This window comes from Drosophila nasuta, chromosome 3 (genome assembly GCF_023558535.2).
Source record: "Drosophila nasuta strain 15112-1781.00 chromosome 3, ASM2355853v1, whole genome shotgun sequence".
In the NCBI taxonomy this organism is placed as follows: domain Eukaryota; kingdom Metazoa; phylum Arthropoda; class Insecta; order Diptera; family Drosophilidae; genus Drosophila; species Drosophila nasuta.
This window is the reverse complement of record NC_083457.1, coordinates 54,809,614-55,047,554: the sequence shown is the minus strand read 5'-3', so window position 1 is coordinate 55,047,554 and position 237,941 is coordinate 54,809,614. Positions and strand designations below refer to the sequence as shown.

The following is a 237,941-nucleotide window of genomic DNA, read 5'->3' as shown; positions in this document are numbered from 1 at the left end:
GTTTGTGTTTTCCCCTCTCACACACATTTGCACTCTCTCTGTTTCACGAACTTCATAAATCTCTCTCTCTCTCTCTGTCTCTTTCTCTCTCACATTTAGCAATCATCGCGCTACGCAGTAATTGCTAGTTTTTGGGTGTGAGCTTTCATGAATGAACACCCTCCTGTTGCATTTGTTTTTATTGCACAAAAAGTAGGTGAAAATCAGCCTGACTCATCCTCCCATCATCTCAACATCCCTCCCGCCTTCGTGTTCCAACAATCCTACTTGGCGTCGTGCCATGCCACATTCTAGACACCCCCACCAAATCGCCTGGCCATGAAGTTCAAGATGAAGGTTATGCAGCAACAACAAAAAACTCAACGTAGAGTCGAACACCAAAAAGAGCTTTCGCTCTCACGAGTGCTTTCTAAGTTAACATACACACTCTCTCGCCGTCTCTCTTCGCTTCTAGTTTTCTCTCGTTGTCGCTGAAACATCGCCGCGTGGTAACATGTTGCTGTCGAGTAACGCGACATTCCGCTGTGCCGATTTGTTTTGTTCCCGGTCTCAAAAATGTTGCTCCACTTTTAGCGATGAAGTATTTGGACGCTATGCTCGCTTCTCTGGCTTGATTTCTACCATGCCTGCTGCCCTCCACTTCGACAGTCTTTCCCATATCACAGAGCAATTTCTCGGGGTACGCTGTCTCGGCATTCTTTTAGCCATTTATTCATTTCTCCGCCCGCCCTGTGACCCAATTTCGGGCCTTCACGTACACGGCGCTCAGCAAAATCTGCTGTAGCAGTAGCTGTAGCTGTAGCTGTAGCTGTTGAGCAGCATGCCTGGCATTAAAGGCATTTGGTGTGCCCACAGATTTTGTAGTCAAGCCTTGTGCTTGATTGGCTTTGTACTCGTACTTTTTGTAGGCTATCACATTTTGAGGTGGAACGTGGACAACAGGAAGAACATCATGCAATGAGGAGGAGAAGGTGGCTAAAGTTCACATACATATTTGCATAGTGCATGAGGGCGTGCTACATGGCGTATGCTTGATGGTAGAGCTAGCTGCCAATTACTTGTCAACATGTCGCGCTCCAGTAGCCAGCCAACTAACTGTGATTGATTGTGCGAACGTAGCGTGTGAGTGCGTGAGTGTGTGAGAGTGTGAGAGTGTGTTTATTTTTGCTGCTCTGCACCTGGCTGACTTTTTAGGACTACAATTGCAACAGTATGCCAGGCAACAGCAGAAAGAGAAATTGAGCTCCGCTTAAACCAAACGACAACAACTCCAAAATCCCCCTCGCCAACGTGCCTTTCATCTTGCTCTCTCTCTTTCTCTTTCTCTCGCTCTCGCTCTCGCTGTCTCGCTCCCCTTAGTGTGCAACCATGCACAACAGCTAACTAGCATTCCCCGTTCTCCCTCTGTGAGTCCCTCTGAACTGTGCAAATGATAAAAGTTTTGGAGCTTGTCGCTATCTTTTCTTAATTTGAGTTCGCCCAGTTGGCAAGATAGCCTGTCAATGATGTGAACTTTAGAACTTTGATTGGCTCACACACAGTACAACAGAGATATGAAGAGAGGGAGTTAGAGCACCAAATAGTTGTATACTATATTTCTATATTAAGTTCACTTTTTTGGGGCAATCACTTTGAGCCATCTACAGTGAATTTATTGGAGAGACTGAAGTTTGGATATCAAATAACATTTCATTTAGTGCGGAGCACATAATTCCGCAACTAAATGCAACTTAATGCCGCAGCTGCAACACAAGCTGGCAGCAGAAACACCTTTAACAAAAACAACTGTGCAACTGTGTGCTTAAGTGCGTTTTATGCCTCAGTTACATTCAGTTGCAAAAACAATGCAAATAGCGAGATGGTTGCCGACTGCAAGCAGGCTGATGCTGCTTAAGCTGATATAATCCTTCGGCCCTAAGGGGAGAATGCAAATGAAATGGCCCCAGCAGCTACAGTCGCAGCTGAAATGTCAGCTATTTATAAGCCAAAGCCCCATCCAAAGCATAGTACGAACAGAAACAAAACCGATGTCGACTACGTCAGCGGCAAGGACGAGGACGAGGACGAGGATGAGAACGAGGACGTTGAAAGCCACCCGGAGTCATGTCGAGCGATACAAATCACTGTTACTAATTATGCTTTCATTTGTATCCTCTTGGTTAACGAAATCTAATCAGCACTGGGATGAGGAACGGTGCGGGACGAAAGGAAGAATGCTTTAGTTTAAAAACAAAATGGCGATGTGGCCAGAACACGCAATGGAGGAAAACTCTCGAAATTAAAAGAACCAGAAAAATAAAATCCAGCCTGTGACGTTTCCAGCTATTACAATTATCACAGTAAGTGTAAGGCAGGCGCACATAAACCAGGTCAAAACTTTAATCGCTTTTTTCTGTCTTAGTGATGTGAATTTGCAAACTAAGAAAAAAATCCAAATTAAAATGCAACTAGCTAAGTTCAATATATAAGCTAAAATATATAATTAGATAAATTAGTATTGAATAAACATAAAATCGAATCTAAATGCCATTAATCATTTAGATTAAAAAAACAAATGTCAACTAGAAAAGTGGAAAATTCTTCATAACTAAAGTAAAACACAAATTTATGCATTTAACAACCATCAAACAGCGTTCGCATTTTAGGGTAACGAAAAATAACATAACTTTTAATTGAGCTAAGCAAGTTGTCAGACAATTTTGATGTATAAAATCTTATAGTAATATATTAACAATATAAATATTTAATTGGAAACAGTTTTGCTTTCACGCGTTCATCTCTAATTCAACGATATAAAAAGTGTAGCATACTTTACTGCGCGGGCATTTAATGTGTTCGCCACACGTTGCGACAGTTTTAGCAGCTTGCGATAAAGCGACGCGATAGACGCACAATCAAGCTAGTCCTGCCACGCCTCCATTTTAGGGGCTGTACAAATAACTTTAATACTTTGGCCTGACAGTTCTCGTCCTCGTCGTTGTCGTTGTCGTTGTCGCAGTTGTTGTTGTTTATTTGTCTCGTGTTACTTTCGATTTGCCGTCTTTTGAAGGGTGTGACCGCATTTGCACCTGAGGTTGGTCACGAAAACGTCGCGACGGTCGCTTGAACCCTGAACACCCTGCCCATCACCTGCCACCTTTTTGCTGTGCTGGTCTGTGGCGCAGTTTAATTAAAGCTTTCCACAAATTTCGTTGCTGCTATTATTGCTTTATTTTCAAAACCAATTCCCTAACCTTGTGCTCGCGAAGCGAAGCAGTTTGTAGAGACATATTGAGAGTAGAATAGAGAATGTAAAGGGTAGTTAATGTAACTGAATCTGTATTACCTGTTATCTATTTTTTAAATTCAGGTAAGTAAATAGCGAATAGACGATTAAGAAGGCTTTGAATAAAAACGGAATATCAAACAAAAAATAAAGCAATTTTAATAAGATAAGAGGTAACAAAGTGTAAAGAAACCAACCATCTGCATTTTATACATACTATATATATATATACATATACAATAGATCATCCTCAGCGTTGCAATAAATTGTGCACACGTGGCGTATGCGTGTTATTTTTGTATTGTGCAACGCAGGCAACATCTGCCTGAATTTGATACGAGTACATATTCGTTTTTTCATTAATTTTGAGCAAAAACGAAAAAACTTAAACTTCATTTGTTATCATGTTGCTTGTTCTTGCATTGTCTGCCAAGTTTGGTCACGTAAATCAATTAGAAAAAGGTGTGAGCTCAACTTATTTGATGACACAGAAAAGTATCCAACATATGGCGAGTAGAGTTTCAAACAATGAAATGAATCAAAAAGAAAGGACCATGAATAACAATGATAAGAACAAGTAAGAAAGCTACAGTCGAGTGTACTCGACTGTGAGATACCCGCTACCCAATTTGATTAAAGCCAATATATTTTGCGGTATTATTCTCAAAATATACCAAATATACTGCAAATACACTAAAAATATACCAAATGGTATATGTGGTATATCGATATAGTACCGCATTCAAAATATACCATGGACGGCTCAATATACCAGATTGTCAGCCAAAGCAACTCAGACCCCTAGTAAGAAAGGGTTTTTGCCCATACAAAAGTATTTCTTTAATAACTTCGACAATTTTTATCTGATCGCAATGAAATTTTCAGGAATCATAACTACTATAGTTATTATTATATATACCAAAATTCACAACCTTAGCTTTAAAATTACGCTTATTATTCGATTTTTTTGATTTGCGGGGGCGGAAGTGGGCGTGTCAAAAATTTGAAACAAACTTGATCTGCGTGCAAACATAACAAATGCTGTCGAAAAAAAATTATAGCTCTATCTCTTATAGTCTCTGAGATCTAGGTGTTCATACGGACGGACGGACAGACACACAGACGGACAGACGGACAGACACACAGACGGACAGACGGACATGGCTAGATCGTCTCGGCTGTTGACGCTGATCAAGAATATATATACTTTATAGGGTCGGAGATGCCTCCTTCTACCTGTTACATACATTTCCTGTCGGCACAAAGTTATAATACCCTTCTACCCTATGGGTAGCGGGTATAAAAAGTGCTTTAGCACTTTTTGTATATTATTATTTCGGTTAAAGCAGACTTTAAGTTTCTCGAATGCATTTTGTGTTAGGGGTACGCCTTAAAGTTCAAAGGAACACAAGGTCGCCGGCCTTGTATTTGGCCTTTTATCTATAGTTACCTAAGTTACACTACTTCTTTCTTCTTCGTCTTCTGCTTCCCCACTGTGTTGGACGTTTTCCAATTTTCAACGGCGCGGCGTCTAGGCGGGATTGCGTGATGTGGCGTCTCTGTTACCCACACCCCAAAACCAAATAAATGATCGATGCGTCGGCGATGGCAGCCAGAAATTATGACTACTGATATTAGAACACGCCACCGCGATTCCCCAGAGCAGAGCACAGTTGGACATTGCGGTCGGTGCTTGGTGTTGTCAACCAGTTTCTGCCATTCTCCTTTCGCTCGTTTGCATGGGAATTGGTAATTTTCATAAAATTTATTGACTAATTGCATTTGAAGGAACTAATGAAAGCGCTCAAATGCCAAATAAAATGGCAAATTTATCAAATTCTCTCTATCTCTCACTTTCTCATTTGGTGGCGGACAACGTGGCGCATGAGTAATAACAAAATCAATGTCGCGACGTGCCAAAAATGATTATTGAAATGCTAATTTCGAAATTGGTCAACGACATTGATGGAAGAGTTTCTTTGCACAAAAGTAGAAATGTGTGAACATCTAATTTGGAATTTAATGGAAACTTATTTTAAAACTGCTGGCAGGTGACAAATGGTAGGAGGCAAGAAAGAGGAAAGAGGAAAGCGGAAAGTGCCACCTGGCAGTTGTCCATTTCATGATCAGGTGCAAACTTTTCAATTAGAAACATTCCGAAACTTGCGTTGTCGAATTATTTAGTTGTCTTTTATTTTTATGAAGAAAGAAAAAACAATTATCTTAATTTGCACACGCTTAGCTAATATCCCTTTGAGTAAACCATTTCTGTATTTAAGTGTAAGCACTTTTAGCTTACTGTTGCTGCTTATTACGAGCATTATATTGGCCAAAAGTTATGGCCATCTAATTAGCTGCCGCAAAAGCAGGCAAAAAAGTGGCAAGAAGAAATGCTTTAACGCTTGAGCCTTGGAAAACTGTTGCTCTCGTTGCTCAAAGGATATCCTGCCTATTCTGTTTGCCATGCAGCACACACACACACACACACACACACACACACATTGATTCACGGGAGAGACGCGATGTGTATCTGTGTGTGTTGTTTGCTTGCGTTGTGTATCTTGCATAATCGCAAGCGCAAGCAACAAAAGCAAACACGGAAACAACTTGTTGCAACTACAGCAACAATAATAACTGACTGGCTTGTGTGTGTGTGTGTGTTTGTGTGTGTGTGTGCACAACAAGCTAGCATCCAGGTGAAGTGATGAGGGCAACGCTCAGCACACGTTATAAATTATTTATGATGTTTGCACATCAGGTGTAAAAACGGCATTCTTATGGAAGGTGTTCGTCTGTGTCCATGAAAGCTGTACAACATTATTTATTTAAAACTCTAGAAATATCATTTGGACACCCAAAACATATTTAATCAGTCCTTCAGCCCTCTGCAACAAGTACTTATATTAGCTCTTAGCCCTGACCCACTCAAAGGCAATTCAACAATATGTCCGAATGCTTTCAAGGGGCTATTTTAAATTTTATAAATGAAGCAAAATGTATTTGTATATGAAGTGTAATGTTTACTATATAGTAACAGTGAGAATTATATGCACCAAATGTTAATGACTTTACTTTGAGAATTGTAGAGGCAAACTATGGCGAAATAGAAAAGGACACAACAACAAAATAAGTCTTAAAGGGAGCTACTTATCCATTCGCGACAATAACCATCATATTATGTAGACCCACAGGAGGCCACTTACCCAAGGAAAATAAAGACTATAAGCACTTTAGCATATTGCAAAATAATACAAAACGCAATTGTAACATCCACAACCTACACGTATGGCACAAAGAATATAAAACAAAAGAAAACAATACAAATAAAACAAAAACAATGCCAAACAAACAAATAAGCAAATGGAAACGGTTGCCATCCGCATCCTTAGAATCCGAAGGGGCACTGCAGCGGGAAGAGGTGGTCGGAGGGAGAGGGGGAAACGGAAGGCGTGGCCCTTATGGGCGTTGCTGTGATAATTGAAATGTCGTTTCACGCTGCTGCAGTGAGTGTCGATGGCGTTTCCGCTAAGCACTGGCAATCAGATATAGGCACGGCGTCATCAGGCGCCAACAACCACCCACTGACGTCTGATCCGGCCCTAAAGCAAATCAAACCCAAGGACAGCAGTCGCCACATTTTCAAACAATGTAGCAAGGGACAGCGACAACAACAATAATGGCAACGCAATGCACAGCCAAATGCGAAACCCTTTCATTTCGCAAATATCAAACAGCTGCCAATATTGTACCCCGCTACGCTACTTTTTCTATGGCGTCCAGTTGGCAGCGGTTTAATGTCATTGTATTCATTGCGATGGCCACAATTGTCGCTCATTTTTAAGCCATTACTTTAATGTCTTAAAAAAAATGATCTTAAAAAAAATAAATAAAGCGCAATAAATTTATCAAATAGAAATAATCGGTTGCATATGAATTTGAAAACTATCGACAACGATTGCGAAGCCAGTGTTAGCTAATAGTCATTGTGAATCATTCACAGATGTGTCAGCACTGACACAAAACTATATTACACTTGTCTCGCTCACACACGTGTTGTTCACGACGAGGCACAAATTAAATTCGAATAATATTGACATTGTTTTTGAAATGCAGCGGTTTAAGGAAATATTTGGCAAAAATAAATGCAAAATTATTGGCATGATTCATGTGAACGCGTTGCCAGGTGAGCCAAAGTGCCGCAAACAGCGACACCCGTGATTTTTTTAATGTAAAACAAATGTCATCAAACAAGGCACACCGCGCTATGCCTACAGAGACTGGGAGAAAACCATCGAGAAGGCCCGACACGAAGCGGAGCTGTATAAGCAACACCAAGTGGTAAGAGGTGAAGGAAACTACAATATTATTTAAATATAAAATAAAATAGACACTTACCATTAATGTTCACAGGATGGAGTACTCATTGAAAACATGAATGACGTGCCATATGTACGGGATCAGAAAATTGGCGCCGAAACTGTGGCCTGCATGACGCGACTCTCGCAAGCGGTGCGCAGCATTATTCCACTCAAAATACCCTGTGGTGTCCAGGTGCTTGCCTGCGGTAATAAGCATGCGTTGGCCGTGGCCAAGGCCAGTGAATTGCAATTTATTCGCGCCGAAGGTTATGTTTTTGGGCACATTGGTGACGAGGGCTACACGGACTCGTGTGCTGGCGAACTATTGCGGTATCGCAAGAAAATTGATGCCGAGGATGTCTTGGTTTTCACCGATCTCAAAAAGAAACACAGTTCGCATGCCATCACAGCTGATGTTAGCTTACTGGAAACGGCGCATGCAGCCGAATTCTTTCTTACTGATGGCATTATAATCACGGGGACCGCAACAGGTCAGGCTGCAAGTGCCGAGGATTTGGATGAGTTGGCGGGCAAACTGAAGGTACCTTTAATAATTGGCTCTGGTGTCACAAAAGACAACATTGAGGAATACTTTAACAAGGCGGATGCGGTTATTATTGGCTCACACTTTAAGCACAATGGCAACTGGTTAGAGGACATTGATGAGCAGGCTGTAGAGGACTTTATGCGCAGTATCTGCAGACTACGCGACGCGACCGAGTAACTCGATGAAATCAATTTAAACATTAATTTCTAAAGTTCAACAAGTTCGAATTAAAAAAAGCCGGTATTTGGTGGGAAAATACAGAGTGACCGGAGCTCCGATTTAAAAATTGCCGTAACTAAGCCAACATCACCGTTGCTTTGCTCAATTTAGTAGTTATCGATAATCGGATAAATTGACAGTAGAGCGGGAAAATAAATTATATGTTTGAAATGAATCGTTTTTTACAAAGTTTTTGCTCCACATAAATGTAATGTTATTGCTATGCTGCATATAGAGGCTTTGCCAGGTGAGTGACTCAATTAGAATTGACCAAAATTATTGTTAATAAGTAGCGACTTAAGGCACGCCACGCTACGCCGGTAATTGGAAGCAGATTATTCAAAAAGCTGTCTACGAGGCTCAATTGTACCTAAAACACAGAGTTGTAAGTATGCAAAATTAACAGTAATAAAAGAAGATATTCCCGACATTAATAACTGTAGGACGCCATGATTATTGAGAATATGCATGACAAGCCGTACGTTCTGAATCGACACCTGGACATTGAGGTTGTGGCCTGCATGACCCGCCTTGGGCAAGCTGTGCGCGAAGTACTGCCCAAGGAGATGCCCTTGGGCATCCAGGTGCTGGCTTGCGGCAACGAGCAAGCTCTGGCCGTTGCCAAGGCAAGTCAGCTGCAATTTGTGCGCGCCGAAGGCTATGTCTTCGGCCAGGTGGCCGATGTGGGCTACATGGACGCATGTGCCGGAAAATTATTGCGTTATCGCAAGCAGATCGATGCCGAGGATGTGCTCATATTCACCGATCTGAAGTACCATTCTCATGCCGTCACTGCCGACGTGAGTCTAAAGGATACGGCGCTGGCAGCCGATTTCTTTGACACCGATGGTATTGTGCTTACTAATAGCACTACTGGTCATCCCGTGGATCATAAGGACGTGCAGGACGTAGTTTCCGGTGAATTAAAAGTTCCGTTGCTTTTAGGCTCCGGCATAACACTGGACAACATCACACACTATTATCATGATGTCCAAGCGGTCATTGTTGGGTCACATTTCAAATTCGATGGCGATTGGCGGAACGAAATATCCAATTACCAGGTTGAAACTTTTATGCACAAGATCTGGAGTCTACGGGAGCGCGACAAGTATTTAATTTTTGAAAAATGATTTTATTGTGTGAATAAATGAGTGTATAAATAAATTGACATGATGCTGATACATTAACTCTGTATTAACTCTAAAAAAAGATTGGCAAAAAAGTCGTAAATACGCTCACGCAGCGATGTGGCCTTTACGACAGCGTCGCCCTCACTGGCGCAGCTACTGGTGCTTGGAAATACAAATGCCTTTTGTTCATACGCCTCTAGCGTATCATCGAACTTTACCCTTTTCTTTTGAGGTGGTAAATCCTCGCGGTCAGGTGCTGGTGTTGTCCAGCCGCCGCCAGTGCTTTTCTGGCTACCGCCACTAGACCGCAAAGGGAAGAGCACATCCCGAAAATTACCATCGCCCAATTCGGCATCAAAGATATCTTCTCGCTTAATAGCTGTGGGTATAGTGTTGTCAACATTGTGCGCCCGAATATACGATTTGCTATCAGAATAACGACTGGCAAAACCATAGCTTGGGATCCGGATCATTGGGTGTGCTCATTGTAGGCTTACTGCGCTTCAAAATGCTGCGCACATTGGTCACCTTATCCCCAGTGGAAATCATTTTGTATAATTTGGAGATCCGGTTCTCCTTGCTGGACGACATCTGTTGCTGCTGCTGCTCTGTCAAGTTTATTGGGCGGCGCATCTGCACGTTTGGTGGTGGCGGCGCAGGACGCTTAATGGTCACCTGAGGTTTTGTGCGAAGTGTCGCACTGGGCAACTTGCGCTTGCGTTGAAAGCAAGCACTTTCCACGCTGGCCGAGACATCAGCCTCCTCTTCGGAGTCCGTGGAGCGATTCTTGTTGCGAAACACAGTCTCATAGTCCTTTAAGACAAAAAGAATTAGTAATGAAGACAATTTCACAACAATATGGTACTCACGCATTTGCGCTTGTTTGGACTCAGTACATAATCGGCTCCAAACTTCTTCATGTCCTTCTTGCGTATGGGAGTCCGTTTGCTGGAGTCCTTACGCAAGGTCTTGCGACACTGGACATGCAGATCGATGGCATCGCGAATGAATCCCACCCAGGTGCGCGACAGCTGAAGATCATCGGTGCCAAATATGATACCATCACTCTGGCAAGTTAACTTGAAATTGCCTGGTAGCATCTCGTAGACTTTGCATTTCTTTAACGGAAAAATGCAGCAGCACTCTAATGAGTTCTCCACTTGTGTGTTGGGTGAACGCTCCTTGAGCACCTTGCAATACATAAAGATGTCCGACATCAGAACGCAATAGCGTTTGATTTGCTGCCCCTTATGGGTGATCTTGAAGAGCATGCCCTCCTTGATAACACGTCTTGACGGCTTCACAATGTTAGGTGTGCGATTCAGCAAAGAGTTCTGCAAATGAATCAAGTACTGGGTAATCTCCTGCTCCTCTACGCAAGAATTGATATGCGCAGCCGTGGCCTCAATCTCCTTGACGGATTCTGCAATGAAAAACACATGTAAATTGAAAGGAATGGAATTGAATGCATTAATTGCCACTCACCTTTGAGCAGCTTGTAGTCCGCATCAGCTGGACTCGTGTAGAGCAACACCTGCTCTAACAATAGCTTGTAGCGTGGCACGCGCTGTATTGGCACAATCATCAGCGAGTTTAGCTTACGTTGCACCTCCGGTCGACTCTCAGTTTCCTCCAGAAATTTGCGAAAAACGGGATTCTTGCTAATCAGATCCTGGAGTATGAACAATGCGCCACGGTAATCGAAAGCATACACCGAGTACAGTTTGAAAAAGGGTGCCATCTTTAAAAACGCCTGAGCCACATTCTCCATATTGGCTTCCAACTCGCGCAGGAACTCGCCATTTAAGTTGTGTATCATCTCGATCTGACCAAAGAGCGCCGTATGATTGGAGGCGTCAATGATGGCCTGCTCCTTCAGTGGTCGCACAAAGAACTGCATCAGCAGCTCCAGGTGCTCCAGATACGACTTCTCTGAGGAGATGATCTCCTGTACGGCCTGGAGACGAAAGCCCAACCGCTTACCAGATTCCGGATTAGGCGAGCCAATAGGGCTGCTCGAGTTACTGTCCAGCATGGAGCAGACTGTCGCAAAAAGAAGGTAATTTTAATTGAAATACAAAGATTATCTCTCTAATACCATCCACTCACCCTTCTTACGCGATTTAGCCGTCAACAAATTCCGCTCCTGCAAAACCTGCCGAAGTTCACGGCTAAAGCTCAGCGGTGTATGTGGGGACAGGCCCACACATCGAGTTTGGTTCTTTTGTCGCGGCGTAAACATTTTATTTTAGATTTTACCACTGTAAAAAATGCAAGCAAGGCGACGCCAAAAATTTCAACACCTGCTGGCGGCTGTGTTTGAAAAGTGTCATTCACAACGAATATCGACACTTGATCAGTGTGACAGCCGTTAAAATGTACCATACAGTTTAAATAAATATACTATATATCCTTCCTTTCATATTCATAGATAAACCATTGAATACGAAATGTATAAAACGAGACTTAGAACATCGCGCCTCAAACTGTGCGTTATTTCAATATAAATGGATTTTTGTTAGAGGTAACATTTATCCTATGTAATTATAATATTCTCTATATTATAAATGCTTTGGTTTTAAAATAAACGATCATGATGTGAAACGTAAAATTTTCATGTCAGCATTAAATACTTGTTGCCGCCCTGTTTGTTTTCGGTATATTTTGAAAATTAGCTTGCGGTCACACTAACAAGTGACTGCATCAACAGTAAATAAATTTTTTATACGTGGTTTCTTTTGTCAGTCTGTTTTTGATTATTATTTGAATGTGCGCACAAAATGCACGGCAAACTAAGTGAAATGGAAACGCGCATTGTAGAGCGCTTAAATCAAGAAATTGGTAAAGATGTCACCAAATTACATCGTGCTGCATTGCTGCTTGACGATTACAAGGAAAGATTGCAGGTCCTAAATCAAACCGTGAGTAAATCTTGAAAACAATAAGAAAGAAATCATTGATTGAGCACTGCAACAGTTGACAGCTGAACTATGAAGATCCACAGAACGTGTCCAGTTATAAGTCGGCATTCCACTGTCAGCAGCAGGTCTGCGATAGCATCGATTTTGAGCTGGAGAAACTAGCCCAGTTTGGTGCACAACTAAAACTGAAACTAAAGGAATGTCAACCGGCTTTGGAGGGCGTGTCAGAGGATCTACAACAGGTGCGGAAGCTGCAGAGTGTCACACAATACCTGCGCCTTGTGCAGGATGTGCAGGAAATCAGTGCTGCCCTGGGAAGTGCCATCAATGGCAAGGACGAGGCAAAGCTTGTCAACATATATTTGACACTTTACGAGGGCAACGACAGCGAACACAGCGTAGTGGGTCGCTTGCAAGCCATAAAGGCGCACACACTCAGATCCTATGCGGTCTCTACTGCCATCTATTGGCACAAGCTGTTAATGCAGCGTCTATCCAGCGAATTTGACGCTGTGCTCAAGAGCTTGCGCTGGGCGCACATGGAACAGCAGCCTCTGAACTATTCCCCCAGCCGGGACACTGCCAAGGCGCAACTGCTAGCCGAATACATGTTCCTTATCAAGTCGCCGGCAGAAGAGCATGCCCCTCTGCAAAGTATCACTCCCAGTGTCGTGTGTCCACCCATTAGTCAGGTGGTTCAACTCTTGTTGGCTCCGTATCGTCAGCGTTTTATGTTCCACTTCACGGGCACGCGGCAAACGAATCGTTTGGACAAGCCCGAGTGGTTCTACACCCAGATTCTAAACTGGGGCAAGGAGTCGCATTTTTTTGTCGGTAACACATTTCAGCCATCCGCCATGAAGGCTGGAAAACTGGACTACAATCTGCGCGTGAGTCTAATGTCGTGTGATGTTCCCAATTCCACCTATTCACTTTGTATCTATTGCAGTTGGAGTTTGTGCGTGGTCTTGTGCAGTTAACTATTGAGAAACTTGCCGTGGACATTGAACAAATTGCGCAGGACGAGCAATTGTTTGCACATCTAGTGGATGAGACGCTGTCCTTTGAGGCAGAGTTATGTGAGACCTTCGGCTACCCCGCTAGCTTTCCAAGTGCTATTTCCGTGCTCACTCAGCCAAGGTATCTGCTGCGCTGGATTGCCCTTGAAGAGCAGTGTAAGCTCCTTTAAAAGTTTTCAATAGACACGGTTATTAATTTATTTTTATGCTCAGTTTGTGCGGAGAAAATGGACGACATTCTACAGGCAGAGACGCCTTTTCAGCTAATCGACCCCAATACCTACGAGGATGACTTAAAGATTCCCCGATGCGCCGATCAATTCATGCGCTTTCTAGAAGCGATCAAGGATCGCTACTATGGACTTGTGCAGCCGGGACATCAACTGCAATTTTTGAATCTGCAGCTTGAGCTAATCGACAGCTTCAGGCGGCGTCTAGTGCAGCTGCATAGCAGTGGTGCCATTGCCAGTTTGCCCGTGCTCAATGCTATTAATTATCTGATCATGGTGCTGCGTGAATGGGGCGAGAATGTCCATTATCTGCATCTGCATTCAGCACTCGCCGGACCAAATGCTAACGAGATCAATTCGGTGTTTGAGCACGCTGTCGCTGAGCTGGGGCATTGGGCACATCAGCTAATGGAGAACCTCGCCAACAAAGCGGTCAATGAAATGAAGGCAAAGTCAATGAATTATCGACACGATGTGTGGCCCAGCATGCCCGAGCAGAACAGCAAGGAGCCCTTTATACTCTCGCCAAGCGGTGGTGAAATGTTCCAAGTGCTGGTGACTTTGCTTCATAATTTGGAGCGTGAATTGTCGGCGAATCTGTTTAATCAAACACTGCGTTTAATAGCTCAACAAATCGATGAATTTATGTTGGAAAGCATGGTGATGCATACGCGTTTCTCGACTGCGGGAGCATCGCAATTTAATTACGACATGACACTACTCTTTGCTCTCTTCGGACAGCACACTCGACGCCCCGAGCTGCTCTTTAAACGGTGAGTCATCGTTATTCGACCAGCAACATGCGTCATAATATATTGCATGCAAATAACTTAAATTGATACTTATTTTTTCTGTTGTACAGAATTCACGACGCTAGCAAATTGCTGACAGCGGCACGGGGCACAGCTTTATTATTGCTGGAAACGTTGAGGAGCGGGCAGACTGTGGAAGAGAAGACAAAGCCACTGCATGAGCTACGCGTGCTCAGCTTAGACAGCAAACAATGCATTGAGGTGCTCGAACGACGCACAGACATTAAAATGTTTTAAAAATAAATGCATACGTGGCAAAATTAGTGAATGTAATTGTAATTATTACCAAGTCTTATCTTCGGCACGCCGAATTTGTCTATAAAATCTGCATTAGAAATCACTTAACTGCCACGATATCAACAACTCATGGAATTTGCAAACTACTTGAGGCAAATTAGACTGCAACTATATTTATATAACCCTTGCAGATTGTTCCTTTAGCACTATTACTTTTCGACGTAATTATAATAACATGCAAAAATTGGACAAGTGAATGTTTTTATCATCAATGAATAAAATATGTAATTACACATATTGTTCTTACAATACAATGAATAATCAACTATACTGGTTAGATGAGGGATTAGGAAAATAATTATAATTAGATTTTGTGGTCCAAGATCAATGAATTTGTTAGCGGTTATTTAGTTTTTTCCTAAAGAGTTGTCGTTATTCTTTATTTTTATATTTAAAATTTGTAAAACATTTACACAAAAAAAACATGAATTAATTGTTCATATTCATAATAAATTGCTCTAAAAATACATATATGCATTAAATTATAATATATTTTGTATGTGTGTGAGTGTGTGTGTATATGTATATGTATATGTGTAGTTCGACAATAAACAATTCCTTTTAGTAAATACCAATTTGCGACTCAATATGCGCACATCACATTATCAATTATCAAAAAGATCAACCAACAATAATAACTAAGATCATCATCTTTATCGGAGTTCGTAGAAAAGCCTCCCGCATGACTTATGGTTTTGGATTATTTAGATTTAACATTTGTTCTGACGATGCGGGTTCATAGATGGTGATGATGACAAGTTATGGCTCCGTCGTGTAGTTGCCTTCCTTACATACATCATGTTTCCTGTATCCTATTCAAAGTGCTGATAGGTCGCAGCATTGACGTATGTGGCACGCTGGGCTGGCGTCATATTGAGATTGCCGCGATGCTTCTTGTCGTAGCCCCAAATTACACAAGTCGCAATCAGGGCAACTGTCAGCCAACCGATGAAGAACAGCTGCAACCAAGTGTGATCCGTCTTGCTGTGATCGGCAATAATGCCCGCCAATATGGTGATGACAGCCAACCCGAGATTCTGCACCGACTGACAGAAGCCATAGGCTGTGCCTAGCTGATATTCCGGAATGATGAGCGCCACCAGAGGCCATAAACTAGCAGCCAACATGGAGTAGGACAGACCCATAATGACCATGCCCACATAAGGAGTGATCGGTGTAAACGTGAGAAGCAGATGTGCGCCAATTGTGGTGATTGTCGCACTGAACACCCACGTGACATTGCGTCCCAATTTGTCGATGATGAAGCCAAAGATAGGTGACGATACGGCCGCAATTAGATACACCAAGGAGTCAACTGTGTTTGCCTCGGATTCAGTGTAACCGAAACGATCCATAAAGAACTTCTGGCCCAGCGCAATAAATGGAAAAATTGCCACATAGTAAGCCACACAAATGATCGAGACCATCCAGAAGGGAGCCTTGAATGTGAAAACATCGGTGAGCTTTGGTATCTCTCCCGACGGATTGTTGTTGCGCTGCAGAATCCGTTCCGCCCGCTTGTCCATGATCCCTAGAATGAGGGCGCAAAGCAGCGACATGACGCAGGTGAGCGTGGCCAATAACAGGACGACGCCCAGGGCACGATGTCCCTCATAGAATTTGCTCACATAGTCGTAGATGGGCTGCATCACCCAGAAGTTGACAGTGCTTCCAAAACGCGCCACCGACAACTGCAAACCAAAGACCATATTCAGCTCCTTTCCCTTGAACCACAAGACGGCATAACTGTTTTGGGCTACCGCCAACGATTCGGCGCCAATGCCGAATATGAAACGACCCAGTATCATCAACCAGAAAGCGTCCAATATGCCGCCGCTGGCAAAAATTAACTGGCCCACTAGCAAGATCAACATATAGATAATCGTGCCCAGCCGTATACCAAACAGTCGATCGATGAGAAAGCCACCCACAAAGCAGAGCACCACATTCGGCCATGAGTAGATAGAGTAGATGAGCGTAAACTGCGTTGCACTCAAATCCAAATCCCGTTTGAAAACCGTCTGTAGTGCACCCGGATTGTCGTAACAGAAATACGAACCAAATCCAAGCAGGCACATGAAAATCAAAGCCAGAAAGCGATGGCAGGTGCTCGACGGCATGCAACAACCGCCGGATGGCAGCGCCAGTTCATTGTCCTGTCTTCCACGGATAGTTGATGAATCTTCTGCTGTGGCTGCCTCCTCCTCGTTGTCCACAATACGCTCTTCATCTTCGCGAGCCATGGTGACTAAACGGCTCCTCGCACAATACGATACTGGAGCGGATTAAACGATGCCTCGTATAAATGACCCGCAGAAAGGGCGTTTTATAAATTGATATCCAATCTGTGTTGTTTTTTCTATATCTGGAAATAAATAATATGCAATATGTCGTTATATCTGGTTACACACATTCACATGCACAAACACCCACAAGCAGAATTCGATAAATCTATCGAAATAGTGTGCCTGTGTGTGTGTTTTCAACTCTTTTGCTTTGTCTGCTTGTGTTGTTATCTCATTCGTTATTGTTTACTGTACTCTGCTCTCTTTGTCTGTGTCTATCGTTACAATGCTCTGTGTTTTTGTCTGCGTAGTAGTTTTTTTGTGCGTTAGTTTTTGTTGTCATTTGCTTATCAAAAGCCTTTCACAGTCCAGTTGCATTTGAACTTACAATTGCTCTACACGCACTCCCAAGTGGAAAACGACAACCGTTGTTAATCACCTGCACTTTGTTAGCGTACAAATAAAACTAAAATTCAATTTTGATTTCTCTGCCTCGCGTTGCGCTAATTAACGTTAATTGCGTATGTAATAGCGTGACCGCAGTCACATATTCTGAATATGCCATGTTTTGCTTACAAGAATATCCAAAAAAATACCTTATCCGCCACTAATAGCTTGACCACACTTTGTTTTTCGTAGTTTGCGCTGCAGGGCTACCAAATACGCATATTAATTAATATTTAAAGTTAATGGGAATTAAACGATATAAGTACAATTCTTTAATAAAATTTCCAGAATATTTTTCAAATTATTACAACATGAAGTTGTAGTTGTGATTGTTGTCAGTTTACAATTTAAAAATGTGCTTGTGACTTGGATGTGCAGCCCTGGCAAACGGTACATTGACCACATTTGTCTTTTGTGCTTGGTTTGTTTCAATACCTGGCGCAAATAAAATTTATTTACTTATGTAATCGCAGCGCTTAAGCAAAGTTTTGAAGATTGGTAATGGCCTCCATTGATACCAGCAAGCGCAAACCAAGACGAACGCAAGGCACGCCGTCATTTAAGTACCGTAATCGTTTCGCCTATGCTTTCCTTGCGATTGGTCCGATGCTTTTTGGGCTTTGGTGGTAAGCAAACACCGGAAGAACATTCTGCCATTTATTTATAATCATTTTGCATTTGTTAGCCTAACACCTATGCAACGCATTACCAACGAGAAGCTTAGAGAGTTAACACAACAAACCGAGCAGGAGAAGGATCGTCGAGCACTGTTTGAATTTGGGGCCCCACGCAGAGCGGAGTTCATTAGGGAAGCACTGAAGGAGGCGGACGATCTGTCCAAGGAGCGATAACAATATGGAGCGGAAGACGCGCAGGGCGAACTTAAAGAAACTACAGGAACCAGCCACCACCAGCATCACCAAGCTGCGGTAGGTCAAGTTGATTCAGTTAGCTTTTCGCTTCTAGCAGTTGAGCAAATAAAATGGTATTCTAGTACTAAATGAGCTGTTTTCTTTTAATCCTAAAGCACAACGCGTAACAACAAGCATACCACAGCGACAACAACACTTTCCGAATACTTTGATTCCCAACCGACACCGTCCAACGAAGCGGAGCAATTAAACCAAAACACCAAAAAAGAAGATCTTTTTACCGAACCACAGCGCAAGAAGTCTCGTGAGTGTCATGACACTAAACCGCTTCCCAAGAAGGCGCCCAAACTCAAGTCCAGTGCGGCTCCAGCACGTCAAGCTCGGGGGCGAGGTACGGGACGTGGACGTGGTAAACAGCCAAGTATAAGCGATTTCCTGCGCAACGAGCAACTTTTTGCAGAGGTAGCAGCCCAACACTGCAGAGCAGACAACTTCAGTCCAGATGACATTGAAATGGCATTGGCACTGTCAAAATCCGAGGCAGAAAAACATGGTATTCTGCGTTTAGAGGACTCAGCAGACGCCGAGGAGGAAGTTGTTAATCTGCTAGATGACAATTTGAATCAGTCCACGGAGAATATACGCCGGAAACTTCAAAAGTACGGCTTTCGCACCGCCCCTAAGGAAGGTGAGTATTGAAATGTCATTATGGTATCCATATAAAATTTGTTTGTTTTTAGATTACAATCAGCTATCCATTAATGTCTTTCCGGGAAAGCGTAGCAAACGATGTCGATGGGCGAATAAGTTCACTGCGCTTACTCTCCGTAACCCGGAGGAACAGCTTAAGAAAGTGGACATCAAGGTGGCTAATCTAATGTCGCTGCAGGTGCGCACAAAGTTGCCAACTGCTGAAGAGATGAGCTTAGAGCCCATCGAATTAATTAGCATACAACTTCAGCAATTGAAAGCCCCTTCTCGCATTATCCATGAACCAAATGATGGTGCCATTGCCAATCTTTCTGCCTACTATGTGGAAGAACTAATTGAAGTCAGCAGAACGCCAGCACATCATTTGCTCAAGAACTGGGCAGCAATACAAGGACGAGATTTATCGCCAAAGCGACTCAGCGCGGAAAGTAAGCAAAAGCAAAACCAATTGGAGCAGGTGTATGTCGAGCTGGAGGCGTATTATTGTGAGCGTGCGGCGACTGTGGAGCAAAAAGAGTTGGATGAGCTAGAAAAACTAGTAGCAAATAATATGGTGCAGGAGGAAGAATTTTCAAGACCCAGCAGCTCAGCTGAAAGTATTAGAGCAGGGGCGGAAATCTTAAGTGAAGAATGTACAGAGAAAAATGAGAAGCTACCAATAGAGGAAAGTCATGAGGAACCACTTTTAGTCGACATTTCAACAACGGACAAAAAGTCTAACCTGCAATCCTGTAGCTTTGCTGTAAAGGAAAAAACGAATCAGCTTAATCTATTAAATAAGATCCAGCATATGGAAAAAGAGAATCTTTTACCCCATACCTCTTTCGACTCCGACGATAAAGCAAACCTGTTACTCAGTAAATTTGAGCAATCCAGCAGCGCCAAGGAAAATCGGCATCGAGGATCCATTACTTTAACTTTGCCCACACAGATCACACGATGCGCGTCGCCTGATCTATTTGCCGACTCGGATGATGAACTGAACCTAGAAATGCCAACCACACTTGGGGAGATGCAGAACTTTTCTCTAAGAGCCTACAAGGAAACAACGAGCACGGAAATCAATTGCTACGAGATTTACTTCAGCGATGAGGGTATACATTGCAACCCTTTAAAATTTCAATTCCCATCATTATAGAATTTTACTTTTGTTTCAGTGAAGACTTCGGCGACAGTGTTTAAAAATGAGACAGAGACAACTCATTCGTCTAGAGAAGAAAGCATTGTGGACTTGACAGAGGAGCAGGAATCAGCTGAGCTGCCCGTTATTATCAATTCGGGTAATTGTCTTGCAACTCTCTCTCAGGAAATTGCCTTGAGTCCAACAGATGATTTTAACTATGACCATGGCGAGCCTTGTTGCCCGCTAGAAGATCAGAATGATTGTGTTATCTCAGAAGAACTGTTTGCTAAATACGCACACAAGATAAGTCAGGCCGAAGATGAAGCTGACTTGTCCTTTAGAGTAAACAGAACCAGCTCAGACGCAAAATCATTCGAATTATCATTATCAAAAACTCCAAATAGCATCATGGACAATTCATTGCCACATAAGTGCAACGAGCAGCGCCTTCAACAGGAGTACAGCTTCAAAAGTCCCTTGAGCCGTAAGAGCATTTCCTTTAGCGGCAAATCATTACCAAGATCTCAAAACAGTCTCGATGCCAATTCATTGTCAAACGGCTGCAGCCATCAGCAACGTCAACTGGAGCACAGCTTCAAGAGATCTTTGAGCCGCAAGAGTATCTCTTTTAGCGATACGACTGCCTTCACCTGCAGCCAGTCGGATGCGAGCATAGACCTCACGCAGGATAGTGATAGCAATGAGGATTTTGACGAAGGCGTTTTACTCTCCGACGACGAGATCAACTACTCCATTTGGAAGGCGGACAAAACACAGCGTGACATGGAGCAGGCTCCCAAAGAAAAAAGAAAAAGCTTGCCATACTTTCAGACTCTAGAAGATTTGGATGCCTTCTTGGATGCGCGCCCTGCATCGCCCGCTGCTTCTATCAAATCTTGCAATTCCCGTTCACCCAACAAGAGCGCTTTGAGCAAAGAGCGTGCCGAGTTTGGCATTCTCGATGCAGCACTCTCTCAACCCTTTACGCTCTCTCAGCTACCAAGCAGTGAGAAGCCAGAAACATCTGAAGTGTCCATTGATTGGACAGATGCATCCTTTCTGGACACACCCGCGGAGCAGGCCCTAAAACGCTACTCCACCAACAGCAGAAGTCATAAATTTAAGCAACTGCTAAACACCATTCCAAATGCAGTTGCAAATGAAGTCGGTGATGACCTTGATGAATTCGATAGGATGGTACTCCAAAGCTCCAAAGTTGCAACAAATCTTGATGATGGATCAATGATGATGGATCATGATGTAATGATGATGCCAAGCGGTTTCGACCGTTTGCTACACGATGAAATCAACACGGACACGATGCCAAAGGCCCTGCCAAGTGGACTAGATAGTTTGCTAAAAAGTGAAATTAACATGGATACCTTGCCAGAGGCTATTCCTCCAGCTATTATTCCAAGGACTGCCCTTTCAGAAGCGGATCAAGTAGAGGTCCATGGTCAACTGTTCACTGTTCGTGTTTGTCAGTCGCCCAAGCCGGATTATGTTCTCATGTCAGAGGCAGACCTATTACAGCAACTGTACAATTATGGTATTAAGCCGCTGAAGCGCAAACAGGCGGTTAAACTGTTAGAATTCGTTTACAATCAAATGCATCCAATTATGCTGCCTCTAGAGGAGCAACAGATGCATCCCAAGTCACTGCCTCAGCCCTTGCCCCGCTCCAAATCCACTCCAGTAGGCAACAAGAGTAGTAAGCCTCTGTTCCACTACACTAGCAACAATTGCCTATCTCCAACCAAAATAAATGAGAAGCCAAGCTACAAGTTCAAAGATGCGACGAGCCAAGAGCTGATTCGATTTTCCCAGAACATGTCGCCGGGTCTCTGCGATGACTTCGAGTTCTATGTGATGCAGACGAACGTAACCAAGAAGACGCCGCAGCCGTTACTGCCACTCCACATAGCCTGGCATAATTTGCTCTGCGCCAATCCCAGTCTCCATGAGAGCGTGCTCATGTATGAACCCATTGATTTGCAAGAAATCTATCAATATCTCAAGCAACTGGGTCATCGGTATGATCCCAAGGACCTCAAGTGTTTCTTTGATAGACGTTGTATTATATTCCGTTACGATCTGGCTCCATCTAACAAACAGGTGCAGCGACACCTTCGAAAGAAACCCAAGAAAGCAAGTGTCAAGGCTTAGAATCGGATTGTGTTATAAAGTATTTTTGTACATTGAATTATAACTTTCGTTATTTGGCCTATTGCCCTGCTGTTATTATAAAACGTAGGATTAGTTTAAACTTTAAGAATACACAATTTATTTGTTAATGCATTAAACATGTATTTGGCTTAAGACCGCGTCTATAGATATTTCAAGTAAACGATCAAGATTGGGAGACGGTATCGGTTCTTCCAACATAAAAATCTTACATCTCATATATTTGTCAATGTATTCGAAGCGCCGTTTGCTTGCATGTTTTCTCTTCAAAAACTGTTCACACTTTTCAGCGAGGACTTCGGATATTTCGTCGGCTTCCTCGATTTCTGTGGGATCCGTCAGAAACTGAGAACACTTGAGAAATGTTTGCAGGCAGTTCATTTTGGAATATACCAAGTTTACTAACTTAAATTTCGAATTGGATTTGCAATATGTCAAACTAGATAAAGTCTTTTGTGTGGTGTTTAGGTGAATTATGATATTTATATTTGCTCAAAAAAACAAAATTTACGATAAAATGTTATTTTTCAAAAAGTGACAAAAAACGTTCAACAATAGTATCGCTTGTAATATCGATAGACTGTGATGCAGTATTGTCATAGATATGGTCTTCACAAAGGAATTTAGAATTTTTATAGTTCGCATCTTAAAATCCTAGCTATTGGCAATAATTTGCAAACAGGTACATAAATAGAGAATATTTTGTGATACGTTGAAACATAAACAGTTTTCCGAAAATGTTGTTCATTGTAAACAATTGTTCAGTTAAAATATCAGTAATTTCTAGTATTTTTATAGATATCTTCATTGTGTAAGTGGTATATTTGTGAATGCAACCTTCGGTCACGCTGATCCCCAGCTGAATTCGTGAGCAATTTTTTGTTATAATACGAGGAAAATTGAAGCTCAGCCTGCCTAAATCTTTTGTGCGATCACAACAATAATAACAACAAGTGTCAGCCCAGTGATTAAACGATAATTCTAAACATTTTAACAAGTCGAAAAAGAAGCTTGGTGCGTTCCCGTGTGTGACCCGACTGACAGCGAGTGCATAATTTACAGTTGTGGCCTTCCTCTGGGCAACAACAAAGGCATCGGTAGACGACCCACACGCTTACGCACTCATACACTAACACTCACACACACGCACACAAAGATAAATACATATGCGTGTAGATTGCGATACCTGACTAAGAGTGCGTTCGTTTGTCAGTAATAAACAAGCAGAAAACAACACATAACACAAAAAAAAGGTTCGTTTCACACTCCCGCGCGCGAAATACCAAAACCATAACAAATGGGCCTGTTACTGTCGCGATTGTGGCGGATGTTTGGCAATGAGGAGCACAAACTGGTCATGGTTGGCCTCGACAATGCGGGCAAGACAACAATTCTGTACCAGTTTCTGATGAACGAAGTAGTCCACACAAGTCCAACGATCGGGTCCAACGTTGAGGAAGTCGTGTGGCGCAACATCCATTTCCTCGTCTGGGATTTGGGCGGCCAACAGAGTTTGCGTGCCGCCTGGAGCACCTACTATACAAATACGGAGCTGGTTATTATGGTCATCGACTCTACGGATCGCGAGCGTTTGGCTGTCACGCGAGACGAGCTGTATCGCATGTTGCAGCACGAGGATTTGAGCAAAGCCAGTCTCCTGGTCTATGCTAACAAGCAGGATCTGAAGGGATCGATGTCAGCGGCGGAAATCTCGAGACAATTGGATCTGACGTCGATTAAGAAGCATCAGTGGCACATTCAAGCGTGTTGTGCGCTAACAGGCGAGGGATTGTATCAGGGATTGGAGTGGATTGTGCAGCGCATCAAGAACAAATGACAGCCACATCGATCAACGAAGTCGCTAGTTTATAGTTATTGAATTAATTTAGACAAATAAATCAATTTTTATATAAACATGAGAAAATTGTAAAGACATGAGACACAGACAGAGAAATGATTAAGCGAAAAAGGGATCGTTGTTGTTTGGGAAACACAAACAAAGCCAAGCCAATTTTTTTAACAGTGCTTTAGTTTAAAACTCCTGCCTTTTGTTTATATACTATGTACAATCTATAACCCCTATCCCTCCTCGACCATCCCGAATCCCTTGTCTCAACAAAATTTAAATATATGTGTACTAAGATAATTGCTAATATTAAGATATAAGAACAGCCAATTAATAACTTCCAATAAATGTATAAAATAAACATGTTTATTTAAAAAAAAACAAAATTTTTAAGTTACATCATACACAGAATTTTGGACGTATTTCTTACTGTTATGAACTGAACTATCATTGCATTGTAATTGACGTCGCTAATTCATTGCCTTGTTTGATTGTTTGTTGATGCTATTAGATGTGAATAATGTGTGAGATTATTTTGTACTCTTACCACCCGAAATAAATATTAATATGTTTGTAAAATATGATAATGATGACGATGGTGTTTGTTCGATACTCGTCCTAGCAAGTAAACATCGAAATTAACAGAAGATTTTAGGACTTAGAATTATAAATACACTACGATTATATAGCCACATGAACAGTTTGATCACAAAATCATAAAGTCAAATAAAAAACATAATATTCAACATGAGATGAGAAAAGATTGCAGCTGTCTTTTATGTTAGGTTGCACGAACTGCTGCAGCTCTTGAGGGGCTTCCCTTGGCCTAGCTGTACAGTGTTCTCATCCATAGCTTGCACACTGCTCGAATCGTGTTGTCGCTATAAAGAGCAAGTAAATCCTGATTTGGTAAATTGAATAAAATAGGACATGACTTAACGCTACCTTCAGTTCGGTGGCCAGGCAGCGAAAGGCATCGTCGACATTGGTATTCTCCTTGGCAGAGGTTTCCATAACAAACAAGATTTCAGGTATATATTGACACATTTGACGCGCCTCCTCGAAGTCCACCTCGCGCTCCTCTTCCAGATCGCATTTGTTGCCAATTAGAATGATAAGCACATTGGAAGCCGTATATCTGCGCACCTCCTCGATCCACTTTTGCAGATTGGCGAATGTTGATCGCTTTGTGATGTCATAGACTGCAGCAAACACAAATTGCAAACATTTGTAAACATCAATTAGCAGCACTTCCTCTGCTGATAAGGCAACTTCACGGCGAATGCCATGTCGTTAAAATCACCGCATCGATAATAACATTAAAGTGTGCGCTTTCTTATCGATAACAGCGACCATGACAATGACCCAAGGGGGACCCCGAACTGCTCGCTGAGCAGAGGATGGGCGTTAGCCACTGCTGCGTTTACTCACCTATTATGACGCCATTATTGGCTCGATAATAGCTCTGCGTGATGGTACGGAAGCGTTCCTGCCCAGCAGTATCCCAGATTTGTAGCTATAGTAAAGAATTAATGAATTATCAGTTGTTGTTGTATGACATTGATGAGCATCATTTACCTTGACTTGTTTGCCCTCGACTTCAATGGTTTTCATTGAGAAATCCACACCAATCGTGTTTCCATGCCGCTCTACATAGTTGCCGGTTTTGAAACGTTGCAATATCGATGTTTTGCCCGTGCAACAGTCTCCAATCAACACAATTTTGAATAAAAAGTCGAAATTCTCCTCATTTGGCAGAGCCATTAATGTTTGTGGATTCCTGGCCGTCATCACTGTCCAACTTCACTCTGTGTGGCGTTGCGTCTTCCTTTAGCGATTGCTGCTACAGACTATTGTGCAACAATAATTGTAATTGCATGGAAAATGTTAAATTTTGGGTTTAATTGCTTGCTTGATAGCAATGGAAATGCGTTGCACAAAGAGTGTGTTGTTTGTGCCCTACACACTCACATGCAAACCATATGGGTATATTGTTTTTAAAATAGCGCAAATGATTACACTGTATGCCAATTGATATTACAACTTAAGTTATGCACTTTATATTCTTTTTTATTATTGTCTTTATATTATTTTGTGTATTTTATGAGAATACATTAATTTTTCTTTACACTAAATAGATTAATGTCGTTGTTTAAGTCATCATAGGGTATTGTTAAGTGCAGAACTAAGATCTTAGCAGCACTCACTGTTTGCAGGTGTGTGCTATTTCATGGCGTTGTACAGTACTGCATTTTATCTCGCTTACCAACACATTTTCTCCATTGGCGCGGAAACACTCGGCATTCAAAAATAGTGTACTGCTCGAGAGGGCTAAATTAAGCAAATGTTAATTAAACTAAAAATAATTTCAAAATATTACAATTGTGATTTCCACTAAAATATTGAAATGATTATATTCCGATGAATTTTTGTTGATGATGAATTGTAGTATCTGAATCAAGCTTATGATATGAAAATATTGCTTTTATTATAACAAGATATCTGAAGTTAAAAGGGCATAATTTGTGTAGAAAAATAAACCAATATTTGTGTTTAAATTAAAAGTCTCATTAAATGAGGTTCCCAGCTGTGTCTCAAGTGACGTGGAGCTGGGTTTCTAATTATGTGTAAGTGAATACATATTCGTATATGTATGTATGTTCATACATACATACATATCTAGAGAGTACAGCAAAGATTAGTTTATATCAATTGAAACTGAAATTCTGCCTGTGGTTTTAAAGCTTTGCAAATTACATGGCGCCCACACATGGGCTCTAAATGGAGGAAAGCTTGCTCGGCTTTGCTTTCATGAAGCCTCAAAAGTTTTTCTCTCTGTCTTTGTGCGACAATAAATAGCTGCGCTGCCAAGACCCCCATTTCATTTGAAGTTTGATCTAGTTTGCGTTCACACATATTTTCGTGATAAAAAAATATAAATGTCAAAGTTGGTGCTATACGGCATGGACATTAGTCCTCCGGTTCACGCTTGTCTTTTGACACTGCGCGCTCTGGAATTGGAATTTGAATACATTGAAGTTAATCTTGCCGCTGGAGAGCAGAATAACGAGGAGTTTCTAAAGAAGAATCCCCAACACACTGTGCCCCTTCTTGATGATGACGGGACCTTAATTTGGGACTCCCATGCCATTTGCAGCTATCTTGTGGACAAGTTCGGCCAATCTGACGAACTCTATCCCAAGGATTTGGTTAAACGAGCGCATGTGCAACAGCGTTTGTACTTTGACGCCAGCGTGCTCTTCATGCCCTTGAAAAACATTTGTGGTCCATTCTTTTATAAGAACGTGACCACAGTGCCACAAGAGAAGATTGACAACATCAAAGATGGTTACAATCATTTGGAGACTTTTCTGGGAGAAAATCTGTATGTAACTGGTGATGCCCTGACTATCGCCGATTTCTGCTGTGCGGCTACAGTCTCATCTCTGCCGGCCTTCCTAGAAATTAATCCCGAGACGTATCCGAAAATTACCGCCTGGCTGGCTCGCCTTAGTGAACTGCCTTACTATCAGGAGTCCAATGCCAATGGTGTCGACAAGTACATTAGCATCTTCAAGGACGCATTGACTATTGTGTGATAGTAAATTAACTGACATGCCTACTTTAATTGACATATGTATAATTATTTAACTACAAGTACATTGTTTTAATGGCAGTTATAATTATTTTTAAATATATGTTTATCGATAACATATCGCTGTCTTGGTTATCTCTTAGATGCTTATGCTGCAGCCCTGGTTGCTTGCCGCTAAAATTTGAAAATTTGCTTGGCATTTAAAGAGATGTAAATTAATTAAGAGAGATTTCAATAGAGATGGGAATAGAAAAAGTTTTGGCTTAAATAAGAAATACAATTTTATAGTTATCTTCTTTATGTTTGATTTCTATTTTTGGAGTGCATGTTATTTTCCACTTTTTGTTATCTCAGAGCTACAAACAATTGTATGTTTACGAATGATTATGTATTTGTTTGTGTGCGTTAAGTGATAAGACTGGCATACACTGTAATATGTATGTAGATGTTTGAATGTGTGTGAGCGCATAAACAAACAAGCAAACTATTATTTATTTTAATTGGCATCACTTTGTGAAAGCTTTCGTTTATTCTATCTGATTCAAATGCAAAAAAAAGCTTATCTATCGTTATTTAAGTTTCATTCTGCTGCCACATATAAAAGCTGACAACGCCTGGTTTTATTTTCAGTCTGTTCTCGTTCGAGCTGTTCACTGATCATAGCTATCTCACATGTCGAAGCTTGTGCTTTACGGTTTGGACGTTAGTCCTCCAGTGCGTGCCTGTCTGCTGACCTTGAGAGCCCTTGAGTTGCCATACGAATACATAGAAGTCGATCTTCTTTCGCGCGAACACCTCACGGAAGACTTCCTCAAGAAGAATCCACAGCACACTGTGCCATTACTAGACGACAATGGTACCTATATATGGGATTCGCATGCGATTTGTTGCTATCTGGTGGACAAGTACGGCAAAAATGATGAGCTCTATCCTAAGGATGTAGTCAAGCGGGCTCTCGTCAATCAACGGCTGTACTTTGATGCCAGTGCCTTGTTTATGCCATTGAGGAACATCAGCGTACCATATTTTTACCATAATGTGACTGAGGTGCCACAGGAAAAGCTGAATAATGTGAAGGATGGGTACAGGCATCTGGAGAACTTTCTGGGCGACAATAAATATTTGAATGGCGATACCATAACCATTGCTGACTTTTGCTGTGGGGCAACTGCATCGTCTTTGCCGGCAGTGCTAAAAATGGATGCCGAAGAGTTTCCTAAAATCGCAGCTTGGCTTCGACGTCTCGAGAAGCTGCCTTACTATGAAGAAGTCAATAATACTGGTGCTCAGAAGTACATTGAAATGCTGAAGAACAAGTTTACATATGTCTAACTAATTATTCAATACACGATTCAATAACATTTCAAAATAAAAGTAAGCTTTTATCGATATGCTATCGCTTTTTGATTGCTTATCAAAGGCATCTTTCCCAACACTGTTCGCGCGCCATTTGAATTTGAATGCGACCTGTGAACGTTTTAAGCTTTTGATATTACGCAAGATGACCGTAAAATGATTGTGATTTATTTAAATGAAGCAATACCAAAAGGAAAGCGATTGACTGTGCGAAATTGTGTCAATTAACGTGGAGTGCAGTTCATTAAACGGGCAGCACGTACACAGGGCCTCTGCTGATAGCGATTTATTGTATTTACATGAGCCTCAAATCAATTTTCACCACGTACTGCGTGATGGCGCCATTCAGTCAACCAAATTGACTTAATTGTGCTGTAAATATTTATAACTGTCTATCGCATTGCAGCATTTTTCTTCACACATTTTCCCCAATACAATTTTTACGACTTTTCCTTATGCAGAACCTTGACCTGAATTTGATTGCCAAGCAAGTTCTAGACTTGGACTTGGAGTTGGACTGGGACTCGAACTCGGACTCACTTTCAAAATACAAAAGAGGCTCACGCACAGTTGGAGATGAAGCAAACATGTTCTAATATGCAATGCCCAGCTAACTGGTCAAGAGATTGTACCAAGTGGATTGGAAAACCGCAAACAAGCACGCATGGAAAGTTAAACTAGCCTATACAAGAATTTCTGAAGCACTCAGATGAATAAGTAGTGAAATTAATTTGTCGTCTAACTTGTAAGTTGGCGCCCCAAATTGTGAGGACTACTCGGTATGACTCAGTGCGGTCCTAGCACGCCCAGCATAGCTCTCGATCCGCTTGAGCTTCAGTACCAACTTCAAGTTGAAGACCAACTCGCAGTCCAACTATCGCTATCTATTTATGGTGAAGAGGAAATCAAAAAACACACATACCAACACACATGTACACACAACTGGGCAGTAAGTAGTCTTTCATACTGGTTTGTTGTTGGCTTGGCTATGAGTAGCTTCTGCCAATGTCTCGCCTGCCAATTGTCGACTGCTGGCAGCTCCGCCTCCTCCTCTTCTTTCTCCTTTTGCTTCTCTGCCTTGCCTTGCCTTGCCGTTGTCTGTGCGAGCTTGCACAGTTTGCTTTTATCGTGCGCCACAGCCGTTGGCCACTTTAGTTGGATTTGAAACGTTTGCGCACGCGGTTGTTGCTGCTTCCCGCCAAACTTGAAAACGCGAACAAAACGTGCAACTAGCGACGTGCGACGTGCGACGTGAAACGGTCTTTTAACGGTTTCTATTCGGTTTCTACCTGAAGGATAAATCGTGAAAAACGTGTCAAGAATTTCATTTCATGAGCCTAAAAAACAAACCTAGGCTAGAAAAGTGAGTTGAAGTTGCAGTTCACAAATATGCAAAGCCCCAGCCCGTTGACTTGAAAGTGGAAGTGGAGTGTATAGTCGGGATGTGGGTCAAGGAGCATAGTTCAATTCGCGTCGTAGTCGCAGTTGCTGCTGCTACTGCTGCTACTGCTGCTGCTGCTTATGTAAGCAGACGCAAGAATATGTGTAATAGCAATCAAATTCGCTGTTTTTCAATTGTTATGCTAACGACATTCAACGACTTTCTATAGCGCTTGTTTTCATCAACGAATTTGATTGATTTTTGTTTTTGTTTAATTTTTGGTTCGGGCTCAATATCACATGCACATCACGGATGGCCACCACTTGCACTTTCCTTTGCCTTTCCCAATTTATATTACTATCATCATCGTCGTCATCAACATTGCCGTTGGCCGTTTCAAATTAGCTATGCAACGCCATGTCGATATTGCGGGTGGTGCAATGCGCGCACATAAAACAAAAGACTGAGGGCACGAACTTGTTGCGACCGCGCGCACAAGTATGCACAGGATTTGCCTGTACGTGTGTGTGTGTGTGTGAGAGTGGGCATGTTGTCGATGATGCCAATATTTAACGCGTGAAATTATTGCTTAAATTACAATTTTAAATTTGTAAAACCAGTTAACCCGAATTTCATTTTCATTTTCGCAGTGCATTAAAGAATTTTGTTAATCGACTCGTCGGCTGTCAAACAGGAAATAAAATACAACTTGCGGATATACTATGTACGAGTATACTATATATGTATGCATGCATGTCATGTGCTCCAATTGAAGAGCTGGTACTAATTCGCCATAAACTTACATAGCTTTTCACTTGTGGCATACCACACCGACATTTGTTGCGTGTTCACTTGTTGCTGATGTTCAAGGCGTTTGCTCTTGATTTTCTACAGAAATTAAAGCTATCCTTCAGCCGCATATGGTCAGCTGGACAGCGAGATTGGTCATTCGTCTGCCAGCTTGTTGTCTGACGCGTTGTAATTGCAACAACAATCGGCGACAGCAACATTAACAATCTCAAACAAACATTTGTTGCTTTGACAGTGATATTAAAAGTGCGCCCTGACAGCAATTACAAATTCTCTCTCGTTATGTGTGTGCTCGCTGTGGATTCTGCGACCCAATTTCTCTTTCATGGCTGTCAAACTTCGTGGCTAATCATTGGTCATGGCCATAGTCATGACCACTCCCCTCTGTCTAGTCTCATCATCTGCCATCAGGCTGGACATTATTTGCATATAATTCGCGTGGCTGCGCAGAGAAAATCGTTGAATCGCTGATTCGCTCTGCTTTGCTGGAACAACCCTTGCCATGCAAAGCGCAAAGCATTTAATCAATATTGATTTGAGCCTGCGGTTTGAACCAGTTAATAACAAACAGGCAGTTCCAGTTGCTCAAGCCTGGTCAAGCTGGCGGCACTGGGAAAGTGCATTAGAATGCATGGGTTGGGGTGGACTGCTTTAGCTAGGTGGCAGCAATGCTGTGCAACCGGCTGACTGCCAAGTTGCATCATCCTCTTACTAAGTAACTGTGCCAGTGCTCTAGGTGGAGTTTGCCTGCTTTGTGTACACAGTGCGAAAAAATCAATCGATTTCCCATTCCCAATCCATGTGCTTCATTTGCAACGAATACGAGTAGAAAATGCTGATACCAAGATTAAAAATCTTGCTTTAAAAACTGTTTTATCAACATATAGAAATATAGTGCTTATATTATTACTACTACTACAATTAAAATCTGCATTAATTGTGGAATAGTTGATTAAAATGGAATTTTAATTTGGGCATCAATTCTTTATCGTGTTCATATGCTAATTTTTCTCTCTGTGTATGGGTGGTAAAAGTGCGTCGAGAAATTTGCTGATGACCAGTCGAACACAAAAAGTGTTCCATTTTGGGCGAAATGCGTCGTTAGGCAGGTTTGTGCAAGGAATTATATATCGATTAGCTAGGAGATGCTTTCACTGCTTTCCACGCACTGCAACAATTCGAATTTGACTTACAATTCGACATTGAATTTGAGCATGAATCTGCTAAGCTGCAAATTGTAGAGCATGTAAACTAAATGTGCTGCTAACGGTGCTTTAACAACAAAAATTGGCCCGCCAAGTCGAAGCCAAGAGGCAGTCGAGGCTTTCTTCCCCAAAACTCGATTGAATGATTCTATTATACATGTGTCGCAAACCTGTTGCGAGATCGCGTTTTTAATGTGCATTCTCTTTTAAGATCTGCTGTTGCTGTTATACAACAGTTAAATAATGGCAAATGGCAATTGTCTTGCAGTTATTTGGCTAATCTCAAGTTTGTTGCCTAAGTCTTTCGTTTCTTTATTGCAGCATGCGTATCTCCCAGCTGCTGCCTCAACTGTGGTTGCTCATCTGTTGCCTGATATGTCTAATACGCACAGCTGCTGCGCTCAATGAGGCCTTGGCCACACAGCTGGCGGACGCCGAGGCGCAAGTTGCAGCAGAATCGGATTGGGAGGCTAATGCGCCGCATATACGTAAAAAGCGTCTTGTTTGGATTACGGACGATGGGCGCTTGGCACTGCCACCGGGCACCTCGCTCACATTTACGCCGACAATTGCCATGCCACTGGTACGACATCCGCCTGAAGGCTTCTTCTCCAATCTGACGATAAGTTTCCCCGTGACAAGTGAGTGCACACAATTCATCACTCTCTCTTTCAATCGAATTTACGTATGATTGTTCAATTAATGCACTTTCCAGTTGACTTCGATAAGCTCGGACTGACGGACAATCAGAACCCATTAGGTGATTTGCCTTTCTTCGCCAGATCCTTTGGCCATGGCGCAGGGCAAATGGTTGGCGAGTATGTCTCACGCTATTTGCATATTCAGCGGCGCAAGCGTGATCTCAGTGAGCAACGTAGTAGCTCCGATGAGAAACCCTTTAAGGTGCGTGAGGAGCTGCTCAATTATCCAGAGCTTCCAGCTGGTCTGAAGCACATATTCCATGGTGGCGAGCGGGTGCTGCTTTATGGCGTCGTTGAGGATTTCCTCGCCACCTTTGGTATGGATGGCAAGGCGTGTCTGCTGCGCACTATCTGTGAGATGCATTCGCGCAGCTTGGACAAGTTTGGCGTCTTTGGCGAGATGACAAAGCTCTTTCTCACGTGAGTAGCAAAAGCTAACTAATATTCTAAATTATCATCTTTATTGTTGTTATCTTTGGTGTTTTAAGGGTTACAAAGTCGCCTTTTGCCGAGCTCATACCGGAGTATGTGCGTGCACAGCATGTGGGTGAAGGCAAGCAGGCGCCTGGTGAATGTTTCCCCTACTACAAGGCCTGTCCCAAGAGCATCTTCAAGGCGCTGGCCAACAAGTACAGTGCTCAAGCAAAGCCAATGAAGGCAGCGAAGACGACGACGACGACTACGACGAGTACGACGACAGCAAGGCCTGCGGGTGAGTACCAGGAGCAGCAGGCCGTACTGCTGCCGAACAATAAGGAGCAGGATCAGCAGGAACAGGAGCTCAATCGCAACGTGGTGTACATGTGATTGATTGGCAGGACCTCGTCTAGTTTAAGCGTCAACAAGCAACGTTCTGTTGCTGAAATGAGTGCACATTGAAAGTCATTAACTATTTAACAAATTATTATAATTGTAACTATTTGTATTGTATTGTAACTATTTATTGAATAGCTTGTAGGCCATGTTGTTAACTCTTAGCGCATTATTTGTTATATACCCTGTAAATAAACAAGTCCCACGCATCACATTCGATTGTGTTGAAACTGCAAAAACATATGAAAATTGAGAGATGTAGACATTACAAAAAATTCCAGCTGGCACATCTGTTTAGCCAGCAGTAAACAAAAAACAACTCTTCAAGATACGCTATTGTTGTTTATCGCGTATACGCAATGTGAGCCGTCCACACTGTATGGAATTTGATATTTGATACGAAGCGACTTCAAATGAGGCCAAACATTTGCTTTAGCCGATCCCAGGGTATATAGTTCATGTAATAGAACATGGATACGTTACGTGCAATCGTGTCCAGCTTTAGCGCCTCCTGCATCGAATGCTGCTGGCAGTTGCCAAACACCATAAGCTTATGCGTTGCATCCGTGTAAATTATGTTAGTGTGTATGTTGAGAAGCTAAAATAAAAAAAAAACAAGATGTAAAACCTGTAGTACTGTACAAAAAAAAAAACCAATCAACTGACTATCGAATCCTAATTAAATTCACAGAAAGCTACCAGCATAAGCCTTTATGCATGATCTTTGTGTCAATATATGTAATTACCACCTGATAATAAGTTAAAATACCCTTCAATCCTGCCTATTTAAATATTCATCACCTATTCCTTGAGTATTTACCTCCATAAAGAGCGTGGGCAGTGATAGATTGCAGTCGCAGCTCATGCTGTAGCGTAAGCGAAAGAAGTGTAGTCCCTTGATGACGAATATATCAGAGATGTCGGGTATATTGTTGCCTAGACCGATCTTGACCAACAGCCGCAAAACGTTGCGATACTTGACCATGCGATCGTCCTGCACGAACTGCATGCGCGGCACGTACGGACAGAAGCTACGATTGTCATATTGTGGATACACCTGTAGCAGGGCGAGCCAGTAGTAGACGTTGTTGCAGTGCGCCCAGGCGGGGCCGGAGGGCACAAACGAGGGCAGAGGAAACTCAGAGAACTTGAACTGCAGTGCCGGCAAAAAGACAAAGGATATGATGCTGGGCATCCCGCCGTCGCGTTGCTCACATGCCAATATCTCGTGCACAAAGCCCTGATCTCCAATCTCATGAGTGCGATAGCTCAGCTTGTAGTGCACTTTACTGTCGCAGTAGACGCTCTTCAGCTGGTTGATGGCATCACGCAGATTCCCGCGTAGAAGGACCTGAACTAGCTCCGGATTCACATAACCCTTCGTAATCATCGGATGCGTGCTGGTCGCATATAGATTAATGTAGCCCGGCTGGGAAGCATTGAAGATAGGAGTCACATGGAATGGCATTTGGAAGCGTAAATACTGCTCGAAATCGAGCGGCACGTCGATCTTGGAGCCTCTGTAAAACGTGGCCGTGGTTAGCAGGTGCTCCAGCACAGACTTGTAGATCCAATCCTTTTTGCTCATCACATCGCTAATCCGCTTGCAAATGAATTCCGCGTCCACTAACCAATCGGCGTCGGAGTCCTCGATCTCCATTAAATCCGATACCCATTTAATGCCGTCTTGAAAGTAAGAGTAGCCGTCGGGCAACAGCAAGGGGGAACTCGCCGGTTCTGCGTCACATTTCGTTATCTTCTGATCGCCCATGTTTTCAATGCTGTCGCAACTGGAAGCTTTCTGAGCTTGAGTCAAGGAACAACAAAACCGAAAGCCCCTGTTTTTTTTAATTTGCTTGAAATATGATAGGCACTTTATTGTTCATGCGCAGAATAAAATTTCGCATATGTGCAGCCAGTCAAGTCAGCAGCAAAATGGACCTATTTCCAAATTAATTATTAACACTTTCTGCGAGTTGACGTTTTGAATGAACGATGTGGCGGTTGTCAACTAGTTATGCAGCTTTGCAACACTGTAAACGGCGCATGAGAGTAGTTTCATCGCATAGCATCGATGTTGTTATATCGATGATATCGATAACATTTCGCACAGCTGATTGCGTGTTTTATCACGCGTACGCGACCGACGAAGGTGCTTTCTTTGCGTTATTTACAAAGTTTGCAGAAACATAAGCACCAGCAGGACAGCGGCGTCTCCACAAATGTGTGAAAAAAGCAACTGAAAAGTGTAATACGCTTGTGGCAGGTGAGTCTCTTTTTGAAAGTAGGCATACTCATCAAGCCTAGGAAAATACCAACAACAGTTGGACAACAACAAAAACAGCAACAAAGGCAACACCAACCCGGTCAACGCCAAATTAGAACAACAGCAACAATAACAGTGAAACAACAACAAATTTCACTGAGTCAGAATCGGACCATTGTTTGATAATGATGAATTGTGTATTATCGCAAGCTCACCGCTTCAGATGATTGGCAGCCGGCGTGGTCGTCGTAGTTGTTGTTGTCGTTGTTGTTTTTGTTTATATTACGTGGACGTGGCGCAATATAATTTAATCTTTGTGGAGCCCTAGTGATTAAATATTTGTTACCCACGCCCGCAGGTAATTCAACACAGAGTATTGCCATGGACGACCTGGACAACATAACGACAACTGGTCCGCCGTTGCCCAGTGCGGATGCCACAGTGACTGGCGGCGGCTCCCAGAGTGATACCTCGGAAGAGGAGGAGTATTTGGATAACAGCATCGAGTTGAGGGGCTATTTGAGCAAATGGACCAACTACATATATGGATGGCAGCCACGTTACATTGTCCTTAAGGATGGTACGCTCTCCTATTACAAATCTGAGTCGGAGTCGGACTTTGGCTGTCGTGGCGCCATCAGTCTATCCAAGGCGACCATTAAGGTGCGTAGCAAGTGCTCTTAATTGAACTAATCAAAAAGTAATGGGCGTCAGCTGTGTGAGGTCAACGTAGCAGCGTCGTCAGCGCAATCAATGCAGCGCAATCAATTAACGTTCGAATGTCGCCACCACTAACAATCAGCATGCCCCATACAAGTGACAAAAATAAACCAAATTGATGTCCGCCCTGTTGATGGGCGTCCCTCAATTGGTTATTCTTAATCTATTTTTATTGTATTGTAAACAATGATTCATGTTTGCTTTGTTTGCAGGCCCACGAGTCCGATGAGTTGCGCTTTGACGTGGTCGTCAACAATCTGAATAATTGGTGTCTGCGCGCCGAGACGAGCGAGGATCGCATGCATTGGGTGGAGGTGCTACAGCTGTACAAGGAGGGCACGGGCAGCACAGACACTACCTCATTGCGTCGCCATGGAAGCACAATGTCACTGCAATCGAACACAATTTCTCTGGCCAGTGGCGGCAGCTTGAAGAGAACACTACGCAACTTGCGCGAGAAGGTCGGCGAACTGGAGACCTTCAAGGATATACTCTTTAGCCAAATTGAGACACTGCAACGCTACTTTGATGCCTGCTCTGAGGTGAACAAAACCAATTCACAGCCGTTGGATTTAGGCGATGGCCTTAAGCCCATTGATTTCAAGGTGAGACTGTTTTCATGAACAGTTTTTCCGTCTGACTAACTATTGATGTCTTTGCAGGGTGAGTCCATCACGTTTCGAGCCACGACAACTGGTGTGCTGAGCACCCTGCAGCATTGCCTGGAAATCATAGCTGAGAACGATGAATCATGGAAACGCAAATTAGAGCGTGAAATTGATAAGCGTCGTCGCGCCGAGGAACAGAATAAGTAGGTTGACCTTGTAAATACGCCTAAAATACTTTTGATTGTGTCAGTTTCAAATTGTTTGACATTTGTTTTGCAGAAAGTTCATGGATGAAATTGAAAAACTTAAACGTTTATCATATCCCGGCCCAGACTTTGAGGTAAGCAAACAGTTGAGCAAATTCACACGCGTCTTTCGGCCAGAAACGCGCTCATGGCCAATTTCATTGTGCGTCTAAGTGAAAAAGTTTTATATGCAAATTGTAAACATCAACAATAGAGAAACGCTGTCATAATTCGTTGACGTTAGGCACTTGCAACACGCCCAGACGGCATGGCTCCCACCTCCGTCTCTCTCGCTGCCAACCAGTTTACAATTTACCAAAAATAAGCACGATGTGTCTGTTGACGGTTGATTGTATTACAATTTCAGAGTACGGGCCAAGTATGCCACATGCCGTGCAATTACTTAAACAATTTGTTGATCTGTTTATAGAAGTGCTCCCTCATTCGATATCTAATTATAGTGGTAGTCGTGTTATTGAGTCGTGTGTTCTGCATTGATTCCATGTCATGTTTCGGATTCTTATCAAGCTTTAATTGCTACCACATCCACTTGTCCAATTGTCCAACTGTTTACATCCGCAGGTCTTTAATTGGCCTGACGTTGACAGTATGGAGAGTTAGCTTCTCTATATGCATGGGTATGTGGAATATTTATTACTTCAATTCAATTGCAATGCCGAATGAATTCTTTTTATTTTGTCATTTCTATTTCCATTTTCCATACAAGTATTCCTTCACTGACTCCACTTGCTGGGCTTCATTTGAATTTACTAGAACGCGAGTTCGTTCACTTTGCTGACAGCTCAAGCGCAAACAAATTGGACTCAGGGCACATTAACATTAAACTATTGGACACTTTGAGGTTGCAGAAGTTTTTCAAAGAGCCAATAATAGTAGGTCATGTGTAGTTTACTTTGTTACTTGATTTGGCAAGCGTCCATATTTATTTGGTAATAATATTATACCCTCACTGAAAGACACTTTAGGTTACTTTAATGATTTGTTTAGCGTTTCAAATATTTTATATGGGAAATTTTAAGCCAAATTTATAACAAATTCGTATTATGTGAAATATTTCAACTTTGCTCCAGTCAAGAAGCTAATTCATATTCATATTTATGCATTTATTCTGATATTCTTTTGTTAAAGGTCCATTACCATAAAATTAAAAAAGTCTGTTCGCGATATTATCGGTGTTATAGCAACGTTTGTTCCTTGTTATTGAAGTTAAATATCATGACATTTTATAAAGTTGCTGAAATGTGATTAAAAAGTATCATATTTAACCTGTAATAAACACAGACAGTTTAGGGGCTTTTTCTTTATTACGTTAAGGGAACCCGGTTCCATCGACTTGATGTCTGTTTTATAAAGTTTGTATACAATGTAAAATATCTTGAATTAAGTTATCCAGAAAACTAAAATAATATCAAGTATACGTTTGTTACAAACATGCATTCTTTTGTTATCGCGATTTTGTTGCACGCCTATGCAAAAAGAGTGTACCATATTGGTGTTGCGCTCTTAACCATTGCAGCTCTTGTTTTGAGGCTGGCTTTAAAGTGAAGCTTGGGCTGGTCATCGCGAGACAGAGCGAAAGAGAGCAACAATATGGCTGTAGTATTTATTTAGCTCGTTGCGTATGACTCGATTGTTAGTTGACTACATTGGTCAGTCAAGTCTATTCAGTCGGCGGGCAGCGATCGTGTTGCGAACATAAACAAATTGTGGAAAAAAAAAAAAAAACAACAACAAAAACGAAAAACAATAGTGAATTTTTTGTTATTTTGTTACTGTTGTTAGCTTTAATAAACTGTTGAATTGTGGTTGCTTGCGGTCTCTTGGCCAAATTAGCAAAGTTTGCATTTGGTTAACTAGTGCGCGCTTTATTAATACAAATAAATATGCCCTCGGTGCGGTTTCAATGGCGTTGCGGCTACAAGCTGCAGCACGGCAAAAAAAATGTGGTATGTGTCCCATATTAACACAAGGCTCCCTCAAAAAAAATATGTTCCGCTCCGTGAGAAATAATCCGGCCCAGTTTAATTCTCACCAACACATTGATTTATTATTATACGAGTGCTTGTAATCCTTTCGTTTCAAAGCTTTTAAGCTTTTGTTGTTGCGTGCTTTCGCTCTTTCTCTCACTTGATGTATTCGTGCCTCTTTCGCCTCGGTCTCTCTCTCTCTCTGCTAGTGAGTCAGTTAACGAGATGCTGGTGCTTTGTTGCTTTTTTGGGGCCATCCAGCAACAGTTTGTTTTGCGTGCTCGCGCCTGACGGAAGGACTCCGCTGTGATTCCGCATTCGCATTCACAGAGCCAGCTGCCCTCTCGACCTCAGATATTTTGCACGCGCTCTCTCTCGCTGGCTTGCTCACTCTCTCTTTTACTCGCGCTCAGTGCTGTTCAAGGAGCGTGGTAAGCAGCGCGTGTAACGATTTATGGTCGCGACAATGACTTCATCGCTTCAATAGTTGGCCCACTTCCTGTATCCTGTTGTCTGTAGCTTATATCCTGTTGGATATGCTTGAGTAAACCTTTTAAAGCTTTTCCGCATTAATTAATAAATTTCATTTAAACAAATACCGAGTCTCTAGACACACGCGCCAACGATAGAATTTATGAGCGTCAGACAAAAACAAGACCCGACTCGTATTTAATATTCATGACACAATAGAGCGCGCGCCTTTAAGATATGAGTTGTGTCTATTATGCTCAATCAATTAGGTATGCTGGTGTTGTCCAACGAGCTATCCCAATGTTGGCTGGGATTTTTCTTGGGATACGCTATTAATTTAAACGCGTCACGTTTCGCATTTCTTAGGCTTTCGGCCAGTTCAACGCGCGCGATTTCGTCATTAAAATTAATTAGGCCGAACCTTCCATTCAAGTATTGCTTTTGATAAACTTGACTCACTTATACCGCACACAGTCTGACTTGCTAATCAATCCACACTGCACATTCTCTTTCGATTTGACAGGAGGGTCCACATTCCACACTGCCCGAGGATGAGTTCTTTGATGCTGTTGAAACGGGCCTGGAGAAAATCGAGGAGGACATGCAGCTGCGTTTTAAACTGAGACTGCAATCGCAAATCTCACAGACTCTGGTCAATGTTCCACACGAGGCCGTTGCCGAGGGCGAGGAGGCACGGGAGGAATTTGGCACTGGTGCCGAGGCGCAATCTCACGCCCTTTGGCCGGAGGTAAGCCGGAAATTGTACACTTAGAGAATCCCATCAGTGGCAGCGTCTAATTCAATTTTGAATTTTATAGATTGATCGCGTGTGCAAGGAGCAGCTGCATAAAGCTCGTGAAGGTGTTGGTCAGGATGGCAATGGCTGGCAAATCTTTGCAGATGAGGGCGAAATCAAAATGTACAAACGCGAAGAGGAGGTCAACGGCATGGTCATGGATCCTCTCAAGGCCTATCATTCAGTCAAGGGTGTGACGGCGCGCGAAATGTGTCATTATTTCTTTATGCCCGAGTTCCGCAACGACTGGGAGAGTGAGTTTTTTAACCAGACACGCAGCTCAAGAGCAGTCACCAATAATGATATTTAAACATTTCAGCTACTCTTGAGGATTGCACAATATTGGAGAAAATCTCAGCGGACACGTTGCTCTTTCTGCAAACCCACAAACGCATTTGGCCCGCCAGCCAGCGTGATGCACAATTCTGGTCGCACATGCGAAAGATTAACGACGGCCTCGAACCTGACACACGCGATATGTGGGTTGTCTGCAATAACTCCACGGAGTATGCCAAACAGGAGGTGAGCTTAGAAAGTAGCAATTGTATTTAATATATTATTAATGTTGTGTCTCTTACAACGACAGTCGAAGAATGGCAAATGCGTGCGCATCTTTCTGACGGTCATATTAGCCTGCCAAACACATTTGCCGGATGGCTACGTCAAGGGTCAACCGCTAAGTCGAGACGATCTAACCTGCAAAGTGACCTACTGTTCTGTGGGTAGGTAGTGTTTGACTTATTTGCGTTCTCTTTGTATACTAATGCTTAACTTTTCGATTTCCACAGTTAATCCCGGTGGCTGGGCACCAGCGAGCGCCTTACGCGCTGTCTATAAGCGTGAATATCCCAAGTTTCTGAAACGCTTTACCGGCTATGTGATAGACCAGTGCAAGGATAAACCGATTATGTTCTGAAATTTTGCCATAAGCAACAAAGCAATCAATCAACAGATCAACCAATCAAAACAACTATGTGTTTATCGTCGTCGTCTAATTATTTTCTAAGCCGCAGCAACAACACGTTAAGAGTTGTGAGTTGTGTTTTGAACACCCCTCGTAATAATCCTACTACCATTACTCTCTACTGTGTAAATGTGCTTTAAGTGAAATGTTAGAATGTTCATTTTGTAATCCAAGTAAACCTGTTTAGCCTTAAGTTATTGCTAAGTGATAAAATGGAAACAGACAAAAGCCCAAACACACATCAACACAAGCACGAAACACAATCATTGTATAGCGCTCTCCTTGTGTTATAGCTCTATTGAAATGCTTTAAATGCAAAAATTGCAACAAAGAAATGTTTGTTTTTTAGGAATGAGAAAAATAATATAAGTTTTGTTCATTTCGATACGCCTGAATCTACATTAAAAAGTCTGTGTTCTTCATTTTTTTTTATCGAAACAATCAACAAACATTTTCAAAGTGTCGAATGTAAATAAAAGCGATTTATTGTTAACTAAACTGAAGAAATGGTGCACAGTTAAATATAAAATAAAAGACCAAAAGTTTTTGCTTAAGTTTTCGCATTTTTATCCATATTTCATGCCATGTATTTCGACCACAAATTGTACACAAACAAATGTACATAAACTGTGTATTCTTTTGTATTTGTTTTTTTCTTTCTATATTGTTTATAAGTATATCTTCTGATGAGTTTTACAACTTTATGTCATTTCTATCATTTCGTTTTGACTTCGATTTCGTTATCGTTTTCTTTAAATTCTTACAACCAAGTTAATTTCAGAATTTGTAAATGCCTAAAACTGTGCAGTCTGAAATGTTGCATAGCCGAAAGAAACAATGTCTGAATAGATTGTTTTATAGTTAGTTAGTTTTGCCTACAATGTTGCCATTAAATCGTATTTTCATTATCAATATTATAATATATAATGTATTTCTTTTCTTTAATGATATTGTCATGTAGAATTGGTTTGGTTTCATCTTTGAGCTGTTGCAAAATATAATCATTTATCTGTGTCTGTCTGTCGGTCTAACTGCGATGTGGTTCATAATTTGGCAAACAATCGGATTAGCTGGAGCTGCTTTGAATTTCTATAAAAGTTTGCTAAATTCTGGTTCTATGAAAATGCATGCTGGTTTACGACTTTGGCTTGTTCTAAATATTCCACTAAATCCTTTATGATTTATATAATTAAATGTCATTCATATTTCATATATCGATTCTCAGCTATATACAACAGTTTCATGCATATTTGGTATTGGTTTTACAAATTAATTAAATTCATTTAAATAACTAGCTAACATTTTATTTCATTTTTCTCTTAACTTATGCAAAAATTGAGGAAAACACATACAAATTCAACTGAATTTACTACAAATACTTGGGTGTTTTGTGTTCGTGTGCATGTGAATGCGTGTCTCTGTTTATTCACTATATGTTTGTATATATTTACTATAGTTATCATTCATGCATTATCTCGCTTTTTTTGTTATTGTGATTATGACTAGTGTTTATGCTCTGCAATTAAGAATGTCATCGAGATACCTTATCCTTTTAGTTCTTCGTAGTTCTCTTAGCTATGCAAAACATTTTAAATGCGGCCTGCCGCAGATCCACTTTTGTTTGTCCGTCCTACAACTTGTTTCTTTACATTAAATGCTTAACATTAGTCTATGCATAATGCATTAATATTAATAAATATAAGTATATGTAACTTAATGCTTGTTGTTGTTCTCATTGTTTAAACTTATTAAATATGCTGCTTTTCAAGTCCAACTAAGCATAATCAGTATGTAAATAAGTCTTATTGGTTATATTTATTTTTCTTGTTGCTTACTTTCTTTTGGGTAAAATCAAAGTGCGTTCGAAAAAGTTCATTTTACTCGTATTTGTTGTTGTAAATAGTTTAATTTTATGGCCTTATTTCTTCAATATTTATTCAATTAGTATTAGCTCGTTATTAACAATTCATTTTGTTAAGAAATGCAGCTCTAGTTTGAAGTACATTGTGTGGCTCAGTGTGTGTATGTGTTTGTGTACCTTATCTGTGTTTTAAATTGCTCACCAATATCATGTGATTTTCATTTCAATTCTTTTAATGTTTTGGGTGGATTTTACAACAAATTTTACAATTTTGTTCAAATATTTATCGATTTGTAGTCAACAGTTTTCATTTGTTTAATTTCGTGTATTCATATTGATTTAAAAATTATGTGATAAGTTGTTTTTAATTATATGTATACATATCTGTATTTTAGACATTAATTTGGAATGCTTCCCGCTGTAGTTTCTGATTGGCACGCATACGTGGCGACGTTTGTGTCTTCGTCTTGTCGTTGGCATCCGAAAAACGTGCTGGTGGATTTATATGGTCCTGATAGTTTGGTGGATAGTTGGATATGCTAAACGTACAGGGTTCTAATTATGTTTATAGCGACTAACAGTTTACACAACGTCAGCATATGCTGCCACCTTAACTGCCCCATTCAGTCCTTACCTAAAAGTAGTCTCTTCATTGTGGCTCGAATAGCCACTGGAACTTCGAACATGGCGTTTGCCACTTGTGCCTGGCTTGCCTGACTTTCGGGTGGCAAACGGCGGCTTCGATTTGCGGGTCATGCTAGTGGGTGTCGTCTCCGATGAGGATGAGGTCTCATCTTGTGTATCTGCAAGAAAATAACGCAATTATTGAAACAATATGTAATATTGCGTATACGCAGTGTACACTTACCACGTTGGGCGCGATATTTGGCCGAGTTTAGAGCGCGTGCAGACACATCATTGTCGGACTCGGAGCCGAGTGTGTCATATTCTGTAATTGGTATGTGAAGCGTTAGGATTTTCCTAACTTCGGAATCTGTTGAACCTGGATTGTCCGATTCTAAAAAGTTTAATACGATTCGATGTTTTTTTTTTGGTTGTTCGTTTTTGGATGAAGTTTTGAATGTGAATGTTAGTTGTTTATATTGCTTGATTGAAGTAATGCGAAACTTTATACATATCAAAATCATAAAATAAGTATGAGCGGGATTATAGCGACAACATGATGTGAGCAAACAATGAGTAAATTTTGCTTAAAGCTACAGCAGTTCATCGGGGGATCTCAAATGAAAATTATAACAATATTAAGCATAAATTTATTTCTATCTCTTTCTCTCTCTCTCTGCGTACCTTGGCTCTCTGAGTGTGGATCACGTAGACGGCCGACTTTTCGCCGCACCTTCGTATACTCCGGTTCCTTGGACTGTTTTTGACAGATGTACATAGATTAGTAGTTGCTCTATTGAATTATTACGTATACGCACTGCACTCACATGATAGCTCTCGGGCTTGACATCGTGATAGACAAAGGAGCCACGAACCGAGTGATAGGGACCGCTATACACGTTGCCGCTGTAGGAGCTCTCGCTGTACGTCTGCTTGTTTAGCTGAAATGTGGCGTAGGGACAAATGTCCTCGATGTACTCGTTGCCCTCGGCCTTGCCAAAGCTACCCGAATCATTAGAGTTAGAGCCGCGCGGCGCCGAATTCGATGGATTGCAGCGCACAGCCAGATATTGTTGATCCCGATTCTGTTTGTTTTGCAGATTAGCCAGAGAGGGAGACTCCGACATTGAGGAGCTGGCAAGACGCGCCTGGTTGTTTAATTCTTAAATAAAAATGTATATAGTTTTGATTAATGTAACTGTGTAATCGCTTGGTATCTTGGAATCTGTTTATCTATATTAGTTTTTGCTCTAATGAATTTTGCAGAGTATATGAAAGTCTTATTTAACTTTAACACTTCTGTAGAAGGTCCTTCGATTTGTTATGTACTTACTACGTTTACGAAGAAAAAGAGCAGCGGCAATCAAAGCGAGCAGCATCAGCAGCGAAATGCATATAGGCAGCAACAGTTTAAAGTTGGCATAGAAGGGCAGCTCGCTCAGGTGGGAGTCCGGTGTGGAGCGATCATTATTATAGAGAACTAATTGCGAAAGAAGGTGAGGAAATGTTATAACTTGTATTGAGAGAGTCAATACTTTAAGCAACTTACCACCCTGTGGCGATAGTGTGGTAAAATTGTATACAGATGTCGTGGAGCCGGCATTATTGTGAGCCGTCACCTTGAGCTGATACTTGGTGCCTGGCACCAGATCGCTGACCGTGTAGATGCGCTCTGTGGGCGCAATATGGTTGGAGACGACGTTCCAGGCGGAACGACCATACACTCGAGACTCGATCATAAAGTAGAGTATGCCGCAGCCACCATCACCCCACGAGTCCAGCCAGCAGGTAACGCTCGTCGAGTTGTTAGTGATCATCTGCGAATGCTTTGGCTGCACTGGAGGATTCCCTTTGGTATATGAGTTGACAATGTCGCAGGGCAGACCAGTGCCAATCTTATTATACGCTGTAATGTACAGTTGATATCGTGTGCCGCACCACAGATTGCTAAGCAAGTGTGAATTGGTCTTGGCATCCACTTGCAGCTCTTCCCAGTCGCCATTGTCGCGCTTGTAGTTGATAACATAGCCGAGAATGGGACTGCCGCCATGACTATTGTCTAGCCACTCTAAATGCAGGCTATCCGTGTACGTATTCACCACCGTCAAATTGGGCGCTTCTGGCGGCACCTTTACCACAATGTTGTAGACAATCTCGTCCTTGCCCCAGGTGTTCTCCACGCTGCAGGTGTAATTACCAGCATCGCTGGCCTGACATTCGCGCATATAGAGTGTGCCGTTCTTGGCAATCGTTTTGCGAGCACTTGTTTCCATGTTGTGCCCATCCTGTCGCCAAATGGTCACAGGAGCTGGAGCGCCTACCTTACGACAAGGCAGCTCCAAATGCTCTTTCCAGGGCGTGATAATCCGCTGACTGAATGAGACAATTCGAGCGGGAACTTTGTTATTAGGCGGCACAGTTACCACTTGCGTCTTTTCACCCTCGCCCATCTTGGTGGAGGCGGTGAGCCAGAACTGATAAGTGGCCGATTCCTGGGTGCGCACCGTCTCATGCATTTCCACGTAGGGGCCCAGAAGACGCTTGTGCGTGCCTTCCTCGCGTCCGCCTTCTAGCATCGACATGTAGAAGGTGTAGCCGGTCTAGATAGGTGAGGGAGAGGTGTAAACAAAGCGCAGGTTAATTGCCGCTGCCAATTGGGATTGGGCGCGTCCAGTCTATCTGGGCTGAACTGGACTGGACTACTTACGATGTCTCCATTGGGCAGGTCTGGTGGCAGCCACGATATTATGATTTTCGTGCTCGATGCGGGTATTGCCTTGATTGCTTGCGGCGCCGAGGGCACTGGAGAAGCAAACAGAATTGAGAGGAGTGAGAGGAGTAGCAACAACCAGCATATACATAAATAAAAGCAATTGCTATGAAAAACGAAGCGCCAGAAATAAAAAAGCGCTGCATGAAATTGCAAACGCGGCGACGACGGCAAACTCCGAGCTTGCAACGTGATGCAATAGTAGCAGGAAAGCGGGGGGTAATCGGGGGGGTGTTGCCCGATACCCGATGCCCGATGCCACGTTGCCGTGGCCGTGCCTCGTTTGCGTTCATTGAACCGCTGCCACTTACCATCCTCATGGGTGCGGCAATAAAATGGTTTGGTTTTCATCCCGTCGCCCACTTTGGTGTAAGCCAAAACCCAGACCGTATAGTTTGTATATTTGCGCAGATTCTCAATGGTGACGTATTGATTTGTTGACTTGACAACCTCCGGATCGGTTTCTGTGTCACCCAACAACAGCAACAGCAACAGCAACAGCGGCAGCAACAAATGAGAGAGAATGAACAACAATTACTATTGATTGGCAAGCAGCATGAAGACGATGCTAAATGAAGTAGACGGAGCTAATTAAAAGGAACTAAGGCAAAGAGTTCGTTTATTAGGGCTTAATATGAGGTAGAAATATAATTGAAGCTCGTTAAAGTCAAAAAATGGTAAACTTTCCAATAGACAATATACAAAAAAAAAAAAAACAAATTAAAACTTCAAAAATGTCTTTTTCATAAATAAATTATTTGTTGTTTATTTTAAAGAAACATCGAAATTTCATATATTTTTTTATTTAAACGAAATTAAACTCTACTATTTTCATAAACATTAATTTAATTTATAATTCAAAAATTCATAGAATTCAATACTTTTTATGAGTGAAACTCGTTTTGTTGACGAATATACTGCTGAAAATATTATTATTCAATATCACTAAAAATATATGACAAATTCCGAAACAGGAATATCGATAATATGGCTTTCAATCATTGTATATTCTTTTTAGGTTTGATGAAAACAAAATTCAACAACATAAAAATTTCTTAAAGCATTATTTGCCTCGTTTACAGCTGTTTCAGCTGTCGAGGGAAACGGAGCGAAATTCAGATGTGCAAAGTATTTGTCTTGTACAGGTTAATGGGTTAATGGCATTGCATAATTGCGCTGCAATTCCCTCCAAATACCAATAGCAATCCCCATCGCCATTGCCAACGCCATCTCGATGGCAATCCGAATCCCAATCCCAATGCCGCTAAAGTAATTTGCGAGCCAAACAGTTCGGTGTCCAGAGACACGCAGCAACAACTGCAGACAGGCAGACATACTGAGTGGAAACTGGGAGGAGTATGGGGTGTCAGAGGGGGCGAGGAGCGAGAGGATGGTGCTGAAGGACTTACCGTAAAGCTCATCGACCGATATGTAAAACACTTTGTAGCCCTTGATTTTGCCATTTTGTCCGTCAATATCCGGCGGTGACCAGGTGATATAAATCGATGTGGAGCCAAGCACATCGCATTGCGGCGATTCTGGCGGCGACGAGGGCACTGCGAACAGACACCAAAAAAGAGAAAGAGACAGAGAGAGAGAGAGAGAGAGAGGGGGATTCGGAGAAAAGGGAGGTAAGTTTATTAAACGTTTTGTCAGAGTCCGGCAGCAGACGGCGCCAGTATTGCCAGCTGCCCCGTGTGTCCAGTGCACAGCTCTTTTCCTTCCTTGCACGGGCAATTAACAAATCCAATCAATGTGCGCCACGAGCCGAAGTTTGAGCTCGGCAGCTGGAGCTGGGGCAGGGGCAGGGGCAGGGGCTGGAGCTGTAACTGTGCTGTTGTTGCATTGTGCGTGGGCTTTTGGCCACGCCCTCTTACCATCCTCCATTGTTTGCACTGCAATTTCCTTGCTCGGCGGCCCGCTGCCCTGGCTGGTGTAGGCCTGCACAATCACATGGTATTGGGTGAACTTGTTGAGATTGCTGAGCACCGTCTCGCCACCGAAATGTGAGCGCACCTCGACCGTTTTGAAGCTAAAGCCCTGTGTGGGATTCACTTCCTTGTCCTCGGGCGTTAACGACATCTGATAGCCCACATAGTAGCCAAGCAGAATGCCGTTCCAGTGGTCACGTTCCGGTGCGTCCCATGTCACCGATATCTCTGTTGAGCTCTTGGCCTCCGCACGCACTGTCAGCGGCGGACCCGATGGCACCTCCTCCAGCGTTGTTACTTGCACCACCTCCGAGAACTCGGAGGCCCCCAGCTTATTCTCCGCCGACATGCGAATGTGATAGGCTTTCGCCGGCCGAAGTTGCTGTATATTGACCACTGTCTGGGCTCCGCTGATGTCAATATGCTCGGCATTCTGCCAAATGTCTGCAGACAATACAAAGGGAAAAATCATTGTTTAAATCAAGTTTAAAATATAATTTTCAAATATGGATTTCGAGAGAACATATGGATATATGTAATTAACATACGTATACTTAACTTATCTATTCTTTCAAATTGATCTGAACTTACAATAAAAATTATGCAAATAATAATAATACAAATAGTTTCATCTAAATGAATATAGTAAATAAATAACTTGTATTAATATTTACTTAATTAAAATTATCATATGTAATTAACATACGTATACTTAAATTATCTATTATAAGCTGATCTGAACTGATAATAATACTAATAAAAATAAGTTTACCTAAATAAATATAGCAAATAAATAGCTTGTATCAATAATGTAACATACGTATACTTAATATTGTTGTATTCAGATCAAAATGATCTGAACTGACAACAAAAATAATGGAAATAATAATAATAAAAATAAGTCAACCTAAATTAATTAATTAGTAAATAAAGTACTCGTATCAGTATTTACGTAATTAAAATTATAGAACAATGATTTTCTACGCTGAGTGTTCCTTATTTTTAGTTTAGTTCTTTTTAAGTTATATCTTATCACCTGAGATTTGCTTGTAGTAGATGTGATACTGCTCGATTGGACTATTGCCAGCAAAGGGTTGACTCCATGTAAGTTGCAGGCTCCGCGATTGCTGCGAATTGATTCGTAGATTCTTTGGCTGCTCCGGCACCTCCTGAACGATGAGCTGGATGGACATCTCATCCTGTCGAAAATTGCAAGTGTTTGTTGTTTGTTAGTTGAACAGCCTCGAGTAAGAGCTCATTAAACGACGCCTCATTGGCACGCATAGAGCTGAGTGTTGCCAGTTGCTGTTGGCCCATTCAAATGGCCATAAATTAGGGTTAACAACTGTTGCCATCTGCGGCAGAGTGTGTGTGTGTAAGGCTTTGTGTGCTGTAGGGCGGGTGATCGATCACTCTTATGATTACTCTATAGCTCTGCCTCAATTAACAGCATCGGAAAGCTCTTCATAAGCTTTAATCTTGATTAATTGCTTTGACTGCAAATAATTAGCACTTGCAGTAACTTTTCGTTTAAGGTGAAGCAGTTACGTTAACTGCAAGAATTTTTCATTTTTGTCAATGTTTAAGCAATACTATTAAAGTGTTTGCAATTGATTGTTGAGATTATGCGCTTTGCAGTGAAATTTGGAATATTGAAATTATATTTGTTAGTATTTGTATACACAAATAAATACAAATGTTTTGTATGGTTGAATAATTGAGATTGAAATCTTTGACACATACAAATAGTTTATTTTTAATTTAATAATTTCTAAATATGTATTTTTATTTGGTATGTGGAAGCAACAGATTCTTGTTCGAATGTGATAGGTATAAAGCTTATATTATTTTTTCATCGTAAAGTATTACATTCATACAGAAAACGTTATTCAGATGTTACTAGTTAGATTGAAGAAAAAATAATTTAAACTTTATTCGGCAAATGTTTGTTTTCATATTTATGACAGCTTTGGTGTGTGTGCGTGTGGTGTGTGTGTGTGTGTGTGTGTGTGTGTGTGTGTGTGTGTGTGTGTGTGTGTGTGTGTGTGGTGTGTTTGGCAGAAAAGTGTCAGCTTGCTCTTACCTGTCCAAATGCATTGCTGGCCTGACAGATATAAATACCAGTATCCTGGCGATATGTATGCGAAATGCCCAATTCGGAGACCATGCCGTCGTCGAGCACTTGATCTCTTATTGTGTAGCTGTGAGTGTGGGTTGTGCATGTATGTGTGAGTGTGTGATTTATATGCAAGTAAATGCATTTAAAAGATACAAGATACACACACGTTGTCGACATGCAAACGGCGATGGTGAGATACGGATGCGAATGCAAATACGTTTGCGTTTGCGTTTACGTATGCGTTTACGTTTTCGTTACAGGATACAGATACGGATACGTGTTTGCGCAACGTGAGCGACGCAATGCAATTTTATAACAATGTTTTTCACGTTGCAACAGCATCGGTGGCAGTCGCATTTGTAGTTGTTGTTGTTGTTGTTTGTTGACAAAGACGAAGATGAACGAGGCCAACACACACGTAGGCATACAAGTGAATCAAGCATGTGTGTGTGTGTGTGTGTGTGGATGTTTGGCAAAAATAAATAGAACGAGTGTTGCGTTCAGTTCGTTTTTTGGGCAGCGGTCGCAGTTGTAGCCATGGGTAAAAACGGGGAAAAGAATAAGAAGAGAAAACCGGAAATACACATACATTAAAAAACCGCTTTTTAAGTTGGCTAAATACTTATGTACCAAAGCTAAAAAACTATTTAGTATTTGGCACAGAAAACAAGCTCAACTCAAGTTGCTTTTAGTTGGGCTTAAAAGAAAAGTTAAGAATTGCAATCGGAAAATTCCAAGTGGGGGAGTGGAAAAGTTGAAGAAAACCTTGACAACTTTTGCGTGGTGCATACAATATTTGGCATTGGCATAACTGCACAACTTATTGCCTGCCACTAACAAATTGAATTCAGTCAAGGGGCTAGGCATCAACTAGGATTTGCCATGCCCCTTACTTTCCCATCCCCTCTTTTGTAGTTGGCTATTTGCACAGCTCTCTTAATTAAAAGCAATTTGCAGTATGCAATCGACTTGGAATTGATTTCAACAGTTATACACCCCAAGGCATTTAAATAGAAATACATTTCATTTATAAATGTAAATAAAACTTGGCCATCCAATTTATGCATAAATCAAAAGTCCTGAAAATACAAATGTCATATTTTTTCCAAACAAATAAATCAATTCTCACATTTCCTTTTGTATTAATAATAAGGATATAATCTGAGAATCATTTTTTGTCTGTATTTAATGCAGATAATAAAAACAAAAAATAAAATGTGAATTTTTTCAGGCTATTTAATTTTTGTCTATGGTAAGTTATTTTTAAATTGTTCACATTTATATGCATGTCTTAACGTGAATGCCCCGGAGTGTACTGACAACCAGACAGTTCTAAAAAAGGGTTGACTGAGTGTGGATAAAAGGGGAGACGAACTTACCGTGAATCGAGCGACTCATCAAGATACTGTTGCGTTGCCTGAATCTTCCATTTGAAGTCAATTGGATTGTCGCCCTGCACGTTGCACTGCACATGGACCTGCTTGCCTTTTGCCACAGAGATTTGTTTCGTTTTCGTTGGAAAATGTGCGGGCACTGAAAGACGAAGGGAAAATGGCTTGTGGCATTAATAACTGTATTCAAAGAGTGTTGACAATCCGTATACGCACCATTGACTTTCAGGAAAATCACTTTACTGACACCGGAGCCAATGTTGTTTTTGGCCTCGCACAGAAAATGACCCTGCGAGTCCTTGCTGATCTTCTTAAAGTAGATGGTTCCATTGGGAAACAGTTGAACCGTGGGCTCATACAGAAAGTCCTTATACTCGCCCGGCGTTGGTCCAATGGCCTTCTTCCAGGTAATCGTCGGCTTGGGATAGCCAGCCGATTGGCAGTGAACCAGCACATCAGTGCCAGACTGAGCGCTAGAATCCTTTGGTTCCAGTATCCATTTGGGTGGCACATTCACCGTCAGCGGCACTGTGAATCTCTCAGTGCCGGCCACATTGCTGGCAATGCATGTGTAGTTACCGGAATGATCCGATGCAATGTGTTCGATGACAAGACTGGCGGAATACTCATCAAGTCGACGCACGACCTCATTGCTGCCAGCGAAATGATAGAGATGGACATGTTAATGGTTGCAGATTGTGTCGAGAGTATAATCGAAATCAGTTGCTCACCCTGTGCCTATGAGCGGTTTGCCATTGCGCTCCCAGCGAAAGCTGACCGGTAAATCGCCCTCGAGAATCTGGCAGGAGATGGCCGCCCGCATGCCCTCGCGCAACATATTCGTCATGGCCTGGATGGGCATGATTTTTGGCGGTACTGCAAATGGCAAGCACAACTGAATTGATAAGTGCCATTTTGACTATACTAAATTCACTATACTTGTATGTATGCATTTTATGCTCATGCAATGTGTCACCAAAAAGCCAAAAATGAAACTCATTACAATTGCCAAGTTGGCTTAAGCCACAATGATTATCATCAGGCCAACCGTGGGCGTGGCAGGCTGGTAGGCAGGCAGCCACATCAATGTGGCTTAGCAACAGCTGCCTCGCTGATAACAGCTGCACAGCAAATTATTATAAAGAGCGAGATGCAGATAGCAAAATCAGATCTAGCGCCAGAGGCAGAGGCAGATGCAGAGGCAGAGGCAGAGGAGTCGAAAGCAGAGCAAGAGACACAGACAGCGCGCACAAAAGTCAATGACTTCATTGTGGCACGCCTCCTCTCCCCAACCCTATCTCCTCCATCGTTTCCTTCTCGGCCTGGCAGGGAAATATTCGCTGCTGTTGCTGCATAGTTTTGTTGCCATTCTAATTGGAATAGTTTTCAGTGCTGTGTGCAGCAACTTTCTAATTTAAATATTGGAAATACAAAAAAAAGAGATTCGCATATTACGCATACGCGATGTGTATACAGAGCGTATACGTAACTTACCCAACACTTGTATTTCTACGTTGCGACGCGACGTCTGCTTCTGTTTATTCTGGGCCATGCACGTGTACGTGCCCGCATCCTCCAGCCGCTGCAGTTGCTCGATAATTAAGGTACCATTGTTGTAGGCCCGCTGTCGTCGATTTATGGGCAACGTTTGCCCATCTGAATCCATAAAATAGCCCAAGGCAACAGCGATTGAGAGAGGTGCAGCGCAATAGGGAGAGACAAATAACCGAAAAGTTGCCGCAATTAATTTGCCAGAAATCGCATAAAACAAACTTATGCAATTTATGACTCGCTCTTTTACTCGCTCTATACTTCATTGACCCTCCTATGTGTGTTGCCGCTTTATTTTCTTTGCCCCTATGATTTATCGTCGCGCGCAGAAATCGCGCAAAAAAAGAAATTTTTATTCATATTAAAAAAAAAAAAAAGTGAGCAATAAAGTAAATTGACAAAAAGACTGCAGAAGCAATTTAAATTCAAGAACAAAAAATTAATTTAATTAAATTTAAATACACTTCTTTAAATGGAGTTCGGGTAAATTTAAAAATATCATCACAATTAAGTTATGAGTCACTTATTGAATTTTTCAAGATATTATAAAATAGAAAGATGTCACAAAACTATTGTCCAGAGATTTACTATTATTTTCATACCAGAATTTTGATAATATACATTCTATATCATAGTTATATTAAAGACCACAATGACAAATTGATTGCCACCCATAACGGATATAAAAATAAATTAAAATTAAAAAGGGGTACGAATAAATGTGGTGCGTTCATTTCACAGTTTTAATAATAATATTCATTGATACGCGCAATAACAAACACGAGATTTTTAATAACATATACTGGCCAAGAGGCAAAGTAAACAAGAAAAATGAGGAAGAAAGCTAGAGTTGAGAGTGCTCGGCTGTGCCATACCCGCTATACATTTGGAATACACTTATAGAATTGTCGATAATTGCAATTACATTACAAATCCAAATATAGTTTTGTTTTAATATTCAATTGTACATTCTTTAAAAGAATAGATGATTCGGCATTACTATGTAGTAAGTTTAGCCGCATTTAAACAGTTAAATATGCACAAAAGATATACATTTTCTTTTAGCACAAAGCTATAATACCCTTCTAGCTTATAGGTAGCGGGTATACACATCAAAAGAGAAATCAGAAAAGAAAAATAAATGGTCATACGAGATATAAGTAAATATTGAAGTAATGCGAGCATAAATATACATGGACCGATGAATGAGTACTCCAGTCTACATATGGCACGTATGTATGTGTATGTGCTGCTTACCCCGCTCCCAGTGTATTTTATCGATGGGATAACCAGCCACAGGACATTTAACAATCAAATCAGAGCCAGAGATGCCCGTTATTTTTGGCATTTCCCGTATGTAAGGCAATCCATAGATGTTCACTTTAGCGCTATGCGAGGTCCTGCGGCAATATAAAAAACATATACAACTCATAACTAACGTTTAGTGGGGCATGCGACGTCGAGTTACAGCACAACGCTACAAAAAAATGCACGACTTTGTCTGCGTGTGTGTTTGTGTGTGTGATGAGTGTGGACCATTTGTATACAGTTGCCGCTGCTAAAAGTCTGACTCAGCAAATTGTTTGGATTTTATGTCGCTTTAGCTAGCAAACAATGCGGCTTCATTGTCCAAATACCCTGCAGCAGATTTGGAAAGGGTGTCTACACTACTAACTATGAAAACAAATTGGCTAAGGTAATATATATTAAAGCCTTTCACATAAAAGATTGTTAACATTGAAACTTTCTGATGGGAAAGCAAATGCTACTTCACATCCTTATAATATTTTAAACACTATCAATCTGAATAATGTATGCTTTACAATCCGAATTTCCCAGCTGCTTAAGGAAAACAAAGTTGCGCTTAAATATTTAATGTTACTTTACTTTCCCTTTCCCGCTACAGAGTATAAGTTAGTTCTGTCAGTTGTAAAGTTACATTTCGGTTTTAGTTTTTATCCTGTCAAGCTACAATTAAATTTATGATTTAGCATGGAAATGCTTTTTATGCCCCTATCAGTGTGCAGAATGTATGTGTGACAGTGTGTGTGCTTGTGCATGTATTTTATACTCGTATATGGAACTGTGGCCACTCACTTGCCAATTGCATTCTGGGCTGTGCAGGTGTATTCGCCACCATCCTCCTCCTTGACATTTGAAATATTTACATGGCTGATGACATCGTCGTGTATGGTAACATATTGACCCACTAAAAAGCGGGAGCTGTCTGGTATCTATAAGGATAAAAGCCGAGAAACAGAGGAATAGTGTGAGAGAGAGAACTAGTGAGTGATGGAGTGAGAGTGCATAAAATATAGTTAAGAAAATGTGTCAATTAGTCGAGAATTTTGCATTTGTGGAGCGAGAGAAAAGCATGAAAAATTCATGTAAATCGAATTGATTGAAATTGCATAAAATTTACACTAGGCTTAGGGTATAATACAGCGAGAAAGCAAGAAGGGCAAAAAAAGAACGACAACCGAAGGCCGAAGACGTTGCAGAAGTGAGAGTCAAAAGAAAATGGAAATTTATGCAAATAAACGAAACAAATCCTTGAAAATGGACAACGAGAGTATAGGGATAGAGTGGAAAAAGCAAAGCAAATGCCAGCGGCATGTTGAGCATGCCAGATAGAAGACGGAACAGGAAATTTTAAGGGGGGCGGTAGGGTGTTTGAGGTGGCAACGCGCTTTCGTAAACATTTATGCATGTGCTTTGGCACATCCTGCAGCTCTCGAACATCATCAGCAATGCTGCGACTCAATGCGATACGAAATGTTCTATATGCGAGTAAGTGTGAGGAGAGCACATTGCGGCGTTAACATCGACGTTGGCGGAAACGGAAACGCTGCCTGCATTTCCGCTTTTTGTCTGATGCTGCTGTTGCTGGTGGTGATGCTGCTTAAGTAAGTGCTCAGCACGTGTGTGAGGTTTACCTCTCTCTTGTTTCTTCATCTCTGCCTTTGCCTATCAAGATATGTGTTTGTGTTTGTGCATGTGTGTGAGCAAAGCCAAACTTACCGGAAATCCGTCCAAAGACCATGTAAATTGCGGCAGTGGATTTCCGGTGGCAACGCATTTCAATGATACCGTTGGACCTGGCTGCAGTGTTTGCTCCGAAAACCAATAAAGCAGTTCCGGCGACGCATCTAAAATGATAGATAAGAGTGCTTTAAGCTATGACTTTCACTTAAGCTGCGCATAATTTCGATTCCTTTCCCCTTTTCCTTTACTCCCTTGCACCAGGGGGTCACCACCTCAAATCATCACCTTCATTCCGGCATTTCATTAATGAGCTCATTCTGAGGAGTGCTTGTGGCCCATGTGTGTGTGTGCGAGCTATTACCTATTACAAGAGAGCACTGAGATCTAATAACGCCACTGCTATGAGATAGGCGACTTGATTATATATTGCTAAAATATAATCACTATCAAATTTGTTTTAGTAGTTGAAATTTGTACCTTTCTATTTTATATTTATTAAGCTCGTGTTTTCAACTGGCAGCTTTCATTGTTAACAGTTTGAGTGAACGGTGAATTGCGTTGGCCCTTTTTTTCAAACCTTTTAGCAAGGATAAAGAGATTCCTTACACTTTGCTGGTGATACACAAAGCCGCCTCTAAAGCCCGCTGAATGGGCTATAAACTCGGCTCAGCCGAAAATAAACTAAAGTGTGTTTTGCAGAGCTTGAGCTTACAGCTTAAGTTTGTCATGTTTTAAATTTGCCAATAAATAGGCCAACTACTTGCTGCATCAAATCAAAATTCTTACAAAATAGCTATACAGCCAAGCGCGCAATTTAATCATATTTTATGTATAAATTGCATATTTCGCATTTCTTTTACGAGATGTAAGTTTCTGCAGCATTTGCTCACAATCGAAATGAGATTTCGAATAGCGCCAACGAAGACGTATACAAGTATGCTATTGCAGCATATTTTTCTTGGCTTTCGCTTTGGCGCTTTGCTTGAGCGCTGTTGCCTTGAGCTTTCACTTCAGCTAAGCGGAAAATGCATTTGACAAGGGAGCAAATGTTATCCAGCTGATGAAAATTGTATCAATTTCCGCAACGACAAAACCAATGCAAGTAAAGCGAGCAAGTCGAATTTTTTTTTTTTTTTGGGTGTAGAAAATATCTTTGCCATCGACGTTGCCAGTTATAAGCTGCCATATTTATTCGCTGTTGCTGTTGCCATAACACGCGCACTGACACACACCAATACAGCGACAACGTTGACACAATTGCTGCCATATCCGGCCGCTTAATGGCGCTACGCTGCTGGGGCTGGCTCGACATTTTTGGTTGCACGTCAGAAGCTTTTAACACCAAAGGGAGAACGTCTATGAATGTGTGTGTGTTTCTGTGTCTGTGTTAAGCATGCCAATAATATATCGAAATCAATTTCCGTTTGTGCCTAAAAGCAAATCAAAAACGCTGCCAAAGCGCGACTACGTTCCTATCGTTTGTCTAGCTGCCGCCCTGTCTGTGTGATACTGTGTGTAGGTGTATGTGTGTGTGTGTTTGTGTTTGTAACCCCAAGGCTGTTAAATATTACAATGTGCTGGCTGTGCTTGTGTGTGTGCGTGCTTAGTGGCTGTGGCTAGATTTTTAGTGCTGGTAATAAAATTAAGTTGTCAGCTCTGCGTTTTATGGCCTGCTTCGCTTTTGTTGTCTTTGTTGTGTTTGTTGTGGCTGTTGTTGCTGTTGAAAAATGCCAGCAATTTGCTAAATTAGAAATTAATGAAATGCAATTATGACAAACATTTATTTGTGTGTGGTTTTGTGGTCATCACTCGAAGCAAATTTCATTCTTTGATTTGCTTCCGCAAATTGAACGGGCGAACGCACGACACACGACATTTGAAACGGGGGGAGAACTGCGCCATAAGTGTCCATTAATATGGCCATCAGCACATTAATTTATGACGACAACCCCCGTTCAATGGAGCAGAGCATTTGCCAATTTAGTGGCTATTTATGATGTGCCAATAATACTGCTAACAGACGTACGCCCCCCTTCGGACTTACCGCCTAATTGCAGCTCAGCTGTTGATTGGATTTGCTCCCATTCATTGGACACAAAGCACTGATACATGCCCGGATCATCTTTTTGCACTTTCTTAATGATTAAACGCGCTGGATCAGTCAGTATCTACAGTAGAAGAGAGAATATTTAAAGGGCATTCTTTAAGCGGAACTGAGAACTTTTCGCTGTACCTCGACTCGATTGTCGCGTAGTATGGGCTTGCCATCGTGCAGCCAGTTGACATCGTGCACCGGATGGCCAGAGACAATGCATTGGAATTGCGCATCCTTGTCCACATCAACGGTCTGCACCTGCGGCTGCAGATGTGCTGTCAACGGAGCTGTGGGTTGATTTATAAGTAAGCATCGATGAGGTGCACTCTAACCAAGCGTCTGCGTCTGCGTCTGCGTCTACTGTCTGCTGTCTGCTATCTGTGCACTTACCTGTCACCGTGAGCGACACTTGAATTGTCTCCTCGCCTGCTGTGTTGTTTACCCAGCACAGATATTTGCCACTGTCCTCGAGACGCGCCTGCAATGGCATAAATCAATGGCAATCACAATATTTGGCTTTCATTTCCATGGTGACAACTGACAACTGACAACTGACTGAAGAGTGCATCAGTCAAAGAATAGGGCAGAGGGGCGAACCTACCTTGGTGATTTTGAGCAGACCTGCAGATACAATGGTAATGCGTTCACTCAACTGCAACGGCAGCAGCTGCTCATTCTCCTCCTTGAACCAGCTGAAAAGTAAGAGTAGGAAAGAGAGAGAGTGTGTGTGTGAGAGCGAGAGAGGACTATGAACGGATATTATTGAAAAGTGTATTTTAATCGAATTATAATGACAATTGCATTATTGTTATCAATATAAATCACGACTCGATTCGATTGCCTCTTGTAAAACCCACTGTGGTGCTTCTTTGCAACTGATTGTCTGTGCTTTCAGTAGGCTGTCAACTGATTGCGGCATTCCATGAAAAACAACCGACCAGTAAGATGCGTTTCTTATTTAGCTTTGATTCTAAAATTATGAACACCATATTAAAATCGGATAATAATTTTGATCATATTGTAAAACTCTCTAAACAATTATTATTTTTAAGGTATTTTGTTGCATGACAAATGAAACTTTAAAGGATTTTCTTTTTATTCGTCGTTTGCATCGAAATTTCAAGGTGGCGCATATACTTAATGTTCGCGGTACCAAGAACGGGCGACAGATGGAGCCACTCAAGTGACTTACTATATTTCAGCTTGTTACTGATTTATGTTCGCCTGGTATTTCACCTGCTGAGTTGGCAATTTCTGACCAACGTTACAACATCAAGTGACCAACAACCACAACAATATTATTATTAGTGGTTGTTTTAACTACTTACATATATTGTAGTTGTTGTTGAAATTTCCGAAAAAATATTTTCAAATTTTAACGGATTGGACTTTTGTGCATCGGTTTCTTTTAAGAAAGCAGGCGACTGATGGCTGATTTATATTTGCCTGGTATTTCACATACTGATTTGTCAATTTTCGATCATCGTTACAACAATATAAGCTGAACTGTTGGACGACGATGGGAATGATATTTGTCAAGATAATGGTCCTCACAAATTCGCTTCGTTTGGCACTGGACCCGAAAGGATCAGGCAGGATATACCAAAGTTATACGCAATTTTCCTTATACAAAAAGATCCGTTTATCTTGGGTTTATCTTGTTATTCGTTTTTTTTGATTTGCGGGGGCGGAAGTGGGCGTGGCAAAAATTTGAAACAAACTTGATCTGCGTGCAAGCATAACAAATGCTGTCGAAAAAAAATTATAGCTGTATCTCTTATAGTCTCTGAGATCTAGGTGTTCATACGGACAGACGGACGGACGGACAGACGGACATGGCTATATCGTCTCGGCTGTTGACGCTGATCAAGAATATATATACTTTATAGGATCGGAGATGCCTCCTTCTACCTGTTACATACATTTCCTGCCGGCACAAAGTTATAATACCCTTCTACCCTATGGGTAGCGGGTATAAAAAAAACAAAACATTTTTGAATTAAAACGGATTTGTTTTTTGTCGGTTATTTTCAAAATTCAAATTTAAAATTGGCGCCTAGCAAAAAAATAAATTTTTTGTAGCATACTTTGAGGGTGTACGAGGGGCTCTTTTTCAAAGACAAGCTATATCTCGGCCATATCCTGTCACATTTTCAAAGGACTTGTATTGCAAGGATCGCAAGGACCAACTCTATCGATTGGCATCAAAAAAATTTGGGGTCATCTAAGGATCCAACACTTGTAATTTTTCAGTCCGAGAGCCAAAGAAAACCTGCGAAAATCATAAAGTCCAGGATAACTGGAGAACCAGAAGGACGATTAGAATGTCCTTTGGCATGATGGTAGATCTTATCGAAGGACTCTGTTTGACATATGAACCACAAGGATCAGACAGGATATGACCGAGATATGCTTAATTTTCTGTATACAAAAATGTCATTTTATCTCGGGTCCTGTAAGGATATTCGTCCTTTTGAGTGCACCAATCAGTTTGCCTTCCAAAGGATAATACTTGTGCCAAAGGACATCACGATCGTCCTTCAAATGTCCGAGATACAGTGGATTCCTGGCATTTTTAACCAATTTTCCATACTTGACCTTTGAAAAATTTCAGGTGAAAATTACATGTTTTGTAGCATACTTTGAGGGTGCACGAGGGGGTTGATTTTCGAAAACAAGCAATATCTTCGCCATATCCTGCCGCATTTGCAAAGGAGTTGTAGTTTAAGGATCGCAAGGACGAGCTCTATCGATTGGTATCAAAAAAATTGTGGTTATCTAGGGATCCAACACTTGTAATTTTTCAGTCCGCGGGCCAAAGAAAACATGCGAAAATCGTAAAGTGCAGGATAACTGGAGAACCACAAGGACGATTACAATGTCCTTTGGCATGAAGGACTCCGTTTGACATTGGACCCGCAAGGATCAGACAGGATATGACTGAGATATACGAAATTTTCTATATACAAAAAGATCGTTTTATCTCAGGTCCTGCAAGGATATTCGTCCTTTTGAGTGCACCAATCAGTTTTTATTCCAAAGGATAATACTTGTGCCAAAGCACATCACGATCGTCCTTCAAATGTCCGAAATACACTGGATTCTTGGAATTTTTGGTCATTTTTCTATACTTGACCCTTTGAAGAATTTCAGTTGAGTTTTATTGGCATATCCTGAAATTCCGTGAGTGTCAACCGATAGAACTAGTTATACTGTTAACAACAAGGTAAGTCCTGGCAGGTTCCTGAGTGTTTTCACCGAAATATGGCAAAAAAAAAATTAAATTTTCTTGAATTATAATGGATTTGTTTTTTGTCGGTTATTTTCAAAATAAAATTTTTAATTGGCGCCTCACAAAAAAAAAACCTTTTTTTTGGCATACTTTGAGGGTGCACGAGGAAGTTGTTTTTCGAAAACAAGCTATATATCGGTCATATCCTGCGCAAGTAGACACATGAACACATACATACAAGCGATCTGCGACTGATCTGAGTGTGTGAGTGCGCTGCGTTCAAGCGTGTTCGAGTATCTTCAAGTGGTTCATCTGCAGACTTCTCAGTTTTTTTTTGGCGCTCGTGGTGGCCAGCAATAACAAGCACATTATCAATAATAATTATCAAAAGATGCGCATTGAAAATATCTATCTAGCTTAAATTTGCAATTGTAATTAATTAAGTTGCTATTGTTTTTGTAATGGCCGTCAAAAATATACAAAACTTTCTCCTGTCTTGTGCATTATTCATATTCATATTAAATATATTTCAAGCATGCGCAGATTAAACAATGAATACTATAACTTAATTTAGTTTGCAAACATTTATGAGTAATCATAGCTAAGACCTAGATTAATTCAAATATGAAACCACAACTTTAAGCTCTGTTGTCTTTGATGTCTTAAGTCATCAATTATGTGCGAGTTTCTTAGTTGTTTTTAACATTTAAGCTCGCTTTCGATTCTACTTATGCGATACATTGTTTATTTCCATTTCGATAATTTTCCAACTGACCAAACTGTAATTTAGTTGCATGGAGGAAATTGGCAATCATCTTTTTATAATTTTCGCTTATAGTATACGCACACATACATATGTATATATTTTTTTTAATATTAATTGGGAAAATCAACAGAGCTACGAATTTTCCAAGCGCATGCCATAATCTGTTTGATGTGCCTCCCTATGAGCGCCCACTTCGCCTCCCCTGTCAGGCCTTTCCGACTCATTTTGGCCACCCACCTGACATTGCTGCCACGAAGCAATGCATATTCTGTTGCATTTTTAATCAAGTTATTGATTTTAATTTGGCTTTAATTGCACTTGAGTGCGTCTCTCGTCTTGTGACGACGATGGCATGTTGCTTGTTGCATGCTGTGTGCTGTAAGCTGCGTGCTGCGTGATACATTCCTCGTACTGTAGCATTTGCAGCGTCTGGCATTTTCTTAATTAAAATCATGGAAAATAATGCGAGCTCGTCAAGGATATGCAGGACACTCAGCCATCTGTTGAAATGTAATCGAAATATGCTCAGGCGATTAATGATGTGGGCGTGGCCGAAGACGTAGCACAATGGCAATGCGCATACAAAAGGAGCAGTTACGTTGTCCCCAAAAAGTATGCTACAAAAACTATTTCAAAAATATGTTCTCTCAAATATGGGTAGATAGGTATGTGTGTGTGCATTTCTATGCCGAAACAAGAAGCACGACGAACCGCGACGCCGTCATGCAACATGCCAACTATTTAAACATTTATGAGCAACAACAGCTACGGGACTTCAGGATGCGGACGTTGCTCAAAACAATGCAGCAGAGCACATACATCCTGGGCAGGGAATGTAAAAGATAGAGAGAGAAGGGAAAAGTCGCTGTTGTTGTCGCCTCGCTGGCGCTCGATTGTGTTGGCATCATCTTGGTTCTGCTCGTTGCACAGCGGGTGGCAGCACAGCATAGAACAGCGCATATATCCCAGCATATCCTGGCGCATATTTTTTATGCATACACCACCAAGGACAGCGGCTACAATGACCCATTACGTTCGTCCGTTGCATCCTTTGGCTCTATAAAAAGCAATGCATGTCTTAGCACATGATGATGAGCCAAGTTGCAACGTGTGGCAAGTGGCAAGTGGCAAGTGTGCTTCGTATTATGTGCTGTGGCCAGTGATTACCTATCTACCTTCTTCCATTCATCGTCATGGACATTCAAAAAGCAATTTGCCATTTTGGGTCATAAACGTAGCACGTTGTACATTTGATTGATTTGCGCTGAGCACAGCACAGAAAGCAGGTTGACTCGAGGGAAATCTTCCTTAGGTGCGTCTAGAGAGAGACTTCTGGAGTGTCCTTGTCAAGGAACAAGATAAATGTCGTCGCTTTCCACGATTGACACATATTAAATGGCAACAACACACTCGCATCACACATTTGACACAGAAATACATTGAAACTTAAGCAAATATCTGAAATATGAAGTCAAAAGACGAAGAGGAACGACATGACCTGCAGGTACGGAAGGATATTACTAATATTATATAAACCTCGAAATGACAAGTTGCAACTTTTCCTTGATCTGGTCAATAAGAAATTGCCTTTCAGCCAAGTTTGGGTTAACTTTTGAGTTGTTTGATGAGTAGCAAAATTATATTTTATATCGTATTGGAGTATATCCTAAAATTTCAATTGAAGTGAATTTGTATTTACTAAATTCTTAATTTCACAAACTGATTTTAGTTTAATTGTATGCCTTTTGAAGTTCTTTTCCTCTGAAAACTTATACTACAGATTTTGTAGAATATTACAATCTTGCTTTCGATGGTGTACTAAACAAATACAATTAATATAGCTAAACAACATAGAAAATATCTTAGACATAACGATCCCTCTGTTCATTTGTGCCAAGAAAGTGCCACAAAGTGCGGCATGTTATTTGAGTTGCAAGTAGACAGTAGCTGAAATACTAACGACTGACATATATTAGTAGTTGTTACTATGCATGAGAGAGCCTATCGTTGGCTGTTAAACTATCCATAAGACTGACAGGGTCGACATGGCCACGCAGGACTCGACGCAGCTGGCAGGACAGTTTACCTCGCAATGTTCTCGTTCGCTCACATTCACATTTGACAATTTGCCTGACATTTTTATTTTGTTTGTTTCTGTTTTTCTTTTCTTTTTTTGTTTTTGGCATTTTTTTCATTTTTTCGTTGGCTTTTTAGCGGTGTTTTTTTTTTCTTTTTGTCAAAAGTGCTAAATATTTCACAGTGTCATAAAATGCGCGCGGCAAACTGTGCGCCTACTTCCCTTGTTCCCTTGTTTGCCCAGCAAGTGCTGCGACCTTTACAAAAAACCTGCGGCTGCTGTTGATGATGCTCCTGTTTGTGTTGGGCTGCTGTTGTTGTTGTTGTTAGTGTGCTACTCACCGATATGTTGGTACCGGATGTCCTTGAGCAATGCACGGCAACGTTGTTTGGCCATTAAGGACGACATGCCGCATCGAATGCTTCTCAACGTTAATACGCGGCTGAACCATGCCCTTGGGCTCGGTTACAATAATGCGGCCGGGATACGTTGAAATTTGTATTTCACCTGCGAAAAAAAATAAATGAATAACAAAAAAAACGAATGAAGGAGATGAGCAAATAGCCGTATAAGAAGAGGCAAAGATAAACATGTGTATGTGTGTGTGTGTGTGTGGGGCAACAGCTACTACAACAATTTACAGCTACAAATATGCGGCATATGAGGAATGTGTGGCAAGTAGTAACTGACAGTTACCAAGATTACAGTATCTCAACGCTATGCGACTTTTTGGTTAGACTTAAGTGCGGGATCCCTTGGCTAAATTTATTGCAAATATATGTAGATGTGTTGTGCACACCTATTCGCTTGTGGTATGTGTGCATACATTTGCGTTTTTAATTAATTAAAAGTAAATGAAAGCTATCAAGTTGATTGCATGCGCTACTTGCCCCATTCGAGGTCATCACAACAGAGCCCAGCTGATGTTTTCACTAGGCAACGGGTATTTTATTTTGCCCTGGGCATTTTAATCTATATAATATGTATATGAGTATGAAATCGAAAGCATCGTCGGGAATTAAAATTTAAAATTTCGGAATTCTTTTCCGACACAAATTAATTTTAAATGCCTTTTTATAATTTTTCAACCAAGGACATGTCCTTAACCTTATAATACAATAGCGTCAAAATCTACATCAATCGCAATGTTATCGTGTTATAGGTCCTAAGTAGTCGAATTTTAAGTGGCACAATTGCAGAGCTTATTTAAATTAATTCCAAGTTCATTTTAATTTAGTTAATATACCTCTTTGAATCATAACTTAATCATAAGACTTTATTTAAACAGTTTTAATCAACAGAAAATGTGATATTTGCTATTATAAAATGCATAAGCCTTTTTATATTCAGTTAATTATGAAAACAAAGTTGCGACTGAAAATTTACAGTGTATTCATCTTATATTAATGTGCACGCAAAGTCAGTTAGTTAGCTTTCTTAATTAATTTTTTTGATTTATACTAAGTACATGTTACGTAAAAGTATAAGAAAAAACACCTACTCCTATATACATATTTACATAGTATATATAGTATATGTGGTATGTGATAGAAGTATTATATTTTTCTGCTAGCAGTCTAATTTACAGTCTGCAAATGAAATTTAATTAATGGCATACTAAACATATAGTTTGCAGGACAATATATTTCGTTTATTAGTGCATTTACTATTCGGTTAATCAGCGTGCATTTATTTTATTTATTATGATTAATATTAGCTCTCGTGTTGTCTGCATGTGTTGTGCGTTTGTGGTTATATATTTGGCTTTAATGGCAACGGCTTTAAATCATGTCGTCGCATTCATTTCTATTATTTCTGTTAACATAACATGACATCTAATCCAGGAGTGTGTTAAGTGGGCCACTCGGCCAACAAAATCTGTTTCAAATGGTCTACGCCCACTGTCGACATCTCTATCTCTGTCTACCTCACGCCAGCGTCCTCCTCTTACTCTTTCTCCACCTCTGTTTCTCGCCCTTTATATTTGTCTGGCGGTGCCCTGCTCTAGCAATTTAATTTATAATTTTGCCAGAACATCATCATCATTATCATCATCATCAGCAGCAGCAGTAGAAGCAGTAGAAGAAGCACTCTTCATCTCTTTCTCTCTATTTGCCATTTTACCGATCTCTCTTCCTCGCATTCTGTGGCTGGAACCGCCTCTGTCCTTGCCCTAACATTGCTCTATTGTGCATTAGCAGTCGTATTATTGTTAGCCGCCATTGTTGTTCCCGTTATTGTGCAAAATAAATGGATTTTTGGTTTAAATTGTAATTATGCGCTGCCTGCCAGCCAGACACGTCCCTTGCTTCGCCCCTCTCTCTCTCTCTCTCTTTCTCTCTCAAACACACTAACAACATTGTTGCCTACTTTTGTGTGCTGCAGGTAAAGGCATGGCTTAAATTAAGCGTATGTGTCTCTTTCTCTCTATGTGTCTATGTGTTAGTGTAAATGCGGTTATGTGTATCTGTGTGTGCGTGTGCGCGTGTCAGTGTGTGTGCGCTTACTAAATGAATTAGTTATTACCAACTCTCTACCTGGCGACCAAAGCAGCTTCATGTTACACTTTTAATGAGTGCACTCTAAGCCATTTTTAATGCTAGTTTGCGTTGCATCTCTGTGTTTGTGTTTTGACCACTTGAATTGGCATTGTTTGGCTAGTTATGTGCGAAAGTGCAGCTGTAATTAATATGGTGGCGGCGCACAGATACTAGTAATAGCCTATTTGGTTTATGCTCTTGCGGCTTTTGGTCAGAATTTGATGGCGCTGCCTTTGACCGGGTCAGAAAGCAATTTGATTAATCAAAATCTATTACAATTTCTAGACCCCACAAATTGTAAAGCAATTCAATTTAAGTTCGAAGCACAAATGGTATGGAAGCAAATTAAACTTTCAAGAAGCGAATACTGCTCAAAGAGACCAAGAATATGTGTGTGCAAAAGAGCGGGAAAGATAGAGCGAGAGAGAGAGAGAGAGAAAAAGGGAGAGAAGGAAAGAGATGGGGCTGCATAAAGTTTTATCGTATTGATTGATGATGTGAAATTTGCGCACAAAAGCTAATAGAAATTCAACTTAAGCGCATTTTCACACACAATAAACTTCAAATAAGCAGCACAAAATATCTACAAAAGATCTCACGTATTGACTTGACTTTATCCCCCTCCTCAATGTTTGTATGTATGTGGCCATCTTGTGTGGCAAGCTGGAATTTCCCATGGCGCAATGCCCTTTTGGTTTTGCTTTTCCTTTTGGCTTTGGCTTTGGTTTTGATGCTGCTATTGCCTTTTGCCTTTTGCTCGGCGATTGAATGTCACGCATCATAAATTATGCACAACGCACAACATTGACTTGGGGCAAAAACCTAGCATAAACTACATGATTTTACTTATGACTCTAACAGACAAAACAACTACAACAAAAACTACAACGTTAAGCATATAATTTGATGTTCATTTGCGTTTGTTGCTGCTTGCAGCCAATTAAACCTGACAAAATCAACTATTATGCTAATATTCCTTGGCATTGCCAACAGCAAATTGTGAATAATGGGACCACAAAGAAGCAATGCCAGGATGCTTAAGGATCATAATCATTATTGTTTCAAAATTATAAATTCATTTCATAAAACATAAACAACTTATTGGAATATGATAATAATAATAATTTGCTTAATTTAATGAAAATGTTAATTTCCTAAGGATTTATTTTAAGGAATAATATTAGAAGAATGTATATCATTTCTGTTCTAAAAACTGGCTTAGAGCAATTAAATAAATTAGTAAGACTTTCATTAAATGCCAATGCTTTGACCTTAATCCCCGATTATTTATGCTGAGCTATCAGTTATGCAACAGTTTTGCTGAATGCGCAGAAAATTTAAACAGAAAAGTGGAAAGTTTTTAATGAAATTAAACCCTATTTTCCATTCAGTTGTGTTATTAGTGCACTTATAACCCAAGGACAACTTTCACATTGCAATCCCCCGAGCTGTGAATTAATTATTCAACTTAATTATATGCCAACAGTTGCTGCCACAACAGACGCAGCCTCGCTCCATCTCGTAATCAGAAAGAGAGAGAAGGAGAAGTGGTGGGAAGGTGGGTAGGTGGGATGTATGCATTGAGGCATTGCTGACTGGACGATTAAGCTGAAAATGTGATTATCACGTACCTGTCAGTCTATTTACAGTGCGGCATGTGTAGCTTTTGTACGCATCATTGGGCCCCGCATTATTTATGTACAATTCGCCATTCGATAGGACCGTGTACTTGCCGCCGATGTCCGTGTTTGGATACAGATGCATGCCAGTGTCCTGCACCCAGGCGGTGACCATTACAAATTCCGACATGTAGCTCGGCACCTGCCAATCGACAGAGACAGAGACAGATATAGATATAGAGCGAGAGTGAGAGCGAGAGCAACCAAGATAAGCAAATTTGATCAGCATTTTGCTGGCAGCAACAGCAAGAGTAACAGCAACGTCAGCAGTCGAGTTGAGTTCAAATTGAATTTAAGTTTTAAGTGAATTTTGTGGCAAGTGCAAGTGCAAGTCTATGTCCATGTGGATCAGCAGCCCATTGCCTTTTTGGCTTTCGCTTTCGCTTTCTCTCGTTGCCTTGAGGCGCGATTCCTTTTTGAGGGGAGAGGGTTCTAAGCTGTAAGCTTACCTGACATTTCAGCACCGCCGTGTTGCCGGTCATCACGTATTCGTCGTGCACCTGCACCGTGTACTTTTGGTTGACAACTGAAATGAATGTTTATGCAAATTTGTAATATACATTGCGCATACGCAGCGTGCACAGCACACAGCTGTCAGAACAATAACAACATCAAGAGACGAAATCATAAACAAATAACAAAGTTCAAGGCCATAAAAGTGTGGCAAAAAATTATACTGGCTTGTGTTTGTGTTTTTATTAGCCTCCCAAACATGAGGAAGTCCTTTTTGTTTAATTTTTACTTTTAACTGAGTTTTTATTGCGCAAGATAATCATAAAAAGAGGCTTAAAACCCTTTTTGGCCTACCCTAAAGCCGTGCCCTCTAGCCTGACAGCCAAAATATGTTGCACATTAAACAGGCCGACACCGACGCCATTCATTTTCTCCTACCCGTCGCTTGATCCCTATTTCCCTTGTCAAGCGTTGCCCACACAAAACATGTCCGGCAAATTGTGACACTTAACAAAAGTGTGACCGTTTGTCAGCCAGACGACAGCAGCGCCGATGTCGACGTCGACGTAGACGCTAACGACAACAACAACGACAAACCCGTTAAAAATTGAATGTGGCAATTTGAGTTAGAGATTTTTTTATTCCCGTGTCAACTCAGCACCGAGCACAAAATTAAGAAAGACAAGGATTATAAAACAGAAAACCATCTCTTTGCACAGTGGTAAGCACAGAAAATGTTAATATGAAATGAAATACTTATTGAGAACTGATAATAAATAGTCTGTTTTCAAATTCTTTATTCTTCAACTCATATTCATATTTGAAAGTTTATTTTAATTTAAACAAAAGCACGGCCCTAAATAATTTCATTGGCTAACAATAATTTCTATTTTAATATTATGTATTAAATATTGAAAAATACAATTTTATATTAATTTTTAAATTTTTTGGAATAGTTTGTGATTTTATTGACACTGTGCAACTTAGTTAAAGCTCTCCACCAGTTCAAACAACCCTCAACTTGATTCCTTTTTTTGCCGCTCCATGTCTCGTTTCTCTTTCTCTTTCTCGTTCAACTCTTCTCTTTCTACTCCTGGTTGCTGTGCCGTTGGCATTTGTAAATTAATTAAGATGGACAAAGGCAATTTTCCACACGCGTCACTTGAAAAGTGTTTGGGAAATACGTTTTGCTTTTCCTGTGCTATTCGCTGGGTTAATCTTCTTATGCAAAGAGTTACTATTGCCATATCAAGCTATATACTATATAGTACTGTACTCTTTGAATGCGGCTCACGAATCGGGTTTGAATTTGGCAGAAACTTTAATATGCCAAAATTGGATAAAGTTTAATTTGAAAAGTTGTTGTTATTGTTTGGGGGGCTTATTTTATTTTCATCTTTTGCTGAAATACCGAGCAACAATAACAAATGAAAAACTGAAAAACTTTGTGACAACATTTTATTATAATTCCTCTGGTCGAGTGGCGGGTGGGAAATGGGAAATAGGATGCGGGAAGTGGCGAAAGCGGAAGGCGGGAAGCGGCTGCTGTTTTCAGTTGAGTTTAGTGCAATTTTGTTTTTGTATCTTCATTATTTGTATTTGCTGCCAGGACATAGCATCAACTCCAACTCCAACTCCTACTCCCTTCTATTTTGGTGCATAGTTTTGTAAAAATGTTCTTCTCTTTTTTTCAGCACTTTCATGTTGCATTCAGAGAGAGAGATGGAATGGGGAGGAATGGCGAGTGGCAGTCAACATCGTGTTGCATAGAAGAACAGGACAGGACAGCACAGGACAGTGCAGGACAGGACCAGGACAGCTGCCCAGGAAAGTAAGTATGAAAGCTAAGTTTATAGTCGACTCACAAAGTAACTGAGCTGTTAGCGAGAGGGAAGCGAAGGGAAGGAAAGCGAAGCGGATTGGATTTTATGCGGAAATTCATTTCCGTTTTGTTGAGAATGGCTCGAGTATGTGTGCGTGTGTGTGTTTGTGTTGTGGCAAACTTTTTGTTGCACAAATTTATGTTTATGATGTGCGCCGGCGGAAAGATGCTTTTGGTTGCAGCAGTCTTTGCCTGATTTCCAGTTATTGTGCCACAGAGCTGCAGAGAGACTATTAAATTATGACTAAAGCAGCGTGCATTGCAATTTGCATACCAGAAGGGAGACTGGGAGAAATGGAGAGACGAAAGAGGGGATACAGCACAACTGACAATGTGCACCCAACTAATTATGAACAAATTACACAGGTTTCATACACAATGCCGACGATGAGAACGACGACAGCGGCAGGTGAAGCCAGCACAAACTTTGTGGCTCAATCAAAAAGTTTTGCCAAAGACTGCTCTGGATTGTATAGTATGCTACAACAGTTCTGCACTGTGCGATGGTATGTGTGTGTGGGTGTGTGTTGCATAAGTCACAACTTTGTGGCAACATCATTCATCAGCCTTGGCCTGTGGCCTGTGGCCTCTGACAAGAGCAAAAGCAAAAGACTCTTTACTCTTCATTCTTCTGCTGTTCTTGCTGTTGCTGTCTCCCAGCTGTGCAAATTTGTCAAGAGTTTTTGCCACTACTTTTTGCTAATTACCGCGCACTTAGCCCACCCAAGACAGGCCAAGTCAAGTGGAGTACTATACTCTTGGCATCCTGAGAAACTAAGCGATGGCAATTAAATAACGCAACTGCTAAGTCAAGCAAGTCGCCAAGGCGCCATATCCTACATCCAAAGTCAACTATACACATTAGCTGAGAAATTATCGCAGTGGGGTGGGGTGATGAGAGGACCAGGCACAATTCCCTTGGCAACTTTTGCAAATTAGGCAAAACGTTTTGCGCCAAATCTACGCGCTGTCAAATTGTTCAAGCGTAAAGCGAGCAGAGAAGAAAAGAGTACAAAAAAAAGAGAAAAACAAACAGAGGAAAACAAACAGAGACCGCAAATAGAATAAGCCAGCGACATGGACAAATACTCGTACGTATACGTAACTTTGAGTTAAGCTGCTGAGAAATGACCGCTAGACGTTAAAACTTTGCATGTAACCGAGCTATATATCTATGTGTGGGTGTACTACGTTTGTGTGTGGAGGGTGGAGGGAAAGAGTCGGGCTATCTTATCATCTTTGCGGTAGCGACTATTCTGTTTGTTTTTGCTTTCAACTGATTCATTCTGTTCCTTGTTAATTAAACGCACGCAGCTAACGCAAAAGTCAAGCGGTCGCTTTCTTGTCTGACCCCTTCCTATGTTTGTACATTTCTTTGTCTATGACCAGAACATTCATATGTATTTTTATGGCCAGCGCTAATTGTTGTTTTTCGTTAAAGAGATTTACGTTAAGGGCTGCTCAATGAGCCGCAAAATCTATGCGACATGCGATGCCAATCAAAGTGATTGGATCCGAGCAGCACTTTGCCTTGACTCGACTTCGCTCATTGGACTGTCCAAAGCCTGTTCATTAATGCACTTTAATAAAGTTCTTGCCTTCCCTTCGTCACCGCCTAGCTCGAGGGCCTAATGAATTCGAAACTTTGCCTCGTTGAAACTGGCCAAAAAACAAGGCAAAGTGGAAGTTTCACTGTGCTCGCAAAGTACGTTAGTTGCAAAAGTTACCAGCTGAAAAGTCGATGAGAATTTTAAGCAATTTCTGAGCAGCAGCTGAAATACTTGTGCTACATTTTCAGCTGTAATAAACATTTTATATCAACAGAAAATCATTTTACTCTTTTTTGGAAATTGCAAATTGGCGTTGAAGTTGTGTGAGACTTTAAGCCGAGATAAATCACTTTTCAAATATTATATTATTTTCACTTTTGCATATAAACTTTAACATTGTTGCTGTTAAGGATGCAAACAACAAGGACGGAAAGACAAAAAACTAAAATTGGTTACAGCAATAAATAAATATTTTAATGCTCAAGAGCAAAACAAATTAACATGAATTTAAATAAATTGTATATAGCTGCGAAGCACTCAATCGAATAGCCATTAGACTCGACTGCAAGGTTAGGGCAACTAGGCGAAAGTCAGAGTCAATTCTCGCGCTTGGGCGCCAAATTAGAGCCGATTTTTTGGTGGAGCCGTTCTCGGTCGTCGCCGCCAACAACATTTGGCAGTAGTAATTAAAACTTGCGTTGCCTGCTTTTAGGCGCTGCTCCAAAAACTTTCCAATTAAGCCAAAGTTTTCAGAGGGGAGTTCTTGCCATAGCCTTAGTCGCAGTCGCTGTCGCAGTCGCAGCTGGTTAGACTACGAGTTAGCGCAAATCAACTTTGCATGCGACTATAAAATTGTAGTAAATTAATTAAAAATTTGTGATAGACTTACCGCCGCGGACATGAACCTCCCGACTGAGCACAGTGCCCACCATGTTGCGCAGCTTGCATCTGACCCGAAAAACAAAAAACAAAAAGGGAGAGAATGAAAATTTAAGCAGATATTAAGTATACGTAATGCGCACTCACCTGTAGACGGTGGCATGCACCTCGTGGCGATACTTCTCGGCAGTAAAGGGATAAAACATCATGCTGCCGTTTGACAGCTGAAACACCATATCCTGCTGTGGCGGTATTGGCGTCCACTCCACCTACAAACCGAACAAAGAGTATTAGTTTCTCTCTCTCTCTCTCTGTCTCTTTATTTTTATTTTTTGTGGGGGGCCAGTCAATTAACTTGGAAATGAGTGCGGACAGCGGCAGCATGCATAATTAAACAGCGCAAAACGAGCGAAGCGAACAAAAGTAAAGCGATGCCACGGGCCACGCCCATATTTACCTCGGGCGGTGGGCTGCCATGACCAGAGCATTCTATGAGTCCGCCCGAATTGTTGGAAAACTCGACGCGATGCGGCGGCTCGTGTAGGAATATCGGTCCCTGCAGATCCAAACCATTAACTATATAGCTGGTCTCAGCTGCAAAGGAAAGAGTATAAGAATGAGAAATTGTAATAGATGGAAAGAGAGAGAGAAAGTGTGTTGAGTGTAGAGAAAGAGAGAGCGAGAGCGAGTTAGAGGTGGTGCATGTTATTTGGATTTTAATTGAGCAGCTCAGTTCGAGGAAATCCTTCGGCCATCACGCCGTTTTGCACGAGCGGCCAAACGTAATTTCAATTTCTGTTCAGCCACAAAAAAGCGAACAACTTTCGTGCAGCAGCTCCCTCAATCCGCTCCTCATTCCCCCCTTCATCAATCTCAAAATTAAGTGGCAGCAACGTGAATGTTCTTGCTCCTCTTGTTGTTGTCGCTGCTTGCCAGCGGCTTGGCCTAAATTTTAATGAGCATTGTGGACCACAACAAAGGCACGCACAAAGCGAAAAGACAATTGCTTTTTACCTGTGGCCATCGTTGTGGCTTTTCTCCCTCCCACACATCCTTCTGCCACTTTCTCGATGTGGCCTAATTGCTGTGACGGAGCCGTCGAGCAAGTATTGCATAATTTTTGGAATGTTTTAAAGCGCTTTTGATGCGGCTTTTACGCCTTATATATTATTCACTCGGTAGTCAAGGTAGCCAATAGACAGGGACCACATACATACTCCTGTAGGTGTGACTTTCTTATGTGTGTGTGAGTGTGTGTGTGTGAGTGTTTGTCAAGTAATATTTGCATTGCGGTTGCATGACAACTTAAGCAACTTGCCAGTGACAGTGCAGTGACCTGTTTTTGTGCCACAAAAATTCTTGTTGCAAGCACGTCCAAAACACTGATGCACTTTTGGCCCCAGCGAACATGAATAACTAAATAAATTGCACGGAAAGCAAGCGAGGAATACATTTTCACCAGCAATACAGCAATGTGCACCTTCTCCAAGATGTGCTCACTTAATTTTGACTTGCCGAATTTATGGCGAATTGGTAAGTGAGGAGAGAACGCGTCCCTTGTGGAGCCATTTTGACAACTGCCGCAAAGTATGCAGCACTAAATTTGTATGCAATTTTCAGGCCGCAGCAATAAAATGAGAAATTGTTTTGTCCAAAAGGCATTGGCCAGAAGATAACTTTAGCATGATGTCCTCCCCCAGATCTCATGCCGTAAAGTGTTGCAAACTTTGTGTGCCACTTTCGTTGCGGTTCTCTTTGGACTTGTGACTGTGTATGTGTGTGTGCGTGTGCGTGATTATGTGAGTAAGAGTTTGTAATTGTGTGTCGGGCAAACATGCTGTCAACTGCATGCCCAAAGGAAATGCGCCGAAAAGGGAAAAATGTTTTTGGCTCTGCCAAAAAGTAAGCAGTAAAAACTGAATGTTCGTGTGTGTCTGTGTCTGTGTGTGAGTGTTTCCACAAGTTGATGCCACATCGGGGCAGCACATTAAATTTGCAGTTTTTAGTTTTAAGTCACTTAAGATAAAGTTTTCCCTTTTCACCCCCTTGAAAAGTTTCAACAAAATGCTGCAACCAGAGATTTGCGAGACGACGCAGTCTAATGAAAATTAAATTTGCCAAAGTTTGAAGCGAGCAAAGAGATAAAGGATATGATGGGATTGCTGTAACCACCTGGGCGATGGCCGTGCAAACAACGAGCTTAGGCTCAAAAGCTGTGAGCTAATTGCAGACGCAGACGCAGAGCAGAGGTAAAAGCAAGCACTAAGCGCCAATCTGGTAAAATGCGCCAGCCGAGTCGAGTCAGACATTTATCAGGGCAAACAAAGGCGCGACCGCTGAACAATAGCGAAGCCAACGCCGTCTCTATCGCCATTGCCGACAACTCAGAAGCTATCAAAATATGCCATGACAACGTGCTCCATATTTGTAAGGCAACCAGAGGATGAGGGCGGGGTGATGGGGGAGATGGGAACACTCTATATGGATGATGATGAAGGTAATATACAAGGTGGCAGTTAGGAGACAGCAGCAGCTGTGTGGCGTATGCCACTGACAATGTCATGTCTAAGCGAAACACAATGACCGCCTGATAAACTCGATAAGGTTGCCGCTTCCCTTCGCGTCTCTCTCCACCACCATCTGCCTGACCTTTGTTGCTGCCACTTCTCACATAATTGAATACACGCCGCTCCATTTGTCAGCGTTGTCAATCAAAATGGCAGGCAGCAGCAGCAGCAGCAGCCACTGAAGAACACCAATAGCAACGTCTGCCACGCCCACATTCGCTGCCCAAAATCAATTACGCCCACTGAAGCAGGCAAAGAGAAAAAGGAAAAGAAGAAGAAAAAGAAAAAGAAGAGAGTTAGAGCGAGGAGAACCAGAGCAGCGAGCTTTTAAGCAAAGCCAACGGCAGTTTGCATCATTATCACGGATCATTAAAATTGCGCTGGCCGGAAATGAGTGGCAAGAAGAAGAACAGCAGCGGTAGAAGAAGAACAAGTTAGAGCAGTAAGGAAGCAGTTAGCGAGGCAACGACAACCATCAATCGCCTCGTAGACAAAATGCAAATGAGCAATTCCTATTTCCATTCCTATTCTCATTCATTCGTTCGCAGAGTCCTGTTTTCAACAATGCATCTGTTTTAAATAGCAGGCGGGACTGCAAAAGCAAAATCGTCACGTAATTAACGCGCAAAATCTATGAAAGAAACGCACCCAACTACCAAGCAGACAAAATGTCCTTAATTTCCCGACTCATTCATTACATAAGCATTATGCAGAATTATACTACAAATTATTCACAAGAAGAGCCAGAAGTTATGACAATTTTAATCACAGCTAAGCCCCATTGGATGTCAGTTCTAGCTCTTGGTTTAGATCTATGTATGTAAGATGTATTTCTCAAGTGCCAGATATAAGATATTTAAGAAATGTTTTCAAATGAAGTTTAATTCACCCCAGCTGTCGATGCTTACACACCTCAGCCCTTATATCAAGCTATACAGGGTATCTGGCAAAACAAAACATAAAGAATGCTGTAAATAATAGCGGAGAGTCAACTTCAAAGCGTGCACTAAATCAAAAACGCTTAAGAGCCAACCTTATGGGGGCTATAAAAAAGCAGCAGCTAGCAAGTTTGCCAAAAGCTGACAAAGTTTTCCGTGCGGCATTTAAATGAAAACGCAATTTCCTCAAAAAAAAGACAAAAAACAAAAACCAAAACGAAGCGAAGCGAAGTGAAAAGAAACAACAAGTTGAACTAAGTAGAAGAGCGCAAGGAACACGTTAAAGCTCATTTGCATACGGAACGTGAGTGAAAGATGTTCAGAGGCTCAAAGCTTTCGCCTGTCATCAGACGGGGCTAGAAGACGGAGATGGATGGAGTGGGAAGAAGGGAAAAGGGACTGGCAGATTGACAACATATAAACAGCAGAGGCCAAGGGACATGAGATGAGATGCGTTGCGTTGCGTTGCGATGAAAAGCGTCGCAATTCGATGGAAGCAATGAAAGTGCCCCAAAAAGTAGGCAATGCTTTGGCTGTTAAAGCGATACGACGTCGAAACTTTGGCTGCCTCTTGACCCCCGCCCCGCCTAGCCCCTGTGCCGCTCTAATCGCCATTCCTCCTCGGTCGGTTCAAGTGCACGCATTTTTCTGCTTAAAAGCCTCGACTAATGCGAGGCGTCTGCTCCCAAGCCAAAGCCTGCCACCTGACTGTTGTGTCCCTCTTTCTCCTCTCCTTCTCTTTCCCGCACTCTATATCGTAGCATCTGTTTGTGCGCAACAAAGCATAACGGTATTTCTCCATCTGTGTGTGAGCATGTGTGCGCACTGCGCACATGTGTTGGCATGGGCAAAGTGTATTTGCTTGGGTTATATCACGCTCCACGTTGCTTGGCCCCGTTGACTTCATTCGGCTGTTGCCGCTTCGACAAGCAAAAATACTAAACGACTGGAAATTGTTGTCCAACTGCTCGGCTTGCAGATATCCTAGATGGTTCGTAACTAAATACATTTAAGTCTCTCTTTCAGACAATTATACTTGTAGTTTATATAAGTGGAAGAACACATCTTAAATAATAAATGGTTAGTAGAAGATTAGATCAAGTTCTGCCTTTCCGTTTTTCAGTTTTTGTATAAGGGAAGTAACTTTATGAAGTACAGATAATAATTATTGAGATACGCATAAAAACTATTCTTTAAACAATTCCCAACGAAGACTTCTCTTATAATTCAGATATTGTTTATTGATTTTAGATCAAGAAAATTATGTTTTTGACTATACTTCAATTGCACTAACACATTTTAGTTATGCATTAAAAATTTTGCATCGACTGCTGAAAGGTGTTCCGATTATAATTGCTGTTGCTGCTCTTGTTTATTTGTGGTTCTATTTGCCTTGCACAAAAAAAATGTGCAAATAAATTGCAACTTCGAAAGAGAAGGAAGCAAGCAAGGTAGAAAAAGAGAGAGAAGGCAAAAAGTGAAAAGCATTTCAATTAATGTTGCAGACGTTGTTGCAATTGCAGTTGCTGTTGCCGTAGCTCTTGCTGTTGCAGCTGCTGTTGTTGCTTCGTTAATGAGCGACAACTTTAAAAGTCACAAATGGGAAGGCAACTGAGAAGACAAAGGAGCTGCGTCACGTTGAGTTTGTGTCGAGTTGCGTTTGCTTTTTGTGTGCCATAAAACTGAATTATTGAAAAGCACACGTTTCACTTTTGTTTGTGTTTGTGTTGTTGCTGCACGGTGCACGATGCACGATGCACGTTGTTTCAACTCAAAGAAACGAAGTCAGCAACAACTGCAACTGCAACAACAAGGACAATGGCTAAAGCCTGCTTGCTACGCCAAGGGAAAGCAGCCCCAATCCCGATGCTCGTAGCGACGGCGTCACTTACAAGGTAACTCATAAAACTTTCTGCCGCTGGCGAGCACCAACACTTCAGGGCAACACCAAAGCAGCAGCATCAACTGCAGTAGGCAGCAATTGGTAGCCACGGCAAGAGGAACAGCAACTGCATTCAGGATCAAATGTTAATTGCTGTTTTTGAGCAGACGCAAGACATAATTAGAGATCCTCATTGTCTAATGCATCATGGCATTTAGCAACCGAATATGCCCAGAGCAACAGCAGCAACTGTGCAACACCAGCGCAACAGCTGCACTAACTGTGCAGCAATGTGGCAACATCGCATCAAGTTCAACAACACGCCCTCGAAATGTGAATGACCTCGAATGTCACGTTGCACAGGGCGTTGAGGCGTTGCGGGTGGGCGGGCCGCTTTGGATCGAGAGGGTGTGTCACAGCAGGCTAGCCAAGATTATGCAGACGACTGACGAAAGGATAGAACAAGCGGACAGACGACGCAGAGACGGCCAGGCGGACTCTGACTATGACTGTGACTGTAAAACAAAAAGTAGCAGCAAGTAAACAAGCAGTTGCAGCTACAAGTAAGCAGAAAGCAGAAAGCAGCAAGCACCAAGAAGCGCTGCTGTCTTTTGTATGCTGTCCAAGGCACCGGCAGCATGCGGCGCATAATCAGCCTCATCATCAACAGCAACAGCAAAAGCAGCAGCAACAGCAACAGCAGCAGCAAAAAGCAGCTAGCAACAAACAGCCAAATGAAAGGCCTTCACTGTCACAGTCAGCCAACAGCTGCAAGCCCGTAGCCTTTGGCTTTGGTTTTGCCAATATGAAAGAAACAAAGCGCCACACAAGGAGGCAAGCAGGCAGTTGTCAACTTCGTTGTCGTTTGCTACTTTCTGTCGTTGATCTTTTGCTGATAAGTTTGGCTTTTTGAGTTGCGCACACAACCCAAATAAGAAAGCAACAGTCCCATTTTGACTTAATAATTCCTTCAGCATTATTAAACATTTTAACAACTAGGTTTGTTTTCATTTGAGAGTGTTATTAACAAAAAATAAAATCAAGCAACCTCCGCGAACATAAGCAAAAACTTGAATTCTTAAATATTTTATGGAGCAGGAGATGTTCTTAGTGCCACCCACATTCCACAAATTGAATAGACTCTTTTTTATTTCTTTCAAAAGCAAAGGGTCTCAAATGCAACACAGACGGCGTCGATGCCATGACCCGTTCCGCTTTCTCAATTTGACTCGGCTTGTTGGCTGCAGAGTGGACAAAAGTGCTCATATCCAATATTGCAACAAGGAAGTGCCACTGTGTATGTTTGTGTCAGGCGACAGTGCACAAAAGACATGTCAAAAGGAAACGAAACAGGATAAAAACTAAGCGGAACGTAGCTTAATTATTCTTTGGCGAAGCTTAAACACACACAAAAATGTTGCTGGAAATGGCAAATGACGTTGCAGGTTGCAGATTGCAGATTGCAGATTGAATGGCGCACACAAATTATGTAATTTCTGAAATGGAAACCACATCGTTTTGATTTTAAATTAACTTACACATTGACAAGGAATCGATAGTGATAAGTAACGTTATAATATGTAATGCAAGTCTGACAATTATGTTGAATATATTTTGAAAACAGCAATAAAACAAAATTACCCTTTTACATCAAGTATAAAGAGCGACGTTGTTGACACTAATATTCTATAACAATGATATACATTTTCCCTAATACTAATATTTTATATTGATCATCACATCAAGTATTCGCCATGTTCAACAATTACTTATGAAGTGAGTTTTCGAATATAGTCTCAGATGGATCGAATTTAATTGTGTGGTCGATACTGAAATCAAAAATCCAGCGCACTTTTTAGGGCAGCAACTTTACGCCACGTTAGTCACGTTTGCTTGTGCTACAAATTTGTTTATGAACTTTGTAAAAGCAAATCATTGCACGAAATTAATTTAATAAAGTTGTCGGAACAGCTTTCGATGGCTTATGAATAAAATAAAGCATTGCATTAAAATGCTTACTCATATTTAAAAAAAAATAAATCGATTATAAAGAAACGAGATTGTTGTTATTTAATAAGTAGATAAAATATTGATGGTTTTTTAACATAAAATGTTTCATATTTGATTGTCATGGCTGAAATAGGAAAAGAGACAGTGATAAGGGTAGAGAGGGACTCACCTCGTATGATGTACAGGATCAAGGCAACCTTAAAAAGGCTGTGTAAATCCATTTTTTATGAGTACTAATGCTTTCCATTACATTTTTTATGTACGTATTTTAAACGCCGAATTTCGCCGAGTTTTTTTTTTTTGTTTTGTGGTTCTCTGGTGTCTGGTGTTGTTTGTTGTTGTTATTGTTGTCGTTGAATTTGTTTATTTATTTGTTTGTTTTGTGCGTCGTTGCGACTCGCTCTTCTTTTTTGGCACTCAAACACACACAAGCACACAGACACAGATTGCGCGGCTATGATTGTAACTGTTAATGGTATCGCTGTTGTTGTTGTTGTAGTTGTTGTAATTGCTGCTTATTTGTTGTTTTGTTTTCATTTTATCATTTTGGGTATTTCGCGCTTGGCGAAATCATAAATGCAGCTCTTGCCCAATAATAAATGCGTCGATTTGAAGTTTGACCCCAAGCTGCAAATGCAAAAATATTTCACATTTTTAATGTTTTAAATGTTTTAAAGCCGAGTTAAGGTCTGTGGCAACGCTTTTGATTTCACTTGACGACAGTCAGTCAACTGCGATTCTCATGTCAGCGGGGATATTAATCATGTCAAGCCACCGCCACACACACACACACAATCACACACATACGCACACACACACAGTCAGTTATATAGTCGCTGAGTTGAAGGGAAGATAAACGAGGCAAAAGCAAAGGCAAAGTCCCCTACAGCGTCGCATGCAATATACTCGCATGTTCATCTATGAGTGTGTGTATTTTCCATTTTCCTTTTTCCTTTTCCTGGTTGGCTTTTGCGCCCCTTTGAGCGTATTTTTATGCGCGCCGGCAAAAATTATGCATCAGCGCGAAATTGGAGCGCCATAAGTTGAGCTCAAGTGAAGTGATATCAGGCTCAGCTCCCACCTTGTCCCTCCTCTGCCCGTCTTCGTCTTCCTCTTCGTCTTCGGCAGCAGCCTAAGCAGATCTGAATATGATGAAAATATTACGAAACACGTGAGACTGCCAAGCTCTACTCTATCTCGCTATCTTGCTGGGCCTGAAAATCGCTTGACATGACATTAACTTGCCCTGTGACCAAGCCCAAGGCAAAGATTGTGATGGAGGGATGGAGGAAGCAATGGGGCAGGAGTAACGTCCCCAAGGTAACGTCTTGCATGCTGTAAAAACTAAAGCAAAAATGCGGCACGAAACTATGCAAAAGGGGCAGTCGCTTGATAAGAAGCAACAGCCAAAAAAGGAAACCGAAACAGCAAAGAAAAAGAAGAGAGCGAGGGTTTGAGAATAAAAAATAAAGAGAGCTGCAGTAAAACTGTCAATAACGATAAAGTGAAGTCAGTGAGTGGAAATCGAGGAAAGAGCAGGAGCAGGAGCAGGAGAAAGAAAAGGATACCAGAGGAGTGGTGAGGGGCAGTCAGTGCGGGAAACTGTTAACTGACAATGCAGAGCCCAAAAAACCTTTACGAAAAACAACAAAAGCAACAACAAATTGCCGTTTAAGCAACATGAAAATTATGCCCACTGCGAATATCAGCAACAAACTGCTGTATGTGTATGTATGTGTGTGTGTGTGTGTGTGTGTGTGGAAATCTTGATGCTTTTCTTTTCTCTTTACTCTTTTGCCTTTTTTTATTCTACTTTGGTATGTAAAAAATCATGACTTGGCAATTATGCGGCAAATGTGCGCACTGGGTACGACAGCGAACAAAAGTCAACCCAGAGAGTGCGAGAGAGAGAGAGAGAGAGAGGGAGAGCATAAATATAACGCATACGCCGCATTGCACTGCCAACGTTTGCTAAATTGCTGGCAATTAGTTTAAAGTGCGACAACAACAACAGCAAATGAGCAGCAAAAGCAAAAGCAAAAGCGAAACGTAAAACCTCAGTTATAGGATAGAAAATTGCATGCCTAAGCAGCTTTGCCAATGCAATTTAAGCCAAGCAAGACGTAAAATTTATGAAAAACTGCCAACAAATAACTGCCAACGGGGGGCGTTCCCAGATGCGCAAAAAACTAAAGCGCCAATTGCAACTCGACTCCAAAATTTGCATATGAATAGCCTGAAATTTTGCAGAAGTGTATGAATATGAATTGAGCAGTATTCCCGGCAATTTCAATTTCGACTACCAACCGAAAGAACTTTTCCCAAAAAAAAAAAACAACTCTTAATAAAATTATGTCATAGTGTATTATTTGCATATGAATAGAGTGAGAATTATAGCACGCATTATGTGAATTACATAAGTTGAAGCAATGAATACTTAATTTGAATCACTAATCATTCGCAAAGTGTCGAATGTAAAGCTTACTGTAATATACGTACATATCTTTGAAATCATTTTTAGTGCTTCGCCAACTCAAATTGAGTATACGACAGAATACAAAACCGACAGCGACTCCATTTCGCCATCATATCGCCAATTTCTTAGCAAAGCAAATGCCTGAAATGTGAATACCAACTCTGCATAAGTAACTTGAGAATAGGCTGTCTAGTGTAGGCTGAGAAGTGTGGCGATTGATTTGAAGAAGAAGTTCTTTGACAGCGCACTAGCCTGTAAAGTGGTTAGTTCTTTGGCTTACACATCCACTTGCACTTATGCTGCTCATTCAGCTCGTATTTCGCCTTTGTAAGCGGCGTTTCTTGTGCCGATTTCACTTAGTTCTTTTGCTCGCTGCTCACTGCTCGCTGCTCGTTTGTCAAGGCCTTTAGAAACGGCTTAAACACTTGAAGTCGGGTTCAATATATTTATATTACACTTTGCGTTGTCTCCGCCGAGAGACTGAAATGACAAACAGGGCGTGCGGAAAAGGCGTGGCCTGTCAACGCCAATTTGTGCCCAATGCCAAAAAGAGAATTTCAAATAGCAAAGGCAGCTTGCTGCTTACACTTGACTAGACACACACACACACACACACACACACACACACACACAAGAAAAGGCAGAGGAAGATTGCAATTTATAGACTTCAACACTCGCTGAGAAGTGCTCAAGACTTGGTCTTAGGCTACTGCCAAATACGTGATTTATTTTAATAGATAATCATTACGCCATCGATTTGGCTCATGTCTGTGGAAGTGAAATTCCATTTGAGCTGTAGCTTCCGAAACGGTTTCAGCTTGTTGCATGCGGCATGCGGCATGTGGCATGTGGCAGCGTGTGCTGCGCGTACGTGCGTCAATAAATCAAAAGCAAATGGTTTTTAGTTTATTGTTTTGCGTGGGTAAATAGAGAAAAGTGGCCAGCGGCACATTGCGCATACGCCGCGTACAACGCCTGCACCTCACAAAAATAAAGTCGGGCAGACAGGCAGGCAGGCAGTCAGGCAGCCACATGCTACATGCCGCATGCCGATGCACAAGGCATGCTGTATGCTGTATACTGCACGGTTCATTCACATGGCAACCGTTGCGCGTACTCGTATTTAAATTGTGCCATTATGCACTCCAGGCCTGCCACCACATTGGACCGAGGACCACGACGAGAACGGGAAGGGGAGCGGGAACGAGAACGAGGGGGAATCCTCTCACACTAATGACTTTTTATGGCATCTCTGGGCGGCTGCTGTGAAAGGGTTGCCCGCAAAAAATCAATACAATACCTACATGGCCACTGAGCCTGCATAGCCTGTGAAACCGGGCTAAAACAAAGGCCACAGCGGGCGAATAGCAGAGCGCAGAGCGCAGAGCACAGAGAGCAATATGCGGACAATAGCAGGAGGGGGTTGACAACAAGAGGGACGCTGTCTCTTGCATTGTAACACTGGCCGACCGAGACCGGCTGGTCGAATGGCCGGTTGGCAGGTTGGCTGGCTGGATGGTTGGCTGACTGGCTGGCCACAAACAAATGCAGCGACGAGACAAAACACTAAAAGAGAAAATCAATAGACCAAAACAAAAACAACAGCAATAGCAACAAATGAGTGCAAAAGCGAGAAATATACTGAAACTGTGAACTGAGAGCTAAAAAGAGGCAAAACAAATACAACATCAACAACAATACTAATGGAATTATATGCATAACAAATATGCAAAAGAAGAAAAAGAAAGCATACCCTGTAATCAGGTGCAATAGAGGCCCCAAAAAAGAATTCTTTTAGAATATGCTGTGTAGTTGCCTACAACACACTTTAAAATAAAATAATAATAAAAATAGCTGAGAATGTATATCAAAATAAGTGCCACAACGTCCTTAAATTTAATTTTACACCAATCCAACTTATCTTTTACTGGGTCTAAAATCACCGAATATTGTATTTAATTAAATGCGAAATTTAAGATTTGTACAGAAAAAGCTAATGACTAGCTTTAAGACGATAGTAGCCAACGAGAACTACGAAAGAAAATCAAAATGCAAAATGAAAGTATAAGATTCTCTGGCGACTATTTCAGTTAGCAGATAGTTAAACTCTAGAGCAAATTGCAGCCAATTGCATTCTGCTAATCTTGATAAACTTAATGTTACCCCTTAGTGGAATTTTAATGCTTACAGGGTATAAAAATATGCACAAACAAGCAAGAGACGAGACTCACGGCTCTTGTTGCCGTTGTTGCTGTTGTTGCTGTTGCTGCTTGAAGTGCACATAAAAATCATTTAAAAACAGCAGCGACGCAGGCGCCGCAGTCAGATAGCAACAACAGCAGCAGCAGCAGGAGGAGCAGGAGCAGGAGCAGGAGCAGGAGCAGCGTCAGGACTAGGCTAGGACAACAGGCAACTGCAGTGGCAGCTGGCACAGCCCTAAGGTGAGGTCGTCTGCGCTGCTGTTGCCGTTGCTGTGGTGGGGCGTTTGCAGTGATTCGGTGGGGAAAAAAATGAGTTCAGCGTCGCCGCCGCCCAACACACAAAATGGGTCTAAAGTCATAAACTTTTTGCACATAGCAGCTGATGCCAACGTTGAGTAGTTGTTCTTGTTGTTGTTGTTATTGTTGTTGTTGTTTTGTTGTTGGTGCTCAGTGATTTTTCCTTGCCTTTGGCTTTTACTACGCCACACTCTGCTGGGCTTTTGTTTTCTTGCTTTTTATGACTAACGAGCAAAATATTGGGTTAAGTCAAAGGGGGTAAGTGCTACCAAAAGGGTGACTGAACAGAAGGGGAAGGAGAGGGACGAGAGGAGGCTATTGCCAAATATGTGAACCAGGGGAGCAAAGAGTACAAGTGGCGAAACAATAGTTGGTTGAGCAATCAACTGACATAATAAGCAAGTGCTTATGTGAAACTACATGCTGCAAATCAAACAATGAAAAGCTCAATGCTGAACATAGAGGAAAACTGAGCCTGAGAGGTGGCAATCGAATCAATCGACTCAGGTGAAGATACGAAAAACAACGCAATTCTCTCTGATTTTTGGCTCCTAGAAATGTGCCCAGAAAAATTCAGTGGAAAATATTCAGTAGCAGAAAGTATAAAGGGAAAATTGAAAATCAAAAGAATTTTAAACTCGAGAGGAAAATAAATGTAAGGCCAAAAATATAAAATAATAGAGAAATGCAATAAATATTTGCATTCCGCTTCCTAATGAAATAAATAAATAAAGATTTATATACCACATATATTCCTATATCTTGTATATCTCTGTGTTTGTAAACTAAATAATCGCCATTTAAACTTTCGAATTAAAATTTTACTTTCGCAGATAATATTCAATAAAAACACACATCAAAACTAAGAAGTTGGCCAAGGCAGACAGCAATTTTATTAGCTGTTTTGATGGTGTTTGTAAAACAAGCCAGCGGCAATTTCATTTCGCACCTTTAAAAGGTGCTTGCCAACTTTATCAATTGCGCAATTTTATCACCTTTCGCCTTTAACGCTTGCTGTCTTGGGCCTTTCGCCTTAGAACTTTCTTGACACTCAACCAGCAGGAACAAGCAGGTCCTTCAATCTCAACGAGGGCAGACCGACGGCAGGCACATCAATCATGTCCTTAGACAGACATAAACATAAATGCGAAAGACTGCAGTAAATTTTAAATGTGAACCTTGCGAGGCTCGAAGTGTCACACGCCAATCACAAAATGTTTGCCAACTGTGCTCAGCTCGTTACGACCACTAAATATAAACGCTCCATATACTATATATCAAGCAAAATATATATGCTGTATAGTATAGAATAGACCCCATTCATACATCAAGTTGAAATTGATGTGCGCCCGTTTAGCATTTGTTTTGTTAAACACTTTTTGCGTTGGCCTTTGACAGCTAGGTCCATGCAGAGGCAGAGTTGCAAGAGGAAAACTTTTGCAGCATGCAAGCGTGCCACGGATTGCCAATGGCGCGGCGCATATATTTAGCCGGCGGGGCGAAAGTGATTTCTTAATTTGTTACAACTAACTTGGCAGTCAGCGAACGTCTACACCACCCTTCCCCCAGTACTTGAGGTTCTCGTTGTCGTTGTCGTTGTGTACGTTAAAGTTGCACGAACTTTCTTCCGAGGGGAAGTTTCCTTTTCAAGCGCAGCCTGACGTACGTGACTTTTGTGGCAAATGATGGATTAGGGTCGCTTACACAAGAGAACACGGAGGAAAAATAGTGGAAGTGGGAGTGGGAGTGTGCAGTAAAAAAAAGTGAAACTTACTGACGACTTTTGCTGCACAGCTATAGCTAATTAATGACAACGAGCAATGCAATCTACACGCTCGAAAATTGCGCATACGCAAGGCACATTGCGTATACGCAATGTCAAGCGCTGCAGCTGTTGCCGAATGACCAAAAACAAGAAGAACAACAACAAACAATAAGAAGAGGAATTGTGCTCTCTAGCATGTACTACATATATATGTACATACATGTACATATACATATATCGTACATAAGCCGCTGCGTACTACAGCACGAGAGCAAAAATTTAAATAAACCAATCCATTTATCGTTCGTTCGTTCGTTGGTTGCCGGCTGCTGTTGCTGTTGATACTATTACTACGACAACTACTACGCATATGAGCGGGCATTTTGGTGCAAGTGTGTGTATGTGTATGTGTATGTGTATGGTCACTTCCGCATGAAATACGAGCGATTTTTACTACACATCAGCATCAGCAACAGCAGCCGTTGCCGTTGCCGCTACCGTCGCCCATGCGACACACACGCGTCCCCCTTGTCCCCCTTGACCAAGCGTCCTCTGAGTTCTCGTGTCCAGTGTGTGTATGCGGCAATCGATAAATTTTGTGTGTGCAGCATCGTGTGCAGCAACAATAACTGCTGTGCTGTATATACTCACTGCGTGTGCGTGTGTGTGTGTACTATATGCCGGCTCACAGATTTATAGTTTGTCATGGCGGCAACGTCCAAAATAGTTGCATATATATAGCATAGACGAGTCGACACGCAACTCGAAGCAGTCTCTGCTGCACCAAATCAATAGGCAATTCTCTTTTGCAAACTCTCCCTCCCTCTCCCTCTCTCTCTCTTTCTCTATGTCTTGTCCCACTCTCATTCTCTTACCGGCCGGTATAAGCATTATTTATGGCCAAACACAGGCTGTGGCTCTACTCTTACGATAAGCTGCATCCTCAAAAATACCCCTCGAAAATACAAAACAATCAATAGTCAGACCCCTTTAAAAGTCCTTCTAATTGCAGTCAATAAGTCACTTGCCAACTTCGTGACGTCTAATTGTTCGGAAAAGTCGGCAAATGGCAGCAAAATTTCGAATGCTATGCAGCATTTGTGAAATAAAACGAAAATCGAGCAAAACGCATGGCAAAAATGTCAAACAATTAAGCGGCAATTACAAAAAAGGTTGCCAGCCAAAGGTAGCAAAATGCCAGGATGTCAGGATGTCAGGATGCTGGGTTGCCAGGATGACGTCTGGTGAGGTTACGTGAAAGCGTCGCGTTAAACGTGTCTTCCAATTTGCTCTGAACTCTAGAACTCCAGAAAAGGGATGGAACGGGCGGCAAGCGGCAGAAGCTCGACACAAGGCACTTAATGGGCAACACACGCGCAACTCTGGGGCGGGTTGAACAAAAACCATGCTAGATTACATATGCTAGAAGTAACTCACACCTACACACACATACAGATACACACTCACACGGTCCCGCTTAGCAGCACATGCTTTATTGATGAGCAGCAGTTGAGAGGGGCTACAAGGACTTTAAACAAAGCCCAGCAAAAATATATATTTAAAGCACTTGCAGGATCATAAAGAATAGCACAATGCGATAAAACACAAAAAAGTAGACTGAACTAATAGTGACATCAAAAAGATTTATGAGCTCGAACTTAATTGTTGTGTAATATAATAACTCAATTAAAATAATTAAATATAATTCGCAATAACTAAATTTAAAATAATCCATGATTACTCAAAACAACACGAAATATTTAAACTGAAACTATTCTGAAACTGTTTCCCCGATTTAATGCACTACTAAACTTATGCAGGAGCATAAAGAGAATATTAATAACTAACATATGTATTGAATTGATTGTTCATTGAAACATAAATTAAACGATACGGGCTACCGTTAACTTGTAAACTTACATCAATTCTACGAAATATAAAACTTAAAAGAAATAATTTGAGCAAAAAAGATTTTTTCGTTTACATCTCATTAAAAGCAATACATTCAACTAGTAGAAAGCCAAGTTTGTAGAAAATAAATTAATTTGTGATATAAAAAAAACCCTTCATCACTTCTAAGATTCTCGAAGAACTTTAAAATTACGATATTGCCAAACTCATACACACACGCACACTCACAAGAGGAACATGTCCATAAGTATATTAAGTATTTTAGAGTTTCGTTTTAGTATTTTTAATACTTGCCATCAACCTAAACACATTTACATGCAATTTGCCGAAAGACACTTTACACTTTCAAAAAAAGAATGAAGGACCGAAATTTGTCGCTGTTGTTGTTGTTGTTCTTCTTGTGCTGCAACAGCGGCTTAGCTTGATTTTTATACGTTGTTGCAATTCAATTTATTTTCAATTTGCGCGCATGCAATGCGGGCAGAAGAAGACGAAAGGTAAGAGGTAAATGGAGTCTAGTCTAGCACCTTTCATTAGACACAACTTTATCAGCGAAATTTGCGCGTCAAGCATTGCATACTTGGCGTTGGCGTTGGCGTTCAGATGTTGTTATTGTTACTCTTATTGTTGTTGTTGTCTTGTTGCCGGGCGCACGTTGTGTTTTACACTGAAGTTGCTCGTAGTATCTACACTAACACACTCTTCCAAACACGTACACACAACCACCGACGCTCACTCACAAACACATGCATCAAAGTGCAGGCGAGCAATGTACATGGATATAACTCTGTTATTTACTCAGCGCGCACGTTGCCGCCGTTCTTGTTGTTATTGCTATTATGTATAACACAGTAGTTGTTTTTTTGTTGTTGTAGTTGCAGTTAGCTTGCTATTGCACTTTGCCACCTTGCATGCTCTTTCGTACACAACAGCAATGCAACGGCGCCGACGCGTTCTCTTCTAGTAAATAACAAGACTCTCTTTTGCACTCACACACTCACTGACTCACTCACAATCATACATACCAGCACAACACATTCATACACACTAAACCGTACCGTTTGAAGACTGTTTTTTGTTGGGTGGGAGCGAGAGAAAAAAGACTCGGCTTGAGAACTCCCGCTGAGTGTGAAGAGTGCAAGACCAAGCACAACCGCACGCGAGGAACGTCAAACAGCAACTAAATTCACATTGCGCTGGCCAAAGCCAGAGATGCTTGCTACAGAGCCAGCTCCAAAGGCTGCGACGCGTCGTGGATGCTGTGCTCAAGTGCGCAGAAGCCACGTTGTGGGTCATAGTAAAAATCATCTCGTAGTATTTGGATGCCATTTGCAGCTCATTCATTTCCTTCGTTCGATAGTTTGACATGCAACACTACTGGCTGACATTTCTCGATCGCTTAGTTATCGGCTTTTTCGATTGATCTGGCAACGTCGAAACGGTTACCAGTCACAAGCTTTGCGTTGTCATTTGTTTTCCTGTGTATTCAATGTTATTTTTGTTTTTGTAGAATGCCAATTTTTGACTTTGTTAAAACCATCGAATTAATGGCCTGTAGTTTCCACGGCATTCCAGATCCACGTTATCGCTTTGTAACCGATGCAAAAGTAATAGTCAAGGAGGTTATTAGAAAATTGTACTGCAATCATTCCCCATTTGCGAACCATATGAAACCGATGGAAAATACAGGTGCGAAACTATTAATGTGCAATTGCAACTGCAATACTGTCAAAAGCCTATAATCTGTGATTCGTAGTTTCCTCTGTCAGGCAAATTGACATAGATATGCCGCTGGCGTTTGAAACATTTCTGCCCATTTGCCTGCCCTTCGCGTTAAGCTCCAGTTTCAATAAGGACGAACGCAGTGTGCAGCTGAAGAAAGCTGGCTTTGAGCATCCCTTCTTCTTTGGGAATGTGGTCAATGCCAAGACCATGAATTTTCTGCTGCAATCTGATCTGGAGCTGGCTGTGAAAGAGATCTCCACGGTAGAAGGCAAATGGGGCTCCGCTTATGACCTGAAGTACTCGGCGCTTAGCTGCAATAACATACCCTTTGCCCATCAGATTGTTGCCGAGGAGAGGGGCAACAATGGCATGATGATACACTTTGACTTTATACTGGCCTTGGAATTCGATGGTGCCGTCATGCCACTACCCGCCTACTACAAGGTGCCCCTAACCTACAAGTGGATGGCCTTTGGTTTGGTATCAGTTGGGGACCACTATGATGGTTCCAATTGGGCTGTGCTCCTGCCCCGTTGGCAGTCAGACACGGTCTCAATACGGCTGCGTTGCCACGGTATGCTGCAGTTGCTCTATCGCATGCTATACACGCAGCGTTGCTATTGCTTTGCTGTGCCGCTGCTCGTCAAGTTCAGCTTCTTTATGACGACCTCTGATTGGGGTGATGGCTACAAAACAATGAGCGTGGCTGAGTTGTTGATCACTGTGAGTTCACGTAGCGCCTTAATTGTGGTTCTACCCCTCTTTTTACCCCTCTGTTTACAGACGCTGGGCAACTTTTGTGAACTCATAGTAGCCTACAAGGTTGGAGATGCCGTGTCGAACATGAGAAGCAGCAAGTCACTGCGCGAGCAGCAGGTATGCTGCAAGGGCATCTTTGACATGCTGACCAAGAGCTTCCAGCTGAATGCGATAAGAGTTGGATTCATAGAGAAACTCTTTCAATTCGATTTGTCGGCATTAACTGAAACAAATGCTGCTGGCAACATGCAGCTTTGCCAAGCGGGGGTCAATGAGCAAGAGCTGGATCTGGAGCTGGAGCTGGAAGAGGATAAGCAGCGAGAAGAGCAAACATCAGTCTGCCGTGAGCGACGAATTACCATTTAGGAAAAAAAGACAAGACGCAAATTCCAAAGTTAAATTGTGCATTAAGTGGACTAGTTTTTACTTTTGCCCGTTAGGTGTTGTTGTTGTTATTGTTGTTGTTGCAAGGCGCAGCACGAAGTTTGAGTTAACTGTAAATTGGCAGGGATAACAAAGACGCTGCAAATCTCAGTAATAGCGCATATTTCTGTGCCCAAAAATAAGTGGAACTGAACACACACACATTCATACAGACTGAACCCCACCGCACATACACATTGACAGATACAAAAGTTAATAAAAGCCAACTACAAACTAAAGCTCTGTTGGGTTACGTGCCCTTGTTTTGCCAGGCTCAGCCTTTAGCTTTAGCTTACTATCTGTGTACGAGTGTGTATATGTCTGTGTGTGTGAAAAAGTTAAATTGCAAATAGCTTGGGTTGTCCCCCAAACCACACTGTGCTCCCCTCCTCTTTACCTACAAGGGCCAGAGGCAACATGAAATTTTAGAAAAATTTGCTGTTATTGTTGGCAAAACAAAAAGCGACTAAAGGAGCGCAAAAACACAGTATGAGCAAGTGGGCGTGGTTGTGGACGTGGGCGCATTAAATACAGAGAGTCGCACTAAAAAAAGGGTTTAGGGTTGCCACCTGCAGCTGCCTTCCGCCCGCTCAAGTTATGGTTTGAAAGTTTTTCGCTCTGTGCTTTTGATGTTTCATTGTTGTCAACTTTTAACTACTTTTTTTCTTCACTTTATGTTTTTTTTAAATTTTGTTATTTTTAAATGCAAATGTGCGAGTCTTCTGTCCCGTTTGGAGGCGAAGTTGAGGACAAATGCAATTTATTTTTATGTTAAAATCATTATGCTCAAATTGGCTCGCATATTATATTTCATTTTGTGTCTTTCGCACAATTGTGATAAATTCAATTAATTCTTGTTTCACTGCCGGCCTCATCAGACCTTGTCAAAATGCCTCTAATTGCATTTGCGTACTGTTATAAAATATTGAAACATGATAACCAAACGGACGTGTTAATTTGTAGACCGTGTTGCCAATTTGATTGCCAATCTAGGATATTTTTGCATGTTCTCTCCTCTCTCAGACTGTGACTCGTTATTTAAATTTCATTTGCATCCGTTGTACATAAAACCTCAAGTTAAAGCCTTAACACATTTGATATGCATACATTCATAGTATTGAATGCAAAAAAAATAAATTCAATTTCAGTTTAAGTAGATTTCCAACTCGGGCCAATAGAAGCAGCATTTTGTATTCATTTATTGAAAATGATTTCATCATCATTATACTCCAACTGCAAATATATGTAATAAACGAGCAAAAGTCAGAAAGCATCGCATTGACCATAGACTAAAAACTTCAATGAAAGGTAAAATGCAGTGCAACGTTAATAATAAGGAATTTCCTTTTTACCTAAAGTATTTCAATTCTTCTAGCAAGTTTATTTTATATTTAAATTCTATAAATATATATATTAATTATTTACTTAAAAAATGTATTTTTATAATTTTAAATATACAATGTACATAGAAGAAAATTAATGTTGCTGTCATTTTACTTTATTTCTTAGCGGCTAAAAATATCAAGAAACCAAGTAGCCCACCGACTTTAAGAAATAAAAAGGTGAAGGCAAAAATGTATTCAACTTTTGAACCTGGCCACTGGCCACGGGTTATGCGATTCCCCAGCGACCTCAAGGATGCTGAAAATTGACTCATCCGCCGTGTTTGCCTGCCAGCTAAGGAATATACATAGATATTTTGTTGGACATGATGGGGAAGAGGGGTGAGACGTGCTCCCAAATGATAGTCGGATGATGTCCAGAGCGGCGAGCAACGAGCAGCGACGACTCCATGACGAAGATGTCGGAAAGCAGCATCTTTAATCAAAAAATAATTATGAGCGTCGTGGGAGTTGGCGGTGGCAATGAAATTACATTTGAATTATGATGAAAAGTGGGTGGCGATGGGTGGAAAATCGCTGAAAATGGTGAAATGATGAAATGGAGACTCCCGGACAAGTTGTGCAGCAAATGAGCTAAGCGAAAGCAAAGTGAAATTTGAGTGAGACGAAAGACAGTTGAAAAGGCAGCGAAAGATAGAGCAAATAAAACGCAACAACAGCAACAACAACAACAACAATTGCGGCAATTTACGCAACAAACAGAGCGCTGAAAATTTCAGGAACGAAGGAGGCGAAGGCGAGACGACATCGGAGGAGGGACCACAAGGACGAAAAAGTTTATGCGAAAAAACAGACAATTAATTTGTTTTGCGAGGACAGATACAGAGGAATAAGGGTGGCAGGGGACAAAGGACACAGAGCGCAGGACATGGGAACAGGCAAACAATTTCGTGCTTGTTGGCAAAGAAAATTTACGTGCCAAAGACAAGTCGCTGGGCAAACAAACAGCAAAGAGGAAGAGAACAGAGAAACGAGGAGCAGCAGCAACTCTCACCAGAAGCCAGGGAAATGGTCAAACATTTTACGCTTTTTGTTTAATTAAAATAGCAACAGGACGAGCATTGGACCAAGGGGCGTATGTGTATGTGTATGTGTGCGAAGGGAGGACTAGCTCACCACATACATACATACATACAAACAAAAAGTAAGAGAGAACGCACGCAGTAACTGGACAAAGGAGCAAAGTCCTTTTGCCAGCGCAGCGCTTTTTCAATTAAGCTTGCATTGCATTTAATAAAAACTAAAAACATTTGTTTTGCAGCGCCTTATCTTTCAGCAGCAGCAGCTGGAGAAAGAATACCGGAAGCAGCAGCGGCGGAAACGGAAGTTGCCGGCACAGCAACAGATGAGTTTTATTTGTGCTTACAAATTGCTGCTCTATTAAACAACAAGTGGTGTCAAAGGAGCAGCTCTTGATGCCTTCCTACCAGCCTGCCAGTCTGCCAGTCTGACTTCCACCTGTCAACTGCATTGCAATCTTCAGGCGACTCAATGGAATGTCGACCGATATTAAAAGCTGGCGGCAAGCAAACGTGCCACAGCAGGATATCCATCAGAGTCTGTGTGTGTGTGTGAATGTGTGTGAAGCTAGTAGTGTATCACGTTCGTGTCATTTGGTGAATGCCACTTCATAATTCAATAAAACAATAAAAAGCGAAATCCTAACAAATTACAACAATCTCATCAAATACATGTGCGGACGAGTCCTTGCCGTCTGCCTTTGCAACTCCGATTCGCCCAGTTGAACATGGGCGTGTCCAACATATTTTCATAAATTGCTCACAATTTGCTATGCATGGCATAAACACAAAAGCCCACGACGAGGTAACACGCCCACAAAGGGACAGGCAGACAAATATAAGGAAGGACAGACAGGACATAAGCGCAAAATGCGCGCGCGACATGACAGCAAAAATAGCCAAAATTATGGCGCAAAGGATAATCGCCATAAAGTGAGCAGAGCAGAGCCGAGCAAGCGAAGGACGTGCAACGTACTGACTTACATTCGAGCCTTGTATAAGGACAGCTTATACGACGTGCTCGCTTTATCCCCGAAAGGAAGCTCAACCACGGCCATGTCCATGTGTGAGCGTTCCTGACAAAGAGGGAGAAAGCAACTTTTCGTCATTCTACAAAGCTTTATTTGGGTTACGGTTACGGTTACATGTTTCGAGTTTCACGTTTTTTGTGTACAAAATATTCGAGTTCTACCCCAAGTTAAATTGGATGAAGAACGATTGTCTTACGCCCGTCACTATTATAACCAGGCACTGGGAATATTAAGGCTTCAATGGGTTCCTACCCTACTACTATGTTCTTTCCCTTGCAACACTGATTTACAATTTATAGATGGCATTTACATTGGGTCCGGCCTGCACCATGGCATCCCTATGGATCTGATATTGCAGCTCCACTTCATTCAGCTGCAGCAGTTGCTTCATTTTCTGGCCAATTGCCTGAATCGCCTGTTCATTGCGAGCGTCCTTGGTCCATAGAGCTGCAACAAAGGTAGGTAAATGAACGAAGCATGCAACTATTGAGAAGGAAACTCACAAATTTTGCTGCCCTTATTGCGCACATTGATGACAGCGCCACAGATCTGTTCCGAGTACTCGAAACACTCGCCAATGGTGCACAAGAGCTGAAAGCATTACAATGAATTTAAGAAAAAACATTTCGTTTGGAATGATGAAAATTTACCAAGTCGTGCCACAACTTGTCGACTAGCTCTTTTGAGTCCCTCTCCAGAAACATTACCCAGCGTCCACCTTCCTTGTTGCTGTCGTCCTCCCACATGGGACTACCAGACGTGTAATCAGCATTTACATGAAACAAAAGTGTGGATTAAACTTACCGAATTCCGTGCTTGAAGACCATATAATCATTGAATATCTTTAGATCAGATGGCGGCTTTATGAAGTAATAGACACTAAGGAAAAGTAGCAGATTGTTAGACGACATTGCAAAGATACTTCCCTTTTGCTTACCTGAAGAAGTCTTCGACAGTGTTAAAACTAGTAACATCGCTAAGCATTTCGGACCAGGCCTTGGCACGATCGTTCTGCCAGTGCCACAAGGTCCAGGTGTGCTCCAGTGGATGCTTGAAGCACAAATCATAGTCAATAGAGCTAAGCAGACGATTCAGAGACGGCTGAAAGTCTGCACTGGCAGAAGTAGCGGCGGCAGCAGCAGCAGCAGCCAAAGCGGCAGCACTGGCAGCAGCGGTGGCAGTGGCAGAAATTTGTTCATTGTGCCCCAAGTCGCTATTGCCATTGACGCCGCCGGCGTAGATGTCTTGACCCTGCTGTTCGGCAATTTCGGTGCCACCGTAATTATCGTAGCCCATTGTTCGACGAGTTACTTTCGAATACTTTTGCAATATGACGCCTATGTCTGTTTTATTGTATCTTTTTCTCACACGTTAAAAACTTTTTAGGAAAAAAAACCGTATGAGTATATAAATAATATGAGACTTTTCTAGTGTTCCTCGTACGAGTTTAACAGAATACTAAAGAGAAAACTGTGAATTCTGCGAATCATTGAATGTCATCTAATAAATTGACAATACACTGCCTACTCGGAAAATTTCAAAAACAGTGCTTAAAGTGTGCAGTGCTGCCAGATCGCTGAATTTGTAACTTGTCATTACTCAGCACTACCAGAGGTTATTGGCGTAAAGCGTATACATGTAAACGATCAATGCGAATGGCAAAACGATTTGCATTCGCATTTGCTTAGTTGCTGCAAAGTCAACAATTTAAAGCCATTTCAACATAGGCAACGATGCACTTGCTCCTGCTCTGAGTGTGGTCACAAGGGTCTATCAATTGAGATGTCACGCTAATAAAATAAAATGCCAGTGAGCATACGATAAATGCACGAAAATAATAAAATGTGACTCAAATGAGCGAACGCGACGAGCAAAGCCAATGCCAAAGCTAAAGCACTTGGCTGTCTGCCTGACTGCCTCAAGGAGCTGCTTCACTTGCCAGCACTTGCCCCGTGCCACCCACCACCATCTCCTGCTGTGACTGTGTGAGTGTGTGTGTGCAACAGTTTGCTTGCAGTCAATAATCGAAATCGACTTGGGCTTGTGCAATAAAAAATTTGTCTTCGCCGCTTAAGTTTTGCGCCTTGTTGCACACACCGACAAACTGCAAAGGAGTGTGTGCGGAAGAAGAGAGAGAGAGAGGGACAACGTGCACCCTTTCACGCTGCTGATAATAAACTATGTGAGTTCTTGCCACGCCAACTGCCTGGGTAAGTAGCTTTGGGCCCTTGTAATGTGCACCATTTGTTGCTGGCGCTGTGTGCGGCATGTGCGGTGTAAAAAGTGCCACCAAAGCCACTATGTGGCTTTTCTACAAGTTGCCTCGACTCTCCCTTCGCCCCGCTCTTTCCACTCGTGAGTTATGTGCTGGCCAAGTTAGCACAGAAGTGTGGACTGCCGGTCGCTTCTGCTGCTGCTTGACTTAGTTTGGGCCGCAGCAAATAACTTTTCCTGCTTCAATTTACTTAAAAATTCTATTTATTTTAGGTCTTAAGCAGCAGCAACGGCAGCATCACCATCAGCAGTTTCCACCTCCAGGCGCCAAGCCACCACAACCCCAGATGGGCATCAAACATGAGAGTTTAAGACAGCTTTGGGTGAGTTTATTTGCAGTTGATTAACGCAATTGAACACGTCCAAATTGATGGCGTCGAGTCACGAGTCATTTGGCCAGCTTAAAATACATTGTAAAGAATTTTGAATTTATCTGTAGAAAGTTATTTGATAAAGTACTGGTTGGCATATTACCTGCTCGTGTGGAGCTTTTGTTGATTTGTTCAAATCCAAGCAAAGCAATGAAGATTCGACTTTTGTTTGCAGCTGTCTTCCACACTGCCACTGTGCGTATACGTAATATTTTACAGCGCTTTGCACTTTGCAGCAACGGCAATACCTACAGCTGCATAACATGGGTCAGTAAATCTTTTAAAATATTGTAATGTTACTCGCAAGCAGAGGGGGCAAAAACAGCGCTCGACTCTGGCAAAAAATAAGCAAGCTGAGAAGGGGCAATGGGGAGGGGGCATGAGCTTAAGCGCTTTGAGTGCTGTGCAGTAAAAACGCCCACGAAATACCAACAAAGCATCGCAGGACAAACGGCAACAGGACGAGCAGCAAATGTCTTCAGCAGCTCTCAACGTCAGACAAGACAAGAAATGAAAATGATTTGAGGCATTAGATCCTAGGGTCTTGCTATGCTGGCTGCTCTTATTATTGCCGCTGCTGCTGTTGCTGCTTCCCTTGATGATAGTGTTGCTTTTTTGGTCAACAAATCGCCTGGCTCTCAGTATCTGCCTGTGAAAGATTTAGGTGCCGTTGAAAGCGCCAAGCAGGCAATGATGTACGGATATGATTCAGCTCGTTTATATTGCACCTGAATGTGAATGTTAGATCACCGCCACTTAAAACAATAAGAATCAGAGATGTTGGGAGAACTTAAAAATAAACGAGTGGCCAAGAAACACATGAGCTTGTAGTTTGCTCTCCAAACCAACAGCGACAATGACTCTGATGAGGACCATGACGATGACTTATCCTGCAGAGTCGGCACTGGCCGCAGCTTGTGCCCTCAGGCCAACTGACAAAGACAAAAGCAACAGCTTCCTGGCAGTTGCCAGCTGCCACATGCCACCTGCCAACAGCCAAGAGCCAGCATCGAGAGCAGCCACTAGTCGACTGTCAGCAAGTTGCCTCGGCAAAAATATTGTGCTAAATGCTTTTGTGCTTGCCACGGTGAGACAAAAAAGAAAGGCAAAGCAAAAAACTGAGACTGAGACGCAGATGAAGATGAAGACTAAGATGGCGTTCTGAAGTCCTTCAGTGTGGCCCAAACCAAGAGGCCAGGTGAAAGTCATTTCACGCTGTTGTAGCGCAAAAGATTAAAATAATAGCAGCGCGTAAATTAAACAGCCAGCCAGGAATAAGACACAGACACAGAGAGAGAGAGACAGAGCCAGTGGAGTGGCAACCACAGCTGAACGACGCACCAATCACACTGACTCGCACACAAAGACATCTCTCATTCTTTTGTCTTCCATCTCTCGATGTGTCTGTGTGTGTGCGGTCTGGCACTAAGACCATAAGACGCTTAGCTGCTACCAGGCATGGGCAATACTTGCGCCATTCGCACCATCTGACGTGCCACCATCACCATCAACGCCATCACCACGCCACGAGCAGCACCAGCAGCAGTAGCAGCAACAACGACAACTGCAACATTGCGTTGTCAGCACTTCATTTTGAGCCAACATGCCGCGTGCTTTACTTAATGCGTCTGACAAGGGCTGAATGAGGGGGGGATCTGAGCGCCTTGCAGTTGCGTTTCTTTATGGGTATTATGATTGTCAGGCGACAAAAACTAGCAGACACTGAAAAGATTGCGATAGATCTCCTGTTAAAGCATGAACAACGAAGTCATCAAAATAAGGGCAATTATTGTGTTTGAAATATAGTTCAAATAACACAATGCAAGTGTGTAAATTTTTACAAATATTACTGATCGATGGGTATCGTAAGTAGAGCGTTATGGAATACACTGGCTTTGATGAGATTATCAGTAATATTTGTCCTACATTTGCGCTGATGACGTCTAAGATTAAATAATTCCTGGTTGACAATGATTTTGCAGTTCAGGGTACTTCTTCGGCCAACCGATAGAAATAAATATTTGAAAACGTAGTAAGGAAAGCAAAAGCTACTTATTGCGACTGACAATTTTATCACCTGAACACATCTTCGGAGTGTAGCACACAGACTACTATAGAGGAGTAGGTATTATGCTCGGTCTGCGCGTATGTTGCAGTGGGGATGGCTACGCGCTGATTCGTTAAGCTGCCACACAACCAGCTACCTCTGCTGCCTCTTGCCTCTTGCCTCTTGCCACTGCCACCCACCTCTTATGGCTTGCCTTTTTCGACTTGTTCATCTGCTGCTTCGTTTCGTGTGCGCTTAATGCTTTATGTTTTTGCCAGCTTTTAGCTGCTTTGTTGCCGTTGCCGTCGCTGTTGCTGTTGCTGTTGCAAGGTACTTTGCTTTTGTTCGATGAAACGTAAAAATAGCAACAAGCAACGAAAACTCATTTTTAGACAATGCCACATAATTCCAACGGATGCGGATAACGCACACAACGACTACCTGCTTTTTGTTGTTGTAATGAGGTATTCTGTTTGTTGCTGTTTGCCACAATATGATGTTGTTGTTGTTGTTGCTGCCACAGCGTGTTGTTGCCCTGCCGCTCATGTTTACCATTTGAATGCGTCTTTTTTGCTTGCTTGCCTGCTCTTCAAAGCAACCGCAAGATGTTGCTTACGCGCTGTCAGTTTTTATAATGAATCTTGGAGCGGGCTCACCAACCCCTCTCCCTCTCCCCATCCTCATATGGTGCACGCAAAGCTCAACCCTTAACCGCCTCCTCTGGCAACATCTGCTGGGCAGCCAGCTTGGGCTCCGTTTGTCGGCACAAATTTGCGTATTTCAAGCAGCGCCACAGGAGACGCCACACGCTCGAGTATAACTTTTGAACCCTTGCCACAAACACACACACACTCATATGTGAGCCTGTGCTGCTGCGTTTGTGTATGTGTGTGGCAGTTGTTGTTGCTGGTCATTTACGCCCATTTAGCCACATTTAACAAAGTCAACAATAAAGTCAAAAAGTTCTGTCAGCCTGTTCGAGTTGAGGTTGTTCTCGAAGTTCAAGCTTAGACCGAACGATAATTGCCAAAACTTTTTCGCTTCCTCCACTCAATCCAGCAGCTTGTGCTGTTGCTGTTGCCTTTGCTCTTCTGCCATTTCCTATGGTTACCTGACTTCGATGATGAGGCAACTTGAGCCGCTTAGCAATATCTCGTACATCATTAAATCATTATTCGAATTTGGCTGTCGGAGCTGTTGACGCATTTGGGTTTCAGACCTCATTAGCGCCAACAACAGCAACAGCAACACAACACTAATAACTAGAACAACGGCAACTTCGACAACGACAACACAACAGCAGGTGTCAATTTTAATTTAGTGCCTGTGCAAGGATATTGTCTCCGATGTCTGTTTGCCTATTTGTGGCTTTTGTCATCGAACTGAATGCACTCAGAGAAATGTCCCTGTATTCTCCACTTTAATTAAGCACAAATTAGGCCAACAACTGTTCGATATATTCACAGATGCGCAATGCTAAACAAAATACATAAATTTGCCAATTTGGCACAATATGAATAGCAAAATACTATTAAAATTAGGTTATTTCATTCTTAAATTCTGTGTTTGTACAATATTCCAATGTATAAATTTTGTCAACTCTATTTGCGTTAACCAGCTCGTATACTTAATATATCTGTTTTATTTAATAGCATAGATATATATTGGAAATATATATTTTCTGTGGTAAAATTTTAGAATGATAGTATGATTTCAAGATAGAAAGAATGCTCCTTGAATAAAAAGTCAGTAATATTTCATTTTAATTCTGAAATATACTTCAAATATGTCCAATATATCGTAAATAATTTCTAATGTGGTTTCAGAACTAAGCTCAATGTTATATAAATTAGAATCATTACTTTAAGTGCTTCAGATGTCGCTTTCTTGAAAGTGTATCTCAGACTTGGCGGATTTGTGGTCTCTGCGGTAATCATAGCCAGCAGGAATGTACATTAATATTATAGATACCGCAGATGTCTGCGATACACACGCAGACTGACAGTCGACTCGACACTTAATTGATATGCAGAGCGGCAATTGGCTCGACTTGAAACCATTGTGGAATCTAGTTGAAATGCTTTCAAAGACGCTAATGAAGCCACTGAAATATTTGCGTGAATAAACGCTGCGCATGCCAAACAAGACCAAAATACAGTCAAACGTCGCTAAAAGCAATCCATGTACTTATAGCACATATATATAATTATAATACTTATACCTACGCTATATAATTTATTCTGGAATAATTTTAAGACGTGTTACGTTTCTTTTTTTCTTGTTTTACTTTCGAGTTATTCAGAGCGTATTGCCACTGTACTTAAATGCAATTAAAAGTCAGTTGAAAATGTTCATTGAAACTTAAACTTTTTACATTTATTTCGGTAACAAAATCACAAGCAGGCTAGTAGGGGGGAAATAAATGCACAACCATGCTGCTAAAACATGGCGCAATATTCCCATGGATCGCTCAGATCCACATTTACTTCTTCAGCAGCAGAGGAGCGGCGGCGGCGAAGGGACGAGCCACATAGGGAGCGGCGAAGGGTGCGCTGTAGGCCAAAGGAGCAGCAGCAGCATAGCGAGTGTAGGCAGCAGCCAAGGGAGCGGAGTAAGCAGCGGCCAGAGGAGCGGAGTAGGCAGCGGCAACTGGAGCGGTGTAGGCGGCAGCAAGGGGAGCGGCAATGGGTGCGGTGTAGGCAGCGGGGAAGGCGGCGCTGTGGGCGACCTGGTGAGCCGAGTAGCTGGAGGCATAAGGTGCCACATAGGCAGCGCTACCGACGACAGCAGCAGCAGGTGCGGTGTAGGCCAAAGGAGCAGCGGCCAGGATGCCAGGCTTGGCAGCAGCCACAGCCACAACAGCGAAGAAGCAGACGGCGAACTAAGGAAGAGATGGCATATTGCTTGAGGATTCAGTCGAGGATTCAGTGTGCCGTGGTCTACTTACGAATTTGAACATTTTGAGTTGTTTTTTTTTGGGGTGTTTGCAGTTGTCAGCTAGTGAATGACCAGTTGATTTGTGATGCTAAATCGTGGACAGGCCAGCGCTTTTATAGCTATGGCCAGCACTTGCACTTTTTTTGTTGTTTCTTGGCTTTTGGCCCTCTCGATTTTCGGCGTGTTTCGGTGTTTGCAACCACATTAGCATGCGCATCACGTGTTCCCCAGTTGCCAAGTCAACGACTGCGGACTGGTGACAGAGACGGAGACAAAGACAATGCTGTCCATGTTGCGCATGCGCAATTCTTGGCCAGAAATTACCTGTAGCTTCAGTGGGCTTAATGTGTTAGCCCCAAGTGCGTGCTTGGCGTCCGTTACTTTTGCCTCGATTTCTGTGCGCTACCATCGACATTTGTCCATGACCTTGGGCCTGCAGTTTAAATGGTTTTCTGCACTCAAGTGCTCAAGTGCTCAAGTGGGGTATTACCAACCCGAAACGGTTGCTCATTAAACCTCAGATCAACACGATAAAGCGTCGAACGTTCGAATTTTACATTTTTATTGATTTAATCTATTCACTTGCTCAGCGTATTTCATAAGAATGCCACAACTTATAAGTCAATCAATTGAAGACATGTGAATTACACATTATATGTTAATTTTATGGGTTCATTTTCTTTTACGATTCGATTTACAACGGAAGTTGTAGTTATAAATATGAGGTCAGTGCTTTGTTTAAGGGAATTAAAGCCCTCTGCAGATTAAACCTATTTTAAATTTATTTTACAAAACTGCTCCAATGAAGCGAATACAGTCATACCCAAGCAAATATATACATTTTAAGTTTATTTACTAATGTGCAATAAATACAAATTGTTTCTATGTCTGTTATGTTATGAACACAATCAAAAGGCATTTGATTCAGGGCTCTTATTTAAATTCAGTAGTCCTGAACTTATAATTCCTGATACTCTTCCAAAACAATATTTTTCAAGAAATCTTATGATCACAACACCCAAGTTTGCTAACCATTTTGAACCCTCGATTATTATTTTTTTCAAGCATTTTTACTTTATTTATAAATCTGTAGATGCTGAACACAATATTTTTGTAATTATTACAAACTTCGATTTGTAACAGCTTTCTTATAGTTCAGAACACCCTCACCATTGGCAAGCTAGCAAGCTTATGCTTCATTACACTTATCAATTAGGTTAAATAAAAAATAACTAATTAATTCTCGCTTTGCATAATTTGAGCGGACTTTCTTATGTAATGTAATGTGTTATGTTCGCTTCCTCTCAGTTTGATTAACTTTTCGCTCCATATGCTCGCAATGCGTGCATAATAATCTGCCCACACTTGCCTTCTCTCGTTTCCCCCGCTGACTACTGCGAATGCCGTTTGCACCCCCAACTCTCTGTCAGCTTAAAATCTTATTTATAAACAGTTGGCCCCAACCACAATTCAATGGAAAATTAATTAACAAATGTCATAAATAGGGTGAATAAAGTGTTTTGCACTTGGAAAATGGCGATCTAAAGAGCAGGGAAGGGTAGAGGTGGAGTTGCAAGGGAGTGAAGAGTGAAAAATGCTGCAGCTTAAATCGCACTAATTAGAAGTATCGAGTGTGCGCTTGTTCAGAGAGAGTGAGCGAGGGAGAGAGAAACAGGAAGAGTGAGAGGCAGACGGTATATCAAGGTGTTTACAATACCAAACAGCAGCCCAAATCAACACACACACTCACACCTAAATAAACACACATCCATACACACCAACACATGCACACACACACAGTCATACAACAGCAGTGGCATTTAGACACACTCCAAAAAGTGTTGAAGCGTGAATTTTGCTTAAAAATGCCAATTACGCGATTTTGCAAGGCAACGGACAAGGCAAAGCGAAGGGGGAGAAAAGCCAGAAGAGGGAGCAACAATGGGAAGTGAGGCTGTGTGTAAGGGATGGTGTAAGTGAGTGTCTATAACATGCCAGCCAACAAAGTTGTGCTGTTGCTGCTGTTGATGATGATGTTGTCGCTGAAGGATTTGCCGGGCTTCTTTCCCAGTTCTCTGAGCCTTCCCCTACCCCTTTCATCCATCCCTCGCTTTTACGCTTAGCTTTGAGGTTTTGCCTTGTGACTGTGCATACGCAAAATGTGGGCGCTAGCTGAGTCTGGGCTTTGGTGGGCGTGGCAGTCGTCTACTAAATGCACAATCATGGTGCAACAGCAGCTGCCACAACAGCTGCGGCTGCAACATCTATTTGTTGTTTGCCACTTGACTTGGAGCTGGCCAAAACTCTGGGTGTGTGTGTGTGGGTGTGTGTGCGTGGGTGTGGGTGCGTGACAGCTTGTTTCATTGTCAAGTTTGCAGCATGTTGCAGGCAAATGAATGAATGATTCAACATATTGGTTAATCCCTCTAAAAGCTTTGATGCAACATCCTTGAATACAACACAAAAAAGGCGCACCCGCAATTCTCAAGTGACCCTCGCGCTGCAGCTGCCAACTTATCAAAGGAGTCCTCTCCTCTTGCCCCCTGGCAACCATTGCTGTTGCTGGTGGGGCATGGCTAAGTGGCAGCGAGTAATTAAAAAGAAATGTTCGCAAAAAAGGCGCAAAGAAATATGTGCGCTCCGTTTGCCTCACACAAAGTTCTTTTGCCAGCAACTTCACCTCTCACTCTCTCTCTCTCTTTCTTACTTCATACCTTTCTTCCTCTTCCCCTTGCCCTGGACGTTGTTGCCATCTTCGGGGCAATCCCCTTGCCAATCGCTGTCGTATCCAAGTTAGGAACTGTGCAAACTGCGAACTGGGAAAAAGCTGCGTAAAATATGCGCCACTTTAGCCTTACGAACTGAGTTTATTGCCATAATAAAGGCGTCTGGCAATGGGCGTGGCAACAACAACAACACCAGCAACAACAGCAGCAGCACAAACAACAAGTACAGCAGCTGTGCGCGCGCGTTAATGCGTCGTTCAAGTGCCGTAAAACGTGAGCGACACTCGCACACACACATACACACACCCTCACACCGCCTCTCGCACCCACACAGACCTCGGAGCTGGCCTTCTACAATCCTGACTCCCAGCCAAGTCCCAGGATCCTGGGCGCAAGTCTATTATAAATTTTGTTTTGAATTTGTCTAGAAATGCGTGCGACATTTGACGGCGGCTGCTGCCTTTAAGTGGTTTCAACAAATTATTCATGACAAAGTGCCACCAAATCCACACACACACACACATACGCAGGAGGAGGTCGAAGGGCAGGAGACTAACCCTAGGGGGTTGTAAGATTGCCAATCACTACGTGCAGCAACCGAAATCAGGGCTGCAACTTTCAAGTACTCCGATTAATTTCAAATGGAATTTCTCTTTTGCAACTTTGCAATTTATTTAAAATGGTTTTCGATTGTTTGAAAAATTATTCTATTTCTAGTCTCTTTTAGACACAACAGTTCGTATACTTTATTTATTAATTACCGTAATACTACCTTTTCTACAGTTTACAATAATTTTCAATATTTATGTTTTTGCAAATTACTCTTCTTTTGCATAATAATCAGTAAAATCATTAAACTAGCAGCCAAATTAGTTATCTTTCACATTTGTTTAGCCCATAAATTTTAAACTCGATTTCAGCTTCAAAAGCTTATCATATCCATATGTGTTTACACACAATTTATAAAGATAATTTTAATTTTGAGAAAATATTAATTGGGGTGATGCCTAAATTGCTTGTCTTGCTTAAATTTCACTGCATTTCAATTAATATCTGAGGCAACTCTGCATCCCTGAAGCAATTGATGTGCAGCAACCGAAATCAGGGCTGCAACTTTCAGTACTCCGATTAATTTCAAATGGAATTTCTCTTTCGCAACTTTGCAATTCATTTAAAACGGTTTTCGATTGTTTGAAAAATTATTCTATTTCTTTTAGTCTCTTTTAGACACAACAGTTCGTATACTTTATTTATTAATTACTGTATTAGTACCTTGGACAGCATTTCAATTAATATCTGAGGCAACTCTGCATCCCTGAAGCAATTGCTGTGCCTCATTTTGAGGGGGTGCAGCTTTCATTTAGCGAGAGGTGAGTTTGTATGTGCATGTGTGGCTAGGGATGAGTGTGTGCGTGTATTGGCGTGAGTACATCTTGTATGATGTACTCAAACTTTTGTATTTTATAATTGGTTTATGGCTTTTGTGAAGCGACTCGGGAAGCCGCATTTCAATTGGTTTTTGCGCAAAACCTAATCAAATCACCAAAAGGCCGCAGCACGTGCCAAATGTGCGACTACAACGAACAAATACATGGCCCATTAAACGACGACTGTCAAGATGCCAATGCGTCAACAGTCCACAGACAACAGGCAATAACCAACAGTAAATTGAGTCAACGGCTAACGACGATGTTCGCTGCATTTGTAAGCGCGGCCTTCAGTCGAGGCCCTGGAAGTGCGACATGACACTTTTGCATTCGCTGGCTTGGATTTCGATTTTGACTATATAAGCTCGACCGTTGGCCAAATTCAACATCAAACAACGCTCCAAGCTTCAACTGTTTACACAGCAACCAAAACCCCAACAACACCAATCAACATGAAATTCGTAAGTACCTCAAGCTCCTGCTCCTCCTGTTGCCTATTTTCCAACTCATATTGATGTCTTTATTCGCTCACTCTCTCAATCCACAGTTCGCCGTCTGCTTCTTCGCTGTTGTGGCTGTGGCTGCTGCCAAGCCTGGCATCCTGGCCGCTGCTCCTTTGGCCTACACCGCACCAGCTGCTGCTGTCGTCGGTAGCGCTGCCTATGTGGCACCTTATGCCTCCAGCTACTCGGCTCACCAGGTCGCCCACAGCGCCGCCTTCCCCGCTGCCTACACCGCACCCATTGCCGCTCCCATTGCTGCCGCCTACACTGCTCCAGTCGCCGCTGCCTACTCCGCACCCGTTGCCGCCGCTTACACCGCTCCAGTTGCCGCTGCTTACACCTCTCCCCTGGCCTACAGCGCACCTATTGCCCGCTATGCTGCTGCTGCTCCTCTGGCCTACAGCGCGCCCCTGGCTGCACCCATAGCTGCTCCCGTGCTGCTGAAGAAGTAAAGCGCAAATATGTGACCATTTGTTGAGATCCTGTGTAAATAAAGATTTCTAGATATGCTCGAAAAAAAACTGTACTAAATTAGTTGGGCAAAATGAACTCACGACGGTTGCAGCCTTAAAGTTAATGCTCGATGCTCGATGCTGGGCTGGTTGGTTGGCTGGATGGCTAAGTTGAACCGAGTCGAGCTCACGCTTCAATGTACTTAGCATGGCAACAATTTGTAGCAGCGGGCAGTTTCAAGAGTTTGGCCTTATCGAAATGCAAGCATCTGTGGGCAGTCGCCATGGCAGCCGCAGCAACAGCAGCAGGCTGCTACCTGGTAGAAGTTTCTCTCATGCTTCGATTCAAATTCAACTTTCTATTTAAAAAGAGAATTCTTTTATATGAAATATGCTTCCTTTCAGCGCTTCCTGCCCCAGCGGCAGTGAAGTTTTCTGCTTGACTTTGTCTACTTCCCTGCCTGGCTCGCCTGGCTGCGCGTTGAAAGCAAGTCAAGTCGAGAGCGCCCAGAGACGGCACACGACAGCCATTGGATTGCAGATTGGAGGAGCTGCTTATCATAACTTTGGCATCGTTGCATCGTCCTTCCGCTTCACTTCTGGTATCCCAAATCCCGTATCCCGTGTCCCGTCCACGTCCACACCCAGGTAGTAAACACCAAGTAGTTGTAAAGTTTTGCAACCTAAGCGGAAAAGTCTTGTAAAAAAAAACCTTAAGTACGCGGTGGCACAAGTCTTCCGACGGGGATTCCGTGAAGTGACTGCGCCATTTTCACAACTTTTCGCAACAGATAGCGTCCAAATTTAATGACCTTTTATTCAATAAAACTGCGTGAAGCTCAAAAGTTTCCAGCAACCTGCATTGTAATGCGTTTGTGCACTTTGCAAGCTCAATACCCAGCAGAAAGTTAACATAACTAGAGGGGTTTTATGGGTGTCACAACAGAGAACAGGAAAGACATTATAGAAAAATTATCCATTGTACAAAAACTACAACTTAGATTTCGTTTCATCACATAGCATTGCTTTGCATTACAGAATATTCTATTTAGAATATTCAAAAATGTATTTCTTCTTGATAAATTGTTGCGTAGCTCATTTGATTAATATTAGGTTACGTTTTTTTTATACATTCAAATGGAGCAGAAATATTTAAATAAGATTCAATGCGGTAATTTAATTTTGTTCTTCGCCTAAGCTGATGCCAATTTTAATATGATTATTTAAAAGAATACATGTTTTGACATCCATAAAAAAGTATTTATTTTATTATTTTCAACTTACACATCAATTTGTTTTGCGATATGCAATTCCAATAAATGATTTCGTGTGTCATAAGGTTTTTTATTCCATACGAATGCGCAGTATGTGCTTGGCTAACGTAATGAAGTGATTTAAATTGTAAAAAACAAAGTCGTAAACATATTTAATTGAAATAGAAATAAAGTCAAACGTAAATCCAAAACTACTCATACGCAAATATATTATAGTAATTTAGCATAATGAGAAATGGGAGCAAATGTTTGTCTGGTAAATACAATAAGAGTGAATCAATAAAATTGGTTTTCACTTTATATAATTTTTAGGATTTTTCAAATCAAACTGGCACACACACGCACACACATACACTCACACAGAGTGAAGGTGACTCAGAAGCTGAAGCAGCTTCACACACATGACTAAAAAGATTCGGTTTGGAAATAAACACAATCATGTGCAAACGTGTTTTCAAATGGATTACATGAATAAAAGATTTGTACACGTTGGGTAAATCAGTAGCGGGTTACCAAGAAACACACAGACAGACAGACAGACAGTCAGACAGAGCCTGAAAGACATCTTGTAAGCTGTCTCCTTCCGCTCTCGCTTTCTATCTCTTCCCTGAATTCTCCCTAAATTTCGCTTTATCTGTCTCTCTATGGCGCTGTGTCTTTGTGGTGGCAGCAGCAAGATGTATAGGTGAAAATATGCGCACATGTAAGCAAATTTCAAAGGACCGAATGAAAATCCCACTACCAAGGCTTACAGCTGTGGCGAAGTCATAGTCAGAGATACAAACATACATAAATACATGCATATTTAGATACAAGCTCAGACTCAGCAGCCTTTGCCTATTTTATTCTTTATTGATTTGTTTATAATTTTATAAGCGTGTGTGTGCGTGTGTTATTTGATTTCATAAATATTTTTATTTACCATCAAGACCACAAATCGAATCGACGTAAGAACAGCGTAAAATATCACATATACACACGAAGAGCATTTAGATTTAATCAATTTTATCGAGTCGAGCACAAGGACATGCCCTACAATATATACATATGTATGGTATGTAGTAACGGCAACAGGCAACAAACTCCTCGCTACTAATCTTGTCCGGGATCTGGTCAGCGTCTTAGATACGTGTAATAGGGATACGTGGCGTATGAGCCATAATACAACGGCGTATACGTATACGCCGCATAGGCCGGATAATATGCAGCTCCCAGTGTTGCAACTGGCGCTGTTGCAGATGTTAGCCAAGCGCCACCGGGTGTTGCATAGCCCACAGGCGTTGTGGCCAACAGATGAGGTTTCGCCATGCTTCCAGCACAAAGCAGACTCAGCCAGACTGTGAGTGTGAGCTGGCAAAGATTACGATACGATTGAAGACACATACACTTACTGTATCACGCACACTGACAAGACACACACTCAGATTATTTGACTCACCAGTAGCACTTTGAGCATCATTTTTGATTATCTTTGGTCCTTCTGTGATGTCGTGTGGTGTGGCTTTCTCTTCTCTTCTGTTCTGTTCTGTTCTGTTCTGTGTGATATCCAAAATTTGATTGACAAACTAGCTGGCCACGTCAATCAAATTTATAGCCTCCGCCTGGGCACACAGCTGACGTCAGATGGGAGAGCGTGAGAGAGTCATTAATATGTCTCTGTGGCTGTTGCTGTTGCGGAGCGCAATAAAGCGAATAAATTATATTGTAATGCTATTTCAAATTGTTGAATTGTTGAATTGGAGAAGCAGCACAGCAAAAGCAACACTCACAAAAGAATTATGGCCATATGTTAATATCGCGATACTCTATCACACATTGGCAATACTTGCCAGCGACTTTAATTGCAAAGCTAATTATTTTCCCGATTGCTAGAAAAATACAATCAAGAAATGTATAATTACATATTTTTAATTATAATTCTTTGTAACAATTTTCTTTTGGAGTAACTGGTTTTACATCAACACGAAATTATAAGTTGAATTTACTTCGTACGTGCTTATAATTGAAATTTACTTTAATTAACTTTGCTATTTTCAGCTCACCTTGCCCAACCATCTAGCAAATTCAGTGTATCTTATACACTTTCAGCTAGAATTCGCAGTAGATATAAATGTATCTTTTTTTATCGCCTACCTTCTTTGGACTGTCATTCATTACAGACAGTTGATGCTCCGCTCTCTCTTTCTCTGTCTCCCGCTCGCTCTCTCTCCGTCTCCCTCTCCCTATACTCCATCGTTGTGGCAGTGTTATGGCAATTCCTGCTCGTCGGTTGCCTTTATGCATAAGATATTTGCGTTTATTTAGACGTTGTAAAAAATTATAATTATGTGTGCGTGCTTCTCATGCACAAAATAGTACTGAAAAGCAGACTGAAAACGAAAAGAAGACCATATTTTGCGATCATTTCTATTAGATAAGCCCTGAGGGTGACGCCTGTAGTCGAAGCCGTTGCCTTAACTCCGTACCACAAAATTCGCAACTTAACAAACAATAGCTTTAACTGCAGACAGAGACGGTCACAGAAAGGGTAATAGAAAGAGAGAGAGAGAGACATATACGAAGGGCGGGATAGAAAGAGGATACAACACTGTTGAGCAACATGTTTCACAAGCCATAAATAATTAATTTATGCAACCGCAGACGAAGCTGAGAACCTTGTGTGCAAACGCCTAAATATAGACCATAAATTTGCATAGTCAAAAGCTGATGAAGCCATTTGCAATACATATGCACACATACACATGTACAGCCCCACACACACAACGGCATTTGTACAGTAAACGCACGATAAGTCAAACTAATTAACTCCATGAATGCAAACTTAACTCAAGTTTCAAAATACTTAGTATAACGTTGTAAATTGCTGCACGGCGTTGCCACACTTGCATATTCCACATACTCCCGATGAGATGTTGCCAACTACAATTTAGAGAGTTGTCAAATCATATTGGGTAAACAATTTGAACTGCACTACACAACAATTGCAGTGTATATCTACGTATATTGGCTGACGGTGTAGCAGTTATTTGAATTTTGTGGCAAGTTCGTTGACCATTTGCAATTACCGCTTGACCACGCCTTGTCCACTGCAGCCCACAACTACGATTGCAATAATAAAGCAACAAGAAAAACAAGTCGCAAGTGCTCTTGGCGACAATTTTGCAGCAGTTCGTTTCGGTTCTTTTCATGTTTCGTTTTTTTTGTTGACTCTTTTTTTTGCTGCTAATTCCAGCTGCTTACAAAATGGCGGCGCAACACGCAGCTGGCAGCCATTTTTTTTATTACTCTCCTTTTCATTGTTGCTGCTGCGCTTTGTTGTTGTTCCGTGAGCTGCATCGGACAAGCATTGCATAATTAAAAATTAGTAGCTGCTGTTTAAGAGCTGATTGTTTATTTATTTTTTCTTCTTGTTCGCCCAGCACAACTGGCTTTTTCCGCTTTTCCCATTGTTGTTTCAACCTGGTTGAAATTTAATTAAGCGCACTGTTTAAATTAATTAATGAACAGCTGGCGCGTTAATGTTATTACATCTGCTGCAATGTGGGCAAAGGAAATACAATGTTGAAAATTATCCTCGACTTCATTTTATTCTACAAAGAAGATTAGAACATTTGCGTAACAAAGCATTCGTCATATCACGATACTTTCTCTCAAGGATTGCCAACATCTGTTGCAGCTTTACCTTGGGTGCTTGATAGAATTTTACATCGGTATTAAGCTTACCAAGGCGCACATTACAGGAAAATCGAAGCAGGAGAAGAATGAGCCTACGCTTCGCATCCAAAATGTCATGCATTATCATCATGTTAATCAATTGTAAGGGCACAAAGTTTATAAGCAGAATGCGTCGATACGAATACCAGCTACTTGTGCCGTAAAGCAATAGAATTAGATAAAACTGTCCTCTGAAGTATCTGCGACTAAGCCGCAAACGGCGTATTGCAAGAAAAGCGTCAATGCACAATCCTCGGAGTCTTTTAGACCGTTTTCGTACCTCGCCATTTTCAATAGATGGTTTCTTTTGCAAATTATTCGGGACATTTGAAATACCAGGAAGCTCATAATTTTCATAAATATTTGGGTTACGTATTCTTTGCGAATTTGCGCAAGGATTGGAAAATACGCATCTATTCGTTAATATGCTACTTATATTAACCTCATCTTGTTTATTCTGTCTTGGATGGTTTTCATCGTTTTTCATACTCTTATAACACTCATGTGAGTCGTAGGTATCCGTAGTTGTTTCAGCCATTGAAACGAATCTAAATATATTCGATTCCTCCTTAGAGGATTTTTTTGGCAATCTAGTGTAAGTCGCTGTCGTCGCAAGCGCTAAATGAGATGATGAAGAGCTATTCATTGAAACAGTGCTAGCCAGACTGAACTTATCTGTCGATAAAGACTCGACAGTCTCCTCTTGCCGCATATTGACTAGCTTTTGTTTGGGAAAGCCGTTGTATCCATTTAACACATCATTTAAGTCCTTTGCACAATTGCGCAAATCAGTAAATGGGTATTGAAGGTGTCCAAAATCATTCAAATGTCCATACATCAAAAGTGTTAGGCAATTCCTGGATAGTTTCTGATCTCTGGGAGCCATCTTAAAGATCTGTATCCAACAGCTTGCGATTGTTTGGTCTGACTCGGAGGCGGTTTTATTAAAAATACAGTGAAAATCGATGAGTTGTTGATTGAAATGACGATCTAGAAATTCCTCGCTTGGTTCCTCCATTTTATTTTAGGTATTGCAAATGTTGCGAAACACAATTATGACAGTTTTAAATAAAATATATTGCATATGTTATAAGAAAGTTGAATGAGTTAAAATACTAAGCCTACCAGGTTGAAGAAAACCTTAGGCACTAATTGGTTTGCCTCCCACTGTACACCAAGGACAATGGAAGGTAGTGAAGAGGATTTTGATGCCTGCGGGGCTGTCTCTAAGCATTTTACGACCGCGCAGAACTTTCGCAACCACAGCTCACGGCAAAGGCGGCATCAACAGCCAACGCTGCGAGGGTCTCAAGTGGAGCACCGAGTATACGACGTGCACCTTGAAGTGTCAGTCCCAACGCCACGTCATTTACCATAAGAACGAGTGAGAAAGTATTAGTTGAGTCGAAACGACTATGAGATACTTGATACCTAAAAAAACAGACAAGAAAAATTCAGATTTAAATATTACGAATTAAGTTTTGTCAATAATTTTTAAGCTTCCAATTGTTGATCTTGATTAACAATATATGTATATGTATATGTAAATGCAATACTTAATAATAAAATAAGTCATAATGCCCCGTTTCCCTATGAATATGCCGGGTATAACAATCGAGCAGGGAAGCAGAGAGCATGCCACACTACCGGCAACAGCAACGAAGCATGCGGTTTGCCTTGCCACGCAAATTTTCATTAGCGTTGCGCGCGTATAAATTAGGAAAATGAAGCAGCCGCAGCAATAGAAGCAACAGCATCAGCAGCAGCAGCTGTCACTTGAGTGCATCAGGATGGGGTTCTCAGTCTCCAATAGAGCTAAGCTTTGCCCCCTCTCTGACCCCTTGCTTCTTGCTTATGGCGACCACAACCACAACAACAGCAGCCACAGCCACAGCAGCAGTAGCAACGAAGTGTAGGTGCTGCGGTCTGCGGCTGCTGCTGGCAGCTCCAAAGTTGTTTGTGGCCTGCATAAATTTATATTGTTAAAACATGAGCTAGAAAAAAGCACGCGCGACCTGTCCAAAAAATACAGAGAGATAACAACAACCACAACCAAGGTAAAAGCCCTGGCTTGACATGTACTTAGACAACAGAATAAACAACTAAAAACAAAATGAACTGCAAGTGTCAGTTACTTGGCATTTTTAGTTATAATTGCATACAAAAGTCGCTGGTATTGTATGTAGTCAAGTATTTTTCAGTTGCACCGATTAGCGTTGCCACTAGCAGCACTGACGCCAAGTGGCAACACCACATGCAACCCTGAGACATAGTAAAAGCTGTTGCGCACGCGTTCGTAACTTTGTAAACAATCGAGGGAAAGAAAAATGAATTTGAGTTTTCAACAGACATATAGTAAAAGCAAAAATAATGGCACCATTTCGTTAACAACACGCCAACAAGTTTCGCCAGAGCGACTAAAGGAACTACAGTCCGGCGCTGGTGAGGTAATATCAATCAATAGTTGATGGCACAGAATAAAAGTTCGGCGTTAACCAAACAATTTGCAGCTGTTTCTTTCGAGCATCTCAAAGTCGCAGACCGTAGAGCAGGTCATGCAAGTGGCCCTTCAGCTGGGTGATGTGTACAAGATTCGCTTCAAGATTGATTACTCGGGTAGCAGTCGTGGCTATGCTTACCTTCAGTACCTCGCTGATGTGCACATCGAACGCACAATTAAGTAGTGAGTAAACAAGTTGGTAACTTTTAAAATTTACATTATTAATATGTACACTTCTAGTTTGCAAAAAAAATTTAACCATGCCCAGTTTAAGATTGCCGTGTGCGAGTCGAGAAACATTAGAAAACTTTTGCTCAAAAAAGTCTATCATATGACTCCCCTTGAGGTATATGAGAAACTCCGACAACTCAACCACTACGTCAAGTTAGTCATTATTGAGTATGAGCCACGACGTTACGCATACATCATAATATATCGCAATAGCGATGAAGCCGGCGAGGCTTACGCGGCTTTTCGATCGACGATATCGAACTTTGGACCAGATGCAGTTGTTCAGTGGTTCGATAAGACCTACAAGAATAGAGCCAATTTAGATTTTGGATGCTGTCAGCGTGTGCAACGCGGTGAATTCGATGCTCAAGAGAAGCTGTATGCATTGGTTCAGGCCAAGTGCTGCTGCTTTAGCATCTGAGTGCAATGGAATGGAATTGGTATACATAAAGAATATACCATAAATTTAATAATCAACTTTAAGAATTATAGCTTTTTCACTTTTGTGATAATAAATACGAGCATGAAGCACGACGAGTATGTCTTGCCACAATACACATTGTTTTCCTAAGCTTCCTGTCGACAGACGCAGCTGCTTGACTTCATTAAGCAGGACGGTGACAACAACAGAACAGAACAACAAAGTAACCAAGAAGCTAAAGCCAACAGCCCTCATGCTGACTTTCATATGCAATGCAAATTAATGCAGCAACAGCAGCATTGTTGTTAACTTGGAGTGCTGCGAGTGATGTGAGTACCTGCGGCATAATGCAATTAAACGAATGCATTTAGCCGCAGCTGGAGGGAAGGCAACTGCTACCTACTCCAGTCTGGGCGACATAAAGGTGCAATGATCGAGCATCCCAAAGTTGCAACTCCAACTCGTAACGCGGTAGTTGTAGCTCATCCATCAGGGTGACAAGTGCAGCGCATTCTAATGCGATTGCCACGACTGACGGATGTCATGCCAAAGCGGAAGCGGATGCTGTCGCCCTTGTCGACATCCGTGTGTCCTCCGACATCCCTGCGCTGGCAGCGCAATTAAATTAGAGCTCGCAAATCGAAATGCAGCCGCTAAAAAACCAGCTCAAAGCTAAAGCTGAACGTTGAAACAAGTTAATAAATATTCATTAAATGTGGGCAAGGGCAGATACGACACAAGTGGTTGGCCCATTCTTTCCATGGATTTGCATTAATTTGTTAATTCAAGCGCAAGTGCCACGCCTACTACTACGACAGTCGAGCAAAACACAGCTCTTAAATGCCATTAAAATTTCAAAGTCTGCCATCCTCCTTCTCGTCAGTTTAGCTGGGGTATGTGGCATGTGGGATGTGGCATGTGGCGTGACTCCACGGGGTCTGTGTTCGTGTCTGTCTGTCAATCTGCTTGTAGCTGTGATATGCGTCTGCTGGCGCAATTACTGGGCTTAAATTTGGCTTTTTATTTGCTCCAGCCAAATGTTAATCCGGCCAAGCAAAGCGAGGACTCCCGCTCCCGTTCTGGATTCCGGATTTCCCAGTTGGTGACCTATTTTCGAGGAGAGGCCGGAGCCCAAAGCAAACTTAAGCTAAGCACTTACCCTTACCGGGTTATTGAGGCAAGTGCCAATATTTGTTTAACAAACGCGCACAACCCTTTACAGCTCCCCTCACTCTCCTGTGTTATCTACAGGTAAGCAACAGCTCAGCCAAATGACACAGTTTGTTTTTGTGTCTTTAAGGCGTCATGGCACGCCGACTGTCGCTGGGATTTGGGTCAAAGATTATGCCTGGCATTTGGCATTTGCCAAACTAAAAGCAAAAGCGAAAGTTATGCACATATTGCGTACAGTCTTTAAGCCAACATTCAACTAGCCTTTGCCCTTTTGACTTTGCTTTTGCCATCTATTCCTTTCCTTTCCTTCCGTTCTGCTTTTTTTGTGCTTTAACCGCAGTAGCGGGCATAACACAAAGAGCATCCCAGATGCCGTCGTGATTGTGGCTGTCCAACTGCACTTAACACCACTTTTTGATGATATTTTTTTTAAGTAACTTCTCTTTTTGGCTGCTTTGGACAGTTGCAAACGCCATTAACAACATGCGTCATGCATATGCATATATGCATCGTGCAACATGTCCCACACTCTCTTGCCGACTGTGGCATTCTCCTGAAAAGGAATGTCGCTACAGCAACAGCAGCTGTGGTTACAACGTCTAATCAGAGCCATTTCAAATTCCATTTTCCAAATAGTTTGAGTGAACTACATACTTCTATGAGCCGAATAAAATAATTGAAATCGAAGCAAAGGGAATTTAGAATGAGAAACTTATTACTACACATTTTCTACATACACACTATATGTAGAGATTCCATAAGCAAGTCTGAGATTAAGGTTTATACTGTGTATTGGAACTAGACTTGGACTCAAAATTCACTTTTAGTAATTAAGGGCGACACCATAAGTTAAGATTTATAAAATTAATGCAAGCATCATAGTAACCAAATTAATTATCGCTTGAAAGCAATGCATGAAGTTCAAGGTACAAATATAAATATTTGGAAACTTAAGAACAGAATTTTAAAATAAGAAATTAAGTAAGCCAAACATGCTTTAGAAATTTGTTATCTCGACTTCGTTTGAAATGAAAATTAGTTGCACAAGTTGAAGCCTGGATATCTTCTTGGTCAGCTTCCTCCCGCTTGTCATCTTTTATTAATCAATTCAATTTTGGCACCAAAAATTATGTATACGCTGTGCTCTGTTGCCTGCCACGCCTATTGGGGGGACACATAAACTGATAACGACTGAAGGCAGCACGAAAAGTTGTGGCAACATTTTTATTGACTTTACAGGCGAGGTTGGGGTAAAGTGGGTACGAAGTTTAATCGCCATGGCTAATGCGTGCGGGAGTTGTTTTTCTAAATTAATGAAAAAAGTTGTGGGCACAGTTCTGGTTTGAAGCCAAGCTTGACATAAAGCACAACGATGACAACGACAAAAACAACGAGAACTTGAACACAACATTTATGTATATTTGATGGTATGCTTAGTGTTTGCACTTGGTCTACTTGGCGGCAACACTGTGAAATCCTTGAGGTATTATTAAAAAATTCTTTGCTGTCCCCTAAAAGCGAGCAGCTGTGTGAAGTTGTTGTTTTCCTTGTACTCGTTATTGTTGTTGTTGTTGTTGTTGTTTCTGTTCCCCAAATGAGTTTATGAGCGTGTCATGTTGTTGTCGTCCGGTGTGTGTCCTTGTTTGCCTTTGCGCTCTGTTTATATTGCATATTAAATAAATTTTGACAGAACAACAATTCAGTACATCCTACTCTCCTCAATTTACCCATCTCTTTCGCTTTCGCTCTATCGTTGTCTGCGTCTGTGTTGCCGCTTATTCTGTTTGTAACTTTGCTTGTTGACAATAAAATAACATTTTGCACTCACTTATCCAGCTGGTTTCTGCTATTGCTGCCTGCTTCTCAAGAGTTTTAATGAAAAAAGTTTGCCAGCTACGAGTGTGACTGAGAGTACGACTACGGAAATTGGCCAGTAATAGAGTTGTGAATGCCAACTGTTATACCCTGCCTCTATGTATTCCTATCATCTCTTTCCAACTCGACTAGATGTTTTCCATGACTGTTTGGTTCATTAAAACGCATGCCAATAAACACAATAAAGACACTTAATCATTGCTTGAATTTCTTGAGCAAACTTCTCACTGGCCAATGGCAAAACTGGCATAAGCCGTCAACCAGCCAGTTCAACTAACTATGTGCGTGCACTCTACGTGGCCATCATCACAATATATTGAGCATACGCAACGTGAGCCAGACACAGGCACGTCACAAACTGAAGCTGTTCCTATAGCTGAAGCAGCTGCTCCTGCTGTTGCTGTTGATTGTGTTGCAGCTGGCAAGCTGCTTTCGATGATTGTCTGTTGCTCTGGCGCTCTCTTTTAGCTACGGCCATCGAAAATCAATCAATAAAACTCCAGGCGAAGTCAATCGTAAGGAATTTCATATACCCTACACTCAATACATTACCTCAAGGGGTATCATAAATTCGAAATGAATGCAGATAGTCATAAATTTATAGTCTGATCAGCCTCAATTTATTCAAATCTAAATATAAACATGTTAAATGTAAGCTAGCTGAAACAAAATTATTAACAATCTGGAAACGGAAATAATAGGCAATTGTTGTGAGAATTGCAAGGTATAAAGTAGTCACCCCTCCGTACTTATTTATACCTATGTTCACAGACATATGTACAATGTACGGTTATATAACATTGCTATGTTGGGTTTTCTAATGCTATGCGCAATATTGAGGCAGCTGCTCATACTTTGGCCAACATTCCAGTTGAAAGTCAAACAGGCAGCTGGGAAAGACAGTCAGACGGGAGGGCAGGGTGACGGACGGGTGGATTCATTCGAACTGACTGACAAATCGATTATTTGCAAGCGCAAAATAAAGCATTAAACGAAATCAAATCAAATAAAATGAAATATGCTTATACGGAGAGTCAGTCGAAGCACTTGTGGCGCAAATTCCAGAAACAACTTCTCCAATTTTATTTCAATTTCACCGTTGCCAAGCGTCCCGCCAGCTTTGTCTACTCATTCTGCATTTTATTTACTGTGCAATAAAACAACAACAATAAAAAAAAGGTTTTCTGCTCTTTTGTCCGAGTCGAGTTGAGTAGTCGAGTCGCACTTTCATCTACAATTTTGTGCCACAATTTTATTATCAACGGATGCCCCTTAAGTGCACATTAAATTCAATTAACCCACAATGTACACACATACATACCTACATACATATTCATATGAATAGAGAGTTGCAAATTCCATTTTCTCAATAAACTATATTTTTTCACAACAATTTCTAGAAAACATATATTGACGAAGCCTCATGAATGCGCTTCGTTTCGATTTGAAAATTTTGTAGACAAATTTTAGCTAAAACCTTTACACAACTAATATGTAAATATACAAATTTTATTTTAGTATTGAATTTTAAATTTTAAATTAAAAATTGTAAAATTTAATTTCAAATCCAAAGCGATTTGCTTTTCTTTCAATGTTTGAAAAACTTCTTAGTATATTGAGATCTTTTGAACTTTCTAATCATAACAAATACTTCATCATCTTCGAAAATATTATTTGAGTTGAGTTATTTTAAGCGTGCAGCCTTTGCAATTTGCAGTGGAGTCGAAGCGCAACAAAATGCTGCATAGGTCACTGGGGCTGGTCAAGATGCTGTAAACGCTTTCCGTGCGCTGTCGTTTCCTGAGGCACGTCGACACCACGCTCCTTCCTACAATGTTTCTGACTGGCGGCAGCTGCTCTTACTTCTGCTCCTGCTGCTGATGCTGCTGCTGTTGCTGCGGTGGCCATTATTTCCTGTTTTTAATTGCACTACTCTCCGCTGCGGTTTTCTGCTACATTTGTTGCAACATGCACCACGCCAGGACCCGACGATAATGTACTTTGACCAACCGAGACAGACCTCTTCTCTTGCGTTCCCCGTACCTTACATCACCTCTGCTCTGCTAGCTTCCGACATTTGGTTTTCTTTTTGGATTGCTTTATTTGAGACTTTTTTGCAATTTTTTGACATGCTTGTTGGTCATTCTAGGGCGGTGCAAGAGGGGCGGGCTGCAAACTAGGATGTGGCCAAAGGCGACTCGGGACAGCTATTAAATGATTTATTCTTTAATAAGCGTGCGGAAGACATCTAAAGAAATTAGATGGGCCAGGCCGAACCCACTAGCTACAATACGCATCGTCCTACCCAACATCCCCAAGTCATCCCCATTTTCCTTTCAGCTGTAAATGGAGCCATTTCTCCTTGATGCGCACAAAAGGAATTTGTGCAATTTATGAGTAGAAAAAAGACGAGCAAAAAAATTCCAAAGCAACGGGGCAAAGAAATTAAACAACATGGCCAAGGATATTGCCTTGCCATGGGCTTGCTCCAGCTTAGCTTAGTTTATCGGCAGCCAGGATGTACGCCTGCCATTCTGTCAGTGTGTGTGTGCGTGTTTGAGTGCTGAAAGTATTTGCGGTATTTTCAGCCATTATGTTGGCCAGAAAGGTGCGAAAACTCTGTGGAGCAGTAAATATCATTGACCCCGAAAAATCAAGCAGCTGCTTCGTCCCCGCATTCATCCATTATCCTTTTTGAATATGCTACACATTCGCATACTAAACGAACTCGATCCGATCCATCTTGTTAATTTCGATGCTCCAATAAGTATGTTATTTAATTTTATATTATGTTACTGGCGCCATCTGTCAACATAAGTTAGAAAAGTGCTTTGACACTTTTAAAATCCAAATTAAATTCTTTAAAAATCATTTTATCATAAAATACCACAATTTTCTACGAATTATAAAGTAGCTTTGATATCACTTTTCATAAAAGTGAGTGTGCCTGAATAACGTTATTTGGAAACATTGTACAAATTCTCTAGCTTAAATGAAATTGTAGAAAATGAGTGATGTGAAAGAGGACACACTGGACCGCCATTTTGCAGAGCAGCTGAAACTGGTAAGCGATGTGTTCATCGAGAGTATATGTACATCCCACCACGACATCATTCATCACTGGCTGACGGTGTTTTATGAAGCCACCGGGTCGGAGAAGTATGCCCGCAACTGTCTGATGGTACTGATGCACGGCCAATTAAAGGAGATGGGTAGACTAGGCAAACCTTTCACGGATTTGAGTAACACCACTCGTCGACTGGATGATGTGCTCAATACATATGGCAATGACAACACCAGCATTGAGAAAGAGCAACCGGAGGAATCGAAAAAAACAGTCGAGCTTGAAGCGGCGCCCGCATCAGACATCGAATCAGTTTGCTCTAGTCGTTGCGGGAGCTCAAGTCATTACTCAGAAAAGTTGAAAACCACAGAGAAATCGGATTATGAACTGCAAATTCAGAAGAATCGGCAATTACTCGAAGAAGTCAATGAGTTACATGCGCGAACCATCGAGAATGAGCAGCACTATAAAGCAACGGACTCCAAGTGGCAGAAAAAGATAAACGAGGGACAGAACGTGATGCCACTCCAGTCTAAGCGTAGCATGGCACTGCTACTGAAGATCGAGATCAGCACAAGGAGTGCAATACGTCGTCTCAAGGATTGGACACCAAGTGGTGGTGTCATCAACTTTCTTTCCATCGCCTTGCAAGACATACTCGACGATGAACCCGAGACGCGCAGTGTCTTATTGGAGCTTGATCGCAAGTTGGAAAGTGTGCTCGACAATCTGTTAGAACAGGCGGGCGAACGCCGCGAGAAGAACGTTCGTATTCTCTACGACAAGCTATTCCAGCAACAGCAGGAAATGCTACAGGCCAAGGATGTGCTCCTACAAAAGGAACAGGCCGCTCTGGCCGAAGCCCGGATTCAGCTGCAAGCCAAGACACGGCTTTGGGATATCGTTACGCCATACTATCGAGAGGAAGCAAAGCTGTCGTCAAACATGGAGGCGACGCCACCGCATCAATCTAGAAAATCAGGTGGCGCCAGTGCTAGAAGACCAAGACTAACGCTGTCTCCAGCTTCGTCGTCATCGACATCCCCAGTGCCATTATCTGCCAAAAGAAAAGAGATCAACGATAAAAATAATAAATGCAATTGTGAGGTATGTCTAGGATTCAAGCCGAAGTTCTCAGAGGTGCAGTTTCACAGCAAATGTTAATCGTGTTTCTATTTATATATTTTATATTTTGTTTTACTACATTTTGTTTTCAAGTTTTTAAACAAAACAAAACAGAAAAATAAATAATTTCTTTAGATTTTTTTTCCACACTCACACGCACTCACTTGTGTGTAAGAACCTGTCAATTGCCAGGAACTGGACTCGAGAAAGTTTTAATGTAGTTTTAATTTGCTCGTAATCACTAGAAAGTTGGCCAACATACAACACAACGACGACAACAGCAGCAGTAGCAGCAATAACTTGGCTTGCAAAGTTGGCATGGACTCTGCGTAATTCTACGCACTTGCTTTGGTCGTCTTTTGTGCACACAAGAAGCGCAGCCTTCGCACACACCAACTAGAACAACAAGAACAAGAACAGCAGCAGCTTTGCTCGTAATTAGTTTTTAAGCGCTCTATGTGTGCGTATGCTCCGTGTGTATTAGATATGACAGCATGCAATTAAGTGCTTCTTAACGACAATGCTGCCTGGCTGCCGATAATGGCGCAACGATAATATAAGTGCAATTGATTTTCTTGCCAAGTTGCGCAAGTTGTTTGGCCAAGCAAAGTGCTACTGGGATTATAGTTAACCGCAGTTGAGAATGGCAAATTGAAATCCACTTGAGAGTGAACTAAGTACTAAACAATTCATTGCCTAAAAGTATGCTGCAGCAAAATTCTGTGAATTGCGGTTGGCGATTTACATGCTGCGCTTGAAAGCATACTACACTTAATTATATGCATTGTCATCCCAAAACCGTACTATAAAATATTAAAGTTCGAATTTAATTTAAACAAGCCCGTAACTTTAATGTTAATGCTAACAGATTTAAAACATTGCAAGTGCGCAGAAAAGTTTGAACAGTCGACATGAGTTGTCGATTTTCTGGTAACATGTTTCAAACAGTATAAATTTGATAAAGCAGAGTATTTTATATTATGTAGTAGTAGATGGGGGCTGCCTGCACTTCGCGGCAACCAAACGATTCATTAATTTTTCAACCAAAAACCAAAAAGCCCAAAAAGTTGCGCCAACAAAAAAGTTGCAAAGAAAATGCAGTTGCAGCATCGTCTCTTCAACCGACCGTCACATGACTATAGCTCAAAATATGTAGCACCAACTGTCGAAGTACTGCAGAGAGCCATAAAGAAAAACCAGGCAGCATAGAATGAGAAGAGTGCGGAAAAGTAAGTGTGCGAAAAAGTTTTCTTTTGGCTTTAATGATGCGCACAGACAGCAGACCAAACTTTGGGTCGAGAGAAGCGCAGGACGATGAAAGGGATGGAAAGGAAAAGCGCTGCAACAATAAAATTTGAGATGACTTGTTTGAAAATGCGAGGAAAGAAAGCGCGGTAGCATTAGCGACATAAAATTAATGACAAATTTGTGAGCTTATGCGAAAGCATTGTTTCCCAAAACAATTTCGGACTATTAAACATAAAATGCTCACTGCGGGCAAAATATGACAAAAGTGAAAAGTCGCCAAAGTTGCCAGCGACGTGGAAAATTTATGTGCACAGCCAAAGCAGCCAAACCTAAGCAATTACGACCAAAACTAAGTTGCCTTTTAGAATATGACAATAATAGACGAGTTACTACGTAGTGGAATGGCCTAAGCCCACTCTCCCATCAACAATTCCAGATGTGGCCAGCAAGGACCGCAACTTTCATTTTGTCGTTCAAATGCCTGACAAAAGTTGCATTTTTCCTGCTCTAGTAAAGGCGATGGAGAAGTGCACTACACAACCATTATAACATGGCAATGGGGGCGAAACAAGAACTGAAGCTGGAGCAGCGAGCTGCAGCAACCAACCAGTGAAGTTGAAAATGCGACGCTTGTTGTGTTTATCACATTTTGTACATCTCACAGGCGACGACGCTTAATGGCTTCCTGCTGCCATTACTGCCACAGTCACTGCGGCTGACAACTTGGCTTGCGCTTGTACTTGGGCTTGGGCCTGGACAGTTTTCTTAGTACTCCATTGTGGCATGCGGCTTCATGAAGCACGACACTTTAGAGACTGATACACCGCACACTACCGAGCTAGTTATTGCGACTCAAAGTGGTTGTTTCGACTACACAAGCTACGGTGTGGAGTCAGCCTGAAAGTAGTAGTTGTTCAATGGTCGTTAAAGAATATATTCGCTATATTTACGTGCACAATTACATTGTGGAGTCTTTCTTGCTAAAGTGTCGCTTGGCAAAGGTCTCGCCCACTATGAGCGGAAACACCAAACTGGCCTCGGCATACACCTTAACTGGAGTGGCATCCTTGCGTATCTTTCCCCAAGATATGGCCTCATCCGGCCGGGCTCCGCTGTCACTGCCATCGAATTCCGAGGCTGTGTTTATGAACACCGAGTAATCGGCGCCATTTCGCATCAGATTTGCATTGCAAATGTGATGTTTAATTATGCCGCCGCCTACAATAATCATGCCGCTATTGACAGCCTTAACGGCCATTGTGTTGAGTCGCCGCAGATCAGATAAGATGTCGACAACGAGACCAGGTTGCCGAAACGAGTGAAAATACATCATGTCTCCGAGACTGCCATCAGTTAGCGCTGGACAGTAAACGGGTATCTGATTCTTTGCTGCCCAATAGTAAATAGAACTTGGATCTCCGATACGCTCGCCCAGCCGCTGAATGATGCGAGATGGCGACCACACGGTGCCCTTACTACGTTGTTCCTCCAGCATTTCATCTAATAGTGGCATTAACCAATCCTCAAATTTACAGTAGTTATCATTGGGTACCAGCAGATTACCAATGCGATTAATACCACGTTCCCGTAAATCGCGACCGCTTAGCTCAAAGGAGCCCATGTAGGTAGGCGCCAAGCATTTTATGAAATCCTCCTCGACGCCACCGGCCGTTGTTACTATGCAGTCGATCATGCGATGCTCAGCCAGAAACCGTAGTGTCTCACGCATGCCCGACGACACTAGATTTGAGGTGTAGCCCAAAAAGATTGTGCATTTGCTGCGCCGTCTGATAAAATCGTCTGTCTCGTGGACATCTTCTTGTTCAGCGTCTAGCGGCTGAGCCCTGCAATCCAACTGTCAGTTTTTAGTACACGCAATTGGTCCAATTAACAACAGCAAAACTCACCATTTTCTTAATTTCCCTAATAGCCAAACCAAGATTGGTTGCTTGGAAGCCGGTGTTAACATAGGACTCGAACAACTTGCTATAATCGATACCCTGGTTGAAATCATAGCCGTGTACCTGAGGAGTATCCTCCGGAATTTGTTCACTTCGTTTCAATACCGCATCCTTGGCAATTTCTGGTTCTGCAGACATCTTAACTAACGTACACAAAAACACACCAGCTTCTGGTTTAAACGCGCTTCGTAAAATGTGCAGAACACCTGTTTTTGTTATCGATTGCAGTACGCAAGAGGTGCTTCTAAGAGTATCGATAGTTCGATTGTTTTTTACGTTTAATTTGACTGCCATTTCGACAGACCCGTTGAAGAAGAAGAAACAGAAAAGAAGAAGAAAGGCACTTGAAACAACTAAACTAAAATTTCGAGGTATGTCAAAATTATTAAAGAAAAAATATAAAAATCCAACGAATAGGCAAGTACGATCATTAATAATAATTGTTATTAAATATTTTTCACTAACCCACACAAGCTAAATCTAAGAAATAGCCTGCAAAACAAATTGGAAAATACTTGCATTGAAAAAGAAAAATATACAACGCCAGCAAGCGCCAAGTAAAGAAGGCACACAAATATAGCGCAAATAAAAAAAATAAAAAGATGATTAAACTTTTCTCGCTGAAACAACAAAAGAAGGATGGTGACCAATCGGCACGCGGAGGTCAGCAAAAGAAGGCATCAGCAGCCCAGCTGCGCATACAAAAAGGTATTTCTCTCCTGCAGTTGTTTCGTTTCGCGCGCATTACATTTAATATTATTTATTATATGCTGTTATTAATAAATTTCAATCGATTTGACTTTGCAGATATTAATGAACTGACTCTGCCAAAGACTTGCGCAGTTGAGTTCCCCGATTCCGATGATTTGCTCAATTTCAAATTGATCATGTCACCGGATGAGGGCTTCTACAGAGATGGACGCTTCGTGTTCAACTTTCGGGTTGGCTCCAATTATCCGCACGAGCCGCCCAAGGTGAAGTGTGGCACGCAAGTGTATCATCCCAACATCGATCTCGATGGCAATGTCTGTTTAAACATCTTGCGCGAGGACTGGAACCCAGTGTTGACCATTAACTCCGTTGTCTATGGCTTGCAATTTCTCTTTCTGGTAACAACTCAAAATCCATTCAATTACCTTAATCGTAATGAGTGTGTCTCTGTAGGAGCCTAATCCAGAGGATCCGCTGAACAAGGAAGCCGCTGATGTACTGCAAAGCAATCGTCGCCAATTTGAATACAATGTGAAGAAGGCAATGCGTGGCGGTTGCGTTGGCGAAACCTTTTTTGAATGTTGTCTCAAGTGATATAGGAAATCAAAAGTCTTTAATTTAAGAAACGGCGTCTGGCTGTTCGCTGCAACCTTGACCGTTGCTGTCAGCGATCATTGGACGCGTTTTTATTAATAATTATACACAACAAACAACACGTACACTAAACATGCGAATTTGGGGCTGCAGCAACAGAAACAGTGAGAGCAAACGGCGGCAGCAACAATAACAACAACTACAACAAGTGCAGCATCAACTTGTAAAAGCCGCAACAACAGCAAACGAAATACAAAAGCAACAGCAATAGAAAACAACAAATTACCGTAATAAACAACAAACTGCGTACCGAATAAACGTGTCGAGTCAGCAAATTCTTTTTAGCATTAAGCCATATTGGATGAAGTCAACAAGAAGCCAAGATTTGAGATCGGGTTTGAGTATTACGAACATAGAAACAAGAATGTACAATTTATTCTTGTTTTATAATATACATATATATAAGTTCATTTAGTACTGTAGTATCAATGCAACCCGCTCTGTCCAATTTCCGTCGTCCCTCTCCTCACAGGTGAATGCTATGCCGCGCCAGCTGCATGTTACGCCACAAGCACAAATCCGCAACTGCTGCTTGACGTCCGCCCTGCAATCGCAAATCGTAGAGGCGGCTGATGAGACCAACGCGAATGTCATCGGTAGCCAGTACCTTAAGTAGTTGTTGCATTAGCAGCGGGGGCAGCAGACGCAATACGGGCGCCACACGCTCTCCACCGCCGCACTCGACCAGCAACGATATAAACTGATAGACAAAGACGGCCTTGGGTGAGAGTTCGTCGCCGCTGACGAACTGCATAAAGATGCGGAAAATGTGCTTAACACTTGACTGCAACGGCTCCTTTAGGCTGAGTGGCGTAGCTCGCAACTCGGCGGCACTCGGTGCACTGCTGAGCAAAGCGGCCACATTTGTGCCGGCAGCGGCAATGCTGTTGGCATCGGCAAAATCATTGGAATTGTCGCTGCCGTCGCCAATCACTTTGCGTACTTTCGCCGCATTAGCCGTGGTGGCCAACTCCTCCTCGTCATGGGAACGCGAACGCTTCTTAAAGGCAGCTGCTGCTGCGGCACTTGCCGAGCTACGAGTCTCGAGGCAGGAGATGATGCAGTAGACACAGAGTCTAGCGAGCACCAGCGATTGTGGTTCATTAATGTCCTCACTGCAAGGCGAATGAAATGTATATTTAATACGGCATAAATTACAATAGCATTATGCGGATGCACTTACTCCTGCCGTCGTAGTATCATGGGAGCCACCACATACTGCAGCAAGGCCTCTGTGGTACGCTCAATGTCCAGATGCATCACAGCAAACACAATGTCCATGCACTTGGCCATATCGCGCATGTACTTGCATCCAATCAACTGCTCTACGAGCTGCGTGACCAGCCAAGATGCCCCGCCAGCCAGCAACAAAGACTCCAATGACTGTGCAGCCTTTACTGGCAAATGTCCTGCCTCGGCAACTGTGCGCCAACACTCTCGAAACTGCTCGATGAGCGGTGTGTGAGAGATCAGACGGGATTTGGTATTGGGAGCCGGATGCACATCGTGCTGCATTTTGCGTATGATCTGATACGAGAGCGCTAAACGTTCCTTGGCATTCTCCTGACTGGAAAGCTCCTCATTGGTCAACGGGGCCAGAAACTGTTGTATCATATTGAGTGGCTTAAGCAGCTCTGTTTCACGCACCGAATACATATAGGCGCAGAGGAACGATGTGGCACAAACGGAGTAGCTAAATAGACGTCGCTTAATGTTATCCAGTATGCTCTTGACATCGGCAGAAGAGAGCGTCTCTTGCTCCCAGGCAATCAGCACATGATGCAGCACCCCTGGCAGATTTAAACAGATATCCTGCCAGGTTAGGGGCTTCAATTGGGCAGCCTCTGGTTTGCTCAAACTCAAGAGCAGCTCGTCGACAATGCTTTCGTCGCATAGTGCAAGTATCTGACGGGGATTCTTCAGCTTGTTGCGCTCCATCATGCACTCGCGCACCCACTTTTCGAAGAATGAATCGCCACGCTCTGGCAGCACAACCTAAAATAGCATAACGATAATGAAAAGGTATTGAAATCCAATAGAGCCAATTGACTTACATCTGAGCCATAGGTTTGCACAATGCTAGTGAGCATCAAGAAGGAGACATCAAAGAGGGTCGAGCGTATAACGGACAGCTTGCCCAGTTCACCAGGTATAGGCTTAGAGTTTTCATTGCACTGTATTAAACGCGAGACGAATGTCTTGAGGCGACCCTCGACGGTGGCCACTGAGAGAATTAGCTCAAAGCTGTTGCCCACTGGAACCTGGCACAGCACGTTGACCATATCCTGCACCTTGTTGGTGCACAGCGTCTTCAACACTCCAGAGAGCGGCACCTCGGCTCGCTTGATGAAATTTATATTTGATGGCGTCTGTTGGCCATTATCGCACTTCTTGAGCAGCAACGAGGCAGCCTCACTAAAAGCAAAATTGACAATTGAAGGTTTTCTCACTAAGAGCTACTTTTTTTGCAATATAAATGGAGACTCACCGCTGGCTGGCGAATTTCTTCACGTGCACATCATTGACCAGTTGCTGTTTGGTCCAATCGTTCAGCAAAAATTCAATGATATTGCACGAGCACTTGTGGTCCATGAAGTCCAGCAGTAGATTATCCTCAATGAGCAGCTCTAGCGCCTCAACCAACTCGGGTATGTAATCAGTTGGTGGTTGCGGTTGCTCGCCTGGCACGCGCTGCAGGGCATGGAGCTGTTTGATGATGTGTGGCATTTTGAAGAACATAAAGGCTCCCCACATGGTGTCTGGACTTGTATCAGCTACATTGCTTAGCGTGAGAAAGCCAGCTCGTATAATCTCATAGAACAACCTAGTGTTTGAATAGCCTTTTAGGCGTTGCAGCATCTGCAGTTCGGCGACATAGTAAGAGGTGTCCTTGCAGGGATTCAACAGCACCTCCACAGCCAACAGTGGCTGAACACAGCATGAAATCTTCTCAGCTGATGGCAGCGGATTTAGCGACTGCAATTCCAAGTTTTTGACATCAATGTAGGCCAATTGCTTCAGCTGCTGCTCGGCTGCTAGTGAGCTGAGCGTTAAGTTGGAACTGGTCAACGAGGCCTTTATGCTGGCATACAACTCGCGAAACCTTTCCAGCGCATCCACCTCCTCGTGACAGCCTACATAAAGCATGGACATCAAAAACTGTTGCTGTGTCAAATGATCGAGCAGCTTGCAGCTCTGTTCCAGCATAAACGATTGCTCCGCGCTCATGTCGCCACGCATTTCGTACTGCTGAACGCTGCGCGCAAAGATCTGCATTAACCAGTGAACCAGCTGCACCATGGCACTAGGCAGTAGCGTCTCCTCCGATTTAATTCTACATAGAGAGCAAGTGATAAGCGCAAGCTGGCAAGGATTTGTAGCTACAACTTACCGGCAAGTGATGCCATCTATGATGCTCAGCAGAAACTCCAACAGAGCAGTGACACAGTAGACGCGAGCTAGCTTATCATACTTAGCTATGCAACGCAGCACAGCAGCATGCGAAACCAGATGAGCACACAGCGAGTGCTTCAGATAGTTCAACACTAGCTGCAATTAATAGTAAGTAGGTTGATTAGAATCAGTTATGTCAATTGAAAGCCACAGTTCGCGACTTACCGGATTTGCTGTGGAGCCAATGACCGCCTGCTGAAGCAGACAATCAGCCAGATTATAGACATCGCCACTGACGCCACGAGGCAACACCTGTTAAAATAATAAAATATATCATGAAAGAGCTATAGTTGAGTGAAAGTTTCAAAATACTTGAATAGTTATTTCTATACTACTACCCAGGTCAGCTGATGATTTTAAAATTTATAGAATTTAAGAAGATATTTTGATTTGCAACCCTTTTGGACGATGCGTACAAAGACGATTTCAGTTTGGCATCAAACTTAACATAGTTGCTATTTGTTAAATTGTCATCGAATAGAATTGTTTTAGTTATAGGGTATTCGGGATAAATAAAACGCATTACAGACTAAATACCCAAACATTCATACACAAAACGAGCAATAACAGAGCTGACAACAACATACAACTAAGCGTTCATCTAGTTTTTCTTTCGTTTCACGATGTTCCGTTTAAATTTGCAACGTATCCAAGGTTATTTTATCAGCAGCTGTAAGCTGTCGCTTCGACGGCGTTCTCTGCAGTTCATGGATAGACAGTCACAACAGCACTGGAAGAGAGAATCTTTTGATGCAAGTGCTGCTGGGGGTGGTGGCAACTGCGCGCTATGGAAGCGACTTGTTAGCCAGTATCAGTTTCGCACTAAAAAGGAGCCCTACTATCCAAATCGTCAAACGGAGCTCCGACGTCAGGGCGTCAAACCGATGACAATTATGAAGCCACAGCATCAGCATCGTGGCTTGCCCAAGGATTACTACTATAAGGTGCTGGGCGTGAATCGGCATGCAACCATTCAGCAAATACGCAGTGCCTTTTATGCTCTCGCCAAACGATATCATCCGGACTCGACGCACTCAGAGGAGAAGCTGAAGCACTTCCAGGAACTATCCAATGCGTACAACATTCTAACAGATGAGACCAAGCGACTGGAGTACGACCAGCTAGGCGGCATCAAGGACGAACAGGCATTTCTCGAGCAGGCAGGTAACCCAATGAATCTGGAGCGAAGTGGCAGAAAAATGGACGTAAATACACACAGCTCTGATGGTATGTCACATGTACTTCACCGCACTTGGTTTATCTTCTTACAAATTGTTCACAGACATTAAGAAATTGACGGGCAACGAGTTTGACCTGCCTCTAAATTTCGTGGAAGCCACGGTGGGTTGCAAGAAGCGCTTAGATTTGCGCTACCTGCGCAAATGCGACAGCTGCAAAGGTAAATCTCAACTAATGGTCAATCGCGATGTGGGCAAAGAGCCATGTCGTCGCTGCAACGGTACGGGAAAAGTAACCACGAAGACACCAACGTTTACATCAGTCAATACGTGTAGCCAGTGCAAGGGCAAGCGCTATATCAATCGCAACGACTGTGAGACGTGCGATAATCGTGGCTTCATTGTGGCCAACGTTGAGGTGCTGGTCACTGTGCCATCGGGCTCAAAGTGCGGCGATGTCATCACGATAGAGAACCCAAACACGAAGCAGCGAGTTAACTATCATCTCAAAGTACCTTCTAGCGACTACTTTCGCCGCATTGGTAACGACATCTACACTGATAAGTACTTGAACATATCGGATGCCATCTTGGGCGGCACTTTTCAGGTTCGCGGGCTCTATGAGGATGTGGAGCTGCGTGTTGAGGCCGGAACACAATCCCACACACAGGTAGTACTGCGCAACAAGGGAGTGCGTACTCGGGATGAGGTTGGTAACCACATCATCACGCTGAAAGTACGCATTCCGCTCAATTTGTCGGTGAAACAACGGCAGCTTGTACTCGCTTTGGCCCAGGCTGAGGAGCCGGTTTTCGAGTGTCAAAACAAAGCAGTAAGATGTAATTAAGCAGAAATGCCTTCACCAAGTGTGTTTTAAAATTCTCAATGTGAATTCTCTTTAGTTGCTTTTAAAATATATTTGGAGCGCGTCGTAATATGACTTTTTTTTATTTATCTTTTACCTTTTTGATGTTGATGCCCCACTGCGAGTCTGACCATCTCTCTCGCCACGCCACGTTAATTAGCTGCAGAATTTTGTTGTTCTCCTTCATATTAGTTTACAGCACACACTTCTTTGCAGTTAATAATTTATTGCATTATATTTAGGAAGCAGAGGTCCTACAACTGATTCAATTCACAAAAAAAAAAACAGAAAAAATATACGTTGCAACTGTTTACTTTCAGAGTTGTTGCTTTTTTGCAAGCGTTGTAATGTTGTCAAGCTAGCGATGGCCGATAATTCGATAATAACAATACTCTTATCCGAAAGTACTCGATACTTAAGCATATCAAGTACAGTTGCGGGACTTTGTTGCCCGCGCATTTGAAAATTTCCCAAGCGGTGTAATCATAAATGAAATATATGTAGTTTATTGAATACAATAAAGTAGCGTATGATTTGTTGTAAACTGCTTTAAATATTATGTTCTAAAATGTTTGACTTTGTACAAAATATATATATTGACTATATATGCCGAAAAATTGTTCCTCCATTGCACACTCCAAATTTTTTTTCACTCAATCAATCTTATGTTTGTGAATTTTTGATATATTTGCGTAGGTTATTATTTAAAAAAAAGGTACTGAACAATTTGCTATATAATTCATAACGAAACAAAGAAAATAAGTAATGTTTGGTTTCGGTGGATTGTCAAGGGATGTGTCAAATAAAAAACAAGAAATGCATAAATTTACAAAGGCAATTTATTTAATAAAAACTTGAATTAAATGTGAATGAAAGTATACATATTAAAATTAAAAATTATAACAGCTAAACTTAAGATTGTATGACAAAAGCATTTATCTATCGATGGCAACAGCCACAAACAGAACTTAATAACTAAAAATTGCTTTGAGGAAGGGATTACCGCCAAGTCACTCAATTGTGTGATTTTGCATGTTTCTTTTTTTTTTGCATTTTGTGTGATTTTTGTTTAAACTTTATGCTTATAAACCGAGGAAGAATCGTCATTGATAAAGTTAAAAGCTAAGTCTAAGACCTATGTATATGAATTATTTACTTATTTTTGTTTTGACGCCATAGAGCTAACAGCTGCCAGCTGCATGACCCAAATTCAATCACTTTAGCATCGTCGTCCATAGTACTTTGAGGAGTGAGTTGTATTATTTGTATATGTTTCTTTTCCGTGTGGTTGATGTTCAAGTTGCATGCGTGAGATAGTAGTAATTGCACCTAGTTGTTGGAGGAGGAGGAACCAGCTGGCTCATCACCCTTAACTGCCGAAGCGTAGCTGGCACCAGCAGCATTTGACGAGCTACCAGGCTTCTCAGCGCCCTTACCACCATCACCAGAGCCTCCAGCAGCAGCAGCAGCAGCAGCAGCAGCACTTGGCACACCCGCAGCACCACCAATGCTCACATTGCTGTTAAGACCTGCAGTATGATGAGGTGAATTAACTAAATATATTGTTTTGAAATTGTGAGATGTGTGGTGTGTCTGTGTGTATTGAATTGCAATATGCACCTTTCACATCCATGGCATAGTTGTCGTCTAAGCGCAGATCATGTCGCTTAATCAGCTGACACTCGGCACCCTCAATCGAGGGTATGGAATACACATACAAATAGCCATCTTGCGAAGCAATCAATAGCCTAAAAAGGGATGAGAAAATTGTACACATGTGTTGCAATTATAGCTCAAGAGTAGACTCACCTGAGCTGCTTCTGAATTGTGGCAATGGCGCACATGCGTCGCACACCCGCCTCGGGCAGCGTGACCGAGGCAAAAGCACGACCCTGGCTGAGAACATCGGTCACCTGCGTAGGCAAGTAGCTGGTCACAGTTTTGCTCAAGTATCTAAAAAACGAGTAACTTGCATGAGAGAATAGATATGGATGAGTTGTGGGTGGTGGCGGTTGCGGTGGTGTTTTTGATATTGGTTTTTGGGTGAAAATGAAAGAAAAGAAAAATAGATAAATGTCAAGTGCCACAACAACAACAAGTAAACAAAAGAGATCAATGAGTCAAACATAAAGATAGTTGAAGTTCAATTTGTATGTGGGCGTGTGTGAGAGATGCACCACAACCTTAAAGACAGCAACATAGACACAACATAGAACAGCCGCAAAAAACACCTGGTTGCTTACCCCATCCAATCGTCGCTTGACTGCTTCCCATGGTCATTGTTCTCCGCAGCACTGCGATCCAAGCGAAAGATGTGCACCGTCTCTGTGTTCGAGCTGGACACCAAGTAGTCGGCACAAGTGCTAAACGACAGCGACACAATCGACACACAGCGCTTAAGGCCGCGTCGCAACTCGAACAGCCGACTACCATCCTGCGAGCTGAATACCCTGATAACAGTGCCACGCTCGCTGGCCGTGGCGATCTCCGTGCCCGACGGACTAAAGGCAATGGCCGCCAGCGGTGTGTCATGGGCGTTTATCATGGTCTTGGCATGCAAATTGATGGCATCAAAGATCTGCACCTCGCCGGTGATGACGCTTCCCGGATATGCCAAATAGCAGTGCTCCGACGAGGATGAGAGTGCACACAATCCCTGTTGATTGCTAGGCGTGTCTCGAATGGTGTGCACCACCTTCATGTCCTGTATATTGTGGATGTACAGGGATTCCTCCAGGCAGACAATCAAACGTTCACGGTTCAATTTCACCGCCAAAATTGTGTTTGAGTACGAATAGTTGCAAATTTCGCTTTGCTTCTTGAAGTGACACACTTTCAGTTTGCGTGGCGCGCGCTGCGACACAATGGCAACCAAGGAGCTCTCGAATAGACGCTCGATCAGGAAGAGATCATCGCTTTTGGTGTGATAGATCTTGTCCAGCGTGGAATCCACCGAGCCGAGACTGTACAGGCTATAATTGCCATTGGTGGCAACGGCCAAAGAGCTAAACATCAACAATAACAGCTGTTCAATATCAACAATTAACACATGAGATGTTCTACTTACGTTATGTTCTGATTAAAGTTGACAAACACCTCGCCTGTATCCACTTCGGATCGCCCTAGCAGGCTCATCATTGCTGTCTCTGTACTAGTGCTGGGCGCCTGAAACAATAACAAAAACAGCAACAACAACATGAAGTGAATTGTTGTTGTGTGTGGTTAGTGGTGGGAGGAGCTAAGCACAAAAGTAACGCAAACAAAGACGTTATTGGTATACACTTCAGCGACGTGAAATAACTTTAAAAACATGCTTCACAGGGCTGAGCAAGCATTCTTTTGAGTTGCGTATTAGATGAAAACGAACGAAAGGTAAAATGCCAACGAAAAATGCAAACAAAGCAAAGATACATATGGCAAGGTGGATTTCGCTGATAAACGCAACAACAACAAACAAAACCCATATGCATGCGTACACAGTACTTACTTCTTATCAACAAACACGTTTTGTGCACTCCTTAAACTTTGGGCAACGTCGACGCCAACACAATTAAACCGTTCTATTCTTTAAACGGTCTATTTAAAGTAATTTTCTAAAATTATTTCTATCGCGCAATTGTTTTTGCTATGTTTTGCACTAGGTATGTGTCTTTATTCGTGAGCATCGAGAGTATGCCTAGTGGTGATATCGATAGCACGACACTGAGTGAGAAAACCAGGGCAAACCAGGGCTGCATAGCATAGAACAATCAGCTGTTATGGTTAGTGTGTACTTATCTGAATAGTCTGAAAAACTACTAATTAATACACAGGGAGACTCAGTGTTTACCGAGTTTTGCCGCTCTTCTAATTTTTTTTTGGAATGACTATGGATGTGTAACCAAGCAGATTATGATAATTTTTTTGGTATATCCTATCGTCATTAAAACTTTTTTATAGAAGATATCATGGAACCAAAAATTATGAAAGAATCATTTTTTTTTAATTGGAAAAGATTAGACTCTATGGAAGTTCGTTTGATAGGTTAATAGTTGCAGAGGTTTAAATCCAAATGAAATCAACGGCTCCGCACTACTCCAGCCTATAAAGCTTATTTAGCATTAATTTGATTAGGTTTTATGGTTTTAGGGTTTTAACTATAAATGAAAATTGAAAACAAGTTTCTAAATTTCTTGACAAATATCTTCACAGGTTTTCATTATGTTTTGTAAATTATGCCTAAATTAACTATTTAGGAAATGAAAGCAATCCCACATTAATGGATCATAGAAGTTCAATAAATTGGAAGTCAATCGATCTTAAATTGATTATTTAATATATTGATAAAAGCATTCATAAACATAATATCAGCCTACAAACAAATATATATTTATTGTAAATAAATAAAAGTTTAAAAGCAATGTGATAAATTCAACAAGTCAAAGCGGGAAATTCTATTTTGTTGTAACACTAGCGGAAACGCAATGAAAACGATCAAAAATTCAAACATAAATAGAGCCGAGCTACAAAAAATCCGGAAAATGACTCCAACACTCATCGTGCGTCCTAAAACACCAACAACAACAACAAGACAATGTCGACGACCACAAAACGCTATTTTTATCGTAGTTGCAGATGAATGAATGCATCGGCAATGAAGATCGTTGGTTAAAGACGAATACGATGGCAAAGACGAAGGCGTAGACGACTGTGACGTCGACGCAGGCAAGTGGAAAGCTGGAGCCGAAACACTTGACAAGCAGACGGTCCAACTTCCCACGTTGGTTACGTTTCGTTGAGCGAAATGATGGAAATGCAAATGACATTTAGACGCACGCAACTCACGCACGAAAGCGTAAGAAGCCGACTAGAAAATACCCTTACCACTGCCACTGCAGTTGGCATATTAATTTTTACACAAGTATTGAAATAACACATAAGGCATCAAATGTAGAATTAAAAATAATTATGGTGTCCAATATTGTAATTATAATTGAAAATATTTGATTAAAATAAAATAAAAGAAAATATTCAGCATAATCGCATTCGTATTCGATATTCCCTATTCCATAGCTGAGTATGCAATGTAAACACACACACAGACACACAAACACAAAATGAAAACACATTCGAAAATAACAACAACTGCAAATGCCGATGCACAACCACTTGTGCACATCCACTTATTGGCGGCGTCGGCATTGCCTAATGAATGTGTAGCAGTGATAAGACGCATCGTTGCTGTTGTTGTTATGTGTCTGTGTGGCTGTGGAAGCAGCAGCAGAGCACATTTTCAATGAATGAGAGTAAATTTAACATGTTTTTGTCGGCGTATAAATTTAAAACGCCCACGTAAATGAGCTACAATCCAGCCAGTGCGGCATATGGCCATTATGAAAACAATAGCGTAAAGTAAACAGCAGATAAGTGCACAGAGGCACCATGTGAATTTGTGTATAAAAATTATTTGATGAGATCCCACTGAAGTTCACTCTGTTTACAGTGCTGACCACCTGTAGCGCACTTGATGTAGCCAAAACACCCGAAACTTTCCCGGAACACACTTTGCTTCCGCTTGGCGCTGGCGCAACATGTGTGGACCAGTCTCGTTTTGTCGACTGTGTAAGTATTTGTAGACACATGTATATGTTTGCATGTGTTTGGGTTTGCCGGCGCATCCCCCTGTGTGATTGTACATACATATGTATGTATACGTGCATTTGTTGCTGGGCCATTTCGATTTCATTCATAAATTTTAAATATTTGTATGTGTGCGTACACCCTGTTATTTACATGCCTGCGAGTGTGGTTAGTTAAAGCAGTTTATGAGACTGACTAAATTTTATCTTATGAGCAAATTATATTTTGTAGAATCCATTCAATCCTTCAATTAAATTTATTAAATGTATGTATACTTTTTTAATTACTTTTCGAACACATTGGCGCCGTCACACAGCTGTTACTATGAAAGCGGCTTAAGTGTTGGAAAGCATTTTCGAGCACGAGTAGAATTATGCTCATCGTTTTATTATTTAAATAAATAAAAGCCGTTAATGTTCATTACTTTAGTCGAAAAATAAGGATTTCATTTTTACGAATTGTCGTCATACTTTTAACATAACATAGTTCAATTAATGAGTGGTATGTTTTCCGTCATTTTATAGTATATTTTGAAATACCACTTGTGGTCACCCTGTTGTCTACTACTCGAGTATCATTGTCGTTTCATTTTTCGTTGCAAGCGGACGTGTTGCGCGCGGTCGAATTTTCTGTTGCGTTTTCCTCGCTCTTCTCAACAAGTCGTAGTCGGGATATTACTATTTTGCTCATTGTAGCATTTCAAACGCATACGTATTTTTCGGTTTTATCAAATGTTGAATAGAATCGCAAAAGTGGTGTACGCATATGCAATAATTGTATGCGAATTTGGTGCTTAAAACAACAGAAAAGTGATGTTAAACGCATTTATCAATAAAAAACAACGAAAAAAATCTTATGCTAATCGCTCACAACTTAGTTTAGCAGTTTAGTGTAGCGGCGTAGCGGCAGAACAACGAAATCGGTTTATTTTCCATTTACAATTCTTATCTAAATGCAACACTGCGAGCCAGCAGCACAAACAACAAGATGCTGTTAAAAAAGAAGCGCTATATGTGCGAAGAGCAGGACGACGCTATTGACATCGTTGCTGTTGCGGACCCAGCAAGCAACAGCAACAACAGAAACACCAACGCGAACAACAACAGCAGCAGTAGTTATGGATCCAACATGGCTGAAACACGCGAAGTCCGAATTGAAGAGCAATTAAAAGTGAAGATTGGTATGTAAACCTGTGCAAATCAATGAAAACTGCAAACTAAACGTAAAACGAACATCGTCTGCGCCCCAACTTGCATTAATTTGCACGCGAACAATAATTTTTCATGTGAAAACTGTATTGGAATGCAAGGCGCGTCGCCAGTGGGCGCCCAAGCAAAGGCGAAAATATATAAAATGAAATCAAAATGAAAGAAATGCCGAAAGCTATGCCATACTTAAAGTGTAAAAGCAGTGACTAAGTGTTTTATGAAATGCGCGAAAAGTATTTAACATTAATAAGAAAAAGTGCAACAGCAAATTCTAATTTTTTTTTGTTGGTTGAAAATGCATTTTGTGTGTGAGTGTGAGGCTGCAACGTGCGGTGCTATTTTCGCGCATTGAACATTCGTATCGCGCCATCTCACTCTACCAACGCTCGCGTGTGTGTGCATGTGCTTGTGTATGTGAATGTTTTTCGATGCAGTGCAAGCAAAGCAAAGCAGCAGCAACAAACCAATTGTTGTTGGTGGCTGCTGCCTGGCAAAGCCAACACGAAGCTAGTTCCGCTGGCTGTGCGTTTTGCGTGGACCAGTCTACGAGACATCGACATCGTCGCCGATGCCGTTGCCGTTGCCTGGCTGAATGTTACGGCATCGTGCCCCTGCCCCCACTGCCGTGCATTTGCCCCGTTTTGTGAATGAATTTTCGTTAAAGTGTGTGTGTGTGTGTGTATGTGTGTGAGCGTCGACAACGACGACGCTTTAGCTCCAGCGCATGTGCCAACACATACCTACAGATTTAAACGCACGCACACTGAGAAGCTCACACACCCATACATGCATATACATATGTATAGAGGCAATGTGTGGGTTTTTTCATGAATGGAATTCGAATTCGGTGTACTTTTCTCTGGCCTGTGGCGCTGCCGCCTACCACACTCACACACACATAGGCACATGTCATCTTGGCAGCAGCAACACCTATACAAGCGCAACATTTGTTGTTTTATGAATGATTATCAAGACCAGCAGATAAATTGCGATGTGCGCTGCTGATAACCTCGTTTTTCATGCCATTTGGTCAATTTCGATAACATCGATTAATGTGCTTGCGCCAATATCGAAATAGTGCTTTCTTCATGGGCATGAATGAATGGGGAGTACACGTTCTCATCTCATTAACATGATGATGAATGTTGCTATCTCTGCCGCTCTTGCTGTAACACTAGCTATCTATGTATCGGTCTATCGATGTCAGTTGGTCTGCTGACTAGGCGACAGTTTCAGAGCTTTTGTTGCGGTTATTTGGTGTACTTGACTGGTTTTACATTTCCTGTATCGCCTTTTTTGTCGTTGTCGTTGTCGATGTCGTCGTGTGAAACAGAATTATGAAAGCAAAAAAACGACGAAAACAGCAACAACAAGAAGAAAAAAAAACCACAGCCAAAACGTGTGCGACACAAACAAAAAAGGGTTGCTTTTATAAGTGTTTGTGTGTGTGTATGTATGTGAGTGAGGTGGCCTCATTTGCCTGCCACCATCGCTGTCGTCGTCCGCTCGCGTTTCACACCTGCATGGGCTCCAGCAACTCTCTGCAAAGAAACATATCTTGATAGCATTTATTTTTACCTCTTTTCCATAATACTTATATACTTATGCCCAGCACAATAATAAAAGGGGCCCTTGTTGTTGTTGTTGTTGTCGTTGTTGCTGTGCTGTTGAGTTGATCTGCTTTTACATTTTCCACCTAAACAATTTCAATCTTCCGTCTCCGACCATAAGCTGCTTTTGCTACACTTCTCTTCACTGCCCTGTTTTGCCCTTGGGGTCATAAATTATATGCAAAGCTGCCACTGTTGCAACAACAACATTGTAGCAGCTTTTGACTTCCGTTTCCCATCACATGAATTTCCTTTCTTTCGTGTGTGCGGTTTCGGCTCCGTTTCTGTTCTCTACAACGTTTGCTCCCCTGGTCTTCTGCTTGTGCTTCTAGACGTTGTTGTTACTGTTGTTGCACGCTTCAATTGTTTTCGCATGCGCATGTGTCTTTAACTGCCTGCAGAACTTCTTGTCTGTCCAGCTGTCCTGTTGCTCTGCTTACCGCTTCCTTTCTGCAGGCAGCAAACTCAACTCAGCTATCTTTATTCTCGCTTATAGCATGCAGATGTGCTCCTGTTGATTCATATTGTTGTTGTTGTTTTGCCTGTTTTAAGTTGATATTCGATTTAACTTTAGGTTAAGTCATTTTGTATACAAAAATTGATTTGCTTGGCCAACATATTGTATAAATTCTAAACAATATGAATATTTGTGATTAATTAATTTTTTACACAGTAAATTAATTCACAACTGTATCCTAGACATAATATTTGCCCAATGTTGACTACTAACTAGCTGCTTAAAGGAAAAATTGATGCGATACATATTTATTTAAGCACAAACACAAATTCCATAGGAATTCCTAGAAAAAGTGGAAAAACCACCAGCAATGAAATCCCATCGAGAGTTATTGCAGTTATTTTTAGTAATAATGAATTAGTAAACGAAAGCTGCGCATTTCCTTAGCATGGTATTTAATGAGCATGAAGTATGTGCGGATCTGGCAAATACATCATCATCATCACATCATTACAGCGTGTCAGCAAAGAGCCAAGGCATTAGCATAGTCACCTCACTCCGTCTCTTCTTTTCTTGTTGTTGTCGTGTCCAACCATCCATCTATCCGTTCATTCTTCACCAAGCTGTCTGGGTACAACACATACACATACATATACATATTTCTCTCAAGTTTCATATGTCCACTTCATTATGCTTTGCATGCTTAATAATAATACTTCCACTTCGTGCTCAGTTTCAATTACACAAAGTTTCGCTTTTGTTGCTGTCGTTGCTGCTCTTGTTGTTGTTGTTGTTGCTGTTGGAGCTTTCCATTTTGTTAGCTGTTGCGATTTCTACATCAGGCAGCAGACAGGCAACACTGACCGAAATTGGCGTAATACTTTTCCACTTAATTAAAATGTTTAGCGCATAACCTAAATTTCATTTTCTATCACAAAGCTTGCCACATGCAAAGAGAGTTGCAAAACTGTTGCAGCTATTGGGCATCAGAGGGCGCCACTGCATTCTACTATGTCTATGCCATGAGTCATAAAATTGAGTCATACATAAGATGAAATGTACAGCTTATGCTGAAATATTGATGACAATTTACATGACGCGACGCCACTTGATCAACTGTAGATGGGGCACATCGGGAAGGGATAATGGAGGGAGGAGGGAGGGGCAAATGACACTGTGGGTTAACATGGCCCACACACGCACTGGGGATTCTGTTGAACTTGAAAACCCTAACAAGTAGCTCTGACAGTCCAGTTGTTAGTTGTTGTTCAACTAAGTTGTGTGTACTTTTAACATAAATAAGCACGCAGTTCTCTCTGTTTCTATGTGCGTATGTGTGTGTGTGTGTGTGTGTGTACAACAAGAAATAGTTTTGCCTAAAAAAGGCAATTAATTAAAAGCCGGTTGTTGTAGTTGGTCTGACCAGCAAATCCCAAACTGGTTGCCAAGCATTTTCCCTCTTCTTTTGCTTCTTCTACTTCGTCTGTTGCCTTCGACTGTGTTCTAGTCTCTTTTTCCACTGATCTCTGCTGATCTTTCTTTGCTGTTGACAATTAGCCTGCACTGTGTTCTTTGTCGTCGACGTTTGTCGGTTTCTTTACACTTTAAATCATTTTTCTAATACATACTTTTCTTTATAAGCTTCTTGTTATTTTGCTCAACAACAATTAAAATGGCATCTCTTCATTTGAAAAAAGATGTATAAAGCATAAACAACGATTGAAAGTAAATGTTGTATTTATAAAAGGTCGACGCACACACACCCTTTATTTAATAGTAATAATTTTCCCACATATCACGTTGACTTATTGATTCTTCTTTAACTAGAATGTAATGAAAAATGTTCTGCTGATAATTTAGTTTTTTGCTCGAAACACATATTTTCATCTTTTAGTATGAGCCTTTATACTATTCCAAAGAAAATGTAATCAACTGTAGCTGGGAAATTCCTTGTGACAAATCAATTGAATCACTTTAAGATAGGCTTCTATAATGTAAGCTTCAATTCCTTCTTTATTCTGTTTCCTTGAGCTTCTTACATATAATCATTGAAATCATTTTAACACAATACTTCTAATCCTGGACTACAACTAAAATTTGTCGAGACATGCGAAATGACAACACACCTCTTGTAAATAATTCTCAAGTATTTTGCGTAGAAAGTATGAGCAGCTGTTCAATGCATTGGCAGAGAACCTGTTGATTGCAATGAGAATTGCGAATCGCGAATTGAGAGTTAAGAGTTGAGAATTGCTTCTGTTGTAGTCGTACTTGTTGCACTTGTAATTCCAAAGAACAACAATTTTATGTAATTAGCGCGTTACTAAAATGCTTTTTATTCAGGTCGCCTTCGACTGGCCTCACTAAAGTCGAAGCTAAAGCCGAAGCTAAAGCTGAAGCCTTGCCATGGACTTTTGTGGAAATGTTGTTTCGCTTTGCAGTTTGCTGTGGCGATGTGGCGTTGACTAACATCAAAAGTTGACAACGTCATCGACAGTCACTGAACGGACTTGTTGATGACACTGCTGCTTCTGCTGCTGTGGTGATGACGATCATCGTGAGGTTGCAACTGCCAACTGGCAGATCGGATCGGATGATTAACATTTGTCTTGAGTTTTCCCGAGTTTCCCCTTGCAACTGCGGTGTGTCTCTTCACAGCCATGGGGGGCACTGTTTTTTTCTTTTTATTTTATGACTTAACGCTTGACCTCTTCTCGCGTCACTTTGATGTGTGTTGACTTTGCTTGGGGTCAGCCATGAGTTTGGGCTTGGGCTCAAGCTGATGTTGTTTCTTCTTCCTCTCTTGATGTGATGGGCACCCCTCCAAGGCTTTTGTTGCTGTGCACTTCACGCTGTGCTGGCGCTTCTCTTGGTCCCCATTTTTATGATTTTATGAGGCGAGTGACGGCGACGGCGACATTAAAATACAGAAGTTAACTCGTGTAATTTGTAATTAAAACTCCAAGTTTTTCCCTTTATTACTTACGTTTTGGGTACATAAATAATTTCAATGCAATTATTTGTGCTCGCTTCGCTTCGCTTGTTCCAAGTGTCGTTTTTCTCTTGTCTTACTGCGGCAATAAGAAGACCCGAAATGAGTTGCGCCTCAAAGCAAGGTGTCTTGTGATTAGTTGATACACAATTATGTATATAGTTTAAATTAGTTGGGGCGCAGCAATAACAGACAGTACTGAGTAAGCATTGTTCAACTTTCTACAGTCGTAAATAAATATGAAATTGTTTGGGTTGCTGTTGACTTTAGCAAGAACTCAACTCAACTCAACTTGCCGCATTGCTTTGCCTCGTCCCACCCACGCTCTATGACAATTGTTTCTCTTGTTAGCTAGGTGAGTGTGTGGGCGTGTTGTATACGAGTATTTTTACAAAAACGTTTATTTATGATTATTTTTCATTATACAAACTTGGCTCAGTTGTAGAGAGGTTTGCCACAGTTAATAGTCAGCTACTTTTGGTCACATCCATGTCAACGACGCCGCGTTTTTAGATGCAAGTCGTGTGTCGCCGTCGTTGTTGAGTTGGTGACAAAGTCACTGACTTAACTGATTGCCAGCCATGGGCAATTGAAGGTTAATGGCGCCAAAAATGAACATGGCATGCCACCACACGAGACCTGTCATAATAATACATTTATAATTAGTCGAAGCTGCTGCACTGTTTGCTGTAGATAAAAAGCAGAAGCTCTTGATTTCCCATCCTACTCCTCCTTCTCCTGCTGAATGAATAATAAACGTATAGAAAAACAACCGCAACCACAAAAGATGGAGTGCTCCAACTGGAGACTGTCGACTGGAGACTGTCGACCGGCAATGACAAGGCACAAAAGCGGTTACTCATTGCCATCCGTATTGATTGTATTGAGGCGCTGACAATAGCCAGACATGAAATTGATAACCAAAACAAGAAAGAAATTCTTTCTTTCTCACACTCAAGAAGAGAAGAGAGGAAAGTACGCTGAAATGATAGCATATCATCATCACTTAAAGCAAAATAAACTGGAAGAAATGGCAATAATAAGCCCTGGCTATGCCCTCTCTAAACGATCATCAACACGAAGCGATCGATCGATGACGCTGATGAAAAGCTATAAACATGCAACATGCTGAAGCCAAACAACAGACAAACAGGCCGAGGCCGAAGAATATAAAGATGACGATGAAGATGATCATGTGGATGAGAAACGTAATCAGACCGGAAATCGATCGGCACGTTCAGCAGTCGAGAAATGAGTAGAAGATGCCAAAGAGATAGCTGAGAGCTGAGAGAACATATCGTGTTTTTCTCTAAATGAGGCAAAAATATCATCAAAGTGAAAAGCGGGTGGGGGGAAAAAACTGGATTGCCGGTTGGTTGGTTGGTTGGTTGGTTGGTAGCTAACCAGTTACTTCCTTTGAGCCCAATTAGATTGGTCTTATTGAGCCCTTTCAGCACATGTGTTTGCCCTGTTACAGGTGGCCAAAAAGGAAGTTACAAACGGGAAAAGGAAGTTGTTTGAAGCAACACAGCTCAGGTGAGGATGCATCAACATTGCACAAATTGCTGACAAAAACAAGTAGCAAAAGTTTCAGCCGAGTGGAATTGACTGTGAAATACCCTTTACCTCATTTTTGGCAATACAGCGACTGAAACTGAAATGCAAATATCTGATTCAGATGCATTCATAGAGACTCTTCACCTAAAGTTAGTAGTCTCTAGTCCTTAACTTTATACATACCTTCTTCTTTGTGACTATCTTGTAATAACCTTCCAGGCAAAGGGAAAGGGTATTATAAAGACGAGACACACCATAGAACTGGGGGCGAGCACCTTTGCCGCAAATCTGCATAAAGTGCAAGTAATCTCTGAAGTTGTTTTTGTTTTTTTGTACGACAGGAAGCTGACGTTTAGACAAACGTCCAGAGACCCAGACATCATCATCATCATCATCATCATCGTCATGGAACCAACAGCGACGTCTGTCTGTAAATCTCTCATCCGCTGACGGAGGCAAGGCGAAAACAAATATGTATCCCACTCTGTATGCAAGAGAAGAGAAGAGAATTTATCTCTATTTCCGTTTTCTTTTGCATAAAAGTTTTGCTCGCTTTTAGAATTTATTACCGAAGCCGAAGCAAGCGATTGCTGCTCCAGAACCACATCACGTCTTGGGGTTTTTCTTTCGCTTCCTTTATTTCATTTTGTTTTTTGCTTTTCCTTTTCGTTGTCGTTGTTTTTTCACTTTTATGCGCTTGAAGTAATCGCCTCATTAATTCGCGCGCGTTTCATGCTGCACTGCATCAATTTGCATATTGTGCAAAAGGCAAATAAGGGAAAATGGGAAATCCAAGCCGACGAGACAGAGATAGAGATAGAGACAGAGACACAGGCGGCGACAGCAGACACGCAAATAAAATCTACTTACAAAGTCTTTAAATTTAATTTTGCTTTTGGAAATTGAAAGCATTTAATGAGTCTGTTGAAACACGGCGCCCGCAAAGGCCCCAGTCATCTGTATCAGTGTCTATGTTTAGGTATATGGGTACACTGAGAAAAAAAAGAATATTTACGTATTTCATATTTACGGTTTTCAACCATTCTATCAATCTTAAAATAAAATATGATTTTTTTGGTATTGGTATTAATCAAACTAAAATGAATATGAATATGAATTTCATATCGATTGAATTTTGTCTCGGTGTAAAACATTCTCTCCTCTTTATAAACAGAGTCTCGATGCTCCTCTTGATGCACGAATCGTGTCGTAATTTTCTGTGTGCCCATGAATGACATTGACGGGCACACACTCCATGGGCAAATGTCAAAGTTGTTTTTGGCTTGGCTTTCTTCTATTTTTTTGTTTTGTTTTGGGTAGGGCGGCGTCGGCGGCAACCCTTAGAAGTTGCCACATGGTGTGGCAGCATACACGTGTATTGGCAGCAGCTATTCTTAGTCCACCCAAATCGTGGGGGGCTTAAACAGACATCGCCCTAATCATATAAACTGTTTGAAATTGAACTACCTACTTACTAGAGATATTAGCTGAAGCTGCTCGAGATAATTGGGTAATTGAATTGAGTACATTTGTTTTTCCCCGCCATCCCATTCCCCATCCATCATCATCGTTTTCGATCTCGTAATCATCCTGCGCATTTTCTACAGAAATTTGATTAAACACATGCTCCGGATATGGCAGTAGCATCGTGTCTGCAGAATGCAATGACTTAACTTCCGCTTGCCGTTTATACGAAGAAATCGGAGAGACCTCCCTTGATATATGTATTTCCCCAATCTATCTCTGTCCCTGTTGCTGTGCGGTGCTATGTCATGCCCATTGAAAGCGTTCTGCTCTGAGCGTGCTTGGCATATGTAAAGTGAAACAAAATTGATTGTACTATAAGAAAGCAAAAAAAACTGAATATTGGCAATGTCCGGCGATTTCGTGATTATCTTCAAAATTTCCATTCACTAGAAATTTGTTATCTTTTTATGACGATGCCGATTCCGATTTCCTACTATAAGCAATTTCCTCAAACAATCGTTGTTATTAGGTGCTAAAACCCGAAAATGATTTTAATATCGTGGCTAATTTTAGCAGATGCTAAGCAGCAGCTAATTTAAATGGAATATTTCGCAATTTGTGTATTGTTAATATTGTGTTGTCATAGGCTATGATAACGAAGCAATGGATAGCAAAAATAAATAAAAACACGCATAAATTAATTAAGTATAAATAAAGCGTCACACGAACAAACCGGGGGAAAAAATATATACACACAAGAATCGTAAAAATTTGGCAGTTTATTTGACTAGCTATGAGACTGGAATTCCCTCGCTACAACAACAATAACAACAAGAAATAAATACAGCAAAAACGGCGAAAAAATGTGAAAACGACGCAAGAGCAGCAGCGCAACGCCAATTCATGAATCATGAATGAATGAATGAATGAAATTGACTGTCGCGGTCAAGAGTGCTAGCCAGAGAGAGATGGCTGCGAACGTGCGACCGAGATAGCAGCTTATTGAAATAGTAGGGTAACCAAAGAGTAAAAGCACTTTTGATTTTTTCATTTTGTCATTTGATTTTCGTATTTCATTTGTTGCCGTTTGTTGTTGCTGTTTTCGTTTCGTATTTGTTGTGTATGTTTTTGCATATAAAAAGCGACTCTGTTCTTCTCTGTTGTTCGCTCCTATTTCATTCATGAAAAGAAACACGGAATGTCACGACACGAAAACAACTACAACATTTACCAGAGGGAGAGACGGAGACGGCGACATCGACATCTACGTCTACGTCTTTATGTTATCAATCGTAGTTGTTGTTTCTTCTTCAGCCTACGACGGCAAAGTGAGAGCAAGCAGATAGCGAGAGCAGTGTGTGAGCGTAAAAGCAAAGCACCGTTGTTTTGTAACTAATACACTGATGCAAAAACCGCAAGCAAATATGTATAACCCAATTGATTGTTATGTCAACTTAATATCACACACACACGTATAATAGTAGTAGTTGTAGTTGTGGTAGCCTAGACAGCTGTGTCAATAGGAAGGCTAAAGAGCCACCTTCTCCACTGTGCTTTTTCCTCTGTAAAAAAGAGGCTCCACAATTTTTGCGCATCGCCTTTGCATGCCTACATGATGTTTAGCACGCTCACAAGCACATGCTCGCTCTCTCACACACAAACACACACACACCACTGACGAATACGCATTATATGTATTTCCGCTCGAGTGCTGAGGCAACTGATGTTAATATTTTTTTCATTGAGCAACTTCACCCCTGCCTTACACCCTACAGCCCTGGTGGTCATTGGCTGATTAACTTGGCTTATCAAGGCAGCAGAAGTAACAACAACAACAACAAAAGAAGCACTACATTGTTATTATTAACTTTTTAATTCATTCGCAACAGCGGACAAGCCGTCTAGTCAAGCGCCAGTCATTGTTGTAGTTGTTGTTGCTCCTGCTGGTGCTTTCGATTGCGATTGTTATGCTTTTTGTGACCTGGTGGCAACGCATCGATAATGCAATTTATCGGCACACACATGCACAGGAAGTCACGTTGCTGTTGGCCCTTTGGCGGTTTTCAAAGGGCGCCGACAGCAGCGCAATTTACATTTTATTTCATTTAAGAATAAGACTTTTGCACAATTTGTATGCATGATAGGACGAGTGTATATTGCAGGTGTTAAGGTTAATCAATATGTTTTCGATATAAGTTTACACATTCTTTGACAGATTTAGATTAGTTGGCAATGACTCTTTTATTAAGTACATACATATGTATATGCATTGGTTGTTAGCGATGACATTCGTATTGGTTGGCAACAATTGAATTCATATTTACAGTTGGTTGGCAATAATTTGAATTCATATTTCTCTTATTAAGTATATGCATTAGTTGGTAGCGATGACATTCGTAACAATTTTAATTCATATTTACATGTGTTCTCTCTTATTAAGTATACGCATTAGTTGGCTACAACGACAGTCGTATTATGTATACGCATTGGTTAGTAGCGATGGCATCCGTATTAAGCATACGGCAACAATTAGTATTCATATTTACAAATGTTCTCCGTTTTCCCTTCGATATCTCCGCAGGCGAAGCAAAAAACCTTAGCAGTCGGAATGCGGCAAACACAAGCTGCAGCACACAGGGCACCAGAGATGTCTACTGCACAATCGCATTGGACCAGGAGGAGATATGCCGCACCCCCATCAGCGAACGCACTCTCTCGCCATTCTTTGGCGAGGAGTATCAGTTTAAAATACCGCGTCGTTTTCGTTACCTGACCGTGTATGTGTGGGATCGTGATATGAAGCAGGACAAACCCATTGGCAAGATTGCGATCAAACGCGAGGAATTGCACAAATACAATCACAAGGATCACTGGTTCTCGCTGCGACCCGTCGACTCCGATTCCGAAGTACAAGGCATGGCGCACATTGAGGTCACCTTCGAGGAAGTGACTTCGCAACAGCTCACGGAGAGCATAGAGCTAGTGCAGCACACGATGCCACATCATCAGCGGGCGCACAACAATGACTACAAGGAGAACAACGAACTGAGCAACATTCAACGAGCTGCCGCCGCAGCAGCTGCAGCTGCCGCCGCAAGTGGCAACAATACGACGGCGGCCATGACACTCAAAACACGAGCGGCGGGTCTCTTTGGGCACGTACAACATCCGCAACACCAGCATCTTCAAATCCAGCAACAGCAACAGCAACTGGCCACATCCTCCAGCGATCAGTTGGCCAATTGGAAGAACTCGCATGCTCGCAATGTGCGTGTGGCTATTCGAGTGCCCGCCTGTGTTGATCTCGCCAAGAAGCAAGGGACGTGCGATCCCTTTGTCATCTGCACCGCCTATTACAGCAACAAGCAGACGAGAACGCTGCGCACCAAGCTGCGCAAGAAGACTGTCGACCCCGAGTTCGATGAAGTCATGTACTTTGATCTCTCCATCGATGCGGACGCCAGCAACACGGGCACCACCAACAGCAACAAATCTGCCACTTCTGTCGAGTCGTCGGCGAATAAGGCGTACTCGATTTACCCATTGGGCGGTGCTGATCTCAGCGAGATTGCGGTGACGTTGTGGCACGACGCACACGGCGCCATGGCGGACAAAGTGTTTCTGGGCGAGGTGCGTCTGCCCATGCTCAACAAACAGCAGCAGCAGGCGGTGCAGCCAGCTGCTTGGTATTACCTGCAACCACGCACCGCATCGCCCAGTTGCCGTTCCCTCAATGCAACGCCCCGCTCTTGTGCCACGCCTCCCGGGACACGCCTCAGCGTCGACTCGACCATTGGCTCGTTGCGTCTGAATCTGAACTACACCGCCGATCACGTATTCCCGCTGGCCACCTACGATGACCTGCTGAATCTGCTCCTGGAATCTGTGGATCAGCGACCTATTACGCTCTCCTCTGTCTACATCTTGGGTGAACTGGTGTCCGGCAAAACAGAAGTAGCCCAGCCGCTGGTTCGACTCTTCACGCACACAGAACGCATTGCGCCCATCATTAAAGCTCTGGCCGATCACGAAATTTCGAATCTGACTGATCCCACAACCATTTTTCGTGGCAATACACTTGTTTCCAAGATGATGGATGAGGCGATGCGACTGTCGGGTCTGCACTATCTGCATCAGACATTACGCCCTGTGCTTTCGCAAATCGTTGCCGAGAAGAAGCCCTGCGAAATTGATCCCAGCAAGGTTAAGGATCGCTCCGCTGTCGATACGAATTTGCACAATCTCAAAGATTATGTGGAGCGTGTGTTCGAGGCAATCACCAAGAGTGCGGAGCGTTGTCCCAAGGTTCTTTGTCAGATCTTCCACGATCTGCGCGAGTGTGCGGGCAAACATTTCCCACGGAATCGCGAGGTGCGCTATTCCGTTGTGTCCGGCTTCATATTTCTCCGTTTCTTTGCTCCTGCCATACTGGGTCCCAAGCTCTTTGACCTGACCACAGAGCGATTGGTAAGCTAGAATATATTCTTTACTCTACAGTACTTCTTACTAATTTATTATCTTTATCTTGCTAGGATGCGCAAACGAATCGTACGCTGACTCTCATCTCAAAGACGATACAATCACTGGGCAATTTGGTCAGTTCGAGATCGTCGCAACAGCCCTGCAAGGAGGAATACACGGGCGAGCTGTACAAAAAGTTTTGCACTGAGAAGCACATGGATGCTGTAAAGCACTTTCTGGAGGTCATTTCGACGCCAAATGCCAGTGAGACTACGACTCCCAGCAGTCAGCTGCAATCATTGCCACAGTTGCCACTAGAACCAGTATTACTAAAGGAGGGGTAAGTTTATGGTTATTCTTTTTTGTTTATTGGTAGAACTGGAACATAATTGATAGAATCCCCGGTAATTGTCTGTTGGGCGGACAGTTCATTCTACTTAAATTCATGCTGAAAAGAAAACTATATGTTTCCAAAATATTCGAGTAATTCGATTCCCTATCGACAATTACCGCACCCCTATTTTTTATGGGCTATGGTTTCAAGAAAAAGAAAAACAACAAAAACTATCTAATCGCCGCTCTGTCAACTATTCCAATTCTATCAGCATTATCCCAAGTTTTGTATACGTACACTACAATTTGGTTCTTGAATTACGCTTTATTTTTATTCTAATACCAACAACTTTCTTTGTCTTTCTCTTCTTTTACGCGCGTGCTGCTTTAAATACGAACAAATCCAATAAAAATCTAAAAATTACAAACAAATCGAAATCGAAACCGAAACCGATAACAAAATCAAACCAAACCCATCTCATCAACAACATCACGCCCAAAAAACACATGCACAACAAATATACACATGCACATGCACCCACGCACACATCTAAACCACATTTGCACTCCCAATTAAATACTAACGTCTAGCGAGGGGTAAGAGAAAATTACTGTGCTATTAATTTTGAAACTATTATTAGTCTGTATTTTTTTTTGTTTGGTTCGTTTTTTTTTTATTAGTGTTGAAACTTTATGAAATTACAAAAACCATAATTTTAATAAGCATAACATTTGCTCATTTGTTTTTGTTCTCTTTCTTTCTTTTGCTATGTGTGTGTGTGTCGCTCTCTCTCTGTTTCCCTCTCTCCCTCGCGCGAACTCACGCTGCAGCATGATGAACAAATATCCGACAAGCCGCAAACGCTTTGGACGCCAGTTTAAGCATCGTTACTTTCGCCTGACAACGCACTCGCTAAGCTATGCCAAGTCGAAGGGCAAACAACCCATCTGTGATATACCGCTCGAGGAGATTGGAAGCGTCGAGCAACTGAAAGATAAAAACTTCAAAATGCAAAACTGCTTCAAGGTAAGTTCTTCTTGCATACAATTGAACAGATCGATCGTACGCCTAGTTGTATTGGTGAAGGTGGGAAAAATAAGTGGGAGCACTCTCAGCTAAAAAATACGTATGCAATACTCGATATTCTTATTAATTTCTATAGTTCTGTACTTGACTTCAAGCCAATAAACCCAGATGTGTAGTGAAATTAGGCGTACGGCGACAACAACAACAACAATGCAAAGTCAAAACACCGGAAATGCACAAGTTTACAAATGCATTTATATAAATAAATTGGGCGCAGGCAGCCCACACAACATAAATTTTACTCACAGTCACAGCCAGCGTTCAATTCCACATGCAAAAGAGTTAGGAGAGCGTGAGTAAATGCAGCTGTGACTGTGTGTGTGAGTGTGGAGCATGCTGCTGCACTTTTGGGCATTGTAATCGAATATCGATAACTGTCCTCAAAATAGAATTAACAACGCGGATGCATCTGAATGCCAACTAGAAAAAGTGAAAATAAAATTTGTTTCATATACAAAGAGGGCTGGAGAAGCTACAGCAACTTTCACTTATCATTTTCTATCAGTAGACATCTAGACTCGTTGGCAAATGGCAAACTTGCCGCAATTAAAAATAATTTGCATTATTATGAAAATGAGTTGGCAATGCGGGCTTAACAGTTTCCAACTGCTGCCTGCCAGCCATTGTTATTTATTATTCTTCATTTTCCTATAGCGACGACAACTACAAAAATAAAAGGGAAATTTCAAAACTACTAAAAAAGTCAAGTCGCGCGCGTTAAAGAAAAGAATTCGGTTACGTTGGATGTAGGCAGAGGTAGAGACCCTCGGCGTGGGATTTATTTTTGCGCGTGTGAATCGTCATTTGTGGCGATTTCACTGTTATTTGTTTGCTGAGCAAATTGTGCGAGAAAAAACAGAAATTATACTGTACGTAGAGTACGTTGAATTTTATAGGCTGAAAGTGAAAAGAATGTGCAAAATAATTACCATAATTCCCATTTACGCGTTTCTCCTTTAAGCACTATACTTTCGTATAAACACTTTTATATTGATATAATAGAAGAGACATACGATTAATAATATCAATAATAGTAATAATAACATTCTAAGTAGACAGAACATACTCGCTCAAAAAGCGAATACTAACATTATAAAATGTAAATCTCAGTCGGGCAAACTCAGTTAGCTTTCTTGAATTCATAGACTGAAAGTAAACCAATTAACATAATTCTCATTTACACGTTTCTCACTCTTCATTTTTTCTTTCTAATTCATTTGCAGATTGTGTACAAAGATCGGCCGCTTATTGTACAAACGACGAACTGCGTAGAGGAGCGCGAATGGTTCGACCTACTGCACAAGATCTGCCTAATGAATTCCATCCGCATGCAATACTTTCATCCATCGGCCTTCATCAGCGGCTATTACAGTTGTTGCGGCCGCTCCGATGAGAATGCGCCCGGTTGCAAGAACGTCTCCGCCAAGGAGATGGATTACTTTCAAATGGATTTGGTCACAGCACTTGATCCACCGTTAGATCTGCAGCGCATACACACGCTCATCATGTCCAATATGAATCTACTGGATGCGTTGCTCGATCCGCTTGCCTACCATCAACATCTGCCCGTGCCCCAACAACAACAACAGCAGCAACAGCACAATCCTCTGGTGCCGCTGGCGAGTGCGTTGCAACAGCAATCGCCGCAGGCATTCGTCGAGTTCAAGAAGACTATCGAGAAGCTGCGAGAGAAGGCGTATGCCATTGACAAGGATCATCGCGACTACAAGCAGGGCATCACTCGTCAGCTGAAGTATGGCAGTCGGCAGGCACCGATCGGCGATGACAACTACTGGCACATGATGCGTGCTGCCGGCCAATTGAACTTGCAGCATCATCACCAGCAGCAACAACAGCTGCAGCCAGTGCTGCCCCAAATGCAGCATGTGCGTGCGCTGCCGGCAACGACCAACAGCAGCATCAATAGCAACATGAATGTGAACGCTTACTTTATGCAGAATCTCCAGCATCAACAGCAGCGTCTGCAACTGCAACAACAGCAACATCACCATCTCCAGCAGCAGCAACAACTTCAACAGCAACAGTATCAACAGCAATTGCGTCAGCGTCACAATAATAACAATAATAATAACAACTGCGGCAATGCATCATCATCCAGCCCCTCATCGACCGCATCCAGTGTGGTGGCTGCCCCACCCAATGTTGCCACAAATGCCACCGCTGTGGCCACATCTGCTGCTGTACTTTCAAAGCCGGCGCCACCGATTTATTAGCGGTCAAGACTATGCGTATTTGCCATACCCAGAGCGATCGTATTGACGCGGTAAATGCGCATTATCGGAGATAAACGAAAAATTCAAATTTTTACTGCCCCCTTCGCCCACCCCCACTCACATTCACATAGACATACCCTCTCTCCTGCCCACATTCACCACTAAAATTACTTCAAAACACTTCCAAGCAGCAGCAGCAACACCAGAGAATGTGCTAATGTTAAACTTAATTTTTTTAATGTACAACAGCAAGCAGAAGTTGCAAATGTGTAAATCTAAGATTTTTTGAATTAACGATTTTTATACACATTTATATACGGAGTAACAACAACAAACAAGAAAAATGCAAGATTTAAATGTTTAAGCCTATTTATTATTTTTTTATATTTAAACACACAAATTTTCTACTTTTATTTTGTAAAGCCGAAAAAACTGATAACTTTGTAAGCCGCTAACAAACTTTGAAAACAAACAAACACAACTCCGAAATTGCTAAGATTTTTTAAATGCCTAGCCTAAGGTCAATCCATAAACCTATTAATATAAATAGAAATATATGTGTACACATAAGATTAGTAGTGAAATGAAACGTTGTATATAGAATGAAACGTTGTATATATATATACTATATATATATATTTATATATATATGTATATACATATATATAAAGAAATACACATAGAGAACTACATATACCAGTTATGCTAGGCGTAGACAAATTGCAACTATCTAAATGTGTAGCTAGACGTATAAGTTAAAATATAAGTACACATTAAACACATGAGAAGCAAATATTTCTAACAAATTGTGAACGCTACTATTATACAAAATCCATATGCATATATACATATGTACTTTAACATATACAAACACACATACACACACACACGCATATATAGTTATATATATTTAACTGTCATACAGCTAATGTTATACACGCATACTTACATATATGTATTTAAAGCTCTGGCAAACAAAACACATACAAAATGAAGCATTGTTAAGAACAAATTTACTTCCATTTTACATACATAACATACATATTTATTGAATGCATTTAATTTCTCATGTTAAATTTTATAAAGAAAAACAAAAAACAATCAACAAACTAGAAAAGTGAAATTGTTAACGCAAAATTATGTTTGTTAGCTTATTAACTTACTTCCACCGATTTGTTTCCAAAGCTTCCAATATTAAATAATTATGTTTAATAATACATTACACAATTATTTTTGTCAATTGCCATATTTAGTTTTGTTTCTTTTATTTTCATTAATTTCATTTCATAAATGTCTTCCTCTTTTCACACAACTTGCGTTTTGTTTAAGCATTCCAATTTGCTTGTGCATTTCTTTGTTCTAATTAAAGCGTAATGTACATACATATATATACATACATAGTACTACTACAGAAAAATAAAACAACAACAAAAAACCAGAGAACATTTTATTGTTTCTAAGAAATTCATTTGCAGTTCGGTTCATTTATAATTTTGTTGTAAGTGCTAAATTTAAGTATCATTTTATTACGTATACGTATCTTAAGTTGTTGGTACAAAGAATCAAAAAGCATATTTTTAGTAAAAAACAAAATAAAGCGTATCGCCAATGATTTACACTTTTGTTTCAATTATCGTTCACATATTATTTATTTTATATTATTATTTTTTTTGATTCAATTTAGTACCTCATATTCTTGTGCTTTAGGCAATTTTTGGCATCCTGTTGTGATATCTTATGCGTACACAATGCATAAATTAAACGTCTCTTTAAGTGTGTGGTAGTTGATTGATTGATTGAAGTGTATATTTGCAATACATTTATTGTACGTTAAAGCTGTTAAGTATTAATATAAATATATATTCATATTGTGACAATTAACAAAGAAGCAATTTTTTCCAATTACAAAACAAAAACTGCGATTACGCTGCGTACCCGCCCAAAAAAAATATATATATTTATATGATTTTTTTGTTTTGTTTTGGAAATTAATGAATCATTCTCACGATCACCATCCCAAGGATACAAAAATAATAAAAGGCAACAAATGAAACCTTAGCTCTTAAGCCTGAATGACAAATACTGACAAGTGTTGTGGTTGGTTTCAATGCCATGGAACAGACAAAATGGAAAACTTCCGTATTTTTTGTAAACAAACCTTTTTAAATCTACTTTTACGTATAAATAAAAGTATATATTATATATTACAAAAATGTTTTTTTTTTCGTATATAGAGAAATGCGCCATTGCCCTTCTTATTCGAATTGCGCGCGCATTTGGAAGTTGTTTTTTTATATTTACCTAACGCCGTCACTAGGAAATAAATGCGGGCTGCGTGAGCTTTGTTCTTGCTGTGTGCGCGCATCAGTGTGACTGGCAACACACCGTTATCGCTAGTAAAGTTAACAAAAGAATGCTATTTAAATGCTAAATAATTCTATAAAAGGTGAGAAATTGTTGCTGCAGCGTGTATTAAGTGGTGGCATATGTGCAATAGTCGAGTAGCGTCAGCATAGCGTATTTATACATTGTGACGCCCACACTGCTGTTAACTTGGTGTGCGGTACAAATCAGAGTGGGAAAAGGCGGGTAGGCGGAATAAGAACCAGAAGAAGAAGCAATCAAGTGGCAACAACTGCGACAGCGACAACAGCGAGAACAACAACATCAACATAGCTGCCACTGCGGCAGCGCCACGGGCAGAATGCAAAAAGTTAATTAGCGTGAACAAAATCACCACACGGTGGGTGGCGAAGGCAAAGCCGCAAAATTGTGTATGTTGTGTGTTGGTTGGTCAATGATTGTTGAGTGGGCAAGTGAACTGGAAAGGTGGAAGGAAGCAGGCAGAAGGACATGGAGTTTGCTGATCTGATAAAAACACCCAAATTGGATGGGGTGTTTCTGCACACAACAACAGCGAATGCAACAGTTGAGGGCACCCTCTGCATAACCGGTCACCATTTGCTGCTCAGTGCAAGACAGGAGAACAGCCAGGAGCTATGGGTGAGGAATGTTTGTTGGTTCAGTGATTCGGCAAGTTGCCAATTAACCCAATTACACAGCTGCTGCACAAGAACATCGATAGCGTGGAGAAGAAACCGAGCATGGGCCAGAACATTGTCATGGGCGGCATCATAACGCTCAAATGCAAGGATCTGAGAATTATAGCGCTCGAGATTAAATATGCCAAAGACTTCTTCAACGTGTCCGCCTCTTTAGAGGCATTAAGCGCAATACAGAATCCCGAGCTCGACTATCCGTTCTTCTATAGGCCCATGTATTCTATACTAGAGGATGGCTATACTATGTTTCGGTCAGTATCAAGCAAACACATTTCGATGCAGCTTCTTAAACGACTTTTTTTTACAGTCCGGAATTGGAATTCGCACAACTGATTAGCGGCATGAGTGTGGGTGGCGCCTCATCCCCCAATGTGGCAAATATAACCATATGCACGCCTTCAACATCTGCTTTGGCAACGAGCATTCCACATCCGCTGCAAAATGGCTTTGCCTTGGATGCCGCAGCTGCCTTGATGGGTGGTAGCAACATCACCGCCTGTGAGTGGCGCGTGAGCCACGTCAACAAAGACTTTGGTGTCTGTGCTACATATGGCGCCACTCTGATTGTACCTAAAGCAATTAGCGATGAGCAACTGGCGCTCTCCGCTGCATTCCGCGATGGCGGCCGTTTCCCTGTGCTAAGCTACAGACATGAGAACGGCGTACGTTTAATTGCACTCATTATAATCAAATTAAGTCTTCATAATTGTATCTTTCTCTGCATCTGTTCCAGGCCACGCTGATGCGTAGCGCACAACCTTTGTCCATACAGGGCATCAAGCGCTGTCGTGCTGACGAAGCTATACTCAACCTGGTGCTGGGTCGTAGTAAAAAAGGCTTTATTGTGGATACATGGGGCAAAGGCAAATCAAATACGGAAACTGACTTGCATTATTCCCAGTGGAAAAAGGTAAATCGCGCTATTGGCAATGTAAGTTCACCGGCAGCCATTCTTGACAGTTTCGCCAAGCTAATTGAGGCATGCAATGACACCGGATGTACCACCGATAAATGGCTAACGCGTCTGGAGAACAGCGGCTGGCTGAGTCTAGTGCTTAACTCTCTGAATGCCTCGTGTGTGGTGGCTCAGTGCCTGGATCAGGAGGGAAGTCCGGTGCTAGTGCATGGCGCCAAGGGATTGGACTCTACGCTGATAGTCACATCTCTGGTGCAAATTATTCTCAATCCGGATTGTCGCACTGTGCGCGGGTTAGTCTCTGTGCCTTAATGACTTTTACTAATTATTTAATTTAAAATTGTGTGTTTAGCTTGCAAGCTTTGATAGAGCGGGAGTGGATTCAGGCGGGCCATCCGTTTGCCTCACGTCACCGATATTCCTGTTATACGCCGCATCAGACACGCAACAAAAACTCTGGCGCTACCTTTGTGCTGTTTTTGGACTGCATCTATCAACTCTACACGCAGTTTCCCTGCAGTTTTGAGTTTAGCACCCAGCTGTTGATATTGCTTTTCGAGCACAGCTACTTCTCACAATATGGCACATTCTTATGCGACTCAGAACGGGAGCGACACGAACTACAAGTGCACACTAAAACCACGAGTCTGTGGTCTTACCTTAATCGGCCAGACGTGCTACAAACTCTGCTGAATCCGTTATATGAGCCAAACTCCGCTGTGATTTGGCCTTCTGTGGCACCAATTAGCCTGGAATTGTGGAGCGGTGCTTATTTAATACAAATAATAATTACAAATTAATTGGAACTATCTTAAATACATTTGTAGAACTCTATTTACGTTGGGTGATTGATCAACGCAACTTGGTATCGACAATGACACAAATACAAGAGCTGGTTACAAATGAAAAGGAGCTGAGAACTCAGGTGAGTACTTAATAAATAGCTCAACAAGTGAATTGTAAATTGGTTTTCTTTTCTAGGCTCTGAAACTGCGCAAACAGGCCTTGGAGCTAAGCCAAGAAGTGATGACACTTATCAACGAAGTGGATGATGCATAAAGTTGTTGGCTGCCTCTAGTAGCTGTCTCTCTTACTATATTTACACTATTATACACATACAAGATATACACTTATTTTTGATACTTTCTGTAGCCATTTTAAAACAAATTATTTAAGCAAATCTTATTTTGTATACAAAATTCAAGAAGTAACAAATAAGTCTCTAAAAGTTCCATTTAACAAATGTGCTGAAATAACAAAACAAAAACAAAATCTCAACGTGATCTACTATTGGATCCGAACAGGCTCTCTCAATCGTATTGACAAAAGTCCATTTAATCTATAGAATACTAAATACAGTTAAACTTAAATTGTCTACTTACTTTCTAACTCAAAGCGCTCTCTTGCATATTGTATTGTGCTTTAAAACGAAACCCAAACAAAATGGCAAATTATCAAATGTTTAACAATTTGAGTCAATTTTTGACGCATTTACTTATGGAATTTTTAACATGATAAGTCTTCAATTTATTAAATAGTACTTAAAGCATGGTAATTGAAATACAGTTAAGCCAGCGATCAAATTTAGCATTATAAAATTCAAAAGATTTGCCTTTTTCGAAACGTTTGTATTTTGTATATTTTGATTCAATCGCAAAAATGTATTGCTTGAAAAGCGTTTAAAATGAATATATTGATAAAACCAAACGGAGTACATCAATTAAGCTGTAAATGCGTTGCTCTATATATATATATTATATATTTAAATGTGTGTTTGTATAAACATAAATGTTTGTAGTTAGTATTGATGCATTATAACTTGTTTGTTTCGAATTGTGATCGTATTTGAAATCATAGTAATTCTTATGTAATTTGTATGCATATTTTATATTTCTATTGTGTGTATTTTGAGTGTACTATGCTAATTAACAATTTAAGTGCAATAAATACGTTTTATTTTGCAGAAATTCATTGAGCGCAATTATTTAAAATTATGCGTTGAATCCCTGACCAGAAATTGTCATTCACCATGTACGTAGACACTGGTGCCACCTGTAACGCCTAAGCCCAAAATGTTTTTAAAAACAAGGCAAAGTTTTGGTTTTGTTAATAAAAATGCAGTCCATTTGCCGTTTTTTATAAAGTAAATTAATTTATTTTCACTATACAAAAATGTCTTGCCTATTGATTTTGTTTTCATACCATTGAATTGTCGGTGTAAATAAGCATTGTATAAAACTCACTTAAAAATGTTGATGGTCGGCTGATCGGTTGTTCGTAATTTTTGATTTTGGGACAACAATAACAAAAGAAATGTTGAAAGTTGTTGTTCATTGTTTAAAAAATGCAAAAAGTGATAATGTAAACTTTTTAGAAAGAAAGAAACGCAGGAGCAATTAAACGAATGAAAAATACGAGTTATCCAACAAACGCTGACGGCATTCATAAAATTACAAATTTTAACCCGAAAATTCATCTTCCAAGAAGAAGAACTGACCAGAGCGTTTCTGTTCCGTATCTTTGACCGAGTTGTTCTTGTTGATTCGCGGTCTAAAGTTGTTGGGATCGCGACGGAAAGTAATGCCCAGCAGTTCGAGGAAGCGATTCATGCCATTTAGCAGCGATTGCGGTGAGTATGCGGTGGTCTTCACCGACGGTTGACCCTCAATAACAATCACACGATCCGCCAGGTAGGTAGCCATAATGAAATCGTGTTCCACCACAAATCCGGTCTTCTTGGCGTGCAAAATGTAGCTGCAAAATGCGAATCATAACTTCAGAAAGAGCAAATTTACACAAAACAAAAAAATAAAAACTAACCGCTTAATAACCTTTGCAGCGACCAGACGCTGCTCGGAATCCAAGTAAGCAGAGGGTTCATCAATCAGATAGACATCAGCTGGCTTGCCTAAGCAGAGTACCAAAGCGACACGTTGCAATTCACCACCGGAAAGATTCTGCACCTCTTGGTCCATGATCTCCTCAATTTTCATTGGTTTCATCACGTCCGCAATAAACTGTGGATGCACGTAAGCATCGCGAATCTTGTCGTGCAGCAGATGGCGCACATGATTTTGGAATTTGGGTGAAATTTTTTGCGGTTTGTACGAGATGTTCAGCATGGGTAGCTCTACTTCTCCATCCGGTTGCAGATTACCAGCCAGCATTCGAATGAACGTGGTCTTGCCGGTACCATTTTCTCCGAGCAGCACCAAAATCTCCGAGTCACTAAAGTGACCCTTCTCTACCGTCAACTCGAATTTGCCCAGAGTTTTCACCATGGATGGATAAACGTAATGATTCATACGTTTGATTTCCTCCTCAGTGGCCGACTCTGATACCTTAAACGTGAGGGATTCGGTACGGAAACGCATGTTCTCCGTGGGCACGAAGCCGTCGAGGAAAATGTTTATACCTTCACGTACAGAGAAGGGCATAGTGACAACGCCATAGCAGCCAGGCACGCCATAAAGACAGCAGATGAAATCTGACAAATAATCGAGCACAGATAAATCGTGTTCCACAACAATAATGAATCTGTTGAAAAAATGTGACATGTAATATATATATATATATAGATGCTTAGGGAAGCTCATCACTCACTTGGTAGGATGCAGCAATGAACGAATGGTTAAGGCAGCGTTCAAGCGCTGCTTCACATCCAGATACGAGGACGGCTCGTCGAACATGAAGATATCCGCGTTCTGTATGCAGACCATAGCAATGGCGAAACGCTGCAATTCTCCACCAGACAACTGCGAAATCTCACGATCCCGAATATGTGACAAATCCAACATGTCACAGATTTTCTTCTGCAGATCACGTTCATCCTTCTTATCAAGCAACTCACCAACAGCGCCGCGCACCGCCTTGGGGATCTGATCGACATACTGAGGCTTAACCAAAGCTTTTAAGTTGTCCTCCAATATCTTGGTAAAGTAGTTTTGCAATTCCGATCCACGGAAATAAGCAAGAATTTCCGTCCAGTCGGGGGGATTGGCATATTTACCCAAGTTAGGTTTCTGCTTACCGGCTAAAATCTTTAACGCCGTGGACTTGCCAATACCGTTCTGACCAACTAAACCAAGAACTTCCCCAGGTCGGGGAATGGGCAGGCGATGAAGCTTGAACGAGTTTTTGCTATAACGATGCGTTGTGTGCTTATCCAAGTTGCTGGGCAAGTTGATGATTGTGATAGCCTCAAATGGACATTTCTGCAATGAAATGAGACAAAGGCGATTACAAACAGCTGTTTCTAGAAAGAATGCTAGTATCACACACCTTGACACAGATACCGCAACCGATGCAGAGCTCCTCGGACAATGAAGCTATCTTCGAGGTGGGCGTCACTTCGATGCAGAGCTTGCCCATGCGCACGACTGGACATGACTTCTTGCACTCCTGCCGACAACGCTTCGGTTTGCATTTGTCATCGCTGACGATGGCAATACGCGTCTGCTTGTCTGTCTCCTCGTTGTCCTTTCTGCGCGACATGACTGGCTGGCTTTGTGGCTGTGAATGGCAAATTGATTCAATTAATTTCACAATACACTTGGGAGTATTGTCAACGTTGCACAAACGATTATAAACGACCGTCAAAACAAAACTAGTGCAATGACGAGGGCGCGGGTGAGGGAACCTGCTGTGCAGTGAAAGTATAACCTCAAAACAATAGCTTTCAACACGACTTCCAATGTACTTCGACAATTGTCATGTTCGCCACACTTTATCTGTTAACTTAATACACTAATTAATATTCCATTTACCTACGAACTAGGCTGAAATTTATTTAAAACTGGCGAACGTTCAACGCCACGCTCTTGCGTCGTCAGCCACAAGTTTCAAAGGGAATGCGCAACACTAAATACAAGTGCTGAGTAACTGACTAAGTTGCTGGAAAACATCGATACCTAAAAGTAAACATTTATAAAAAAGTTCAAAAACGTACCCAATTTAAACTGAGTTTTAATGCAAATATTTAAATATTTTTTAAAAAATTATAATAAGCACATTTGTTTCAATTTGAGTGATTTGACAGCTAATATAATTTCCGATATCGTATAGTTGTTGATAAGTATCGATAGTTTGATTTGTAAATCGAAAACAATGATGACGTTTACGTTTGGCGACGATTCCCCGACGACGACCGTCGTGCATCCGTGTATATTGTTTAATAAATCTCTCGATTTGAACGTCTGCAAGCACCTGGCATAACAAACATTATGGTCGTTGAGGAGCCGAATAGTGGTGAAAATGTGGAGAAAACTGACAGCGGCACTGCCGTAACAGAACCCACGAAAATCTTCACCATCGAAAGTAAGTGCGTGTGAGCACCCGCTTCCCTCCCTCTCGTTGACCAACCAAAGGGGGAGCTGCACTGACAACTAACCTTAAAAATGTAGAAATTGCTGCATATGCAAATTGAATTGAACTTTCACTGTTATTGCAGTTCTCCACATGATAAAGGATGCCCAGCAACAACATGGTCTGCGACATGGTGATTATCAACGCTATCGTGGCTACTGCACACGCCGTATTCGTCGCCTGCGCAAGGCATTGAAGTATCCCCAAGGCGATAAGCGTCACTTCAAGCGTCGCGATGTTACGTTGGCCCATCTCACCGGCAAGAAGGCAGACGAGCGTTACATTCACATACCGCTGATCAGTGCAGAACGTGCTTGGGCCTATGCCATGCAACTGAAACAGGAAGCGAACACTGAGCTGCGAAAGCGCTTTCATTTGATCAACAAGCTGCGGCGCGCTTGCTTCTATGCTCTACAGCTGCAGGAGCTGTGTAATGTAAGTAGAAGTCATAAGTCCAATTGAACTTTGTACGCATTGTTGCTGTTAATATACAATTTATTTCCATTTGTTAGACTGAGGTGTTTGATGCACGCACCAAGCTGGAGTGCGAAGCCTACGTGGCCTGGATGCATGGCACTCTTCACTTTGAGCTGCAGTTGTGGGATTCTGCCGGTGAGCATTTGAAACGCGCCCAAGTTGTCTACGAGAACCTGGCCAAGGCACTGCCCGAGGATGATCAGGAGCTATATCGCGCCAAGGTGAACGAGTTTACACCGAATTTACGCTATTGCGCCTACAATATTAGTGGCGGCGCTAGTGGCGGCAAGATCGATGAGATACTCGAATTACGCGCGCAGGGAGTTCTGGAGAACCTGGATGTGCTGGTCAGCCAAACGAAGACGGAGAGCAGCGAGGGACTGCAGACGATTGATTGGCGTGGTCGTAAGGTCACCGTACGGCCTGAGAAGGTGCGTCTGTTTCTGCTTAGCACTCAGGAACTCGACAAATCGCTGGCCAAGACCGCTAAATTGGATGCCAAGATTGAGCTGATCGAACGCATATTGATGGACTGCAAAGATGCCATTCAAGCAGTGCGGGACGAGATCAAACAGGATCCCAAGCTACGCTCTCTGACCACAGGACAGACGGTGTCTGGCGTGCAATATTTGCTGGCATATTTGAGTTATATTCGGCACAGCCGAACGTTGCAGCGCAACTTGTGTTTGGTGGACCAGGTAAGTTGCCCTTTAGTCGACTGACTGTAAGCTCAGCTAATTGCAAACATTTTTGCATTTAGGCCAAGCTAAACTTTGATGATCCCAATCAACAGCAACAATCTACGCAAGCTCAGGGCGATGGCAAGCGAGTGCGTCCCCAGGATCTGGCTCGTCTCTATGAGATAATACTGCAGAACGTGACGGAAATGCAGCAAATCACAGGAATGGAAGAGGATGCGCAATATCAGAGCGAAGTAGCTAATTTGGCGCTAACATTCAAGGCCTTCCGCTGCTATTACATTGCACTCACGCTTATTGACATGAAGAAGTGGAAGGAGGCTGTGGCGCTTTACGAACGCGCCTCTAACTATGCGAATGAATCGCTCAAGGGACACGCATGTGCCGAATTCCAGTTGCAAGCGGAGCTCAAGAAAATGGTGTCTACCATCGATGGCAGCAAGTTCTCGGCGCATGCCTATAGCGTGCTGGAGGATGACAATAGTGAGGATGCAGGTGGTGTGTCCACCAAATCGCAGAAAACAACGAAACCACTGTACGAGCGCCTTTCGCAATACAAGGAGGACCAATCGCTCCACACTCGGGCGCCCAATGTGTTCAAGCTGACGCCTGATATGGAGCCGATACCCTGCAAGCCGTTGTTCTTCGATCTGGCCATGAACTACGTGGAGCTACCATCGCTAGAGGATAAACTGGAGTCGCCCGACAAAAAGGGTGCATCGATTACAGGCTTTGTCAAGGGTTTTCTTGGTTGGGGCGGTGGCGGTAACAAGTGAAAGATTTCGAGCTACGCTTACATGATCAAAACTATGAGCCCCACTCTATTGAAATTCCATGTTGATGTTGCTTTTATATGAAAAAAACGTTCAATTTGAAGCGTTTTCTTTTAGACTCCGGCTTTTTGTTAGTATAATTACCATCAACCCAACAAACACCACAAAAGAAACAAAATACCATAAACATTTGATAACAAAATTCTGTTTAAGTTACAATAGTGAGGAATTATTGGTAATAAAGGAAGCCACAAGTGCTGCAATAGCTATGCGAAATTAATGAAGTTGTGCTGCTTACAGGGTAACTAACGGAATCAGTTATTACTTAAATTTATTAACAAGCAAACAAACTTATGTGCTATGGTTATATAAATACAAATACTACATAATTTTATCCCAGATAGCCATGCTCGTAGAACTCCAGCGCCAATTCCCTGATGCGCACATGATACTCTGGCGTCAACTTCTGGGTACAGTTAATCTCCTTGCCTGTTAGATTCTGTTCACTGATCTCATCTAAATCGGGTATATTGTTTGCATCGAACGTCACCGCCGGGAGTATCCACATGGAGATGGCCAGTCCATAGTGCACATGACGCACATACTCCTCGCTAAGTCGCTGCAGCGAAAAGACGTCGTACAATTCCGGCAGTTGCTTGGCAGACGGCGTCTGGCGCAGCTGGTGAGCAAGCTCCATGTGCAACGCCTCTGCATAGGCAGCCAGCAAGGTATCCGTGTGGATGTCACGGAGTTGTCGGCGTGTGCTAGTGTAGATGAAATGCAGTATATCGAAGACCGGTGAGCTGCGTCTCATGGCCTGCAGATCAAAGAAGATGACCTCTTCGGTTTGTGCACGAAACATCAAATTGTTGAGCCATAAGTCACCATGACAGATCACACTAAATGGAGTGGCTGCTGCCGCATTGATGCTATGCTGCAGCTGGGCAAAGAGCGTCGGTTGCAGTTGCTCAATGAGGCGAATGGCCACCGATAGTTGCCCATCCGTATTGGAGCCATTCAGACTGTCCAGCGCCTGTTGCACTGATGTGTCCAAGATGCGCGAGTAAAAGTCCGCTGCCTCGGGACAGTATACAATCTCCTTCATCTGTGCGCACTTCTGGGCAAATTGAGCCGCCTCCAGCTGCTGAGCAGCTATCGAAGCTGCATGCAATTGCGCCAGTTTCTAGAAGCGTAGAGGTAGTCATATGGCTACTTGGCAAAATCGCATACCAAAAAACCCACCTTCATGACCAATAAACATTGTCGTAGCTCCAGTCCAGCCAGGCGATTCTGCATGCGAAATCCCAGCGCCTTCAGATCCTGCAACACAATGATGGCCTCGCCACTGGAGCTTCCGTCGTTCTTGTCGGCGAGATGACACTGAGGAAACATGGGCTGACGGCTGTAGCGGCAGAGCAGCGGCACCACATGCTGGTACATCTGAATCTCATTGGTGAATGCCTCTTCGCAGCGATACAGCTGTCGACGCGAGAGACTCGCAATCTGTCGCTTGATGATGACCGACCAGCTGCCAGGGAATGCGCCAGCTAAGTATGTATAATTTGTTTATAGTTAATGTAAAGGCGTGACCCAAGTCAATTTGATCAGCGTAGGACTTTTAACAGAAGACATGTTTGTAAGGGCAGGCAGCTTCTTAATTTATTGCTACCTTTGAATCTTTGAATACGTTTTCGATTGACACTGCATATTCCGTATTAGTCTTTTTGCTCTCCGCCTAATGCGAGACTAAATCCAAATGCGGCATCAAAAACAAAACAGAAAAACGAGAGTCGGAAGAGAGAGAGAGAGAGACAAGAGAGCAGCGCGCTCCGTTGTGCAGTTCGAACAGCTGGTTTTTGTTTACGCGCTGTAGTAGAATTTATGAATGAAATTGTTTTCTCGCTACTGTTTGTGTGATGGTGGTGGTGTGTGTGTGAGAGAGCCGCTCAGTTGCTGCGTTGCAGTAGTGTATGTGAGTGGGCGAGTGTGCGTGTTGACCTTTAGCAAATGTATATTACGTATACGTCGCCTATATCTACATGTGAGTGTATTGCATTTAGAATGCGTGATACAAGGTCACTCGACGCTAACAACAATGCAATCAATAAACTGAACGAACACAACTTGCGTTTTTAACTGTTTGTGACTGCTCTGCTCTGCTCTTGTCACTTTGTCACTTACACATCATTTCGCCATCGTTGGCGCCATCTGCCTCGCTGCCAGCAGCAGCCACATCGTAAATTGTCACTCGCTTCACCAAGGACATGTAATTGTCGCCGCTGCTGCTGCCCGCGCTGCATGCGATGCGTCCAATGTCAAAGGTCACCACATTGCGTACACTCAGCAGTTGTCGCAAATGTTCAATGTCCTCCTCATACGGATTGATGCCGGCCAGCGGCTGAAGGATGGCGCCATTGGTCAGTCCTCCTGCTGCTGTTGTCCTTTGTGCAGTCGTTGTGGCCATTGCGCTTCGCTGGCCAACTGAAGATTGATTGAAGTTGCTGTTGCGGTGGCCCCAAACAATAAATCAGTTTGTGCCCTGACTGCATTTTTGCGACATTGCGCCAGATATCTTGAATTGGGCACAGAGCGCAAATATTTATGTATGTTGTATTATTTGTTTAATTATTGTATAATATTTTGTGCTTATGCTGCGATTGATTTTGCACCGAATTGCAAAATAAAAGTGTTAATTTTAATTTTGTTGTTGTTGCATTTTGTTGCGAATGCTTCACCGACAGACAAACCTCGCGACGCGCTGCACAACGACAACTGAGGCAGAACGCCAGCTCGATTTGCCAAAGCGAATGCGAATGCGAATGCACTCACACATCGACAGCAAGTGCAACGGAGAGCGAGCATGACGCTCTCACTCTCTCACTATGCCCTCTCACTGTGCTAATTGCAGCCTGCAATTGAAAGCCGGCAATGTCTAATGGAGGCCAACGTGTCTCTCTCTCTCCTGTTCTCCGTGCTAATATCGTTGTTCAAGGCAGTCAGTGCACTGCGCACTTTCACCCCGTTCGGTGAGAGCGGCACATGGTGCGTATGCTTAACATCGACACTGGCAAAGCGGATGTGATATTGCTCATACGCCGCATGTTCACACATATGTATGTACGGACAAAGTCGTTAGCATTGCACCACAAATTGCGTGCTCTTGAATTTGAAATTGCATAAGGCGTCCTTGGCGTCCACCACCACAACTGCGTCCAGTTGACTGCGTTTGAGCTCGCTCTCGCTCTAGTCTAAATGTGTCTCTGTGTGTGTAAATAGTGTGTGTGTACGTCGAGTTTGAATTAATACAACATTAAATGCACTCTGAAGGCTGTCCATAAATACAACCGACTGTATCTGCCAAAAATAACTGCGTAAGGGAAGTAAAACTTGGCTTACTAAATAGATAAAGTAATTCATGTAAATTACAGCAATTAAATTGAACACTTTTGTTAGCATTAATAAAACATTTAAAAGAGCGTATATCTTTCTAAATTCACTCAAATAGTTTTTTAAACTTGATGATTAACTTATTTAGACATTTTATTATCTTTTTATACCATTCATTTACTTATTAGATCTATAATAAGATTTTAGTTAAAAGCTGAAGTATTTGTAGCATTAATGAATAATGATTACTTAGTTGTACAAATGCAGTGAATTCATTTAGTTTTATCTAAAATAATTTTATATGCTATTAAATCTTGCATCTTGTTCAAATCGCGCTCATAAAGTTCAGAGATCGAGCTCATTAAAATCAGCTTGACAGTTTATCTTTGTGTGTGCGAAACAATGCAGCGTTAACCATTGGCCTGTTTAATATGCAACTACAAAATGTCTATTAATTAAATATCAAATTCGACGCGGGCAATAAATAAAGACAAATTTGTACAAATGGTACCACTCCCAAGAAAATGAAATCAAGATCCGAATCCAAAACAATGTAAATACCACGCCACGCACCTGAGCACCGCCTACACGGCAAAGTTCAAGGCGAGGAAGGGTGATCAAGACTGAGACTCGAAGTTATCCACCCTGGCGCAAAGCTTCCGCATCAACTGAGATTAGGCGGTTGAATAACCCCCAACTAAAAGCAACCACAACAAATTAGGGTCAAACATGTGCAGCTCGCCACGTAGATGGAGACTGAGACAAAGATTGAGACATCGAGTTGAGCATTAAGTTTTCAGGGTCAATCGAGACTTTCAAAAGCCGAAAGCGTTGCTTGGGATTTGGATTCTAAGCAGATTTTTGTTGTTGTCGTTGTTGTTGCTTGTCGGAGGTGTGTGTGCGTAATAATTGAGCTAACAGCGCCTGCGCCCCGGCAAAACTTGCGACCTTTTTTGGCGGGCATTTAGTAGAGCATGAGAAACTGTAGACAACTGAAAAACTCATTGCCTTTAATTGCAAATGCTGAACACTTTTGCCTAGGCCTAGGTCAGATAGGAGTACGGCTTCGAGCTACACATATAGCTCTGCTCTTTAATCCATAATTAATATAATAAAAACAAAATAATTCGCTCGCATTTGGCGACAACTTTTGAGCGAATTCGTTTTTTTTTTTGGTTTTTGAGTGCTTCGAGTGTCTCAATGTTGTGAGTGAAACTCGTTCTTGTGGCATTCAACGCCAAACACATAAAAGTACGACAACTCGCTATTCTAGATTCAGTTACAGTTTCAGTTTCAACTCAGCCAGCTGTTGCAGCATCCAAGCATTTGATGTGAGCCAAGTTTACAATACAACAAAAACAAACAAATTGTGGGCGATGTTATGCGATAAAAAAGAATCATTCGAGTGGTGGGCAACCTTGACTTTGGCTTAATGCCAGAGACAAGCTTGTAATATATTGTTTAGCAAGCCAATTGTGTGTGTAACTATGTGAATGTGTGAATTAAATCAGTGCAAAGTGGAGCACACGGCATGACACAACAATTACAGCAAAGACAGCTGCAATTGAGATCAATGCAAACAGTCTAAAGTGTTATCAGCCAGCAAAAAAGGCTATTGCAAAAAGTTCATGGATAAACGCAGCAATAGTTGCAGCTTGCAACAGTTGCTGCAGTAGCAACAGCAGCAACAGCGGCGGTGTCTAGTCTAGGCTCCACTTGCTCCACATGCTGGCGATAATTGATTTTTCCGTAAATAATTTATGACGCACGTAACTGACAGTTTGCAGCTTGTAGATTAGAAAACTGCCAACTGACCAGCGCCCCATAAATCAGGCCTATCATTTATTAGGTTTCCAAAAATAGAATGCTTTGCCAACTGCACTGCAACTGCAATTGCAAACTCCAACTTCTTGTCCTCTCTTGCAGTGATCATGTTGTCCACCCGCCTAACTTTCCTGTTCCTTAGCTGCCTAACTCTGGCACACGCCCAGTTCTTCTATCATCAGGCTCTTGGCTTGTCCTCGTCGAAGCCTTCGTATGTGCCGGAATCCCAATATGTAGGATATGCCACAGCCGATGCCCATCCTTCAGTCGTCCAGAATGCCCAATGGGAATCCGAATTGCCCGCAGAACTTTCTAAGAGCGCACGCTTCTACAACGATCCCGTGATTGCAGCCAATTTGGCCAAGGAATCGCTCTTGACACGCAAAGAGATGGCCGTAGTGCACCGCGAGGCCGAAAGGATTCCACGCGACCAGGTCTACAAGATCTTTAAGAACGCGGGCTTTCTGAGTCGTCGATAGAACCGAAGATTCGCAGATATCTTTCATTCACCAAGTGCCTTGTTGTATTCTAGTTTATAGTATGTTAATAAATCTAAAACGTATCAAAACTGTTTGTTAATGGCTGGATTGTCACTTGCTCAAGATGCACACAAACATCATTGATTGGAAGTACTTTGGGTTTACTAAGTTTATATACAAATTGCTTACAAATTGTGTCTTGATTATTGTACAAAAAGTTCAGCGCCATTGCTGGGCACAGTTGCAAAGACGACTTCATTGAAATCATTGGGCTGATAGCGCTCCAAAAGATGCGTCGGCAACTGAGCGTAGTACTCACGCTTCAACACCTTGACATAATCCGCAGCAGCGTTGACCGAGTCGCACATGGCCACAATGCAGCCCCCCCAGCTGCAAGCCAAAACAATATATGTAATAAAAGACCATTTTTATGAAGCAAATTAATATTTACCCAGCTCCAGTGACACGTGCGCTGACGCCTTGCTTGACAGAGAGAGCCACCAGTCGCTCAAGATCGGGATGGGAGCATTCGTAGAGCTCGCGGAGGCTGTGATGCGACTGTTGCATGAGTTTGCCCAGTTGCTCAACGTCTTGTTTGCTGGGACGACGCTGCAGCTGCTCGCAAATCTGACGGAATTTTACTACACGACCAGACTCTGAAAAAAAATGGGAATAAATGAATCGAAACAAAACAGACGACTAGGAAACACCTTCTGTATAGTTTGTCATATATATTTTGAGAGAGGTTTGATATTCAATCGATATCGAAAAACTTTCATCTACAACGTTAATCAGAATGTGTCTAAAATGATCGTCCCCAGCCTTACGATTACGGTTGCAATTCAACAAACTTAACCTGCATTGATTGAATTCGCCAAATTGTATAGCGCTAACAGCCTATGGTAAGAGTGACAGATAAGAAATATGGGCTGCAATGCTTTCTTCTAGTTATTACGACCTTCAACCTTATAACTGCTGTTTTAAAAGCTTATTTCAATCTCACCCTGAATGACATGCAGTGCGCGTTGTCGCAGTTTGAACTGCTGCATATGCTGTGTGCTGGGCGTTAAGAAATCCATTTCCAGCTGTTGCTCCGTGATTCCTAAAGCCTCGCAGATGTCTTCGCGTGTATAAAGCGGCTTAGTCAATTGCTTCTCAATTAATTGCGCATACGCAGCATTGTCCAAATTGCACTCTTCTTCGAGATCAATGAATCGTATGAATTCCTGCCAATTGGGCAACTTCTGTGACTTGGCCAGCCAACGTGTGGCCAGCCGGCACTCGACCACGCGCTCGTTGTAGTCCGAGGATGCAGCCTTCTTCTTCTGCACCAGACTATTGGCCACCACAAAGCAGCTGCCAGCTGGTAATGTGACCGGTGTGCCCTTAAGTTTCGGATGGAATTCAATGTGCTGGGCACAGCCCTGCTTGGCCAGATAGGCAATAGCCTGATCCATGCCGCCGCTGTGCGTGCCAATATACTGTTCGCAACTTGCCGATATCGAGGCCAACAGCTTGCGATCCAGATGCATGCCCTGCACATGAGCTGTGGCTAGCACAGCTGCGCTGACTAGCGCACTAGAGCTTGAGAGACCTGCAGCGAGGGGCACATTGCCGCTGAGTGCCACCTGCATGCCAATGGGGTGCCACTTCTTGCCCAGCTGCTCCTGTATACCCTTGATTGCGCACAAGTAGTAATTGTACCAAGCTGGGCCGCCAGTCTTGGGCAGCTTAATACTAATAGATAAAATAAAGTTAGTACAATGTCGTAAAACGTATTGGACAGAAATAACCTACTCAAGGGTGTTGAGATCGCTATCGAAGACCTGAAACTTGCCCTCGTCTAGCGGACGCAGCTGCAGTTGATCGTTTTTCGGGTCGCTACCAACAGCCAAGATGATGCTCTGCTCCACCGCCATGGGCAGCACCGAGTAACCGCAATAGTCGACATGCTCACCAATGATATTCACACTGCAAGCAAATCAATATAATATGCAATTAATTATAATTATATATTGCTGTGCGGACTCACCGACCAGGCACCCGCACATAGAAGTCCGGCTCTTTGCTGAATTGTTGCTTGTAGAAGGCGCCCAGCTTTATTAGGCGCTCATAGAAGTTTGCCTGTGGCTGCAGCTTCTGCACTGCGACGTGCGCATCACCCAGGCTGGAATTGTTTTCGTCACTTGTCGCCATTTTGCGCTGCTGTAATCCAATGTGAAAAAATGCACTTAAAAATGTGTTGTGCTAACGTGTCATCAGAGCTCGGTTAAGCCGAAATAACAATAATACCCGCTAATAAAAACGAGTACGTAAACAAATAAAAGCATACTCTTGCTTACATACTGTGCATACTACATACACACATGCATACGTGTGACATACGTAGAGAGGTGTGCAGTTTTGCGTTATCAGCTCTCACCTTATCACAAAGTCATTGATGCCATTAAAATAAGCAACAATTGAGTAATATGATTGTTATCGGTTTGGGAAATGTTTTACAGTTGCACTTTATGGGGAATTGATGCAAATTGCAATTAATTTAATTGAAACAATAGCTGCAAAGTGCACGAACTTTCGGCTTTTGCCTACTGCGCCGGCGAATACTGAAAGAATTAATTGAAGAGAGCGCCAGTGAGGGAGAGAAAGAAAGCCGTCGATAACAACTGACTTGTGGGCGTTGCCAGACTTAAGATAAATAAAGTTCTAATGGCGGTTTGTTCAAGTGTTGTAGTTATTCATCTAATGTACTTGCTTGTTTTTCATTTGTTTACAGTTCAATGACACTATCTAGTGCTATACGCACCATATACTTTTTATCAACGTTTTCTTCTAAATTATAAAAGTGTCAACGAGGCTGTTACGTTATCAAAGCGGCCAATGAAACTTTTTATATGTTGATACGGGATGTCAACGCGACGACTTCCAACAGGCAACTAAACAGCAATGCGCGTTCAGTTCCGCTTTTGTTTAGTCTGATACCAAGGGAAGCGAAATTGCGACTTTAAAGACGCGACAGCCACTAGTGTTTTGTTTACTTTACATGCTGCTTATCAGTATCAAGTCCCCAAGTAGGTCATGCCCAAGCTTCTGGCCATGCAACAAATAGTCACTTTCTTTGCCAACGATTGTTAATGCGCTTTGTGAAACAGGTTTTTAATTAGTTATGCATCTAAAGAATTTCTTTTATCACAGACGAACTAAAATCGATTGTTAAAGATATACACAAAGTCACAATATTAGGAGCAATCTTAAACACAATATTCCTTTAAATACTTTAATGAATGATATTTTTACTGTTTTGAATATTGATATTTATAAAATAATCTTAAGTTAAAGCAAAATTCAAAAAACGAGCCAACAATTTTAAAAAATTATCACTATAATGAAGTGTGACCATTATATAAAATTTATAGTTAAATATACCACAGATATTTGGCATCTCACTGGCGATAAAATAGTACGTTTTCAAATGGAAATTGCGGTCACGCTGGCCAGCACAGAAGAGCAACGAAAACGAAACAAGAAAACAAATTTTCATTTGAAATATTCGAAATAGAACGCTTATTTTCCGCAATTTTTGCGCAGACAATCGTACAAAATGTCCAGTTTACAACGTACAATGCTTAAGTCCAAGTTGCCACCCACAATTCCGGGTGGTCGCATTGGTAGAGCGTAAGTATTATTTTGAATATTATTTATGTGGGCGGTGGGGGAGATGAGATAGAGAGACACATACAAATATCTAATTGATACATAACATCACTCGCTTTGCAGCGACTCCTTTAAGAAGTCACGAATACGGGATTACAAGCCATGCATGTGGAACGAATTCTTTGCCGAAAAGGAAGATGTAATCGTGGATGGGCAACGCAAATTTCGCGTTTATCGCACCAAAAAGCCCGAGAAACCGGGCCCCGTCTTACTATTGTTACATGGAGGGGGATATTCGGCACTTACCTGGGCGCACTTCTGTGTATGTATACTTGATAATATGCAATGCATTCTCTAATTTGATTACACACGCTACGTTGTTGTTGTTGTTGTTTTGTAGTCGGAGGTGACGAGCATGATACACTGCCAGTGCCTGTGCGTTGACCTTCGGGGACACGGCGACAGCAAAGTGGATGACGAGGACGACTTGTCGGCCGACACTTTGTCAAAGTAAGTGTACTTGCCTGTTGAATGTTTACAAGTGTGTGTGTGTGCTCAAGCTTTCTTTGTTTTCTATGTTTCGTTTATTCATTGTTGCCAGGGACATTGGTGATTTGGTGGCGAAACTGTATCCCGAGGAGGTGCCACAAATATATGTGGTTGGCCATTCAATGGGCGGTGCAATTGCTGTGCACTTCGCCCATATGGCTTTGGTGCCGAGTCTGATCGGCATCACAGTCATCGATGTTGTCGAGGGCACGGCCATGGAAGCTTTGGCCAGCATGCAGAGCTTTTTGCGCTCGCGTCCAAAGTATTTTCAGAGTATACCAAATGCCATCGAATGGTGCATACGCAGCGGTCAAGTCCGTAATGTGGACAGTGCCAAAGTCTCAATGCCAGGGCAGATAATCAAGTAAGTGAAGATGATGTCATTTGCTATAGAAGCAACTTCTCATTGCTATGAATTATCGTATCTCAACAGCTGCACAACGAATCAACTCGCAACGAATGATCTTCCCTTGCCAGATGAAGTGCTCGAAGAGGCGCATCACACTAGTATGTTTCCCAATGCGTTTAGTATTTCCGAGGACGAAGAGGTTGGTAATCCCGGCGAGGATGGCGCCGAAAGCACGGATTTCAAGAAACCCATTACCACCAAGGCAGCTACGGATGCGGCCAAAAAAGTAAGTTGTAAACTTCTTCGTTTGAAATACATAATTAATATTTTCTGATTTTAGTTACACTTGGCGTATAGATCTTGCCAAATCAGAAAAGTATTGGGTCGGCTGGTTCTCGGGTCTCAGCGACAAGTTCCTGAATTTGCGATTGCCCAAACAGTTGTTGCTAGCCAGCATCGATGGACTTGATCGCACCCTTACCGTTGGCCAAATGCAGGGCCGCTTCCAAATGCAAGTCTTAGCCCGCTGTGGCCATGCCGTACACGAGGACCGTCCACACGAGGTTGCCGAAGTCATCAGCGGTTATTTGATACGAAATCGTTTCGCTGAAGCTGCTGGCGAATTTCGTTGTCACATGCCATCCTGTTGAGCAGACATCCTTGTACAGTTGTAGCACAAAAATATATCTATTTTTGAGTGGAGCATTACAGTTGCATATAGTATATATTATATATACACAACACACAAAAAACCACATAGAGCATAGGACAGATGATATTCTCTAGCCGTATTATCTATATACGTATATACACATATATAAATATAATCCACTAATTTATTCGATTACTTAAACAAATCCATATGAATTTTGTCAACTATTGTAGTATTTTTGCTCGTTTTGCCAAAACTCCATGAGAATAATCAGAAACAACAAGAAAAGATTTAGAGTGTGATGAATACTCGTGAGTGCTTTGCGTTGGGCTTTGTCGAATTGTTAATATGCTGTATGCATTTTTGTATGTATTCATTGATTGTGTGCCAGATTAAGTCAAAATTGAAACGAATTGATTATATATGTATATGTCAAGTGAATAAGTTAAATAAAGTGCTAAAATTATAAAAGACAACCAGCCGAACACAATAATTTACATTTCCTAAAAGTATGCTTTAAAATTTAAACATATTCATTTACAGTGCTTAAAAGTGTGCTATAATATTTTCTATTTCGCTTTGAATTTGAATACTCGTTGCAACAATTTATGGAATTTATTTTTGATAACATTAATTCTGTCGCTTAACATTAAACACATTTTATTCATGGACTCCATGCTAGTCCACAAAACGATAGCCACCCTGCGCTTTCATCTTCATCTTCGTCTCTAGTGTGCGAATGCGATGCAGACGCTCCGATATCTGATCATGTATCTCGGCATAATATTTCTTGCCTTGTCCCAGAGCCTCCATTTCAGCCAGCCAATCAGCACGCTCATTAATTTGATCAAGCACTGTAATAAAATGAAAATTGTTAACTGGTCGTGTGGACAACACATTTGATGACTCACGTTCATTTATGATATCAGCCTCGGTCACCAGTCGATCCTCTCGGGGACGTCGCAATGGCTTCACAGCTGGATCCGGCAAATCAATACCAGCCATGGTGAATTGCAGACGTGCCTTGGCCTTATCGCCCACCATGCGATTGTCTGGCTTAGGGCGGAAGTAGCTCTTCTCATATGCGCCGCTTGCCTCAATTTGTCGCAGATTTTTGCGCTTGGCATTGCGAGCACGCTCAAGTATGGCCTGAGTCTCCTTATCCAGATCATTGTTGGTATTAGGACGGGGTGGCTTGGGCAATGGCAATGGTTCGCCATTGCGCAGGCTTTCATCGATTTGCTTACGCACCATCATCGACATTTTGGACTCTTTCATCAGCACTGTAATTTGACCCCACAAGAAAGAAGCTAAGACGCATGTTTAGGAGTATCTTTTTTACTTACACTTGAGCAGATCGGCCGTTTCCTTACTGTACTCCACTTTGGGGGCATGAAAGGCGCCGCTTCCACCAGGAGGAATTCGTTCGCTGGGCCACATTGGCAACTGCTGCTCATTCCCACCGGCATCTTTCTGATGAAGACTCGACTCCGGCATTTGCCGCATCAGGTTTGTGGCCAAGCAATCGAGTTGCACATTATTATAATGATTTCTGTGCATCGTTTTAGTCAATCAAATTTAAAGGAGAATTTTAATTTTTACAAATATGTGGATATATTCTCCGTTTGTGTTTTAAGTGTTTTGTTATTTTTGAGCACAGTCCACATTCTTGATTCTCTAAGGGAGACGCATGGCAACCTTTGTTATGGTTGTTAAGGCAACCGGCAGCCAGTTGTTTAAAATACACTTGTCTTGAATTCTCGAAATAATTTATTTAAAATAAATATATGTATGCTATGTATATGTATTGGTAGTAGGTACACTCTTGAATGCTCACGTTTGATAATTTCCTCTCCAATCTCTTGTTTGCTCTATGTTCCCCGCCCAATCGATTGGCAATCAGTAATTTGCAATACAAACACTTGCGTCAATTTGTTAATTATTGTTGAACGATTTACTTATTAAACAGTTTTCGTAGTTGGTTGGTTGTTGCTGTGAATTTTGAACTCTTTATATGGCTATAAATTTGTTTAATATATTGTATGTATATTTAATTTACATGCATTTCGCAATTCTTGCAATTTAAACAGCTGCAATTTGTGATGTGAATTGTTGTTGTTACTATTTAAATAAAATACATTTTCTCTTTTGTTTTGTCAAACAGTAGCATTAAATATACATTCGCAATTTTAATGCAGTTCATTCAATTTACATACACAAATTTGAAATTAAGCTAACAATTGGTTTTTCATATTTTCTTTGTTTTTTATGTTTTTAAACATGTTCGACTTTTCAGTGGTTTTTCCACTCGTTAAGATTGGTTTAGTTTTAAGCTTAAGCTTAGTTACAAAGCGATCGCAATCGATATCATTTTACACTTATGTGTATATTGTTGTATGTATATAGCAATTCTCAGAAAAAAAAACAATTAAAAAATAACATAACATACTCAATCTTCGATCACCATCGTTATACAGCACATTATTACAAACAATTCACTAAGGCCTAAAAGCGAAACAAAATAATATTACATATAATAATAATTATTGTATACATACATATACATATGCACGTGGCTAGCCATTCATATTTTTGTTGCCTTCTTTTTTTTTTTGGCTTATCTCTGCTTACAACTTATACAAAAAATACATTATTTGATTTACTAGTATTAACATCGAGGCTCCTAAACCCTTTCTGCATTTTCTTGTATCAACACAAAGACATTTTCATTTAGATGTTTATAAATTACAATTTTGTTGTTATCTTTTCAGCAATTATGTTCCTTTAAATTTAAAATAAATTATGTGTATATATCATTAATATATAGATTTATATATATATGTTGTGTATAAACATAGTTCATTATGTGACATTTCAGCAAGCAACGTTTTTATTTTTTTATTCGCGTGTGTCGTCGTGAATCGTGTGTGCTTCAATCATTTCTTTACTTTTACTTTTAATTTTCGTTTTCCTCTTGTATCCAGCTTTTCTAGTTCTTATAGTTGCGAATATAGTAATCTTAGTCAGTCTCATGGTCACGATGCAGAGTTCATAATATAATTTATTAACATATACATATCTATATATACATATATGTGTTGCTTGTTGCATGTTGCATGTATATTTTCTAGTCAACGTCTGTATTATTTTGTGTTGCGGGGGCAGCGTCAGAATAGCGTAAAATGTTGATCAAATTTGGCCAAATTTTCCTATAGAGAAAAAGGTAATGTTTTTCTGTTGTAGGTTCTAGTTTTGCTTGTGTTCTTGCAGTTTGTTTCAGGATTTTCAACTATATCGAACTACTTTTATGACATTGGTTTCTTCGTCATTGTCTCAACTTAAACATTAATAACATTGGCAGCAAAAAGCGTCACATCTAGGTCTTGACAGGAGCTGCGCTTAGTCGAGGATGGAGGAAGGGGTTCTTTTTTGTTTGTTATCTACTAGGCCTTACCCGTTGTACACGGCCAGCCGTTGTACTTGGGTTTGCAGCAGCCCCCAAAAGACGAGCTAGAGGACTTACACAAACATTACACTGACACGCACGCGCATTAGAGAGAGAGTGTGTGCAAACTTAACATTTAAACAAACATTTTTGTCAGTATTCTTACATAACTAAAAACGATTACAAAATACAATTCATTGACGATACGAGACACACGCGTACATAACAATCAAAACATCGAAAAAAGCTAATATATGAAGAAAATTGAAATAATATAACAAACACTGCCAACAACTTTAGTTCATTGCCTGCTCAGTCATTTGACGACACAGTGTCTCCAGCTGCTCTAGACTCTTGAAGTCATTCATTTTATAGTCATGCGGTGGCATGTTGAAGCTCTCCTTAAGTGTGGTCATGCTCAGATTAATCAGCTGCGGCTGAGTCAGACAATGATCCATATTGTTGTTGTTGTTATTGTTGTGGCTAGTGTTGTTGTTATTGTTAGTATTGTTGTTGTTAATGGGTTGCTGGCAAAGACTATTGCTACAGATACCAGTGCAGGGCACGACATCGCCATTACCAACATCACCAGGACACAAACAGCTTCTGCCATTGCCAACTGCTGCAGCAGCTGCTGCTGCCGCCAGCAATTGCAGTTGCTGCTGATTAATTATATTGTTGTTTAGTATAGTGCTGTTGTTGTTATTGTTATTGCTGTTAATTAAAATCTGAGGCGGCGGCTGCTGCTGCTGCTGTTGTTGCGGGGATTCTGTTTGATCTGAATTACTAACCATAACCACAGCGGCCATCGTTTTCTTTGGTTGCTGTTGCTGCTCCACAATTGCTGTTGCACTTAGTCCCGAGCTGAGTCCGTTCAAGCTTGGCTTGCGCTGCTGTTGTTGTTGCTGCAGGTTGTCATTGTTGCTGTTGGTAAGCACGCCTTGACCCGGCTTGAAGATTAGCTGTTGCGGCTGCTGTGGCCCACCAGCGACCACGATCAGGTTGTTCAACGAGCGTCGATGATGTGGCGGCGGTGTCTGCTGTGGCAGCGCGGGAAAGTGTTGCGCATGCTGTTGCAGTATTTGCTGCATCTGCTGGGCATGCTGTGAATGATGCTTTAGCGTTTGCGGCTGTTGCTGCTGCTGCGAATTATTCATGAAGCTGGGATACGATGAGCTCTTGTACTGCTGAGTCTGATAGCCGCCATTGAAATCGAACTGTTGCTGAGGTGGCTGCTGTTGTTGCTGCTGTTGTTGTTGCTGCTGCTGCTGTTGATGATGCGGCAACGGATGCTGCAGACAGTTAAGCGAAAAATTCAGCATATCGTTTGAATTCTTGCGGTGATTGATGCGATCATTGCTCGCATTTTTTGGATCACACTTGCGACTCTTGCCATTCCACCTACGAAATGGAAAGTCAATTAGAAATCAAGCAAGCAAAGTGTTCACAAACTGACTATTTTAATTTCAAACGTAATATTCTGAATCGTTACTCTTAAATATTCTTTAACCACTTACCTGGGCTTGTTCATGTTGTTGGAGGTGCCACCCGTAGTCTTCACGTGATGCAGTTTCGGCACCATCGACATCTTCAGCTTGGACAACTTAAACTTCAGTTCCTTGAGTTGATTGGCATGATTCACAAATGCCTCGTTGTGTATAGAACGATCCAGAATCCACATGAACACACCTAGAGTTTCCTCTTCGGGCGCACAATAGGGATCCTGCTGTAGTGCATTGCTCACCAGATCGATGACTTTGAGGAAACGCAATCCAATGTTCTCTTCACCCGCTATCGTTTCCAATGGCTTCATAGGCGTTAGCACAATGTTGGTAAGCTCTTCGACAGCTGTGCTAATTTTCATCTGACCGGTGTGCAGCTCTTGTTCCACCTTGCTGAGAATATGGGCGCGTTCCTTTAGCTTCTCAATGCACAATGCCAGCTTATGCGAGGCGCCCTTAGTGACTCCAACGCTCTGTAGAAACTCTTCGGTAATCTGCAACATCTCCTCGTACGTCATGTTCTTAAACAGTTCAATGTATTTGTGCAGACGCAATGACTTGAGCCATAATCCAATGCCTGACATTCCGACATTGCGCGTCTGGAACTTGATGTAACTCGGTTTGAAATCATCGAGCCGGGTGTCTGAAGTGCTGTTTGCCATGCAATTGTTATTGTGGCGGTGATGCTCAATGGACAGCGAAAAACTGCGCGGTTTATTGGCAAATTGCGCCAAATTCTCTGTAGAATTGGAGCAATTGTCATTCACCGTAATCACAGACGAATTCGACGAGTTTGACGAGCAGCTAGAAATAGTTTGCGTGGTCAAACTGTTGGAGCGTCGCGTCTTTAATGCAGCGATTTTACTGTCCAGACTCCAACGGTTAATGTCGCCAAATTGGTCGCCCACATTGCCCATCAGTATGGACGCATAGGGCAGTTGTGGTGGTGGCGGCGGAGGAGGCGGTTGCAACAACTGTGAGTGAACAGGAGGAGCATGTGGTGATGGAGCCTGCATACAAAGCAAATGGAAATGTATTAGAATTTGCTATAGATATGCACTGTATGAATCTTACCTGTTGTTGGCTAAGGCTGCAGCTCCCAATGCCGCTCGTCTCGCCGCCGGTGGCAGCATCACAATTGTTCAGCGGCTCAAAGTCAAGAATTTCGGTGCCATTCTTGCTGAATGAGGTGTCATGATCATCGCTGCCAGCGAGGCCCAGCATGGAGCCAGCGGCGGCGCCAGCGACAACGCCATTCACCAGCGACGAGTTGCTGCCTAGGGATAGGCCTAAGCTATTCTGACTAGATGCTAATTCGTTCAATGTAATACCATTTAAATTATCACAGAGTGGATTGATCGAGCCACAGGATCCGCTAACGCTACCTCGCCATTCACCCGGTTGTCGTGGCAACTGCTTACTATTGTGGTGTCTGCTTGGCGGTGCAATTGTCTGCCAGTCAACGCTACGCGTCAAGTTGCCCAACGATGACGATGACGACGAAGAGCTGTCCGAAATGGTGCCAGCTCCCGCTCCGACTCCCAGTTGCAATTGCAGCTGTAGCTGCTCCGGTTGCCCAAAGTAACTGCTGCAGCTGCCACGCTTGTTTGTCGTCTGCTTGTAATCCTCGAGATGACGCAACCACACATTCAACGCTCGTCGATCTTCGCTGCTAATCGCTGGATGGATGAGCATATACGAAAAGATCTGTTGCACTATCTCTGGCGGCACTTGCTGCTGCACCGTGTCCTTCACAGCCAAGGAGATGAGCGTCATATAGCTGAGTTTGGCATCTTCGTTGCCCGGCTTCAACAGTGGCAGCATATTGAGAACCTCCTGCAAAATATCCTCTTTGCGGGTAAGCAATTTACGCTCGTCCAAAGCACATTGAGTTGTGCTGCTGGTGATTTGAAAATCACTGCCATAGCATGGCATTGAATCTTTGTCAGATGATGAGGACGCTCCGGCTGCGGCTTCAACCAGATGATCACTGCTGGTGCACGCCTTGTAGGCGGCCAACAAGTTCTGTAGGTAGCTGGGATTGTTGGCGTTGATGTCGATGACAACGCTACTCAGATTGGTTTGGCATGTGCCCAGATTCTGTGTCAGATTGTTGTCGATGGAATACTGTAGAAACTTGAGGCTGGGATAGCGCAAACGCTTGAGCAGTGCATACATGACCACGGTACGTTCACAGTCGTTCCACTTCTCAAACAGATTCGTCACCGTTGTCACCTGTTCGCAAAATAAAGCGTTTTTTGTTGTCCCAGTTGCAGTCGCTGCGGCTGCAGCTGCAACTGCAGCTTGTGTGGCATGTGGCGACGTCTCTTCATTGGTATCACTTTGATTACTATTGTTGCTACTGCTAGTGCTGCTGGGATTAGGTTTTGTTGTTGTGGATGTGGCGGCCGTTGTATTGACGGCACTTGTCGTTGTTGTTGTGGTTACTGCGGCTTGCTGCTGCTCCTGTTGTAGTTGCTGCGACTGTTGCGGCAATTCGTTAAGTGCATTTTGGGAGCTGCTGCTGCCGGAGGGCAGCGCGTTGTCTGTTCCTGTTGTGTACTTCATATCGTCGTTGTGTGTTGGCGTTGCAGTTCTTTAATTGCTCAATAAATAGTATATTTATATAATGTTTATATATAGTTTGTCTCTTTATTATTATATTTGTTGCAGCTTAGCCTTGTTTGCGGTGTTTATTTATTTGTTTTTGGTTCAGTTGCCAGGGCTGCAAGGACAAAATGGAAAACAGCAGAATTAACCAAATGGGGAAAGTACAAACATATTTTTACTACGGAAAACTTGTTTATTTCTTGTTATTGCGATTTGCAATTTTATTCCCTTGTGTGCATGACTTGCTAAAAAAAAATTAGAACCAAAACTTAATAGCTGAGATCGTGCATCGTGATCTCAAGTAATACATGCTTTTAATTTGATCGAGCTTTGATCGTGTTTCACTTCCATCCGTTCCTACGTTCATTTTGAGCTTTTATTCTTGTTCCCCACCCTCTACATTCTAACTTTTTTTTTTGTTTTTCTGTTCTGTTTTACTTTCTAATTAATGAAGTTGGACAAGATGGGGATGCGTGCAGTTCGTGTTTTTTCCCAGCCACGTGATCAGCACGACTCACGTCACAAGCGCGCCAAAGGGAAGAATTTTTCCCCTGTTATATTACGGCAACTTTTGCTGTTGTCGTTACCGTTGTTGTTGCTCTCGTTTCGGGCGATAATAGACGTCAAGCGACTGCGACTACGACGACAACATTCAAAGTTAATCAAATCAATTTTTTCGCTAATTTATTAAATTTACAAATGCTGCGACAATAACAAAAATTGCAACCTGACAAATATGGCGACAACAACCACAGCAGTATCAAAAGAGAAAAAATAAAATAAAACATGAATTATGATGAAATGTGAAAAAGAAAAAAATTAGCATTCGTTGTAGTCCGATTCGTACCCGATTCCCGTTCCCATTCCGCTCGTCGATCGGAGACCTCAGCTATATGTAGTTGCTCTTATCAGAAAAATAAATAAATAAATAACGAGTTTTGTACATAACACCTTCGCCTCGCATGGCCGAGCTTTGCGCCTGGCGGTGGCGATAAATCAATAATAATACTACACATTTTCAAAATCATTATTTACCTATTAAGTTTAAGCTTGTCTAGACGAAAGGGGCACAACTGATATAGTGCGGAATGAGGGAGGAGAGTGTGGACTGATTCTCAATAAGTTTGGTTAGGTTGGCTTGATTGCGATTTGCGCTTTTCATTTAATTTCGTTACGCTTTATTTTATACATTTTTTTCCATTTCATTTCTTTTCTTCTTTTCTCTTATACGTTGTGCTCATTTCGAACGGGTATCATGAAGCTTGTTTCAGTTGAAGTTGTTGTTGTTGTTTCGCTGACGACTTTCTTCGATTTTTTTCTTTTCTTACTTATTGTTGTTGTTACAATTTTTAAAGCTCTCTCAGCAATGCAGCTGTGTCAATGTATGCTATGTCTATATATGCGTGTGTGTGTGAGCAAGCATTAAAACATAACGGGCCCCAATTACAGTATAAAGAGCGGTCAAGTGGAATTTACAACTATTTTTTCCAACAGTCTCTTTTTTAAGGCGAATTTCACATTTTTCTTTAATTGTTGCAGTCAATAACAAATATATATATTTGACTGCTCGCAGGTTAGTTAGAAGCCAATAAAAAGCTTTGCACATGGCGGGCGCCAAAGTAACGGTAACTATGCATGATTAACTAGTTTTGAGGTTATGTGTCAATATCAAAATTGTAACTGTAAATTTCCAAAGCACCCATACATATACAGCCAGACATAACTGCATGTTTACCGGCATAAATTACATACTTGCGTTCGGTTAATAATAGCTGTCAATTCGTTAAAGTTCAATAAACGACGCACACACATACAAAGGCACTCATTTACTGAGAATCTAAAACAATGACGGACGACAAATACAACTACAACTATAACATGTACATAGCTGCTGCTAACCGCAACGATCTTATTCTTTTACCATTTTTTTTTATATATATTTTTTTGCTTTACTTTATATTTGTTGCTGCTGTTTTTCTTGCACCGCTCTTGTTGTTGATCTTGCATGTATTTTGCATGCACAATATAAATTTGATTATCTCGTATAAACACACCGCACACACAAATTGCGAATTAAACAAAAACGAAGCCAGGCAGAGACAGTCACAGGCACAGGCAAAGGCACAGGCCAACTAAATGCTGCAGCGAACACGCACTGGGGAGCACTGAGGACAGTGAGAAGAGCAGCAGAGCAACGTTAGCAGCAGCAGAAGCAGAGCAGCAGCAGCAGAGAGAATGACGATGATGATTGGCGCTGGTGGCGTCAGCTAATGTAGCTGGGTCGTTTTATAAAATGGTGAGGCTTGCAAAGTAAAAACTCTCAGCATAGCGCGCGCCTTTTTCAGTCCGTTTCGAAGGAAATTTCCTTGCTGTTGCCGTTGGTGGGGGAGACACGCATATATTAGTGCACAATTACAACTGCGTGTGTGTGTGTAGCGGAATGCAAGCAAGCGACACAATATGTCGCGCGCTACAAAACGACCTAGCGACCCCAAAGCAAAGCGCGCACACAGAGATGCACTCATACACACACAGTCACAGCAACATTCTCTCACACACATACACATACACTTACATACGGAAGCGACCAGAATGCACAGCACAGGCAAAAAATGCGGCAAATTACATGAGATTACAAAGCAGGCAGGCATTTTTTTCGCTCTCAGTTACTGTTGTTGTTGCTACTGTCGCGCCTGCTTTCGCCGAGGCACAATTGTTTTCATGTCGCTTCTTTTCAAATTGCACTCACTTTCGGTTCCGTTCCGTCTGCACCTCCCTCAACTCAAAAAAAAAAATAAAACACCAATATCGCCACAGTCACAGATACAAGCTTGTTGTTTTGTTTTGCTGTTGCGACGACCAGCTGCCCTCAAATCACGCCCCACCCACCTAGTCGTCGCCCAGTCGCAGACACACACTCACAAATCGTTAACAGCAACAACAACAGAATACCCACATACACTATTATACAGTGCGCTTGTGCCAAAATCGTTCTATTTTTCAATTACCTTTTGCTTTCTATTCGCTGCAAACCTTGAAATTATTTTCACATAGTTTTTTGATCGCTCCGACGAAATACGAGAGCATATTTCACTAATTTGATATGGTGTCGATGCTATCGGATCGCGCATCCATTAATTTTTTCTTTTTGTATAATTGTCACCTTGACTTGGCTTTTATTTTTTGTTTTCGTTTTTCCACACAAACGTCTTGCAAAATCATACTACTAATTCGCCTTTTTTAGCTGACTCTGGCATCACCACGACAAAAGATTTGCGCGTGCACGCAACACATTTTTAGACGAAACGATACACGTCTGCACCCAACTGTATCCGCTCGCAGTTATTTGCATTTTTTCTATTTATTTTTCTTACAAATGTGTACTATAATTTTAATAATTATAAATTAATTATTAATTCACGCAAACGCGACAACAACGACGATAATAAGGAGTCGGAGAAACATCTTAAAGCTGTTTTATATGTCTATGTGTGACCACAGGAAAGCCAGTTGAAAATATACCTTTTAATACCAATAAATATACCAAAATACAGAAACCTCAAGAGTTGCCAATTGGTTGACTTTTAAGACATAACACAAAATTTGCATATCACATATGTATAAACACTTTATTTTCAACAATTCTTTAACTCCGTGTTTTCCTAAATCTAAACGTTGTGTAGAATATAGTTATTCGTGTCATTTGATCGAAATTTTCAAGTGATCGTATTTTCGATACAGAAAATTAATTAAAAAATTCCAGATCGAAAAATTAGTTAATCCAATACTAGCAAAGTTTGAAGCTCGAAAAATTCCGAATCAACTTTTATATATTTTATTATTTAAAAATACATTATTTCTTTTTTGGTCAACTACAGTTTGTATATTTACAAATGAATTATTAATTCAACCGCGACATTATCGAAGAAAAACATTTGTAGTGCTGTAAAATGTTGTGTAATTAAAGCATACAAATTAACGTTTATCGATTACTTTGAGTCGATGTTAAAAGACAAATTTTTCTACTTTAGCTGTTGATCTTTCAGCATGCAAATAAAGATTGTTTATATTTTTATATGCAGTGCAACGAAAATGTTGATGTAGAGATATGCAAGTTGGATTAAAGTACATGTATGTTATTGATAAGCTTATTATTTCAGAAAAATAACAGTAATTAAAACAATATCTTTTAATTGACGAGTTATTTTATGTCTAGACAATCTTTTTAAGGTAAATAACTAAAGTGGATTTAGAAAGGATTACAGATTTTTTTTTAAATGTATGTACGTATTCAGAAAAACAATCAATTCAAAACATGGCGCGTCTTTTTCTATATTTTCGGTATATTAAGCAAAAATATCCGTATATTTTTAACTTTGGCCTGCGGTCACGCTGGCTGTCTTGTGTTTAGTTGAGGATAATGAAAAATTTTTGTTATTGAAAAGTTTTAATGCAAAGCAAGCTGCATAAACAAAATGCACATTAAACTGGAGAGCTTTAAAATCAATGCGAATTGTTAAATTGCCGCGCAAACAACAATATAGCCCATCGAATCGCAATAATATCAAGAAAAACAACAAAATAGTTACAGCCACCCCCGAAACAAGAACAAAAACAACCAAATAACAAAAATGTTTGCACAAGCGGAATCCCAGAAAAGCAGCTTCCTGGAGCAGACAAAGGCAGCACGAGAGGAACGTGCATTGGAGAAGCGACGTGAGGAGGGAGCTATTCTATTGCAAGCGACCCTCAAGGGATTCGTCGCACGCAGCAAGTACCAAAAGCGCATCATGTAAGTCACTAGGTAGAAGAATGGAAAGACCACTTTAGCTAATTTGTGTATTCAACGTGTAGCCAAGACTTTGATGCGCTTTTAACGGACGAGAAAGAATCGGATCCGCTGCTACCCGCCGTGCAGGTTTATCCCGTGCTACGTCGTTTTCTCACACAAATCAAATTGGACAAAAATGATGGACGCATGCGTGAACGTCTCGAGTCAATTTGTCGCTATGTGAATCGTGTCATGGAGGTGGATAATCCCAAGATTTCCTATGCCGCACTATGTCTGCACAAAGAGCGCAGTTTGCCGTGGATTGGACACATTAAACTACTGCTAACAAACTGCTTACTGCTTTTGCCAGAACTCAAACCCGAGAATCATGCGGACAGCATATCATTGGCCCTCTTTCTGCACACACTAATTGTGTTCACTTCACCCAAGTCGTGGTCCATACTGCGCAATCCGCAGTTTGAGCGCTTGCAGCCGGCCATGCAGAAGATATGTTGCAACATTCAGGGGCATCTAGTGCAGCATGGTTTCTACAAGACAATGCGGGTAACAAATTTGACTAAACTCCAATTGTACGTAAAATTCAATACAGTGTAATTCACAGCTTATTCTGCTGCGTGGAACTGCTCGTGAGGAGCTGTCTGTGAAGACTGTGACGCTAGTGGCCATCGTTACACTCTGTCTGCGTCCACTCATTGATGGCGATTACAGTCGCAATTTATTATCTCAGTTTCTCAGCGAAATTTTTTCGGTGCCCGCTCTCATTTATCATCTACATCAGAGCACGCCGCAGTGTATCGAACAGTTTGGCTCTATGTTGCTGTTGAAGCGTGCGTTGAGCATTTCAACGGATTTTCAATGGTTCGAGGAGTTTGCGGCTAGTATGTCCGGGACCAAAACGCTGGCGTATCTGGGCAACATTGTAAACATGTTCAACATTGACAATCAATCCGAGGCCAAGCAATTGGCCTTTCCACTGCTAACCGTAAGTTACATTGGTCATTTGGCAATCATCTGACTTATGTCTAACTCAACGCATTCCAGGAGACCACCACATCGCTGCTGGAATTAATACCCAACACGGTGACCACCAAGGGCGTTTTTACGCAGTGGCACGAGCTACTCGGCTGGCATACACCTTGTGCGGAGCCAGCGCAGAACCAAAATGTGGCCCTTATCAAGAAGCAATTTCATATGCTGTGGGATCATCGCTGCATCAAACTGCTGCTGGGTGATTTGCTTAAGCAGATCAATGAGAACTACGAACGCATTGAGTTCCAATCACCACAACAGCCCTCAACCAGCAATCTTCTGCGTCGCGCCCTGGAACGTAGTCACACTGGCTTGTTGGCTAGCGCAACTTGCAAGCAGACAAAGGTCTCTTGGCGTAAGCTAGACAATAACGATGTGCTGCAAGTGTCACGCATCTGTGGAATGTATTATGCAGCACTTAGCACTCTCTCCCAAATGCGTCTCGACATTCTTACCGGCATTTGTTATAATGATAATGTTTTGTATGACATTTGGCTGTTGCTCACTTCGCTGGGTCCCAACTGTGGCATGAAGGAGTATCTGGAACTGTTGCGCTGCGAGACGGCTGTGCAGAAGCCACAGACAGCCATGCTCATGCTCTTCTGTGACTGCATGACGCACTACGTTACGTGAGTTATCAACAAAGTTGCCGCCATTAAAGCTTGTTAATATATTTTAAATTTTAACTGCAGCATTCTGGATGAGTATGAAATGTACACAGAGCAGTCGCCCTTCAAACTCAACGACTATGTTATGCTCACGTATTTTCTGAACAATATGCTTTTCAAACTGATCAATGATAACATTTTGGGTAAGCATGGCTCATTACATATCGACGTATAAAAAGTGCCAAAGAAATACAGTTACAAAAGCTATATATCGTAATAGCTTTTTCTAAATGCAACTTATTTATCTCAATTTCCTTCTATTTTTCTAGGTGCCAAGAACATTGTACAAAATCCAGTTTTCGTTTCGCTGCATACGCTGCTGCTTTGTCTATATCGTCGTGACTGTCGTCGTCCCTTTACGCCGCCCAATCATTGGCTCATCCCCGAGGTGAAGCCGTCGACATTCATCAATGATCTGGAAAAGGCCAAACGCAATGCTATGCTGCTGCTGGCAAAGATGCCGCACATTATTCCCCACGAGGATCGGGTCAAGTTATTCCGCAAATTTGTACAGAACGAGAAGGCTGTTATGGGTCTGACGGAGAGCGCCTGTGCCTCGCCACGTTCAGCTCTGATTGTCATTCATCGTGAGCGCATCGTTGAGGATGGCTATCGCCAGTTAGCCGCACAACCCACACATGCTCTTAAAGGAGTCATTCGAGTGCGATTTATCAATCAACAGGGCTTGCATGAGGCGGGCATTGATCAGGATGGTGTCTTCAAGGAGTTTCTCGAGGAGACCATAAAGAAAGTGTTTGATCCATCGCTCAATCTGTTCAAAACCACATCCGATCAGCGACTGTATCCATCGCCCATCTCCTATGTGCAGGACAATCATCTGCAGCTCTTTGAGTTTGTTGGTCGCATGCTGGGCAAAGCTGTTTACGAGGGGATTGTGGTCGATGTGCCTTTCGCCTCGTTCTTTCTCTCCCAGTTGCTGGGACAGACGCAGCAGGCTCTTTATTCATGTATGGATGAGTTGCCTTCGCTGGACAACGAACTCTATCGCAGTCTCACCTTTATCAAGCACTACAAACAAGATGTGGCTGATTTGAATTTAACTTTTTCGGTGGATCAGGATGTTATGGGCAAAATTGTGACGCACGAACTACATCCTGGTGGCAAGGCGCGTGTGGTCAACGACCACAACAAGCTGGTCTACATACATTACATGGCCTACTTTCATATGAACACACAGATTCGTGAGCAAACGCAAGCATTCAATCGTGGCTTCCGCAGCATTGTGAATCCTGAATGGTTGTCGCTGTTCTCGCCACCGGAGCTGCAGCGTCTGATCTCAGGTGATACGGTCCCATTGGATCTGCGAGATTTGCGCAAGCACACACAGTATTATGGTGGTTTTCATGACTCCCACCGCGTTGTTGGCTGGCTGTGGGACATATTGGCAAAAGATTTTACTGAGGACGAGCGCAAATTGTTTCTCAAGGTGCGTTGAATTGCGAGTAAATGGTATGAAGAATTTTACTAATCCGATTTACCTTGCAGTTCGTTACTAGCTGCTCCAAGCCGCCGTTGCTGGGCTTTGCGCATCTGGAGCCTCCATTTTCCATACGCTGCGTGGAGGTTGGCGACGATGAGGACACTGGTGACACTATTGGCAGTGTCATTAGAGGTTTCTTTACTATACGCAAAAAGGATCCACTCAATCGGCTGCCCACCTCGTCCACCTGTTTCAATCTGCTGAAGCTGCCCAACTACCAGAAGAAGTCCACGTTGCGAGACAAACTGCGCTATGCTGTGAGCAGTAACACGGGCTTCGAGCTCTCCTAAACTATTGGATTTGGATTTGGAGCTGGATCTGGATCTGGTTCAAGTAGCCGCTACATATCAGAGCGTGCTGAGCTTTCGGTGTTGTTATCTCTTTCAATTATTATTCTTAGCGTTTCTTGCTGAAATGTCGTTATACACATGTAGATATATATGTCCCTTTCCCCCGAACACTCCATCTTTTTAATACATTATTATCAACATTTTGGATGTTGAATTGATTTTTTTATGTATGTAAGTAAGTTTCAGGCAATTGTATATTGTGCGTGTGTGTTTTTAGATATTTTATGAAACACATTTTTATCAATTGATGAAAAGCATAAATAATTATTACACATATTAATGAATATATATATAACTCATTGTATGTATATGTATAAACGTATAGCTGTGATAAACAAATTATAATAAACACTAAAAACGACAAAATACGAAGCTAAATTAATAAAAAAAAACCAAAACCATATAGTTAATTTGAAAAACGATAAGCATAAGCATAAACCGAATTAACTGTACTATTTATAATTTGGACGTGCGATAAATATTTAATCCACAAACGTCATAAGTTAATAATGTGAAACACAAGAAAAACAAAAACCAAAACCAAAAGAAACAGCAACAATAAATCTAAATGTCTGATTCGTGTGTAAATTTGGCTTGTTTGTCTTTTAAGTTAATAGATATGTCATCTACAGTATTCCATTCCCAAAGATAACAAACAACAAATTACATGCAACAAACAAGCCAAAAACGGCAGCAATTAGTGAATGGTTGCTTACCGAATTTCCCCGGGTTTTTCCAAGCGCAGGCAATGAATGAAAACCGATGCCGCCGATGCCGTTGCAGTCGCGCTAATGACACAAATCCCAAATGCCGTCTGGACACAGCTAATTGCCTGAGTCAGAGTCGGGAGGATCGAGGCGATAGATAGGAAGTGCACTTAGGCTTTGCATTGGATAAGCGGAAATGTTGCGCAGAATTTATGCAAAATGTTCGTCAAATTACCGGAAATTCAGCTGACTAATGACTCTAGTCAGTCATTTGGATTTCGTAATGATAAAAAAGGGTTTCCCAATAACTGAAATATCTTATAGAAGATCGCGATCGTATTGCCATTTTTAATCTCGGTTTTCTTCAATATTATTTGACATTTTTATGGGGGTTCCGGTTATCCCTTCCTTCAAATAATCGAAAACTGTCGCCCTTTTGTGGTTGAACTATCTTTTTACGCTCCCAAGACAATGCCAACAAATTGTTGTACAGACCCACAAAACATACAAGAATCATAACAATAATATCCAAAACACTCTCGAATAAGACCAATACTAGGGACAGAGGAAACAGTCGGAGGTCTGTTGTCGGTCGTCAGCTCATCAGAGCCATAAAATCCATTGTTTCCAAGCAGCAGCATCCCTGCGACAAAGTGTGATGATTTTTATGAGTTGCCTGTGAGTTTTTGCCGACAGTGACGCCGTCGTTGTCATTTTTGTCGTCCTGTCGCTGCCAACAACAAGTGGTAACAAGTGAGTTCGTCTCCGACTCCGACTCCGTCTACGACTAACGCTCAAGTGGCATTGACTCGACTCTTTTGCGGCAATTCCTTGGCGCCAGTTTGATGTTGTGGTGCCTCAACAATTTGTTACAAGTACCGTTTAATATTTGATTACGGTAACTTATCAAGAGGCGGATCTATATACTTAGTTCCACAACAGGTCCAACTTGTAGTAGTCTTATACGGTAGCTCCGTTTATGCTGATTTCAGATAAGCTGAATGTAGTACCTATGTACTATATATCCACTTGAGCCAGCTGCTAGATGATCAGTTGATAGTCGATTTTCTTCTCATTCTGTATGGGATTCGTCTAAAATTGTTCTTAAGTGCCACTGGGAGTCAGCTGTTAGTGACGATTTGCTTGATAAATATTTGAAACACTTTCAAAACATAAATAAACGTTTGTTTCTTGAAGACTTGAGTTCATCTTAACAATTACAAAAGTTTTCTAAGCATTATTGTAACTGAAAGTAGATTATTGGACACATAATATTAAAATAGAAACAATTTTTTTTTTAATTCATAAACTCGTTAAACTAAAACCTTTATCAAATACAATTAGGAATGTTAAGATGTAGTGTTTCGTTTGGTTGGTTTTTAGAAAACTATTAATTTATCTATGTAGTTTCTTTTAAATGCTAATCCTTTTTTTCAGTTTTCTACTCCAAATGTAATTTTTTGCTCTAAGGTACATATGATATTTCTTATGTAAAACTCTGTTCTGTTTAATAAAAGTTTCGAAATCAATTTTCGTAGAAAAACATAAAGTCTTTTAAGCTAATCGGCTTTTAATTCTGTTGGCCCAGATGTAAACCATTTCCATGCTGATTTCCAAAAATACCGAAATGTAGTTCAAAGTGATGCCCCCGTAATGCAGTTAATGCTATCAATGATAATATGGGCGCCCATTATTTAGTTCCCGTCACACACGAGACTGCTCAAAATGGCGCTCCAATGCAGCGGAGCGAGACAACCAGAGAGACGGTAGAGCAGCAACCAATGCCAAGACAGCAGATTAAAGAGCGCTAGCCGGAGAGATCAATCTGAGAGAGAGTGGGACAGAGTGAGAGAGACTGAGAGTGAAACAGGTCGGGTGAGTACCTGAGACGACGGCATAGAACCAAATCGAGACGACAAAAAAAAAAAAAACTCAACCGACCGGATTCGACTAGCAGCGAGTTAGGGGCAACTGGAATTTAGAGCGCAACAGTTTCAATCTGAACAGCAAAGCGAACGGTTCGTTGACGTTCAAAGAAAGAGAGTGATCGCATTCTACATCAAATATCGAGAGAATTTAGAGTGAGATCCTAAACGCATTTAGTTAACTTCTTCTTGGAGTACATACAACATATAACATACACTATGTTGGCACTCTCGAACATTGCCGATTTGCGGCTGCAGCAGCAAATCGCCCATGAGATATATCGCCAGCAGATTATGCAACGTCTACCAGGTAAGCAGAGCGCACTTCCTCGCTTTTGGCTTTGCCGACGGCACTAACAGTTCGATTCTTTGCAGATCCACTGTGCGGTATGTTTGCTTCACATTTTGCAGCAGCTCCTTCGCTGCCACCGCCACCTCCGCAACCCTCGCTGCCTGGCGTCTCGGCCAAGCTGGAAAACAATGAACTGTGGCAACAATTCCACCACATTGGCACTGAAATGATCATCACCAAGAGCGGCCGGTACGTTAAATGTCTCTACGTGTTGAAGCTTATCTACACAAAGATATGCCCGAAGAATGGGAGCATCAGCAACTATTTGTTATTCTTCTTTGCACTAAGCAACAATTATTATTGCTTCATTTACAGACGCATGTTTCCCTCGATGCGTGTCTCGCTCTCTGGCCTCGAGGAGGAGACCAACTATTGTGTGCTGCTGGAGATGGTGCCCATTGGCGACTGTCGCTACAAGTTCTCCGGCTCCCAATGGGTGCCAGCTGGCGGAGCCGAGCCACAGAGTCCACAGCGCATGTATCTGCATCCGGATAGTCCAGCCACAGGCAAACACTGGGAATCACAGTCGCTGCTCTTCAGCAAAGTCAAGTTGACGAACAACACGCTGGATAACAATGGACATGTAAGTGACAACTGATATATTACACTGCGATGCAGTTATTAAGAATCTTTTCTTCACTCCTTAGATCGTTTTGGCCAGCATGCACAAGTATCAGCCACGTTTGCATATCGTACGTGCCGCAGATCTGTCGCAGCTGCATTGGGCGCCACAACAGGCCTTTGTCTTCCCCGAGACAGAGTTCATTGCCGTAACAGCTTATCAGGTGTGTACTCTGCTCTATTTAAGTGTTTGATCGCAACTAAGTTTGAATATTCGACTTACAGAATGATCGCATCACCAAGCTGAAGATCGACAACAATCCCTTTGCAAAGGGCTTTCGAGAGACCGGGCAATCACGCTGCAAGCGCAAGCTTAACGATTCCCCGCCACCTGCTTCGGCAAGTGGCTCTGAAGCTGGAGCCAGTGTGGAGCTGACAATTTCGCCGTCGGCGAAACGTCTGCGTCTAGCCGAACAGCGTCCTCAACCGTCCGCTGCTGGCTTCGTTGTGCCGCCTCATTATCTGCTGGATACACTGGAGACCAATTGCTATCTCACAACGTCAGCACCTCAAACACATCGCATTGATTATGCCAGCCACATCGCCAGCTATCCAAGTTGGGCTTATGCGCCGCCATCGCCAGATACGTCGTGTGCCTCCTCCTCTGTTTCATCCTCCGCATCTTCCTCAAGTTGCGACTCAGACACCGATACCATTGTGGACGTTGTGGGCAATGCCACAAGCAATGCGGAGCCCGAGTCGATTAGCCAAGTCACCACAGCAGCTGCTCCGCCAAAGCCAAAACGCAGCAGCTTTAGCATCTTGGACATATTAGGCACGACAGTCGCTCCGTCTAGTTAGTTTAGTTGAGTTAAGTTTTGCAGTTTTGCTCCCATTTCAGCGGTTGCTCCTCACAGTGCCTTATACACATTTAATTAGCGTTTAGTTACCGAGTGTTTAAATTGTGATATTTTGCAGTTCATTAAGATTTCCAGGTATTTACCATCAGTATTTATCTTAAGTATTTATTATGTAATTTTAATTGTTTGAAATGATTTCGTAATGGATTTATTGTCTTTGGCATTTTAATGCGAGTAAATAAAGAATTTTTACAAGTATTTCATAAACGATTTCTTTTTATGGCAATTTTAAAGGGCGTCGGATAGTTGAAATTGCAAGTAAAGTGGTTACGAGATAAGTGGGAAATACTACACGATATATTTATCTGATTTTTATCATATTTTGTTGTAGAGTTTATATTTTCAGTGGAATTTAAGAAAGCGGAACATGCCTAAAGATCGCTCTTTTTATTAACGTTATACATTCATCTTTCTGTTAGATCATTTTATTCTAAGTAGGGTTATCAACTCAATTACCAAAATCATGGAAGTTAAACAAATTAATCCTATTCCTCATTTCAAAAATATTATATGGTGTTGATTAGCTAGTTTCTCCTGTGCTTACAAATTCCGTCCTAGAGATAAATGTATTTGTAATATGTAGAAATCTAACGAAGCACTAGCAAATCACGGTAGCGAGCCTCCACTGTGGGGTAATTCACTTTTTAGTGCAGCTTCAGTCATGCGATAATCTCTCGCAGCCTTGCTTATACATAAGGTATAACTTATTCTTCTCTGCTTACCATTTAGTTTGCTGCTTCTTCGAAAATGCTTCTGCTGTGCTTCTTCCATTTTGCTCACATTCCATTTGTAGTATAACATAATTGCGTCTCATATCTCTCGCACATGTTCTGTCCATAAAACCAGTTCCTCTTTGCGTTCTTCGTTCTCCTCGTTTGTGGAGAGTATGGAGTTGTAGTTGTTGGATGTATAGAGTGCGCTCTCCCAGGCCACGCAAGCAAGAACAACGCCGACGACATGAACGCTTATCAGCAGATCAGAGAGCGCCGCATCTTAAATGCTGGCGCCAGCGCCAATGCGCTGATTGAGCGCGACGATCGCCAGGTAATCCTCTGGTCAGCAAGCCAGCCAACGAGCCAAATGTAATTGATGTTTTCACGTTGTAGTTGTTTGCTATTTACATGCGCCAATTGTAGGAACCAAAGAGCCACTTGCTAAACCAAAAACATCAACATTTTTGGGGCTGGCCGAAAGGAAATGAGAGGGCGACAATGGCGGCATCTTTTGAATGGACGTCGAACTATTGCCAGTTGTTCAAATTGCCAATCTTCGACGGTGGCATTTCATTTCCAATCGCGTTAAGAAACAATTGTTAAACGGCTACCCGATTTTATATCCAAAGCAATATACATACTCCTCACACCACACACGTAGCAAACAACCTGTTTTGTTGTTGGTTTTCTCTCTCTATCTCTCTCTCGGATGTCGCCATCTGTTGCTTGTCGGCGACTTGGGGCTGCAGCTTCCCATTCATGTTGCCGCTGGAAGTGTTTATGGGCTCCACATTAGCCACGCTGCATATTCATGTTAAACGTCGCCAAAAAGACTAACGATGCCAAACGGCTATTGTGTTGTTTTTGTTGTTGATACTACGGCTGCGGGTTATTTGCTAAAATTTATTGAATTCTCATTTACGAACAACCACGGAGACACACAAGCACCAATACCAATACCGATATGAGAGCGAGAGCCAGATCCATTTCCATTTTCAGGTTCAGGTTCACAAACATTCGCATGTCAAAGTCAAATGAGCGCCGTCGCGAGTTTTGATCTGCCAGCGAAGATAAGCAACTTTTTTTCCTTCCTTTTGTGTCCCAGGCCGTGTATTTTGGTTGAATGCGCTCCTGCTTTGCTGATGTTTGTAGTTCTTCTACTTGTTGTTTTTGCTATGCTCTCTCTTATTGTGTGTGTGTGTAATTTCGCTGGAAATTAATGTTATGGCGGCCAAAATCAAAGTCATTGGACATTTTTCGCTGGCGACAATTTTATCGGCAACACAACAAAATCATTTGGCCTAGAGATGGGCGCCAGTCCAGTCGTGCTCACATCATCTAACCACAAACTGCTATCCCATATGAAAGCGTTCTTTTATTTTATAGAATATTCAACCCGTGCTCGTGCTTCGCACGTACACATCTCCAACCGGCTGGGAGTTTTTGGCGACGCTGGCGGTTCTAAGTCTGACGAAGCACTTCAATTGTTATAGAAGTGGCAGAGATAAGATATTTATTTAGAAGATCAGCTTATTGGCTCATATACATATGCATGTATGTATCTCAGATATAACTTAAAATATAATTATATGCAACTTCCTGCGTTGCATTTATGGACGAGTATCGTTACGAGTGGTTTTGCGACGATGCCAATGATTGGGATTCTTATACTCCACTAAGTTTGTCAAATCGAAGCCAGCCGGCACAGTAATATACTTCTTTTCACCTGGCAATTTCTCCTTTTTCGGCATTTCGGGCATATCTTCGAAAGGCGACACATAGGGCTCAACATCGAGAGAATTCTGATTCGATGCAGCAATAGTAGACTGAAAAAGGAATTTATATATAAAATTCATATTTGTTAATAACGTTAACGTTACTTGGCGTGACTCCATAGAGAGCTGGTTACGGAAACACTTCTGCTGTTCTTTCTCTATTAGTATTTTCTCCGATTGAATGCCCACAGCAGTCTGAAAGCTGCACGATGCAGAAGTAGAGGACTAAAAAAGAAATTTATATATAATATTCATTTTCGTTGATTAAAGGCATAGCATTACTAGGTGTGGTTTCACATAGAACTTGTTGACGACACCCTTCTGCTGCTCTTTCTCTATTAGTTTATCCACCGATTCATTGGGCTTGAAATAGTTTTCCAAATAAGTAGAAAATCTACCCTGCAGCAAAGAATTACTCCTAGGGTGGCATTGCTGTTTAACCCAGATTTCGGTGAACGCAAATTTTTGCAAGACTTCCTTATTTATTTGATTGACCGGTAACTCTTCACTAATCTTAGCAGACATAGTTCGTTTTTTCTGGACGTCCATGTTGAATACGTCGAAGTCAGGCGTGGCGCAACGTGGTTGTGACACCTCGTATTGATCGGTAAATGATTGGTTAAAGTAAAGCTTGAATATAAAAATAGTAAATACTTAAATTGTTAATTTTAATTGCGGTTGCTGATCTTATAAAATAGGATAAAACTGTGACTGCAAACAGAGTGCATTGTAATTTGTAAGATACTTACAAAATTTGCATTATTTTCGATGCAGGAGGCAATGTTGGAGTCACTGGAACTCTCTGAATCACTTTCTGTGTTTAGAGTTATCTGCAACGTGAAACAGAAGAATTGCATAAATTGCGCATTGGATAAATCAAACTTGAACTTGCCTTAACAGCTTCCAAAAGATTTGTTAGAGGTTTGTCTGTTTCTTCGTGATTATAGAAGTTATTGGATAAATCCGCCGAACCATCAAGATATTCATTGCTATGCGCGAAGGATTGAAGAGTATCCTTTTCTTTCTCCATTTCAGCTAAATATTTGTTAACCGGCTTTGATTTTTGATTCATTTTACGACTTTCTTTAAGAAATTGTAATTCTGTGACAAAATAGCAAGAAGAAACTAGTCAGGAGTCAGAGAGAAAGAGATCGACAACAATTTATTGGCCTTCTGAGTCACAAGTTGTGACTGCTGACAATATATCGATATTTCCATAATTCCGATAAATTAGTTGATTGATTTCGTTGTGAATAGATTTTCGTTCAAGTAATCTCGTGTGCAAATAAACATATGTAGTACATACATATATAATTGGTGCACTTGACAGCGGCTTTTGTTGTTGTTCTTTGGTCTTTCATTGTTCGGCGCGATTTGCAAAAATGATGCGTAGTTTGTCCGCCTGCTTGTGTGGGTGGATTTTCATTATCCTGTAATTGTTTGTGCTATTGTTCACACGCTACGTTTGAAAAATTAAACGCTTTGTTAATTGTTCCAACCCCGAGCAGGCCCAAGACGCATACCTAATAAATACACATGCATATGTATGTACATACATATGTAGTCCATTTGCATAAACTGCTATATACATACATACATATGTATGTAGGTCCGCTGCCTAGTAGGTTTGGCTTCGCTCTAGTTTAAAACCTCGGCTTAGGGTAAAGCATAAGGACGAGATATAGATTAGGAGCTGGGTTAGGTTTATGGCTTGGCACTGGCGGCACACGACGCTACTCTCTGTATTGTTTCATTTTCTGGATCAGCAAATATGATTTTCGACAATAGCAATCTCAAGTAGCCGTACTTTGTGCGTTTTCGATGTTTGCTTAACGCCGGCTACGGTGTTAAACCCTGAAGAAGAAAAGAGAAACATAATGTCTTTGCGGACACAGCAAAAACAAGTATACAAAAGCGAGTACACTTGCTGCCTCACTCCCACTCAGATAATGAGAGTGGGAGTGCGCCAACAAGCAGTGCAAGTGAACTGCTTGCTTTCATTTGGCGCACTATTCAAATTGCTTGCCGTGACGCGTAAAACGCTTTTCCACTCATTAGCACTTGTTGTTTACTACCCACCCTCCAATTGTTGCTTGTAATTAGCTTTCGTTTAGGAAATGGTAATGGAAATGGTTCAGTTTTGCTCCCCATTTGTGTTTTTTACACACACAAAGTGTATCTAATTTCATGAGGCACCCGTAAAATGCAACAGCCAAATGCATTAATTACGCTCACGCTGCCAACCTGCGACATCTGCTGCTGCCATCGTTGCCTCTGCAGTTTAATGAGGCATTCAATGCACTTACAACCTTGCGCCTGTTAACACATCCACAGCACAGAGGCATAGTCGACTGCAGCTCGACATCTGTCACCCGTTCGTTGTGCTATAAAACCGCAGTTCCCCTTCTGCCTCTGTTCCCTCCCGCCGTCTGTTGAGGCTACAAACTCCCTGGCGACTTCAATTTGTAAATCGATTTGGTGGTAAATTGAAATTATTGTTTGTTTTTTTTTCCTTGTGTTCTTTTGGCTGCTCTTGGCCCCGACTAGAGTCTGAAACACGCCTCCCCCGTCAACGTCGTCCTCGTCGTTTTCGTTTTCGTTTTCGTCTTCGTCGTCTTTGAGACGTGGGTGGTGACGCATGTCATCGTAAACTTCAACATTGGCTACATTTTATGCCAGCGGAACAAACGCAGAAACAACAACAGCAACTGCAACTTACATAACAAATTCAGTTTCTTTTTTTTTTTTTTTTTTTTTGGGTTGCTGCTGCTTCTGCTGCCCATTTCATAAACATCTTTAGCTATTATGAGTCTCCGGAGTATTGCGGCGTCTGCTGCCTGTTCTGTTGTTGGGTTGCAACCGAATTTCATGCCTTGTCGAGCTATTTAATTGCAAACAAATTATGTTCTGGCCAAGTCGTTGTGTGGCTAATGGATGAGATGCTGCGTCTTCTGGGGTCTTCCTCCTCTTACTGATGATGTTGTTGAAATTCTAGCGTTTATCTTGTAAATTGCTTGGGATTAATGTCTAGCGGAAGTTGTGATTTGAGAGATGCTGCAGCAATGATGAAATGTCTGCGCAACATGTTCATTTACCTACAGCAAAGTGTGTGGGCGTAGCGGCTTTGAAGCATGCCTCAAACAGTTGCCAATTACCAGTAAATAGGCTTAATGCCAAAGGCGCCTCTGTTATCATCTTAACATTTAAAAAAAGGGTCTATAAGCTTACTTTTAACTGCACTAAATCTGTGCTAGTCTAAGCAGGCAGGATGAAAATCTCCTTCTGTCTTCTTGGATCATAACTGCTGCAGACAGAGCCCAACTGCACAAGACTATAAATATGTGTATGTACATGCTGATATTGACAAACAAACTCTTAAACCAAAATCATAAAATAATATTATGTATTTCTCAACAATTTAAGACTCTAATTTTTCCAAAATATTCAAATGTTAATTCATAACTCTAGATCTTGATCGATCGGCGTCGATGTGGAACGTACATTGGCTTCAAAGGTGGCGTAATCTTCATCACTTAATTCAAGGTGCATCTCCATTTCTGAGTCGAAGCACATGGTGCTGTTAGGGATTTCCAACGCTGCAGCTTGCCAATCCTCCTCTGAATCATCCGAAATTATTAAAGTATCAGACTTTACTTTGCTACCATTTGGACTATGGGGCAACAATGTTGATGATGCTTGAGATGCCAAGCGATGCCATTTGTCTAAACGCTGATTGTTAACCATCTTCAGTTTGCAACGTTGAATGTGCACAGCTATTTCAATTTCCTCCGGTTTATAAGGTACCACAATTCCTTTCTCTACCGCCTTGATATACATTTTGTTGATGAAGTCCTTGGAGCGATTTTTGAATCGATCTTCTTTTTCGAAACGTTTCTTTGCCTCCCAGAGGCAATTGAAGCGTGTCATATCGACACGCACTTTGGTGCGCAGACACAGTTGTCGTACATCTTCTGCACTATATGTTCGACTTAGGTCTTCAATGGAAACTCTTTCAGATTTTGATATGCGTTGAATAATGTTTTTTTGTACTCTATTTATTGCATATTTTATCTTCTTAACTTTTGTTTCGTAATCTTTTTGATATTTCATCAGCATTTGCGGTATTCGCGACATTTTGTGACACTTAATTATGTATTAATTATGAATTATTTACATATAATGTACACGCTTGCTCAACGTTTGAACAACTACGCTTCTCTCGCATTTTTTTGTTTATTTTGCTATATTGCTCTCTCGCTCTCACTTTGACGACAGCCGAGGCAGAATCTTAGCAGAACAACAACAAATTTTCGGTTATGTTTTGCTCGCAGATTTTTTGCTTGAGAGCATGTACCCATGAACCTGTATAGCTGTAACTGTAGTTTTTCGTTGTTTTACTCTGGCTCTGCTTCGGCTCGCGTCGAAGTGAATGCGATAGCAATAGCAATAACAAAACGAAATACTGCGAGAGTAACGTAGTATTTGAAACGGTGATCGCAACCTCAACTGCGAATACAATGCTTGACTTAGTGAGCTTTAAGCTTTTGATGGTTTTGAAAGTTGACATTTCTGAATGTCTCATAATAAAAGCTCAATTATATTTATGCTTCTATGGAAAACTATTTTTATTGTATCCACTTAAAGATAGCTTAAACATTAATCAGGCCAAATTAAACTTAAATTTGTACAACTTAAAAAAAGAATGAATATAAAAAATGTAAACTAACTCCCACCTCCCAGTATAGCCGAAATGCTGAAGCCTTTGCGTTTGCTGGGCGCCTCAGGAGTTGGCTGTTGCTGTTGCTGCTGCAGTGGAGAATGCGATGTAGTTTGTGTTGTCTCGCTGCCCACATCCAGTTCCAGCTCATCGGTTGTCGTCTCATCCACAACGGAAAAGCTGTGCGGCAAACCAAGCACCGGAAGTGCAGGCAAAGCAGCTTGCAAAATCGACGTTGGGCCATACAAATGTGGAGACGACGTCGCTGTCGTCGTCATTGTTGGCCCATTGTACTCATGTGGTGGCCGGCCAAAATAAGTGCAGGCGAGATCAACGAGCGAGGGTCGCAGCAAGCTCTGCATGTTCTGCTGGAAATGCTGCATGAATGCGCTGGTGGTGGCTTGTTGATGCGGAGGTGGAGGTGGAGGGGAGCCAATGCTGCTGGCGCCAACTGGGAACTGAGCCGCAGGCAACTCAGCGCCATCGAGCGATGATGATAACGAACAGGCGGAACCATTTGATCTCAGTCGCTTAATTTGTGGACCATCCTGTTCGCTGTTGTGCAATGTTATTGCTGTTGCTGTTGCTGTTGAAGTTGCCTCTACTAAGGTCGATGCTGATGTGGATGTGGATGTCGAGGCTGATCCCGATCTGGCTGTCGCAGTGAATTTGCCTGGCGACATGTCAAGCGAGCCAGAGGATGTCTGTGCATGGTGATCTTGATCGTCATCTGTTGGCGATGAAGACATTTTGCGTTTGCAGCGTGATTGTCCAGTTTCGCGGAAACCTTTGGCAAATGGATTGTTGTCGATCTTCAGCTTTGTGATGCGATCATTCTGTTGAAAAAGGATAAAACAAGCGAGTGGAAGTTGTGTAAATTGCATGAAATATGACAATTGCTCTAGTCGGAGACGGAGACTGAGACGGAGACAGAGAAGGAGTCGGAGTCCGAGTCGGAATCGGAGTATTAGCTCGGCGTTAAGTAACAGCGCCACTTGACACCGCAGACGGTGATCGAAGAGAGAGAGAGAAAGGGAGCGGAGCACTTGAATTGACTCGGTTGTCGCTGTCATGACTTGACAACTTTGTGACGATGATCTTGTGGAAGCGATCACGCTAATTAGAGGCAGACGGACGACCGAGCTAAGAGCTGAGAGCTGGCGTCGCTGTCAATGAGTCGAGACATAGACAAAAACACAGCAAGAGGGCAGTCAGTCAGTCCCTCAGTCAGTCAGTCAGTCAGTTAGCAAGGATGTGGCTATCCAACTTCCTAAAATAACAAAAACAGGGTAAAGTGAGCTGAAACTGACTTTTGTTGTAGACAAAGGGCGTTGCATGCTAATTTGAGACGTTGGTCAGGCTACCCACGGCGTGAGTGATCGTTTGCCCAAATTAAACAATTAGCCACAATGCTCAATGAATTGGCAAAATCAGATTCAGCCTAGAATTGGAGCTGCTGCTCAGCAGGAAAAATGCCAATGGTAAAATTAGTTTGAAAAAGTTGAGTATCGAATATTTGGCAATTTCACATTGATTTCGACTAGAATTAAGAATTTTTTTACTGATCTCAAGAGCAGAATCAGTAAAAAATTCTTAATTCTAGTCGAAAGTATCGAATATTTTGCAATTTCACATTGATTTCGACTAGAATTAAGAATTTTTTACTGATTCTCCTCTTGAGCAAAGCCTCAAAAATATATAGATATTATGGAATACATATTTCCCTATATTATTGATTGGTTTTACAAAGACTTAAATAGATAAAGCTAACAGATTTGCAAATATTTAAATATTATGGAACCTATATTTCCCTATATTATTGATTTAGAAGGCAAAGCTCACAGAAAAAATTCTGAGCAATTAGTTCATTAAGATTGCTTATTTCTTGCATTGAGTTTGACTATTACGAAAGCGTATTGTCTTTTTTTGTTCTCAGTGTGCTTACCTGATAAGCTGTCACAGCCACGAATTCCGTTTCGGCAAACACAAAAGCTTGTTGGGGCGCCCAAGGAATCTGGGCCAGGTCCGCGGTGCGTATGACATGCAAACGTGGCTGATACTTGTGCATGCTGGCCAAGACGATCTGCAAGTAAGGCAAAGAACAGAGTGGGGGGCACATTAAGAGCTGTCGCTTTTCGTTTGAAGCTGTGCCATAGTGTAGGTCACTTACATGTCCGCTGTTGTCCAGCGTGTTGTTCGTCAACTTCACTTTGTTGAATAAAATGGGCTGCGCCTGCCAATGGGCGCCCGTTGCCGGACTATCCGGATGCAGATACATGCGTTGAGGACTCTGTGGCTCGGCACCGCCAGCTGGCACCCATTGGGAGCCGGAGAACTTGTAGCGACAGTCGCCAATGGGCACCATCTCGAGCAGGACACAATAGTTGGTCTCCTCATCGAGACCTGAAACGCTGAGGCGCATCGAGGGAAACATGCGTCTGCAATGGGGAAGGAGAATTGAGATAGAGTCAACAAGTTGAGGGCATCATTGACGGCAATAAATAATATCGTGAAAGATCCTTTTTATTTTCTTTTCTTTTCTTTTCTTTTTGTTCTGGGCGTTACAAATATTTAATTGTGCGTTGCTCGTGGTCCATGTAATTAGCCTAGGCAAATGCACAATACAAATAAAGGCCTCGAGTTTGCCCTGTGCTAACAAGGACCAGATCGAGAGAGAAAGAGAGAAGAACATATTGGATAGAGACAGAGGAGGATGCTGCTGCAACAGCGACCCTGCCACAGTGGCACAGCAGGTGGTCAGCGCGCTTGGCGCCAGCCTCGAAAATTGTTTGCGCCCCTCTCGATTCTCTTCTGCTTCTGCTTGTTTTTTGTGTTCTTGTTTTTTTTGGCAATGATTCTGTATATTTATTCCCGGTGCACACAGTGTAGAGGGTATGATAAGCTAGTCTATAACCAAACAAAATAATTCAATCAATTTGGTGTCCTCAAGATATTGGACAATTATAAATTGAATAAGAAAAAATTGAATTGTTTAATTAAATTAATATTATTATCGGGTATCTAGTAGTCGAGCAAACTCAACTTTGACCGTATTTACTTGTTTGTTTCTATTGCATGTTTTTTCTTCTCGTATTTGTGGCGATGATTAATTAATTTAAGTCGACTGCGCTGTGTTTGCCTACATTTAATTTGATTCCTTTTCTGGTTTGTTGAATTCCATTAGAGCAGAGCTAAATATTTCGACATTCGTGCGGTTTAGAATTTCATTTGCAATTCGCCTTTTTTCTCTTCTCTTCTCTTCACGATTTCGAGCTCGTTCTCCTGCTACAACTTGATTCTTTTTGTTGTTTTCGCTGCTGCATTTTTGACAAACGATTTGTTAAGATATTGATCTTTGGCGCGTCTGCGCATAATTAACAAATGCGAGAATCCTCGCGAGACTTTCAATGGAACCAGCACCAAAAAACATTTCGAACATTTCATACCACATTCACTTTGGCGCCTCAGGAGAAAAAGGAACAGCATCAGGTGCATTTTGAGGTACCAATCGTGAGTGTTTATGAGATGTTTTTGATTTTGATTTGCTACATTTTATAAGCACTGTTTAAGCCCTAAGCAATAAGGAATAGATTAAAGTTAGATAGATGGTGCTGCACATCTTTTTATTATGTATAAATTCCACTATTTCAATATTCAAATTGGTTGAGAAAGGATTCATAGGATCAACGTTTGTACGAAAACTATAGCGAAGTAAGCTGGCTAGCTAATGTATAAAGTCCAATGATTAAAATCAAGAAAAGCATTTCAAGATTTTATAGAATAATGGTAGATTTTATGAAACTTTGATTTCAGCAAGAAACTCAACAGAAACAACATTTTTATTACTTTACATTAGCCTGGGATTCCTTACAAGCTCAGTCTTTTGAATACAACTATCAGCGTCAGAGTCACTCTTTACGCTCATTACGAAATGCTTTTTAACTGCTCTCAACGTATCCACTTGCCTTTCTGATCAGATACTGCCAAAAGTGTGAGTTCAGACGCTTTAAAAGTGATTCACCCGAATTACGCTGCAACTCAAGAATGTCTTCGTGTTGCCTCTCTTTGCGATTCTCATGATGTTAACATCGAAGTGGCTATCAATGCAGTTGCTTTTAAAAGCTTCGTGACAAAGCCATTTCATTTAGTTTTCCTTGATGCTTTTGTGTGCTTTGTTTTTGGGACAAAAGTCATGCATTTGTTCTATCTATCTTTTATGGTCGTCTGAGGCATTTGCCACCCATGCGATGCGGTCTCGATTTCAAGTGGAAGGGACAAGCAACTAATTAGTTTTTATGATCGCCACTTGGCAGCAGTTTGGACAGTCATAGTCCGATCTAAAGCTAGCGCCACACGGTGGCACTGTGGCGCCTAATCATTAAAAATTCAAATCGATTGCACGCAGAACAGTCGCCATCGCCATCGTAGTCAATGTCTGGCTGCATTTTTCACATAAAACATTTTTGATGAGCATAAAAACTATTTAATACTCGAATGCGACGCGACTTTATGAATAATTCATGAAATATCTGTTAGTATTCGAAATGCGGAGAAAAGAGTTGAATGCTGTTCTTATTTCGACAATCGCCCAAAACTTTATGCTAATGTGGAAGGGCGGGAAAAGGATCGATGGACAAACGATCTTATCGGCACTTGTGCATCTCGACGGCCAAAGTGTGAAATTGCTCGTATCTGTCGACGTCGTGGACAAGCTGCGGTCATTGTCAACGCACAACGTACAGATACAGATTCGAGCATAAGAGCCAGATACAGTTGTGATGATGGCAAGAGCGGAGGCAGCGACTGTCTGCAGACAGGCGCCACAATAAAAAAGGAAAAAACGAAAGAAAAAACAACAACAACAACAAAATAACAAAACCAACGACATCGCCGAAAGCAACAAAGATGACGACAAAGTATCCTTGACGCGAAGATTTATGCCACAGCAGCCGAAGTAAGTATCTCTTGGCCGCTGTTGAAAAACGCCGACCAAAAGGACGTCCCACAGCGTTCAGTGTCCATACTAGGCCTACAATAAATTACGATGACGCCACTTTACGCACATTTGAGCAAGTGCTTCGGACACTTTTAGGTAGTTTACGAATCAAGCGGCTCACGTAGCTGTAGCTGTAGCTGCTGCTGAGATACAAGATACAATATCTTTGGGCGATTGCGATAGCGCTATGGCGCTTTGATTTTCATTTGACAGCGCTGCGCAGCGAGCACGCAAAGTGAAAAGTGCCAGCGAACTTGTTCGCTTTACGCCTCAGTCAAGATATTCGATATGCGATCGAGGCACGGCACGGCACGGAAAGACAGGCCATGATTATATGGTAGTATGCTATGTTCTACGAGTATACCTGTCGCTGTCTCACATCCTGCATATCCTTCCGCCTGCCGTCGTCGTTTTGTTTGCCTGTGAAAATTGTTGTCGCGACGTCGCTGTAAACAATTTGCAGGCGCCTGCATCTAATGAGCATTTAACAGCGACGCCGCCGTCGACGATGATGAGGACGAGCAATGAAGCTAAGGGCTGAGACGCCGCCTGGCCACTTCACAGTGAACAGGCTCGAACTCGAACTCGGGAACGGGATCGAGATCGAGAACGGCGCTTTAAGTGCCAACGCTGCTGTTGCCATTGGCATGTTGTTGTTTTTCTTTGCTCAACATTTTGTTCGAGTATTATTTTTCACATTCGTGCTAATGCATCTCTCTTTCTCCCAGATCAATCCCAGATTTAATTACATTCCAAAAGTTCTTAAAGGCGCGACATCAAAGTCGCTGCTGGTGCTGTTGCTGCTGCATTTGCTTTGGCTGTTGCAGTTGAATCTTACCTGCCGCTTTTTGTGATGATCATTTCCGTGCCAATCTGATGGAACTGCTTCCAGAGCTCATCGTTCTGCAGCGTCATCTCCACGCCGGGCAACGAGACACGCGGAGGCATTATCACGTGTCGCGGCATCGGTATGGGCAACATCGGCGGAAAGGGATCTTAAATGGAATGAGTGTAAAAGCGAGAGATTGTATTAAGTATTTGATTGGATTGATTGGAATAAGCACTTCATGATACTCTCATATAAAGTGAAGAGATCATGGTAACAACTTCTGAGTAGCTTGTCAAGTGATTACTTTTATTAGCCTTAGATCAGTCGTCAAATTTGTAATTATTGATATTGCTTTCTTATATTTTAATGTCAATTTATCCTCAACATATTGAATCTGGAATATGCAAGCTAAAGATCGTCTTGAAAAGGATTTCATCTCAAATATGTTTCGAATTTATGTATTTCGATAATTGGGTGTTAGTCCACAGATATATGTAATATACAAATGTGAGTATGCCAGATTTTTCTATATATCAAACATCATCTTCACAGAATGTTAAGAAACTAGTTAAATACTAGATTCAACGTGATTTTCTTGTAGTACTTAGTAGCGAAATAACTCAATACAAATGCGAAAATGGAAATAGATGTAGGAATTATTATAACCCCCTCAATAAGTTGATGAAGGAAATCAAAGAGCATAGCAAAAATCGCAATCGGAAGCATCTATCAATGTGTTCGTGCAATAACCAGAATAATTTGCATTTCTGTGGCGCATTTAATTTGATTTTCCTGCTGTGTTACGAGCTTGCTGCGAAGAGTGAGCAGCTAAAACACATTTTGTTATCAGTTACCAGTTACCAGTTAACAGTCATCAGGTGGCCCGCTGTGATGTGTCGCTTACATTTGGCTTATGCAAAACCGGCAAACGCTTTCTCACATTACTCAGGTTTATGGTGCGATCGTAAAAACGCTAATAGCACCAACGCCTGCTGCATGAAACCAAAACCAAAAGCAAAAACAAAAACAGAAAGCAAAGCGCCAACTGGGCGGCAAAGCTGAAAGCGTCGATCATTAATGCTAATGATCAATAACAGCTTTTGTGGCGATTACAAAATGGCCAAATTGAATGGCGTACGCGTCGTATGAGTAATGGAAATCGTCGGTTGGAGTTTAAACTCACCTGGTATGCGTTGCATTATCTGCTGGCGATAAATCTCGTGGGCGATGTGCTGCTGCATGCGCAGATCGACCAGTTCGTTCATGGTGATCATGGTTTATATAGATTTAGGTATATTGTATGCCCTATTGTATATTTCACACTCTGGCAAATTGTTTAAACTTTTCTTTTTGTATTTCTTTTTTGGATTTGGCACAATTTAATCACAGACAACAGCAACAAGAGCAATAATAATAACGAGCAGAAACAACAATAACGTTAGCTGACAGCATGAGTTTTCAGTTCTTTTGTACAAGGCACGAGGCGAATTCGATTAGCGTTAATTATGCAAATCACAGCTAGGCAATAAGGCAAAATAAAGGCAAAAGTGGCGTTGTTATGGCAAATGTCTCATGTGCGTGTGGGTGTTAATTTGATTATGACAATAACAGCAACGAGTTTGAGAATTGTATTGGATTTAAGTACGATGTTGTGTTGAATTTTGTGATGGTTTTGTCTTGTTTTGTGAGATAGACCGACGCTCGCGTCTTGCGCTCGCCAACTTCGCATTTCAACTGAGCAAGTTCCAACAATATGTCGCTGCCGTCGCTCCTCGGCTCTGAACGAGCTTGACGAGTTCAGTTTGCGAGCCATTGATCGACATTCACGGCGGCTGCAGATCTCTGCTAACACTCTCACTCACTCGCTCTCTTCTTCTCTCCCTCTCTGGCAGGTTACCCTAAGCTGCAAACTGATTGGTCAGGCGGGCTGATTGCACGTGCAGCCAGAGCGAGAGCAACATAGCTGACTGTGTGGCTATCTCTGTTGAGCACTTAGCTGCTGCGCTCTCTTTGTTGGCACCTCCATTTTGAAAAAATGATACCAGCTGCCAACGCTCCGCCCTGTATTTGTCCCTCTCCCTCTCGTTCTTTCTAATTGTGTTTAATTTTGAAGTGCGAAGTTGCACAGTCAGCAGCTGAAACAGACAGACAGACACATGCTATGCAGTGTGTGTGCGTGTGTGTGATTGTTTGTTTGCTGCGCTGTTGCTGTTGCTGGTGTTGCCTTTTAATTATACATCATGATCGAAATTGTTTTTTAGTTTTTATTCCTTCGTTCGTTCTTTTTTCTCCCATTTGGCATCTTTTTTTTTTCTTCTTTTTTGTTACTTATTTATGCTTTGCCCATTTGTAGCCTCTGCCATCATGGTGGTCCTCTTGTCTTCTCTCGAGTTGTTGTTGTTGCTGTTGCTGTTGTTACTCTTGTTGTTGTGGCTGCTGCCGTTTTGCTGTTCATTTATTTGATTTTGGTTTTGACGCTGCGTCATTCGGCGTCATTGATATGGTGGCATACACATGTACCCCAACTCCCCGATATGGACTCCGATTCGAACTCAAACTACTCTGGTATCGAACACAACCGCAATGCACTGCAGATGCAGCTGCTAGATTGTTGTAGTTGTGGCTTCTTCATCATCTGCCTCTTTTCTTTCCTTACTTTTATATTTTATCGGCTTGTTCTGACCTTTTTGAGCTTGACAAAACATTTGTTAAACTACGGAAACGCATGTCGTCTACAAATTTGCGGCCATTCCATTCCACATTTGCTGCGAAGGCGGCAAAACAGGGAAGCAAAAGCAGATGAATGTCCCGAGCAGACTCTTTGCAGCGACAAACTATTGCCAATCATGGTTGCAGCTGAAGACAGTTGATTCTAATTATAGTAAATGATTTTAAAATGAAGCATTAATTATTTATATCGTATTCTTAGCTTTCCTGCCAAATTATATGTTTTTTAATAAATTTTGCTAGTATTGAAATTGTATATTATGTTGTGGATGAATCATTTTATCCCAAGTACGTCATATTGATAAAATGTTTATCATGTTATCATAATCTTCTCCACAATTTTTTTGTCTTTTAAAAGAGCTTAAAACCATAATTTATTTATATTTATTAGCAACATATGTGCCTAACGTTTTTGATGTCTGCAACTTTATAAATCATTCTAGACGGTATTTCATTTAACATATTAATGAAAATGTAATAGAATAATTGAAATTAATTTTCTGTCTTAATAGAGTGGCTACAATTTCAATTCAATACTAATACTTTTCATTGTTTGTTGTTCTTATCTCTATTAAGAAAATTGATTTAACCTTTGCTAAAATTATACTAATTAATTGATTGCTAAGCCAGTTTTGAACTTTAACATTTTGTTAAGTATACGCAACGTTGTAGAACGAGTGAAACACTTTCGCTTTCGCTTTCGTGTAGAACAACTTGTTTACAAATTGTTTTATTCCCAAGAATCTGGCTGTATATCTACTGGGTAAATATTGCAGCTCGTATCTGGGTATAAACAAAAGTACTTCCGTTAGGCTGGCTCAAATAATTAAACATTACTTAGCTTTGTGTCTTTATCTGCTTCACGTGCAACTACTGCGAAATTCCAGTGTGTCAGTCGGGTAAATAGTTTGGCCAGTTTGCGAGCTAATTTACACAGCACTTTGCTGGCTGACACATCCACTTTGTTTAATGTTGTTGTGGCAGCCAGGCAGCCTGGCAGCCTGGCAGCCAATGGCGATAAGCTTCAGAAATTAATTTACTATTAGCAGTTGGCATTGGCATTTCGCCCAAATTGCGTTCCCTCCACTGCTGCATAGGTGTAATCTCTCTCCTTCTTTGTATGTGTGTGTGTACGTTAATTTATGCTTCGCGTTTTCACATTTGGTCGCGCACGCTTCCGGTTCCTCTTGCCATATGCAATAACCAAACAATTAGCCAAAGGTTTGGGTCGCTGTCTAGGTCTGGGTTCGGTCATGAGTCGACCACGCCAATAGCTGTGCAATTTGTCAGCACCCAGCTAATTGGTGTTGCTCAAAATGATCTGCTGCTGCTGCTGCTTGCTGCTTCTGCCTGCTGTTTGACTAATGCTAGACGGTTTCCTTCCGTTTCTTTCATTTCGCCTCGTTGTGTCTCGTCTCGGGGGAGGTACGAGTGAACCAATCATTGGCCCATCAACAGGTAGCTGTGCAGTTTCTTTCCTGTATCAGCCACATTCCGCATGGTTGAATCAGCCAGCACTTTAATTGCAATCCGTATCGAATGAATGAATGGAAGTCCCTTCATAGAGGAAGTGCTCAGCACTTTGAAGAACAATGTATAAACATAGTTTACCTTTAAGATTAATTTTTGAGTGTTTTTTTTTAGAGTAATCACAGAAGTCTCTACAGGATATTTAGAGTTTGCTAAAAACAGGCAGCTTTGCTTGTTGGTTGATGCTAACTTCGTTTTCAGATGACCCGATTTTAGTTGGAAATTAATATATCATATATATGTAATTTGTGCAAATGGTCTTTTCTACACAGCTTACTCAGTCGGTTAGTTAACTTGGTTGAATAAATTCATTTGCTACATTGACAAAGTAATATGCTACTAACCATCTGGTAATCAAATTTGAGAAAGCTAAAACAATGTAATTAAAAACCTTGGTCTTCAACTATATTAGTCTTATTAAATAACATCCAAATTTAATAATGTTTAGCTTTATTCACTAGCACGGTTTCATGCTTTTTCTTTTAGTTTTTATATCTACTAATATTTCTCTCTTCACCTATCAATTTTCTCCTAAAAGATTTAATTTTTTTGTTACATTTTCATTTTCGTGTTCTCTTTTATTCTGCGCTACGTGCCCTTTGGATTGTTTGCGAGGAGACCTTCAAATTGGATTCTCCATTGTAAAGCGTCTGCTCTTGCGAAATTAGACACATAACAGCGATAAGCACGAGCCTTTTTCTCACACGGCGGTTCAAATTAAAATTAGCATAAATTGCCGTACAAAGATAATGTAATTTTCCATGGAAAATAAATGAAATGAGCTCGGAGCAAGTACCATTCCATTTCATTGATCGTGCACAGTTCGGTATTTTTCCCATTTATTTCTTTTTGTTATAATCATTATATCGCTTAAGTGAACCGGAGCGAAACTTATTGATTTAAACTTTTAGCTACATTCGACTTTGTTGCTTGTTATTTGAACAAGCCCCTAGCGCCTCTATAGACTCTATAGACTATTAACGGCTGCCACTTCACGTTTCTTCATTGTTACAGCACCTACGACTACGACGAGGATGCCACGATGTCGATGTCGATGTAGTTGTAGATTTGGCTGTGATCTTCGGCTTGGGATAGGAGACTATTTGTTGACGCTCGACTGTCTGGCTGGCATGCAAATCTACTTTTGTATGCAAATTAAGTGACTCAATCAACAAGGCAAAAGTAACAACATCAGCATTAACATTAACAAAACAAAAACAAAACAAGCTTCCTAATGATTGACTAGCAGATACTCTGGTAAGTTGCGCCATAATTTTATTTAAAGTTGGTAGAACATTTAAATCAAAATATAACAACAATTCTATTTTTAAATAATTTACGTTTACACATTTTTTTTTTATTAACATCTAATAATCAATTAAGAGAAGAAATTCATTTTAAATTGTGTACATTTAAAAAATATCGTTCCGTATTAAAAATATATATTAGTTAAAGTAAAATATTGAATAGTTTTTTAATTGGGTAATTGTTTAATTTTGAAAAATAAAGATAAAATATTAAAGATAGGATTGATTTGCTTCAAAGTAGCTGCTGCAATAGTACTACCCTATGTTAGCGCGTTCTTTTACAGGGTATAGGCAGTTCAAAAAAACAGCTAAATCACAACCACCAGTAGCGCTTCGGGGACAGCTAAAAATAAAACAAAATGTAAAGTGAGCAAAGCAAGGCAAAGACAGAGACATAGCTCAGGTAAAGGTAAAGGCATCATAATCATGTGGGTCCGTCGTCGTCGTCGTCGTCGTCGACGTCGTCTAGGCGACCACAATGCTGTGGGGCCCCACAGCAGCCCACTTAGCAGCTTTCAATGGTTCACGTAGGCCCGCCAGCCGAGTTGGAGTCGAACTCGGAGTCGGAGTCGGACTCAGAGTCAAAGTCAGAGAGGGAGTCGCAAGTCTCAAGACCCGTACAGAGCCCATAATAATGCGTGTATACATACGTATATGTACAATATAATAATTGAGAGGTGTTTAATCGTGTGTTTCGTTTTTAAATATATTTATACGTAGTTTTTTTGATGTTTTTTATTTTTTTTTTTTTGGTTTTCTGCACATTCACGACCTGTGGCGAGACACAAGTCTTTTTGAGTTACCTTTTTCCATACCACTGTCGATCGTTGTTTGCTCTCAAATTATCATAAGCAAATACGTTGAGAGCTGGGACAGAGAGGGAGAGAGGGAGAGAGAAGGGGACTGCCTCACTGCCTCACTGACTGACTGTTTCGACTTTACGCGCTTCAGACTTCAACTTAAGTGCTAAAGTTGCTGGCGACGCGACGCGCTGAGAGGCGCTTCTGTTGTGTAGACACTTGAGTTATTACAATATATTCAAAATTCAAGTGCTACTGGCATTCTTCAAGTCTGGGAAGAATCTGCATAAACTCGTAGTCGTATTCGTTGTAGTACACACACTACACATGTCTTTCTTTGCATACACACAAGCACACACACACACACACACACACACACATTTTGTGCGTTAATAATATTTATTTGTTTGTTTATTCGATCGCTGCTCATTGAGCTGGCACTTGGTTGGTGTTTGATTTCCCTTTTATATGTTTGTCTTTTATTTTTTATTCAATGGCTGCAAAATGTGCGTGTTATAACAAGATCATCGATTTGAAACAGGCAAATCAGCTTACTAGCCAACAGTTGTTATGACATACTGATTTTTTTGGCCAAATCAATTCATTAATATGCAGCTTCTTTTCGGCTGAAAAGTTCAATGGCCACGCGCTGCGGTTGTGTTGACATCAAAGCCAATCGCAACGCGTTGCCGACAAAAGAGCTCAGGCTCGACCTCAGTTTCAGACAAAGAACGAACGAAGAATCTGAATCTAAATCCAAATCCAGAGCCAAGCTAGAGCCAAGTCCAGTAGTCAAGAAATCATTTCGCCTGATAAAAACATCCATTATGCGTAACAATTTGACGGCTTCTTTGGCTACCTTATTTTCTTCCACTATGCGTCGGCATTTTGGCTTTGATTGAGTAGCTGACCGTCTCTAGCCCGCGGGGTAATTGTTGTCGCACAGTCCTCTCTCTCTCTCTCTCTGTCTATTTCTCTATCTCTCGCTTTGGTCCAGGAAGGCGCAGGCCTGAGTGCGCAATTACAATGCCCACTGTGTGATGCCTGATAAACTAAAAACTCGACAAAAAACACTATGTAGAAGCATAAAACGCAGGAGAACTTCAATCTACTATAGTAAAAAGCAAAAGAAGAAAAAAAAAACATGTTTGACGTCAAAGAGGAAATGCCTTAATCTCCCGCTCAACATAACGTCACAACAACGGCCGCCAGCTTCAGCTTTAGCTCCTCTCCTCCTCTCCTCCTCTCTCCTGTTTCGATCTCCATTATCTCTGGCCAGGCACTCTGCCGAGTGTTGTTTGTACTGGCCAATGTCGTGTGGAAGACTCGCCATGCCATACACCCATATCTTTTGGGCCCCAGCCAACATGGCTTCAGCTCGTAGTATTTGACTAGCGCACTATGTCATGTTATGGCTTCTATCTCGGAATCTTCTTTCTTCTTTATTTTTTTTATGCGTTTTTATGTGTACTTATGGCACTAGTCATAGTTGACACTTGTTGCCTCAGAGTGCCAGTCGCCGGTTGCCAGTTGCCAGTGCTGTTGCTGTTGATTACATTTAATGGCGTCAAGACTTTCGCTTTTATGGATCACTTGCTTCCACGAAGCGTATCTCTTTGGCTCTCCATTAGCTGGAACGTGATGTTCAGCGAGACATTTAATTGTTATATAATGTTTGAGAGTCTTTAACAAGAATTTAACAATGTTAATTGACTCAATTTACTTATTTACTCAAAGCTGATTTATGGAAAGTCTTTATTTTCGAGTTCTTGTTTATATTTATAGTTTCAAAAGTATAGAATTTGTAGAGTATTCAGAAAGTAATTACTTCTCAATAGTTATTTTCTAGTTTTGTTTTTGTTCTTTTTACTCTACAAGTATTTGTGCCAGCCAAATCTCTGTTGTTGTCATTATAAAACCAACAAACATAATCTAGCTAAAACTAGCACAGCATCTGGCGCCGCAACCGCGTTACCCACACACAAAAAATTAACCCGTTAGCTACAGCTACTGGTATCTGCCACCCTAAAACCCAAAGAGTATAAAAAACTAAACACGCATATAGAAAAACAAGTTAAAACGTAACAACTACGAAATGATAGACTTCAACATGCTCACTACTTTTCATAATATTCGAGAGAAAGAATAAAAATGTAGAAAATGTGATTATTAATGAATCAATTTAAAGAGTATGATGTTGTATGCAATCTGTTATACCACTCTGCTATTTCTCAAGTAGTATCTGCCACCCTAAAACCCAAAGAGTATAAAAAAACTAGACACGCATATAAAAAAACAAGTTAAAAAGTAACAACTACAAAATGATAGACTTGAACGTGCTCACTACTTTGCATAATATTTCAGAGAAAGCATAAGAACGTAGAAAATGTGATCTTCAATACTTAAAGTATGTTCTCCTATGATTCTGTATGCAATCTGTTAAACCACTCTGCTATTTCCCAAGTGGTATCTGCCACCCTAAACCCCAAAGAGTATAGAAAAAAAAGTTAAAAAGTAACAACTACGAAATGATAGACTTCAACATGCTAACTACTTTTTATAATATTCGAGAGAAAGAATAAAAATGTAGAAAATGTGATTATTAATGAATCAATATTTAAAGTATGCAATCTGTTATACCACTCTGCTCTTTCCCAAGTGGTATTTGCCACCCTTAAAACCCAAAGAGTATAAAAAACTAGACATCCATATAAAAAAACGAGTTAAAAAGTAACAACTATAAAATGATAGACTTCAACATGCTTACTACTTTGCATTATATTTCAGGGAAAGAATAAAAAAGTATAAATGTGATTTTTAATGAATCAATCTTCAATACTTAAAGTATGTTCTTCTATGATTCTGTATGCAATCTGTTATACCACTCTGTTACTTCCCAGGTGCTGGGTATGATGGTAAAAATGGCGCAAAGTCAACAGTCATTCATTATACAGCCATTACTCAAAGCGAGACACAATTTATGCCACCACTGCAATGGGTCTTTGTTTAGGGTCGTTCCAGCCTCAGTCACTGGGCACAATTTCAAGCTCAGCATCTTATGTGAGGCGTCAAAAGCTTAAATATTTACAATTATCCCAACAAAAACACACTCGTAAATGAGATAGAGCGAAAGCGAAAAACATATTTGTTAAAGAGGCAAATAAATTGCAGCTGATAAAGATCTAATTTTGATTAAAATTTAAGCTTTTTCACAACCTTAGCAGCTACTGGGCAAGAGCTCTTCTCTCGAAAAGAAGACCAGCTAAAGGCAGATCGCGAGCTGATCTCAGCCAGAGTCAAAGAAGAAATTATAAGTTGTCTCTGGGGCAATTTATGTTTGACTTCGTTTTTTCTTATTTTTTTTTTGGTGCTTCGTTGACAACGCACACAAAGCCAAGCACATGGACGGAGGGACGGACGACGGAGGGAGAGTCAACGGTTGAAACATTTAATAAATTAGCCTCGGTGAGTTGTCGTTGTTATCTGTTGTTGCTTTTTGGAGTCGCAGAGCATGTTGTTTTTATAATTTTCATAGACTTTTAGATGCTCCTATATATGGCAAACAATACGGTACTTTTAACACCACGACCAAAAACAGGGCCCGATTGTAATAAAAGGCCAAGACAGCACAGAAGCGACAGACGCATGGCTGCTGTTCGAGCAGCAGCTGGCCCTTATGGCCCTGCTATAGATACTAGGCAACAGATACAGATACAGATACAGCTACTGATACCGATACTCGTTTAGAGATACAGATACATGCCACGGATACGCAGATACAACGACTATGGAGCACATGTAGGAAACGCATTTGCATATGAATGTGGCAATGATTACAAATTTCGCTCGTAAAAATGTTTAGTTCGTTTTTTTTGTTTTAACCTTTTTTTGGGGGGCATAATTAACTATGGATCGATGTTGTGTGCGTTGCGGTTGCGGCAATTTACAGACATGTTGTTGTAACTGATTGTGAGATACGATCTTGTATCTTGGTTTTTATAGATACTACGCATACATCCATATATCGATGGATGTATCCGACTCTATAAATGAGCAATCGAATTTGATGTCAATGGACTTTTGGGTGTTTTTTGTTTTTTGGTTTTTGGTGGGAAAGTGTTGAGCCGTTTGCATTATGCTGATTAAGTTTTTCATTGAGTGAATCGAAGCTGAACCCGAACCCGAACCTTTCACAGCCAATTAATAGCGGCTAACAAGATCGATGCTGCCGCCTGATAAGCTGCTATCAACAGCATGGTAACTGCCTAGTTAATAGATTAGCCATGCCATGTTTCCCACCTTTTTATTCACTCTACCCACTCTCTATTTCCTTCTCACTCTCTCTCTCTCTCTCGGTCAACGCCCACTTTATGTGAAAGACCAGGATCATATAGGAGTATATGCAGACAGCGATCTACAGCATTGATCCTACAGCCTCCAGGCCTCGGATGTGTGTTTATTATGGCGCGTTTCGTTAATTTCTTGGCGCCATCATCATCGTCTCCGTCCGTCCCTGTCTCTGTCTCCGTCTCCTCCTGCTGCTGCGTCATAAAATTAAAACTCTTCACTCCATCATTTTCGTGTGCGAGTGCAACATTTGACAGGTAAACGTCTGGGAAAAAAATATATAGCTTACCAACTGGCAACTGACCGCCGGTTAACGCAGGCGCGCCTTCCAGCCTGCAACTTTTGCATACAACCTGTGAAGAATACTGAATGCTCTCTGCCTAGTTCAAAGGCCACTTAGATTTGCGACATCTCAGATTCTCTCCGTACTTAGTGTTTCAATTTTCTTTCCAAATGAAGTAAGAAAGCTTCAGTCGAGTATGCTCGAACAAATAGCATGGCTTTATTCTTAAAATATACCGAAATCATATACCAAATTATATATTTGCTATATTGATATAGGTATACATTCAAAATGTATCATAGATTGAAAACCTACTAAGATTCCTAGTAAGTAGTATAAAAATATATTTATATTAATATTACTATAGTAAGTAATTTTCTTAAAATTATTTTTAGTTGTCTCTATGTTGCTCAGTTAAAAAAGAGTCTTCCTACGGTGCTCGCCCGCTTCGTTTACATTTTTCTAAAATTTTGAGATCATCTATAATTATTTTTCTCATTTCAATATTCGTTACACTCGCATGAAAATAAAGTCTGAGTTTCATCAGAATTATATATCTTTTTTAAAAGCTTTACAGTAATTGACAATCATAAACATAAATTTCTCGAAAGCCATGATAAACTATCCAAAGTAAATTTACTTCTTGACATTTATACTTTTCGTTAAGAGTATTTAAAATTCGTCAGTCTACGCATTTGGTTTGTGAACATTCTCGTGAACAACATTTTTTCTCAGCGTTTGGCTTGTTGCTCTTTTTGTTGATGTGCAGTTAGCCATATTTTTGACAGATTTATTAGGCAATATTAATTTTTATACGTGACGAGGCATGCGGCATGGGAGCTGCCATTATCACCTGGGTGAGACCGAATAGATCTGCTGTAGGTCAGAAAGCGAATCCAAGTAGAAGAAGGAAGCACTAAGTAAATGTTTGTGAAATGCAGCAAAGTGCAGATCTTTCAGATCAGAACGGATAACACACTAGAGATCTTCACTCGCTGTTTGCTATAGTAGTCATTGTTGTCGACTCTGTTTGCCTTTGTCTGCTGACTGTTTGGAAGCTCTGGTGGCTCGAACGTGTGAAAATGCATTTGCATATTCAATCAACGGCACAATAAATACGGCTGACTTGACTTTACGAATATGAATACCAATACGTCTACGAATACGACTATGAATACGCATTCGAATACTACATACGAATTCATACAGAGTTGTTAAACAACATTTACATACGAAAATAACAAAAATATTTAACAGCAGTCGTTGTCGCAGACGAGCTGACTGGGAAGACCTCTTCGATCTGCTGTCGATCTGTCGATCTGTTGTCTGTTGTATTTCTCCCTGTGTGTGCGGATAGTTCGATGATTTCAGCCCGTGACTTTTGCATTCAAATTGAAAGTGTCAACACTCGAACTTGGTAGCGCTTTTTTTCGAGACTCAGCGACCCATAAATTTCATGTCCAAATTCAAAACGCAAACTCCGCAGGTGAGCAATGAAGAGTGGGTGGCCCCGACGGGGGCATGGGCTAGGGGGGCGTATACTTGCTGTCTCGAACAACGACAAAAAAAAAGCCCAAACTCATGCTCTCACTCATCGGGCGATCTGTTAATAGCCACAATGACTGGAAGATTTGCGTGGGCAGGCAGATGGAATATTTTCATCATCAACACATTTATTTCTCTTTGATCTATTTTCGATTCGAAATTTGTACTAAAATTAACAGTTTGGCCAATTTGGCAAAACAAATACAAAATATTTGTCGTGCTCTCGACTCGTGCTCAAAAATTCCATTATTATGCGACTGCCTGTATCTGTGTGCGTGTGTGTGTGTGTGTGGGCTTATCTATGAGTACGCGACTCTTACTTACAATATGTTTTGTGGCGCCACGCAGTTGACATTTGCTGCAGCCACGCGCTGTGGCAGCCACTTTCGGTTTCCGTTCACAATGCGCGCCAGATAAGCGCCAATTAATGTTGCAGTTGCGGTTGCGGTTGCCACTGCTCTTGCAGCTGTAGGTTACACTGAGAGAAAAACCAATCAGTTTTGTTATGGGAGAAAAAGCATTTAGAGCATACATTTTGGTCTGACTTTCTCAATCCTAAAAGTCTCAAATTATTATTATATTAATACAAATTTTGTTTCATTTTTATGAGTACATGAGCTCAGCTTTCTTTTTTCGCATATTTTGTTTGCAACATTATTTTAATAACTTGTACTCAGTACTTAGTTATTTTTAATAACACCAGTTACCAACATATTTGTTGTTTAATAAACGAATTTTTGTCGAAATTTGAAAGTTACGTTTTAAGTACAACATATTTGGAATGAGAATTGTTCTGAATTGATTTTAGATACTTATTTCTCTCTCTGTTTACTAATCTGACTGCATGCCCCGTGCCGCGCTCTAATGCAAAACCATAAAAACAAATTATGAGCGATACGCTAAATCAACGAAATGCATTCAAGCGCTTCCCCCGCGCTCCTCTCTCTTAAAGTCGCTTCCTCCAACTGCTTTGCTTGGCACAACAATCACAGAAGAATCTTTTTGGGAGGTACGTGGCACATTTGACTTAATGAAAATGTTGGCACTACAAGTCAAGTGCTTCGAGGCGCAGCCAAGCGCATGCACACACACTCACAGATACACACACACGCACACACACACACTCTTGGGCTTACACACACTTATGCACTCACTTGAGCTGCCGTCGCGCTTGCAGCACGCAAGTGAAAAATGCTGGCGCCAGGCGCCACTAAAAAATCTTATGAATGAAGTAGACACATTTTTTGTCGATGCTTTCTTTCCCCATCCCCTTCCCTGTTCCCGTCCCCTCTCTGACGCCACCAGCCCCTTCGGGCTCTGTTCGTTGCTGGTATGTGGGGCTTAAGCGTTGACCGGAATCGCGTTTGAAGTGCACACAACAGAAAATCTCTTGTCTCTTGGCTCTTCGCTCATCGCATAGCGTCGCTTGATAGTTTAGTCTGTCTTCCAATCATTATAATAATTTTCTTAGAAAGTTCTCGTATTTATTAAGTTATTAAAATGTAATTAACGGCTACTTAGAATACCAGACATTCTTTGCTAATTATAACATTTCGTTCTTTTGGAGAATTAAAAACGTAATTGAAGATTGAAATAAACTAAGAAAGACATTCTTTGGTATCTTAAATTTATTAAGTAAACTTCTTGCATATGGAAATTGAATAATTATAATATTTCAATTCAATTTTATAATATAATAGTTAAATTATACTTGAAGTCAAAAATATTTAGATGCTAATAAACTAAGAAAGACATTTTTTTTTATCTTTAATTTATTAAGTAAACTTTTTTTTATATGGAAATTGAATGATCCTAATATATCAATTCAATTTTATAATATTGATGTTAAATTATACTTGTTCATATTTTTGTATTATAACTTAAGAAACACATAATAGACTGTTCCATATACTAATAACATTTATAATAAAATATTTAGATGATAATAAACTAAGAAAGATATTCTTGGATCTCTTAAATTTATTAAGTAAATTTCTTGTATATGGAAATTGAACGATCATAATATTTCAATTCAATTTTATAATATAATAGTTAAATTATACTTGAAGTCAAAAATATTAAGATGCTAATAAACTAAGAAAGACATTCGTTGGTAATTTAAATTTATTAAGTAAATTTCTGTTATATTGAAATTGAATGAACATAATATTTCAATTAAATTGTATAATATTGGAGTTATTGATGGTATTGTATTACAACTTTAGAACAAAATAATATACTGCTAAATATGCTAATAACATTTCTAATGAAATTAGTAATGCAGTTAGGTAGGCAAACTGAAGTTTATTACAATGCAATGCCCGCAGACATCCCTTTATCAATCGCACTTGTCAGGGGCTTTCCAAAATCCAAATTCATTCCGTTTCTAGTTACCTGATCAGCCACAAGGAGTGGGAGAGAAAGGCCAAGAAGAAGAAGAAGAAGAAGAAGAAGAAGGAGCAGGAGTAGGCGCAACAGTCGTAGCTTGGCAAGCGTGTGCGATCCATATTAAATCCACGCAGTAAAAGCATTAATCACCATTTTCACGCGACGCGCCTGCCACTGCGCTGTTGCCCTCTGGGCCACGTTTAGAGTATGCTGTTGCTCGTTAGAGAGAGAGAGTGCGAGAAGGAAAGAGAGCGAGAATCAGAATCAGAGAAATGAGCCTGACACGTTTCGTGTTGTGGTGGTGCTTCCTGGAAAAGTGCAGCGCCGCCGAAGCCGAAGCCGAAGCCGCGTGTTGACTAATGACGCGCATTTAGCAGCGATTAATGAATTTTATGAACCGCCATAATTTTATGGCACATCAACTGATCGCTGGCAGGGAAATTCCAGCGAATTTCCCCGCACCAAACCATTGAAGAGGCGAATGCCTTGGAAAATGCAAAGCTGTTGGTTCTGCTCCTGCTGCCTGCGGTTTTATTATCATACCTGTGACGACCTCGACCTTAGCCTGGACATGGATATGGGATATATGGCATCCTCCGGGATGGCACCGGCGTTAAGCGTACAATGCGAAAGGTACTTGAGATTTTATGATCGTGTAGTATGCACTATTTGTGCGTGTCTAGGCGGCTTCATTGTTCATTGCTTGAGTACTTGAATGCGTATTCAAAAAAAAAAAAAGTATTCAAATGGTAATCAAGTGCTTTGGTGCGCCGGTTGTGCGCCCTTAGGTTTGAATAGGGCGTTTGTATGACAGCTAATGTCTCGCATAATAGAAATCACCTACTTACAAATCAAGTGCAAATTGTTAGCCCACTTGAGATCTGGACCAGGAGACAAAGCAAAGACAACAGCAAAGCATATGGGATGTGGATAATGGAATATGGGATAGAGATAGATAGATGGCTAAGCACATCCATGTAATCCTTGTATAATTGAAACAAAAACGCAATTTGTTTTTACAGTTTTTCGCAGCCTTTAAGATCCCATTTTCGGTTTGTTTTCATTGCATCTCAAAGACAACGACGACAGATACGAGCTGAAGATATAGAATTTGCTCAAAGGATTTGCCTTCCCATCGCTTTGTGAGAGATCCTTCTTTGACATGTGTGTGCAGTTTGTCTCTTCGTCTTCGTCTTGTCGTTTCGATTCGTTTATTTTTACTGCTGCTTAAACAATTTGCGCTTAAATTGTTTGTGGCAAATGGGATTTGGGTTCACCACAAGAGGTTTGGTTAAAGGATAACAATCATTTTGCCATTGTTGACAATTTTTGCTTATCGTTCAACAAAAGGGGGACAATTGCCAGCTCGGCATGTTGTTGTCATCTGTGTTTAACGATCTGTTTACGCTCCTTATGGAGCTATCCATAAACAGATACAAATACAGCTGCCACAGTTGTTGTTCCCAGCAGAGTCCATCATGATCATTTTGGGCTTGGGCTAATCAACTTTTGGGGGTTTCTGGAAAATGTTTTATGATCTTTGCATTTGTTTGAACAAAATCTTTGAAGAATAAATATTTTAATAAGAACAATAATTACAATCTCTTAGATATGGTCGAATCATGTTTGTTATCACTGACATCGTATGTTGTTGTATGTTTGTGAATATCGTGAACTCTGTTTATTTGTATGTGTGGCTTCGTATTCAAGGCCATATAGAACCAAATCGCTGTTTATAACCAAAGCAATACATAATATAGATTTTACTACTTGTAAGTTACTTTAAATATTGGAAATGCGGGATAAATAATAGAAATCTAGGAAAATGATTTCTGATTATTAATCAATAGACTAACTATTGAAATATTAACACTGTCATTAAGACACTACATATTGGATGCAATGTGTTTCAGTGTTTAACTTTCGGTAGTTTAAATATGATCTCAAAATTCGTACTGCATAATTGTTTAAACCATAATTCATAATTTAATTATTGTTATTCGATCACTGGCCTAAGGCTATTATTATAATATTAACATTTACATTATTTACTGTCGTTAAGAAAACAACTTTAAATTCGAAATCGAAACCTAACTATAGTTTATAAAGTAAAACTAATTTTTTTTCATAACAAAATGCAAAATTGATTCGCACAATAAACACTGGATGAACGGAAAGGAATTAAGTACTCAAAGTGAAGTTGCCGCACAACTAAATCAGTTGACTGTCTCTTCGTTAACATTGGGAAGATGTTCGCAGGTTGCTGTGAAGAATTCGATTGCCAACGCAAGGCAAGGGGCTTTTTTACCTTATGATAATCACGCCCAGCTCTTGTGTTGGGGTAATGCATATTGAGAACTGTTCGTCCGCTTTCGGCATACCACAAACGATTATCTGCATCGAAGCACACTCATCGATCGCTGGACAAGGTACGAGTACTCGAGGTACTCGTCTCTGGCCAATGGCTGAGAACAATGGCAGCGGTTAAAGTACAAAGCATCGCACTTTATTAACTACTTGAGATTAAGGCTGATAAAGAGATAATCCTCGTCGGTCGGACGGTCGGCAACTGAACTCAAAGTGCACCGCATACTCCTACAACGACAGAGACACTGAGTTGGAGGGTCCAACATACGAGTACAACACACATAACATTTTCGGTAGCTGTTGCCGGTGTAATAAGCATAACAATATCGTTGTCCGCCCAATTGACAGACACTGAGCCAAGGAAAAGGGAAGAGTGTGTGTCGGTATCTGGAGCGCTGGTCGTGATGATGTTTGCTGTGTAAAATGGATCACAGGTACTGCTCAGGTGAGATCAATAGCAACCCAGCCAGAGACACATAGATGAGGCTTATCGCTCGCCTCACTCGCCTTGCCTCGCCTCACCTCATCGAACTCAATCCACACGTCACTGCACTTTCGCTAGCATCGCTCGCATCGTGTCTTGTCTCATCTCATCAATGCCGTCATCCCATCATCCCGTCATCGTCGTCGTCGTCGTCATCCACACACTCGCTATCTGCCGCAGCTGCCTTTGATCAGTGTAGCGTAATTTTAAGCCAAATTGCTGAGCCCTTTGCATTCTGCCGCATTCAATTGTTGTCTTGTGTTGTGCTCTGTTATTGCCTGTGATCATTGTGTGATCATTGAGCCGCGTTCATGCTGCGATCTCCCTTTCTTTGAGTCCTTGCTCGTGGTGCCAATGTCAGGGATCCTTTGGCGTTGCGCTGCCGCACTTATTCAATGCTTTAGTGTGAACTTCTAACATCTTTTTGCGTGTCGACATATACTAAGGGTACTAAGGGTAGTTCCCAACTTTCTCTATAGACTTGCTCCGTGCTCTTGTTTTCTGTTCTGTTCATTTCTCTGCTCTTTTGAGGCGTGGAGCTGCCTCTGTCTAATGGGATTTAGTAGCGATCCATTGTCTTGCTAGGCATATTTTTTTTATAATTTGCTATTTTTTACAAGAACCTCATTATAAATTGTTTACTAGAAAGTACTATTAGTGGCATCTGATGAAGAGACTTCTTAAAGACACTTTGTATGGAGAGACTTCTTAGAGATTTTTCATTTTAGCAGCCATGTCCGTCTGTCAGTATGAATATCTAGATCTTAGAGAATATAGGAGATATATTATAATTTATTTCGACAGCACTTGTCATGTGCCCACGCCCACGCCCACTTTTGTACCCTCAAATCTAACTTATGTAAATAAAAGTATATTTGGTATATGTTTAGTATTTATGTGGTATACCAAATATTTTTAAATGAATACTTTACTGTTTTGCTATTACTCACAATGCGTGGCGGGTATCTCACAGTCGAGCACACACGACTGTAGCTTTCATACTTCCTATAAATTGCTTTCCATATATTACAGAAGCGCTACTGGAATTTTCTATTAAGTAGCTTGTTTTTACTGGACTCTATTATATTTTCAGTGGGAGGTCTATAAGCCTATAGAGTTAGGCAAGGCATAAAACAAATGTGAAATGTTCAAAGAAACAAATATTAAGAAGTTTGTTTACTATTAGTTCCATTGTTCTAACTTTTAGCAATATTAGCATATATGCAAATCTGGCTTTGAATTCGCAAATTAATGTTTAGAAGAAGTTTAAGTCGCAGCACACTGATTTATGTATGTTAAAGCTAATTATGAGTTGGATCAGCGACCTGCTCAATAAGTTTGTTCAAGCCACAGCAGCTGCTTCTTCTGCTTCTGCTTCTCCTGCTGCTGCTGCTGCTGCAATTGACAGACAGATCAGTCACGCAGTTGCAAAAGGCCAAATGAGGCATGACAACGCTTCAAGTGTTTATGCAAATGCATTTTAACACCTCGCTGCACAAATATTTTCGAACTGCTCACAATAATATTGATAATTTTTTTCTAAATACCAGAAGCAGATAGGGAATGCGATGGTAGTGGTGATGATGACAATAGTTACAACGCAACACGTAAATATAAATATGCTTAGTAGTCGTATATATAGTTATACATACAGATATATATATAGTATGTGTAACTGTGCGTTCGTTCAAACGTGAGGCGTAAATTAATTCTATTGAAGTCGCTTACAGTTCCATGGAATGGATACGACGATAACCAACGGATCGCACAACTCTCTGGAGGCTCGGAGAGTAAGCAAACAGAAACAGAAAAAAGTGTTGCTGTTGGGGTTTTGCTCTCTGTTTGCTTGTTTGCAACTTGTGCTGCGATGACCGAGTCCAAGTCGAAGGCTGGCTGGAGTCTGGAGTCGCTAAAGCTCATTATGCGATCGCGTTAAGCTGTGAAATTTATTGTTTGTCTAGCCATAATAGGGGGGCAATAGCAGCGAAGTAGAAGCAACAGCAACAGCAGCAGCAGGAGCTAAAGTTACGGGTCTCTAATCTGTCGACTATTGACAAAAACTCAATACCAGTAGTTGTTGGCAGTTCGCATTGGCATTTATGAATTATGGAAATGAAAACATAGCGTTTAGAAGACGCCACTTTATGCTGGTCAGCTTCAGCTTCAGCTCAGCTTCAGAGCAAGGGACTCTTCAAGCGAACAAATGTTTTATTAATGAAACGTTGATCATCAGCTTCGTTTGTTTTGAACTGTTCATAAGCTGAGTGTAGTGTATATGTGTGTGTGTGTGTGTGTGTGTGTATTTGTGTGGTGTGGGCAGTCGACACAACGTTGGCGAGTTGTTGTCTCTAAGCGAGACAAATTACCACATTTCAACACATACTCAAAACTGGCGCTGGCTCTGCCCCATGCCCCATACCCCATACCCCATGCTGCATGCCCCATGGAACATGTACTCATAAGCTGTGCATTGCGATCTCTCTCTCTCTCGCCACCAGTTGGAGACTGGCAACTGGTAACCAGTCAAGTGGCCCTTTTGGCGCCCCATTGCAATTGTGTGGCATCTCGATTCTTTTCGTTGTTGCTGCTTCGCTCGTTCGGTGGTCATTAATAAAAATGTTTTTTCTTGCTTTTGGGTTAACTCCCATAAGCCATAAGCTATAAGCCATACGGAAAACAAACAAATGGACATGCGGAGTCAAACTGCTGGTTAGTTTGTTGGTCAGTTGACTGGTGGCCCAGACACATACATGTATGTATGGACAGGCCCCTACTTTGGGTCAAATAAGCCAAGTCAGCGACGTGAGCATGAATCAACCTGTCAAAAGTCTCGTTAACGCCAACAGCACACCGATTTTTACTTATTTGGCCTTCTTGCTATCGACAGGGTCACAACGAACTAGCCATGAGCTACGCTCCAACTTCAATCGAAGAAAAAAAACAGAGAAACAAGAGAAATAAGTAAGAGAGACTTTGAGACAATATATACTATCCAATTTAGGGAAGATATACAAGAAACACAGATGCAGATACGCTGTGGGTCATTATCAAATCAATAGCATTATTAACTATTAAGTTTATGATTGTAATTATGAATGCCAATAATATTTATCCCACGCATTATATTACGTAAGCATTTAACATAATCTAATACTAAAAACAATTGTTGCCAAATTTTCCGGTTCTATCCTGAGATGTAGGTGTTTAAACAGACAAATACTATTAGTAAAGGTCTTTGAATATAAATTGTTGTATCTTATATACTTCTAATATAAGTTTACTCTAATATCTGAGCATCCTATAAACCCTGTCAAAGTCTTCAAGTTTGCCCATTTTCTGCTCCCCTACGCTCGCAAAGTGCTGCCAACGAAAAGAAAAAAATTATATTGGTTTCAAGCCAGCCGAAAACCCTAAGGGGCTGTGGGGAAATTTTCATTAAATGCCACATTTGGGCTGCCCAAAAACTGGCGCCAGGCCCTGGCAGATCAACACATACACACACACACGCGCAGAGGAACAGCAGCAGCATGTCCACAACCCATGTCCATATAATCTGGACACACAGCAAATGCAACGAGGGCAAGCCGAAACAAATAAGCAGCAATTTCTTCATGTTGCGAGCAAATTTGGCTGGAATGCGAACAAACGAACGAACGAAGGAACGAACGATCGATCGGCCATGGGATGATGACGATGTAGGCCGGTCTGGGCCAGATCAGACTGAGACTGAGGCTGAGGCTGAGGCTGGGACTGTGGCTGAGACTCGAACCCAGAGCCAGCAGGCAATGAAGTGCGCCGTCGCGCTGCTAAACGATCTTGCCACCGCCCGTCCACACCATGCCACACACATACACTCGAATACAAATACATGCGGCGCACGCACGAACTCCGAACTTGAAAACAGCGCCAGTTAGCCAAAGTATGCCAGAGTACCACACGGAACTTTGGGGGCCCTTCACCTGGTCTTGTTGCCTCTGTTGCTGTTGCTGTTGCTGCTGTGCTGTGCTGTGCTGTGGCAGCCGACTGGCGCTATCACCGTCGTCTGGGTCTTTCTCTGTGTCTGGCTCTGGGCTTGAGCCAAGTTGTTGTTGTTGCTTCTGCTGTGCCCACACCGAATTCAGAGGTGCAAATACGTTCAGACCAGTCTCCAATTTGTGCTGGAAAGTGATCATTCATGCGCCGTAGCTGTTTCCATAGTTGTTATGTGCTCATGTTGTGCTACCCTCGATAAGAAGAGAAGAGATGCGGGTAGTCGCATCAATACGGAATAATTCATTACTACTATACTATAATTCATTTATGAGCTTTTATTATGATCAATGTATTAAATCTCTTCAATATTTAGAATAACATTATTGAAATGTAAGCTCTCTTAAAAATTATACCTAATTTGATTTATATACCATTTATTCGCTTGTGTTAATGAAACTATTATTTATTTATTTACATGTTAATTATTATAAAAAAAATAATATACTAACTAAAAGAAGGGAGTGCTAGCTACTAAGGCCATCGACTCAACTTTTAATGAAACTAAATGTCTGCCTGTGTATTCAAATTAGATTACTTCATTTTTCTAAAATCAAACTCTACTCCTTAGAACTTCATTTTGAGAACTTACAGGGTATACAAGCCTCGTTATTGTTGTGTAGTGAGCTTGTTATCTTCTTTTAACTTGATGATGATTTTACGTTTCTGTCTTTGCCCTCTGGTCGTCTCTTGTCGTTCTCGTTGTCGTCGTCGTCGTTGTTGTTGTTGTTGTTGTTGGCTCTCGGTCGCCGCCATCGTCGAGAGAAGGAAATGAAATATTTGTCTGGTCTAAAAGTTATCATTTTATTAAAAAGCAGAGGCAATCAACGCATTCACATATTAAAACCGATTTCAACTCGACTTGTGGGATCTTAAAACAAAAAAAAAACAGACTCGAAGCAAAAGAAGAAAAACAAAAAAAACAAATAAAACCTGAGGAATCACGTTAAGTTTATAGGTCGCATCACACACAAACACACATGTTCATCTGTGGACAGTGATTCACTTGGTTTTGGGTTTAGGCCAGTCGACTGCACTGCACTGGAGACAGGGGCGTGTCTCGCCTCGTCAACTGGCCTCCGTCTGGCTGTATACAATTATAACCGAGGATATATGAGAGTATTTTTGGACAAAATCGAGGGCGGATCTGTCCTAGTTACGATGACATTTTGGGGGCGTGTTGGGCTCTGGTTTTGATTGCACTAAAGCATCAAACTGCAAATGGAATTGTCTAGTTAGGAGTTGACTAATGTGCGACATCAACAAATCTTTTACTAAGGTTGCAGTTTCAGTTCAGGTTACATACTACTGCAATGGGCGTTTTGTGTGCTTGTCGTGTCAAAGTGCAATATCATGTCAGTGTGGAACATCTTCCAAGTTGTGACTCTTTAGTAGACAATCAACGCATCAAATAGCATTTGCATTCATAACTTAATCAACCTCGAATGCCGGCAATAAACCACTTGAGGCAAGAAGTTCAGCCCACGGCCATTTCAGAGGTTCATAAACTGCCAATATAAATGTTTTAAATTAATTATAGTTTTACCATCAAAGATGTTTAAATGTGGTCTGCAAAGGACCCACCACACATCTACAATGCAAGAAACTTTGAATCGTTGAATCGTAGCTGATGCCATATAAAAGACAAAACATTGAAATCCAATTAAATGGGGAATCATTAAACTGCCAGCATGATGTTGACTCAAATTCATTTTTAATTGCTTATTTCATAAAAATGAGAAAAGAGAAAGAGTTGGATAACCAAAATCTAGACAGAGGTGCATATTATCATATTAACGCGTCGCTTAAAGCCCCCCACAAAACTAAAGAAAACCTCTTTAATTATCCAACATTTCTAATGTCCATCAAATTGAACCCACACTCTGTTGTGTCAATGTCGTAAATGTATAAACACACAAAACGAAATGAAAAGAAGAGAAAGAAAAAAGCAACCAAATCTCTGAATCTCTGAATTTTTGATGATTGATGTCCTTGGTTGTGGAAGGTTCGCCTAAACGGCTGCAATAAAAAATTTACCACGTTTGGGGCACAGCGGGCGGTGCCTTGGCGCCAGTGATATATTTCACCCTTTTTTGATATGACTGAGAACTCGGCTTGTGGCCAAGCCAGCGGGCCTGAGAATCTCTCAGAGACAGAGACAGAGACTGAGACTGAGACGTAGATGGAGGCGACATTCGCTGCACTCCGATCGCAGCAAACAGATTCGAACAGAATACAAAAAGGTGGAAATGTTAAAATTTAATTATGGGTTCAGTTTCGGACTACATGCATATAAAGATACACACTCACGCACACACACACACACACACACACACTAATACACCTATCACTGCAATAAAACACTGCGCAGC

At 41.5% G+C, this 237,941-nt stretch overlaps 42 protein-coding genes across 61 annotated transcripts; 22 read left to right on the top strand and 20 right to left on the bottom strand.

Moving 5' to 3' along the window:
- Window positions 1-7,274: 7,274 nt before the first annotated feature.
- Window positions 7,275-9,570, top strand: LOC132792333 (uncharacterized protein F13E9.13, mitochondrial). Of its 4 annotated transcripts, none has more exons than XM_060801640.1 (4): window positions 7,275-7,448; window positions 7,518-7,603; window positions 7,676-8,636; window positions 8,683-8,773. In XM_060801640.1, the coding sequence occupies exons 1-3, from the start codon at window positions 7,373-7,375 to the stop codon at window positions 8,345-8,347; spliced, it is 834 nt and encodes a 277-aa protein (XP_060657623.1). In that variant the 5' UTR covers window positions 7,275-7,372; the 3' UTR covers window positions 8,348-8,636; window positions 8,683-8,773. The 4 variants fall into 4 exon arrangements, with proteins under 4 accessions (XP_060657623.1, XP_060657626.1, XP_060657627.1 ...); XM_060801643.1 differs by having other exon boundaries at window positions 7,278-7,448; window positions 7,540-7,603; XM_060801644.1 differs by lacking the exons at window positions 7,275-7,448; window positions 7,518-7,603 and adding an exon at window positions 8,833-9,570 and having other exon boundaries at window positions 8,371-8,636; window positions 8,683-8,774.
- LOC132792331 (putative protein tag-52) lies at window positions 9,514-11,866 on the bottom strand. The gene is given in 5 exon segments (XM_060801638.1): window positions 9,514-9,980; window positions 9,982-10,332; window positions 10,389-10,942; window positions 11,005-11,562; window positions 11,629-11,866. Coding segments are annotated over 5 exon segments (2,004 nt in total). The 5' UTR covers window positions 11,762-11,866; the 3' UTR covers window positions 9,514-9,572.
- A 333-nt stretch (window positions 11,867-12,199) lies between these two features.
- Window positions 12,200-15,424, top strand: LOC132792330 (RINT1-like protein). The gene is made up of 5 exons (XM_060801637.1): window positions 12,200-12,440; window positions 12,503-13,330; window positions 13,390-13,615; window positions 13,673-14,462; window positions 14,552-15,424. Exons 1-5 carry the CDS (start codon window positions 12,300-12,302, stop codon window positions 14,736-14,738), a joined length of 2,172 nt encoding a protein of 723 aa, XP_060657620.1. The 5' UTR covers window positions 12,200-12,299; the 3' UTR covers window positions 14,739-15,424.
- LOC132792332 (major facilitator superfamily domain-containing protein 1) lies at window positions 14,998-17,610 on the bottom strand. Its single transcript, XM_060801639.1, has 2 exons — window positions 17,472-17,610; window positions 14,998-17,163 (listed from the first exon to the last, which is right to left on the bottom strand). Exon 2 carries the CDS (start codon window positions 17,039-17,041, stop codon window positions 15,611-15,613), a length of 1,431 nt encoding a protein of 476 aa, XP_060657622.1. The 5' UTR covers window positions 17,042-17,163; window positions 17,472-17,610; the 3' UTR covers window positions 14,998-15,610.
- Window positions 17,611-17,847: 237 nt separating this feature from the next.
- On the top strand, window positions 17,848-18,531 carry LOC132792336 (uncharacterized). Its single transcript, XM_060801647.1, has 3 exons — window positions 17,848-17,951; window positions 18,004-18,156; window positions 18,216-18,531. The coding sequence occupies exons 2-3, from the start codon at window positions 18,032-18,034 to the stop codon at window positions 18,379-18,381; spliced, it is 291 nt and encodes a 96-aa protein (XP_060657630.1). The 5' UTR covers window positions 17,848-17,951; window positions 18,004-18,031; the 3' UTR covers window positions 18,382-18,531.
- LOC132792329 (structure-specific endonuclease subunit SLX4) lies at window positions 18,317-22,938 on the top strand. Of its 2 annotated transcripts, XM_060801635.1 has the most exons (4): window positions 18,317-18,459; window positions 18,558-19,090; window positions 19,143-20,207; window positions 20,271-22,938. In XM_060801635.1, exons 1-4 carry the CDS (start codon window positions 18,386-18,388, stop codon window positions 22,400-22,402), a joined length of 3,804 nt encoding a protein of 1,267 aa, XP_060657618.1. In that variant the 5' UTR covers window positions 18,317-18,385; the 3' UTR covers window positions 22,403-22,938. The 2 variants fall into 2 exon arrangements, with proteins under 2 accessions (XP_060657618.1, XP_060657619.1); XM_060801636.1 differs by lacking the exons at window positions 18,317-18,459; window positions 18,558-19,090 and having other exon boundaries at window positions 20,116-20,207; window positions 20,276-22,938.
- A 291-nt stretch (window positions 22,939-23,229) lies between these two features.
- LOC132792335 (ADP-ribosylation factor-like protein 5A) lies at window positions 23,230-24,534 on the top strand. The gene has a single exon (XM_060801646.1). The coding sequence runs from the start codon at window positions 23,718-23,720 to the stop codon at window positions 24,255-24,257; it is 540 nt and encodes a 179-aa protein (XP_060657629.1). The 5' UTR covers window positions 23,230-23,717; the 3' UTR covers window positions 24,258-24,534.
- Window positions 24,535-24,614: 80 nt separating this feature from the next.
- LOC132792334 (ras-related protein Rab-43) lies at window positions 24,615-26,237 on the bottom strand. Its single transcript, XM_060801645.1, has 4 exons — window positions 25,845-26,237; window positions 25,698-25,782; window positions 25,212-25,468; window positions 24,615-25,147 (listed from the first exon to the last, which is right to left on the bottom strand). The coding sequence occupies exons 1-4, from the start codon at window positions 26,055-26,057 to the stop codon at window positions 25,043-25,045; spliced, it is 660 nt and encodes a 219-aa protein (XP_060657628.1). The 5' UTR covers window positions 26,058-26,237; the 3' UTR covers window positions 24,615-25,042.
- A 907-nt stretch (window positions 26,238-27,144) lies between these two features.
- Window positions 27,145-27,981, top strand: LOC132794073 (glutathione S-transferase 1-like). Its single transcript, XM_060804308.1, has one exon. It carries the CDS (start codon window positions 27,206-27,208, stop codon window positions 27,863-27,865), a length of 660 nt encoding a protein of 219 aa, XP_060660291.1. The 5' UTR covers window positions 27,145-27,205; the 3' UTR covers window positions 27,866-27,981.
- Window positions 27,982-28,479: 498 nt separating this feature from the next.
- LOC132794074 (glutathione S-transferase 1-like) lies at window positions 28,480-29,250 on the top strand. The gene has a single exon (XM_060804309.1). It carries the CDS (start codon window positions 28,534-28,536, stop codon window positions 29,191-29,193), a length of 660 nt encoding a protein of 219 aa, XP_060660292.1. The 5' UTR covers window positions 28,480-28,533; the 3' UTR covers window positions 29,194-29,250.
- Window positions 29,251-32,878: 3,628 nt separating this feature from the next.
- On the top strand, window positions 32,879-34,121 carry LOC132794072 (uncharacterized). The gene is made up of 3 exons (XM_060804307.1): window positions 32,879-33,254; window positions 33,329-33,734; window positions 33,803-34,121. The coding sequence occupies exons 1-3, from the start codon at window positions 32,936-32,938 to the stop codon at window positions 34,119-34,121; spliced, it is 1,044 nt and encodes a 347-aa protein (XP_060660290.1). The 5' UTR covers window positions 32,879-32,935.
- Window positions 34,122-34,536: 415 nt separating this feature from the next.
- Window positions 34,537-36,111, bottom strand: LOC132794070 (uncharacterized). Its single transcript, XM_060804306.1, has 2 exons — window positions 34,948-36,111; window positions 34,537-34,725 (listed from the first exon to the last, which is right to left on the bottom strand). Exons 1-2 carry the CDS (start codon window positions 35,896-35,898, stop codon window positions 34,537-34,539), a joined length of 1,140 nt encoding a protein of 379 aa, XP_060660289.1. The 5' UTR covers window positions 35,899-36,111.
- Window positions 36,112-36,238: 127 nt separating this feature from the next.
- LOC132794069 (ceramide transfer protein) lies at window positions 36,239-42,739 on the top strand. Of its 2 annotated transcripts, XM_060804304.1 has the most exons (10): window positions 36,239-36,393; window positions 36,752-37,056; window positions 37,326-37,718; window positions 37,776-37,924; window positions 38,001-38,061; window positions 40,949-41,173; window positions 41,244-41,475; window positions 41,541-41,743; window positions 41,808-41,943; window positions 42,010-42,739. In XM_060804304.1, the coding sequence occupies exons 2-10, from the start codon at window positions 36,775-36,777 to the stop codon at window positions 42,135-42,137; spliced, it is 1,809 nt and encodes a 602-aa protein (XP_060660287.1). In that variant the 5' UTR covers window positions 36,239-36,393; window positions 36,752-36,774; the 3' UTR covers window positions 42,138-42,739. The 2 variants fall into 2 exon arrangements, with proteins under 2 accessions (XP_060660287.1, XP_060660288.1); XM_060804305.1 differs by lacking the exons at window positions 36,239-36,393; window positions 36,752-37,056; window positions 37,326-37,718; window positions 37,776-37,924; window positions 38,001-38,061 and adding an exon at window positions 39,856-39,933.
- A 1,698-nt stretch (window positions 42,740-44,437) lies between these two features.
- On the bottom strand, window positions 44,438-91,801 carry LOC132794068 (cell adhesion molecule Dscam2). 6 transcript variants are annotated; one of them, XM_060804298.1, is made up of 32 exons: window positions 91,676-91,801; window positions 82,137-82,594; window positions 75,028-75,164; window positions 74,718-74,839; window positions 74,581-74,639; window positions 70,256-70,332; window positions 69,759-69,948; window positions 65,929-66,094; window positions 60,114-60,204; window positions 59,903-59,990; window positions 59,651-59,799; window positions 59,462-59,585; window positions 57,454-57,581; window positions 56,530-56,666; window positions 55,690-55,832; window positions 54,376-54,537; window positions 53,613-53,757; window positions 53,098-53,534; window positions 52,870-53,023; window positions 51,455-51,572; window positions 50,408-50,570; window positions 49,318-49,815; window positions 48,850-48,996; window positions 47,752-47,904; window positions 47,378-47,472; window positions 46,220-47,270; window positions 46,004-46,150; window positions 45,489-45,832; window positions 45,355-45,427; window positions 44,915-45,064; window positions 44,681-44,849; window positions 44,438-44,585 (listed from the first exon to the last, which is right to left on the bottom strand). In XM_060804298.1, exons 2-32 carry the CDS (start codon window positions 82,186-82,188, stop codon window positions 44,438-44,440), a joined length of 5,817 nt encoding a protein of 1,938 aa, XP_060660281.1. In that variant the 5' UTR covers window positions 82,189-82,594; window positions 91,676-91,801. The 6 variants fall into 6 exon arrangements, with proteins under 6 accessions (XP_060660281.1, XP_060660284.1, XP_060660283.1 ...); XM_060804301.1 differs by having other exon boundaries at window positions 44,915-44,995; XM_060804300.1 differs by having other exon boundaries at window positions 45,498-45,832.
- A 272-nt stretch (window positions 91,802-92,073) lies between these two features.
- Window positions 92,074-93,854, top strand: LOC132792843 (uncharacterized). Its single transcript, XM_060802347.1, has 3 exons — window positions 92,074-92,306; window positions 92,374-93,065; window positions 93,126-93,854. Exons 1-3 carry the CDS (start codon window positions 92,129-92,131, stop codon window positions 93,465-93,467), a joined length of 1,212 nt encoding a protein of 403 aa, XP_060658330.1. The 5' UTR covers window positions 92,074-92,128; the 3' UTR covers window positions 93,468-93,854.
- A 3,191-nt stretch (window positions 93,855-97,045) lies between these two features.
- LOC132792700 (eukaryotic translation initiation factor 4E1) lies at window positions 97,046-98,443 on the bottom strand. The gene is made up of 5 exons (XM_060802148.1): window positions 97,915-98,443; window positions 97,782-97,856; window positions 97,628-97,727; window positions 97,481-97,568; window positions 97,046-97,424 (listed from the first exon to the last, which is right to left on the bottom strand). The coding sequence occupies exons 1-5, from the start codon at window positions 98,271-98,273 to the stop codon at window positions 97,264-97,266; spliced, it is 783 nt and encodes a 260-aa protein (XP_060658131.1). The 5' UTR covers window positions 98,274-98,443; the 3' UTR covers window positions 97,046-97,263.
- A 5,571-nt stretch (window positions 98,444-104,014) lies between these two features.
- Window positions 104,015-104,704, bottom strand: LOC132790702 (larval cuticle protein F1-like). The gene is made up of 2 exons (XM_060799336.1): window positions 104,617-104,704; window positions 104,015-104,550 (listed from the first exon to the last, which is right to left on the bottom strand). The coding sequence occupies exons 1-2, from the start codon at window positions 104,626-104,628 to the stop codon at window positions 104,152-104,154; spliced, it is 411 nt and encodes a 136-aa protein (XP_060655319.1). The 5' UTR covers window positions 104,629-104,704; the 3' UTR covers window positions 104,015-104,151.
- Window positions 104,705-109,117: 4,413 nt separating this feature from the next.
- LOC132791396 (vitelline membrane protein Vm26Ab-like) lies at window positions 109,118-109,792 on the top strand. The gene is made up of 2 exons (XM_060800290.1): window positions 109,118-109,220; window positions 109,307-109,792. Exons 1-2 carry the CDS (start codon window positions 109,212-109,214, stop codon window positions 109,712-109,714), a joined length of 417 nt encoding a protein of 138 aa, XP_060656273.1. The 5' UTR covers window positions 109,118-109,211; the 3' UTR covers window positions 109,715-109,792.
- A 1,989-nt stretch (window positions 109,793-111,781) lies between these two features.
- On the bottom strand, window positions 111,782-112,557 carry LOC132790067 (uncharacterized). Its single transcript, XM_060798498.1, has 2 exons — window positions 112,427-112,557; window positions 111,782-112,338 (listed from the first exon to the last, which is right to left on the bottom strand). Exons 1-2 carry the CDS (start codon window positions 112,445-112,447, stop codon window positions 112,102-112,104), a joined length of 258 nt encoding a protein of 85 aa, XP_060654481.1. The 5' UTR covers window positions 112,448-112,557; the 3' UTR covers window positions 111,782-112,101.
- A 1,823-nt stretch (window positions 112,558-114,380) lies between these two features.
- On the bottom strand, window positions 114,381-115,822 carry LOC132790366 (uncharacterized). Its single transcript, XM_060798865.1, has one exon. It carries the CDS (start codon window positions 115,718-115,720, stop codon window positions 114,569-114,571), a length of 1,152 nt encoding a protein of 383 aa, XP_060654848.1. The 5' UTR covers window positions 115,721-115,822; the 3' UTR covers window positions 114,381-114,568.
- Window positions 115,823-116,987: 1,165 nt separating this feature from the next.
- LOC132792031 (uncharacterized) lies at window positions 116,988-117,965 on the top strand. Its single transcript, XM_060801231.1, has 3 exons — window positions 116,988-117,149; window positions 117,213-117,385; window positions 117,443-117,965. Exons 1-3 carry the CDS (start codon window positions 117,030-117,032, stop codon window positions 117,852-117,854), a joined length of 705 nt encoding a protein of 234 aa, XP_060657214.1. The 5' UTR covers window positions 116,988-117,029; the 3' UTR covers window positions 117,855-117,965.
- Window positions 117,966-123,723: 5,758 nt separating this feature from the next.
- LOC132794170 (uncharacterized) lies at window positions 123,724-125,227 on the top strand. Its single transcript, XM_060804451.1, has 2 exons — window positions 123,724-123,839; window positions 123,907-125,227. Exon 2 carries the CDS (start codon window positions 123,910-123,912, stop codon window positions 125,128-125,130), a length of 1,221 nt encoding a protein of 406 aa, XP_060660434.1. The 5' UTR covers window positions 123,724-123,839; window positions 123,907-123,909; the 3' UTR covers window positions 125,131-125,227.
- Window positions 123,841-128,600, bottom strand: LOC132794169 (probable deoxyhypusine synthase). 2 transcript variants are annotated; one of them, XM_060804449.1, is made up of 3 exons: window positions 128,247-128,600; window positions 127,290-128,194; window positions 123,841-127,236 (listed from the first exon to the last, which is right to left on the bottom strand). In XM_060804449.1, exons 1-2 carry the CDS (start codon window positions 128,592-128,594, stop codon window positions 127,298-127,300), a joined length of 1,245 nt encoding a protein of 414 aa, XP_060660432.1. In that variant the 5' UTR covers window positions 128,595-128,600; the 3' UTR covers window positions 123,841-127,236; window positions 127,290-127,297. The 2 variants fall into 2 exon arrangements, with proteins under 2 accessions (XP_060660432.1, XP_060660431.1); XM_060804448.1 differs by having other exon boundaries at window positions 127,302-128,194.
- LOC132794171 (nedd8-conjugating enzyme UbcE2M) lies at window positions 128,582-130,075 on the top strand. The gene is made up of 4 exons (XM_060804452.1): window positions 128,582-128,671; window positions 128,775-129,008; window positions 129,108-129,409; window positions 129,465-130,075. The coding sequence occupies exons 2-4, from the start codon at window positions 128,903-128,905 to the stop codon at window positions 129,603-129,605; spliced, it is 549 nt and encodes a 182-aa protein (XP_060660435.1). The 5' UTR covers window positions 128,582-128,671; window positions 128,775-128,902; the 3' UTR covers window positions 129,606-130,075.
- Window positions 130,004-135,494, bottom strand: LOC132794166 (mediator of RNA polymerase II transcription subunit 24). The gene is made up of 7 exons (XM_060804441.1): window positions 135,259-135,494; window positions 133,284-133,370; window positions 133,057-133,214; window positions 132,154-132,999; window positions 131,720-132,080; window positions 130,849-131,660; window positions 130,004-130,780 (listed from the first exon to the last, which is right to left on the bottom strand). The coding sequence occupies exons 1-7, from the start codon at window positions 135,346-135,348 to the stop codon at window positions 130,132-130,134; spliced, it is 3,003 nt and encodes a 1,000-aa protein (XP_060660424.1). The 5' UTR covers window positions 135,349-135,494; the 3' UTR covers window positions 130,004-130,131.
- LOC132794167 (dnaJ homolog subfamily A member 3, mitochondrial) lies at window positions 133,568-135,236 on the top strand. The gene is made up of 2 exons (XM_060804442.1): window positions 133,568-134,345; window positions 134,401-135,236. The coding sequence occupies exons 1-2, from the start codon at window positions 133,742-133,744 to the stop codon at window positions 135,141-135,143; spliced, it is 1,347 nt and encodes a 448-aa protein (XP_060660425.1). The 5' UTR covers window positions 133,568-133,741; the 3' UTR covers window positions 135,144-135,236.
- Window positions 135,495-136,196: 702 nt separating the features above from the next.
- Window positions 136,197-138,849, bottom strand: LOC132794168 (WD repeat domain phosphoinositide-interacting protein 2). Of its 4 annotated transcripts, none has more exons than XM_060804443.1 (6): window positions 138,649-138,849; window positions 138,229-138,326; window positions 137,405-138,166; window positions 136,971-137,129; window positions 136,782-136,909; window positions 136,197-136,714 (listed from the first exon to the last, which is right to left on the bottom strand). In XM_060804443.1, the coding sequence occupies exons 2-6, from the start codon at window positions 138,297-138,299 to the stop codon at window positions 136,491-136,493; spliced, it is 1,344 nt and encodes a 447-aa protein (XP_060660426.1). In that variant the 5' UTR covers window positions 138,300-138,326; window positions 138,649-138,849; the 3' UTR covers window positions 136,197-136,490. The 4 variants fall into 4 exon arrangements, with proteins under 4 accessions (XP_060660426.1, XP_060660429.1, XP_060660428.1 ...); XM_060804446.1 differs by having other exon boundaries at window positions 136,197-136,690; window positions 138,649-138,848; XM_060804445.1 differs by having other exon boundaries at window positions 136,971-137,114; window positions 138,649-138,848.
- Window positions 138,850-141,370: 2,521 nt separating this feature from the next.
- On the top strand, window positions 141,371-159,798 carry LOC132789709 (GTPase-activating protein). Its single transcript, XM_060797923.1, has 5 exons — window positions 141,371-141,960; window positions 152,653-154,538; window positions 154,604-154,872; window positions 155,697-155,892; window positions 157,176-159,798. Exons 1-5 carry the CDS (start codon window positions 141,768-141,770, stop codon window positions 158,184-158,186), a joined length of 3,555 nt encoding a protein of 1,184 aa, XP_060653906.1. The 5' UTR covers window positions 141,371-141,767; the 3' UTR covers window positions 158,187-159,798.
- Window positions 159,799-160,550: 752 nt separating this feature from the next.
- Window positions 160,551-164,478, top strand: LOC132794357 (myotubularin-related protein 9). Its single transcript, XM_060804759.1, has 7 exons — window positions 160,551-161,189; window positions 161,249-161,499; window positions 161,556-161,910; window positions 161,982-162,457; window positions 162,517-162,929; window positions 162,992-163,089; window positions 163,146-164,478. Exons 1-7 carry the CDS (start codon window positions 161,040-161,042, stop codon window positions 163,221-163,223), a joined length of 1,821 nt encoding a protein of 606 aa, XP_060660742.1. The 5' UTR covers window positions 160,551-161,039; the 3' UTR covers window positions 163,224-164,478.
- Window positions 164,290-167,046, bottom strand: LOC132794355 (protein Pixie). Its single transcript, XM_060804757.1, has 5 exons — window positions 166,931-167,046; window positions 166,446-166,676; window positions 165,768-166,378; window positions 164,985-165,701; window positions 164,290-164,918 (listed from the first exon to the last, which is right to left on the bottom strand). The coding sequence occupies exons 2-5, from the start codon at window positions 166,656-166,658 to the stop codon at window positions 164,624-164,626; spliced, it is 1,836 nt and encodes a 611-aa protein (XP_060660740.1). The 5' UTR covers window positions 166,659-166,676; window positions 166,931-167,046; the 3' UTR covers window positions 164,290-164,623.
- A 225-nt stretch (window positions 167,047-167,271) lies between these two features.
- LOC132794356 (signal recognition particle subunit SRP68) lies at window positions 167,272-169,752 on the top strand. Its single transcript, XM_060804758.1, has 4 exons — window positions 167,272-167,480; window positions 167,614-167,963; window positions 168,041-168,703; window positions 168,766-169,752. The coding sequence occupies exons 1-4, from the start codon at window positions 167,387-167,389 to the stop codon at window positions 169,477-169,479; spliced, it is 1,821 nt and encodes a 606-aa protein (XP_060660741.1). The 5' UTR covers window positions 167,272-167,386; the 3' UTR covers window positions 169,480-169,752.
- Window positions 169,583-172,964, bottom strand: LOC132794358 (uncharacterized). Its single transcript, XM_060804760.1, has 3 exons — window positions 171,658-172,964; window positions 170,719-171,023; window positions 169,583-170,659 (listed from the first exon to the last, which is right to left on the bottom strand). The coding sequence occupies exons 1-3, from the start codon at window positions 171,938-171,940 to the stop codon at window positions 169,868-169,870; spliced, it is 1,380 nt and encodes a 459-aa protein (XP_060660743.1). The 5' UTR covers window positions 171,941-172,964; the 3' UTR covers window positions 169,583-169,867.
- A 218-nt stretch (window positions 172,965-173,182) lies between these two features.
- LOC132790571 (N-acetylgalactosamine kinase) lies at window positions 173,183-178,110 on the bottom strand. 3 transcript variants are annotated; one of them, XM_060799139.1, is made up of 6 exons: window positions 177,973-178,110; window positions 177,199-177,371; window positions 176,964-177,137; window positions 176,170-176,903; window positions 175,618-175,822; window positions 173,183-175,556 (listed from the first exon to the last, which is right to left on the bottom strand). In XM_060799139.1, the coding sequence occupies exons 1-6, from the start codon at window positions 177,973-177,975 to the stop codon at window positions 175,370-175,372; spliced, it is 1,476 nt and encodes a 491-aa protein (XP_060655122.1). In that variant the 5' UTR covers window positions 177,976-178,110; the 3' UTR covers window positions 173,183-175,369. The 3 variants fall into 3 exon arrangements, with proteins under 3 accessions (XP_060655122.1, XP_060655124.1, XP_060655123.1); XM_060799141.1 differs by having other exon boundaries at window positions 177,922-178,104; XM_060799140.1 differs by lacking the exon at window positions 177,973-178,110 and adding an exon at window positions 177,589-177,775.
- LOC132790574 (uncharacterized) lies at window positions 174,043-175,166 on the top strand. Its single transcript, XM_060799142.1, has 2 exons — window positions 174,043-174,194; window positions 174,790-175,166. Exon 2 carries the CDS (start codon window positions 174,795-174,797, stop codon window positions 175,164-175,166), a length of 372 nt encoding a protein of 123 aa, XP_060655125.1. The 5' UTR covers window positions 174,043-174,194; window positions 174,790-174,794.
- A 540-nt stretch (window positions 178,111-178,650) lies between the features above and the next one.
- Window positions 178,651-180,812, top strand: LOC132792671 (protein phosphatase methylesterase 1). The gene is made up of 6 exons (XM_060802119.1): window positions 178,651-178,841; window positions 178,944-179,142; window positions 179,221-179,330; window positions 179,422-179,733; window positions 179,803-180,003; window positions 180,059-180,812. The coding sequence occupies exons 1-6, from the start codon at window positions 178,768-178,770 to the stop codon at window positions 180,366-180,368; spliced, it is 1,206 nt and encodes a 401-aa protein (XP_060658102.1). The 5' UTR covers window positions 178,651-178,767; the 3' UTR covers window positions 180,369-180,812.
- A 140-nt stretch (window positions 180,813-180,952) lies between these two features.
- LOC132792672 (UPF0193 protein EVG1 homolog) lies at window positions 180,953-182,041 on the bottom strand. The gene is made up of 3 exons (XM_060802120.1): window positions 181,717-182,041; window positions 181,282-181,653; window positions 180,953-181,224 (listed from the first exon to the last, which is right to left on the bottom strand). Exons 1-3 carry the CDS (start codon window positions 181,928-181,930, stop codon window positions 181,049-181,051), a joined length of 762 nt encoding a protein of 253 aa, XP_060658103.1. The 5' UTR covers window positions 181,931-182,041; the 3' UTR covers window positions 180,953-181,048.
- Window positions 182,042-182,301: 260 nt separating this feature from the next.
- On the bottom strand, window positions 182,302-191,393 carry LOC132792668 (protein Smaug). 4 transcript variants are annotated; one of them, XM_060802115.1, is made up of 5 exons: window positions 189,881-190,109; window positions 186,392-188,042; window positions 185,333-186,327; window positions 184,607-185,216; window positions 182,302-183,579 (listed from the first exon to the last, which is right to left on the bottom strand). In XM_060802115.1, exons 2-5 carry the CDS (start codon window positions 187,883-187,885, stop codon window positions 183,538-183,540), a joined length of 3,141 nt encoding a protein of 1,046 aa, XP_060658098.1. In that variant the 5' UTR covers window positions 187,886-188,042; window positions 189,881-190,109; the 3' UTR covers window positions 182,302-183,537. The 4 variants fall into 4 exon arrangements, with proteins under 4 accessions (XP_060658098.1, XP_060658097.1, XP_060658096.1 ...); XM_060802114.1 differs by lacking the exon at window positions 189,881-190,109 and adding an exon at window positions 190,936-191,393 and having other exon boundaries at window positions 182,302-185,216; XM_060802113.1 differs by having other exon boundaries at window positions 182,302-185,216; window positions 189,849-190,119.
- An 898-nt stretch (window positions 191,394-192,291) lies between these two features.
- Window positions 192,292-196,855, top strand: LOC132792669 (ubiquitin-protein ligase E3B). The gene is made up of 7 exons (XM_060802117.1): window positions 192,292-192,719; window positions 192,782-193,262; window positions 193,321-193,701; window positions 193,761-194,377; window positions 194,441-194,559; window positions 194,686-195,863; window positions 195,923-196,855. The coding sequence occupies exons 1-7, from the start codon at window positions 192,559-192,561 to the stop codon at window positions 196,205-196,207; spliced, it is 3,222 nt and encodes a 1,073-aa protein (XP_060658100.1). The 5' UTR covers window positions 192,292-192,558; the 3' UTR covers window positions 196,208-196,855.
- Window positions 196,856-198,936: 2,081 nt separating this feature from the next.
- Window positions 198,937-200,901, top strand: LOC132792670 (T-box transcription factor TBX6). The gene is made up of 5 exons (XM_060802118.1): window positions 198,937-199,209; window positions 199,275-199,440; window positions 199,567-199,834; window positions 199,899-200,036; window positions 200,098-200,901. The coding sequence occupies exons 1-5, from the start codon at window positions 199,119-199,121 to the stop codon at window positions 200,671-200,673; spliced, it is 1,239 nt and encodes a 412-aa protein (XP_060658101.1). The 5' UTR covers window positions 198,937-199,118; the 3' UTR covers window positions 200,674-200,901.
- A 2,028-nt stretch (window positions 200,902-202,929) lies between these two features.
- On the bottom strand, window positions 202,930-204,375 carry LOC132789600 (uncharacterized). Its single transcript, XM_060797701.1, has 5 exons — window positions 204,113-204,375; window positions 203,970-204,050; window positions 203,503-203,850; window positions 203,326-203,445; window positions 202,930-203,271 (listed from the first exon to the last, which is right to left on the bottom strand). Exons 1-5 carry the CDS (start codon window positions 204,290-204,292, stop codon window positions 203,056-203,058), a joined length of 945 nt encoding a protein of 314 aa, XP_060653684.1. The 5' UTR covers window positions 204,293-204,375; the 3' UTR covers window positions 202,930-203,055.
- Window positions 204,376-206,676: 2,301 nt separating this feature from the next.
- LOC132788331 (telomere-binding protein cav-like) lies at window positions 206,677-207,147 on the bottom strand. Its single transcript, XM_060795663.1, has one exon. It carries the CDS (start codon window positions 207,145-207,147, stop codon window positions 206,677-206,679), a length of 471 nt encoding a protein of 156 aa, XP_060651646.1.
- Window positions 207,148-207,828: 681 nt separating this feature from the next.
- On the bottom strand, window positions 207,829-215,970 carry LOC132792183 (T-box transcription factor TBX6). Its single transcript, XM_060801437.1, has 5 exons — window positions 214,946-215,970; window positions 213,772-213,928; window positions 210,108-210,375; window positions 209,883-210,020; window positions 207,829-208,773 (listed from the first exon to the last, which is right to left on the bottom strand). The coding sequence occupies exons 1-5, from the start codon at window positions 215,034-215,036 to the stop codon at window positions 207,943-207,945; spliced, it is 1,485 nt and encodes a 494-aa protein (XP_060657420.1). The 5' UTR covers window positions 215,037-215,970; the 3' UTR covers window positions 207,829-207,942.
- Window positions 215,971-237,941: the final 21,971 nt, after the last annotated feature.

Bases quoted from the DNA above. Each gene is read 5' to 3' on its own strand.
- LOC132792333 (XM_060801640.1), top strand. From the start codon at position 7,373: ATGCAGCGGTTTAAGGAAATATTTGGCAAAAATAAATGCAAAATTATT. The intron at 7,449-7,517 runs GTGAGCCAAAGT...TCATCAAACAAG, and splicing joins TCATGTGAACGCGTTGCCAG to GCACACCGCGCTATGCCTAC. The intron at 7,604-7,675 runs GTAAGAGGTGAA...TAATGTTCACAG, and splicing joins TGTATAAGCAACACCAAGTG to GATGGAGTACTCATTGAAAA.
- LOC132792330 (XM_060801637.1), top strand. From the start codon at position 12,300: ATGCACGGCAAACTAAGTGAAATGGAAACGCGCATTGTAGAGCGCTTA. The intron at 13,331-13,389 runs GTGAGTCTAATG...TATCTATTGCAG, and splicing joins AACTGGACTACAATCTGCGC to TTGGAGTTTGTGCGTGGTCT. The intron at 14,463-14,551 runs GTGAGTCATCGT...TCTGTTGTACAG, and splicing joins CCCGAGCTGCTCTTTAAACG to AATTCACGACGCTAGCAAAT.
- LOC132792332 (XM_060801639.1), bottom strand. From the start codon at position 17,041: ATGGCTCGCGAAGATGAAGAGCGTATTGTGGACAACGAGGAGGAGGCA.
- LOC132792336 (XM_060801647.1), top strand. From the start codon at position 18,032: ATGGCCTCCATTGATACCAGCAAGCGCAAACCAAGACGAACGCAAGGC. The intron at 18,157-18,215 runs GTAAGCAAACAC...TGCATTTGTTAG, and splicing joins ATGCTTTTTGGGCTTTGGTG to CCTAACACCTATGCAACGCA.
- LOC132792329 (XM_060801635.1), top strand. From the start codon at position 18,386: ATGGAGCGGAAGACGCGCAGGGCGAACTTAAAGAAACTACAGGAACCA. The intron at 19,091-19,142 runs GTGAGTATTGAA...GTTTGTTTTTAG, and splicing joins TCGCACCGCCCCTAAGGAAG to ATTACAATCAGCTATCCATT. The intron at 20,208-20,270 runs GTATACATTGCA...CTTTTGTTTCAG, and splicing joins GATTTACTTCAGCGATGAGG to TGAAGACTTCGGCGACAGTG.
- LOC132792335 (XM_060801646.1), top strand. From the start codon at position 23,718: ATGGGCCTGTTACTGTCGCGATTGTGGCGGATGTTTGGCAATGAGGAG.
- LOC132792334 (XM_060801645.1), bottom strand. From the start codon at position 26,057: ATGACGGCCAGGAATCCACAAACATTAATGGCTCTGCCAAATGAGGAG. The intron at 25,783-25,844 runs GTAAATGATGCT...TCTTTACTATAG, and splicing joins TCGAGGGCAAACAAGTCAAG to CTACAAATCTGGGATACTGC. The intron at 25,148-25,211 runs GTAGCGTTAAGT...TGCTCTTTATAG, and splicing joins GCCTGGCCACCGAACTGAAG to CGACAACACGATTCGAGCAG.
- LOC132794073 (XM_060804308.1), top strand. From the start codon at position 27,206: ATGTCAAAGTTGGTGCTATACGGCATGGACATTAGTCCTCCGGTTCAC.
- LOC132794074 (XM_060804309.1), top strand. From the start codon at position 28,534: ATGTCGAAGCTTGTGCTTTACGGTTTGGACGTTAGTCCTCCAGTGCGT.
- LOC132794072 (XM_060804307.1), top strand. From the start codon at position 32,936: ATGCGTATCTCCCAGCTGCTGCCTCAACTGTGGTTGCTCATCTGTTGC. The intron at 33,255-33,328 runs GTGAGTGCACAC...TGCACTTTCCAG, and splicing joins GATAAGTTTCCCCGTGACAA to TTGACTTCGATAAGCTCGGA. The intron at 33,735-33,802 runs GTGAGTAGCAAA...TGGTGTTTTAAG, and splicing joins ATGACAAAGCTCTTTCTCAC to GGTTACAAAGTCGCCTTTTG.
- LOC132794070 (XM_060804306.1), bottom strand. From the start codon at position 35,898: ATGGGCGATCAGAAGATAACGAAATGTGACGCAGAACCGGCGAGTTCC. The intron at 34,726-34,947 runs GTAAATACTCAA...TTTTTATTTTAG, and splicing joins TGCCCACGCTCTTTATGGAG to CTTCTCAACATACACACTAA.
- LOC132794069 (XM_060804304.1), top strand. From the start codon at position 36,775: ATGGACGACCTGGACAACATAACGACAACTGGTCCGCCGTTGCCCAGT. The intron at 37,057-37,325 runs GTGCGTAGCAAG...CTTTGTTTGCAG, and splicing joins TATCCAAGGCGACCATTAAG to GCCCACGAGTCCGATGAGTT. The intron at 37,719-37,775 runs GTGAGACTGTTT...ATGTCTTTGCAG, and splicing joins TTAAGCCCATTGATTTCAAG to GGTGAGTCCATCACGTTTCG.
- LOC132794068 (XM_060804298.1), bottom strand. From the start codon at position 82,188: ATGGATTTACACAGCCTTTTTAAGGTTGCCTTGATCCTGTACATCATA. The intron at 55,833-56,529 runs GTGAGTGGCCAC...ATATTGCCGCAG, and splicing joins GCCCAGAATGCAATTGGCAA to GACCTCGCATAGCGCTAAAG. The intron at 51,573-52,869 runs GTAAGTTCGTCT...CCACACTCACAG, and splicing joins GATGAGTCGCTCGATTCACG to CTACACAATAAGAGATCAAG.
- LOC132792843 (XM_060802347.1), top strand. From the start codon at position 92,129: ATGCCAATTTTTGACTTTGTTAAAACCATCGAATTAATGGCCTGTAGT. The intron at 92,307-92,373 runs GTGCGAAACTAT...TGTGATTCGTAG, and splicing joins GAAACCGATGGAAAATACAG to TTTCCTCTGTCAGGCAAATT. The intron at 93,066-93,125 runs GTGAGTTCACGT...CTCTGTTTACAG, and splicing joins TGGCTGAGTTGTTGATCACT to ACGCTGGGCAACTTTTGTGA.
- LOC132792700 (XM_060802148.1), bottom strand. From the start codon at position 98,273: ATGGGCTACGATAATTACGGTGGCACCGAAATTGCCGAACAGCAGGGT. The intron at 97,569-97,627 runs GTAAATTTTCAT...TAATGCTTTCAG, and splicing joins ACAAGTTGTGGCACGACTTG to CTCTTGTGCACCATTGGCGA. The intron at 97,425-97,480 runs GTGAGTTTCCTT...CCTTTGTTGCAG, and splicing joins CAATAAGGGCAGCAAAATTT to CTCTATGGACCAAGGACGCT.
- LOC132790067 (XM_060798498.1), bottom strand. From the start codon at position 112,447: ATGATGCTCAAAGTGCTACTG. The intron at 112,339-112,426 runs GTGAGTCAAATA...AATCTTTGCCAG, and splicing joins TGATGCTCAAAGTGCTACTG to CTCACACTCACAGTCTGGCT.
- LOC132790366 (XM_060798865.1), bottom strand. From the start codon at position 115,720: ATGGAGGAACCAAGCGAGGAATTTCTAGATCGTCATTTCAATCAACAA.
- LOC132792031 (XM_060801231.1), top strand. From the start codon at position 117,030: ATGAATTTGAGTTTTCAACAGACATATAGTAAAAGCAAAAATAATGGC. The intron at 117,150-117,212 runs GTAATATCAATC...AACAATTTGCAG, and splicing joins TACAGTCCGGCGCTGGTGAG to CTGTTTCTTTCGAGCATCTC. The intron at 117,386-117,442 runs GTGAGTAAACAA...GTACACTTCTAG, and splicing joins ATCGAACGCACAATTAAGTA to TTTGCAAAAAAAATTTAACC.
- LOC132794170 (XM_060804451.1), top strand. From the start codon at position 123,910: ATGAGTGATGTGAAAGAGGACACACTGGACCGCCATTTTGCAGAGCAG.
- LOC132794169 (XM_060804448.1), bottom strand. From the start codon at position 128,594: ATGGCAGTCAAATTAAACGTAAAAAACAATCGAACTATCGATACTCTT. The intron at 128,195-128,246 runs GTGAGTTTTGCT...AAAAACTGACAG, and splicing joins TTAGGGAAATTAAGAAAATG to TTGGATTGCAGGGCTCAGCC. The intron at 127,237-127,301 runs GTAATTGTGCAC...TACTACTTTCAG, and splicing joins AGCAAGAAAGACTCCACAAT to GCTGACTCCACACCGTAGCT.
- LOC132794171 (XM_060804452.1), top strand. From the start codon at position 128,903: ATGATTAAACTTTTCTCGCTGAAACAACAAAAGAAGGATGGTGACCAA. The intron at 129,009-129,107 runs GTATTTCTCTCC...TTGACTTTGCAG, and splicing joins CCAGCTGCGCATACAAAAAG to ATATTAATGAACTGACTCTG. The intron at 129,410-129,464 runs GTAACAACTCAA...GTGTCTCTGTAG, and splicing joins GCTTGCAATTTCTCTTTCTG to GAGCCTAATCCAGAGGATCC.
- LOC132794167 (XM_060804442.1), top strand. From the start codon at position 133,742: ATGTTCCGTTTAAATTTGCAACGTATCCAAGGTTATTTTATCAGCAGC. The intron at 134,346-134,400 runs GTATGTCACATG...AATTGTTCACAG, and splicing joins AAATACACACAGCTCTGATG to ACATTAAGAAATTGACGGGC.
- LOC132794166 (XM_060804441.1), bottom strand. From the start codon at position 135,348: ATGAAGGAGAACAACAAAATTCTGCAGCTAATTAACGTGGCGTGGCGA. The intron at 133,371-135,258 runs GTAAAAGATAAA...TTATTTTAACAG, and splicing joins GGGGCATCAACATCAAAAAG to GTGTTGCCTCGTGGCGTCAG. The intron at 130,781-130,848 runs GTAAGTGCATCC...TTCGCCTTGCAG, and splicing joins ATGATACTACGACGGCAGGA to TGAGGACATTAATGAACCAC.
- LOC132794168 (XM_060804443.1), bottom strand. From the start codon at position 138,299: ATGATGAGCCTGCTAGGGCGATCCGAAGTGGATACAGGCGAGGTGTTT. The intron at 138,167-138,228 runs GTAAGTAGAACA...GTTGATGTTTAG, and splicing joins AACTTTAATCAGAACATAAC to CTCTTTGGCCGTTGCCACCA. The intron at 136,715-136,781 runs GTGCATATTGCA...CAATATATTTAG, and splicing joins CTATGCCATGGATGTGAAAG to TTAATTCACCTCATCATACT.
- LOC132789709 (XM_060797923.1), top strand. From the start codon at position 141,768: ATGCTGTTAAAAAAGAAGCGCTATATGTGCGAAGAGCAGGACGACGCT. The intron at 141,961-152,652 runs GTATGTAAACCT...ATATCTCCGCAG, and splicing joins GCAATTAAAAGTGAAGATTG to GCGAAGCAAAAAACCTTAGC. The intron at 155,893-157,175 runs GTAAGTTCTTCT...ATTCATTTGCAG, and splicing joins AAATGCAAAACTGCTTCAAG to ATTGTGTACAAAGATCGGCC.
- LOC132794357 (XM_060804759.1), top strand. From the start codon at position 161,040: ATGGAGTTTGCTGATCTGATAAAAACACCCAAATTGGATGGGGTGTTT. The intron at 161,911-161,981 runs GTACGTTTAATT...CATCTGTTCCAG, and splicing joins GCTACAGACATGAGAACGGC to GCCACGCTGATGCGTAGCGC. The intron at 162,930-162,991 runs GTGCTTATTTAA...ATACATTTGTAG, and splicing joins TAGCCTGGAATTGTGGAGCG to AACTCTATTTACGTTGGGTG.
- LOC132794355 (XM_060804757.1), bottom strand. From the start codon at position 166,658: ATGTCGCGCAGAAAGGACAACGAGGAGACAGACAAGCAGACGCGTATT. The intron at 166,379-166,445 runs GTGTGTGATACT...ATTTCATTGCAG, and splicing joins GTTGCGGTATCTGTGTCAAG to AAATGTCCATTTGAGGCTAT. The intron at 164,919-164,984 runs GTTAGTTTTTAT...CGCATTTTGCAG, and splicing joins GCTGCAAAGGTTATTAAGCG to CTACATTTTGCACGCCAAGA.
- LOC132794356 (XM_060804758.1), top strand. From the start codon at position 167,387: ATGGTCGTTGAGGAGCCGAATAGTGGTGAAAATGTGGAGAAAACTGAC. The intron at 167,481-167,613 runs GTAAGTGCGTGT...CTGTTATTGCAG, and splicing joins GAAAATCTTCACCATCGAAA to TTCTCCACATGATAAAGGAT. The intron at 168,704-168,765 runs GTAAGTTGCCCT...TTTTGCATTTAG, and splicing joins ACTTGTGTTTGGTGGACCAG to GCCAAGCTAAACTTTGATGA.
- LOC132794358 (XM_060804760.1), bottom strand. From the start codon at position 171,940: ATGGCCACAACGACTGCACAAAGGACAACAGCAGCAGGAGGACTGACC. The intron at 171,024-171,657 runs GTAAGTGACAAA...ATACATACTTAG, and splicing joins CAACGATGGCGAAATGATGT to CTGGCGCATTCCCTGGCAGC. The intron at 170,660-170,718 runs GTGGGTTTTTTG...CTACGCTTCTAG, and splicing joins AATGTTTATTGGTCATGAAG to AAACTGGCGCAATTGCATGC.
- LOC132790574 (XM_060799142.1), top strand. From the start codon at position 174,795: ATGTTGTCCACCCGCCTAACTTTCCTGTTCCTTAGCTGCCTAACTCTG.
- LOC132790571 (XM_060799139.1), bottom strand. The intron at 177,138-177,198 runs GTGAGTCCGCAC...ATTTGCTTGCAG, and splicing joins TATGTGCGGGTGCCTGGTCG to TGTGAATATCATTGGTGAGC. The intron at 176,904-176,963 runs GTAGGTTATTTC...TTTATCTATTAG, and splicing joins AGCGATCTCAACACCCTTGA to TATTAAGCTGCCCAAGACTG.
- LOC132792671 (XM_060802119.1), top strand. From the start codon at position 178,768: ATGTCCAGTTTACAACGTACAATGCTTAAGTCCAAGTTGCCACCCACA. The intron at 178,842-178,943 runs GTAAGTATTATT...CTCGCTTTGCAG, and splicing joins GGTGGTCGCATTGGTAGAGC to CGACTCCTTTAAGAAGTCAC. The intron at 179,331-179,421 runs GTAAGTGTACTT...CATTGTTGCCAG, and splicing joins TCGGCCGACACTTTGTCAAA to GGACATTGGTGATTTGGTGG.
- LOC132792672 (XM_060802120.1), bottom strand. From the start codon at position 181,930: ATGCACAGAAATCATTATAATAATGTGCAACTCGATTGCTTGGCCACA. The intron at 181,654-181,716 runs GTAAGTAAAAAA...GTCAAATTACAG, and splicing joins AACGGCCGATCTGCTCAAGT to TGCTGATGAAAGAGTCCAAA. The intron at 181,225-181,281 runs GTGAGTCATCAA...ATTTTATTACAG, and splicing joins GGCTGATATCATAAATGAAC to TGCTTGATCAAATTAATGAG.
- LOC132792668 (XM_060802114.1), bottom strand. From the start codon at position 187,885: ATGAAGTACACAACAGGAACAGACAACGCGCTGCCCTCCGGCAGCAGC. The intron at 186,328-186,391 runs GTAAGATTCATA...CTTTGTATGCAG, and splicing joins GCAGCCTTAGCCAACAACAG to GCTCCATCACCACATGCTCC. The intron at 185,217-185,332 runs GTAAGTGGTTAA...TCCATTTCGTAG, and splicing joins AACAACATGAACAAGCCCAG to GTGGAATGGCAAGAGTCGCA.
- LOC132792669 (XM_060802117.1), top strand. From the start codon at position 192,559: ATGTTTGCACAAGCGGAATCCCAGAAAAGCAGCTTCCTGGAGCAGACA. The intron at 194,560-194,685 runs GTAAGCATGGCT...CTATTTTTCTAG, and splicing joins GATCAATGATAACATTTTGG to GTGCCAAGAACATTGTACAA. The intron at 195,864-195,922 runs GTGCGTTGAATT...TTTACCTTGCAG, and splicing joins AGCGCAAATTGTTTCTCAAG to TTCGTTACTAGCTGCTCCAA.
- LOC132792670 (XM_060802118.1), top strand. From the start codon at position 199,119: ATGTTGGCACTCTCGAACATTGCCGATTTGCGGCTGCAGCAGCAAATC. The intron at 199,210-199,274 runs GTAAGCAGAGCG...GATTCTTTGCAG, and splicing joins GATTATGCAACGTCTACCAG to ATCCACTGTGCGGTATGTTT. The intron at 199,835-199,898 runs GTAAGTGACAAC...TTCACTCCTTAG, and splicing joins CGCTGGATAACAATGGACAT to ATCGTTTTGGCCAGCATGCA.
- LOC132789600 (XM_060797701.1), bottom strand. From the start codon at position 204,292: ATGAATCAAAAATCAAAGCCGGTTAACAAATATTTAGCTGAAATGGAG. The intron at 204,051-204,112 runs GCAAGTTCAAGT...TTCACGTTGCAG, and splicing joins ATCTTTTGGAAGCTGTTAAG to ATAACTCTAAACACAGAAAG. The intron at 203,851-203,969 runs GTAAGTATCTTA...TTTATATTCAAG, and splicing joins TCGAAAATAATGCAAATTTT to CTTTACTTTAACCAATCATT.
- LOC132788331 (XM_060795663.1), bottom strand. From the start codon at position 207,147: ATGACACGCTTCAATTGCCTCTGGGAGGCAAAGAAACGTTTCGAAAAA.
- LOC132792183 (XM_060801437.1), bottom strand. From the start codon at position 215,036: ATGATCACCATGAACGAACTGGTCGATCTGCGCATGCAGCAGCACATC. The intron at 213,929-214,945 runs GTGAGTTTAAAC...ATTCCATTTAAG, and splicing joins GATAATGCAACGCATACCAG to ATCCCTTTCCGCCGATGTTG. The intron at 208,774-209,882 runs GTAAGCACACTG...CTTTTTCAACAG, and splicing joins TGGCTGTGACAGCTTATCAG to AATGATCGCATCACAAAGCT.